At 38.5% G+C, this 288,358-nt stretch overlaps 6 protein-coding genes and 1 non-coding gene across 10 annotated transcripts in view; 2 read left to right on the top strand and 5 right to left on the bottom strand.

The window, feature by feature from the left end:
- LOC105230497 (uncharacterized) overlaps positions 1-11,138 on the bottom strand; it is an 18,769-nt gene extending 7,631 nt beyond the window's left edge. The window contains exon 1 of the mRNA XM_049451515.1: positions 10,464-11,138. Within this exon, the coding sequence (XP_049307472.1) occupies positions 10,464-10,523 (60 nt within the window). The 5' untranslated portion in view covers positions 10,524-11,138. The remainder of the gene's footprint in view (positions 1-10,463) is intronic.
- A 5,763-nt stretch (positions 11,139-16,901) lies between these two features.
- Positions 16,902-46,623, bottom strand: LOC105230495 (serum factor response D). 4 transcript variants are annotated; one of them, XM_049451831.1, is made up of 5 exons: positions 20,787-21,125; positions 20,104-20,235; positions 18,423-18,692; positions 18,041-18,202; positions 16,902-17,995 (listed from the first exon to the last, which is right to left on the bottom strand). In XM_049451831.1, the coding sequence occupies exons 1-5, from the start codon at positions 20,883-20,885 to the stop codon at positions 17,876-17,878; spliced, it is 783 nt and encodes a 260-aa protein (XP_049307788.1). In that variant the 5' UTR covers positions 20,886-21,125; the 3' UTR covers positions 16,902-17,875. The 4 variants fall into 4 exon arrangements, with proteins under 4 accessions (XP_049307788.1, XP_011209582.2, XP_049307787.1 ...); XM_011211280.4 differs by lacking the exon at positions 20,787-21,125 and adding an exon at positions 28,841-29,232 and having other exon boundaries at positions 16,904-18,202; XM_049451830.1 differs by having other exon boundaries at positions 16,904-18,202; positions 20,787-21,119.
- Positions 46,624-58,486: 11,863 nt separating this feature from the next.
- Positions 58,487-58,568, top strand: Trnas-cga (transfer RNA serine (anticodon CGA)). Its single transcript has one exon. It is a non-coding gene; the product is annotated as a tRNA-Ser (tRNA).
- An 18,737-nt stretch (positions 58,569-77,305) lies between these two features.
- On the top strand, positions 77,306-224,688 carry LOC105230709 (uncharacterized). Its single transcript, XM_049451604.1, has 14 exons — positions 77,306-78,089; positions 141,613-144,750; positions 172,449-172,756; positions 181,320-181,494; positions 206,728-206,860; positions 207,129-207,272; positions 208,536-208,736; positions 209,862-209,930; positions 211,885-211,994; positions 212,134-212,348; positions 214,916-215,054; positions 217,391-217,496; positions 217,857-218,019; positions 220,464-224,688. The coding sequence occupies exons 2-14, from the start codon at positions 142,244-142,246 to the stop codon at positions 222,146-222,148; spliced, it is 5,955 nt and encodes a 1,984-aa protein (XP_049307561.1). The 5' UTR covers positions 77,306-78,089; positions 141,613-142,243; the 3' UTR covers positions 222,149-224,688.
- A 34,468-nt stretch (positions 224,689-259,156) lies between these two features.
- Positions 259,157-260,367, bottom strand: LOC105225478 (odorant receptor 59a). The gene is made up of 2 exons (XM_011203958.2): positions 259,643-260,367; positions 259,157-259,568 (listed from the first exon to the last, which is right to left on the bottom strand). The coding sequence occupies exons 1-2, from the start codon at positions 260,365-260,367 to the stop codon at positions 259,157-259,159; spliced, it is 1,137 nt and encodes a 378-aa protein (XP_011202260.2).
- Positions 260,368-262,053: 1,686 nt separating this feature from the next.
- Positions 262,054-263,260, bottom strand: LOC125777667 (odorant receptor 59a-like). Its single transcript, XM_049452766.1, has 2 exons — positions 262,533-263,260; positions 262,054-262,501 (listed from the first exon to the last, which is right to left on the bottom strand). The coding sequence occupies exons 1-2, from the start codon at positions 263,258-263,260 to the stop codon at positions 262,054-262,056; spliced, it is 1,176 nt and encodes a 391-aa protein (XP_049308723.1).
- A 5,983-nt stretch (positions 263,261-269,243) lies between these two features.
- LOC105225427 (uncharacterized) lies at positions 269,244-270,187 on the bottom strand. Its single transcript, XM_011203878.4, has 2 exons — positions 269,506-270,187; positions 269,244-269,446 (listed from the first exon to the last, which is right to left on the bottom strand). The coding sequence occupies exons 1-2, from the start codon at positions 270,109-270,111 to the stop codon at positions 269,339-269,341; spliced, it is 714 nt and encodes a 237-aa protein (XP_011202180.1). The 5' UTR covers positions 270,112-270,187; the 3' UTR covers positions 269,244-269,338.
- Positions 270,188-288,358: the final 18,171 nt, after the last annotated feature.

The following is a 288,358-nucleotide window of genomic DNA, read 5'->3' as shown; positions in this document are numbered from 1 at the left end:
CGCTTTTGCCCGCTTACTTGTATGTTCTTACACCTGTGACATTATTTGCTTGCCACTTTTCCACCAAGTCTCTACAGCTGCTGTTGTGGTTGTTGCGGTGGTTTTGTGCACGAGACTTCGCTCGGTACTTCAAGTTGTGAGAAAGTACATACTTACATACATTTTATTTAGTTTGTGATGTGACACTTCTCCTCCTGAAGACTGCTGTTTATACGCTGGCAACACGTTGCATAGGATATAATAATTCTCTCCTAGAAGGGTTGAGTATGTCGAAGATAAAAAAAATATTTATGTATAACTAAAGCGCTATAACTCGGTCACCAGTTAAGCTACAGAAGAAATTTAAGCTAGGGTGAAGAATATGACGACCACTAGCCATTTAAGCATCTTCTCGTATCGAGCGCAAATGGATGAAATCAGATTGTAATACACCCACCTCCCTTACAACGTTGGGTTCGAAATTATTGAAATAGCGATAGATTTCTAGAAAAGCAATTCAGAAATGTTAAATTTAACGATGAGATTTAACGATTTAAATGCACCTGAACAATACGATAGTAGGTTTGACACAACCTCTTTTTGTAGGTTAAATTTTATTACTCAAAAACTATTGGATTTAAATTAAATTTCTTTCAACGCGCATTCGTTCTCACTACTAGCAGAGTTACCAAAAACATTACTTTAAGAGGTGGCAATTCTGATGCGGAATTGCAATCGATTTTCGGTCTATTTCTTCGCTTGGCAAAGCTTTTAAAAGGAATTGTTTGCTCGAGTTCAAGCCTAACCTTTCCTTACTTGTTTAATGTAAAACTACAACAACCAGATAACAGAGGTAACAAGAACGGCAAGTGCTGATGGAAGATTGGCAAAGGGAATGGCGTAAGGTGAGAGGCATCCACTTTCAAAGTGCACTCAAGTGTGACTAAATACTCTCGGCCAATTTGGGGTGCCAGGTTTTGGCGGCAGCTTGTGTGCGTGTGTGTGCCTGCTAATGGGCTGGGGCGAACACTGTGGGTTCTCTGTCCTTGCCGCGATGTCACACGAACTTCTTGCTTTCTTTCTTACCTTTCTTCTTCGAGCAAATAGATGTTTATCACAACTTATTCTGAAATTAGCATTTTGCAGTGCTTGCGCTTCATGTGTGGGTGTGTGGGAACTTATAAGTAGTAATTTTTTGCTTTCTTTCCTTTGCATTAATGTGTGGGGCCGAAATGAAATTCTTATTTTCCCTAATCAGGTTGGCCCTTTATTTTCTTCAGGTGCAAAGTTCATCGGTGATTTCGTTGGCTTTTTTTTCGCTGTCCAGTTAAATTGAAATTGAAATTAAGCTCGTAAAGTTGAATGATAAGCGGTGTTTATTTAGACTGGCACGAAAAAGGTCGCAGTTGTAATGCTTTTTCACGGCTTGCATAAATTTGCTCCTTGACACTGACAGGGTCGGTTTGTGCTGTTCGGTTTTCGGTTGTTCATCATGGGGTTGGCAGTTTTCCCATCAGATATTTTATACCATTTGTATGAGACGTGGAAAGAAAGCGTTACCCGGCAAAATTTATGCAAATCAACTTTAGAGAGCTGTTGAGGTAATTGTTAATGCCTTTTAATTTAATCAATTTACATATACTATAACGGTGCCGAAAAGGCGTACAAAGAAAATGTGGAAACTGAACCGTAGGCTTTGAATACTTAATAGTCGCTGCTCAGTGGAAGAATTTTTGAACAACATGTTTTTTAATAAGTACTTTTCATGTGTTTGTACTATTTATTGAATTTGAAAAAAACTGGCAAAATACGAAAGCCTGCTTCACCACCTTCTCACATCATAATTGCACATTTATGGATTTCTATATTAAGGATATAACATATAGAAGGAGTGTTTCACTTTTGTCTACAAATCCTCTAAATATACTTATATCATTCAAACTTTATAGAATAATTCAGATAATAACAAATGAATTAGTTATTTTCATAACTGACAGTAAGGAACATATAGTATAATTTCGTTTGAGGAGCTTCTCCTATCAGTGAGCAAGCTACTTGAAACTTGAAGCCTTCAGCTTTATGAAATCTTTGAGAAGTTTGTTGAGCGAAAATAAATGTCTATAATTTCAGATAAAAGTTTAGTGGTAGAGTATTCAAAATTTGGTCCGTTAGAACTAAAACATTAAAGAACTATTAAAAATTTCAGAAAATTTCGGCTGAGAAAACCCTCCACATAGTCATTTGCAAGCATCCTTCCTAACGAAAAATGGCAAACCTCTCTTAAAATGTCGTCAACAGCGGCCAATGACCTTTCCTTGTACAGGTGTACCAAAAAATTTGGGTTGAGCTTATTTACCAAATCTGCTATAATTTTCGTCTGATGTTCAGCATTTGTTTGTTGAATTTGAATGGAAAAAGTTGTCATAAAAAGAGGTTAACAGTGGCCGCAGGTGACAAATGTGCAAACAAATTTAATAAATTTGTATGTATGTAGGTACGTTCATGTATTTGTGCTTATCAGCAGCACACTCCGGATTAGCGGATAATATTTTGTATGACTGTTTGCAGAAATTAGCATTTTAATGTCTACATTTTGAACTATTAATTTGTTATTGTCTGGTAGAATGATGCTTTGTCTGGAGCCGAAGTGCGAAATTATTATAATCACAATAATCGCAAACGCAGAATTCGAGACAAATCTAAATACATATACATAAATAAATTTGCATAAACTCAGAAGGTTCTTATAGATTTTTTGAATGCGAACAGATAGTGCAATGTGAAAAGTTTGTAATGAGCCATGACTTTTATATAATACTCTTAAAGCTGTCGCTAAATTAAACGTCTGGTTGCTCACAATCCCTGTTTTTTTTCTGCCATTAAGAAAGGACAAAGAAGATAAGCAAATGGTTGCCAACGTTTGGCAAAACTTGGGCTGAGCCGAATCGAAGAAATAACTGGATGAAGTCAAGTAGACTGGCATAATCAAATTGATATGGAATAGCAAGAGAAAATAATAACTTTAGATGGAAAGAATAGTAAAAATTTTAAGATGAACACACAAATATGAAATAAAAAAATAAAAATATGTCGAAAATCAATTGGAAACATAAAAATACAGAAACGTCTAATTTAATGAAAAGAAAATGTACCGGGTGATCCAGGTAGAGTTATTTTTTTCAATAACCTTGTTTTGACAAAGCAACCGCCAGTCAAGCTGTTATGTTATTTTTATTCAATATTGTTTGGCATTTCGTCACGGAAAGAATCACGCTTAAATAGAGTTTACAAATCGTTAAGCTTTATTACGAAAATTCACGTTCTGTAAAGAATATGTTTCGCGCTTCAGTCGACTTATGGTCAATATAATCCGCCTACTGTGGATACTATTCGCAACATCATCATCCATCTTGAGGCCCAAAATTCATTATTGGATAATATTCGACCGAATAGACCTGGTCCAGTACGCATATTCGATTGGCCACCAAAATCGTGTGATATCAAACCGCTAGATTTTTTCCTATATGTTAAGTCTAAAGTCTATGCCGCCAATCCCGCTTCGATTGAGGCCTTGAACCAAAACATGAAGTGTCTCAGTCTCCACTTACCAGTAGAAATATTCGACGCGTTATCGAAAATTGGAATCAACGAATGAGCCATCTGAGACGTAGCCGCGGCTAACATTTAGAATCTTCGAAGAATAAAAGCCAAAGAATGTTCTGTTGAATGTTAATAAACATTTTCATTAAATTTGAAGTGTCTGTATTTTTCCTTTAAAAAAGTAGGGAACCCCGAAATGTATCACCCTTTATTTGCTTGTAAGTCTAATAAATGATAGTAGTTATGCGGAGCATGATGAATAGATGGGAGTGAAGAGTGTATTCGAGTTTAGAGAAATGAATTCCGTGTGATTTTGTAAAGTGTCGTAAAAACAAAACAACTTTGGTATCGTTTTGAAAAAGACAGTTTCGAGAAAAACGTTTAAGGTTTCAGTTCCGGCCGAATAAGTTAGGATGATGAACCAGACAAATACCTACATCTCCGAAAATAATTTAATTTTTAAAAAATATTCTTGTAGGCATACTCTCGAATAGTTAAATTTCGTATCTACTTCTAGACCAGAATATCCCCTTAATGCTTCGATTATTTATAAGTTCTAGCATCAGATTAAAGATGACGAAAGTTACATAATTTCAGTAGCCATTAGAATTGCAGTTGAAGCATAGATTATCTTCCTCTCGTTAATTTGCTTGGCTGTTGGGTCACAAGTTTGCGTAACGGAAAATGATCGTTAGTTACAACAACTGATAATCGAATTGTGCATTAGCACCCCGCCTACCTACATTAATTTACTGATAATTGGTGTAATTAACCACTATAAAAGCCAGTTTGCTTGCCTTAATTGCACAGAACGTTAGACATCTATAAATGATTTTGTGCAATGCTTCAGTAAGCTGGTTAGATCGTTTTGCATATGTGCTGTAACTTTTGTAGTGGGTCTTGTGCAAGTCAAGTGAGTCAGCGCTTTGTTCCGCTTGATTTATGGTTCTTAGTTAAGAGTGTTCAAAGGTCGAGTGTTGCTTACAGGTTTGATTGTCGCAAAATGTATTTCGAACTCTTTACTTCTCTTCTCTTGGATATTTCACAACAACATGCGAAATTTCACACTTTTTATTTACATTTCATTCAATTTCCTTCGCGTCAATCCAGATGCTTCATGCCTAGGGAGATGAATAGTTGTTGGCACTAACATATTGTATCACTTCGCAGTCGACCAAATCATTATTCCATCTTGTTTGTGAACCAGGTAGCAGTATGTGTTGCGATTTTAGGTGCGACGCACTGTTAATTGCATATCCGACGACATTTATCGACGTTTTGAAGCAATCACTAGTCATTTTCGATTCGGCACTCCTCTGCTCGTTACATTTAAGTTATTTTCCCTTAAAAACAGCGAAGGAAACATCCTGGTGAGTTTTACATAACAGACTAAGTGGATTCGAGTTTTAATAAATTTAAAATAGCTATTAGTCTTTCATACAGCCAAGTCTCTAAAGAGATAGAAGAGCTTCCATTTTATCATTAATCTTTATTGTTAAGTCTCCAAAGACTTTAAAGAAAATTTTGAGCCATATAATGAATACATGAACAACCTATTTATTCAAGTGCTTAATAAAAAATAAATTCTACGTCCGTTGGTGTTGACATAATAACAGAGCAAATAACAACACTAGTGTAGTAGGCGGCAATTATATTTAATTAAAACAAAAAACTCTAACAGGTGGGAAGCGAGGAGAAACACTTTTTATAAAACGCTAAAATTAAGTTATTTTTAAATTTTGATATTTTTTTGTTTACTATTATTATTTTTTTTGTTAAATATTGATATAATAGTAAGTATTTGGATACGAAGTAGGCCGTGAATTTGTTTACTACGAACATGGTGTTCTTGATACTCGTAGCATATGTACATATATACCAGACAAACACACATTCGTTTTCAGCTGCTTGTGTCTACATAATAATTAAAATAAGTACAAACGCACGAGCTACTAATTTGCTTTGCAATGCTGCATGAAGTATTTAAAGCTCATCTCGCACAAGTTTTTTGCAAGTTTTTATGCACACACTCTATGTTTAACTATTCATATATTTTCGTTATTTATTTTTCGTAATTAACTTTGAGTGTTGGTCCGTCGATTGGCTGCAATTGCAGCCGCTGTTTTGTGGTAGGCAACTCCGTTAAAAAGCCATGGTAATAAAAAGCCGTGTTGAAACTTTTATGATGACATGCTTGTGTGTGTGTATGAGTCCACACAAGTGCAGTGTTCAGTAAATATATACAGTAAAGAAAAACATGTTTTACTGTTTTTGTAAATAATAGAAAGGTAGTACCTACTTTTGGTCCCCTTGCAAGGTGAGTCAGAGGTTTCAGCAGTTATTTTTTCTATTTCTTTAAAGCTGACCCATAGAATGAAATTATTTTTTTTACATATTTCGATAGGTTCTATCTTTAAAATTAATATGCTAAAATCCATATTTCAAATAAATTATCATAATTCATTTTTCTAATAACTAAGTGTTTCAAATTTGCTTAAGTGATTATTCTGAAAAAAAGGATTTGAACACTCTCAAATTCTTCTTTTTCTTTACTGGCGATTATAGCCAAGTTAATAACAGCGCGCCAGTCGTTTCTTTTTTTCGCAAAGTGGCGCTAATTGGAAATTCCAAGCGAAGATAGTTCCTTCTCCACCTGGTCTTTCCAACGGGGTGGAAGTCTTCCTCTTCCCCTGCTTCCCCGGTAGGTATTGCGTCGAAGACTTTCAGAGCTGGAGTGTTAGCGCCCATAAAAAGTCGCACGATAGGAAGTCGCCTTGTCTGAAACCACGTTTGGTATCAGTTTACACAGACATATTAGTTTTCCGGGAATACCAAATTCAGACATCACGGCAAAAAGATAGTTTCTTTTCGTGCTGTGAAAAGCAGCTTTGAAATTTACAAAGATGTGCTTTGTGCCGATTCTCTTCTCACAGGTCTTTTGCAGGTCGGTTGTTGATTTGCCAGGTCTAAAGCCACACTGATAAGGTCCAACCAGTTTTTTGACGATGAGCTTTAATCCTTCACACAATACGCTCGATAGAACCTTATATGCGATGTCTAAGAGACTTGTCCCACGGTAGTTGACGCAGATTGTGGGGTCTCCTTTTTTGTGGATTGAGCACACTTAAATTCCAATCGCTGTGCATGCTTTCGTCCGACCATATTTTACAAAGAAGTTGATGCATACTCCATATCAGTTCCTCGCCGCTAGCTCGGCTGCCAATCCATCGGCCCTTGCCGCTTGGTTGTTCTTCAGACGGGTAATTGCTATTCGAAATTCTTCGTGGGCGCGCAATGGAACGTCTGCCTCATCGTCATCGATTGGGGAATCGGCTTCGCAACTCAGCTGACTGGAGAAGTGTTCTCTCCATAATTTTAGTATGCTCTGAGCATCGGTTATTAGATCACATTTCGGGGTTCTTTAAGACAATGCTACTTGAAACCTTCTGTTAGTCGCCGCATATTTTCGAAGAATTGTCGAGTATTACCCTCATCTCACCACTCCTCATCGTAGCAGCTGTTCTTTTGCGTTTTCCGAAAACTAATGGTTTCGGTTGCAGCTGTACGTAAGGAACTTTAAATTCCGTCCCACAGCTCTCGTATACCGAGTTGTTGACGAGTCGAAAATGTTTCGGTTGTCTAATGTGATTGCAGCTTCGTGACGTCGACCCTTCCTTGTGCTTGTTGCCGTTCGGTTTTTGCTGCACAGAAGCGGGTGCGTATCTTGGCTGCACCAAGATAGTAGTCCGAGTCGATGTTAGGACCTCGAAGCGTACGCACATGTTAAACACTGGAGACGTGGCTTCCGTCTGTCATAACTTGATCGATTTGGTTGGTGGCTTTACGTTATCACTAAACTTTCTTCAATAAAATGAAGCATGCAACATATTTTTACCACCTCCTTTTTGTAATGAATTAAGAAGATGTCTTTCTCCAAGGTTTTTGAACCAACTTTTTGGAAGGAAAGTATATTTGAACCTGGCGGCTACTAGAAGTTTCTGTATCTCAACAAATTCTTTTGGGTAATGAGTCATTCTAGTTTAAAATTAAGTAAAAAACTAACTATAATTTTAGACCATTTCTGGAGCACTATTATTGAATTCACGATCATTTCTGTGAGTTACTGTACTCATGCGTATATATGTATGTATCTACGCATAACCGATTGCAACTGCACATGTATTTGCACGGCTGAAGTTTAATAATAGATATACCTTCAACTATTGGGAATATCTGCTTACCTGCACACAGAAGCGATGCTTTAAAGAGCTTTTTTCTTAGTCGCGTTAATTTGCAAATGGCGAATGAACAAATTTAATTAACTTATGTTATTGTAATAATGAATTGCCGTGGTTTGCGGCTGTGTTGTTGCCGACTTTGTTTTTGCCTCATTCGTTTTTCTACATGAACACTATAAAGTTGCGAGATACTCACACAATCATACGCACTCACTCACTCAAGCATATAATTCTGGCATTCCTCGCTATTGCACACAACACACACACACACATATTGTCGCGCACTCACATAAATTACTCTATTATTTCGTAACACAGTAATGAAAAAACATAAATGATGTGTGTATGTGTATTCAATTGTAAATATTTTGTGTTTTAAGGTTCAATTATTTTAATGTTTTTGTAAAAAAGTGTAATAATTATAGTAAATGCAGTTATTACAAAGGTAAAAACTTAATACGGTTCGTATGTGTATGCATGTGTTTGCTTGTGCATATTGCGGTCACTGCCGCTGGTGAATTAATTGTCCGTAGTTTTACGGCTCAGGTTGGCTAATCGGTCTGATGGACTAACCTCGGCTACAAGGGACCATAATCTCAGTCTGGCCTTACATATAGCTCGAATAAAATTAAAATAAAATATAATTTGGCAGCTGATGAAGTTCATAAATGCTTTTTTATAAGCTAGTGCTAGTCTTAGCAGACAAAGAGGTACTATTCGCTATTTCAAAAGGCTCTGAAAAAATACTAGTCTGACGTTGAGTAAAAAGAAATCCATTATTTTTGCATATAATAATATTTGTATAAAACCTTCATTTAACGTAGTTAGCATTAACCGATTTATATTAAATATGGAACGTTTTATTCAACAAATTGTTGGCATTTTGAGGATAATGTCATAAAGCCCTTCGCATAGAAATCTTCGTCTCCACTGGCACATAACTGGAACAGTCTTTAGGTGAATTTGCCGCTAGAAAAATTACTCGCCATAATTAGGAACAGGTAGTAATCTCTTTATGCCAAGTCCAAACTATAAGGTGGATGCATAAGATTATCCCAACCAAACTGCTGGAGCTTCTGGTTATTCCCTATAGATGTGTCTGATTAAACACAATTCATCTCCTTTTGACCACCTCTAGGTGATTGCTTTTTTCAGACAGTCCAACTGTTGAGGAGAGCAATGTAGGATAGCTGATAGCAGATGATTCCCTGTCATTCATACAAAACACATAGCGAAAATTCTCTGAATATTAATCCTCGCTTAGCTACCGATTGCGCCGACTCAGAAATTCTTGCACGACTGTTTTCCCCTCGGTATTATTGTAAGTAATCTATCATCGCTAGTAACCATCAGCTTCAATTTTGATGTGTTTGGGATGCAGCCACGATTCGAGTATGGAAATTCGAAACATGGGTTTTTTGCGTTAACCTTTGTGGCGGGTTTTTTGAGCGTTGTTTAGCTTCTGGCTAATCGAAACAGTGCTTATATGCTGGTCGAACTCAACGATTTTCATCAATATTTCAACCATTCGTCTTCCAGGGACCAGGGTTTTCGTGACAATAGTTTTAGAAGGGAATCGATGAAACCAAATTGCGTATGATTAACTTTCAGAGTATCGAGACTATAAACACTATTTACATTTTCAGCCACTTGGCTTGCGTTTTAGTCTTTCCAAAATATGCGAAATATGAAGTTTTATCTCTGTCTGTCTTTGACGCGTCTTCAAACAATACTGAGTCCAGTAATTTCAAAACTATCTGAAAGGTTTGTTTGATACGAAATCTTCCTAACCACCATCGTGTGATACAGATTACTAAAACCATATTGAAAAATAAAATTAAAATTCGCTGCAAGCGCCTAATGGATCTAGTAGCTGAACTCCATCTGGTATCGCAAAGAATCAAAACTGTGCTTGGTTCATTAACCTACCAGACTAACCTAACCCAACCTATTGAAAAATAAGGGTCTTCTTCTTTACTAGAGACAATATATAAGGTAAAGTTTCCTTTCTGGCATCCCTAAAATTCACGTGCTAAGTATTTATTTATACTTGTATATTTACTTTAATAAGAATATTTTAGCAATATTTTAGAAATAATATCAGGTCGATCAATTCGGATAAAAGTGATTTCCGTGTTCGTATTCGAAAGTTAAATTATGTCATTATGAAAAAGTTGGGCGTTACTACAACAAGTGGTTACTAGTATTTATTATTTTGGAGTTAAGCTGCATACCTAAATAGACTTCTATCTATATAAGGAAAGCCGATATTTGGTACACTTAAAGGCTTTTGAATTTAATAATCCCTTTCACGCTGTTTTTATGAGCTCAAGTCCACAGTAAGCAGTATCAAATATCCGTCATATAATAATATTTTATTTTTATGTACAACTTATTTTTTCGCTTAATGGAATGTCGATTTTTACTAAAGCCCTTCTGAGAAGTGATCGGAATTTTTTTTATGTGCTCGCAAAAAAATATAGCGAAACTTTTTTACCCCGCAGTTTTGGGGCCAATTAAGCGAGAAAAATATATAAACGGCTTATCCAGCATGGATTGCCTTTGCCACACCACCACCATAGTAATAATTAAGTTAACTCAAATAATTGGTTTTTGTTTTTCATTAAACGCAAATTGCTGACTCACCTGCGGCGCGGCGGCTGCCAAGTGTAGCACACATGCCAGAGATAGGAATTTCAGCAACATTTCGGTGCGCTATGCGTGGTTGTTGTGCGCCTGTGTTTGCTGATGGGACGAGTGTGTGAGCGCGGATTGAATTAATTTGTTGGCTTCGTTGACAGCAAATACAAAAGGCAAATACAGGAATTCCTTTGCGCAATTGAATTATATTTTTTTAAATTCAATGGTTTCCCTTAATCGCGCGCACAACAATTGAATAACTGATTTTGCATTCAGTGCGCGGCGTACACGTCGGCTGCTCGATTCTCCGCACTGGCGGCTGTCTCCTGCGGATACACAAAGTCGGTTTGTATGCGCGCGCCTTTGGAAAAAATAATGCTCGAATATAATTTATGGATTTTTCTTGTTACTTTTTGCACTAAAGTCGATTCAAATTAAACACTTGTAATGAGTATTCGATTTTATAATATTTTTTCCGCAAATAATGCTTGCAATCGTACGCTTTGTGCTCGCTCGAATAACTGTTCAAGTTTCAAGTCCGTTGCCGGTGGCCGCTGGTGTTGCACTGATTTAAAGCCGCGGCTGTGCTGGTGTAAACCTTCCTGGCGTTTGGCCAACAACAACAGCATGCGCACGGCGCTTCAAGTGGAACCGGCGCGGCAGCTTGAAGCTTCTACTGCTCGCAGCTTAGAGCTTTGAGTAATTAACATGTTCTTGTTGTTTTACAACGTTTTATTGTATTATTATGATTGTTTTTAGCTTTGCAGTGGCTACTGAGGTTGTAGAACGCGTTTTATTTGCTCGTGCTTTGTAGGTTTTCGCTTGCCACTTGGCCGGTTTGCCATAAAAACACAGTAAATTTGCCAACTTTTCCACTGCCCCCTAGAAACGTGTACGTGTGTGTGCATATGTGTGTCTATTACTTTGCTTGTAGATCAGATGTAAGCCGGCTATCTTGACTCATTTGAGCGCATCGGCGTTTCGGCTCTCCGCTGGGAGCTCATGTTCGCACTTTGATTGGCCGATCCGGTTCTGGTTCAGTTGAAATTAAGCGCATTGTTTTGAATTTAAATTTGCAAAACGAGAAATTACGTTACCGTTCAAGGTGCAATTTTTTCCGTAATCTTACAAAATGTGAAAAGACACAATAAAATAAGTTTAATTGAAGAAAAATAAACTCAAGCAACTTTTACTTTTAAATATGGGTTTTCGGGATTAACGTAAACAGTTATATGAAAAGTTGAATCCATAAATCCATACATCATGAGTCTTCGGTTTTACTTGTTTATTTTTTGTCTAAGACATGCCTTCCATTAAACATAAAACTACTGCGACTAACTGTTTTTTTTAACATATTATTTTTTGATAATTTTGAAAACGTATAGGGTGACTAACGGTAATTATTGTCGCTATTCAAGTTTCGGTTCTTTTATTATTAAGAGATTATTTATAATCTCCGAATTCATATCTGAGTTCATTCAATTTTACACTGCGAAGCTGAACCTTCCAGCATTAGTGCAATGACATTATTGCCTCTCACTGAACTTCTGAACTTTTCCTATCTTTCGAAGTGCCAATAAACCACAAATGACTGCATAACAAATATACGAGTTTGCTTATCAATTCTTCTCATTCCTGGAAGCGAATAAGTCGAAAGTTATATGTCGCATGCTAGGACTCTTCCGGATTAATAAATCTAACGACATGTACATTAATAAAATTCGAATAGTTGGCAAAACATACAGGGTTTGTCTGAAAAGTAAGAGGACTGAGTCGTTGTAAAAAAATTTTTTGAACCAATCGTTACAATTCTTTAAAAACTTTCGATTTCCAAGCATTGAAGGCGTCACGGAAGGCATTTTCCGGAATAGCCTTGAGAGCAGAGGTGCATGCTGCTGGGATCCCCTCTGTCGTCTCAAAAGAAAAGGAAGATTGCCTCTTTTTCTCGGGATCATACTCAAAGATCCATGACTCTTTACCTGTGATTACTTTATTCCAAAATTGGGGGTAACTTTCATATATATTAAAATTTTTTTGACACACTTCCACTCGCCGTAATTTCTGGTCGTTACTTAGCTCTTTTGGGACTTGCGCATGTTCAAGCGCTCCATCACAATGTCATGAACCACAGAAACACACCACTTCTTGCTATGCAACATCTGGGTAAGACTACATGATCATATTAAATGTGTCTGTCACAGATTTACCGAGTTTTACACAGAATTTAATTGCGTACTCTGCTCTACCCCTCACAGAAAATTAGTCCGATTACTTTCCGCTATGCTTCGCCCTAGGACTTTTTGAGTTTAATATCCATAATGAAATGCGGTTAAAAGCCGAAAATAGCGTTCGCAAATTTTTCGCTCTTCGGCGGCAAAAATGAAGGCTTTGGTTGGGAATAAATTGTGACGAAACAAGGGATATTGACTTTAAAAGTGACAGCTTTTCTGAGTAAATCTCGTCTGAGCATCCTTAGTTCAACGGGCAATCCATAATACCAAATGATCAAATTTGACCCGGATTGATCAATTTAAAAATGTTTCCTTTGATTAGTCAAATTTGTTTTAGTGTGAAGTTTGACCTTTATACATATATCAATTAGTGTGTGTTTCGTAGCTGTTTGTTTTTTTAATTTTAAGAGAAACCGCGTCGAGTAAAGGTCGCAAAAGAGATACTTGACAACGTAGCTGTGAGCCCCACTTTCATAAAACGGAACATTATTGGTGACGAGATATGGACTTACCGATCTAAACGGGGCTCGATCTCCGGAATTAGAGCCCTTGACCGAATAAAATCTGGGTCAACTTCGGTGCGTAGAATTGGCTGTTATAGCCAAACCACCACCAATTGCAGACGAATAGCTCGAATTGCCGCGAGAAACGAGGGTGACCCCTGTGCAGCTTCGTTTTGGATAGTGCAGCAGGTTTAACTCCCTTTTATTCAGAATACTTGTAGTCCCTGACATATCTAATATATGTCCAGCGTGAAATGAGTCCCCGCATGACACTGGGCTTGTTAACCCTACTCATCTGACACCTTTCTCCCTATGGTTCGACCCCATCGAAACATCACGTTGCCAGGGCCTACTGTAGGATGACTTCGACGACAAATTAACTAATCCTTACCATCCTACAACAACAACAAGATATGTATTTATGAAAATGGCGGCGAAACTCTTCAATGATTCAGCAAATGGCGTACCAAAAACACAAAAATTCGCTGAAAGCACTGAAGGCCATCCCAGCTGAGGCTTAAGGCACTACTATAGGGAAAATTGGAAGATAATAGATATTTCTATCAAATTTGATGGCGTAATTAACAAGTTGATTGGTATCACACTATTCTAGTTTTTTTTTATATTTTAAGCAAAATTGCTGAGTAATATGCGTTTAAAAACCTGGTATGGTCAATAAAAAATAAACATAAACAAATTAGAAAATCTCACAGTCTGATTATAGTGTGTGCCAACATTCGAAACTATCCAAAAGAAAGCTCCTTTTAGTCTACGATTTAGAGCGTAATTTTATTCTAATATATTCCTATTTGATTACAAGCACACACACATGCTTATTTCCATTGGAGAATTTCATGCTTCTGTCTATCTCTATCGCTAAGTCTATAGATTTCTATTTTTTGGCACTTCTAACCTGAGGCGTATTGTGTGCCGAAAAATTAATTAAACACAAGCTAATTTCGTATTCAACAACCGCACGCGTCGGTGGTAGCAGCGGCGACTAATGCGATTTGAACCGGTACATGATGATATTTACAAAAACAAATGCGCGCTGAAAATTTAAATTAAAAAGTTGTAAATATTGGCTGATGCCTTGGCTGTGCATGTGTGTGTGTGTGTGTGTGTATGTGCATGCAATTACTATAATGTAATTAAAATTAATAATATCGCTTCTAAAAGCGCTTGTAAACATCAAATTAATTTTTATGAGCAACTTGTCTGCAGTGTGCTCAAGTGTTGGACATCGGCATCTGGTATTTCTATTACCATCATCAGGTTACAAGCGTAGCAAGCAGTGAATGTGTATGCTAGTCCTTCTATGGTTCGCTGCTGAAGTCTGTATCCCTTCGTACTAGATGCTGCCCTCGCGCTTCACCCACACTCCCATACACACCTTTATATATGTTCATGTCTATTCATATCTACCTAAATGCTGTTCATGCGGCTGAATGCGCAATCTGTTGGCTGCACTTGGCAGTTGAGCTGCGTAGAACCAGCTCTCTAATCAAATCTACGCGCTTTTATTAATAATTTTTAATTAATTTCCGACAACTGCACGTCATACGCTGCACTGATAAGCGTGGCTGTTCTTGTTGTTACTGTTGCTGTTTTTCGCTTTTTGCGAAATAGACGCGAAGGAAGTTCAGTGAAGTTAATTCGATTTGTTGTTTTTAGCTGCCAAGATCGGAGGTCGTTTACATTCCGGCTAAGCGTGTAGCTAGGAAGACAGCCAGTGAACACATTTTCATTTTACATCTGAATAAGTAGGTGTAAATATGCTTCAGCAAGCTTGAAATGATTTTTAATCAACGCATTAAGCTTTTGTATTCTGAAAGAGATATGTTGAAGACAAACGTGTGTATGTGCACATCTCCATATATATTCCTATGTACAGTTCGATACATTTTATTAAATCTGCCGTGTCTGTAATTTTTATGCGCTTCAAAGCGTTTTTCCAAGAAAGTGATTGCACAGAATTAATTGCAGCCTGAAAATATGCTTTTGAGCGAATTATGATTCAGCGAAATGGTCGCGTTGCTCAAGCATGAGTCGCCACTTTCCGGTTCTTATTATCGTTATATTTCATTGCATAATTAAAGGCGCTTCAAAAGTCGTTTACTCAAGATCACAATTTCTCGAAGAATGCATAAATATCTCTCAGTGAAATGAAGAATACGTTTCAATCAGTAGCGATATTTACCCGATATCTGACTGCCTGCTGTGTGTAGGAGCAGTGGTTAAGGACCATTAAAACTTACGTAACTGTACAACATTTCTGTGTGGTTTTACGCGAAGGATCATACTGATTACTGAATTGTCAAAGTACGATTATGTTGTGTCATTAACTCAAGTTTACGGTTTTGCCTTTATGAACTTTAACTAAATGTGTGGGTATGAGTTTGATTGAATATTTTTCTGTATTCACGGGTAAACTGTCAAAAGGATTTAAAGTCCGTCAAATTCTGGCGTTAGTAAAGAAGAAGAAGAGGTATTACAAAAAATGACGCGAAATTTTCACAATTTTTTTTTTTTTTTGTAAAAATGTGTGCCAAAAATCCAATTTACAGTTTTTTTCCTTCATGCAAGTTAAGTTTACCTAAAACATGTATTTTTTCGACTTTAGATAATTTTGGAAGGAGTTATCCTGTCCATGCAAGCGAATTTTTTAGGGATCCCCGGAAATGGCGTCGCAATGGCCAGGTTAAAATATCTTTTTTCCAAAAATTTCGGAATTTCTTTGTTAATATAGTATGTTTGTAACAAAAAAAAAAAATTATTGAAAAAAGTTTGTTTTTTTAGTTGAGGAAACCCATGTAACCTCATAATACTTGTGTGATATTCAAATATTTACAGTGATTCATAATTATGCTATTCGGAATTTACTGAGGAATGTTTCTTTTTATATGGTATAACTGTTTGGGTTCATTGATGCGTACAATTCGGTAAACTTTTTTCTATTTTTTTAATGTCGTGGCGTGAAATAAGACTCAGTGTAAGAAACGTTTTGAAGCAGACTTTCTAACGAAACATCCTAAAGGTACAAACTGACCATTAAAAAAATTAAAAATTATTTAGATACGGGTTATACATTTCTGAAGAGGTGATCTGACCATTGTAAAGAAACTGGAATCTTAGATAGATGACAAGCCACGAGAGGGAGGAATCACGTGTCATCTCAAAGTGAGGGCAAAGCTATTGTTCTCCTTTTTGAGAAAGAACTGTTGCTAAGTTTAAAAGAAGCTTTGGTTTATAATGAGATTAGGTATATTTCTGAATAGAATACGGGTCAGACGTCAAATATTTGATGTCAAACGCAGCTGTACTGTACTCTTACCTTCAAAAACACACTACCAAATGAAGAGCCATAACCTTAGCATCAGGGCTATTCGGTTGCCGTTGATTCAACGGGTTGACCTGGTCTCACATACAATTTTTTGTTAATAATAATCGTTTTTTTATCACCATTCACAACACGACTTCTCTTAGTGGCGCTCAAGCTGCATTTCTGACCTACAAAATCGTCTTTCAACGTATCTTGGCCTCAATTTCTTGCTCTTGAATATATCCGACTGATTTTAAACATTTTGAAATGAGTGACTTCTTTTAATGGGGCACAATTTTCATCGAGTAATGCTTCCAGTTCCTAAGCTTCAAACACAAATCGCTGGAATATAGTTACCACTGTGTCTCCACTCTACCAAAACAATTGCTTTTTATATTCATTTAGTATATTTATTTTATTTTTATTTATTTTCGTACAGAAATTTACATAATATTTTATTTCGACATTAAAAATTATAACTTACAACTAGTATTAACATTGCTTAGCTTAAAGTAAACTTAAAGTGTCACTAAAGTAATATCACATCAACAATTAGAACAAGAGATTGCCAAAGAGCACATCGACTTGGGAGAAATAAACGTAAAAGTAAACACTGAGAATTGCTTTACGAAACGCAAACAAAGATAGAGTCAACGCTTGAGCGCCTCTGCGCTTAACAATTAACTCGAATGACAAATACAACAATTAAAAGAAATGTGCGAAAGGCTGCTAAAAAAGAAATGGCTAATAGAAAGTGAAAGTGCAATTGAGCCGAGTGAATGTACAGCAATTTGCAAAAAAAATGCGAAAGAAGGAAAAATTAACGGCTGATGAGCCGGCGGTGGGGGCACCGTTACACTTGGCTTAATTTCCTACTTTTAAAGACGCTACACGATAACAGCAACAACGTGCGAAGTAAAAACTGCCAACTAATTGCAAACTTTAGAACAAGTTTATGCAAATGTGTGCACACCGAAACGAGAAGGAACCGCGAAGGAACCGCCGCAAAGAGCAGCTACAGCACAAACAAACACTTGACGTAACAACGAACTCACACAGAGACAAAAGAACGAGCAAACAAATGAGTGAACATTGAAGTGAATGAATGAATGTGATGGAGACCCGGAGTCGGCGGCGGACGGAAGGAAGTGTAAATGAACTAGTTAAGGCAAAGTGTCGCTCAAGAGCGTAGATGAGAGGGGGAGGAGCACGTGTGCTGCTTGGAAGAACGTGCTTATCGGCAGGCGTGAAATTGACGTGTGTTGTCACTGTCTCCGTTACATGGCGGCAGTCATTGTGCTCCTTCCCCCTTTTTCTTCTTCGCTTGGGCAAGTGGTTGTGCGCAGCCGAGAGCACACGGATTTACGCGTTCACCTCACGCAGCAACGACCTTCGCTGCCTTATTGTAAGATTGCTTCCCTTATTGTTGCTGTTATCATTGCCACCGCTGTCTGGCTGTGATTGTGGTGCCGCGGCAGAGCCGAAGACTGTTGGTGCCGCTTTCGCCGCCCTTGCGCGTTCAACGCCACCGCCGGCTGGCAGCGAGCGTAGGGCCTGCAGCGCGCCCGGGTTCGCGTTGTCATTCGCGGACTTGAGCACGCCTGCGGTCATTGATGGCACCTGGTGTTGATAGCTGCCGGTTAAACGCCCCACCAGATTGTTGACAGCGCGCAGAGTGGATATCGGAATCTGCAACGAAGAGAACAATAACGGAAGCTGTTAAGTGATTTGCGGTGGAAGTGTGACTCGTGTACTACGCCGGTTGTAGTTGTTGTTTTTTCCAACTACTTTATGCCTATCATTTCGTAGTAAATTTACCGAAATATTGTGCGAAAGTTATATTTAATTGGGAACTGGCGGCGGTTTATTGAATTTCCGCTCCAGTGGGTGGGACTTAGTGGAGACTTACCTCGAAGATGCTGTCAATTAGCGGACGAAAGCTGAAGGGAAAGCCTAATGCGGCGGGCTCTGCATTGGCTGATGGTCCCGACATAACGGCTGAGTTTTGTTGATTGTTAGCATAGTTGTTGTTATTGTAGTTATTATTGTTGCCATATCTGTTGTTGTAGTTGCCATTTGGATATATGTTGTTGTATTGCGAAAGCTGCTGGTCGTAGAGGCCGTACTCCTCGCCGGGGTAAAAAATCATGTTCGCCACTGGCATCGGCCGAAGAGAAGTCTGTAAAGAGAGCGCATGCGAAAAGAGATAATCAATTAAATGGCGCAAGCATAATTTGCACTTAACGGTAATAATTTCTATTGTAATTTTGTGGCTCAATGTTAATTGAGATTTAGATTGGAGTAATGAGTGTTAATTCACAAAATATTGGGTAGTCGAAAAACTCTTTTCGTATTTCTAATCAAACTCTATTTATTGTACTTTAATGAACCAAATATATACCATTTCGGTCGACAACAATTTTGCCATTTTTCCGCTGGAGACTATTCCATCAGTGTAAAACTTTTCTGGTTTCTCGGCGAAAAACTGCGACAAATAATTATCACAGGCTTTCCATGAAGCCAACTTTACTCCATTCAAGCTCTCCCAGTTTTTGCCGAGTCATCAAAGATGTGTGTAGTCTTGCGTTGTCCATGGAAGACGAAGCCCTTCTGGATCAGTTCTGGCTTAAAGTCGGTCCATTAAATTTTTCACAGACAATTCATGTACTCAAACATCGAGCTTCCTTTTGTAGGCAGCATTTTTTATATGGTTCAAGACTGCTTAATGATGGATGTTATGTTCCTTAGCGATGTCATGGCCGCTTAAGTGACGATCCTTGTCAATCTTTTCCATAATTTCATCGACTTTTTCAACGATAGGTCGACCAGAGCGAGGTGCATCTTTCACTTCGAAATTTCCAGAATGGAAGCGAGCATAAATTCCACATAATTTCATGGGTAGATTGCGTGGTCTTCTTCCCTTTTTTATACAAAAATTTCAAAATATATCGAATTTCTTCATTATTTTCACTCATTTTTGAACAGCTATAACTTTTTTCCAACTTTCCCGAATTGAATTTGTCTTTGGTTAAATGAAGCTCAAAATTCCAAATATGGTATGAAACAATGTGATTGCTAGCACTGGAGATATAAGACTGCAACGACATATATTGACAAAATACGAAAAGACTTTTTCGACCACCCAATATTTATATTTATTACGAATAAAAATTCCATATCGCTACTTCACTTCGCTGTTGCTTGCTTTTATTTATTCATAACGGTACGTAAACTCACCGGTATTAATTAGAATTTGTTATAAAATTAATTAAAAAGAGTGAAATATTCAATATGAAGCAAGTTGTAATTTACTACTGTTTTCAAAAACACAGTGTTCAAAGCTCAATTAACTGTTCCCACCCTTTAAATGTTGCTGTCTCCCCTAAAAATATTGCTAAACTAATTACCAATAAACTTGACGGGCAATAATTGAAAACCCGGCAGGAAAATATATTTACTCCGGACTTAAAAAAAAAAAACCTTTTACGACTTCACCCACCTCTTTGCAATTACTTAGAAGCAAAATGAAATAAAATAAAGGCCATTGCTTAAAACGCTTACTATTGCACTCAACTCAAGTGGGCACTTACATCATTGAGCAAAACCACATCGTGGCGGTTGCCGCGCGCATAGCCGGTGACGCGTGTGAACTCGGTCACCAAATGCGACATGACGACGAGCAGAACGAACCACACGAAACGATCCATTGCTGTGATGATGATCTGCAAGTAGAAGAGCACAAAATTGAGGCATTACAAATTTGGTAATCATACTTGTAGCTGAGTTTGGGAAAACTTTAAAGAGATATGTAGGTATGTATGTATAACAAGTACAGGAAAACTGCTAGTAGGAGACTATACTATATTTAAGTATTGAGATTTGATGTTGCAATTTTTTTTTCTTAATACGTTTAGTAAAGATTCAAATTGAAATAATTTTTATATAATCGGTGGAGTACGGAAAAGTAAGTGAAGGAGCTGGTTTGTACTTCTTTAATTGGAAATTCATAATAATTTTTTATGTTAGCATACATTTGGGGTTGCTATGTATGACCTTCGCTATTATGAATGTGAAGACACCAACGAAACATTTATGAAGAGTCTTTTCGTATTTTGTCAATTATTTATTTATTATTATAAATTAAAAAAAGAATAAGTTGAAGTTTTTTTAGAAATACGAAAAGACTTTTTCGACTACCCAATATTTGCGACCGAAAATTTTTGATTGAATGGGAAAAAAGTCTCTTATATGAATTCACTTAAGAGACACGCACATCATTATTAAAACTCATTTTTATAAAAGCTGATCTAGGATTCTGAAAAAATATTTTCACTCTCGAAATTCCACAGTCCGCGCGCAAAAACAAAAACATATAATTTAGGCTTTAAGTTGAATGTGAATGCCAAGGAGGCCGAGCTAAACGCAACGAGAACGCTTTGAACTCGCTTGTGGCACGTTAACGAGTTGCACAATCGCGTGTATATTTCGCACGTCGCCTTGTGGCATGGACCGGTGTGCCAAGTTCAATCAGCGCTCTAAGCTACTTATTGCCGCTCGTGACTTCAACTCGATTTCGAACTTCACCCAACGATGACTGAAAACGTTCTGAAGCACTCGAACGCCGCATTGCCGATTTGTGTAAATAAAATTGCTAAATTGATATTTGAAAAGCGCCAAACGAGCACATTGCAGCGATCGGCCTGCTGTTACCTTCAAAGTGATGCTTCATCGTTTTCGTTGTTGTTGGTAATGTTAGTGGGTCTTTGTGGGTTTGGTTTCACGTTTTGTTTTTTTCAAAATTCGAATTCTTGTTTTAATACTTTTTTTGATTAATTTTTGCTAATCTCCTGCCGCTTGTCTAGAATAGAATGCTTGAGTATCATTGAGTCAATTGCTTTTTAAATATTTTGCACATCGAATTCAATAAAAGTAATAACAAAAAATAATGAAACAACAACAATCGTTAGCACTGCAGCGCAGTGACTGTGGTCAGTGGTCGCGCTTTTGGCGATCAGCACAAAAAAAGCCATAATTAGAGTCGCGAAACAAAAGACTTAAGACACAAACGCGACGAATGCGCATGCTCGACGGACGCTGAGGGCGTTCGAGCACCACTTGCAGCTGTTTGCCACTGATCGAGTGCTGCGCTTTCGTTGCCGCCGTCAATCGCCGGCATTTCGTATGTGGCTACTGTGCGCTGTTGTTGTTGCTGTAGGTGTTCTGCTTTGCGGCTGCGCGGTAGGCCACCGCTGTCTATTGTTCGCGGCTGCATTCGCGCTGGGTCGTGTTCTTAAATGTGGATTAGCACAAGGCCAACACGATCGCACAGCGTTGCAATTGAACACAAATACAACCACAAAAAATATGCATAAAAACTCTACATTATTAATAAAAAATTGAAGAACCAGCAAGTGCAGTTGCCGCAGTCAAAACCGGTTTTCGGTTGCTTTGCATTTTTTGCAATCAAATAAATACTTTTTTATTGATCGCCTGCTAATGTTTGCGCGCATTATAATCAATCTAGCATTTTCGCCAAATTTTTGCCGCACAACGTTCGAGCTGTTTCGCTTCTAGCCTGGGAATTCGCTTCTGGCGCCCGCTTGGTCAGCGTAAATAGTTTCTTTTTCTATGCCGCACTGCTTGCAACAACAAAGCCGACATACAAAGTCGTCTGACCATGTGGTGGCTACGATTTGGTGCAACACCTCGGCCATGACTGTCAAGCTGGCAAATAATAGTTGGCCGTCTATTGCCGCAAATTGGTTGACTCGTGCTTTTATGGACTTCCACAAGGAGAGATAACAGCGCAATTCGCTTTTAATTGTCACGCTACTGTGTGTTCGTTTTCATGGCCGAACATAACTGCAATAACAAGTCGTATTTGTTGTTGGCACCGTGGTGCTGGTGTCCACTCAATTGATTAAATTTTTTTCGAATACATTTTTTATTTCGTCAAACACGAATTTTCTATATTTTTTCGAATTTTTTCTATTTCTATGTTTTTCAGTATCCAAAACCGAAATCTCTAATTTTTAACAGACCCTTCAACATTCAAAAGATTGCCACGTCAGAAAACACGAAAGAAGCCGAGAATAACGATAAAAATGTATCGTTAAGTTCTTATAAAACAATTTTCGAGGATACTGTTCGAATCTTGCCATATCTTGTGAGAATTTAAGTGAGGTTATAAGAGATCTATACACCACTCCCAGATCACACCAATCTAAAGATCTTCCGTAAAACTACACATTCTCATAACACAGCACAACTTAAAGCCTCTTGCGGAAAAAATATTTTGAAATTTAACCGAAAACATGATGTTCGTCACCACAGTGCAGTGAGTGATGATTGCCATTTGCAGACAAACTCCGCGCGCAAAGAATGCCCGCACGCACAGCTGGATCAAATGTACACATCTTTCACAGCAACGCGGAGCGTCTTAATGGACGCTGACAAACGCGTAAAAATCATTTATTTTGTTCCACACCTAGATTTGTTGCTGGCAAAGAGTCAAAGGCAACCTTGTCACAGAATGTTAAGGGTATACAATCTTAAGTGGCATAACTAAATATCGCATAAAAATGTTTAATGTTCATAAATGTATGAAACAAATAAAAATTCACACACATTGACGCCGAGATGGGAATTAAATTGAAGAACGCAAACAATTCCACGCTCGGTTTGATTTGCAGCTCGTGTTCGAGGTTTTCGCAAAGAAGTTCATGGCTAGAATCACACAACTGTTGCACTAAGCGCTTGCTGTTTAGCGCACGAGACGTCTTTTTCTTCTACTCACTCGTATTATGTGTGTTTGTAGAATGAAGAATTTCAGTCTTGACAGTCTGTGTGTATTTAAATTGAATGTCAGCACTGTGTTAACCTCTTGTCAACGCTGGCAGTGATGGATGTCGGGTCACGTGTGCAACGCCGGTACGGCACTTAGAGACGCTGGGCAAATAGTAAATAACAGTTTTTGTGCTTAATTTGCCTTTGCAAGTATTTTTTTATTACAAGCAACACATTTTTTTTTATACAAGTAGTAATTATAAAGCTTAAAAGGAATATTAATGCTATTTTAGAAATAAAAATTTAAGTTTTTAATGCCTTGGCAGCAAGACAAGGGTGCAGCAATTCACGTATACTTATATATATTTATGACGAATCAGTCATCTACTGTTGAGTGTCATCGTAGATTGAGTTGAGCGGTAAGAAAAACACAGTTTCCGAACTCCACTCCTTTGTATGAGTTCAGTTAAATGATTTGGAGTTGGATAGTTTGAGTGTAAAGTGTGAGTCAAACTATTATTTTTAAACAAGTTTAAAGTCTTTCTGTTGGAAAACATGTGATATTTGCTATACATATTACTGCAAGCAAATTTTCCTTCGATGTAAATAACTCATTACACTTTCTTAGCTGTTTTAATGAGTAAAAAATGCGAGCGCTTTGCTATACCTAACGATATTAAACTCTACAACACGTCTACAATATTGTCCCAAATTTTCAAGTTGATCCGAGTAATAGTTTCGGAGATAGAACTCGTGTGACCCTTTAAAGATGCTAAACTATTTCAATTTGTTGTCAGTTCGAAAGCAAATATTATACATACATTTACAAATATACTCATTGCTTGACAGAACAATTTGACAGCATAAAAATAAATATTTATGTAAAATTAAATGACCGATTCCTACCTTTCTTCGCTTTGCTGTTGGTTTTTCTCTTCTTGCCTTGCTTTTAACTGAACTGTAGCTTATTCTAAGTGACGAATTTTATTTACTTTTTGACACACTTGTCAAATCGAAAAGTTTTCATATTAGTTTGCTGTAAACAAGCCCACTCCACTGACTGGCTGACGGACAATAAAATTTATTTTTCAAGTTGTCGTAAATTTATTTGCGTACGTCCGTTTTGTAGCAACTCAATTGCCGCTGCAAAAAAGTGAAAACAAAACAACAAATGTACGGAAGTTGAAGTGAAAAAGTTTTGCCATAAATTCATGAGCCTTTCGTTGTTTTCATTTTTATGTCGGGCAAATGTTAACAAATGTCAGCTGAACAAGTGAGTAAAACGTAAATATTTTCGCTTTTGAGTTGTGCACACAGGATTCTATTGATTTTGAGCTATAAATAACCGTGATCTACTTTTGAGTTGGTCATTGCCAATAATAATGGCGAGATGAGTTGGAAGTTATTAGCTTAAAATTTAATGTCATGTAAAATTTAAGGCTTCTAAAATGAGTAACAATGTCAAAGGCACTTATTTTTAATGAAAATATTTCAGAATTAATCCATAATTTATTTTCACAAATCAGAAGATTTAGATATGTGTGTGTAAGGAAGAGAATTTGAAAAAAAATCCTTTGAAAGCGATCTCTTCTTCTGTTGGCAGACCTCCATCAACTCTAACTTTGTCCTACCAGATTACTGTAGTGTCATTCAAGCGAACGCTGACTGCCTTTAAGGTAGTAGTAGAGTTGCCTCTTTAAAATATTGCTTCCTTTGGAGAGGTGTGAGTTAACAATGTAGCTATACTGGCTTTGAAATCGCTTACTGTGCGCTCAAAACTAGACAAGGAGCGTCATTAGCAGTAGCTTTTCCGCATTAGATTTGTTTGAGTTACACCAGTCACAGCGGAAACAACAGTAACTACAAAATTAAGTTGATAAGTTTGCTGCGGAGGGCAACTTTACCTTAATTCTATCCGATTGGAAGCGAGTCGCTACTTTGTTGTCCTCTTGCGCCGGATCTGTGGACCTTCTGTGAGCTCGGCCGACAACCAGATCTGGTGTTTTAGCCGGATTGAGATTGGCACACAACCTTCGGTAAACTAATGGCTGGGATTGGTATTAACCCCCTAAATAAATTTGTGGTATACTCACAAGGCTTCATCGATCTATAAGGATTTGCTGTCTTTTTTCTATAAGTTTTTGGCTATAACAAAAGGCCAACGTTCACAGCTGTCCAAGTGGGTTCCATCGATAGGATTAACCATACGATTTAGGCTAACTTAACCTAACTTTTGTAAGGTTCAAAGCTCCTACTCCTGAACTTTAAAATACTGACAAGATGCAGTACTACCGATAATTGTCGAGCAAGCTCGATTTTTTTTAAGATTTTATGAATATTACTTTGATTCTAGCTGATTTTGGGAAATAATGTCTTAAATTAGAAAACAGAGCGGACTACCGGTATTTTATTACTCTAGACAACAAGACAAGTATTCTCATTTACTGCGTTTGCTTTTGTTTACACACATATATATTGAATTTACGTTCTTTATATACGTCAATATGTATATACGTATATACCATATGTACACATGTACGTATGTATATGTATATTATTTAAAATCAATTTGAGGAAATATGAAAAGTGTCAGTTGTGATATCGAGCTAATGAAAGTTAATTGACCTTACGAATAACGGTACCATCATCATGCATGCCTGCACCCAGCACATTGATGTACACACACACAGATGCAAGTTTAGTGAAACTCACAATTGATGAATGAGCAAGCAATAATAAAAGTGACAAGTCAATAACAAACTGATATGCCATTCGCAAGTTGTTGCAGTTGTTGTTGTTGTTCCTGTTGCTGGCATTGTTGGTGTGCAGCCATTCGTTTGTAAAATTAACAGTTTTTATGAAGTCCAATACAACGAAAAAAAATATAAAAAAAAACATTAAAAAGAGCGCAGGAAACTAAAAATAAATTGCAAAAACAACAAAAACGAAGCCCAACACTAATGAACAACAAATGAATGTCAGCGATGTGTTGTACATACCATAGCAGTAAACGCTAGGAAACAAGCCAAAATATTGAGAAAACAATAACAAAAACATGTAGAAATTGAAAATGAAAGTGCGCGAATGCATTTGTTGTAGTTGTTGTTGCGGTTTTTTGCTCGACTGAAACGGAATGATTTTTGCAATTTGAGTTTTTTTGTACACACATTTCACTTATATATATATAAGTATATATACATAAATACATACATACGTACACACATGTCTCATTACATATTGTGTGTTTGTGTGTATGTATTTATTTCATTATTTTGGCACTCGTTCACGCTGAAGCGTCCAAAAATCATTGTCGCGTGCGGTTCGCTTTTGTTTTGGTTTCATATTCGCCTTCTTTGGCCGCACAGCTTTCGCATGGCTCACTATCACTTTCATTGCGGCCGTCGGCTCGTCACTTATTTACTTCCATCGAAGACATTTCCGTGATTATATAAATATTTGCATGTGTTTATAAGTGTATTACATAAATTGGCTGTGGTTGTCGAGCCGGTGAAGCGTGATTAGCGCTATCGATCAGCAATCTTTGTTATTGTGGCTTTACTTTCACGCTAGATAACTGTAAATGCGACACTGCATATTACAGAATCGGTTAACGTGTAGAACGCGTTCATTGGGCATGCAGGTAACGATAAGCTTATCAGCTCGCTCGTCTTGATCGGAAATGAGCATGACCAAAGCAGTGGAAACTGTCGGCTTATGGCTTAACGGTACAAATTATTCCGGAAGTGAATGCGAATTAGCACCGAGTGGCTTTTATTAATAAAAAGATAGTCAGCTTAGTAGTTAACAACACTTTTGTAGAATTTCCGCTTATTGTAATTCGAAAATATTATTTGTGCTCTTCAATCTCATATTTTATTTTAAAGGGTCTTCCTAAAAAAAGATTTGAACTTTTACAGTTTATTGAAAGAAAGAGAATGCGTAGTGAAATGAGCGCAATCAAAAAATTTTGTTACAAGTTCTTATGGCTTTCTTAAGGCCCAATTGATAGTTTTACTGTTATATGAAGATTCACTAACATATTTTTTCCCGAAGTTCTTTTATAATTTTATTTCAAGACCCTAGTACAAGAGATGTTTCGGGTAATAAAGCTAGATGGGTGTTTTTTCTAAAAAAAAAGATGATCATGGTGCATGATGAAGCTCAACAAATGGTCGCATCGCCAGGATTGACGACTCGAAAGTTGATGCTGAGTGTTTGGTGAGAAAAGAATCATCCACTATGAGCTGCTCCAAGTTGGTCGAATGATTGATTCTACATTTTACTGTCGACAACTGATGAGATTGAAGCAAGTAATAGAACAAAAACGGTCAGAACTGATTAACAGAAAAGGCTTTGTCTTCCATCAGGACAACGCTAGACCACACACATCTTTGATAGAAACTGAGAGAGCTTGGCTGGGAAGTTTTGATGCATCCACCATATAGCCCTGACCTTGCATCATCGGACTAACATTTGTTTCGGTCAATGCAGAACTCCCTTAATGGAGTAAAGTTGGCTTCAAGAGAAACCTGTGAAAATTACTTGTCGCAGTTTTTCGCCGAGAAACCAGAAAAGTTTTTCGCTGGTGGAATAATGTTTGTAGCGGAAAATTTCGTTCATTAAAGTTCATTATAAATATACAAAAATAAGTTGAAGTTTGATTAGAAATACGAAAAGACTTTCTCGACTACCCAATATAAAAGCTCTTCAATAATACGACTAAATATGTATTTCTGGATCATGTTTCCTAATTTGATGGTAAATCTTTATATTAAAGTTTAGTTATCCAAGCTAAGAGGGTTAGTTCGAGCTACAAATTATCTTTTAATAGCTTCCGCTCATATGGATTGTGCACAGCGGTCTGGAAGTATTTCCATCGATGAACAAATAGTGTGTTTTGCAGATATGTTTTACAAAATTCACATTTACTCATTATTCCTGATTAGAATTATACTCTATATGTACACTTTTCAAGTCTTTGTTTTTAATCTGGACTGAGAGAAAGAGCTTATAAGTCTTTGCGACGATTCAGGATCTCTCTACTTCTAAGAATTTTTATAGTCATTGTTATTCTATTATATGGTCTTTTAAGATAACGTGACTCAGCAACGAAATTTTAAAAGACTTTTTTAATTTACATAAAACACTCAAGTCTTAATTAAGAATAGCAATGGTTAGTTTTGAATATTACCACACGCCAACTTTGGTTACATCCATTACTGGTTTGCTGCACTGAAAAAGTGGCAAGCCATAAATGGATGGCCCCAAAATGGTAAAGAAAAAGATGTTGTCGCCGAAATTTCATTTGACTGCCGGTTCTTGAACCAATCAAGCCACATATGGTATTACATTCAGGCGTGTGTCCCGGATTGAGATTAAAGCGTAATATTTCTGGCTTTCTTTCCTTAAGCAAACTAAGGCATTTCACAAACACTTTTTTGGCAAGACGGGAAGCCGCTTGATTTGAATTGTTCGTTATTCGGCATTTTCACTTTCGGTTCAAAGTCGTTTTTGGTCAAACCTCCCTCATAAGCCACTTACTTCATTGGTTATATGTGACGCAGCCATTCTGGAAGATTTCTTGTTTCGTGAAATTTTGCACATGCACACACACAAAAAACACGGAATTAAATTGAATTTAAACTCGATTGCCGAGCTGACACACTCAAAAGCCGGTAATAACGCGATAAATATTTATAGAATCTGATTGCGATACCGAATCATTCGTCCACTTGAAAAAACACACAGCAGAGCACTCGAACTCGAATTTCAATTCGACGCCACTTAAGGTAACTTGGGCTCAGGTTCGGAGCCGGCGAAGCGTCGAATGGCTTTGCGAAATCAAACTGAACTAAACCATTTGCAGCGCGTGCACTTTCAATTTATGCAAACAACAATAACGCCAACAAGCCAACAGCGTTGATGAAACGCTGGAAAGCAAATGAAAGAAAAGAAAACGCGAAAAAATGCCCAAAAACAAAAAGCCACCGAAATGCTGCAAATGTGAAGACTTCAAAGCGAAGCGGAGAGTCGAAATGAGCGCAGCAAAGAAAAGCGCGATCGCCGCTCAAATCGAGGTGTGCGTTGTTGTTGTGGAAGCAGCGCTCAAATTGAGTGACTCTCACGGGCGCGATGCAACACTTTAGCGTGCCCACAAATACACACGCCTCTCCAAGCTTGCATGGTATTGCAACAGACCTACGTATGATGCGCGCTTGTGTGTGTGTGAGCGCTTTTGAGTTCACAATCGCCGACCAGTCGCGTTGCTCTGGCCAAGCACTTTAATCGCTCATTTCCAATTTCGTCTATTTACGGCTAGTTTACTACGTCCGTCCGAGTTATCGCTGCGCTTTAGCCGGCTGTTATTGCTGTTGTAGTTGTTGTCGTTGGCATAATTGCAGCTGATTTGCGGATTTTTCGCTTTTTGTTTTGAATTCGCTTCGCTTCCGTTTACAAATGATTTGTTATGGTCAAATGAATTGGCGATTTTCGGCATGATTTTGTGGCGCATGCGCGTTGCGCTTGAGTGGTGTGCGTATGTGGAGGGGCTGTGCATTTGCATATTAATAACAGTTGCTTGCCGCGCAGATACGCATGCGCAACTGGGCCAATAATTGTGGTGAAAGGCAGCTCTTAATAAGACTTTGGACCATCTTGAAGGTCTTTGCTTCGGCAGAAACAATATCAGAGGACAACAGAACGGCACACTAACCGGAAAAATAACCGGAAAAATAACCGGAAAAATAACCGTCAAAATAACGGGTATAGTATTTACGATGTTATACCAAATCACAGTACTTTATCTAAATGTCCGAGGTTATGCGTCTCACTACTCGAATTTAATCCAATTTATGCTGTTTAATAAAAGTTCAAAGCTTTCACCAGTTGACCTATAAATGAAGCTGGTTTTGTCTGCTCGAAGTCACTCAAGTAGCATAAGGTACTTTTAATGAATCGAAATTGAGAAAAAAAAACTGAGTTTCTCTCGCCTGCAGTGCTTTATTCACTATGCACTTTTTACAGTGAAGCTTTCTCCAATTTCAATTTATCATACTATTCGTCACTGCAACTGTACATCCGTATCTACAAATATATATGTATGCCTGCTTTGTCAGTTCATCGCAAAGAGAAATTTGTGTTGGTCGCCAGCAGAAAGGTTTTTTGTGTGTGTTGATTGTGGAGGTGGGCGAAGAAAGAAAGCCTTACAACTCTTTTTATTGCAATGACCCATTAAATACTTCAGTGCTTTGTACTTTCGCTCGCCTTCGTGATGAAGAAGATATTTGAATAAGTATCGAAAATGGAAAATCGATATTGTGTAGTTTTCCGCGAATTTTTTGAAGATTTCAATATTATTGCACATATTTTCTCGCACTTGCAATAAATGAAAAGTTTCGCAACAAACCCATAATGATAACCCGCATGAAAAAGTCAAACAAAACTTTTAGCTGTCAGCGAGAGAAAGCGCTGTGGAGCATTTTCCTGAATAGCGGAAAATCTTTAGAAAGTTTGCCTATTTTTTGCTTGTTATTCTATGCAGCTGCCAACTTTTTGATACATCCGAAAACTTATCAAGATTTGTTTTCCTTTTTCAACGACATTATGCTCCTCAAATGCAACCGAAAGTGTCTGTCGTAGGTGGTTGCCAGGCGCGAGTAACGGGTGTGTAGACGCTTGTTGAGGTAAGCGTTTTTTTGGTGAGACTTTCGTGTGAAGAATTATGTTATTCCTGCGAAACTATTTTACAACTTATAATAAACATAATTTCTACCATAAGTGACGGGCTTTAAAGTATTTAGTGCCTGCTAGCTCTTTACAAAATTTTTGGAGAAAAAAGCATTTTCATTGATAAAAAGGTAGTGCAAGTACAATTGGACATCAGGGTTCCTGATACTATCTAGTCCGTAGTAAAAACGGTGCAGCTACAACTCTACAGCTTTTTCCAGAAACTAATTTATAGTATTATAGTATTACGAAAGCTCGGCCAAAGGCTGTCAAGGCTGCGTGTGCCGCTCTCGTGTCCGCTTATTATGATAAATTTATGCTGCTGCTGTTACACTTTGCATTGTGTTTTGCTAAGCTTATTTATTCGCATCTCCTTTCAGCTTGCTTTCGGTGATACAATCAAGTATTTGTATATACTATACATACGTATAGATGGTAACTGTGGATGCAGTTGAAGAAGTGAATCACAGTTTCGTTATCTTCATGCTCATGAGTTGCGTATCGTCGAGCGGCAATTCGATTTTTGAGTTCAAGGCGGTTCCGGTGTGTCGTGGCTGACACTGCTCTTGACTGTATTTCAACCAGGGTAAAGTCAAGCAAAATAAAATCACAGCAAAAGTAAATGTTGAGGAAAATATTTCAAGCGAAGCTTAATTGAGGCGTGTGTTTAAGTAATAAGTGTTTTTATGCTTCTTCCTTGCTGAGCCTTTAACTTTGTTTGGCTTAATTTGCAGGCGTAAATTCAGGACAGGAAAAAATTAACATGCAAAAATTTGTATGAAAAAAAAGGAAAGAAAAAGGAGGACACGCATGCATTGCACGCTGATATTGTTTTAAATGAAAGGAAAGATGCCCTGCAGGAAAATATAATTTTACAAAATTGCTTCGATTTTGTGCTCGATATTTCTGCGTATTATTTTAAGTTTCTGCTTTTATTTAAGTGAAAAATTGGTCAATTCAAGCTTGTTCTACGCCTTCCGATATTTATGCAATGCAAATGTGAACTAAATTGCCTTATAAGTACAGACCAAATTGGACCGGCGACATCTAGCGGATTTTCAATTCACAGAAACAATCTAACCTCACTTTTGTGATTTTTTTATAGGCGGATCTATAGGTGCCAATCAAGTTCGGGAACAATTTGCCAGACCATTTCTCATAATTTTGAATTTCCTGAAGGGTGTGCTTAAGTTATGTATGTTTGTGGTCGTACAATAATATCGATCGTTAATCGGCCTGTTGATTAAGTAAGCGGCGGCTGTGCGGTTTTGGTGAAGCAAAAACACAAACAATAAAAAATAAAAACTGAATTGAACGCAATTCGAGGACCTTCTGGTTTTTTAATTTTTACACCTCACACTTCATCCATGAACTGCCGGCTATTTATTATATTGATTTTACACTTTACCTTTTTCCAGTGTTTTGTAAATGCTTCACTTTTTCACCCACTGAGTGCACAGCTTGATAGTAGAGGTTACATGCCTACATACCTTCACACACATATATACATATACTCCTGAATATATAGGTTTACAGTCTCACATTTACATGCTTGCAATACAGTTTCACACTCTGGCGAGTCGTCGCCGCAAGTTCACTGAACTGCACAATATAAACAGCAATTGGAACCTATACCGTGATATACTTACACACGAATACTGTTAACACACTGTGCTCGCAGCGCTGCAATTTATTTTCTCATGGTCCACTTAATTATTGTACACACTGTTGATTTTTATGTAGTGACTTTGTGTTTTTCGTTTCCTTTGCCAGAATTATTCCTTTCGAATGCGTTAGCCTTGTTCTTGAAAAAAGTGGGTCAAGATTTTTTCGAAATATTTCACATGTCAGAAGTTTTTGGGCTTCATTTCGCTTGAGCACATTTATAGAATATTTAATTTCATTTATCGATATGGTGTTTTTCCTATTTCTGATGCAGCCGACATTCACATGCACCTGTTAACCCAATAAACCAAAAAGGCGGTGAGAGAAATTCGAAAATTTTCACGAAAATACATATTATTTGAGCCTACAGCCTCAACTGAAGGGATTCGAAATATTGACTAATGCGGTGCTTTGGTGACAACAAGTGTGCCGCAGAACCCGCTTTCGATACCAGTTCCCGATAGATGTTTAGAAGATTACCTCTATAAGATTGCGCTCGGCAGTCATAGTGAACCGTGGAGGGGTTTGCGTTCATAAAAAAGTGGAAGGAGGGTCCTAACCTTACCTTTTAATAGTAGATTCATACCGTCACACTCAAAAAGCCAATATAAAAACCAGTTGTTGAAATGTTGACGGTGGAAAGAATAAACTGTTCTTATTATTATTATTATTATCCTTAACTATTGACGATCCTAGCTGGCTTTTAAGCTCCCTCAAGACATCTATCGATAGCTTCAACCACTTTGTTTTGGATTTCGTTTGCGCTTGACTGCATTTGAATTGACTTCGTTTTTCCCCACTATTAGAAGTTAAGTCGGTCATGCTGAAGATTAAGTGAGTCAGCTCTATGCTTAGGCATCATAATGACAGCTGGCGCAGACCAAAGGGCAGCAGGGCAATTGAAGCAATATGCGGTTTCGCAAGCTCCGCCAACTTCTCGCGGCTTTATAAGCATTATGCAATTTAATTGCAGCTTTTAATTTTAGCTACATTTTTAAGTCGTTTATTGTTGGTATGATATTATAGCTGTCATTGCCGGCTAGACATAAACACGCATACATCTATACAAGGGAAGGCAAAGAGCGGTGTCGTAAGCTTCTAACCTTTTCAACTTGACTTATGTGCAGTTTTAATAGTGATAATTCGCCCAAGGAAAAAATGAACATGCAGTGATTATGAGGAAAAATGTGCAAAACTATAAAAGTAGATAAATAATGATGTAAACATATTAGGGTGTGTCAAAAAATTAATATTTTTTAATAATATTTTTTCCAATCTTTCTGGATGTTACAAGCTTCGTGGCAAACATAATACACCCAGTTGAGGGTATAATAATAAATGTTTGCATATTACAGCTTAATAGGAGGAATCAAATTAGCAAAGCATTAATTAGTAATGGAAAGTGATTAGTAGTTAAAAGCGTCTAATTAAGCAATAGCTTTTAAATCTTTGATAATTTAATAACTATTTTATAAAATTATAGACAAGTGGCGTTTATTATTGTGGTTTGCGGCGTTGGTCAATTGCATTTGTATGTTTGTATGCATTTAATAGCCGCTAGTTACGTACTGTCGAGTGTTATTGACCCTAAACTTGAACCAGAAACACGAAACGCCGCACCTAACCAAACACACGCATACATACACACAGCTAGCATAACAGCAAATCCGCTAAGTCATAATAAGCAGCTACAAAGCTCAGCGTAGAGAAGAAAAAAATTCGCTGGCAACAAAAACTAATAACGAAAAACAAATAATTGTTCGCCTGATAGCTCTATCTGCAGGTCGCATTTATACATTTATATTATATACTATATATATATAGAAATATACATATGTATATAAACTAGAGCCTCGATTGACACGCCAAACAATTCCAATTGACTGACTTAAGCTGCATTTTTGTACTCTTGCAACATGTTGCTACAGAGTATAATAGTTTTGTTCACCAAACGGTTGTCTGCATTACCTAAAACTGAAAAAATTGAGATTTTAGTAAAATTTAGAACACTGCGTTCAGTTCCATAAATAAAAAATACAGTGAAAGCTCTATTAAATGGATGCTCTAGTAAGCGTACATTTCCATTAACTGGACAGAAAAGCTGGTAAACAGACATTAAGAATGCAGCCTTAAAATCGTTGTTTTTTCCAATGAAATTTAGTTGTATGAACATATTCAAAATTAAACCTCAAGTACAATCCCTTGGATTTTTATACCGACAAAAAACGTTTTTTCCTTTATTTGCAAATAAAATTTTCACTGTATTGAATAGTTTATTATATAAATAATATTATACAATGTATACCACGGCAACGCGTGGCCGAATCCAAAAGCATCCCCTGGTGGACATGTTGTTCCTTAATGTATTTCCTTGGCTTTGACTTTCGCAAATTGCAAGAGTATAAACTGTTCGGTTGCACCCGAACTTAGTCCTTCCTTACTTGTTTTACTTTGATATAGTCTAGTTTATTGTACTAAGGTCACACTTTGGTTTAAATGAAATAATGTTTGAATAATGCAACAAACATAACCTGTAAACAATCCTGAGAATCAATTGAAATACGATATTGGCCGTCATCGATTCGCCACTTCTCTGTTATGTTCTATGTTTGAGCGCTGTTCTTTGAAAATCCTTGAAATCCTACATGCGAGTGCAAGAAAAGAGTTCATTTCGCTAACAGTATGCGGCGGATACCGGGTACCTGTATAATCACTTTCTTCAATAAATCCAAGCCTTTGTTTACAGATTTCAAATCAGTTTTCCTATTGCGAAAGGCTCAAATTGAAAGATTTTTGACCCGAAACAACGTATGATACGGTAAAGAGAACACACGGATTCTGTTGATAGTTGTGAAGATACTAAAATGTTATGTGATCCGGTGAAAACCATTTATTAACAAAACATAATTCATCAGAGAATATGGTGGCGCAAGCTCGGACCTGTTCGCAAGTTCTGTCATTGTGTCTGAACAGATGTTATAGGTTGTTCGATTCGCTACATTCTAATGCTTAGATTATGATGACAGCTACTATATTGATTTTTGGTTGGAAAATTAGTTCTAAAAATTAAAATCAAAGACATTGTTTTTGTTAACCTCTAGTTTCAACATTTTGGTGTGGTGTGTATTCTTTACTGCAAATGGTACTAAGGTAATCTAAATACTGAGGTAAAGGGCTTGACCTCATTATATTGGATATATGAGTCGTTGTAATTTAGTAGGTCAAAGTTCAATGTAAAATATATCATATAATATGCTGAAAGCTAGTTTTATTACACTTATTGTTCAATTGTCCAATGTTACGATTCAATTGTCCAAGGTTGGGATCCAATCTGATGCCCTTATAAGTTGGCTTAGAATATTTAACTTATTTACTACTACTACTTTTTTGAAGAAGAGAAGACTTTGGTAAATGACCCCACAAGCTAGTTGCTTGAATCATGAATTTCAATTCATTCAGAAATTCCTGCTATCCTACACATTTTTAAACCCCAGATCTCTTTATACTCTTTTCCAATTCAAATGAACTTATTGTGTCTGCATTGTGTATTGATTAGGTTATCCATTTTGTGGTCCATGCACGAGGGGCGCACTCAATGCTGTATGTATGTATGTACTTGTTTATTTAACTGCACACTAATACACAAACTTCGGCGCATTCCAACGCATAAATTGTGCAAATATCAGCATAATGGCCAACTTAACTATTTAAATGGCTTTTGTGTTTGTTTGCAATTAATTTAGGGTAAACAAAGATATTGCAAATGTTATGTGGCATAATAAATAACAGTATAATTCGTAGTTATTGACATTGCGCACTCACTTCATTGGACAATTCGAGTGCATTTTGGGCAACATAATTAGCGTCTACTTGCTTAGGAAAATATTAAACTGACTTTTTCTAACGAGTACCGTTATCTATTTCTGTAAAGTTATGTCGAGCTGCTATAATTAGTACTGTTGTTGATTTAGAGATGCCGTATTAAATTAACAAAATACCTTTTTGCAACAAAAACTTCAACAAAAAACGAAAAAGAACAGTTGCTATAAACACACTGCAGATTTCGATACCTGAAAAAGCAGTTATTCCTAAACCAATTAAAGCTAATTCAAATGACAATCTTAAGAATAAGAAAAGAAAAGATTGTTGTTGTTCTATTTTTATTTTTAAATTTCTTATTGCGCATTTTTTCATTTTTGTGGCTGTGCATTTGGTTAATTAATACGGTTGACGGCTGATGTTTATGTTTGTGAGCGACCACGTGTGCCGGAGTCAAAAGCGAACTAATTCGGCTCAAGCGCTACGTACACGAGCGCAAATATCCATCTATAGATGGGTGTACATACCTAGTACAACACGAAATTCAGCGGCACCTGAGTAACAGGATTGCCGCTGTGCGCCCTGTGAAAGTGAAACAGTTTTTTGCCCAAGAACAAAATATTCAAATATTCTTTTTTTTTATGCCATTTCATTGTTTCTGAATGTCACTGGGCTAAGCTAATTCATTAACGCACACAAACACAAATTGGCGCATACATACAGACGAACGCTGTTATTTTGCGCAGTTAATGTATCGCATGGCTCACCGCAAGAAGCATACTACTTTAAGCCAGCGCCAAACCAGTATTCGCGCTGCCGCCTAACAAAGCACACACACACACACATATGTATACGACGCACACGCTGCTTAGGGCTCGAAGCGCGGTGACGCTCTTCAGGCTGGCCCTGAGCAATGTCAGGGCTGACGGCCAGATACAAATGTATTTATGAAGATGAAATAGCCGAAATGAAAAATTACCGGCGTAATATTTTTCAGTAAACATACATACATATCTACAGATACGTGTGTGTGCTATATATAGCAACATTAGCGTTGACGACTGAACACGGCGTGGTTATTATCATACCATAGTCATGTTGACACCCTGCGGTCAAACCAACTAGTTATTAAATAATTACTTTGCAACTAGTATGAAGCAAATAGACAACTAGTCACTTGACTGTCTGGTGACTGGTGTAAACTGTCAGATTTGCTGACTTCTACTAACTCTTCCGACTATTCCCCATCACAAGTTAAGCGGTTTTTTCTCATTCCCTGAGATAATATGTCCATGAAGCAAACTCGTGGTAAATTACGAGTTACTCTAAAACTCACTGCCGTTAGTTTACAAAATGTAAAGTGTTAAAAGAAAATCATTTATCTGAGATCAGACTCAGGCAAATACTCTTTAACTGTTCTGATTGCATTTACATCTATGTAAGTTTACATTTCGGGATGATCAGCTTGAATGTCCAGGTTTTGGCTTACAACACCAGGCTTTAGCAAAAAATGCAGTCTATAAATTCTACAGTAATTTCAAGACAGCCTTTGTGAGTATTTTCTAATCAATACTAAGTTCTACTTGATTGACCAACGCCTCCTTAGCTTACGTGCTTATGATTGTCCGGCCAGCAAAACAACGAAATCGAAGTCTACACACACTTTGTATTACTACCTTGGAACACTTGCATATTTTTGTAAATCCGGCTAGAAATGAAAACTTCTTATCACAAGTGTTTTGTAGTTATTTGCAAAAATAGTTTTCCTTGCCTCATTGACACTGCAAGTATTTGAACGGAAAGAAAACACATTTGCCCTGGCCATTGTGGCGTTATTGAGGTTGTGTGAGTCATTGTTGAATGAAAACACTTGAAATTTAATACAAATATTTGAATCGAATGTGTATAAATATTTGAAAATACGAACATCCTGTATACGCCAACATTGTTGGAAGAGGTTTGCGTAACCACTAGTTGCTTTGCGTCATGAATTTTTAGTTGAAAATTAGTAATTAATTGAAATCGAAAGCGTTGAGCATAAAGACAATTTTTTCTTAGTGAAATTATTTATTTTGGTTTTTGTGAATTACACAAGTTTTCGGGGGATTTTTTAAACAAATGCCAGTATGCGTAATCTATTTTGATTTGACATTAACTTAGCGAATTGAGCGGTGACTTTTTGAGAACTTGTCAAGTGTCAATTCTAGCTAATCACGTCGAGTTTTACTTCTTTTATTCTCATTGCAACAACTACGCTTTTAAGCGGTAAATTACGAGCTTAGTTCAATTGTTAGCCATTTACACGAATTTACGCCTCGTGCGACCGAAAGCTGTTCACACTTGTATCCTCCGTACAACTGGGTATTTTTATGCTCACATTACAATCAGATTCAATCACATCGCATTTATTTTAAATGAAAAACGTGTCGCTTTCATTGGCACATGTTTGCCCGCATTTACGGCCACATGCCTGATATTTGGCCGATAATAAATTAATCACTGCAATTACACTGAACGCATTCAATGGCTGTGGGTCAATGCATTTATGAAAATATATAATTTTCATTTAATTTCATTTATAAATGATTCACTGCGATAACCTGGCAGCCGAAATGCTAATGCCTAGAGCTTGTTTTCCTAATAACAAATTATTGCAATCAATCGATACCTAATGAAAAGATATGCATAATTAATGTCAATCAGCGGTCGGTCAGAATCGATGGCCATTTATTTTCATTAAAACAAGGATCTGTGAAAAGTTGTAATTTTTGGTTGAAAATTATGGTTTTGAATAATGATTTTGAATTGGTGCAACTCGCTTGTCGTATAGAAAGAAATATATATTTTGCAACACGAAAACTAAGGAGGATGGAGTCGTGTGTAGACGTTCACGCCAGTGAGGAAAGATCTCTGACCTCCGTTAACTTAGGAATGATCAGAAACGATTCTTTTATATATGGCCCAAGCAGCTGACAACTTCCGGCCTTAGACCAAGTATCCCTTGGGTAGCCGGGAATGAACTGACTGATGAGCTTGCCCGATTCGCAACATCAACTAATATGGTAGGACCTGAACCTTTCAATGCGTTTGGTCTCTACGCAATAAAAGAAGCGGCTTCGAAATGATGGAGCAGTGGGTAGAGAGAAGTATTGGCAAGCGCCATGCCAAGTGGGTGGTTTTACAACCATAAAAGGTTTAAATATGTACTTAACCTCCGAAGGGAAAACTCTGGCCATCATGTACCGTGGGCCTAGCTTCTTGTGCAATTTGCCTGGTTCTGCGGCTTGAAGTCTTAAACTCCCGCTAATTGACTGCATGGCTTTCTGTGGGCTTACTCTGCGCCCCTTGGATTCATGTTTCCAAATAGGGATCACATCGCCTCAATAGCAACCAGCAGTACATTGGAATTCATCAATTTGCTGGGGATAGGTGAGAGGTTGTGACTTAGGATAGGAGAAAATAAACCCTGAGTCGATGTGCAATCCTCACTTTCTTACCTAATATAATTCTGTGGATAGCCAAAAATCATCTGATTGAAGGCGAGTTAAAGTGAGAAGTCGAATCATCTCTTCCTAGGGTTGTGCGCTGGGATTGGGACTCGCCACGTAAAATATGCCCCTCCCATGAAAAGGAAACAATAGCCCTTTGTAATCTCAATAAAGAAGAAGAAGAAAACTAATTTGATTGAGCCTAGTTAAGTATAAGTAGTTGGAATTTGGTGCCGCTTCAAAACAGTCGATAAATATTTTAAACTGTTGTAATAATAAATTAACAGTTATGCGTCAGATTAATCTACGTGACTGCAGGCGCATGCAACACTTTCTCAAATGCCGCTAAAATGATAAAATCGCTAAAAAATCGAGTTTAACGATTCGAAATGCATTTTTGTGAATTCATTAAGCAGTGCAAAGTCAGTTGTTCTACAAATCCATTGAAAAACTCAATTCGACTGGATTTGTTGTAGAGGTCACGTGCAGCTGGAGCACGTGTTTTTTATTGTTTTCGATTGTATTTATATGGTGATGGAAAATCTGCCTCAATTATTAAGTCGACAGCGTTAATAGTCGTCGTTAGTTGGCATTCGTTAATTGATATTCCATACATGCGCTGGCCGACGTCAATGCAAGGGACAGGCGTTGGCGGCGACCGCTGGGAAGTGCGGTGACAGCAATAACGACATAATTGTTCAATAATATTTATAAAACTAATAGCTATTTCGTTTGGTATTTGCATTTGGATCATCATTCTGAATTTACTTCCTTTTGACTTCGCTTATTGAGAAAAGTTTTTTTCCGATTTTTGGATTAAGTGCATAAATATCCAAACATCAAGTAATAAAGCGGACATAAATGTGTCACAATTTTATAAAGACAATGGATATCAATGTATGTACAGCCAGGGAACTTAAGCTATAAGAATAGACAGCTATAAGAATAGAAAAAATGGACTACGAGAACATTTGCTGAGTCGGTGTTACGAGTGTTCGAGAGAAAGGTTCCGCGGAATATTTATTGTTATTTTCACATTGGCAAGGGCGAGTATCGCATTCGATGGAACGATGAGCTGCACGACATATACGACGACATTGACATTGTTCAGCGAATTAAAGGACATCGGCTGCGCTGGCTACGTCATGTCGTCCGAATGGACGAAAACACTTCAGCTCTGAGAATATTCGACGCAGTACCCGCCGGAGGAAGCAGAGGAAGACCTCCACTCCGTTGGAAGGACCAGGTTGATAAGGACCTGGTTTCGCTTGGAATCTTCAATTGGCCCCACCTTGCGACGAAACGACTGCCGCGCTGCTGCTAACTTGGCTATAATCGCGTAAGCCAGTAAAGGAGAAGAAGAATTTGACATTTTCTGTATGAAATGTTAGTTCTCTTCGTATGATGACCTCAGCTAAGTAAATTTGGCCGAAAAGTAAAAAAAATTTCAAGTGAACAACGAAAGAAAATAAAAAGATGTGAAAACAAACAAATGAATGATGACGAGCTAAACGCTTTCAACTAGTTAAAGAGCCGGCACTAATGCGTGTCTATGGGTTAGCGAGGTAAGTATGTACATAGGTATGAAATTATATGGTAGGAAGGGCGTGCGAGAGAATGCGGGATAGATTGGAACTTGTGCCAGACAAAATTCGAAAAGTTTGGGAGGAAGTTATGATATAGGAAATATTTTCAGGCAGCATAAGAGCCTATTGGTCTACGTACTCGAATAATTTCAATAAGTACTTCTTTTTTAGGAAAGGCTTTAAAGCCTTTTTTGGAATAATACACATATATCGGCTGTGAGACACACTTCAGCACGGAAATAAGGAAAATGGCTTTCCTTTCCGGAAATAAACGCATAGGAGTGCCAGTATTCTCGCCGTGGCGGTGTCTCTCTAATGCTGTTCAAGCACCAAATGGCTAAATATTGACCACGTTATTAACATTTAAGAATTTTGATTTCAAATTCAAGTAACGTACAATAAATTGAAGTTGAATTGATATTCTATCGACAGACATGCATATATGTATTTCCAAAAACGCGTTCAATCGTGAATATCAAATATGCGATAGCAAATCACCATATCGTGCGCACTCAAGCGTTGACTTTACCAAATGTCATTTCGGGCGCAAAATATTTGTTTACTTTTGAAATCACCAAAAATATCTTCTGATAAACTCCATTCAAAACTAAAAATAAATAATATAACTAAAATACTATCTTTTTAACGAACTACTAAAACTGAATTAAACGAAATTTTCTTTTCAATTTTTTTTTTGTTTTGATTACCACACATTAAATTTGTTCACCGTGGAGAGTGAATATGTATGTCAACATACAAAAAAATATAAACATTAAATATTATGAATATTCTGTGCGCACAAGCGTTTACTAAACTGTCCAAGCCGACTTGGCAATGAGCCACTTTGCCGCTTTGCCGGTCGCTAAATGCGGATTTATTGTTATAGTTTCACTTCCGATTTTATTCGCATCTGGTTCAGTGATTAATATGCACTATTTGAGGAATTAATGAGCCTCTACAACTGTGGATCCATACTCTGGAAAACAGTTAGTGAACGAGTTCGATTTGCGTTCGGGAATCACTGATTTTGGCTATTTAGAGGGAACTCTTTTTCGCTCAGCTGTTGCGGCGTGGAAAAAAACCAACGCGAAATGTGATGAAATGCCTGAGAAATTATGCAATCAAAAGTGACGAAAGACTGAAAAGAAATCAAAACATCAAAACATTGCCATTTTCTTGCCAGCTACCTTGTGGACACAATTCGTAGGCGAACACATAACACAACGGGAGAAAGTTATTGGGTTGTCGTGTTGCTTTGTCGAAATGCATAAATTAAATCAAACGGATTTATTTTGCCAATCGCTAAATATGAAAAATTCATGCACAATCAATTTGTGTCGTGAGTTGAATAAAATATTGCGCAATTTCGAACGAATTGTGACCTAAGAGATGCTTCGATAAATTTCTATGCTCGAGCTGTGCAGACTCATACATATGTACATATGCATAGACGTAAACAGCTGTGCTTGTGTGATTTGCATTTATGCATTATATATGTATGTATGTATGTATATGCGAATGAAGGCCAAGTTCAGTGCTTCAGACGTTGTCGCTTAAAGCAAACGGTATATTTCATGAAACACAACAGAAATCATAACATAAAAAATAAAAAAATAAAAACACATAGCGGAAAATCATTAAAAAGCGAATTTGCTTAATGAATTTATAACTTTGAACTTGAATACCAATGACTTTACACGGCAAACTAACGAGTTTCTGAAACTTTGATTTCGAATTACCGTAAACATTAAACGGTAACTGGGTAGCCAGTTGTAGAACTTGCGTCAAAAAATGCAGATATTCTTGATAGCATTCTTACAGATGGCGCCAAGCATTTATTTCGGTTGACCCTCACAGCCGGCGAGGGGGGTTTGTGTGCGGCACGTAAACACGTAGAATCGGCAGATCGCCTTCGAAATATGTTAAAAACACAAGAGATCAATATGCATCTGTTTTAATTTATTTTCGTAACTAAACTTCCTGATTTTCAACGCATTTTTCTTTTTTGAACTTCCTCATTATTGACCTTTGCAAAGTAGCTCATTTATTTGACCATAAAAATGTTTATATATTTTTACACCGTGTTATGGTTGTCCAGACGTTGCTTATTGAACAAATACAATAACACTTTAGTCTGGCAGCCACAGACTCTCCTGTGTGAAATTAAGGAGCTTAACTTTGTTGTTGCTTACGCATTCGCAACGGTCGACAGAAGAGCAGCGCTCAAACATAGCGAGCAGAGAAGTGGCGAATCGAAGAGGCCTATTAATTGTTGGGCTAATGAATAACAACAAGTATTCTTAGTTAGTTTATTCAATAACAATAAAATAATTTGTAACTTCAAGTGTTAGTGTGAGTGTGGCTAATAAAATGCTTGTGTTTTATTAGTCAAAGTAATTAACAACAATTGAAAGGTTATCGGCAAACATTAACATATGTACATAACCGCATTTATAAAACATTGTGGTGGTATGTGTACGAGTAGATGAGATATAGTTAACGGAATCCTAATTGATTTCGCTGGAGAGTTCAAAAGTTTGTATGTGAAAAGTTTCCAGCAGTCGCGTAACTTTGAAGCTGAGCGGTTTTGTGCATTACCTCGCAAACTTTCCAATGTTGTTATGCTCACAAATATTTATACGCTTGGTATTTATTCCCTGTTGGAAAATATGAGACTTTGTTGCTAATGAAGATTTTCTTATATCTTTTGGTCGTCTAATTTTGATAACGAAATCGTAGTTTTGTCAAGAAAAAGCTTTCAAAAAGTCTAGCAAACAAGATGAAACGCCTAAAACCTTAAGAGATTTATCCAGACGTTCCCAGAAAGGGCTCTACTCTGTGTCTTACAAATTTTTTCTTACTAAATTTAATTGAAAGTAAACTTAAACTAACTTAAACCTTGAAAAGCAAGTTTAAGTTTGCTTGTACTTAAATCTAGTAACTGTGTCTCATTGACAAGGACCATCACTTAAGCGGCCATGACATCGCTAAGGAACATAACATTCGCCAACAAACGGGTTTGAACCATTTAAAAAAGGGCTGGCTACAAAAAGAAGCTCGAAGTTTGGGGACCACGTGAAATGTCTGTGAAAAATTTAATGGACCGAATTAACATCTGCGATTCTTCCATTTCTGAAGCGAATGATAACAGACAACTAAAAGTGGATCAAATAGGATAATAATGTATGAAAACGATCTTGGACTATGAATGAATGTGATGGTAAAGCTCAACAAATGGTCGCAAGGCCAGGATTGACGACTGAGTGTTTGGTGAGATTGGAAAGAAATCATCCACTATGAGCTGCTCCAGGCTGGTCGAACGATTGATTCTAGATTTTACTGTCAACAACTGATGATATTGAAGCAAGCAATCGAAAAAAAACGGCCAGAACTGATCAGCAAAAAGGGCTTCGTCTTCCATCAGGACAATGCTAGACCACACACATTTTTGATGACTGGGCAAAAACTGGGTCAGAACAGAAAATCAGTAAATAACCCACAAAAAACGGAACTTTCTAAAACTGCATAATTCCAGATCTAATATTTCCTAGAGGGCATTTATTCGCGCACAGTTAAGAACACGTTGCTTAGCGAAGCCCAAAGTTGCGTTTGCGTGGAATTGGTGCGAAGTTACTACAAATACTTTGATCAAATATCGCATACTCGGTGAGTTTGAAAGCCAGAAGCCACAATGAATTGCAACTTACCTTATCTAGTTGGCTTCGCAGATTAAACATGTTGTTGCTGCCTTTTGATACTCGTGCTGGAAGTTGGTTAGAAAGTGAGTAGTTTCGCGATTTACTTTTAAACAAAACTGCAACACAAGTTAAGCACACAACAACAAAAACAACCGAAATATCAATTTTACAGTTAATCGGCTTCTAAGCGCTTTCTGATATAAACGGTATTTATTTACAATCGAAACCCGTCGCCTGGACTCATAAGTACACAAATAAGCGCGTCACTTGAGCGAGAAATGGTGAAAGGCGGCAACCGGTGGACTGTTGGCTTGGCGTGAGCAGCTGTTTTCGCTCTCCAAAACGTTCAAATGTCGATTTTCACATCTAAATCTGTTGCATTTTGTTTATTTTCTCGATTTATTTATTTGTTTTAGCTCGACGATACCGCAAATTACACCGCGTGTAGTGGCGACCAGCGGGTTGTTGCTTTGTTTTTGTTGTATATCAAACAAATAATTTATGCGACCGCAAATTCCACTCAAAACTACTCAAATTTTATTATTCAATTGCATGGCGTTGCAAAATAAAACAAAATAAAGTTAGTTAAGTACAAAATTGAAATTCGAAAACAGTCAATCGAAAGCGACTGAAAGCAGTGAGTGGCAACGAGCACCGCTTCGGTTTAAATTAAATTCGCAACTGAATGCGCAAACGTGTTTCACAGACACTCAAATATACGCCAAACCCCAAGTAGGCGAAATGTGTTGCGCGGCGACGGCATCCAACTCCGCAACGCCGTCCCGCTACAGTGGACAACGGCACGCACGCGGCGGCAGGAAAGGCGCCAAACGAGCGAACAGGCCAGCGAGCGGCGCGTCTCCGGCCGATACGAAACGCGCTTAACTAGTCGCGAGGTGAGCTACGCGTGCGCGCACACTTCTCGCTGTGATCGTCTGCCTTGGACCGCCTGATCACCTGGTCGTTCGGCTGGCACGACACAACTACCTGGCGGCGTCACGTAGCGCACAGCGCACAACTCATTTGCTGGTGAGGTTGGACTTGTTTTGGCTCGGCGAGCAGTTGTCGCAATTCGCTGCGCAGCAAAGCGCTCGCGCGTTTATTACACTTTTTTATGTCAAATTCGCCGTTACGTGAAAAGTAGAATACTTTCTGACCGAGAAACCAGCTTAATTAAATGGGTACACTTACATACACTCGTTTATGTAACAAGTCCATAAATGTGTGAACTAGTTGTAGGGCTTGTTGGCGAACGTGCTCGGCATTAGTGCTTCAACATGTGGAATTGGGAGATTTAATTAAGGTGGATGGTGTGATTTTTAAAAGTGCTGTGTAATGCTCTGCTTCAGTAGAACTGCTTGGTATCTGAAGGAATTTTCCAACAGTATTTTACTTCTATGGAAAGGAACCTTTCTTGGCTCAAAAAGAGACATATTTCGAGTTATTCATATACTTACGAGTAGTATCTGTTAAGAATAATTATAAACGTTTCTAAGACTCTTTTAACGATTTTTAACAAATAAAACTGAGAAGCGCGGTCAAAAAATGAGTTTTTTGGAGCAAAGATGAAAAACTTTTTTTCTTCGAAGCTTTTCTGATAAAAACGATGTGGTATGCCTTAACTTTACAGTCTAGAGTTTTCCATAGGGATCCATATCGAGCACAAGAACTGGTGAAAGTTTTATACAGACGGAATAATGTCTCTAGCGGAAAAATTGCAAAAAGTGGTCGACCAAAATGTTACTTTTTTGTTTACAATTGTTTATTATAAATATAAAAAAATCAGTTGAAGTTTGTTTAGAAATACGAAAAGACTTTTTAGACTATAATTAATATATGCTATTGTGGGTAAAAAATAGTATGACCAAATGTCAAATGTCACATCAAAATAATCAGTATTGTTTGGTACACACTTGTCTCTCTGAAGTGCATAAAGTACATTCTGCGATTTTTACGATGAGTGAAATTATTCAACGAAGAAGTTCCATTAAATTTTCCGTGTGGAATAAAATTTCTGGTGCCGAAATGTTCAGAATGTTGGAAAGGCCTTCGGTCATAGTTGTCAAGAGCTCGAGCACGCGTTGACGACGATCTACGTCCAGGGTGGCCATCAACATCAACTGATGATCAACCAGTCAATAAAATATTTGCTGGTGCTTGAGAATAGACTATTAACAGTAAGAGATCTTACTGACTTCGTTGGAATATCAACGAAAATCCATTGATCAATAAAAGATCGTGTGAGCCTAAGAAAAAAGAAACAGACAATCAATCGGTCGAATATCGTGGCAAAGGTAAGCCGAAGCCGAAAAAACATGCTAAAGTAGGTCAAAAATTATGGTTGACAGTTTTCTTTGATTATCGAGGTGTGATGCACTCCAAATACCTTCCGACCGGCCAAACTGTCAACAAGGAATACTATTTGAGTGTTATGCGTCGTTTGCGCGAAGCTATTCGTAAAAGCAGCCGGAATTGTGGGCAGACAATTCTTGATTTTGCACCACAATAATTCACCTTCGCATACTGCATTTATTCTTTGTGAGCTTTTCGCCGGATTTTCAAGCAATATCGCGCTGGAAGCCCCGTGTACGCCTGATTTAATTCCATGGGGTTTCTGGCTATTCCGCGAACTCAAACTACCGCTTCGGGAAAACCGTTTTGAATAAATTGAAGACATTGAACGTGACTTTAAAGTTATTCCGGAAATTGACTTTAACAACTGTTTTGAGGATTGGAAAAAGCGTTTCCACAAGTGTAAAGGGGGCTATTTAGGATTGCTTTGAGGGGGACGTCATAGATTTTGAAGCATATCGTCTTACTGTTTTTAGCTCATAGTAGTATTCAAAGTGCTTCATCTTTCTTATGCGAGTAAAATTATTTTTATACTAGGTTCTCCTTGTATAAATTTAGTTTTTGCTATCACAGAATGCCGAACTTGAACACAGTAAATTAGAACGTGACTAAATAATCCAAATATTTGAATATTGATTACCTACTTTAATATGTGCATAAATTTTATAAACTCTTCACTGGATAATAATACGTATATACATACATATGTATAGACACATCGTAGGGAACAAAAAACTAGTTAAACAAAACTATCGTTTAACATAAGAAATTGTTTATTGATATTTATTGGTCAGACTAGTTTCTAACTGAAAATTTCGAACAGCAAATAAACTCGTCCCGAATAGACTAGGCTTGAACCATTTATGATTTTTGATTGTGTTGTGGACAATAATTCACTTAAATGATAATTACAACAAAATATATTTGAGAAATTGATTTATAACTGTTATCCGGTACTTGATGTCTCACAAACGCTGCGTAAAACTAACCGTTATTTGTTTGGGAACCTGTAAAACGGTTAACTAGTTTCATACTAACATACATTGCAACCAGTTACTTTTGATACCTTTTTCCTTACCCTTGGTCTACAGTACATCTCTACACACCCAGCGCGGTTGCATGTTTCGCTGGGACACAGGAAGTACTATGGATGCATATTTCATGCAATAGTTAAGTGCACATGAAAATATGCCGGCAAATATTGTTGAAAACCAGTATTAGAGGAAGTGGTTGGTGCCATCGCCTGATTCCAAAGAGCTGCTCGACAGCGCAGTCGTCTGATTAAAATGCAAATTTCGAGTGATCAACTTTTTTGTCGCTTAAAAGTAGTAAGGGATTAAGCGCTTAGATTAAGGGATTAGAATAGAATTAACAATACAGTTTGAAATACATATGTTTGTATGTATATGTGTAAATACTCGGTTCGATTTTCAGTGGTAATTACTATCCATTAATGAACTCGTGAGCTTAATATTCTACCCTACACAAACTGGTGCTCGCGCAGCAGGAAAAAAATGGAGTGTTAAAACCATAAGTGCATAATATTCTGTTTACTCTCTCTCTCTACCTATCGCCACATCACTTTTTAAGGTAGCAGACACCTGTATGAATATTTTTTCTTGGGTCTAATGCTGTTCATTAGAGCGACCTGTTGTTGCATCAGCTTTCTTTTCCGCATTTAAGCGTTGCAGTCAACTGGAAAAACGCTTCACCTTCTTTCAATAACAGTTTAAATGTTGCCTTTGTATTTGCTGTTGTTTTTGCACATTTACACCAGTCGCTATTGCCATACAAACTACTTGTTGTAGTGATAAACCGGTGTGGAGTAGGCTTGAGTCAGCTTGAGCTGACTAAAAATAGTACAACGAGCGTTCAAGTCACGTTCGCCTCTATGATTGCAACAACAACAGACTTAAGTAGTTGCTTACAAGTCTCTTGTATGATAGTATGCACGCAAACAGCTGATTAGGCCCGCAGCAGCCGATAAGCGCATGCAGCCAGCATCTGAGCGTCTAACTGTATATATGTACGTGTATGTGGGACATGTGTGTGTGTGTGTGCACTCTTGTAACGGTGTATTAAAGAATGTTTATTGCTGTGGCCGGCTGAGTCTGAATTCGCCTCAAACCTGTTCGCCGCATGCATATGACGCGCCCGCGAGCGCTCTGGATCTATGTTGGATGTAATGCACTGCGGTTCACGTTTACATTTGCGTCAAAAGCGCCGCATTAAAATTGGTAAAAAAATATAGTAGGTGATTAGAAAGCAAAGCACGAAAGTCGTTTATCTATATCTGGACTTTTACTTTTGCATTTGAACGCTGTCGGTTTTTTGTATACCCCACTTAAGAGGCATAATGATATTGTTCATCCTCTGATTCTAATTAAAGCGGAAATTGTTAATATTTGGAAAATGATTCCATATCAAAGTGTAATCTTAAAATATATATAAGTTACAGTTATAGAGAGATTTTTATGCGCAGAGTAGTATAAAGCTACCCTAGATGCCAGATAAATAGCTGGTGGCTTGGACTATTAAAAATAAACGTAGTTACTAAAAAATAAGACAATGTTTAATTAAGAAGACGTGATCTGAAAAATCTCCTAAAGTTAGCGTTCAAGCTGTGTTGGTGATTTCTTTCTCGCGAAGATAGCTCGACAAGTTTAATGAATGCATATAATGGGTGATCCATTCATAGGTACTTTTTTCAACAGCATTTTTTTGACAGATCAAGCATGAGTCGTGTCAAGCTGTCATTTTATTTTTCTTCAGTATTGTAAAGAATGTATTTCGCGTGCATCGCTCAACTTACGGTCAACAGAATTCGCCTATGGAGCGTGCTATTCGCTACACCATCACCTATCTTGAGGCCCAGCATTCATTATTTCGACCGAATAGACCATAGCCAGCACGCAGTGAAGAAAATATAGCAGCCGTAGCTTAGAGTGTACACGAAAATCATGGTGAGTCGATTCATCGCCATTCGCAGCAACTCGGGCAGATGTATCGAAGGACTTGGCGCATTTTACGTCGAGATCTTAAATTGAAAGCGTGCAAAATACAGCTTGTACAAGAACTGAAGCCTTCGACCTTCCCAAAAGACATCGCTTCGCTTTGTGAGCTTTTAAAAAGTTTCAAGCAGATCCAACGTTTTGGAGCTAAACTTTATTAAGCGATGAGGCTCATTTCTTTCTCTAGATTCAAGAACTGCCATTTAATTCAGAAAAACTACGCTTTGTTATGGTTTGTGGGCCGGAGGAATCATCAGTCCATCATATCGCGCCATGATAGCCGACTATTGGATGCCCGAAATTGAAACTTGTGATCTCGGTGACATTTTGGTTTCAACAAGTCGGCGCCACTTCCTACACATCCCATCAATCAATGGATTCATTTATAGAACACTTCGGTGAGACTTTTGCTTGTGGGAATATGTGAATTCTAAAGTCTATGCGAACAATCCCGCTTCGATTCATGTCTGGGAATAAAACATCGCGAATGTCATTCGCCAGTTAGCAGTCGAAATACGTGAATGAGTCATTAAAAATTGGACTCAACGCAATGAACATCTGAGACGTAGCGGCGGCAAAGAATGTTCTTTCGAAGCATAATAAACATTCCCCTTTAAATTTGAAGCTTCTGCGTTTTTTCTTTGAAAAAGTAGGGAACCTCGAAATGGACAACCCTTTAAATATAATATCAGTAAAAGCTAATAAGGCCTTTGAGATAAGATCTTCGAACCGAGCTTTGAAGGGTTTAGTGAAATGATTAAGTATACTTCAGAACTTAAACGACTTGTATATACAAATAGTATTGAAGTTTATAAGATTGAAAAATATGAATATCAGTGATGATGGAAGAACAAAACTAAGCATTTGAAACTCTGCTTATGAGGAACCTAACCTAGTATATTCGGGATTCAAAATTACTTCAGCAGTGTTTGACTGTTGTGAGTTCGGAGGCTATATGGTAAGTAATGCCGTTCTACGCCACATAAATGAATGCGTTTATATCGGAGCAAAAATAAAAAGAAAAAACTTTTGGAACTTTAATTCTGGCTGTAATTTTAGACACATTGCTGATTAGTTTTCAGAAAAAGGTTCTCACGGCACTATATCTATTTATTTAAGATGTAGAATATAGCTATTTCATATATCTTTACTACTTACATTTAGTTCAAAACGCTTTTTTTTTGAAAAAAGTGATGTCGAATTTTATCGTAAATTTTTCTTGGAATTATTTTTGAGTTATTAGCTTGTAAACTTTTCCGAAGTATTTTGTATTTGCGCTCACCTTGTTTCAAAGAAACTGAATATTGTGATTGAATTGCATTCTTTTTATAACATTTTTCCAGATCAATAATATATAATAATACTTAATTGTTTTGACGTTTGGAATTTCGCTATTTAGAATTTTAATTGCTTCCACGGCAAAATTGGTTATTCCCAATATCAAATAGAGCGGAAAATGCCTGCAATAATTTTCGGGCTTATTAACGCCTATGGAGAGAACGCACAACGCTTATTAGCTAGATGGTAGATATAGTTTACATATTTGTGTATTTAAATAGTTTAAATAGATTTTGCGTCGGTTGTTATTACACTTTCGCAGTCAAAGTTTGGTATGGAGTGCACTCATATCAGCAATCACACTTTCATATGCAAATATAAAATATTATGCAAATTTTGAAATGCATTTAATAATTTGGTTCATCTGACGGGTATTTAAGGCGCCAAAAAATGCAGCTAGATATATCAAAATGCTTGCGATGACCAACCATATTGATTTCAAATTCGTTTATCTGATTGCCCGAACAAATAGTAGGGTTCCCCTATTTTTGCAAAAGTAAACCCGACTTCAATACGCCTCAAATGTATTTTTGCTATTTTTATACGGGCATAGCTGTATACTCGTACAAGTAAAAAAGCAACAACTATCAATATTTCCATTAGTATCGCTTTAAGGCTAAAAGTGGCACAAAAAAGAGAGCAGCGGCGTTTGCATAGGCTTCTAATTGGTGCCTGCACACGTGACTTTGTTTCACAGCACACACTCACACACCTGTTCGAGAATTTCAATGACCTATCTGCCCCCTGCACGGCGAACTAAAGGGATTAAGCCAACTGCTTCGTGTCGGTTTTAGCTCGCAGCGCTTTAAAGGCGTTTGAAAATCGCTTTAGCCCCTTAGAATTCGATGGATGGGATAAAATGGATTGATACACAAGCGTTGAATAGCAAACATATTGCGGCGTTACCGACCAGCCGGAACCGCATTGACCGAGACTCACTGTGTGCATGTATTGGAGGGTGTTTGCAAAGGGGTTGGCTGGAAGTTCTTGTTACTTTGGACCGAAATTGATTTCGGTTGTGTGCGTAAAGCGGATATTGGAGGCAAGATATTTACACAAACACATACATATATATATTCACATATATATTTGCTTATGGATACATATATGCTCCCACAAAGCATCTAAGCTTCGCGGCGCATTATTGTGTGTAGGTTTAAGGGGTCGCGTTTGCTTATGTAGCAATCTGTGCTTACTCACACATCTTCCGTGCCACATTCTAAAGGCATTCTAGCTCAATTAACAACACTTGTGCGCTGTGGCCCGATAGAATTTGCAAGCGGGTATTAATAGGGTCACAGCTGGACCCATGTGTTTCTTTAGACAATATTACAACGCAGGAGTGCATTTTCTGAGGATGTGGGTAAAGCGAAGTTTACAAGGAAGTGAAGCTTTGCCGCCGGGAGGGTTTAATTTTTAAAGCTAAAAGATGTTTTTTGAAATTTCGCACATGTAGTGAGAATTGTTCACGCTTCGAGCTATAGTTATAATGCATCTTCTACTACTTACTACTTAGGGGAGGGAGGGTTTGGTGTTAGACCGCCTCCCTGCTTGATTGAGTGGGGCTCTTGCCACCATTGGAGAAAGAAATTTCATATTATACAAAATACTGTGCATGCATTTCAGTTTGGGATGACCATCGCATATAATACATCATTATGTAGACCACATAACACATAGATTCCACTGTTCTCTTAAAGCGCAGAATATGTGACCTCAATTAATTTATATCATTTATTATAATCATTAAAATCTAAATTATATTTTTAATATTTCTGCAGAGCCTTGACTTACATTCTCGCCACCAATGAGAAAATTCACTTTTCAACACACACACTCACTCACGCAGAAGTGCATGTGTGACATAATTTTGGTATATTTACTAATGAAAAACAAATTATTTGCTCATCAAGTCCACTCAAGGAACTCATTAAAATTGCTTTTGGTGTCACTGTCACGCGCTTATCATGTTCGCGTTGATTTTTGTTGTTGCTGTGGCCAATATTGCATGTCGCAGTCATCAACGCGCCCAACCACCAAACCACCAAGCAGACAACAAGAACAACAAACACTTACGCTGAATGAGTTTGGCGGCAAAAGCGTAAAATTTTGTAGCGCCAGCTGTCGACCATTGTCGGTTTGGCGCCAAAAATGTATTTGTCGCTCGTAATACTCAGATCTAAATATGTAAATAGCCGCACACACACACAATGCAATGTGGCAGCGAGCTAAATTCGCGGAGGGTAAGTGCAGCGCGGTAAATCATCGCGTTCATCTCAATGCGGTTTGACGTCACACAAAGACATACTCACACACACACACACATTGTTGCATGCCATACAAAGGTCACGAGCCGGAGAATTAAGCTGGATTGAAGCATTTCTTTTTGTACTCTTGCAACATGCTGCTACAGGGTATAATAGTTTTGTTGACCTAACGGCTGTTTGTATCACCTAAAAATAATCGAGTTGGATTTGGGATTATAATGCATATATGATCAGCATGACGAGATGGGTGGAAATCCGAGTAACTGTCTGTCTGTATGGAAATCGGAATATAACCCCGTCCACTCCCCATATAACGGTACTTTTAAAAACTACTAAAAGCGCGATAAATCAATGACTAACTATACCAGAGACATAAAACTTGACATCCGAGAGGCTGTGAGAGGGCTTAATAGGAGCCCGGTAAAAATTGACGAAGGGCGTGGCACCGTCGAGATTTCGGCACCCGTCCGAGCGTTTTAAATTAAACTTGTGTGGAGTTATCTCAATGAAACGTAGGGAGAGTTGAATTCCGATCCACTAGCTGACGTTTTAAACCTTAAAGTATTTCCCTGACTTTATTTCTTGCAAGTTGCAAGAGTGTAAAATCTTTGGTTACACCTGAACTTATCCCTTCCTCACATGTTTCAACTTCGTTTTATTTTTTATTACTTTTTTGTTGTTATTATTGTGGTTGTTTTTGTTGTCGTTGACACGGTGCTTGGTCACGCGATTCGTGGAAGCCGCGCGTTTGGTGTATACAACAACATAGTGGGCCGCCCTTGTGTCATTACAGCGCGTCCGCTTTGCCGCTCTTCGTTTGATTGGTTGGTCATCAAAATTGCTTTAAAATTGTTGCATGACATTAAATCGCTTGACAGGTCTTGTCTTGAATTCGCTTTTATTAAAAAACAACAACAACAGGCCACAATTTTTTGAGGTTTTTATGTCGCAGCGTTTATTATTTCATACAAATTTGCGGCCACTTTTCAAGGTCGCGCAGCTTGCTGTGCAATTTCTGGCTAAACTGTGGCGCACGCAACCAAAATAAATTATATCTCTACACTTGTGTATTGCCGGTGGTGTCTTTATCCAGTTGGGATGCATTTGTTGTCATGAAGCTCAGTTTTCGCCTACACAAAGCGAAAAGTGAATTTCAAAGTTGGTTTTGCCAAAAGTTTGAAAAATTGCGAAGAAAATCTTCATGACTGCAAATTATGCAGCAAGCGGAACTTCAGTTTCGCATGCAAATGAAATAAAACTTAATATTTCATATGTGGCAAACTTTTAACATATTCATGCGGTGCAACGTGGCGTATACACAACTAAGGCATCACAAAGTCACCGTGTAGGTTGTCTGCCATATTTCGGAAACGAAGGATGCAAGATAATAATTTGGGTGAATATGGTGTATTTTTATACTCTTGCAACATGTTGCTAAAGGGTATAATAGTTTTGTGCACCTAACGGTTGTATGTATTACCTAAAGCTAATCGAGTTTTATAAAGGGTTATGTATAAATAAAAGATAAGAATGACAAGACGAGTTGAAAACAGGCTTTGTTCGGTAAAATCTCATATCCCGGGACCTGCTCGACCGATTTTAATCAAATTCGTTACGTGACATTATATTCATATTGTTATGTCATGTCATGTGAAAATGGGCGGAAACGGACTGAATACAATTTTAAATTTTATCTGACTCTTCCTTTCCCAGTGTACAAATCAAGAAGCAATTAATATGACAGAATAAAAACTTTCACGAAAAATTCCTTTAGCGTCTGCCATCTTATGACCATAAATTGTCCAAATACAACAAAAATGGTTCAAGCCCCTATATACCGAATATGTGGACCCCAGTGCCTATAGTTGATTTTTTAGCGAAAATATCGGTCAATGTGTGAGATATATAATGATGTCAATACTTACCTTAGCTCCTATAAACCCAACACAACTTTTCGAACTTCCAAGTGATTTTTTGCAGTTTAAGGTATTTCCTTTATTTTGGTCCTAACAATTTGCAAGAGTATGAAATGTTCAGTTCACCCGAATGTAGGCCTTTCTTATTTGTTTCTTTTAATAATTGATGTATAAGGAATATGAAAGCTATGCTGAGAGTGAGGCCTGGGGTCTTAAAATATTTAGCTCCATTAAGTTTCGTTTTCTGGCAACTTTCTGGTAATGATAATAATACAAAATTCGGTTTAAAAGCTAATTATGCCCGAAAATTGTATTCGTTTTTGCTTCAGTATCTTCATTAACATTATCTTTGCAGAATGTTATTACTGAATTAAAATTAGTCGGAAGAGGGATAATAAACGTTTCCGTAAATGGAAATAAAACCGTTATATTGGAAAACCGAAGACTGTTTAATTGGGTATGTAGGATCTTTTTGGGTCTAAGAATGTGATGAATGACCACTTATTGTACTTACGAGTGTTCTCAACAATTTTAGATTAATAATACATCTTTATGGGAAGGATTTAGTATACCGTCCCGAATATCTCGAAAACTATAAGCTTCCTGCGGCTATAACTATATATATTCCTGATCTGGAGAATCTCCTCTATCCAACCATATCCATTTTATTCCCGAAATTCTGGGGCGGTATACTAAAGCCGACCCGAAAATCGTTCCCGAGTCTTTTCAGATCGGTATAGATACATTGAAAACAAGAGCTCAAATAAGAAAAATTAAATTCAATATAATTTATTTTAGTCATCGTAGAGAGGAAGAAGAGAAGGGGTTCGCTGAATTTTTGAGGGTTAAATCGGTTTATCTCGATTTGCAACGAAAGTACGTGTCCTATAGGGAAAGTCATATGGCAAAGCTATAGGTAATGAAAAGATCTACAACTCTTGTACCAACACCTTTTCTACATAATCTCAAAATTTATGTGAAAAATTCAATTGTTCAAATATTCAAGTTTTTGGATTATTTATATTTTTACTTTGTAGCAGAAAAAATTCTTAGACGAAATTTATTTCATAACGCTCAATAATATACAAAAGATCCGTATAAAATTACTCAATCCATATTTAAGAAATAAATTTGCAAAAAAAAACTTTTTTACCTTGAAACCCTTAACCCTCCCTTAAGGAAGAAACCTAATTTCGACTTAAAATCCTTCTTTTCGACCAGACCTCTTTCATTCTTCTTTTGTATTCGTTGTGTTTTAACCTATTATAATTTTTTTCACTTTTTACCATTCTCAAAGGCTTCAGCACTGGTCTAAATGGCTTTTGAAGATATACTTATGTGGTTGAAAACTTCCTCGAGCACAGCTTGCAAATTTGAATGAAAGAATAAGAGTGATTTCGGTATAAACAAATAATAATAATAACGGTATTAGAACCCATTTCAAAATTGGCTAACATACATACATATACATACATACATCTTGCAAATGAACTTAACCCCGTTTTCAAAAAAAAAAATCCTTTCTTTATTGAAATCCCCCAAATGTTGACGAAGATTTATGAAACAAAAGGCTGTTTTAATATTTAGCTGATTAGGATTAAACTTCCATGAAATGTACTCTGTGCAAATGCGCTCACTTCGGCGTGAAAAATGCGCTTTTCCGTGAATTTGTTGCGATTATAATAAGCAAAACATTAATGAATATAATAATATTTCAATCCATCAAAAGATTAGACTGATTAATTTCAACGGAACTTATACCATACATACACACCCACACATACATACATATGTACATATAAGCATATTGAGGCGAATAAAAGATATATGCGTAGAATTATCGTGAAATGCTTTAAGCGTGTTAGCTGTTTTTGAAGCCGAGTGAAAGTAAATAAAGCAGCACAAAGAAGGAATTTAATGCTTTCAAATAATCTGGAAAGAATTCTTTTTGCATACTTTTAGGCGCGCATAATGGTATTTGTTGCCATGTATTTTTTGCAGCCCATTGACCAACAACAACTCGGTTTCATATATTTAATTCACGCATTTTTTCGGCTGTTTAAGTGAGCATATTCATTTACATGTAAATAAACATTATCGGCAGAGCTTATCGCTCGGCGCACATGTACGCGAGGACATAGGTGAGTGTATTTAATATTTATAGCTTTTATCAAATGCGAATTTAGACTAGTACGAAGAACATTTTTGCTGATTTAAATTTGATTGCAGATTTTGTGCTGAATTTGTGTCTGTATGTGTGTTGGTGTTCGTACGTGTGTTAGTGTTCGTATGTGTGTGCGCTTTGGCGGACGCTCGGTATGGGCAGTCGTGGCCGAGTGGTTAAGGCGTCTGACTCGAAATCAGATTCCCTCTGGGAGCGTAGGTTCGAATCCTACCGGCTGCGTAACTTTTATTTTTTATTTTATTTATATTTGCATTTAAACTTTCTTTTTTTTTGTTAATGAAATATTCTTCGATATTTGCGTGAAAGACAACAACAGATTGTTCATGAATGGCTGATTTATTTAAAATGCATTTTGTAAACAATAAGCGTTTCTGCGATATTAAAGTCATTTTTAACCATTATAATAATTTGATTCATCAGCTGAGGGTTAGTGGTGGCAATGGTTGCAAATTAATAAACTTCAAAAGATTTATGTTCTCACTAGCAAACATGACAACAACGGTTTCATTTAACTTATGAATTATTGTTGTTATGTTATGCGTTGGGAAGCTACTATCTTTTTGCGTCTTTTTAATTGGAACAGGGTGTACTAAGTTTGGCATGAAGTCTATAATATCCGGTACAGTCTCCGAACAAAATGTTCAGATCGGATCACTATAGCATATAGCTATCATACAAACTGACAGTTCAAAATTATTCATTTCATTTTAGCTGGGAACATGAAGAACGTCAAAGAAGTTTGACGTTGATAAAATGGAAGTGCTATTGTTGCCAAACATAAGAAGAACTTGAAAGATCTTTGGCACTCAAGCAGACAGTTCAAGCCATTTAAAAGGAGAAGTATCACAAACGAAGAATTTAGGAATTTAAATTTGTGGCAAAACGCGTTGAAAGATGACTTTTTTTTTAATCCTGCTTAAACGCTATAGAAAGCATGTAATTTTTGCATTACATTATGACTAGTGATGAAAAATGATCAGTTGTGACAACTGTAAATGCAAATGAACTTGCCAGCCAGATCAACGGCAACGGGGAAGCTAGCGTCAACAACTCATCAAATTGAAGCAAACGATTTTCGCAAAACGTCCGGAATTCGCGACTAGGCACGAGGAATTAGTTTTCCATAATTACCACGCTCGGCCTCATATTGGAAGACTGGATAAAAACTATTTGGAAAGCAATTGTTGAGAAGTTTTGCCTTATCCGCCTTAGGGCTAGAGATGCAAATATCGTACAGTGAAACAACGATGGTTCGATTTATCAAAAACATCGACCATTAAATAATCGAAGCATCAGAACATCGATGTATTTTCAACTTTGTATTTTAATAATAAGCATATAAAGCTAGTTGCAGAACCATTAATAAATGAACTGCCGTAGTTAGTTTGCCTTTGTTGATACATTTTGCTAGCTATCTGTTAAAACTTTTTCTCAATAAATAAATATAAATTGTTTTTGAACACACAAAAAGTTATTTATTTAAAACCGAATTTAAAAACAACAACTTGGAAAGTCGTTCCCTGTCACTGCTTTGCAATAGTTGCTTACAGGCTTTAGAAAATAATCGTTTCCGCGGAAGTCGCAGCAATAGGTAAACTTTTGGTAGCCCTTTATACAACTCCGGAACAAAAAAATTTCATGTCCACCCACATTTCTATTGGATTTTGATTGTTAGAAGCAACAGCTGATACAAGACACATTTGCTCTTCAACTTCCGTTAATGTAGTTGTAGATATGTAAATTGGACAACTTACATTTCATAATTTGGTGGGCAAAATGTTTATGGTGGCTCTAAATATCAAACGAGTGTATCGTTTCGTACTCCACCGTACTTTAACCAGAACATCTTTAAAATGCAACAATTTTAATATCGGATATCTCCCTCGTCACAGTTTTCTAAGACTTTAGAAATTCAATCACCGTCTGCATTTTGTTCAGCTAGGTGGCAGTGACTATACCTCGTAGAGGGTGCTTCTGGGTGAGTGACCAGTACTTCACTTATTCGAGTTTCATCGCGTTATTACGTTAAGAATAATTTTCTTTGTATTACTTGTAGAAGCCCTAGTATCCATTTATTTCTTTCGCAATTCATCACTGCCATTAACACTTATCTTAATGAATTTTACAATGTCGCACACCTCGGCGATCAAAGCTGACACTTCCGTCGACTAATCTACTGTCTGCGTGACAACCAAATTAAGGGTATTGAGAAAGCAGGGAATTATTCTTTTGTCCTCAAACAACCTTCTTTTTAATTTCGTCATAATATTGTCGTTATTCTTTACGCAAGCAGAAACTTTATTTGTGAAGACGTTCCACTCGATGAAAAGCTGAGACAATTTGCCTTCTAAATAATCTGCCGTATGATTTTCGTGCAGTGCGAATACGCCTAACGTCCCACTCAACAAATGTAAATTGGTTAAAAAGTGAAATTGGTACTCCAAGAAACGACAGTTGTTTCATTGTCTCAGTCCATATGTCAGACTTTTGATTTGATAAAAAAATTCTTTCACATTTGGTTGGATCAGCGTTGCTTTAGACAACTGAGACCTCCATTTATTTTCTAATAATGACGAAGTACTTCTCTTAGGCTGTGATTAAAGAATACTTTTAGTCTTCTTATTTGTAGTCTCAGATACTCTACTAAGACGTGAATATGACGTCGCAGCTGTTGGTGGAATGTTTATTCGACGTGTTACCTGATGTTTTTAAAATTTTTTGCAGACTTTGCATGTGGCGAAAGCATCTGAATTCCTTACAAAGGAGCTCCAGATCTTGTTTTTTGCTTTTGAAGAGGCTTTTTTGAAAATCTGTATAAAATAATATGTACGTAACATATGTAAAAATCTAATACAATTATTTATGTATATTTTATATTCACTAAACCTGTGATACAGATGTGTCTGATAGCAGATGAACTCGAAAGGTTATACAATTTATTGAAATAAGATTTAAAACATAGGTCCGGCTCGGTAGCATAGATGTATCGATGTGTTTAGATTCGAAGCATCCATGTCAATAATCGTCGATGTGATGCGCATCAGAAGAGTGTATTAAAAATTGAATGAAATCATTTTGGCTGCCAAGCCACGCAGCTCTCTTGGAATGGAACACTACTCCTGGATAATTTTATAAAGATGCTCGACGCGTTTGACACACAACAATCTCAATTCGAAAAAGGAAACACATAGTACAGCCCTATTTATAGAAGACAGACATAACTGTACTCTAACGAGTGCAAAATAATAAAGAAATTCATTAATTACTTTTTTTTGGCAACTGAATTCGCTCTTGCTTTTGCTAGTTGTGGCTAGTAAATTTTAGCAAATGAATTAGCCGAATGCCAACTGTCAAACGCACGCACTTCGCATTCATAATGATTAAACATTAAGTGCTTGGAAAGTGCTGCACAGGCGGCGGACAAGCGGCGGCGACGGGCAGCCCGAGTGAATGTGACGCGTCGAGACTTTTGCGCGAAAACTTTTAATTGAATGCAAATCAGTGTAAGAACTCGACAAGCACTCTCGCCCCATGAAAGTGGAACAATTCTTGCCGTGCTGCCAATTTTGGCGAAATTCCATCGGCGCGCGCAAATGAAAGTTGTGCTGGGAATGACAGCGAGATGTTTGCAATCGAAATTCCAGCGAAATTCCAACGGAATTCCTTGCCATTTATAATGGCTGCAAACTTTTGCCAAAGCACATACTTTTTGCTGACCACAAACACAGCTGCAACAGCGCACACAACAAGCGAGGAACTTAAATGTTTGTATTTGATCAATAGCATCATTTCGCTGTGCGCACAAAAGCCATCCAATTGGCAGCAAATCGTCGCTGACACTTACGCTCCATTGGTGAGCAAACAACAATGATGAGGTCGCGATTAAATTTCAAATAAACCACCAAGTGCTCGCATGCTATTTAAGGCGATGTCAGCGCAAAGGCAAGGCAGGGAGATGTTTAGACGAAAGGAGCGCATTTATTGAAAGGAGATATGTGAAGAAAACTTCTTTCGTGCTTATATAATATTCTTCAAACATTCAGCTTTTGATTTGATACCAATCCTTTATAATTTTTGTATATTATGCTAGAGTGGCCCGACGTTGATAGTTCCGCTAATGAGGGAGAAAAAAAAATGTGGGGGCAAATTTTCAGATTGATATATGTATTAATATAATGTCATAATAACTTGATCCAAAATTTGATTGAATTCAAACTTAAAAGCAGATGGTAACTCTCCCAAAAAAATCAACTGTGGACTTTCTTAAGTTTCCACTGTAAAACGAAACGATGAAACGCCACGAATTTTGGAACTTGTATTTTCAAGATTAAAATCATTTAGTTTAGTGGCACCCTATACTTTTACCTTTAAAAATATCATTTAGAAGATTCAGATTAAAACTGCTTTGAGTGTCTATTCACAAATACTAAAACATATTGTACTTATTTATTCAATAAAATGTTTTGCATATTTTTAGGCTTCACATATTCCTTTCAACGAATTTGAATTAAGCTTTTATCTATTTTTGACAATATCACATACTAAACAAATGTTCCTTTAGGTTTATAATGTGAGATGCATATGTATAATCACCTATCATGTGGAGTAAAGTCACCCAGATGTTCAAAAATCCTGATGCCGGTTATATGGGGGCTAGGTCAAGTTTTCGTTCAAATGTATTTATTTTAGGCACAAATATACATTGTAATCAGTAAAACTCGCCCTCTCATTTTGATTGAAATAACTCACATATTGAGCAATATAAGCGGTATAAAGTCACCCGAGAGTTCATGGTATGGGGGCTCAGGCAAGTATTGAACCGATTCAATAGATTATACAGCACAGACATACTATTCTCAGGAAAAGATTACACTTGAATTTCAAATATATATTTTACACATTCAAACTTGCGGTGAAAAGTTCTCTATATGTATTCGGGTTTAAATATTCGGTCCACAGAGGCTTAAACAGTTTTCGTTGCATTTGGTCAAGTTTTGGTTATAAGGTGTTTTATGCCGTTGTATAAATGCTTCCTGTAGTAGGCGTGGTAGTAGACCGAGTTCGCCCATTTTCACAATGTGATATAGAAATGTAAGAAGGTCTCGTTTAAAATCTGGTGGAAATCAGTGGCGTATTTAGTTATTGATTTATAGTTCTTTTACTAGTTTCTCAGAAGACCGTTATATAGGGAGTAGGCGAATTTATCTTCGGATTTCATTCAGTTTTACAGTGTCGGTAGATATGCGCAATAATTTTACCAACTTTGCCCTTAAATCGTCACAACAATCGAATTTATTTTGCGAGTTTGCTTGAAAATGCCGCCGAACGGCACATTTGCGAATACAAACTGCGGCGTAAATTTCGTTGCATCAACAATGCGTCGTTACAATGGCCCATCGGCTACCGCAAACATTACCACTCCGCGCACACACACGCATACGTGCCGCCGCATGCGTACCGGGTCCCGCGCCCGCACACCTGCAGAATCCATTTACCTTAATTGCCCGAAGATGAGCGTAAACATTTATCTTACAGGCGTAAATCCATTGTATTTGCCAGGCAGCCAGCGAACATGTGTGCGCCCGCTCGCGTGTGCCTGTGTGTGTGTGTGTGCTTTGCGCTCATCCAGCCTTTGGAATCAATTTATGCGTTGTTGTGCGTTCGATCCGCGCTATTTGCGGCGCGCTTACAGAACAAAGTTTTGTTTGTGTTAGTGTCTGTGTAAACAGCTTTCACTGTGTGTGGCATGGTGTGTCAGGTGATGAGCATGTCGCGGTGTCAAATCAGCGCTGTTGTGGGTTGTTGTTTGTTGTTGCATGGAAAGTGCTGCCGTTTCAATAAAATTGGATTTGCAGCGATTCCGTTTCAGCCTCATCAATTAAAATCGCCGAGTATGTAAATGGGACTATAACATGCGATGATTGTGCAGCGGGCGGTGCTGCATGCGGGGCACATGAATTTTAAGTTGCCACTAGAATGGTTACGCTGAATGGCGGCACTGGCCGGAAATACTTTATGGTTGTGCAAGGAAAAGATCAAATTTATGCGGTTTTTAAGCAAATATGCAAATTAAAGTGGAAGTGGAAACCTTGAGACACTATATCAAGGCAGAGGCGTGGTTATATCATACATTCGAGCTCGAAAAAAAGTATTTCCGTTGATATAATCTGCATAAAGACGGTTAAGAATGCAAGGAAATGTCATGCCAATCCATTAGAAATCATTTTTAAAAACAGCGTGGGGTTCAATTGCGATCAAACGGAAATAAGCGCCGTTCATAGTGTCTTATATTCGAGAAACATTCATTCATTCAAGAGCCATGAACAAGAGCCTTCGTTTCGAAAAGCATCTTATTAATTGCTCCTCTTCTATAGCTAAGCTCCTAATATATAAAATAATTGTCTAATTGTCCGAGAATCACGCTTGCCAACATGTGGAAAGATGGGTTCATTACTTAAAAGTAGAGCCCTCTCTCACATAACCAAATAACCTATATAGGGTGTTTCCGGAAAGTAATAGGACCAAGTCGATTTAAAAGAATATATTGAACCAATCGTTACAAAATGCTTGTCTTTCTTCGGCCTTTTCAGGCAGGGAAACAAAACAAAGTCCGGGGAACCACATGCGGCCCAGAGTAGGGCGGCTGCGGAAGCGTCGGAATGCCGGCCTTGGTTGGGTAGCTGATCACAAGATAGGCGGTGTGTAAAAATCAGTTCTATTTCTGACCGTACAAGCATTGTAAGTCACTCACAACACCCGTCCTGCTGTACGGTGCTGAAGCACGAACGATGACAAGAAGCTTCTCTAGAGGATTCTTTGCGCCCTGTACGTGGATGAAGTGGTGTACCTGATTCGATAGAATGATGAGCTGATCGAGGTCTTCGGCGATATGGATGTAGTGCCGCGCATAAAAATATCTTATCTTAGCTATGTTGTCAGCATAAACGAAAACACTTCAGCACGTAAAATGTACGATCTGATACCCACTGGCGGCAAATGAGATTCGGCAGTAGATTGGTGCCTTCACGCGTATTGCAGAGACTAATAACGAAGGCTTACTGACATGGCAAATACCGAATAGATACACTGGCAAAAAAAATCATCAGACAAAGAACCCTAGCTTTGTGTACTTTGTGTTTCAAACTCCGCCTTGGTCTTTGAATCCCGGTTCAGAGTGAGTGAACTCAAATATTTAAGATTTTCTATTTTTAATTTGTTCGGTTCTCATAATGAATCTATTGCTACGAGGAAATGCGTTCCTTTTAACGTATTTTTGTTCACACGTTTATTCAAACTCAAAAAAATAATGAAAAGTGCAACCAACTTCCTCAGAAAAGATTCCTAGAACTGAAATGTTTTTGCTTGATATATTTCTCTTTCTTCGAATATTATTTCTTTTTCGATTAAATTGAGATACATATATGCATTAAAATTGACTTCACCTGTAGCCTCATTTTCTATAAAATTGCCTGTCAACAAGTCTTAAGTTAACAATACGTTTTTTTCTATATTTTCTCTCAGCATTGCTTTTCATATCAAGTTTAAGCGAGTTTTTTAAGTTACTGTGAGAAGCTGAAACTTGCTAAATACGCTTGTAGAGTTATGTGAGTAATTGCATTTTTCACTCTTGACTCGAATAGGACAAAGCTAATTTGCCCAGCTATAAGTCACAGGTATTTGCCGACATTTGGTTGCCAAGAATGAAGTGATTGCCTAAGCAGCAAACTTTTAAGCCAAAAAGAAGACACTCATCACACTCGGCTACTTATCCGACAACATAACCCTACAAACACTCGTCTAACTAAAGACGAATCCGCACAGAGAGATCAACGGCACAAGTGCCAGCTGAGTTGTGGATGAGCTAAGAAGCCTGACAATTAAGCTTCGCACATTTGCATATATTCCCACACACACACACACACACGCACATACACACACATACACACACACATACGCACTCTAATCCATGTACGGCGTAGGCAAAGCAAAAGTAAGTGCACTCACAAAGTTTCAAGCAGGATTAGTGCGAATGACTGTTGGCGATTTGACTTGGTGGCAGCCGCGGGAGTGGGTAGGCGAAAGCGCTAGTCGGCGGAAGTCGAGCTGTGCCGTTGACAGCAGCGTTATTCTGCTACAATTAACACTGCAAACATGCGCTTATGGATATTCGAATAGTATAATGCGAACGAGCGGGATAATTACGCGTCGGTCATGTGATGAGGCAAGCAAAGGCGCACATGCGACTGGCTGAGCAAATCTTAAGTGCAGGCTGGAAGTGCTTGGCAACGGAGCGGAAGCTTATGACAGTTGCCATCAATAGGCCCACAAGCCAAGGGGCAGGCGAGTGTGAGGAGCGTCGAGAAAATATACAACTATGAGCGCGTTGTGATTTGATGTTAATGATGCAGCATCGTTGAGTGAGTGATGAGGGCGTTAGCTATGCAATATAACACTTTAATGAATGCTGCTTGTCCTGAGCGCTAATGAACGATGAATGAAGCCTACGGATTTTGACGAGCGTGAAAATGATATATGATTTAAATCGAAATTCATTTTAAATAAAAAATACAATGTTTTTTTAAATAAATGAAAATATAATTTTGTTAAGGACAATTCAACATTTTGGTTAGTGACATATAAAATTTTTCAAAAAGTGATTAAAATATTAAGAAAAGAGACATCTTTGCATTAATATAGGCAAAAATATTTCCTTTTGTTGAATATTCTTCATTTTAACACATGTGGCCTTCCCTGAGATTTTCCGAAATAATTGCAAAGCTTCGAAGCATAAGGCATAACCACAGGCATTCTTCGAGTTGCACAATTTATTTAGAATAAACAATATATTTTACACACACATATGCATATATTTGCTCGCTCCGTTTAACTAATACTATAACATGTGTTGGTTTCTTGTAAAATAATAAATTATCATCCACAGCATTGCACACATATGCCACAGCTGTGTGTGTGTGAGTAAATAAATTCAATCGCCAGCGTTAGACCTCTAACGCAATCAAATCAATTCCCAAGCGGAAATTGTCTAAAAATAAGGCATTTCCTTAGTCGCATGCCGGCACACACACACATATATACAAATATAAGTATATACATATAAATTTCAATGGCATCGTTTGCCCGCCCCCTGTCTGTGGCTGTGCGCTTACCTCGTTTTGATCGCCATAAATATTTATTTCCGTTTACTTAATTCTTTCAACATTTTCTTGTTTGAGTTCTCCTCCGTCTTTTCGCCGTCGCTCGCCGGCCTGCTGGGCCGCTGCTAGTTATTGGCACGGCCATCGCTTTAACTGCTTTCGAAAATATGTTTGCACTGCCGCACAAACCAACATATGCGTTGTTGTTGTTGTTTTTTGCATTCCATCTCGCCCTCTCAGCGCGCTGTGCCGGCTCAGCTGTGTCGGCTCGGTCGTCGGTCAGCCAGCCTATTTCCTGTCTTCTTGTCGCTACACGAATCTAACTGTTGTTCTTTATCTTATTATTTTCGCATTTGCTTGTCAGCTGTGCTGCGCTGCGCTGCCCGTTTGTGTGTGCGTCCGTTTATCATTTATTGACCATTTATTTTGAAACATTTTCCTTTCCGTTCAACTTTAGCCTTCGTCTGTTTGCTCCTTTCGGTTTGCATGCCAAGAAATGTGTGAGGGTGTGTGTGCGTGTGTGTGTTGGATGTGTTTTAGATAATACATGGTCTTAGTAGCGACTAAGGCGCAGTAAGTCGTGCAAAGCTGTCAAAGCTTTTTAATGTCTTATCGTTTAGCAAATAAAAAATAAACACTTTCTCATGATTTGCCTCGTGTTTAGCCATTCGAGGCTTTATTAAATAGTGTCGAAGTCCATTTCCTTTCACATTTACCATATACTCGCATGTATATGTAGTATACAGCGTTGTGCAAAACACATGCAGTAAGGGCTTTTGAAAGTCTACTCCAAAATGTTTAAACAGAGAACTTATATTTCCATTATCAATTCATCAATTAACTTACAGTATGAGGTATCTTTTTTGCAGACATAAAAAGAGAGAGTCCAAAATGCGTGAGTATGAAGAACTTGACAAGCTGGCCGACAGGGGTAATGCTCGAAAATTCTACGGAAAAATGCGGCGACTAACAGTAGGTTTCAAGGCCGGAGCATACACTTGTAGAACCCCCAGAGGTGATATAGCGGCTGATGCCCAGAGCATGCTAAAATTATGGGGGGAACACTTCTCCAGCCTGCTGAATGAGAGAGAACGTACAACGCCAGGAGAAGGCGAACCCGATTCCCCAATCGATGACGATGAAGCAGAATTTTCATTGCCCGACCATGAAGAAATTCGAATAGCAATTACCCGTCTGAAGAACTACAAAGCGGCGGGCGCCAATGGATTCATTTAATTTGAATTTCAGGCAATTTATTCTTGTGTTCTTGCATTTTCACAACTTGAAAGTCTTTAAACATCTTTTGAATTCCAAGAAATGAAACCCAGACTATTCAAGCCCGTAAGTCCTTTATACATAAAACATGTGGAATTTCGGGATCAGCATTTTAAGCGCTAAATATTACCTATAACTTAAGAATAATTATATTTTCCGCACTACTGTATTTCCATATCTACAATAAACATTGCTTGTGTGGGGTTTATTGAATAAACACAATCGCCAGAGCGAGCACAAAAAGGACTATCCATTGAATAAAGCTTCATTTGTCTACTATATACGTATGTGTGTGTGTGTGAATACGCTTAGTGGAGCTCAAACAGGCTAATCGATTGCCGTTAAAATGAGAAAAACACTTACGCACACACATGCGTGCATATTTGGCTCGTTCGGCGAACTATCAATAGCCTCCCCGTTGCTCGACTGCAGATATCGCAAACATTAATACTTGCATGTGTCTCTAATAACAACAAAATTTATTGAATTTCATTAACTCAACACTTCATTGCATTTTTGGCCTCTTCTCGATCTCACAGGAATTCGTTGAATTTTTTCCATAGGCAAAACACTCATAAATTTACTTTTATTTATAGAAAATCGGTAACAGCTTAATTACTTTGAATCTATTGTGTATAAGGCACACACGAGCCACACCCAACATTAATATAAAGCGGCCAAAAGTGCTTTGATGTTGAACTGTGGTTGATTTTTGCGAAAGAGAAAGTTAAAATGCGGAGACTGTAAAAAAATATATATGTTTGGTCGTCGGTTTAGCCTTTATGTCTAACAATTTTTGAGATATCGGTTTGAAGTTTTAAGGCACATACTTGGTGAGACTTTCTTAGAGGTGTCTAAGAATCTATTTTTCAGAATACAATATGCTATCATACTTTACGTTGTTTACCACTTTGACATTATTTACACACAAAAACAGGTAAATGCGCCACTGTTGTTTTCTGTATTTTACCACCACTGCGTATGAGTGCTCTCAAATCTACGCCGCGACTTGCATAAATAATGACAATGACAACAACGCAAATGAGGTGCCTTCGTCTATGAGTCTACGTGCGAAGCTTAAATATAGTGCTTTGTGCGGCAGGCGTGCGCGTGTGTGTTGGTGGCATGATATGCTCAGGATACCTACCATTGTGGCATGCTAATTATCGCTTTGCTTTGTCGAGGAAGGCCTCTGCAGCCAGAACACTTTAGCGTCGTGTAGGCAGTGGCAGTTGGATAAGGCTTCATACGCGACGCAACCACAACCGCTGTAGCCACCTGCCACTTGCCACATGCCACCAATTTGTTGTTATTACTTTCTCAATTCAGCTGCAGCACAATCCACGGCATCGATGCAGTGCCGTTTGCTTCAACTAAAACGTTAATGTGTGCATCATTAATCAAAGTGTCGAGTGGCATATCAGCCGAGCGCCCGAACGACTGTCGGCCTATTGGCTACCCTCTTCCGCCTCCCGGCAGTCGCGCTCCACGCTCTGTCGGTATGTATGCTGTGTTCCTCTTGCGGCTGGTTGACAAAGCGCAATTACTTACGGCGCGTGTGCACCGCATCCCCCTCCTATGCGCCTGTGTGCGTAGCTGGCTCATTATCAATATGCTTTCAGCTTTATTACGGTAATATGGCGCATAACATTGAGAAATTATGTGAATCTGTACCACCAGCGATATTCATCTTCAAAGCAGTTAGCAGTCAATTAAGCTAATATTGGCTTCGAAATGAGGCGGTGGCGCAGGCAGCCCGCCTGACAGCTGTTATCGCTAACAGTTTGGTTGTTTGCAAAACCAGAACATAAATTTTGGTTTATTTATGATATGCTTTAAGCAGAAAAGCGCGAAAATTCAGCTGTTGGAGAACTAATTGAAAGGTTTGAAAAATCTATAAAAATCCTTAATCATTTTAATTGCAACTTTCAGCTTTTGTCGGGTTTAGTTTAGACACTGGCATAATTCTGGCTTATTCGTAATGTTTGTGTTTGGTCTATAGGTTTCAAGTGTGGTCACGGAAAGTGTAAAATTTATTTTCTGGTACCATGTCAAGTATCAAAAGCGTGAAAGAAGAGTTGTTAAGCAATATATTGGGCGGTCGAAAAAGTATTTTCGTATTTCTAATCAAACTTAAATTTTTTTTAAATTAATACTAATAAATAAATAGAAAAGTAGTTACCATTTTGGTCGACCACTTTTTAGTTTGATGATACCGTATGGGCTGGTTATAATTCTGAACATTTGATGGATAAAATCTCCATTCGTTGATCGAAACTAATAAAGATGTAAAAAATTTTGGTTTTCCAGTAAAACTTTTCCACTTGAAAATCCGAAATTTCAGTAGAAAACCCAGTGGCCGTACTGAATGCCCAAACTCATTTAAAAATCATTTGTATGTCAAAAGCGCGCCAACTGAAAGTTCCCTACCAACCAATGCTTTCAATGCATTTCCTATTTCCATTTTTGCATTTGGCCGCGATTTCTACTTGAAAAATTTCCAATATTTCGCCGGCGCGTGGCGGCAGTTAGAGTCAGGAGTTGATGCAATCAAAGCGCAGGTAAAAAATACAAATTTTTGCTTTCAACAGTCAGCGGAATTAATTTTTATTGCAGTGGCAAACACTCGTCTGTACTTGTTTGTATGTATGTGCGCAAAAGCGTGTGTGCGTTTGGAGTGTTCAGCGAGGGTTGCGCCAATATTGGGAAAATATTGGCGGGAATGCAGATTAGTCTATAGCACGCAGTTCCATTAAGGCATTATGATATTGCCAGCTTTGAAGTGTAAAAAGAGTTATAATATTTGGCGTTTCATGCTTAATAGGGTTTCGGCCAAGCTTGCACAGCGATTCAAGTTACATCGCTTCCGGTTGTCCTATTCAGTTTATTGACTACTACCAGAGATTTTATAAGTTAAAATTATTTTTAAAGTCTGCATATGAAGTGGCTCAAAGCCAAATGATATAATGATATAATATTCCTTCCAAAAAAATTTTGAGCTCCTAAATATTTATTTCATAGGCAGAGCAAGCTTTACAGGGCTGCATTTGAGAATAACCCTTAACAGATTTCAATACAGAAACGCTGTAAGAAGCCAGGTGTTTGTTTTTATGACAATAAAGTTATTATTTACCAAAATTTCACCCAAACTTGGCTTGTAGAGGCGCCAGCTCAGTGAAGCGCCAAAAGGTATTTTCAATAGCGCAAAAATCCGCTGCAATAAAATATATGTATGTATGTGCGTGTGTGGAAATTCATACATTTTTAACACCCTTATTTGGCATGCTTCAAAAACTTCCACTGCGAACAACGGTAGTTGTCCACAGGTATTTTTTCCGCCTTTTGTTATTGTCTAAAAAATACATTTTAAAAAATTTAACACGATCACGAGTCGAATTGTGGATGACTGAGTGCTGTTGTTATCGATTGTGTTTTCTGCTAATTGAATTGGTCTAACGGTTATTTTATTTGGGGAAGTTGCTAAAAAATTCAGCGTCCATTATTGTTTAAAATTATTGTTGTCGATGTAGAATATTTAATATTTTTGAGAGCTTGCGGCACTCATGTCCACCATGTAGAAGCAAAAAAAAAAACGCATTGTTTGCCGTTATTCACGGGTATTTTCCAAATAAACAGGAAACATACAGTTAGGAAGGGAAGCCAGAGTGCTGTACGCTTGACTGGTTTGGCAGATTTTGAATCATTTCAATCCTAGCAGAGTGGTTGAACAAATCATAGAAAGGTAAATTTGTATGGATTTTACATTAACTGATCCATTACATAGATAATCTGCTAAGCAAGTCATTATCATATCGGCGCTACTAATGAACCGCTATGTAATTTACATAATGTTGAAAAATATTAACATCGACTTTCATCTTATCAGATTCATAAGTCAAACACCCTTTGAGGCGCTCTACACCGCCATGGTGTGCGATTCTTTATGACTGGATATTAATAAAATGGACATGGTATCGAAGTTAAAGTTTCTATGAGATTTTTGTCGAAGTTCAATTGTTGCTTACATAGTTTTTACACTTTGGTGAAAAGTCTAGGTACAAGGTTGCAAATTAAATGATGTTCAGTAATACCTCTCAGAAATACCCAATCTACAAGTCTACTGAAGTTTAAACTGAAAATATTATATCTGTCTAGAATGTTTCTTCTGTTCGTTGTAAACTTTTTTAATGTTTGAGTTTACGAAGAAATATTCTACATAAAATTGAGACAATCACCTTTGGTAAAGGGGGATAAACTACAAGGTGTGTTCCAAAGTAAACAGGACCTAAAAAAAACATAATAAGTGGTTTTTCCGGCAAAATCAATTTATTTTATTCAAAGTAGCCTTTTTCTGCTTCAATACAGCTTTTTGCACGGTCCAAAAGTATGTCGAACGAGTGTTTTAGCTCGTTGGCCGGTATGTCTGCCAGTATGCTGGTGCAAGCCTTTTGAATGGCCTCTACGTCTGCATAACGCTTTCTTTTCATGGGCAAATGCATTTTTTCGAAAAGGAAGAAGACGCACAGTGCCATACCAGGTGAATACTGGGAGTGGTTAATGGTTAAAATGTGATTTTTGGTCAAATAATCTGTCGATCGATGAGAGTAATTTTTGGTCGTCAGTCAATTTGTGCGGAACAAATCGTGCACACACCTTTCGCAAGCCCAAATGTTCGATCCAAATCCGATAAATCGATGTTTTGGAGATGTTCAGTTCCATTTCCATGAATTTCAATGATGATTTCGGCTGATTTTTGTTGAATACAAGCATGTATTCGATGGAATTTCCGGTGATCACGGATTTTGAATGGCCCACATGTTGATCGCCATTTATATCCTCACGACCACTTTGAAAACGTTGAAACCACTTGTGTACTCTGTTACGGGATAGGCAATCAATTTAAATGTGGGAAATCACAATGAAAATTATTATACGGGTATATGGGAGATGGAGTAATTCACTTTCACTTAATATTGCCAAGGTACCTTACATATTGACCGATATATATGATATAAAGCTAAACGGAAGTTTGAGGTTCTGATATTGTTCTCACTAGTTTTCTTATTTAAGGTATATCAAGGCTATGCATATTTTGATCCGAGATTATCCAGTTTTGGTATTAGGGATTTCATATTATTATCAAATCGATAGTGTTTTGAAGTTGTTCCAAAGCAAAATCAGCAAATTCTCGACGTTTACGCTAATCCAATGGCTTCAGTTCTTGAGTGAGAATGGATGCAAGTCCAAATCGTTTCTCAATCCAGGTTGTGGTCTGAGATTGTTTGTGAGTTCTTCAAATTCGATACCATCAAAGAGGAAGTACCAGGAATTAATTTGAAGAAGTTTTTGAATTGCTGCGTTCGGTGAACAAAATGACGCAGAGGGAACTAAAATTAATATTTCATTAAACTACAAACAGCAAATTAAACAAATATACAATAACGAATAACGGGAAGTTCCGGGCAGTAGAATCTGCAGCAGTTTTATTAAAGAATTCTCAGCTTTCTTTCCATGAACTATCTCATTAAATCTTTCAACTGTTTGCTGTGGCATTAAATATGCTAAAATGATATTGCTGCTGGAAACTGCTGAGGGTGTGAGTGCATAACGGTAATTTATAAATTTGCATGAATTTAAATTAGCGACACCTTGGCCCGTTTGTTGTGCTCCGTTTACCTTATTTCAATGCGGTGATGAAAACGAGTCCAACTAATCCTTTCATACACATTCAGAGGAACACACACAGAATAATTGAATATTTGTAATTCTAGCTCAGCCAGCAGACCGTCACTTTGGCCAGCTAATTTATGCCAGAGAGCGACCGCCACCGCTTCCCGTGCAAAGTGCCGTTATTCACCAGCGCGAAAATGTGCATTAAGCTTTCGCGCGTCCACCGGTGAATCGCAGAGCATTTAAGTGTGTGTGTGTGCGGCTGTGCGGGAGTGTGGGTGTGCGACAGTAATAACAATAACAACAGCAATTGCAATAAATATAATTACACTGGCGTAATTTTGAATGGGAATAATGATAATTAACCGCTTTGTGCACCGTGACGTTGCATCGTAAAATTTGTCTGGCTCATTGCTCGCGAAATGCGATTTGCCAAAGCTACTGATAATTGCTCGCTCATTGCGGTGACGGCGGTGGCATCTTCATTACTGAAATTTCCAAATCGTCAAATTGAATTCAATTAGCAAATGCGCGGGGCGTAGCCACCCACCAGCGAGTCCGCGACCACCGTGCCGCCCCACCGCTCGACCACCCAGCCATCGGAAACGCGGTGCGGTGCGAATTCATGCATGTGTCTGCGTTAATTATCTGGGACCGGCAGTGTCCCCATTTTGCTGCGTACTAACCGCATGTAGTTGCTGTTGTTTTTGCCTCTCTGTTGTTGTTGTTAGTGCGCATTTATCGGGTAATTAGCAATTGCAGCGTTATTTTAAGTGCACCGCCGTAGACGCTTCATCACTGTAATTACACACTTATAAACACACTTGAGTGCACACACACACACCCACACGCAGCCGACTCTCACACACACATACACACACAGTCGCAAGTGCACTTTCGCTTAATAATTATATTAACACAATTAGCTTCTGCGTTGCTAAGCATTTTGTTGCATTTGTTGTTGCCCTTGCTTTTCTCATTTTAAATTGCACCAAATTGTTTTTGTACATGTTGTTGTTATTGCATTTGTGCAAGGCTACTTTGTCGTGTGAAGCACGTGTTTGTTGTGTTTCGCCGTTATCACTCGCTTATCAGCAAGCATCTTCTTTTGTTCCGTCGTTGTTTTGTTGCAATTGTTATATGGTGTGGTGAACAAAAATGTTGAGCGGTAGGTGTGTGTGTGGTGAGCGCGCTTGAGAGCGCAGTTATGGTGAGATTGGCGGCGCATGCGCTGGAATTCGATGTTTCCATGCGAGCAGCGTGTTGAATCTGTGGTACTGGGTCAATAGGATTTCGCATGTGATTCCCACATTATTTTGCCAATTAGTCGGCAAGCGACACCAAGTGGGCGTAGCGGCGCACAAATGCGGGTTAAAGATAAATACGTAAATTATTACGAAAGTATTTGAGCACGATTTTTTTCGTTCATTTTATTGGGGGTCTCGAGTTAAAGTTCGAAAAAGCTTTACATTTTGTATATTTTCGATTTCGTAGAACATTTTTAGAAGTATTAGCCAACTGAACTGTTTATGGTAATAAATTATTTTAACGAAAGGTTTTTCAGTTACTTTTTGGGTATTTCTTATTCTACTTGCCTTCTGATAACAATCATATTTATTATTACCAGAAGCATATCCTTAAAGTTTTAACACTTTGGTAAAATAAATTCAATTTCGAAAATGTCATTTCACCTTTGATTAGGAGGACATTGTCGGTTTATGAGACGTAACTATTTTTAGCTCTGTAGTGTCTCTTCAGTTCAACCAGCACCGACTTCCTTATGTTGTTTCAATGTTGTTGAAGACTTTTTCTGTTAATACTCCTTTCAAAAAGAGTGCCGGTTCATAGAAAATGGTTGGAAACTACATATTCGATGAGCTTGCTCGATAGGGAACGATTCTTCTTCTTCTTCTTTACCGGCGTAGACACCGCTTACGCGGTTATAGCCGAGTTAACAACAGCGCGTCAGTCATTTCTTCTTTTTGTGATGTGGCGCCAGGTGGAGATCCCAAGCGAAGCCAGGTTCTCCTCTGCTTCCCCAGGGGTGTACCTCATCAAATACTTTTGGAGCTGGAGTGTTTACGTCCATTCGGAGAAAATGACGGTTATTTTTGTAAGCGCAGGTCTTTTAGGTTCTAAGTGAAGCGCAAGGTCGTTTGAGCTAGTAGCTCTTAGCAAGTTTCGTCTCACCATTATCGTATATATTCTGACTGGACACTGTCCAATAGACTCAAATGCGGATTACATATCTTGTCGGACGCAAATTTCTCAAGCTCTCTGGAAGAAGACGAGGTGGAATCTTGGTGACCCTTTCTTCTCAAGTGTCCAGCTTTTTCAAAAATATTCTTGGGTTAATATGAGTAGTCCAAAAAATTTTGTAGTAATTTGAAGGTGCTTCGCGATTCATAAGAGACTGCAGTTTCGGAGATCTCGGAGTTTTGAAAATCACAGATGACCAGCATTCACAGGTGTCAAAGTGGGATCCGACGTTACGAAACGATTACTATCTTCTAAAAGAATCAAAAACTTGAAGAAATCGGTTTTAGTTAGGCAGAATGATAATACGAACTGAAAAGATTCTGCTGGAAAATCTTTGGTTATTTTATCGATATGTCTGATATTAAATTCCGAGCATTGAAAAGCATTAGGTCTTTCATCCGTCAAGTGCGGAGACCAAATTAATTCTGCTGCCTCCGCTGTGGTTTCCTAAGAACATTTCTTATCAATACATCGCATCACTAACACACTCACACTATTGTTTCTTAGCCGTGCGATGTTGGAAACATATTTATGTTGTGTATTCACCACACCAAGTTGTACTTGGACCACTGCGGGCGCAGAAGTGCACAGGCCTCCAGTTAACACGTGTCCTCCAAGTTGAATGCATCGCACGTGAGATGATCACCGCCGACGTTTCTTAACTTTCACTTTTGCATTGCGGACTCGTGGAACCGCCTTGTATGTGGAGTAATCGGCCGGTGCGCCGAAACTCACCACACGCACGCACGCCGAAGTGCCGAGCGATGAGGGCGACGACGGGCGAGATGCCGCCAATGGCAGACGCATGTGTGGTGTCTAAGCGTGGTATTTTGCTGGTGTCAAGACGGTCAATCGTTTCAGTTTAGTTCGTTGAAAGGCGCGTCGCGATGCAGTTGTGTTCCCAAGTCGCGAAGATGGCATTCAGCAAACAAACAAAATGATAAGCAAACAGTGCATTGGTGCGGGCCAGACAGTTACTATTCAAATTGTATTGGGCGCTCTCTCGGGTGTTTCTTACAGAGTTGTGGATTAAAATTTAAAAAGTCGTTAAATAAAATATATTCAAATTAAATACTTAAATTCATGCTAAAATTCCAACAGTGCAGTGCTTCAAACTTGGAAGTGAGTGCTTGCTACCAATGCTTCTGTGCATTAATTGTAAGAATTATCGAAAAAATATAGAGGAATAAATCCTTAAATGAAAATAAAAATAGAATAATTGAAAATTTAGTGAAAAGTGTAGTTTAAATGTATAGTTTAATATTTTATTAGCGTCAAAATAAGAAAGTGCAGTAGTAAGAAAATAATTAATTTAATAAACTAAAAATTCAGATACAAATGTTTGGCTCAGAAAGTTGCATCTAACTTTTTTCTTAAATAAGTGAGTATTTAAAAGTTACTTAATAAATATTTTAACTATCAAAATAATATTATTTCGAACGAAACGTAAAGCAAGGTTTACCAATGAAGATTTCTATTGTTACTCATAATTCAAAAAAAAGAACCATTTAAATAGTTTTGAACAAAATATAGTGAACTGAATATATTCTTTATATAAAATCTATGATCTAATTATACTTAACTTATTCTCGGACCTGTGTTTTCATAACACCCCGTGAATGATGAAAAGCTACGAATGGGGCGCCCTATGTTATCCTCTTTTGTAGGTGTTTGAGTGCTACTCTGAAAATTTCTGAAAAATCCTTAAATTTAAAGTGTGTTGAAGTACCTCAAGTTTCAAGGTTCAAATTTAAAAACTAACCAACGTATAGGGATCACATCACCTCCATTGCGTCCAGTAAAGCTTCTGAAATTTTTCAGAGTGCTTAAACTTTGCTATGATGACTGGAATATTCATTGGCATAAGTGTATTGCAGAGGGAGTGGATTACTTTGAAGGAGATGAAAGGAACAAAATTCACCTTCCAATTTGATCACAGTAGTACTATAAAACTCATGTACTGACCGACAAATTCGTCATAAGATTTGTTTGAGTAACGAAAGTAATTACGATATCGTCACCTGAAATGCAAAATAACGTAAAAGCATTTTCGGAAATTTAAATGGCATGAATGAAGCACGAAGTAAAATGAAACATGAGTAAAACAAAATTTTAATATTGGTTAAAACTGGTTTATACCTGAAGCAGAACCTGAAAATGTTGAACGTATGTAATATTATGTATGTAATTTGAAGTAGTGAAGCATAATCCATAAGACACTCAATTTCGAATTTTTTGATGATACGTTATTTTGCATTTCAGGTGACGATATGTACTACTATATGGGAATTTATGTAATTTGGGACCAATTTCGTATATTTTTGATAATTTTGACGAAAGTTTGAAGATCTTAGTATACAAGTAAGTATAGTATGTAGGATATAGTACTGACCCGATTTTATCTACTTTTTGCCATTACTTATGCAATTAAATGGGCAAGGTTTCATTAAGGTTCGTCACAAATGCACCATCACCAATTATATGGTGTACAGTTAAACGGGTATTCGAAAATCCGGATATTGGTTATATGGACGCTAAGTCAAGTTGCTGCCCAATTTTATCTATTTTAGGCACAAAGATACACTGAATAAAATATGCTCCTTAATTTTCATTGAGAAAACTCACATATTGGCTGATGTATGGTAAAAAAACATCTGGAAGTTCGAATATCGTTGTGTTAGGGATAAGGGAGCTAAGGGAAGTGTTGATATCATGCAACCCATTTGTGGTACATGCCATTGTCAGAAAAATATTATCACTGAACTTCAATTATATATCTCACACATTCACCGATATTTGGGGTAAGAAGTCAACTGTAGGCACTGAGGTTCAAATATTTGGTACCTGGGGACTTGCACCTTTTGTTTTTGGACAATTTATGGCTATAACTTCAATTCGTCTTGTCAACCAGATAATTTACATATACATGCATAACTCTATATCCAACTCGATTAGTTTTAGGTGTTACCAACAACTGTTAGATGAACAAAATCATTATACTTTGTAGCAACATGTTGCAAGAGTACAAATATTATCGTTTAATTTGAGTAATATTTATATATTGGGTAGTAAGTTCGTGTAGCACAACAGTGGGTCGCTCGCTTCCGTACTGGAAATTTCGAAATTGCGATTTACACTGATAGAATAATGTCTCTAGCGAAAAAATGGCAAAAAGTGGTGTACCGAAATAGTACATATTTGCTTATTTATTTATTAGCATAAATACATATATTAGTTTGATTAGAAATACAAAAAGACTTTTTCGACTACACAATATATGTACACTTGTTATTATATTTAATACTAGGAAAATATTTTCAATTAATTATGCTTTTTTACATTTTTTTGCTTAAAGAGGCAGGACTTTTTGTGCTTTAAATATCGATGAAATGACAGTAATGAAAGGGAAAGGAGCCGGATTCGAATTGAATTCAGGCAAAAGCAACCGGAGATACTAAATTAAATTATAATATGATATCTTTATTTTATCTTTATTAAAAATGTGTTACTCATTTTCGGTACAAATTATGCCATTAAAAGTTGAAATTGATTAAAAAACGTTTTCTGATTTTCTTTGATTTGAATTAAGCTGATTCTTACTATAAAAATTTAAATGACTTCTCCATTTCATGGAATCATAAAGTTTCGTAAAAATTTTTAAAACATTTTTCACACTTATAAATTCAGATTAAACACTGATGCCTATGATATGAGTAAACACCTTCTACGTTGTGAATGGTTTTGTGTGGCTGATGATGAACTTCAACCCAGATACGAGTATAATAGTTAACTCTTCAGCTCATTCCATAAGTTAAGGGTCAATATGTCCTGAAGACCAGATATTCTAGAAATTTTGGAACTCTTCGTTTACTTTATCTTAAAATTTCAGTAATATTACGAAAATAAAAGCTTATCGTGTTGTTTGAGATATGCGAAGGATTTAGAGTTAATTCAGCTGACTTGAGCTTAATCACATGACGTCAAGATCCTGTTTGCAACAGTCGTGATTAGAGAAAATGTGCTCAAATTGACACATTCCAGATTGGTCGAGTCATTACATAAGTGGCCTTAACGTAGATAATAACTTGACACGCTTTCTGCTTGTATTATTGATATTCTTACTAGAAAGCGGGTAAAGAGCTTCCGATCTATCTTCTGCTTTTTTTTAATACTTACCGCATGCCGAAATTAAAAAGAGCTCTGTAAAAGCGGCTGAAAAGCTTCTTCTATATAATTACTTACTCATCCCCATTTCCTTCATTAACTTCGTCTTTTAAGCAGTGACGCATTCCCGGAAAGTTATTCGAGTGTGAACAATATTTTCATAGTCTCGCAAAATAAAAGAAAACACACGCACGCGATTGGGGAAGTTTGAATCAATTATTGCAGAATGCATTTAATGGCTTGTATAATATTGACTTTTACCACATTTGAATTATTTATGAGCTGGAGTGTGAGTTAGTAACGAATTTGCCACAGTCAGGCGAGAAGCATGCATACGAGTACAACTCTCCGACCACTTTTTGTGATTGGCACTGTTTGGCTATGCAAATTTATTAGCTGATTGTAAAATGTCTGTTTGTGTGCTCATGTCTGTGCAAATACATGCACATATACATATGTATGTACATATGTATATCAATACTACTATGATGTATGCACAAATGCTTCTAAGTTCCCCCACTCATGCGATAACTGCTTGAAATAGCAGCATACTCCGGCCCAGCGTTGCGGCTGATATATGAACTCTCTCATCGCCCGAGGCTGGCGAACATGCCTTTCGACATCCTTTCCGCTATGCCAGCTTCCGCTTTAAATTTCGCTTTCTGCCACATTTTATGGCTTTGTGAGCCGAAAATCTCACAGCCATTAGCGGCGGCAATGTCAACGGAGAAGGGGCGGGCTCCCAGTAGACTCCGTGGCAAATGCGGTAAGAAGTTACTTTTGGCGGCGCTTTCACTTCCTCTCGAAGTCGCCGTAAATTATACCTGAGCGCGTATTTCATGGCGATATGAGTGAGTCGAAAGTTAATTTCGGGCCCGGTCTGGTGCGAAGCGCGTGCCTGGAGCGTGTGGTGGAGGCAGCGCAATGAAGTCGTGCACATGAATTTATGTTCTAAGCAGCGAAAAAAAAGCGTCGCAATGAAAGCGAAACTGGTGACCATTGCTAGCTTTCACCTAAAATGAAATGTTGGAAATCGCTGGGCTTTTGCGGCTGTGTGTGAGTGTGTGTGTGGGCCATTCTTCATGCCATCTTGTCGGCGGCGCAAAGAATTCCCGAATTTATTACATTTCTTAACGGCAGCGTGGCAACTTTATGACCAAGCAGCCTTTAATTTATTTCGTTTTCAGTGAGATTAAATTGAATGTAAAGATAATAACTGTAATACTGTTGTTGTTCTTGCTGTTTGGTTTTTGTGCGCTGTCTGAAAGCCGGAACTTAAATTTTGTTTATTTTTAATTTCCGATTTCTCTTATTTAAACATTGTTTCTGCGTAGTGTGTGTGTGTTTGCATTCGAAAATGTGTGTTCTTAGTATTTATTCATGTGTGTGTGTGTGTGTGAGTTTGGTATTAAATATTCATGATTTTCCAATGTATTTAAATTGAGTATTCACACCATATTTCTGGTTGAATGGCGCAATAAATTTAAGTATGTTAGCAAATTTATTGTTAGCAAATTTATTGACACACCACTGAACGCCACATTAAAGCATTCCTGAAAATGAATTGGGTAATTTAGCACTTTACTAACAATCAGAAATATTGCTTTAGCCGAGAAAGCTTCTACTTCATTTAGTGCTCCGATTCTTGTTATTAATGAATTCGTTACCTTCCCAATCAGTCGAGTGTTCGGCAGTTCCGAAGGATCCCGATATCTATCACTGCAGAAATTCAAATAAGTTCCAAACTAGACTCTGAGCCTTTAACGTATTTAACGTATTCGATCATTTTATTTGGGATTTTACTGAGGGCTTGGTCCCACCCTCTGATTGGTTAAATGTACATATCTTCTTCAAATGGTTTGATGACTACTATGCCGGTCTCTTTCGATCAATTCAGCGATTTTATCGCAATTTTCGACGACAAGCCTTCCGGAGCGTGGCGCGTCTTCGACCACCTCTACACCAGAACGAAAACGTTGAAACCAACGTTGTGCGGTGGAAATGGAAACTGTATCGGGTCCATAAACTGCACAAATTTTATTGGCGGCTTGAGATGCATTTTTGGCTTTATCGTAGTAGTGCTGTAAAATATGTCGTATTTTCTCTTTGTTTTGCTCCATGTTTGCGACGCTATAACTCACGAACGACTTAAAAGAAACGACAATCAATCAAACCTTAAATTAGAACTTTGATGAAGGAAAAAAACTGTAAATTGTTTTTTTGGCAGAAATTTTTACAAAAAATGAAAATTTCAGTGAAATCGATGGAAAAAATCCTTCGTCCTAGTCCTTAAGAATTGTATCTCAAAGACCTCTGTAAAATTTCACGAAGATCAGTTAGCTATCGAGAAATCTTGCCTACCGACTTCAAAAACTTCGAGAAAAACACGTTCAAAGACAGCGCACTTAGCCTAGCTAGTCTCGAGCGCACAAGTTCTCAAGGCTCCCCAAAGTGTTATTACTTGGATCAACTTGAAAATTTATGACATATTTTATATTCTAGAGGCGTTGTAGAATTTAATAATAAAAAATATTGGATTTCTTGAAACCCGTAAACCCATGTAACCCCATAAATTCCACAATCAATATGGTTGGGAAGGATTTTATGGCCGTTCGGTTTTAAATGAAATTCTTTTATCAGGAATTGCTTAGCAAATATGGTATTTGAGGTAACCCAAATATATAGTAGTATATACTTATATATTCCTATAATACTATACACTGTGAAAATGGGCGAAGTCGGAGGGAAAACCACATCTACTTCCTATATAACAATTTTTAAATTCCATATAATTCTTCCACTTAACGGAATACAGATTTATCAAATTATCACAATAATATCACATATAGGACCCTTATGCTATGTTCCCACCAAAAAATTTAAGTGATAAGATTACATTTAATCTCTTCACTAATCTAGCCCGTTCTCATTGCCATTGTACAGATGATAAAACAGATGTTTTTGCCATTAAATAATGCACTTCGCTTAGTATTTATTAAAAGAAAAAATTATTTTATAATATTTTGATAGAAAAGTTTTAAATATTTTCCATATAATGGAAATAATGGACGCATTTTTTTTATTTGAAAGTACATATTTGGGTGAATTCATATTCATTGCATTTAATTCACTTCTTTTTTAAAATTTCTTTCTCTTTGTAGTGCCTAAATCAGCTGTGATAATGTAATAGATTTCCAATGCTGACAAGAAGATGGTGCTAAATGAGGGTCGCACAGAGAATTTTCGCATAGATTAGATTCAAAGCACCTCGGAGACGAGATTAAGAACTGTCATTTTTGTATAGCGAAATCTTGTTAAATATTTCAAAAGTACGAAACATCAAAATTGCGCTCGAAACTTCTATAAATCTACATAGCTATGAGGTATCTCGATTTCAATGTTATTAAATACTTTTTTTAACAATATAAAGAGATTGTTTGAGTAGCGGAGCAAAGCAAGGCAGAAAACCAGGGAAAGTGCTTTATTATATATTTTTAAGAATTTCTATATTTCAGTTATGCAATATTCCTTTATGATTTACAAGTACAACTCTCGACTCTACTGTTCACAATACTGTGCCTCATTGGCGTCAATTTCTACTTGATTTGCATTTTTAAAGCGCCAGTTCCGAAGTGAAAATTTCATTACTTCACATTATTCTTCTGCAGTGTAGTATATACTTCGTGGAACTGAATTTCTTACTGCTTTACTACCGTTATTAGTTATAGTTAGATACGCATTTTACGAGACAAAAGCAGGGGCAGACTAAAAGCTGTTTTCACGCGTCTAAAAGCCCACATAAAAGAGCGCAAATAAATATAAAAACACTATGAAACAACAAAAGCACGTTAACTTCGTTAATACCCTTAACAGGTGCATTTTTGTAGCGATTCTTTGGATAATAAGATCTGTCAGTTTTCTTAAAGATTTCGCGTCAAATGAAATATTTTTCCACACAAGCATTTGCTTCCAATTATTCGATTTGTATAGGAGTTTCATGCTATAGTTGTCCGATATCGGCGACAAGTGATCAGGTTATTTGTGTCCAGGGTATAAATATGAAAAAATTGGTTGTAAGGCGGAAACTGGCGATGCACATTGCCACCATGGGGAACTAAGGCGAGGTGATGGCGTTGCGCTTGACAGGTTGGATGCTAATTTGATGGAAGCAGACGCGCGTCAGTGCCACAAGCCAAAAGGTAAAGGTAGAAGACACAAAGAGAAAAGCGCGATAATATGAAATAATAAATGAAGAAACACACCAAGACACGATGACTAAAAACAAGCCTCGTTGTTGCTGTGCGCCGCCTGCGAGAATGTGGATAGTTTAAGGGAATTTATGTAGCACATTCACAGGCAGCCACTTGCCCACACTCCCACCAGCTCACCAGCGCGATAGACAGACTGACTTTGCTTACTTGCAGCGCGCTTTCTTCAAATATTATTTTTATTAATAACTTTTATTAAATTACCATAATTTATTCTTTTGTTTCTTCTGTCTCGGGGCGTCAAGAATGTGTAAGCAGCAACGGCATCACTGCTGCGAGCATTTGCGCCTTGAACTATGCCTTGCTTTGTATGAAATTGCACGAGCGCTATGCGCCAAAATGAAAATGAGAGCAAGTGTTTGCTTGTGTGTGTGTGTGCGTGCGGCAGCTGCTCACCCCATCTGATAATGTGCTTTATATTCTAATGTAATAATTTTCACTGAGATATAAAAAAATATTTCGTTTTACTACAGTGGAAAGTGGCTGTGCATTTTACGCGCCAGCACACACACACACGCATGCTTGTGCCTGCGTGTAAACCAAAATATTTCTAAATTGTGTTGGTGAAAGTGTAGTTTTTTTTTGTGTAAACGCTTTAGAGCAGCTACTGAATTCCACAAGGTCATAGAATTTCAAGATGCTGTCCGAGCCGCAAACAAAGCAGCGCGCCGCGCCCTCCTCGCCGCTTTTCTTTCTCGGTGTTCTGACATTATCACATAATTTGTGTGTGTTTTGTTTTTTGGGTCTGTCAGTCCGTCAGTCTGGCTGAGTTCTTGGCATGTTGCTGGCGCTGATGTTTGCTGTCGTTGATTGCCGCCAAGTGGTAATTTAATATTTTCCAACAACAACACTGGCAGCATTCTAAAACAAACATCGCACGCGCTTGTAATGTGTGCTGTAACGGATATTGGCCGGATATTTGAGCTAAGGAGATTAGACACCAGCAAACCAAATGCGATGTAATTGGAACTGCTTAATTTGCCTTCCGGTGACGTATGAAAATTAGTAATAATTCATGATTCATGGTGATTTGCCAATATTTTACGTAACTACATCTGTGATGGGTAACAGTAAGGAGTTGTTGAGATCCATACGAGTACAATTGGCAGATGTCTATATTATTAATTACACTGTTTTAAAGCCCTGATATAAGATCGATTTTGGACATATTTAAAAAAAATCAGGCTACACTTTCCAGAAAAGTCATAACTTTGATAAAATCTTTATTTTTGATGAATTGACGTATTTGAGGACCAAACCTTGGTATAAATTATTCAAAGAGGGTCGAGGACGCGTTGACGACGGACCACGTCCAGGATATCCATCCGCATCAACTAATACTCAACCCGTCAATAAAGATCTTACTGGCATCGTTGAAATATGAGAAAGATCCGTGAAAACCTTTTGCGCCTAAGAAAAGTGAAAGTTGGTTCCAAAATCACTAAATTTTCCGAAAAACACGTCTATGAAATAATGCTTTCCGACTACACCGATTTCATGAAACTGAACATCATTACTGACGATGAATCTATGATCTATGCTTACGACATGAAAAACCGTCCGTCAATCGACCGATCGTGTGAAAGGTGAGCTGAAGCCGAAAAAACACGTCAAAGCACTTCAAAAATCAAGGTTATGTAGACAGTTTTCTTCGATTATCGAGGTGAGGTGCACTCCGAATTCCAACAAGGAATACTATTTAAGCGTTATTCGTCGCAAAAAACGGGTTTAGAACCCTAAGAATGACTGGAAATAAAAATTTTATTATTAGAAAGCTTTATAATTGGAGATAGAGATGCAAATATTATAAAAGCAAGAGCACATTCAATACGTTTATGAACAAATTCGTAATCTGGACACTTGAAATCATCGCATAAGTTATCCCTAGCACTATCAAAAAAAAGATAGTTTTTTTTTAAAGGGTGTTATTTGCAAATTTTGTTTTTTGGAAATCTGTACCTAATTTTTTCATTTCATTTAATTTTTTTCCAGTAATAATTGTTAGTTAAAAAAGCTTACCCTGATTAAGTGAAGCTTCTCCATTTCATCTTACCAAAATGGTCATGCCAAAAAACGTATCCTTACGACACGAGCCAGCGAATTTGCTAAGCTTTTGACAGTCCTCAGATAGTTTTTTCGTCTCTTTTTAGCCCATCTTTTACTATACACTTTGCCAATATTAAAGTTTTCGTTAATTGTCGCTGTAGTGTTGTACTTACTGCGAATCGTAATTGTGATATGTTTTTGGCTCATATAGTATTGGCAAACCAAAGCGAAAGGCAGCACCCTCTGGGTCAACTACATACCAGTTACCTTCTTTTGCTTTGCTGGGATGTGTTTTTGAATAATTTCTGAATACCGAAAGGCATCCACAAACGTCATTGCTACTAGGCACACATGTATTTAATTATACATTAAAGTGTGTGTTTGTGCATGTGTGTGTTCGTTATTCAATTTACACAGGCTAGCATCATAAGTTAATTTGTGAGCGTGTCTAGGGGTTTCTAAGCTGCATTTAATGTTACATTTATGTTCTTTGTACGACATCGAAATTTTTAGGTTTACAGCAAGATGTCTTCGCCCAAAGTTTGTTGTTGTGTCTGCACACTTTAAAATTGAGACTGTTTGGAAATTTAATAACACATTCTGCTACATATTAACACACTTTTAAGGGCTAGGTGCTGCTGGGATTTCACTAAAATAGTGGAAGGTCTGTCGTACGCTTGAACAGAGCCGCCGATAATTCGTGAAATGCTGCTGTTGGCTGTGAGCTATTTGTTATATATTACATAAGAAAATAAATTAATATTTTTAATTAGTCAAAAGGGTTCGAAAGGTGCTCATTTGTAGAGATTTTCCATTGTTGGCACGAATATTCGATTAAATTTATAGACTTAACACCACCGCCCACACACATTTATTTTTGACTATTAATTAGCTGTTCAGCAGTAAATAGTAACAATATCAACGCGTGATGTGTGATATATGTAGTTTGAGTTATCGTCAACCCTTTTTTAATGAACTCAAGAATAAAAGGGATAAACATTGGGGTTAGGTTACGACAGACAGTTTTTATTTGTGATCTTTTTTAGTTGTGCGCTCACGTAATATATAGTCCCAAATTTCAATTGTAGTAAGCACGTTCTTAAATTTCGTTTTTGTTGTAACTTCTTCCTTACAGCTTCTGCAGGTGGCAGCCTTACTGCGTGGACGGGCAATGGCTGTTAAAAGTTCCACAACCAGGGAGAGGCTAGCCTTAATAGGTCTCTTCTGATCAATCTTGGGCCAAAAGGCTTTTGCGACAGCGCATGTACCGATGGTGGCCCATCGCTGACTAAGCTTCCGCGAAACCCAGCTATTTAGCAGTAGAACACAAGAGGATACGAACCGATAGGTGTTCTAGGGTGCCTTTTGTTGCTAGTTCATCAGCTTTTTGTGATTCCGCCTGTGGCTTGGCATTCATATCAGTCACAGTCAGTATCACAAAAGCCCTAAACGTATTGTAAATGAGTTCAAGGCTAGTATCGTCACTCTATTATCTGAGTGTACAGTCACTTATCTGAAGGAGGTTAGACTCCGGAGCAGTAAATCTACTGCTAGCTCAATAACTGCAACCTCAGCTTGGAAGATACTGCGATAGTAAGGAAGTCTGAAACTGGATTTGATAGATAGATCCTGACAGTAGACGCCTCCACCAACCTTACCCCCAAGCTTTGAACCATCCATGAAAAAGCTCACTGCTCCTCTCTTCCAACAGCTTCTTTACACCCACAGCTTTCTCGCTGGTATTTGGGTAGAGAAAGAGAGTTCGGTTGGCGACTCCATGGTTCAAGTGATCCGGCATGAAGTCAAATTGAGTGGGGATATCCGAGTGCTCAGACCCGTATACTTTTAGGAACTCAGACTCTCTGAATCAGATGTCAACTTGTGCAGCCATGCACTTTCCGAGGATGTCCACGGGCAATATGTGCAGGATGGCGTTTAGTGCACTACACATGCTGATGAACGCCGCCTGTTGAACGCTCTCGAAGGTTGCCACATGTTTGAAATTTTGAAGTGAAGATATGATAGTTGAAAAGGTAAAAAAATAAAAATAAATATTATTTAGTAATAAAAAACTTTATTTAATGCAAAGAAAAATTAAAAAAAAAAAAATAAAGTAAACTAAATGAGCTTTCCTGGTGGTGATGATTATTTCTTGATGATTGATGCAGACAATTTATTTAGATTTTTATCCTTATAGAATTCAATGTTTACGATGCATTCCGGGATGTTTCACTATGCTCACTTGGTTTTCCCTCTTTGAACTCTATCTCTACTTGTCGTTTGCGCTTTACAACAGTTTGTCAATTAGTTCGATGCAATTCTGCTCATGTAGCGGAAGCATTTTCGGCAAATAGACATGCAAATTAATTTAATTAATTTATTTGCTCTTCATATTAATAATTGTAAAAGGCACAGATGGAAATGTCTTATATATCTCAATTAATTTTCTTTATAAAGTGACATAGTTTTGTCGCAATGAACATCGCTCTTTATGCAATACATTTCCGTCAGCATATAGTTATATGCCTTCTCTTTCTGATGTGGCAATTTATGGTTCAGCAAGAAGCGCGCTCTGTGAATTTAAGAATTAAATTTGTTGAAATGTTGCAAGTTATAGACTTCTTTGTGAATTTCTCAACACGTCCGTCTCTTAGAAGGAGCTAGTCGAATGTTTTACTGCCTTTAGTGCTGAAATGAAAGTGTAAACGAGCGTATAAAAGACGAAAAGTGCTGAAGAAATGGCACTGCGAATTGCTCTATGGCTCGCTATGAAACTGCTGCACAAAAGCTGAAACCAGTTGAACAGATGTGAGAGCACCAGAGGGGCACAAGACAGGCAACAGCTGTAATTAACTAATTAATTGCTGTGAAAAACTTTTCGCAATCCGTTTCGGCAGTTAACTAGTTTGCGAAAGAGTTTTTTTATAGTTCCAAGAATTAACTCTTCGTTGTTGATGCTTTACGAATGGGCCCCAGAATGGAATGTTTATGTGGCAATCTCCTTTTGCCTGTATTGAGAGGTCGATAATGCTAGCCGTTGCTTTGACTAGAGGATATGACCCCGAGTTTTCATATTTCTTTGCAATTCAGAAAATGGTTAACGAGTGCTTTGCTTTAATAAAAATAGAGTTCTTGGCGTCAAGTACATCATTAACTTATTATAACCACCCAAGAATCGAATTTTTCTTTTTTTTCACAAATTGCTTACCAACTGCTTTGTAGCTCTACTAACAATCACATGTCACGTTAAATGACCTTTCTTAAGCTTTTCTTTCATGGTAACACAGAGCTTTAAACACTTTGTACCTCATGCCCAATTTCTGTTCGCTTGTGTACAGTCATATATCGACACATCGATAATTGAGGCAATATTCGTACATTTCCGTCGACAGGTCCTTCATCAAAGTCGCCAGTTTTGGTGAAGTATGTTCATATATACATACATATTATATAACAGTGCATACAAACACAGTAAGTGTATGACTCAAGGCAGCGCCTAGATAGATCAAGTGCAATTGTGTGTGTGTGTGTGTAGAGATGCTCAAAAATGTTGCCGTTAATTGGATTTTTCCTGTTCGCCTTTGTTTGCGTAAATACTCGCTTAAGCAAATAAATACTGAGCGCTGTTAGACTAGCTGTTCAGAAGTCATACAAATTGAATTCATTACTCAGTCACTTCAATAGCGATTTGGCGCATAATTAGCAACTAATTGTTATTCCTTCTGTGTGCGCCGCTGAAAATCGGAAATTTGCCGAAAACAAAGAATAAGCAGTGCGGAAGCTTCATAATGGCCTGTCGTCGCATCGTCAATCACTCGGCAAGCAACAACTGTCTAAGCGTATCATTGTCTTAGCTGCTTGGCGGCCAGTGCCCAGCGCCCGGGGTGCGCTGACCAATTCGGCTGCTTAAGCTTTTAATCCTGCGCTGGCGACCATGGCAGATAATTTTTACGCTTCATTCATTTTAATATGCTCATTGCTGTTTATTTTGTGCTGCCTAAGCGCTGACGCTCACACTACTGCAGTATGGACGCTGTCGTGCTGTTCATTAGTAAAAGTTGCGCATACGCCCCGGCCAACTTCGTGTTATTCTTAAAGTCTTGCGAGATGACACATTTGCAAATGAAATTGCCGGCTTTTCTCTCATTTCTCGGTTTGTTTGCTTTTCTTCTTCCACTTTTACTTTCTACTCTTCATATTCTTGGTGGCGTTAGGGGCGCAATTCAAGATTTTCTTGGAAGCTTAGGCGTCATACCAAAACATTGTGTGCATGAACGATTACTTGCGTGCTCTTTCAACTCACCATTCTTTAAGCCCTACATAGTTACCGTTATTGTCATCTTCTAGCCGGCGCAATGCGGGTGGAAGCGGCGTAACCGAACGCAAACAAACCAGAACGATTTGGTGGCGAAAGTATTTTGAATCGATGTGTGTGTGTGTGTTATACTTGTTTGTCTTACCCGAAATTTGCTTTCTCATTTTCTGATGTAGTCTATGAAGTATAGCTATTGTATAGAGATCTGTGCGGTTGTTTGTGCGCTAGAATTCGTTTTTGGCATTCAACGCGGCTTCATACATTTCTGCTTAATCATCTTTTCTTTTATTATGTGACTATTCGCCGCCATTGTTGACTTTCATCGACAGTCATTGAGTGCGCTTGTATGTGGCATGCCTTTGTGTCGCACACAGTGTGACGAATTCGTGTTAGAACAACATTAAACTTGAGTGGAGAGTGACTTGTAAATTTTTTCTATGGCTGGATGAGGAAAACTTGTGTTGCTTTTGGGTGACAGGAATCCAACACGATCTATACATACTAGTACTACTGTCAATTAGTAAATTGGCAAACTTTTGTTGCTCAAGAAATGAATATTTGATTCAAAAATAAATAATTTTCAAAGTAAAGTACACAGATTTTACCAAAATTCCTTTCCCATGCAACTTTTATTTGTATGAATTGCTAAAATGTGGTCAGTTATAATTGACGCGCCACCACTGTGCATATCATGCTATTCACGTTCGTTTTCATTTATATTTCTTCGTTGATATGGAGAGTGAGAAAATATGAAACATAAAACCCTAAACATATTTGCTTCGCAAACAGTGGGTAGGAGGGAGAGGGACTATAATAAAAGCGGGTTCAAATACTTGCTTTATGAAGGAGTAGTGTTGCTTAAAAAGAGCTCCAGAATAAAGACTTAATATGCAGTAAAATATTAGCAGCAAACTTTTTCATTTTCCAGCTGTCAGTGCAAAATACAAAAAATAAAAAAAAATACGAAAAAGAAATACGAAATTTCGACACCATCATTCTCTACAATTGTGCTTTGCAATGCAGAAAAGCGACCAAAAGGAGCGGAATAAATGCGAGAATATTACGAAAATATGGTGTATGAGTAAGTGCGCGCATTTATTTTGTTTCAAGTTTCTTCTAGTTGTTATATATTTGCGCATATTTCTTGCGAACGCCGAGGCAAGCACAAAAGCTGCGAAATTTTGTGGTGAGCAACAGCCAAAATCCGATGCCATGCCGTGCATTCTCCACCACCTCCGCCTCCAACTGCAATTCTTCAGACATTACCATTTCGTAGCGATGACCTTAAAGTTTTCTTAAAAACCAGGCTATAACTGTATATCTACAATTTAGTTTTAAGAGTTTTTCTTTGAAAAAAACTATGGGCTTTTGCAAAGTAAATGCCAGAAGTGCTGCCGAGTAGCTGAATTGTAGTAAACCTCACGCATTTTTTGTCTTTGTTGTTGCTGTTGTTAGTTTTATGTTATTACTTACGAAAGACTTCATTCTCATTTCATATTAGCTGCAAGTGCTTTAAGCTTCATTCGAATTTACACAAAGCCAGGGTATGAAAATTTAAGTAATCCAGCTTTGACTGACGTCCAATTTTATATTAAAGAGAGCCGTTGTGATCTCCCACAAGGCTTTTATTTTACAAGTGGTGCAATTCAAATAAGTTTAGCAAAGCATTGGCATGGCATACATTGAGTGAATTATGAAGAAATTCTTTTTTGATTTTTACTAGAAGCATTGAATTTTTATTTTGAATATTTCCATTTCGATTGCAACGCGAAGTCGTTGTTGTTCTATCAAGCACTTGCCATTGCAAAATTTGTGATATGTGACTGTTTGCTGGCAAGCTTGAGGTTTGGAACGTACTGAAGAAATCCTCGGAGGCCTTATAAAAAGTATACATACGTGATGAGCGTGACGAACTGATACGCCATCTATCTTTACTCGCTTATACCCGAACTAGTCCCTCAGATTTTGAGATTTGGATCTAAAACTTTGCAAACGTCTTTTTCTTTACAGAAAGCTGCTCATTTGTTGGAGCCACCGATATCGGATCACTATAGCATATAAACTATTAACGTTTTTTCTTGCTTCTAAGCTTTTTTTGATTGAAACATAGTACAAAATCTTTTACACGAAAAGTTTTCCAAGTAAACCGCAATTTTTGAATCTAGCGCCTCCTGGAAGCGACTGGTGCGTTAGAATTTGCTATCTTTATCGATTGCCTAGTGAAAATTTCATACATTTCATTGATTGGAAGTGAAGTTATTGCGTTTTAAGTGTCAGTATGTTTGTGTTATCGTGGCGAAAATGAGCTTCGAACAAAAAGCCAACATTTAATTTTGTTTTAAAATTGGTAAAACTTTTACCGAAACGGTTGAATTGATGAAACAAGTTTATGGCGATGATTGTCTATCTCGTAGCAGATTGCACGAGTGGTTTCAACGTTTTCAAAGTGGTCGTGAAGACATAAATGACAATCAACATGTGGGTCAACCAAAATCCGTCATCACCGGAAATTCCATCGAAACTGTGCGTAAATTCATCAAAAATCAGCTGAAATCATCATTGAAATTCATGGAAGTGGAATTGAATATCTTCAACACATCGATTAATCGCATTTTGACCGAACATTTGGGCTTCCGAAAGTTGTGTGCACGGTTTGTTCCGCAAAAATTTACTGACGACCAAAAATTGCTCAGAATCCAACATTAGATTGACGCTTTGATCGATTATTTGACCAAAAATCACATTTTAACCATTAACCACTTTCCGTATTCACCTGATAAGCCACCGTGCGACTTCTTCCTTTTCGGAAAAATGCATTTCCCCATGAAAGGAAAGCGTTATGCAGACTTAGAAGCCATTAGAATGGCTTTCACCGGCATCAACCACCCCCACCTCCCCCTTCTATGTAGGGATCCACATCCTTTTACACCAGAGCTGGTAGTGTGCACTTTTGCCTTCTGCGTGCTTATTTTCTGATGACTGAATTTTCAAAATTCTTAGCACAAATTCTTACATTGAAAATTTATTTACATTTTGCTCAAGTTTACAGCAAGCCAGTTAATCCAGGTGCAAATCATAGTTTCTCAAGAGAAAACAGCTCAAAATTCAACAATATTACAAATGGAAATTGAAGGAAATATAAACTTTGAACAGCGTTTTATATTTCATTTGATTGGATTTTGGGAAATCTTGTTAATTTGGACACATAACTTGTTTAATTTACTGTGAACTGAAAGTGCAGCAACAATCTGTGTGCGTGCGTGTGTGTGTATCTCTCGTGTCTTGCTGCCATAGTGCATTATGTAATTGGTTTTCCACTTGAGTACTTCTGCTGCATATCGACTGCACTACTTCCGCTCAAGTTGAGAAAATTTTATGCAAAGGAGCGAATTGCAACTCGCCTTAATAAGCTCAGTGGCATAGCGGAGTGCGTAAAGTGCGTGGCTAACTGCTGAACATTAACTAGTTCGAGTTAGCATTACGATAGTTTCCGTAACATCATCTAAGGGTGTTTGCGCTTTCACCTCAGACGATTTAGCTGTCACTGAGTGGCTTCTTCTAACAATCCAGCGAAGTCAGCTTGCGGAGCTTTCTGATGAGTGGAGCACTCAGCTTACAGAAACTTGGCCCAGCACCTTTGTGCGAGGCATCATTTTCATTCGAGGTTATAAAATAAAAAGCACACTTAGTTGGCTTGGCAGTTGCCTAATTGAAAACTAAAGTGTATTTCTCTCGACATTTTATTTCTGTTAATTCAAGTGTACATTTTTACGGTTCAGGAGAAAAATTTAAATAGCTTTGCAAATATTTGCACAGCTCAAGCTTACATAACATTTATGTAAATAAATATATATATTTATGTATTTATGTATGTATGCAATATTTTACAAGGCTATACCATACGGTATCGTAGGCGAGAATGGTGTCAGTGCTGTAAATTGGTTTTCTATTTGCATAGTATGCTTTTTCAAGACGTGCGTCTGTATTGATTTCAGTAAAATATCCGTTATGACGCATATGCGTAGGAACAGAATTCGCCATTTTATTGTTTGAATGTGCAAATATTTTATTCTGAATTTAGCAGAAACTTTTGCGGAGCAGAAATGTGCGTTCGCTTCACCTTCAACGAGACTAAAAATAAATAAAATTCTTTAACTTTTAGGCAAATAAGAAAAATTGTGATTGTTGGAATAAGTTGAAATCATACATAACTGGAAGAGTGTGTCAGAATTTACGTAAAATGTGTACGAATTCTCAAAATAAGGCATACTCATTATTTAAATTCATTTTGGTAGAAAACTAAATGTCAATTAATAAATATAAAAAACTTGTTTCGAAATAGATTTCTGCCACACACAGATATTCTCTTATGTCAAGTTTACATATATTTGGTGATACGATAATTTTGGAGTTGTCAGAAGAGTCAAAGAAGTTAATAAGTATCTTTATTTCTTACGTCCAGCTCTAAAAGTAAGCCTTTTTTCTAGCATCTTTAAGTAGAAATTTGATTTCGACAGGCCATTAAAATTAATATACAAGATTTTGAAATCGATCTCCCACTTTGTTCACTCTCATCTAGTACATTAAATAATGGCATGCCAGATTTTTGATCTGAACAAACTTCGAATTTTTGCAGGGTAAAACAACCGAAATTTCGAGAAAAATAAAATTTTTTAAACTGCAGCCATTTCGTCAATTTTTGGATTGCTTTTTTTGCTTTTGTTTTTCGTCCATAGGGCGTACCCATGTACGACTAAGCAAAACTGAAAAGGAGCAAAAATCATCGGAAGAGAAATCACCTTTTGATCAAACAAATTAAGGATAACGATTTAAGGGGATAAGATGGTACAAGAACTAAGGCGAGTAGGTCCTTGTGGCATTTACTACAGTGATCATATAAGGGAGCGCAAGTTCAATGTGGGATTCGTGGTGGGGGAGAAACTCCGTCACCGAGTACTGTCATTTACTCCGGTGGATGAACGTCTAGCCACAATCCGCATTAAAGCGAAGTTCTTCAACATATCGCTGACTTGCGCCCACGCCCCGACGGAAGAAAAGGACGATGTGACCAAAGTTGCCTTCTATGAGCGTGCCCTACCCCTGTGAGAGCTGCCCCGCCACAATGTCAAATTCGTGCTTGGCAACTTTATCGCCAGCGTTGCCAAAGATATGGTTATCTGTAGTTTCCAGCAGAGAAAAATTTACCAAGATATCTATCTGTCTCCGGAGCGAAAAGCTACTAATCAACTCGTTCATGTTGTGATAGACATAAGACAAGTTTCTAGTGTTTTGGAAGTGCGTACGCTCCCAGGTCCTAACATCGACTCGGACCACTATCTCGTTGCAACCAAGATCCGCACCCGCCTCTGTGCAGCAAAAAACGCACGTCAACAAACACAAGGAAGATTCGACGTCCAGAAGCTGCAATCACAACAAGCAGCCGAACGATTTTCTATTCGATTTGCACTTTTCCTCTCTGAGAGCACTCGTAGTTGACAAAATGGCGATATATCAGAAAAAAATTGATTTCTGAAAAAAATTTCAATTACTAAAAAATATATTTATGAAGCTTCGAGACTAATCGGTTTAGTCGTTTTCAATTAATGTTGGTCACTGACTTTGAAATCACCGTTTTGAGAAAACGCGTTGAAAGGTCGACCTTGTACTTCCAAGCACTCTGGAATGCCTTTCCAAATTTGCATATAACTTTGAAAATATTCACCGGAAAATTCCTGTGTGTAGACTTAAATAATCGATTTAATGGAAATTCTAACTGTATATAACCCCTTAACCGAAAGGGATCAGAATTTTTATCTGGCTAACGTTGACAGTCGTTCAGCAGTAATCCTTCACGTGTTTTTTTTTCTTTTTTTTGAAAGATGAAATGGGGTTGGTGACAGTGAACTAAAAAGAGCTTCGAATTTTACGAAATTTCGATTAGAAACATAAACAAATATTAAAGTTTGAAATTCTCAAAAATTAGGAGGACAGAGTCACTGCACTGTGTAAAGATCCACCACAAATCAAAGATTCTAAGAAGTCATTTCCTGCATTTCAAATTTTTCCTAATCAATTTTGGATTCAGTGGAAATTCGGAACACAAATTCTGGGAATTTCATTTGTGAACGCCTTACAAATAATGAGAGCGAATTATAAAATACAATGACATCCTTCTGTAATAAGATCTTTTTTGTTCTTAGTATTTGGGTTTATGTCTTTACTTTATATGTATGTGTGTATTCCAATGACTTTTAGGTTGGTTTTCCAAATATTTTTTTTTCAATTAACCGCGATGTGAAACTGAGAAATGGTGAAAGCAAAGAAGGTCCAGCAAACAGCAAATAAGAGAGGAAATTATGTTCCTTGTGTGTGACCCAAATAAACTGGTGAAATGTCGAAAACAAGCATAAGAAAATGAACAGCGGAATGAGTGGATGGATGAGTGAATGAATGAGTGAGTGGAGTGTGAGTGTGAGTGTGAGTGCGTTGCATTTGCTGAATGTTCCAAGGCCACAACTCTCAGTCTGCATGTGTGCACACGACAACAACATAATCAACAAAATAATAGCTATTAAGATAAGGCTGCAACATTCGAGCAGCGCAGAAGTAAAGATAAGGAAGCCTTGTAGAAAAAATAAAAAAAATAAAAACAACAACAACAAAAACTAAAAAAAGACGAGAAACGCGCGAGCCGGAAAATAAACAGACAATTACACATACGCACTGCGGTCGCATTGTGTCCCAGTCACGCGCGTCCGCACGCGGGGCACGCACCCACACACGTAAGTGTGCAGTTCCGTCACCAGCCACGTCCGATGCGATAACCAACAATGGCGAAAGCGGATAAAAAAGGCAATAAAAATTCACTTAAATAACAACGTGGTCCAGGCGATGTAACGGTATAGCCTAAAAAAATGGGAGAACTCACCAATATTGGCCAGATGATTGGATCGAGGGGGGCCGCATGTGTGGCATGGCAAAGGTGGAGCAAAAAAGGAAAACTCGTGCGATAATCAAATAAATTGAAAGCCGCTCAGACGATCTGATCAAGAGGTGAACAAAAAATGCACAAAAAAGCCCCAAAAAAAAAAAAACAAAAAACAATAACAAAGAAAAGCACAAAAGCAGGCGATGCTGTGTGGCAATTAGTTTGAATCGCTTGCCAATAATGATTTTTTTCCTTTTTTTACCTTTAAAGGTGATTGGTTGGCACTCGCTTTGTGTGCAGCTTTCATTCATTGGACTTCACCGAAAAAAAACGAGAAAATTAAAATTACCTCTGCCGCGGCTTGAACTTGTTGTTCAACTTTTAAGCCGATTTTATGGCAATCACTGCATTTACGCGCTACAACAAAAACACTCTACTGCTTCTTTTTGCACAAAGTCTGGTAACCTGCGAAAGGCCACGAAACCCTTTGTATGAGCGAAGAGAACGCGGAGTAATATTAATAATATAAAATCGCCAAATTCGTTCGTTGGTATTCTTATAATATATTATTATTTTGTCAGCGCATTTCTGCATTTGTGCTTATTTATGTCACCGGCGTTTCAAAAAAGTCCGAAAGCAGATTTGCCATTCTATTTTAAAATATGCTGCTTTACAGTTATTCAGTGCAGTGTATTCAGTTGCTGTGCTGCCACATATACTCTCTATCGTCTGCCTAATCGGATTGCCGGGAAACTTGCAACTGTACTGCAGCGAGAATGTCGGCAGAGCTTTCGAGAGTCTTTGCCGCTTTTAATTACACCAATTTATTTGACATGCCATTCACTGAAATTTAATTATACTAAATTTGTTGCGCATATGTGCGTGAGTGAAAGTCAATATCGCCACACCGAGAGTGATGACAGGCTTCCAGGAAGAATCAATTAACGAAATCCTTTATTACGTTGAATTAAAAAGCTTATATAACGTTAGCTTTAAGTTAGAAAGTAATTAAATTCTCATTCTTAGCAATAGATTTAGTGCTTGCAGTTTAGTAAGTTGAAAGCATTAATTGCCTTTGGTACCCAAGTATTATTTTTGTTTTAATTTTCTAGTAAAAAATGGAAAGAAGACAATTTTAAAATAATATTTACCGTTACATGTAATATTCCGTTATTTCTAAATGTATATTTTATCAACCGATTATTCTAAAATTTTAACATCAGCTTCTGAAATATATTTTTTAGTAATTAATCGAAAATTTTTTCTCACTAATATTTTTTTTTATAAACAATTTAAGTCCGAAATTTTCATCAAAAATTTATTTTTTTGAAAAACCGCTATTTTGTCTAAAAAAATTGTTTTGCTCATTTCGTTGATTTTGCTTTACTAGACTTAACTTTAGCAAAATCTGTTTGGTTTTCTAGTTTCAGAGGATCCAGTTGAGAGATATAGTGGTTGTTTGAGAAGAGCCCCCGAAAATCAGCTGTAGTTCTTTTCCAAATAAATATTTTTATTAATACTTAGTCTAAGAATACAGTTAAAAGATTCCATAATATGGGAACAATTTTTTTAAAAAGTTTTCTGAAAAAAAAATTTGGAAAATTCGCTTTTCTCGGTCTTCTAACTGTTTAACATTATTACTTGAATTTGAGCTTTGACAAACAGCAAAACGGTACAAAACAGATGCAATAATAGTATAAAGTTGCACCAAGTTCAGAGTATTATTTAAGCTACCATCTACATATATATTTTATTCCAAAGCGTAAGCATATTAGATGAAAATACCATATCATTTTCTTTATTGTCATATATGTGTACGTGCCATGTGTGAAATAAATTAATTAGTAATTTTAGTTTACACTAACAAAAATCGAACAGCAGAATGCTTAACGAGTAATCAGCAAAAATCGATGCTAGTTTGAGGCAGCAACAAAAAATTGGAAATACTTGATGCTATTATAGAAATTATCCATCAATTAAAATAATAAAGTGTATTTTTTCTTACTAAATTCTCACTGCTTCCATTTAGTCTAAAAATTTCGATAATATTTGATTTTACTAATAAAATTGAGAAATTATGCAAAACCCTCTTAATTTGCCAATTTGACACAGGTTAAAAAAGGCTTTGAATGTTTAAAAATGAAATAAAAATATTATTAGAGAATTTCGCTTTTAATATGATTTGCATAGAAGTAGTTGTACAAAAACTTGCAAAGAGTTTTCATCAAAGCAGTAAGCAAGGTGAAAAAGCAGCAAATGTAGACGTGTTAATACCAATTTAAATTTAAATATAAATTTCCATTAAAAGTGATTTGAAAAACTGCTTTCTATTCACTTTGAAGGGATGGCATAGGAAGAAAAATTATTTAAAAAAATAAACTATTGTGGTTTTTTAAATTAATTGTGCAGATGTGTTTTGTTGACCAAAATATAATTAAAACTTGTATATCGCTTGCATTAGAATTTGATTAAAAAATCATTCGGAGGTATAGAATTAGAGTTTTTTACAAAAAATGTTTGCTTCGGTTGCACTGAAGCTATAGTACCTTTTACAATTACAATAACTTGATTTTAATTTGTATGACAGGTGTATCAAAATAGTGATGCGATTTGATTCTCGTTATTATTTTAAAAAATGCTACAAACAATGCTAGGGCATATACTCTGGCTCAAAAGCAGTTCCACTCACAAGACGACATCGAAAAATGGCTTAATTCTTGTATAGCATCGCAAGATGAACGGTTTTACCGTATGGTTATACGAGCTAGTCCAGAAAAATGGTAACATGATGGGACCAGCGATGGGTTATACTATGAATGATACGTTTATTCAATTCCTTACAATAAAATAATTTTCATGAAAAAGCAGCAAGAACTTAGTTGCCCACCTAATAAAGGGTGATTTTTTAAGAGCTTGATAACTTTTTAAAAAAAAAAAACGCATAAAATTTGCAAAATCTCATCGGTTCTTTATTTGAAACGTTAGATTGGTTCATGACATTTACTTTTTGAAGATAATTTCATTTAAATGTTGACCGCGGCTGCGTCTTAGGTGGTCCATTCGGAAAGTCCAATTTTGGGCAACTTTTTCGAGCATTTCGGCCGGAATAGCCCGAATTTCTTCGGAAATGTTGTCTTCCAAAGCTGGAATAGTTGCTGGCTTATTTCTGTAGACTTTAGACTTGACGTAGCCCCACAAAAAATAGTCTAAAGGCGTTAAATCGCATGATCTTGGTGGCCAACTTACGGGTCCATTTCTTGAGATGAATTGTTGTCCGAAGTTTTCCCTCAAAATGGCCATAGAATCGCGAGCTGTGTGGCATGTAGCGCCATCTTGTTGAAACCACATGTCAACCAAGTTCAGTTCTTCCATTTTTGGCAACAAAAAGTTTGTTAGCATCGAACGATAGCGATCGCCATTCACCGTAACGTTGCGTCCAACAGCATCTTTGAAAAAATACGGTCCAATGATTCCACCAGCGTACAAACCACACCAAACAGTGCATTTTTCGGGATGCATGGGCAGTTCTTGAACGGCTTCTGGTTGCTTTTCACCCCAAATGCGGCAATTTTGCTTATTTACGTAGCCATTCAACCAGAAATGAGCCTCATCGCTGAACAAAACACGCGCGCGAAACACATTTCGAACCGAACACTGATTTTGGTAATAAAATTCAATGATTTGCAAGCGTTGCTCGTTAGTAAGTCTATTCATGATGAAATGTCAAAGCATACTGAGCATCTTTCTCTTTGACACCATGTCTGAAATCCCACGTGATCTGTCAAATACTAATGCATGAAAATCCTAACCTCAAAAAAATCACCCGTTATAAACATTCTTCCATAATTCCATCAAGTCACGATCTCACCTTTTCTCCACCGTCTTTTGCATTTATTTAACGCATTTGGTTGTTTTTGTGAGCGATACAGTTTGGATGGAAAAGGGCCAAGTACAGCTGGATAATTGCCAAAGCTCTTAAATACTTATTATATTTGCTATGGTAAAATATTAGCAGCTTTGAAAGTGAGCGCCAATCCCAATGCATACCTCGAGTAGCCGGACTACTTTTATACGAATTTGCCTGCCAAAAGCTTAACAAATAATTGCATTTTTTAAATACAATTTTAAACTTTCATCATTTCCTTTTCAGATTAAACAGATTAGAAATTCCGTAAATGAAATTAAAACAGTTTTGTTAACATTTTGTGTGGAGAGAGAGTGGTGATGAGCGAGTTTTAAGCAAGCCAGAGTGGTGGATAATGTTTCAATCGGCCCAACTTTTGCCATGTGCTGCCAACAACAACAAACGAATGAGCACAAATTGAACCGAACATACGTGTAAAGTTTGATAATAAGTTTTGGTGAAAGTTGTGTTATTGTTTGGTCTTAAGTGGCAAAATGAGTAACATGAGTTAGCCAAATACGAGTGCGAGTCGTATGAGAGGTGCGTTTATGAGTATATTTGTATATAGTATACACACCTCATGTTGAAATTTGCAAAAGCAAAAACAAATAACACTTTAGTTACTAGCTTGACGGCAGGGTGATATGGAAAATAACAAAACAAGGACTGTGCATTAAATGTTTTTTTATTCATACGTTTTTAGAATAAAATAAAAATAAAAACTTCATTCAGGTGCTGTCATAATATTAGTCGCTTTGTCTTCATTAAAGTGAAATGTCAAACCCGCAGCTTTAGAGAGTTTGCTTCGAGCTCTGTTAGATCTGGCCGTAATAAAATGCCTGACAGCATACAGTGATGGCCTAAGCGCTTCAATGGAAGCCCTGGCAATGGTTGTGGGCTTTCACCGGAAGGTTTGTTTGTCCATTGATTTCCACAAATTTCTAATATAAAATAGCTTACGGAAGCGCAGTTCGATGAATCGTGACATATTAAATGTTGTTTGGTATATGTATGAGAAGAATGCATTTTGGTATTTATTTAACATTCAATGCCACTTTTTAGAATAACCAATATGTAGAAATATCGTTTAGCCGTTTTAGCCATCAGGCTTCAAGGCTAAAGGGTATAATATGTAGCATTAAAGGGAATTAATGTTAGGCACTTAAGGGCACTTTATTAGTCCACATTCCAGCGGCATGTAAATGATTTGTACGATTAATTTGGAAAAAGGTATAATTATTTCTACATTTATGATTCAAGAGAACACGAAAACAACAAATTTCGACATGAACTCACGCCTACGCACTTATTTATGAAAGCTCGTTAGTACTGCATTAAAACATAAAAACAATGCTATGCAACAAATTATTCCTTTTTTGTAACTTGTTTTGTATTTATGTTTTTGTACGATTAAGTCGGTTTGTTTACAAATAGCCGTTACACACTGCTGGGCAAAATATAATCAATAAGTTTTGTCGTTTGATAAGAAAAGCCCAATTTTATGATTCTAAATATATTTTATTATTCAGTATAATCTTCTTGAACAGTAGTTGCTCCAACGATTCTCAAATCTGTGGATCCCATCCCTGAAGTGAGCATCCGGAAGGTCTACAAAATACGCTTCAACAGCCGTTATGACCTCTTCATTTGATGAAAAATACTTGCCACGCATACATCTTTTGAGTTCTGTAAAGAAATGGAAGTCGCTGGGGCCAAATCTGGTGAATATGATGGATGATGAAAAAGGTTTTTTTCTTCTGCAGACGGGGTCTTTTTTCATGAATTCTTTCCTTCAACTGGTACGAGTACAAACGGGTGAAATTATATTCAGATTTTATTGTTTTACCAGTTTGCAAGTAATCCACAAACAAAATTCCTCTCGGATGCATGCCATAACCTTCTTGACCGATTTCCGGACACGAACTCGTTTCGAAGCCGAACAACTAGGTTTACACCAATCTTTAGCCTCTTGTTTTGATTCAAGATCATGGTGATAGACCTAAGACTCATCCATAGTGATGAATCAATGCACAAAATCCATTTAATCCTTTTTAAAACGCTCCTAATGTTGCTGAGAAAGTCGCATTCGAATGTGTTTTTGTTCCACACAGATTTCTAAAACCCAAAGTTTCACTTAAAATATAGCTCACTGCCTAGTGAAATGTGTTGACGCTCTACTAAATCTCTCTCAGTAAATCTTCGATCTTCCAAAACCATATCCGGTAATTTGGTAATGATTTCTGGTTGATGCGCTTTTTGAACGTCCTTGACGTAGATCGTCTGTAAGGCTTTTTTTTTTTTTTTTTTTTTTGTGTCGGAGGGGGAATCTTCCAGAAGATAATGCCTTAGACGGGCAGCATGTACGATTCATATTGCCCGCTAAAGATACACCTCTTTCGGGATCACGCCCAGTTAGTATTATCTAACTTTACTGGACTTGCGTAGCAGTACGCCTACGTACTAAACCCTTAACTCCGGCTGCGTTAGCTTGTATTTGGCCCTGCGGGACCGCCGTTAGGTATTACTTCGCAGGACCAAGCTGGGCAAGAATGCCTCTTCAAAAACTCCTTTCGTAGTTATTCAGCTGCTCTCAGGCTTCTTCGCTGTCGTTCTCTTATCCTGAGTTCATGGATCGCTATTGCGGCCCACTCTTTCATTTTTGCCCATACCACCTTCGATTGCAGCATGTGGCTTATAATGTTGTCAGGCGTCATCCTTTGATTTGTTATTCCTTCGATGGTAGTTCTCTCCATTACGTATCTCGAGCAGAAGAAAAAGATATGCTCGGCGTTTTCGTTGGCACTGCTGCAGAATGAACATTTTGTGTCATCGTCGTGGCCGAATCTGTACAGGTATTCCCTGAAACAGCCATGGCCTGTCAAGAATTGCGTGAGATAAAAGTCTGTCTCCCCATGCTGTCTCTCAATCCAAGCTGATACGTTTTTAATGAGCCTGTGCGTCCATCTTCCTTTTTCTGCCGCGTTCCATTGTCTTTGCCACTCTTCGAGGCTAACCTGTCTCTCCTTTTTTCGCTCTTCAGCTGTTAAACGCCTATTCATTTCTTTAGCCTTTAGGTATGCTCTACATAGCTCTGAGGCCATTAGGTCCGGAGGCATAAGACCAGATATGATACCGGCCGCTTCATGTGAGACCGTTCTGAATGCACAGGCCACTCTGATGGCGCATAGCCTGGTCACTGCTTTTGCCTTATTGGCATTTGTTTTTTGGCGCAGTGCTTTTTCCCATATAGGGGCCGCATACATCAGTGTTGACTGACTCACTTTAGCTAGTAGGGCTCTCCTACTTTGACTAGGGCCGCCAGTGTTAGCCATAATTCTTGACAGGGCCGCTGTAACAGTAGCTGCCTTGCTACAGGCCTTTTCAACATGTGCTTTGAAATTCAATCTCGCGTCAATCATAACGCCAAGGTATCTCAGAGAGTTTTGCGTTGTAACGTTGTATCCATCGATATTTAAGGTTACCGTTTCTAATTTTTTCCTGCTCGTGATAAGCACCGCTTCCGTCTTTTCTCCAGCCAGCTGCAACTTAGTTTCCGTGAGCCAGTCCTTAATTTTAGCTGTGGTCGCATTACAGGAGTTTTGTATTTGAGAGAGCTCTTTCGCAACTATCGTCACAGCAATGTCGTCCGCATAGCCAATTATTTGAGTCTGTAAGGCTTGTGTGACCACATTTGAATTCAGCAACCCATCTTTCTACTGTTCTAATTGTAGGTGAATAATCATTATGCACTTTGAATATTCATTCGTCAATATCTTATGGTGCTACAACTTCCAAAAATAAGAATTTTATCACTGCACGATAGTCAATTTTTTCCATTGTCCTGGGACTCGGCGACACTAAATGACTTGTAAACAAGGAATGAATTGACACATTGAAATGAAACTTCACATACGTTGTTATGAAGAGTGTACCAACAAAAAAAAAATGTGGGCTAGAACAACGTCCTCTCTTATCGAACGACAAAACTTATTGAACAACCTGGTAATTGACAGAAACCATATATAATAAAATTTTATGGCGAAGCCAGGAATTTTGTTAGTGTAATCAATTAATACCCAAATTTCCCCAAAAAACACATCATTATTGATTACATTATATTTGCCTCTAATAACTTTTACCAACCCCTTCACATGTGCTACCAAGCCCCCCACTTGGCATACCTTATATGTGTATTTATCCACTGTTGTAAATTATAAATATTTACACGGATAGTAACGGCGACACTCCAGCTAGGGCAACAACACCAATAATATAGCGTTCGTATTATGGTTGTAAATTAGTGCATACCTTTAAGTTAGGTAATTGGAACACAATTGCGAGCGCCTTGTCGCAGCGGCAGTGATTTATGGCGGCCACAAACAATTCATTCGGTCTAAATTATGAGTAATTACGAAGTATACTCATTAAAATTTAATGACACCGAAGTGTGATTTAGGGCCTTTGGGTAGTCGTCATGCCGCGCAGCCAACAACAAATGAGTAAAATGAAAGAGAAGCGAAATCTTTTCGCTGGCTTTAAGTACTTACCAGCTGGATAACTCTTGAGGTTTGTTGTAGGTGTAGGTGAAAATATTTGTTACTGTAAGTAGTTTTCAGTTTTCAGTATTAAATATTAAATATTTTATGAATTTTCTCTTTTTGAGCGCATTACCGAAAGTATCATTGATCATTGGCAAATTATTTTCTTGACTGCGTCTCTAATTTGAAAAAAAATATCTACCTACCATATGTTATATATGTTCACGACTGCAACGACATCTATTGACAAAATACGAAAAGACTTTTTCGACTACCCAATATTATATCTCAATTAGGAGTAAGCCTTGAGAAATCCTTGAAAATAATATTCATTTCTCATTTTTATCTTCCAACTAAATTTTGATTCTTTTATGTTATATTGTTATGCGAAAAACCATTAATTTACAGAAAAGTAAATTTATAATTACCAAAACAAATGTGCCCAGCGCCTGTTGGGCAAAGGCTTATTGAGAATTCATATCCTTTTAAATTGTGTTCGTTTTTGGTGCAGAGTCCATGGCTTTTGCCTTAAATTAAATAGCAATAAATCAAATCAGGCAAACAACAAGAGTGAGCGGTGCATTTATCTTCCACTTGGGTCATTTGTGGCCAATTATTTATTTGCTGTCTGGTTTGCTTTGTTCGAAACATTTGCAAATATACAATTTGGCAGTAATACCAGCTTATTTTGGGGCAGCTGCCCGACCATGTTACACAATTTAAGCAATGCAGCACATCGTCCATAATGCTACGGCCAAGTGACCCACACACGCACATACATACACATGGAAGCAACACTGAGACACGTGTGTAATGTGGTAGCCGAAGTGCATTAACACGTTGGTGCCAGCGCTTGGTGGGGCATGTGGCAGACGGTTTCAGACTATTATTTATTATGTTGCACACGCTTACGCATGCCAAATGCCACATTTGTTTACTGCTAAGCAAGTAAATATTGTGCTTTTCATTAAGCTGACTGCTGCCACTGTTATTGTTGTTGTTGTTTTTAGAGTTAATCTACATTTAGTTATGGGTTTTGTATCAAATGCGCCGAATACGAAGCGCAAGCTGATATTGATCAGCGGGAGGGCGGCGTTCTGGCGGGTGGTTAAGTGAGAAAAGCGCTGCAGAGGCATAAAATATTTTTGTGACAGTAATTGACTATATTCGGAGTATTAGGTTCTGAGTATTATGTGTTTGATATTTTTATTTCCAGTGAACTGCTGGGCGAGACAGTTTAGGCAATTCAAAAGAAGTGAAAGACATTATGCTGAGGGGAGCGGAAAAGTAAATTTTCCAATTTTTAATGATTACATATTTTCTCTCTCTTAGAATATTGCGGTAAAGTAGTGAAGTGGCAAAAGTAAAGTGGTTAGAAGGAGCACACTTTAGGAGATTTGAAAGGAAGCTCAAAATATAACTTTTTTTCAAATTTTTCGGATTTATTTTTTTGCTCAAATGAAGCTTAAAATCTCACCTTTCCAAAACTAGATGGTATGGAACAATGTGATTGGTAGCACTGGAGATATACGACTGCAACGACATCTATTGACAAAATACGAAAAGACTTTTTCGACTACCCAATTTTAACATCCAGTAGGAAACGTCAGACCCTATAAAGTATACATATACGTATATATAATTGTTCAGCGTGACGAGCTGAGTCGAGTTAGCCATGTTTGTCTGTCCGTTTGTAAATATGCGGAAAAGTTCCTCAGCTTGTGAGATATTTATCCGAAATTTTGCACACATTCTTTTCTTCCTAATAAAATGTTCGTTTGTCGAAATCGTCGAAATCGGGTCACTATAGCATATAGCTGTCATACAAACTGACCGATTTAAATCAAGTCTTTCTTATTTTGCAAAATATCTTCACAGAAATGGGGATGGGTTATAGTCTATTATAGAACAAATCTTTCAGGTTGAATCACTATAAAATATCGCCATACAAAATAACCAAAGGCAAGTTTTTATCAATTCTTTCAAAATTTAAGGTTCTTAGCACATGCATACCTGAGGTCTCACTTCATTGAATTGCTACATTAAATTTGCAAGACCCCACCGCAAGAATTTCTTAATCGCCATCTGATTTATTATTAATTGCTGTTTAAGCATATTAATTTCTGCACATTTTTTGCCCCAAACCGCGGTTTGAGTTGCTTCTTTTCAAGGTTGTCGAATTGTTGCCTGCAATTAGATTAATATCTTCATCAAATGCGGTATATAAACACCCATACATACAGACGAAAATACACACACACACGCATTGAGTGAAAACCAAACTGAAATCAATTTACTTCAATTAATGTTGCTCATACGCCCGCGCCACCCGCAGTGTCAGTGGCAGTTGCACAGAGTTAACTAATTGTGTGGCTAAGCAGGACTAAACCGAAGCGTCAGTATTTTGTTGGCGTGACAAATTACCATTCTGTTGACTTATTCGATTTTATTTACTTTTGCAGATGTACAAACACAACAACAAAAAACATACACACTCACAGATTTATATTTGTTTGTGTGTGAGCGACCAAGCAGCAGTACCAGAGCTGTGGACACTTGCTGGCGCTGCTTGGCCACTGGGCAGTGAGGGTGTTTCATTTAATGTGGGCGTTTTGATTTCCACTTTGTTGATTGTTTGCCTTTTCGTGTTGTCCACTGTTTCTTATTGTGCTTTTGTGCTGCAACTTTGGGCTTAGCTGCCAATTAAAGTTGGTTTTTCTGGTGGGTGAGTGCGGTCTTTGCGGTAAATAAATATTCGAAGAAAATATAATTCAATTGTGAATGGTTTTCGATTCAATTTGGCTTAAAAACTTATTTTTTTTATTGTAGAAGCCGAAGAATATGCTTCATTTTAGGGCATGTCATGCTGTGCGGTATAAATTTTCAAATCTTGCCGTTTATCATTCGGCTTCATAAATAATGTACTTGTCATAAATCATTTATACTGAAATAAGCAGTCATATTTAGAAATTTTCAATAAGTGAAGGGAATTTTCATGCTTTTCCTTTTTTGACACATCATACATTTAGATTTTATTTATTTTTAAGTTTGCCTATTTTAGAAATAGCGTGCTTTGACTGGAGAGGAGATACGTTCGAAGAGATATCTCAATTTAATTCTATTAAAGTGTTATCATGTTGAATTTATTTCATATACATATTTTTGGTTACAATTTTCAAACAGGTGGCAACTCTACTCAAAATTATCCTGAAAGAAACTTATCCTAAATCTGTTCAGTTTAAAGTTCACATTAAAATTTTTTTTCATTAAAATTTTTCATTAAAAATTTTAATTCAAAGTCAAGGTGGCAACCTTTTATAATGATAATTTGCAAAAGAAGAATCTCAAGCCTTTCTTGGACTGATACCAATACCATAATTTGCTTCTCTTTTTATTCATTTCATTTATTATTTTCAAAATTTCAGACAGGTGGCAACACTGTTCGAAAATACCTTTTACCGTATTTTTTTTAGACTACTTTAGCTATTACACTATTTGGGGTGTTTCTTTATCTTATTAGTATGCTTTTTAAATTTTTCAAACTGGTGGCAACTCCGCACAAAACTATCCCTACAGGAAACATGACTTAAATCAGTTTATTTTAAAGTTTGCGTTGTAATATTTTTTTCATTAAAAGAATGTCAAGTTATATAAGGTGGCAACTCTTTAAAATGTTTTCTTTCAAAAGAAAATCTCTTAGGCCACTTCGTATTGATACCAATACCGGTAAAATGTGCTTGTCTTTTAGACATTTGTTATTTTAAAAATAACAACTATGTTCTCAAATAATTTTTACCGTTAATTTTTTAAAACAATTTAGCTTGATATCCAATTCGCGGTGTTTCTTTAACAAATTAGTTTTCTTCCTTAAATTTTTTAAATAGGTGGCAACCTTCTAACAAACATCTAAATAGCAAACGAAAAAAAACTATACTTTTCTTGGTCACACGCTGCCGCCACTCTTTAAGTTCTGAGCGTGACGAGATTTTGTTCCAAGTGAAAAAGCCAAAAACAGGCAATACCAACTCGCTTACACTCGCGTGCACACTCACGAGCATTAGCGCTTGTTAACTTCGCCGTATTCGAAAAATGCGGTGTCTAGCGCCCGGTGCCCAACTGAGCACATATTTATGCCAAATAGTGTGTGAAAACAACATTCCCGACATTTTCTGGCTCAGTCCACCGTTTTCCTGTCCTCTCAGATTTTTTCGCTTCGCATGTGGGCCGGCCCGCACTTCGGGGGTGCTCACGTGCTTGCGTGTGTGCGTGTTAGTTGTAGTTGTATGTAATTTATAACGGTGCGAACATTTGAGCCATACCCGGGGGACATGTGAACTTTTGCTGCGCTGCATGGCGAGTGCCGTGGGTGCTGGGGCGCTGGGGTGCTGGCGTGTGTCGTGCAGCTCATGTGGCATGTAACTTATGGCTGCCGGCATTGCCGCGGTCCAAGTGCAAATTGTAAATGTCATAATAAATTACAAGTTGTGGCTTTGATAAAATTTCATCGCATTTAAAATGCTTTTTGATTGTTTGCCTCATGACATGTGTGCACCAACCAATAAGCGGACAATTGTGTGTGTGCGCGTGTGTGTATGAAAGTTGTAAAAGCCGCAAAGTTCTATTTTACATTAATTGAATTAGTGATAATCACGCAAACTTTGTGACGCGCTCTAAAAAATATTAGTTTTAATTTTATTGATTTAATTAAGTTCCAGTTGAACATTATGCGCATGTGTTAGTGTTCCCTCAAGGCCAGTGTGGCGAAAGTTGGGGAATGCATGAGAAATATGTTAGAAATTCTCTCGCTAATTATTGCGATTTTATGCATATTTGTGGCAAAGTAATGCAAGTCAATTTATGTTTTTTTCTAAGGCGCATCGTTGTTGTAGTTTAAGCGATTCGCTTTCCTGAACTTCCAAAGTGTGTATTTTCAAAAATGTTTATAATTACATAAAATTAATATGTACTTACAAAAAGGCACATGCGGACCTCCTATAACCTCAAATGTTTTTAATGTGAAATCTGCATTAAATTAAAGAATTTATTTTGCTAAGTTAGAAAGTTGCTTCAAACATGCACAGTTTTGTGCGATATCCTAATACTATTTTTAAGGTAACTTAATAATGGCGTTTTCATAAAAACGCTCGTCGCTATTGGCAAACAACACGAATAATCGATTTCAACATGCTTCTCTTGAGGTGAAATTTCTTCCAGAAAAATATTTGCAATAGATAAGAAGAGGGAATAATGCCTTGGTGGCAGGTTTAAACTATAAGATGGATAAATAAGAATATCTCAACTAAGCTTGCGGGGCGTCTGGTGAGACACTATCGATGTGTGTGGTGTGGCGTTGCCTTAGTAGGACACAATTGCTACCTTATTGGCTGAAGCTGGTTTCTTCCTTTGTACACTCCATTTGTTGACAATATCATGCCGTTGATGGCCTAATCCCAAGGCGGTCAAGAACACCTAATTCCACCTTTGGCAGGTTCGAGGCCTATGCTCTACCTCTGCTGTATTATACATATATGAGTACCTGCCGGCGACGGCCTAACATCACGGTGAAAAATAAAGCACATAGAATAATACAACACGTTAATCAGCGCCCCAAATAATAAATGCTGGAAGGAGCTCCTTTTCCACCTTGGTTGAGTTCGAGGCCGATCTAAAACCTCTGCCGTGCTGTGGGTCCGGCAACCGGCTTCAAAAAATCGATTTTTCGAGCAATTTTTTGAGACGGAACGAAATATTTGATTAAAACAAAATTTCCAGGGTTTATAGATATATATTCAAACATTATCCGCAAATTTTTTGGATACGAAATCTTTAATATTCTGCCATTAGAAAGCAAATGCCCGATGCGTCTCGCATGTCCATTTGACGAACCGCGGGCAGGATGCAGGTCGCAATTTCTATCGGGAAAAGAAGTTCAAAGAGATTCATATTTGTTAATAACTTATCTTCAAGTTAAACTAAGAAAATTCCAAAAAAAAATGTAAAATTTTAGAATTTTTTAAGAATTGAAAAAAGTGGTTTTTCACCAAAATTTATTTTATGTTGCTAATTTTTTTTAAGTTTAAATAGAAGAGAATTTAATGCCAAAGGTAATAAACATGTGTCATGCCTGCCAATTAAGAAAAATCATAAAAATGGAAAACGGAAAAATTGCGAGTCAAAGTGTTTGCTTTCTGCCCAAGCGCTCATATATCTGCTAGCCGCTCGACCACTATTTCCCCTCTAGCTTCGACAATATTTCGAATTCCCATCTATAATTTTGGAAACATATTCTTAGATAATTTAAGCAGAAAAATATTCGATGTTTTGAAGCTTCTAAAGAAGGCTCCTCCCTTAAACCACAGCCATCACCCGTCTCTAAAAAGAGCCAAACCCAATGAGCAGATTGGAGCGAACTCCAAGGGCTAACGTGATACTAGATTTAAGTCCACAAGAGCAGCCCACATTTCAATGACTGGTAACATTTGCTGCTTGAACTTCAAATGCCTCTTCATTAGAAGGAAACTTATTTAAAGTATATAACTAACATTTCACTCACTAACATTTCACTCTGAGTATATTAGCACTATATCCGACAAAGAAAAAGAAAGTGGATTGCTTAATAAAATGCAGTCTATTTGAGTTGATAGCTCGTGAGCTAATTCCAAAGAGGTTCCATTCCTATATGAGCTATTTTATTCCATCTTCGTACAGAGTTACGTTGGCAGCAACGTGTACAAGTGCGTGGCACGAACGACATTCCGAAGGAGCATTTTTAAGCTTTATTTCTATTTTGCCTCAAACAAAACGTACCGGGGGTGGTAAGAAGGCTTCTATTGCCAAATAAAAAGTAGTTTTCTGTGAAAAGTCAACCACTTAGCACATACCCCGAAAAGCACCACCAACATTAATCACTCTTAAGTGCCGTGAAAAACAAAAATCTTCATGTAAATTACACTGTTTTTTTTTATTAATCACTAAAACTTTTTGCTTCGCTTACGATTATTAGCAACGGCATGACACTAATATATTTAGTACCAAGAAAGCAAATGTGTCCAAGCATTTGACGTCGCATTTTCGACCTGGCGATTGTGTCAAGGTTATCTCCATATTCATCAATTAAGTGCAAGATTAGCTTTCCAGAGTCAGGCCTAATTAATAAATGGTGCGCCCAACAGCCGCCTTGGGCCACTTGTAATTGCGGAGCTGTCATTTGCCATTTGTGTTTGCTTAAGTATACAGGCAACAACAAAAAGGCAAATATTTGCAGACATTCATTATCCTTACACGACAGGGCAGACAGCAGAGCGCAGCAAGTCAAAAGTGGAAAAAAGTGCGAGGATAAATTAATGCCAGATGAAGCACAAGTAGTTGAGTAGATTGGTGCGGATGGGGGGTGGGGGCTATTAAAAAGGGGACTCGCAAATGTAATGCAAATAAAATGGGTAAATGAAGACAGTGTTTTGTGATTTTTTGTCTTAGCGTTTTTTGGACTGTCAAAGTCGCCTGCAGTGATGTATTAGCTAAGACGATTACGCGTCATTCTGCTTGCATTGTGCCTGGGAATCATTGAGGCTGCTCTAGAAACGTGGAAAAGCTGTGCGGCTTGAGCAGGCAGCGAGTTGTGCTCCAGCAGAAATTGAAGTTCAATTGGTTGATGTAAATTTTTGTTTTTATTTCTTTTGTATTGTGTAAGATCACGTCCCCATCGTCAATCCATTACATCCGCGCGGGTCAAGTGAACCGCCAGCAGTTGGGGCGCTTTTAAGCTTAAGTAGGCACAGCGAAATGTGGCAAAGCTGAAATGCCTGTTGTAGGAAATGAAGCCAATGTGTATCAGGAGCGTGTGCGTGTGTGCGTACGGGGGGCTTATGTCCACGTAGTGGACCTTTCATCAGCCTCCGGCTGCATGGGTGCTTCAAACTTGTAACAGCTGCTTGTTATTTGCATGCTATTGTTTTTGTAGGCGAGCATTGAATTCGGCCAAATTGGCAACTGTATAGCTGGCAGCGTGCACCACGACTCGTTGCTTGCATGAGCTCTGCTTTTTGTTGTCTTGCAAAACGCGCTGTTGACATCTTTAGCCTTTTAGCATTTGACTGCCAAACTGGTTGGCTGTCAGCACTTGAATACGTGCAAAAAAAGGTGAAATCACAACAGAGAGAAATATAGAGCAAAAAGTGCGGTCGGTTTGGTGCGGCTGGAGGCGCTCCTCCGAAATGAAAAGCGACATTAAGAGTCAGAAAATCAGCACCAGGGACGTAAGCTTGAAAAACCAGGCGCACACAAACAGCACCGCGTTAGTGGGAGGGGATGTATAGTTTGCAGTTATAACTGTAGAAGTAAGAAGTGTCATTGAGCTTTCGGCGCTATCTGCTCACAGCATTCGTTATTCGGCATTCTTCTTTTGACGGCTTTCTTTTTCGCCTTGCCTTGTACATCCCTTAGCTCGTGCTTTCTTTCTTCTGGTTTTTTGCCCCTCACAGATTTTCATAAGAGCGAATGTCTCAATTTCACCTTTACATTTGTTGTCTGTGTAAACTTTAAGTTCATCTTGTTGTGTTTGGTGGTTTTTATATCCTTTCCTTTGCTTCCTTATTGCACCACAATTTAGTATAATAAAAGTGTACTAACTTTTGTGTAACTTTCTAAGAGCCGCACATACAAATATACATAGACACGCTATGTGCCTGATGGACCGCGTTGGATTTGCTGTTGTTCTTGTGAAATCAGCGGTTCATTGTTTTGTTAAAAGTAGCAAAGTGAATAGAAGAAGCTCTTTGGTAATTCCATTTGGTAAACATAAGTTTTGCGAAAGTGCTTTTATTACACCTTGGCCATTTGGTTTTATATGCCGTTAAAAATTTCAAGTGGGAAATCTGCATGTTTTAGCGGCCGTAAAAAGTTGCTATGCCAGTCCGCACTCTGGGCCTTCTTGAGGTAAGTCGTAAATTTTATTAACCATCACCGGCGGCATTCATTTCTATAAAAACCCGGAACTGCTTTATAAAGTTAGAGTAATTGTATGGCCTTTCAACGCACCACAGGAAATGCTAATAAATATAGAGGCATGCAGATCGGGATTTTTAACTAAAAGGAAATAAGTTATATTAAAATTCAGCCTTTTTGCATTCGAAGCTTGTTTAATTAGCTTTCTAATGCGGTTTATCATTGTTTCAGCCTGTAAGTTGCTATTGTTTACTTCAAAGTCAGAAAAAATCGTCGTTTAATTGAAATTTTTAAGAGACATTTGATGTAAATAAAAATAATGCACATACATATATAGAATTAAATTATTTTAATACTTTATTGGGGACTTATTTTGAAAAATTAGGGCGTAGCCGATCTTCAGGGGGACCTTCGAAAGACAGTTGTTTGGCGGTGAGGAAGATTTTTCCACTTAAAGCTATAAAGTCAAAGCAAAAGTCCAAAAACCAATAAAACTTGTATTACAACAGATGAATAATAATAGAACAGAGGAATAATGATAGAAAACCCTGTAAAATATTTTATTTTTTTTAACCAAACAATTCCCGTTTTGGAAAAGTTCTTTGCATTAAATTGGTTTGCAATATCGAATACCATCAAATTCTTATTCGGCCAACAAATACGCTCATATAAATGTATATAGATATATATGTATACTAGAGGACCCTCTTAAGTTTTACTGTGGCTGATACATAAATATTTAGTACTACTAATACCATCTATATGACTTCTATTTGTTATATTAAAAGTATTAGTTAAGGAATAATCGCATTTTTGATTAAGCAACAAAAATGAATCAAAAAGCATTTCATGCGTTAAGAAAAAATTGTTTTTTGGGGTAAAAATAGTATTGAATTTGGGCTGTGCATCAGTGAAATCAATCGAGTCCAATCGATTGTCGGCCTGGTGGACTGCATATTAAGAAACGATTCTCAAGCGTGGAAAGACAAAAAAAATCGGCTGGCAAGGTTATGGCATCAGTCTTTTGGGATGTCCGTAGTATCGAATGATGAATGAGCCAGTTTTAATTCATTGCATTGTGTATTTGATTGCAATTCTATTCTACCATTTCCAATACTTAGCAATTTTATTATTTTTCAGGAAGGATCAGTTTTAAATTGTACGCATATACATATGTATTCATCGTTCCCGTTTAAATATTGCATTGCTCTGTGCAATGCTTAGAAAAGGTTTCTGTATATCTCAAATTTTTTATCAACACTTCAGTTATGCCGCTACTTTTTTATGCCAAACCTTTTGCAATTTTGAATTGCCTGTCAAGATACCTCCTCCAATAGTTAGCAGGTATGAAAATAATGTTATAGCTACCCATAGATGTATTTAATCACCCAATTTATTACTTAAGAACGAACAACTCTCTTACTTTGGCATCGCTTTCTTTAATGCACGTTTACGTCAATTTAAGGTTTGAATATTGGATACTGCGATGGTAGCGCCATCTAACGGTCAAACATTCCAAAATTAACAATTGATTAAAAATGAAAAAAATAATTTAAAAAATTTTTCCAGTGGACCAAATTGTAAATCTAAACCATTCTCGAATCTGCTTGAACATACACACAAAATTTCATCAAAATCGGTCCATCCGTTTAGGAGCAGTTCAAATGCAAACACACAGTCAGAAGATATATTTAAAGGCATAACTGTATTTCTGATTTAAGTTTAAGTTCTTTTAATTCTGAGCCATCATATTCTTGGAGTAAGAACCATCAAAGTGCTTGACGTCAGGCATACACCATGGCAACCGTCGTAAGCATTTGTCTAACGTGTGAATGCACTGAAGAGGTGAGATTTGATTTAATTTGAAATTCCTTGTTCAATTCAATTTAATTGTTCAATTTTACTAACACGTCATAATCTCTTTCATGTTTTGCGAAAAAACATTCCTACATTCATAACACTAAAGCTTTTTTGCGCTCATCTTGAATGTCCGATTTTATCCAAGCATGATCCTTAACAAACGCTTTAATTTTTTGCGCTTGTAAGCGATTGCACGAACGGTATCATAACAAGTAAGGGGCTATAAGGCATTAGACTGCAGTCGGTTAAAAATTGCACGCTTGATTGAGTGCCAACACGCCGAGCCAGTGCACAGAAATAAAGACGGCGACGACAGCGGCTCGAAGACATATCAGCCGTTGCGAAAACAAAAACAACTGCAGACATTAGGTGTCATACACACCGCACAGCAGTGATGGCGGGCATGGCAGACATGGAAATTAGCGCAGCGCCACAGCTGAATGCACCCGCGCCAACTGACAGTAAGGCGAGCGCGTGAGTGACAAGTCGCGCTACGCTAATCGGATGTCAACGCTGGACGACGACGGCCCTGAATGAAAGGTTAAGCATGATATTGAATTTCAATTGCTCGGGGCAAACGCCTTTTCATTGACTTTTGTTCGTCATTTCTGAAAACTTGCGCTTTTATGAGTCCCTTTTTTTTTGCACGCCTTTATCGCTGACATTTGCTTACATTGCGTTGTTTGCTTTTCAGCCCACTGCGTTGGTAATTCCATTTCATCAAATGCGTGCATTGCGAACACGCCTCAGTGAGGGCCGTGTGTGCCGGACACGGCGTATGAGTGACGCACAATTCCAATTGCGCATTGCGGTAACATTCTTTGCTTTTTTAAACGCTAACGCATGTTTACTTATTATTGGCACATCGTTTTTGACGGCACCTGGTTCGAAAAGTAATGTTAGGTTTGGAAAAAAAAATGAATCCGTATGCATTTGGTGGCGGACGCTGGCTGAGCATATGCTTTACTCAAAGGTTTTTGTGAAAAAAATTACCTGGAACCAATTATGCAGCTTACCATTAAATAAAATAAATCTGCATATAATCCACACAAAGTAGTAAAACTAGTAAAAGTCTTCACATACAGTCCATAGTCTCCCTTCTTCCCAGAGTTTAGTGAATTCGGCGAAATCGCAATTTAAGTCCATAATTGGCATGTGGCCCGGTGAAGTTCAAAATCAACAAAAGCATTATTCGCATCAATTTGTAGCATATTCACCACAGAGCGCCATCAATCCTTCTATGAAATGCCCAAATGGGTGTCATGTCATTAAAGACGCACGACGCTGACACTGATTAAGCCCGAAGCCGTATGTCAGCATTAATGAAAGAAAATGGAACTCGCATGCAAACACTTTCAATGTCACATACACACACCCACCCACACATATGTAAATGCAAATACTTACAAGCCATCCGTACAGATGTCGGTTTAACATCATTTACGCGACTCAACGTCAGCTCCGTCGAATATGCCGCCGCAGGACAAGCTGACAGGTGTCGTAGGTAAATAAAATAATAAGACATACACAAACAATAGCAACAAAGCGAAGCCAACGCAACACAATAGCACCGCTTGTGCGTGTAAAGTCATTCAAGTGTGTGATTCTATGAATGTGTGCGTGCGTGAGTGCGTAAGCGTTTGAAATTATAGACGTGAAGAGAAGCCTATGAGATTAAGCCGAGTGAATGCGAAGCACGCCGGCGCTTCTGAATTATTGAATACAATGAGTGCGTGCGCGTGTGTGTGTAGGTTTAAGCAAACACTTTCCATATACATGTATGGAAGGGCTGCGGTTAAGGTGAAACAGTTATGGGCGTACCCACATATAAGCATACACGCGGCCATAGAAGAGTGGCGTACTGTGAAAGGTAGAGCATTTTCTGTTCATAAAAACCTTTCACCTTCGCCTGCGTGTTAAATCTTTAATTTCTGGCATCTGCCGCAGCTGTCCTTTCGCCTTTCTGCGTCACCGGCCTCCGCATATTGCTGTCTTCTGCAGCGCCGGCGATGAAATGTCATTAACGCGGACAACACCGAGGCACACGGTGGTGTAGCAACTTCAATACCGATGGGCTTACTAGCCGGCTGCTATTACTTGGCATGACTTGTCGCCTGCCTGCTGCCGGCTGCCATCTTGCTGAGGACCGGAGATGCTGAAATGTTGCGCTGTCATTGTCACTGCGACAAAGGCGGCACTTGTCGTGGCATTGTGAGCATTGTCGGTGGCAAGGTGAGTTGAGCGTACGCGTCTGAGCTCAAGAGGCACTGCGGCGCCGTGCTGTTGGCATTTATTTAATGTCGCATACCTTTCCAACCATATTTTGGAGATACATACATATATGTATGTGTGTGGATGTGGGAGTCGTTCGGTGTAAGATTTCGTGCGGCGTGCGTTGAACGCAAGCAACGTGTTAAGATCAATTTTGCTGAGTAATTCGTTGTGACCTTGGCGCACTCGAATTCAATGGATATATAAGTAAAATTTGTAAAGCTTTGCAGGAGCGCTGGCGAGAGCGCGAATAAGGAAAGATATACAGAGAAGGTGAGTTGAAAGGGAGAGTGTTTGCGGATGACATACGAATATTAATGAAGATTTAATGAAATTTTCTGTCACACGAACTGACTGTATTTTGCATATTTAAATGGTAATCAGAATTAATGACTACACGGCGTATGATTGATATTTATGCATAATAAAGTTCTGGAATTAAGGGTATTTAATTGGGTAGAAGAGCGAAATTGGAAAATGGTTAAAAATACAAACGACTGAGAATGGTGGTCTGCCTTTTGAAGTTTGTGGTTGTACTCAAGTTAGGAAGCATGAACTTAAGATAATTTTTGAAGTGTCGAAAAAGCGGCAATTAATATTTTCATTACCCATTTATTTTTTAGCTATTTATGAACATTACAAGAATAGGGGAAAAAAGGTTAAAGGTTAAAAATCTCAAAAATTGGCAGCTCATGTGATGCGAGTCTCAAAAAAATTGGCATGTGAACTTGAAACTCTCACTCGATCATCTTCGATACATTTGCGAGATAATGAACGAAGATGTGGTATTTGGATAGCGATTTCGAATTCGACTTTTAAACTACATTAAATTTTGTAAATGTAAATTATTTTTATATATTCAAACAAAAAAAAAAAAGAAAAAATATTAATATGTTCTTGCTGCTTTAACGGATGCTTAATCCCCGTTAGGATGGTAAGGATTGGCTGAGTCATCCAATGGAAGCCCCATGAAACGTCTTGTTTCCACGGGGTCGGACCAAAGGGAGAGGGGTGTCAGATGAGTGGAGTTGGTGGGGCATGAAAAGAGGTGGCCAGGATCATGCGGGACTCATTGCACGCAGGGTATATATTGAATATGTCAGAGTCTATTTTGGATAGGTAGGAGCTTAACCTGCTACAATATCCAGAATGAAGCTCGTTTCTCGCGGCAACTCGAGCTCTTCGTCTGCAATGGGTGGTGGTTTGACTCTAAGTACGCCATTCACTGAAAGGCAATCGGTGAAGGTATTTATGGCTGCACTGTGAATGGCGGTCAGTGCTTGTCGGAAGTGAGTTGCGTTCGAAGACTGGTCGGCGCATTGTCTGATGTCGTCGACGTAGCTGAGGAATGACCTCCTGATGTTCCTAGGAGGCGGCTCCGCTCCAAGCAGGTGACTGCAAGGATGATTTTCCCAGCAGGAACTGTTTGAAGAAGAGTTCAGTATGCTTCTTAACTGGGAGCATAAGGGCATCTCTGTGTAGGTGTTCGATAGGAGACATCAAGAGCCGTCCTGTCGTAGGCCGCAGTGCAGTATTCTAACAGGTATGAAGCTTCCTCATCTGCGTTTCACTGCATCCAGGCGATCAAATTGGTAATATTGACCATGTAAGTTGCTACTGTTGTTATAGTAATTATTATCAAAAGAAAAAAACAACGCATTTTTATGAGTAAAAAGCAGGTTTTGATTATAAAGTTATAAATTATTGATCAGTATGTGATCTATATTATAATTGGGGCAACAATAAACAAATTTGGATCCCCAGAAATTCCTTTACCTCATTCAGGATGTGCTGGAAGCTATGAGCTTTCACTTATTTCAAGTATGAGGCGTTTAAATGAAAGCCATAGTTGCTGGTTTTCATGTCACGCAGGCTGAAATTTATGGATTTTCAACAGCAACAACCGTAGCACTAATTGCATTTATACGTATGTATAACTGACTTCCCACAACGGAAAGCAGAAAAGAGTAATTTTTAAATTTAATTTATTTACTTCATAAGTGACTGCAGTTGACGTGCCAACTCACCATAAAAAATGGCTTGACATTACTTAAAAATTGCTCCCGGCCTTTGTACAGCGTTGAAAAAAGAAAAGGAAACTCGCGTTTTTCACACGTCACATTATGCAAAATTTTTTTTTTTTTTTAATTTTTTAATATTTCTGTGCTTTTTTGCTGGTCACTTCAGCTTTCACTTATCTGTTGTCATTTCATTGCGAAATTATTATTTTATAATCCGGCTATAAACGCTTTTCTTCACATATTTCAGCGAATCCAACACACACACGCATTCGAATGCGCATGTGTGTGCGTGTGTGAAAATCAAATAAATTCCATTTGCGTCGCTGTGTTTTGGCAACAATGTGGCCAACATCTAAGTAATTGATTCACAAACGAGACTTTTTAAAATGCATGGCCACTTTGTGCGCATCCGCTTGCTCCTGCGCCGGCTCTAACGACGCTTACATATGTTCACCCATATACACATACATACATACATGTTTTATTTAGAGCTCTTTGTGGCTTTTGTTTTCTTACACGTTTTGTGGCAAGTCTCTCCCAAGTGTGCGATCCGGTCGTGGTTCAGCATGTGTCCTGCGGGTAGCACACCACGTGGGCAATACAGTTAGAGATTTTATTATTTTTTAGTTTTTAAGGCCATCTGTGGAGAATGGTTTATGCCTAAGAGCGCGTTATTTAGTTTTATTGCTCAAGCCAAACGCATAAAAACTTACTAGAATCCGGGCGAATGAAACTAACATCGTTAAGTTAACTGTTGCAATAAATGGCACGTCCTGGTAGGCATACTAGAGCTTGAGAATCGTACAAGTTCAGAAGTATTTATTTTTGGAGAAACGCTGGTGTATCTAGAATACGAGATACATGTATGGTAGAGGAAGATAACAATTTTTCCTCTCAAATTTGTTTGTTCTTTATAGTCTGTGGTTCTGCGTAAAAGACACTAGTTATGAGAGATCCTATAGAAGAATGTATGGAGAGTCCAAAATTTGTTAATTTAAAGTACTTTTCTGAAACTTGAAAAAGAGCAGGTTGATGTAAGAAGACACCCAAAACTTACTTTCTCACTCCCCAACTAAGTATTTCTAACTAAGGATCCTTTTCAACCCCAAGTATCTACAAAACTTCTTTAACCCTTGGCCTTTTTAATTTATGTTATCCATCTAAAGAATAACAATTTTCAAACTTTGTTAACACTTTTTCCGATTCACAACTTTTCAATATCTTCCTATGAAATGTTTAGCATTTCTCGCTGGGCGTTAAGGCAAACTCTCTGTGCCGAGGAGGAGTTAGTGGCAGCAAGCAATGCTAGAATAACAAAAAAGGAAGAGAAATCAGAATAGTAATATGGAAACAGCATTTAGAAACAGTCGTTAAGAGTAAAGCCAAGAAGAAAAGAGAGGTCGCCATAACATAGTTCGGTTGTTTATTTGCATTGACTTTTACACGGATTGCCTTTTCCATTTTGCGCTTTTTGTCAGCCTGTTCAGCTTCCAAATGCCATAAATTTGACGCCGCTCAGTTGCTTCGGTGCGCACAACTTTTGTTTGTTTCTTTCACCTAGTTTGCAATGTCTCTGCAGCCAGAGCAAGCAGTATATCTACAGACGATTTCACATATGATTGCGTAAGTGTGTAGTTGTTGGTAGACTTCTTTTTCAGGCATCTGTGGAGAGCAAGTCATGGCTTTTGAATCCGCAACAAATTGCACGTAATGAAATTGAAAAGCAATGCCTAAAAGCAAGCCGAAGTTACACGGATAAATACGACCAAGCGAGGAGCATAAATCAAGCGCTGAACGCTTTTTTATTGAACTGCGCTGAATGAGCATCATTATTTTAGTTTTCGTTTTTGTTTGTTTGCTAGAATTGCGCAATTGAACGTTGGCATAAAAAATGCCTTTTAGTGTGCCTGCCAGTTCTGAGTTGGAACGGAAAGCAGGAGAGTAAGCGTCTTGAGAATATTAATTTAGGCATGTAAATAATTTAAACTAATTTTTCTTATATGATGCTAGTTTCTAACTTAATTGGTTTATAAGTAAGGAAGTTGGAGCCATTTTAGTACTTTTAAGTGCTACGAAACCTTTTCAAGAGATAAGGAAACTATTTAATGCACGAAAAATTCTTCCTTCAAATAGTAATAGTGAACCGAAACAATAATACACTTCACAAATAAAGAGGATTCCTTACAAGCACTTGAATCCGATCATTCAGTTTGTATTGTGGTTTATATGCAATAGTGTTCCGATCTTAACAATTTTTTTGAAGCTGACACCATTGTCTTAGACATTTCGTTAAATACCAGCGGTTCCGGTCCAAATGGGTAACTTCTTTGGAAGAAATGGACGTGTGCAAAATTTCAGATCGATATCTCAAAGACTGAGGAATTATTTCGCGTATATACAGACAGACAGACGAATAGAAGACAGACGGACATGGCTTAATCGACTCAGCTTGTCATACTTATCATTTATGTACATTTTATTTACATATTTAGGTTCAAATTATGTTTAAAGTAATATCCGTTTTGGCAATGTTTTTTTCTGAATCTTTACCAAAACGATAACCAATATTTCTCAAGTTCTATTGAACCACTTTTTCTGAAATTTTAAGATAGTCTTTTTTAAAGCCTTGTTTATGTCCAGAACTAGCAAGTTATTGAACATTATTTAATGGCATCTCTAAATTCTAAGGTTTACTATTTAAAAAAATTTCGAAAACTTCAAAAAAGTCGTACAGACATTTTTTTCAGGTAGTCGTTTAGGTTCCAGACATTGCGACATTATTCCAGATTTTCGTTATACGTTTCAGGTGCAGTTGTGGTCGCGGTCGTTTGCCAACTTTGTAGACAGCCATTTCAACAGCTGCTGGGTACAGCTCCTTAAAACGATTGTCAGGAGACCTCTTTTTTAGTTTTAGTTCTGTTTTTATTCTTTTTCAATGTTCAAGTACAAATATGTTTCAATATTACAAAAATAATAATGTAATAAATATATAATAAGGTGTTTATCCCACCGACGCCACTCGACGACTCTTTCTGTGTCGATGCCACCTCTTCACTATTGCTGCTTTGTAGACAGGTTGCCAGATTGTTGTCACGATGTTGTTAGTTTTTATTTTATATGTCTTTGATTATGCCAGTTTTTATAACGAGATAGATATAAGGTTATATTGGGTAGTCGTAAAAGTCTTTTTGTATTTCTAATATGTAGCATTTTGGTCGACCACTTTATGCCATTTTTCCACTAGAGACATTATTCCATCAGTGTAAAACTTTCATCAGCGTAAATCGAAATTTCCAGAACGGAAGCGAGCGAACCATTGTTATGCTACACGAACTGATACAGCATCCGCTCCGAAAGCTTCACAAATTTCATTGGTGTCTTGCCTGGCATTCTTCCCTTTTTTATACAAAAATTTCAAAATAAAGCGAATTTCTTCATTATTATATTACATTACTCATTTTTGAACAGCTGTAAGTTTTTTTTCAACTTTCTCGAATTTCATTTTTTTATTAAATAAAGCTTAAAATCTCACCTTTCAACACTGTATGGTATGATATAATGCGGTTGGTAGCACTGGAGATATACGACTGCAACGACATCTATTGACAAAATACGAAAATACTTTTTTGACTACTCAATATCTTAGATTATGCCAGTTAATGTATCTGTAATTAAAATAGATATTTTGTAAAATATAAATCGATTAAACTGATTTCATTCAATATTATTGAATTAAGTGTAATTACGGATCTTGCGCAAAGGTATTAAGCTTACACACATATATTTACTTGTTTATTACTTAGTACTTACCAGGAATTAAACTAATGCGACTATTATTATTGCTGACTGCTCAATGGATGTTCATGAAATGCACATTGCTGTCGGCTTTGGTGCATTTAAGTGTAAAAGGCTTAGTTTGCTCAATACATATACAAATAAAACATGCTAAAATTCACTAAATCAAAAACAGGTGAAATTAATTAATGTTGTCCTACCAAATTATGAGTTATTGAACATTATTTAATGGCATGTCTGTCGTTGTTTAATAAGCGCTTTGTGATATTATTTGAACATTGACAAGCGGCTAAAATTAGTGACAAGTGACAATTCGATTAAATAAGCCACAAGCATGTGCAGCACACTCAACCTTTAATAGCATGCGGCTAAAGAGGGCTGACAAGCTTGGTGAAAGAGAAATATTACTAAAGCAGACATGTATTATATTAGGGAAGAGGAAGAAACAAATTAAAGCAAAATACTCGGAAGACATTCGTTAAATGGTGAATGAGCACGTAAAACGTTTTGTAGCAGCTTTGGGGCTGTGAAAGCCTTTAACAGCGTGGGTTCAAGGTTATGTCAATCTCTGACGTCATACTCTTAGTTATTTGTTTTTGTTAAGCAAAATGTTGTTATAAAGACAAAAGAGAAGCAAATACATAATAATATATACATATGTATATATGTACATTCACATGTAGCTAAGCGTTGGCCATGGAATCGTGCCGAAGGACTTTGACACATCACAGTGATAAACTTGTACGAAATAAATTTTAGGACACGTGCCATAAATATTAGGAGCGTTTTATGTAAATGCAATGGCTGCTAATACATCAACGAATTTATTTGATTGTTCTAATGTTTATATTTCGACATAAAAGGTCTTTCAAATTCAGTGTTACGAGCACATATCAAACATGCGCCTCTAAATGTGCTACACTAACACACGCATGCACACATAACTGTTGTTGTGCTAAATCGAGATAAGCGCACAAACATATACATATAGACGATAGACATTAAATACAAACAACAAGTATATGTGTGTTTGTTACAATAACTTTTCTGTGTATAAGAGCGTGTTAGAACAAACACAATACACACATACATGCATACATACTTACAAGTATTTATGTGAGTTCGATAATTTATGGCCCATATAATGTTAGCGATTTCAGCTTTCGCATTTTACTCGGCTCAGTCATTATCGGCAGAGTGCACCTTCTCATTATCTTCGCCTCCACTGTGCACATTACTTTGGGAAAGTCTCTCCACCCGTCTGCCGAAGCTGCCGTGGCTTGCTCACACACACACACATACACAAGTCGTGTCGAGCCTGTGCGCTCGACGAGTCTGTCTACTAATTTATGACATAAATCAATTTTGCCATGATGGCAGCAGGCAGCATGAAGGATGTCAGGCATTTGTACAAATTTACTATCGTTACATTCTGTCTGCGTGGAGCCATCAATTGATTTAGATGCGTCTGCCCACCACACACACACACGCACGTATGATGTTGTGTGTAATGGCCGTGGTGTTGTGTGGGGGGAGTGGTTGATGGTGGCGATCCACTTAAGCACTTTAGTCCGTTATTGTTTCCGTTGCAGCCGAAATTTTGTTGCTTTGTTTTATCACAACGGATTACAAGTGAGACACTTAGACTAAGTGTATGTATATGTGTGTGAGTTTCAGGTCTTGGATATACACTTATCGTTGTGTGTTTGCCTTTTATTTCATTTGATGAGAATACAAAACTTTTTATTTTATACCAAATTTTACACTCGCATTTTATTCGGTTTTGTCTGTGCGGCTGAGCCTTTTACTAGTTGCTGGCATTCAGTTTTATGGGATTAGAAGTTTGGCGATATTTGATTTGATGATTTGTGCAAATGCCTTACTAACTAAGCTACTAACTATTTGCGAAGTATTATCAGAGATTACAATAGCCAACTATATATATATATATGTGTGTGTGTGTGAGGGTAATATATTGAAAAGCTTTTGCATTCGCAAAGTTTGCTGCCCTCTGAGCCCTCTCTTTTTTCATGGTGAAGTCGCACTTGGTTTGGTACGCCCTATTTGATCCTAATTAGTGCTTAATTTTGAAAGTTGAAAATTTTTGTTTGAAGAAGTTAACTCAAAATATGAATACAACAAAAAATCAGACTAATTTTGCGTGTAACCCAAGTTTACATTCGGAATATGGCTCATTGGCGGACGAGAGCGGATTTTATCCATTTTTGACACTATACCTCTCATTATAAAGGGTGATTTTTTAAGAGCTTGATAACTTTTTTTAAAAAAAAAAACGCATAAAATTTGCAAAATCTCATCGGTTCTTTATTTGAAACGTTAGATTGGTTCATGACATTTACTTTTTGAAGATAATTTCATTTAAATGTTGACCGCGGCTGCGTCTTAGGTGGTCCATTCGGAAAGTCCAATTTTGGGCAACTTTTTCGAGCATTTCGGCCGGAATAGCCCGAATTTCTTCGGAAATGTTGTCTTCCAAAGCTGGAATAGTTGCTGGCTTATTTCTGTAGACTTTAGACTTGACGTAGCCCCACAAAAAATAGTCTAAAGGCGTTAAATCGCATGATCTTGGTGGCCAACTTACGGGTCCATTTCTTGAGATGAATTGTTGTCCGAAGTTTTCCCTCAAAATGGCCATAGAATCGCGAGCTGTGTGGCATGTAGCGCCATCTTGTTGAAACCACATGTCAACCAAGTTCAGTTCTTCCATTTTTGGCAACAAAAAGTTTGTTAGCATCGAACGATAGCGATCGCCATTCACCGTAACGTTGCGTCCAACAGCATCTTTGAAAAAATACGGTCCAATGATTCCACCAGCGTACAAACCACACCAAACAGTGCATTTTTCGGGATGCATAGGCAGTTCTTGAACGGCTTCTGGTTGCTCTTCACCCCAAATGCGGCAATTTTGCTTATTTACGTAGCCATTCAACCAGAAATGAGCCTCATCGCTGAACAAAATTTGTCGATAAAAAAGCGGATTTTCACATTTCGAACCGAACACTGATTTTGGTAATAAAATTCAATGATTTGCAAGCGTTGCTCGTTAGTAAGTCTATTCATGATGAAATGTCAAAGCATACTGAGCATCTTTCTCTTTGACACCATGTCTGAAATCCCACGTGATCTGTCAAATACTAATGCATGAAAATCCTAACCTCAAAAAAATCACCCGTTACATATATTGTTAACATATATATCTTTAAAAACTTTCAAAATAGGCTCCATCTGGGTCGATGCAGGCTGCTAGTGCGATTTCCATGCATTGAAGGCTCACGGAAGGCGTTTCCCAAAATAGCCTCGAGAGCCGAGATGTTTGTATGTGCTTGGATCCCTTTTGTCGTTTCAAAATGCTTGCCTTTCATCGGTCTTTTCAGACAAGGAAACAAAAAAAGTCCGTGAGAGCTTGATATGGGCTGTAGAGCAGCCGGCCTTGGTTAGGCAACTGTTCACACGAAATGCGGTGTGAGCCGAGGCGTTGTCGCGGTGCTACTTCCAATGGGTTGCGATGCCTTGTCGGACCACATTGACCCTTCGTTTGAGTCTCTTGAGGACTTCCACGTAAAACTTGGTGTTGACGGTTTGTCCAGGAGGAACAAATTTAAAAAAAAAAATGTCGAAAATGTTTGTCCTGACTCTCGTGCTCGGAGAAAACTGAGCAGCCGCTCGTTCGTTGGCTAGGAACGCCCTCTACCGAATCTAGTCGGTCCGAAGTACAGTCGCAGCGGAAGAAAATAAGTCTTATTCTTGCTCAAACAAAGGTTGGGTAGTCGAGAACAAAGTATTCAAATGGTATCGGATAAGATTTCAACTTACACCGTGAACCCCGATCGGGTAACGACCAGGTGCACACCTTTAAACGAGGAAGAGGTGAGCCGCATTTAGATCCTATCAGTCCACATGAAGCCCAAACATCCAGTAGATGACCGTAATTAGAAAGCTGAGCTAAACTATTGCCCCTTTTTTAGCCTTACGATTTTCAACGATTTCGCTGTTACTTTGAAGTAATGTGACGCCAATAATTGTGCAGCTGGGCATTCCTTCGTCAATTTGGAACATTATTTATTAGTCAGGGCCATTAGATAGACCCCTTGCTTAAAACGCGGAACAAAAAAAAGGTTCCTAAAGAGATTTGAATGCTTTCCCAGAAGGAAACGTCGAAGACCCATGAAAGAGTATAAACAAGTATAAATGGTCAGCGTGTTGAGAGGAGTGAATTTTAAACTGTTATTCTCTTTTATGATATAAAAAAAGCAACTGTGAAGGGTATAAGCTTCGCCTCAGCCGAAGTTTTTTTTTGTTGTACTTTTTCTTCCTTTACTTTTTTCCAGTAATTTATCGCTTTTGCGCATATAACCGAAGTGGCTTTTATTGTGCCTGATATTCCCAGCTGCTGACAGGCATGGATTTCTATGCATTCGATTAAGTAAGTGCGCGTATAACCCCTTCTTTCGACTCGCACAAATGATAGAGAGAAAGGGTGTGTCGGCTATTCTCTGCATAATCCCTATCTTATCGCGCTGTAGTCATTATGGCGCTGCTGCCAAGTCGAAGCTTTAAGTGAAATGATTAATTAATGTAGAACATTAGCGGAATAATTGTTGCCAAGGCATCACTCATTCTATCATTCCGCACTTGTTTCATGCTGTTTGTTATTGTTGTACTATTTAGACGGTTATCGGCGCAAGTCAACGCGGCTGCCACTAAACTACGAAGCAAACGGTTTAGACATTGTTCCTGTAAATATAATTGTTGTTGTGCTTGCGGCAAGGTGTGCGGCGGGTAATAAACGTAATGAAAATATTATAATAAATTTGGCCGTTGCAGCTGTTGATGCGAGTGCCTGAGGTGGCAAGTTGCCGAGAATATTTCTCAACAGAAGTCATTGTTGCGCGGTATTTTGTATTCAAGTAATTTCATAACATTATACTCAACGCTATCGTTGGTAGTGCGGCTGCTTAGATAATTGCACGGCGCCTTTGGAGAGATTGAAAAGTTTTCGCACTGATTAACGGTGCTTGGCGCAACTGGGACACTGTGATTTAAGCAATTCTAGTTTGTGGAAATGAGTCGCGGAACGCGTGGGTAGTTGCAGATAAGCGTGAATTGGCGGCGGTTTAGCGATAATTAAGTAAGTGAGTCAGCATGCCTTAAAATAGCAGCTGCTGGAAGCCAAAAAGCCGCCGGTTGCTTCAGAGTTTCAGCTTAAAGAGTGCCGAAAGGCGTAATGAGAATGTCAATAAGAATAATTGTTGTTGTACAAATAGTTGGCATGCAGTGGAAGTGGAGCTCTGCGCGGTGGACTTACAAAACAAATAAATTAAAATACTTTTATTGCATCTTCTTTAATTCCGCAGCTGTAGTGCGGCATTAAGTTCCAGATAACATAAGTCGTCAGGTATTCAAGAAGCGTTATCTAACTGTACTGGTGTACGACAACAGTTATGTGGGCACTTTGTCGTGCATTATTTGCTCTTACTTTAATCGATTTAAGCATGTTAAGAGCTCTGTGATATTTCCATCTGAGAAAGTTGCTCATACGCCCCGTTGTGCGCACAGAAGCACTCGCTGTCGTGAGAGGCTGAGCTGCTTGTTGTGCTTGTGCTTATTTAAATACTTTTGCTGTGCGTTGGCAGCACAATTTCCAAAAGTATTTTCTACACGTAGCTGCTCATGCAATAGTTAGATTGGAGCAGCGCAAGGTGGTTCAAGGGATCCACCTACAGCTGCAAGCACACTAAAGCCGGCGCAAATGTACTTTTATATAGCATCTGTATACACATTTACACTATACATAAGCTAACGTTACAATGTGTGTTTGTGTGCCTGCATATGTATGCTTCTATTTGTGCTGCCGCCCAACTTTGCTGCAAAGCATTTCACCTAGCGCCAAGCTCAAATACTTTATTTACAACAGCTACAAACACCGTTAGTCAACACATAAACAACTAGCAGTAGCAATAGGAAGAGTTTATTTGCCAAGCTTTGCATATTATAACTATAAGCTTACCTACTAACTCACAGAAAAAATCCGAAAACTGTGAGCGTGTGCATTTCAGGTGTTGTTGCTGGGCGAATTACTACAATTTGTTAACCAAATTGCGCCAGCAGGTGTGTAATTTTATTTATATCTGGACGTAAATAAGTGAAATTGATTTTCTTAAATACTGTGTGGTGTGGCGCCCACTAAGCTGGTATTACACTTTCTTGCTGCATTTACAAGAAAATAGCTTCTAAGGTATGCTAAGCAGAAATAGCTGCTTGGTTTGGTTATAATATATCTCCTAAATTTCTTTACAATTTCAGTCGCGTGCAAGAGCTCAGTTCCCTAAAACTGCCAATTTATTTGCCCCATTAACCATTAGTAGCATTTTTGAAGGCTCATTAGACAAAGGTAACAATATTCATAGTGTTTGATTTTAAGTGAATTTCGTACTAAAAGAGTGCTGAGTAAAAGAGCATAACTACGAATCGATATAGACAATTAAAGACATTAATAGACAAACTTAAAATGCTGGGCAAATTAGAAATGTTTAACATCGATTAAATGTAAAAAATATTATAGTATTTTTTCATTAAACTAACAGTCATAATTACCTGAAACTGAGATAACACATTCAATTGAATTTATTAGAATTTTTAAGCTTTATTCCAGTATTTAATAGTCTCCGATTATGAAAGCAACTTATTTAATTTTCACATAACATAAAGAAAAATAAAAGCATTTAATACTCTTAAAAGTGAAAGAAATTTCAACAAATGATGAATGTAAGTTGGTAACTCAAGCGAAGCAAATACAACTACATGTGTATTCGAAATTAAAAATTCAAGGAAAAATAATATGACTCCTCTTCAATAGAACAAAGCGCTTCAAAAGGAAAGCATATTTGTCATGAGCTTATATATATTTTGTATTTCTAAGTAGATATGAAGAAATCAAGAACAATTTTGACTCTTGTTCTGACAGATGAGTGAGCGAATCAATGAGCATGTTATAAATGTATAAATGAAATGAATGTCAATGATTAGGAAACCTCTAAATCTATTGTTCATCAATTCTATGAAAATTATGGAAGTTCACTTTTTCTGCAGCGAATATACCTCGGTTTTCCCAGAAAAAAAAAACAAAAAATTTTAGACAAGAAAAGCACCGACGGCCTACAAGTTCGATATTTTAAAATAAAATTTTTATGATATTTTACACAAACTTTTGCATTTCTGGAGTAGTCTTTCACTGTTACGAGTGCGCATTTGCATGAACAAATGTAAAATTTAGTGAAAATATCTATGTATATTTTTGTATATAGAATGCTAATACAGAGGCGGAACCAGAAATAGTTTTTTGGGGTGGAAATAAAGTTTTATTTGAAGCATGAAGGTTATTTTATTAAAGTCTTTATGCGGTTTTATGCTGGAAAAATATTCAAATCGACTTTCTAATATCAAATTTTACTAAATTGTTAAAACACTAAATCAAAAAAAGGGTGTGCGGATGGCATACTTCATTGCAATGTATAATAATGTACTCAGTTCGTGTATTGAATAAAAAATTTTCACAAAACAAAACAAATGTGGGCCAAGTTTTCAATTTTCGAAAAGTTCTTCTGCAGTGACTTCAATGTAATGATGCGTGTATAGAAATGCCCGGCCGATCAATCTATTTTGAAGCCTGTTCGTCCTCAGCCACGTCTTCATGCGCCGAAGTGTCGCAAAATAGCATTCAGAGCTCGCAATCGTCACAGGAACTGTGCAGAATATATGAAGAAAACTATGAGTTATGGGGTATAGGTCTACATTGCAGTTCTTCAACGTTTCCAATGCAGTAGTCGCAGTAGTAACTTGTTGTCTGTTGACGCTTGCTTCTGCTTCCAATTGCACTGCCAGTGATCAAGTTGACCTTTGAGCTTCAAACGTCGCTCAACGTTGTCATTATCCAAAAGACCTTTTAATCTATCTATCAAGCAGTCAATAATATTATCCATTTCTTTGGTTTTCAAAGCACATACATTTTCTGGAAGCAGCAAACTCAGTTTAAATCCATCCAATACTTATCTAGAAAAGCGCGCCTTCAAATCTTCGCCGATTGTAACACAGGAATGTATACTGAGACCCTTAGTATTCTTCGTAAGTTCTTAAGCTAACATTTTCACGTTTTGTTTGTCGGCCGTAGATTCTTGGTTTTTCTTCGACAACTTTCAGCTCTACCGCCATTTTTTGGTGTCTAAATGAATGGGTCGAAAATGTTGCTCAACTTTTTGTCTTCGATTTCGGAACATTAAAAGCAATGTATCTATCATATTTGATGTCTTTGCCAGATCAATCGATTCTTCCTAAAGAATCATGCTGTAGTTGCTTTTCCCACTGCTTTCTTATTTTTCCAGTTCCTAAATTTTTCTATGTTGTAGAACTTGAAGGATAAACCGCGGAGAATGTATCAACCGAATATATCACAGATGGAGCAGAATACAGCATTAATTTTTCTATCAGAGCGCGGAAACTTCCCCCAATTTTCCCCTCTAAATCCGCCACTGCGTTAGACTGAAACACCCACATTTTAACAGCTTTAGTTTAGGTTGGTTTGTTCAATCCTCAAAAAGTAGATTGCAGCTGTGGTCGTAAATTTCAAAGAATATTTAGTGTAAAATATGAAAGGCAAAGTACTTCTTGTAAGTAAAATATACAAAGAAATTGTTCAAGGCTTGTAAATGATTGTCCCTATAATTAAATTAGGGAAAATAGAAAAATCTTACAATGCATAAAGAACGTGTGTGTGAACTTACGTTTATGCTTATGTACAGTGCTATTAGTTGTACGTTGCGCGTGGTCCAGTTTGATGAAATTTCTAAGCAGCTTTACTGTTTAGTATGCGTCTGCCGTGGCGTATGAGTGCCTAATATTAATATTACTCCATCAACAGCCACAGTGCGCTGTAGGGTGAGCACAGTCAACATCATTAAAGCAATTTACACAAGTGAAGCAGACAATTGCGCATTAAACTAAGCTTTTGTTATGCGTCTGCAGCTAAAAGCGTTTAGGAAAAAATACTCAAGTGAAGCGGCAAGTGAAACATAATGTAATAGTTAATCCGGCGGCCTCCAGATTAGGCGTAACAGCAGACTACTTTAGAGTGGTGCACCAAAGCAGTTTCGCATTGTCCCTGCACAAGCCTTTTGAGCGACATTTTTATGAGCCAGCACCATGGGCGCCGACAGTCCATCGCAAATGTCAACGCATTTCTCTATAGAGCTTAGCAAAAGAGAGAGTGATACGAATTTCAGCAGGTGAACGTAAGCCTATAAAATAATTATTGTGTGCTTTGGTTTCCCTAATTTTCGTTTTCGAACTTATTTCGTATGCCATTGAATCCGATCATTCTTCGTCAACTTAGAAATTCATTTGTAGTCAATAAAGAAATCCACTTCCTTAGATTTCTATATAGAAAGTTAAAAATAGCTCGGATTTTACGCACAGCTAGTGCAAGCGTGGCGCTTGGGTCTTGAATAGTAATCAAAACTCAGGGAGTCATTCTTCATTCAGGCGCGCAGTGGTGACATCAATCAGAAATATCATCATAGAAGCAAAAAGTCATCATTCCACCTCACGCTTGCCACTTGCCGTCCGCCAACGTTCACTGTGCTTCCACCAAAGCGCTTGCACAACGACGTGCCTGCTCCCCGCGCTTGTAAAATTCTTCGCACACTGATGTGCAATCGCATTGCGGCGCTGTCTCTGTGTGCATGCCATTTAAATGCTTAAGCAATTCATATTACTTTGCGGATTTTTTCTGAGAAAACTTTTGTGCTCAAAATAAATTTTGCATTATTTATTCGAGAATTCGTGGAAATTTAATGCGTGTGAAATAACTTCTTAGTGCAAAGTTCTATATTTTATGCCTTCAAAGACATCGATAAATGCTTTATACATATATTGAATGTGCGTGATCTTTTTGTAGGCGTGTGAAGCCTAGAAAGCAAAACAAAGATGCGGTGACACATTGCCGCAATTTTAATGAAATTTCCAACTTTTTGTCAACAGGTTTGTCGCATTCACGTAATGCAAAGATTGCTACACAATTATAGTTCAGCCGATCGATTTTTACTAGAATCAAAGAAATTTTAATAATTGAAACAAAAAATTTTAACGCTCATGAAAATAAGTATGGCAAATGAAAAAGAGATAAATTTATTTATGAATTGTGATGACACATATATATTATTTACCGTTATTCAACGTAATTTATGTGATTTATTAAATTATTATTGAGCTGTGTGATGAAAAATATCAATAAAATTTGTAAGCGAATGCTTGTGATGTGAGCCAAGCATGCCTAAAAGGTATTCATTGCAAGGCTGCCATGGCGTATGAGTAATGAAAATTGACGCTTAAATGCCATTCGACTGCAGATAATGATTCAATGAAAGCTGACATACATATACTATTTGTAATGATGTTGGTGCTGCTAAAAAGCTTTTGGACTGCCTCCATTCTGGAAAGAGTGGTCTTCAACGTGAAGTGCTAGCCAATGGCTTGAGCTTTAAAGCTCCACTAAAACAAAGATTTTCAAAACAAAAACCGTTTTCAACTAGAATTTATTGCCAACATAAAATAAAAGATACTTAAATATATTACTCCTAGTTGAGAATTTGGGCAGAGGGTAACAACAACTTTCCCAAGGATACAATTTAAGCTCTTCTAAAGGCGATTTCCAACATATAAATACTTTTAAGAGTAGCTCGAAAACCAAAGCTTTAAAATTGAAACTAAATATCAGGAAAAGTAAAAGTGAAAGTAATGAAATACTCTCTCTATGCTGGAGCCAAAGGACTTGAACTTAATTAAAATGGAAATATTTTCGGTTGCACGAGCATGGAAAGCAATGCAAAGTGGCCGCTATCGATTGCTGCTAGGTGCTTGGCAATGTGTGTGTACGTGCGTTATTACCTCAGTATGGGTATGTACAGTGTTGTCCATATGGGTGGGGGCAAGTTCGAATTATCGACTCTAAAGGTAATATAAAACGAAATGAATTCTGAAAGCAAAAACACATGAGCATTCCATTTATGCCATTCTTTCGTTGGACGGACGCTTATTTGTGTACACAGAATGGACAGCAAACACACACGCGCACACAAACTTGTACAAACACACAGGTTGGCATCAGAGTGTTCAATTCGTTTTAAGTAAACATTTATTAAATGGCAGAGGCCATGCGAAGAGTCGAAGAGCTCACCATCAGGTTAAGGCAATAATTCGTACAAACACACATACACTGATGTTTGCATTTGTATGGTTGTGTTGCGAAACAAATGGTAATGCTTTGCAGCAACAACAGTAAATGAATGAAATTCTATCACACAGCCACTCGTGTGTGAGTTGTGACACTTAAATTGTACTCATCACTCAATGACAAACGCTTGAAAATACCCAACTGAATGCGGACGCACCTGTAACGGAATTAAACGGTCGGAAATGGAAGAGCTTTTAAGGACTGACTTGACTGACTGACTGCACATGTAAATACATCTGTTATTGATATGCAAATATTTTGCTGAATTTTCAGAATACTTTGGGGTTAAATGAAGTGCACCAAACTACAGACCAATCGGAGCTATGTAAAGTAAAAAATATTGTTCCGTTTTTAATTTTTTTGCTGGCATCATGAATGCGGGATATAATGACATAGAAAGTGTTTCTGACAATTTTGCATTTCTGAAACGAAAGGTGATAGGAGACGAAAATAGGATCAAATACAAAAATACTGTGCAAAAAGGATCATGGTACAATCATGGTGAAGCTCAACAAATGGAGGATTGACGCCTCGAAAGGTTATACTGAGTATTTGGTAAGATTGGAAAGGAATCATCCACTATGGCCAGAACTGATCAACAGAAAGGGTTTCGTCTTCCATCAGGCCAACCCTTGACCACACATATCTTTGAAGACGTCATTATATATGTGACGAATATATATCATTATTATAGCAGTCCGTTTCAATTTTGATCACCTGGTTTAAATGAAAGAGTATGTATTGAGCAGGTAAAGATGGGCTTATTTTGGGACCTGCTGAACTTCAGATACTCGACTAAGATTTCTAACTGATTTTTGGTGTCACATTAGTATGTATGTTAAATTAAAAAAGTTAATCACTCGGTTTACTGAATGCTATAATATCGATATAAAGGCTTTGGTATAAACGATCAATGATTTGCACCAAATCATGCTGGCATAAAGTATATAAATGGTGTGAGTCCTATTCTCGAACTGTGCACTTGTTTATAGAAAAATGTTTTGTACAATGTCGTAATACACTATCAACCACAATTTCTATATATGTATTTCCGCTTCAGATCCAAAATCGGATTTATCAATCAAATCGCGATGCGCTACTTTTGTGGACATACATATATTTTAAAGACATATTAAGAAGAGAATTGCAACTTGTTATTAATAACGCCTTATATCTCCATACAACGGTCACTTATCACCGTCATGTTGGGCCACTATGGGGCGCCCGTCTAATTTCACACTTACATCTCGCTTTCATCGCTAAGCACACCAGATCTGCTTCTATGCAAATTAATATTGCTGCGATGCCATTCCTCCTCCTTTCACCCTTTCTCTCTTTATTGCAACTTCGCTTAGCACGCAGACAGTTTGGACTGCGCTGCAAACGAGGCGGTTTGTCAAATTTATGTTAATGGGAATGGCGATACGACAGCAACAGCCTGACATGGCGTGAATTGATGTGAGTGTAATTATTGCGGCAACACAGGCATCAGTGGCAGATGCCGTGCTATCAAATAATGCATGCGCCGTCTCCACGAACTTTCACACGGGGGAAAAGCAGCGCAACATGCCACATGGTGTCCTGGGCCAATGCAACAAACCTGCAGCTGCGCTAAATCAAGAAACCAAGGCACGCTGCTGACTGTTTGGACTAGCGCCAATATGTCTTAGCACTCTAACATGCGTTATTATGCGGATTTCAAAGGCCTTGCACGGCTTTGGTTGAGCGTGAAAGCTGACGCTGCGCCGAAAGTGAATATTACCCGCAAATGATCACCCCTCCGTGTTTGTGTTGACATCAGTTTGCATAAGATCCGTGAACAGAAGGTGACAACCAGGCGATCAAATCGCTTGCATATTCTCATATAAGTGCGCACATCTGTGTGCCAGCACCACATACCGTTTGGTAATTACGCAGCTGAACAAACAGTGCATGTTCGCTTTTGTTAGAGTCCCGAAGTGTGAAAGTTAATGTTGGAGCGCCGCTTGCAGCAACTGCCGTGACTGCGCTGACATTGAAGTCGCACGCCCCCTAAACTTTACTTACGCGCCCTCATTCGCACGCCCATACTTCCTCCCTCACACACTTAGCGATTGTTGTATTAAGCCTACTTTGGCTTACATATAGAAGGATGCCTGCCACTTTGCCAGTCACTTTGCCCGCGTCATACACGTCGTGCTTTTCTTCAGCAGCGGAGCGTGCGCACTTTTCTTGCCCATTGCCTTTAAGCAGCAATTAAAAATTTCCGCTTTACCACACATCTTAGCATATTAAAGCCCCTTGTATGCACTCGATACGGGCATGTTTGTGCTTGTACAGGCGTTGGGGCTGCCTACACTCATAAGTATTCATAAATACCCAAGGAACCGAAAACGCTCATAAGTGCTTAAGCGTGCGCCTGCTCTTGTGTGTTTCGCGCGTAACTTTTCTCGCTGTTCCTTGCTTGTTTGTTGTATTTGTTGTTGTTTGCCATTTCTATAGGAATCCACGTCGTTGTTTTCAAACTTTTCGGAAACGAGCGCTGAACATACACGCGCTCATGCGCGCACACACACACGTGACTGCTTGTGTGTTGCATTCTCCAGCATTTAGTGAATGCCTACTTTGCTTTATGGCGCCTTAATTGTGCCGCTTGAACAAATAAACAACTCTGCCGCATTTCGGATTAACCGAATCTCAAGTGTGTCGGCATTTTATGAGTTGCGTAATTGTAATTGAGAAATATTATTTCGACTCAGCGGCTGTTGCGAAGCTTATTCAAATAAAGCAGCGAGACCGCAGTGATTTGTCTTGTGCCTTGATATGTGTGACGGAAAGGCGTGTTATCCACTTCAAGGGACAATAGAAGAAAAGTTAGCCAGTTTTGAACCCTTTCGCTTGTGCTTTATTTTATAATTTAGCAGACTGAGTATTTTGGTTTAACCGAATAAATTGACTTATGATTTAAGTTGGGTTTTTAATCAAATAAGTAACGTTTGTTGCTATTGTCTCATCACTGAGTCCCTGTTCTTCACTAAATATTTAAGTCTTTTGTAAGGTTCTTTCTTTATCAACATTTAAAGTTGGAACATATAAAACAATTTATAAAAAGTAAGAAGCCTTTATTCAACACATAAGAAGTATTCAGAATTTATGTAATTTTTTTCTGGGGAGTTATAACTCCATAGGACATACTAAAATTAACCGAAATATTCAGGTCAGGAATATATATGAGATCTTGTTTTAGTAATCTGAAGCAGAATAATAAGCCTCCTAACTTTTAATCTGTACTAATGACAGAAATTTATTTGAAAATTCAACGTAAGATGTATAAATTGCACGAAGGAATGTTTATTATTGTTGTGTGGAGTCCGTTACATGGCTAGCCGAACAGCAAACGATTACTACTTCATTTTACAGAACCAAGTGGCTTAACTTCTACTGGATGTCAGTACACAAAGCCATTGAAAGCTAATGAGATATGAGGCGAGATTACCAAGAGTGGTGTTCAGCTGCAATTCGGAAATGTGACCGAAATTTGTAATGCCAAGTATAGTATATAATACATATATTACGGTCTAGTCAGCAGCATCTTATTCTTAAAATTTTAAATTCTTACTAGCAATATTCTATTTACTATAAAAATATTGTTGGAATGCTCACTGTCACTCACAGTCTGATGGCAGAGAACTCCTGGAAAATTGGTGAAGCAATGTTTTCTGCACTTGCACTAAATAAAGAGGGAACACTTTAAAAGTTGTAGTTTGAGAAACCACAGAGTCTGTAGAAATTTACGACAAGCGCTGCCATCCTGAAGGATGACTACTACTGCTTCACTAGGTGTTGGTATTCAATCTGGTATCAAGATTGGTCTAAGCTTTACAAATTTTAAACTTATCATGTGATAAATTTGGAGATACCTTTTTAAATATATACCGAACATAATTTAAGAGATTCCCCCGGAAGTTGTAACAGTTGAACGCACGCTTATATAAACTTTCTAAAATAATAATGTCTTCTAAGTATGAACAAACCCGAAAGCAGAATATATCATATGCGAAATGTTAACACTAAAAATTATGAATGAACTTTAATAAGAAATAACCTGGCAGGTTCGTGAACGAAGTTCGATTTTCATAATGTAGTTGCAGTAATGCAACAGCTTAAATTATTCGACTGTTATAATTTTGATAACATTTTTAAAATTTTGTAAAAATTTTCATAAAAAAATCATTAAATATCCTGAATGTCGAATAAATAATATTATATTAATTCATTGCCTTAATAACGGTCCAAAAAATGCTCGATTTAAAATCAAAATATCGAATGGATTGAGCTGTTTGGTATTACTTTCAGCGAAGCTGAAACCCGATTCGACTTCACGCTGAGTAATTATCAGCAATAAAAGTCATTTAAGTTTGTAAAGCTCAACCGATGTTTTACGGTGTAATTATCAATAAAGTGTATTTAATTTCGTGCGAAATAAGTTTGACCATTTAATTTTATATAAAGCGTCATTTCAGATATTTTATACTTTAAACTACAACAATTTCATTTTATTTTGCAGATCCGTAACTGACTTCCGGCCTATATTGCCACCACGCTTTTCGCCAATTCTCCTCTCCCTAACGCGATTGCTCGGCTGCTGGCAAACGATTGGCGTTTAATAGCCGTTTATCCAGAATTTAATTTACGCAATTGATGTGCCATGAACGAGGCAACCATGAACCCTGACCACATAGTGTCAACACATCAGGCAACGATGATGCCGCTTCTGCCGCGCTCGCGAAATGATGACGCCAGCAGCAGATGAGACCGCGACAAGAGCAATTAAGCACTCATTGGATTTGTTATTGCACCAATTAAGTGCGCCATTAAAAGTATTAAAGAAGAAAGTCCGCATTAAACGCGAGCGGAAGAGATAGTGGAAATAGCTTAAGTAAAGCCAACCACAAATCCGACTGAGGTACCTAAGTCAAAGCAGAAAGCCAGAGGAGCAGAGAAGCAGAGAAGCAACAAAGTAGAGACAGCTAATGTTGTAAGTAGCAGCACCTTGAAGCAGACTACAAGCGAGTGAAGCGTCTGAAACCTCGCGCTTCCAACAATTGAGATTCCCCCTCACAAACGCACAAATAGAATCTACAAGCTGTAACATTAAATAATTAGTGGATACATTCCAAATAGCAATCAGCAAAACGATGTGGACTCGCACAGCTTACCAGCGGCCGTTGGTATTGCTGATGTTGTTGTTGCAAACATGCTCTGACTTCAATTTGCATGCGGATGCTGGTGTTGCCGCGTCCCCCGCAGTGCTGCAGTCCGCCGAGGCGGAAGTGAACTCCGAGCACACTGACCTATATAACATCCGCCACGGACGCTCCAAGGTGCGACACTCCAACGAGAAGGATCATCTCCTTTGGGCCATGCGACCACAAAACACGCCAGCAGGAAACGATAATGCCAAAGCAGCCGTTAACATCCGACCACAAGGTGCGGGCGGAAGGAGTATCACCGCAAATACGTCACAAAACGCCGCGGATGCAGCAAGCAGTGACATTATAGCCAGCGACTACGATAATGAGTTGATGTCCGGTGCTGCAGAAAGCATTGCGTATAACCTAACTGTGCGTCAGAGCAGGATAACAGCTCAACAACTCAGCGAAAAGCAAAGTCGGTTGGGTGGACTTTGGAGCATCGATGCGGACAGTAGCATACAAACGGGCAATGGACATTTATTCGGCAGTGATTATTGGCGAAACTCGGATGCGAATGGCTCTTTGATAAGCTCGGCGGAAATTAACCCGGCGCAGCGAGCGCAATCTGCCACACATGCAATGCCAGAAAGGCGGTCACATTCAATTGCCACCGCGGCACTGAATTCAGCTATTAAACGAAAACACACTGAAAACTCACACATATCGCTGGATTATTCCCACCAAGCTGCGAAAACCACCGACACGCCAGATGCTGGTCCTGGTGGGCTCGCCACCACGGAGGCGCCAGTGACACATCGCATACGCAAACTGCATATGAAGAAGATAATGGAGAGCATACGCAACAGCGCCGACAAAGGTCTCGGTGTGAAGACATCGAAGAGCCATCATCGCAGCCTCATGACCGCCGAACAGCTGCAGGGTAGGCCAATGGATGTGGAGCTACTAAGTGGTCAAGATAGTGCTGCGGACGACACAGACATGCAGGATGATGACAGTGTGGAGGACAATGCCGACAGTGACGCTATTAACAGCAGCGTAGATGAAACTGCCACCGATGATGAAGATGCGGACGGAGTCAGAGATTTGAACAGCCGCAGTGATGAACAAGACGCGGATAGCGATAACGGCACGGCTGGTAATGAGGACGCTAGTGATGAAAGCAATGCCGAAGACATGGCCAGCATCGATGGAAGTGAAGACGCTAGCGATAACATATTGCCATCCGACATGGATGGCAGCAGCGACAGTGACGGCGCATTGAATGAGGTTTTGCAATTAGCAGACGAATTAGATATATCCGTCAATTCCATGGAGGATGTCTACCAAAACGACGAATACATGACGACAACCTCAAGCTATGTAACCACAAGAGCCGCGGAGAGTGCTGAGCTCACTGAGCAGGCTGCAACATCACCTACACTTTTGAGTGGTGGAGCAAATGAACTCGTCACCAAAATGCTCAACGACGGTGCTATTGTTAAGACCATCACAAGCGCTCCTATGGAGCCAAAAAAGGCAACAACGAAATTGCAACTCGTACAGAAAACTATAACACCAACAAAACTAACGTTGCTGCCGACAATCGCAACAAAGGATTTTGTGCAACCGAAACTCGCAACCATAAGGAAGTGGAAAAATCAGACTCAGTCTGTGGCGCACCAAAATGAAATTTCCACAAACGAGCGAAGCGCGTGGCATGATGCTGGCGGTGGAGCGTCATGGAGAGGCAGTTTAAATGAGCATGACTCTGTTAATACGAAGATAGCTGATTCGAAACCTAAAGACCTCGTTTATTCGCATGAGGTGCATGACGCAATTGAGGTGTCGCAGTTCGAAAGCGCTGAGGCCAGCAACGAGACGGCACCATTTGCTGACGAAGACAATGCAACTTTGAGCACTCTGGAGCCCATTAAAAGTGGAGCGGAGGACCGAGATGTCATCTGGTTAAACAGTAACTTTTCGCAAGAGCCCAATCAGTTAGCGAGCACGAGTGTCGGTGGTGTTGGCTTGGACCGACAGCAGTCTTTCGAGATCGAAGAGATTAATTTCGAAAATGTTGTGCTAGAAAATGCTGACGACATAACAATGGACGACGGCCATATGGATAATCGTAATGCGCACGGTTTTCCAGTGAGTAATACGGGTGATGTGAGTGCGGATGTAAATGGTAGTGAAGAGGACGGTAACGAAACGGATAACGGTGAAGACGATGAAACGAATCGGTTCTTGGCCGGTGTGGTAGATGCGGCAAACGAAGATGAGATTTACGATTGGGACGAGATATCGCGTAATAATCGTCGAAATCTGATGCGCGGTCGTGACGTCGTAACGAAGTTCTTGCAAATCGTTGAAACACAACATTTGCTCGGTGCCAATTGTGAGGCGGGTACGTCGTTAAATTTAGGCGAAGGCGTGGTCGATCGTTACGCGCAGGATCGCTTTCGTGTTGAAGCCGAAGTGGCGGTGAATCGGGCGAACATGTTGACCAGGTGAGTACAGAGGCAAAGAGGGCATAATTGAGTGACGATATACATATGAAATATTTTATAATTTGTGAATATAATGTGTGGATTAGCGCCAGGTTTTAAGGTATAATTGATACTTCTTCTTCTTGACTTGCGTAGAAACGGCTTACGCGGTTTCAGAGGTGGAGCATCTTCATCCATTTGGACGACATGACCTAGCCAGCGTAGCCGGTCCATCGACTACAAATGCGACTAGCCAATGTCCAATGGACCATATGGCAGAACGGGAATAATTTGTGACTTATAGAGTTTTTGTTTGCCATAGTCGTCATCAAAAGGCGGGACTATCATCCTAGGCTGTTGGAAATTTTTTCATTGGGGTGCCATTTTTTACGGGGCGGGTCCCAAACTCAGCGGCCAATTCTGAGGATAGGATGTTTCGCCTAACTCTTTCACTTTAGTGCGTCTTGAAATGTTTTTTGATTATCCAGAGGGTACGTGGTCTAGGTCCGGAAGTCGTGAGCTGCTTGAACCATATGTAAAATAATCGTTTCTGGTCACTCCCAAGTGAATGGCGATCAGAGAACTTTCCTCACTTGCGTGAACTTCTACGTATGACTCCTATCCGAATTGATACTAAAACTGGTTGTTTGTTATGTTTTTGCCCAAAACTGGGTAATTTTAGTTCGTGAGGAAATAACCTCGAATCTCATTTGTTTTATTTATTTCTTTTGTTCACTAAAGAATTCCTCAAATTGCTTACGCTCTTCAGAATTAATTACGAGCTCTTCAAAGAGCAAACCAAAAAAAAAAATTACAAAGGAATGACACCCTACTCATTTGAGATAACAAACGTAAACCAATCAATAAGCAATAAACATTGAGAAGGGAAATTAAAAATTCCCAAATAGCCCCTCGCAATGTGAAGTGTAAACGAAGAAGAATGAAAAGCAAATAATGGAAAATGAAGAGCAAACAAGCTGTTGAAAATTTAAAAATTCTACTGCCAGCCGTTCAGGAATATGGGAGTGCACAAATATTGACCCTAACGGATATGTAACGTGAAACCATTGTTTGTAGATAAGCAGAGGAAATGCTAAAGAGACTAAGAGAGTCAGCGCTAGTTAGAGCACTTCAGTAATTGTTTTGAGTTGGAGACACTTTTGTCGAAGCAATGAAGTTTTCGTTTTCGATTCTTTCGAAAATATATTTTTGTCTAGAGTACAAATCGTTCTAAGGAAACTTTGGATGGACGTTTGATATATTGGGTACTCGAAAAAGTCTTTTCGTATTTTTGTCAAGGTTTGAATAAGTTTATAAAGGTAAATCTCACTTAGAAATCAGACAATTTAAGATGCACACTTTTTCCATTAATCAAAAGGTCTTTTTAGAACGAACTCAAATGCTACATAAATTAGCAGAATAACAAGCGATAAATACAAATACAAAAACCAAAATTGATTTCTGAAAATTGTTGTAACTAACTGCGCATGCAGTTCTTGCTGCGGGCGTATCTTTAGAAAAAAGTGTAGAAAAGGGAATAGCAGTCAAGCTGACTGACAATCCTTGGTAGCTTATCTGCTGATATGAGGAAATAAAAACGTCGAATTAAGGGAGTGGAGCGCAGTGATATTCTGTCCACTGACCGCCAAGTCGGCACGCTTGGGTTGCCACGGCACCGTGGTTGCCCGACGAAGCTGGTGAACGCTGATGATGCGTGGGGAAGAAAGGTCCGGACGTGTGTGTGTACATGTCGGTAGCTGTCCGGCGATATTTGACATTTCAAGGATATTTGAGGCAACTCGTGAAGCAGCTCGTGTTCGCTATCTAATGGCGAAGGGCACAAAAAGTTGCCCAAACTCAAGACATGTGTGGGTGGTTAGTGTTTTACAGTTATTTACAAGTCCACATATGAACTTATACAAACACTTCCATACATACAAAAGCGAAATATCTTTCTAACCCCATGGAAATAGTTCTGAGTTTTCAAATACACTGCGCTTAGCTAGCAATCTTTTTGTGTATAAGAGAAGTAATTGTTGTCGAAGCATATAAATACATACATATATACACATAAAGAAAACTACAACAGCAAGAGAGTGATAACCCTGTCAATAAATGCGCAACGCCGAAGCGTCAAGCGAAAGTTATCCCATCGCCAGTCGTTATCCACTTTGGTGCGATCTGCTGCCCCGCCGTCGCAGCCATACCGAGCATTTGCAGCGGTTAACATGTGTCCGCACGTGTGTGCGTGTGAAGTTCAAGCAAAGTTTTGATTTCATTTTTGGTTAGACCGCACACTTGCGCCAAAGAAGACATGCTACCCGAAAAAGTTGAAGCAAAGTTGTAAAGTAAAAAATCGGGATATTTTATAGAAGATATTATAACTATAAAATATTTGAAATCTGTTCCACGTAGCTGAACAACAAGTGTGCATGTGTGTGTGTGTATGTGTGTGTGTCTTCAACATTTTTATATCAGCTTTCGGCAAAGTGCAATATGTGCTCACTGCTTACTTCCAAAGCTGGCAGTTTATAAAGTTTATAAAATACACGATTGATACCCGTTCGAATTTGGGTTTAGAATGCATCTGTGAATAGTATACATAGTTTAAAATAAAAATTTTACAACGCTGGCAGTCTTGAGCAGTAATGAGCTCTTGTATATACATGCAATGTCTCATTAATCCTAATCGTCTCTGCTTTCTTATTAGATTTTCGAAGTACACAACTTTTAATATTGCAATAAAATATGAAATTTAACTAAGAAATGGGGAAGCGCTCTCCGGGCCGCATAGAGCACATGAATATATACATTATTTATTTGAAGATATTTTATTATATATATAGATATTGCAGAAATTAGAGTTTATATGTAAATTGATTAAAGATTAAATTACTTTTTCAAAAATATTCTTCTTCTGCTTGACTGGCGTAGACACCACTTATGCGGTTTTAGCCGAGTTAACAACAGCGCGCCTGTCGTTCTTTCTTTTCACTGTTTGGCGTCAATTGGAGATCTCAAGCTGGTCGAGATCTCCTGGTTCCGACGGTGTGGAGGTCTTCCTCTTCCTCTGCTTCCCCCCACATTATCAGATATTACTACTGAATACGCAGCAGGTATATTTAAATGCACTGATATTCTTTTTGGAGCAAAATAAGTTCGCAAATATATTTTCAATATGAGAGCAGATTTTTTTTTAACAAAGTGAAGTTTTTCAGCATGTTTCTGAAGTTCTGAATAAGGTGGCCCTTTATTTGCAATTGAATATGCCACCTTTGTACATATACAGTTTATTGGCCACCTTACAATGATCAATATTTTTAGATTTTACTTTTTTCATATTTCCATACCACTTGATGATACTAAAACCTTTGTCGTAACTTCGATAAGCTCTTCACGGCATTTTAGTTAATTTATTTCCCTTTTACTAAACTATCTTGGTTTTCGCATCATAAAGTTCTTGCCGTTGGTGCCCTCGGCATTTTATATGATGAACATTTTAGCCAAAATTATTTCTGAAATAAAATCACAAGTGAATAAGCTTTTGCTAAATGTTTTTTGCAAAGATGTACTCCTAGGAAGCGAGTGATTTCATTCACTTTCTCATTAAAAGAAAAATCTTATGTGGGGATATTTGTAACTGTGAGTTGAAAGACTTTGGACAGTGCTTGCTATTTTCAATATATAAAGTCTAGTTTAAATAAGTCTATTATTTTTCAATAAACTGAAGGTTTAATTTAGCATAGAATTATGAAAAATAATTGTTATGCGATTTAGATGAAATGTACACTGCTATACTTGATAATTGGAATTTTGAAGGTTATTTCATAACGCCACACGTTTCAAAGAAACCTTCGTCCCTATTAGCAAAAACCTGCGAGAGCAGATTTTCGTATGCTTTTCTGGTGACGAATTTCTCACCAGCAAAATCGTTCGCCATATATAGCTCAAACCAAGATCACGGAGGTTTTCGCGAGTCACTATCGATGTGTGTGGTCTGGCGTTGTCCTGATGAAGCACAATTCCTAAGTTGTTCACCAAAGCTGACCACTTTTGGGCAATTGTTTACCACAGACGGTACAATTTTTGACGGTTCAGATCAAAATTATGAAATTGGTCGTAGGGGAACAGCTCATAATAGATGATTGCTGCCAATGCCACCAAACACTCAGGAAACACTTGCTAACAGTCAACTCTGGCTTGGTCACCGTTTTCGCTGGCTCACCGCGATTTGACCACGACGATTATCGTTTGATGTTGTCATAGGTTACTCACTTTTCATGTGACTAACCGCTCAAGAATTGATCGATTTTATTACAATACAATATTGATGCCCAAATGAAAGCTCGATCCGTGCGTGTTTTTGCGTCAACTCGTGTGATACCCATATATCGATTTTTTTGTAACGGTCGGTCTCGACAATTTCCATTATTTTACCGATGCTTTGGACAGTAGTCTTCCAGAGCGTGGTACATCTTTCAAAATTGCTGGAACATGATTTACTCGTCCTATAACAGGGCTCTAAGCACTATTCACACTTTCAGTCGCTTGGTTCGCCTTTTAGCCTTAACGCAGTAAAACTGAAAAACACTGCTAATATTTTCTTTGATGGTGTTCATCTGTGAGGTGTGTTGAAATAATATTGAGTCAAGCAATCACAAAACCGTCTGAAAGTTTTTTTAGTACAAAATCTAATTTTTCTAAAGTCATATTGCGTAACCCAATGATACTTATGCAACACGATAGTATCATCAGTACATAACTGATTACTAAGGCCATCTATGGGCATAATAATGAATTTCTATTTACTGGACTTAATATTGTAAAAGCAGCGGATTTGGCGAACTTCATCTTAAGGCTTCAGTGCTTACACTTTATTAAAAGAACACCTAAAGTTGTGAAATCTGTTAAGTAACGCTTTGGAAATAAGTAAGGCTTAGATAGATAAGGCTTTATTTATTTAGTACTTTGAAACTAGAGATGGTTTACTGTGGTTGAAAATAATTCTGGAGTATTCAGAGCATATGAGATCAGTAAGAATTTTGAGTATATTTCGAGCTCAAGTAAGTTTAGGTCCTCAAATCCAACACTTTACTTAACGAATTAATTAACTACAACCAAATTCCACCAGCCGATGTAGGTCTACTCCTAGCAATATTCTCAACAAATAAATGCTTTATTTTTCGCATGCTAATAACAGCTTCACCACTAAGCTCCATACATATGAAAAATTTTCCAAAAAAATGCTGAAAAAATTTTCAATATTTTTTCAAATTTATCTCGAAAAACTCAAATAAAACCAAGTGAAAGCGAAATTCAACTGCTTAAAGCTGCCCCACAATATGCGCGAATTTGCTTAAAATTTATTTTTATTTATTTCCTTCTTCTTTTTATTTGTGTATTTAAGATTTTCCCCGTCTCTTTTGTGCGTTGCTTTGCAATTCGACGGCTTTTGTGGACACTTGTGCGTGTCTTGCGATAAACGGCCTAAAAATCAGAGCTATGCAAATCTCAGCAGCGGGCGGCTCGGGAAAAGAACACAACCACAACAACAACAATAGCAATGTGGAATTTGTCATTCTCCGTGATTTGTCCAAAAGATAATGCGATTCGTACGCTTTTATGTTTATTGTACCAAACATTAGAATTCAGATTTGCCATTTGATATTTTGTTTCCATTTTATTACGTTCCGTTTTGGTCCCCCGTTCGTGCGACAACATCAAAGGGCAGCCCATTATCATAATGCAATTCCTTGCAATGAAACCACATCAATAGAAGCGAATTTTTGTTGTTACCGCAATTTCATGCACAGTTGAAGGAAGCGTCTTGTCAGGGGACGGAAAATTTGAAAATAAAAATTCATCACAAATATTTCTCAAACATGTCCCCAGAGCACATAACACATAAAATGCTTGTGTACATACGCAAACAGCCAAAAATAGCTTGTCGTCAGTGAAAATGGAACTGGAAATATGTAGGCATGTGAATATTGAGAAACAAAACGTCAACAAGAAGTGTGTGGGCAACGCATTCCTGGCGTTCTTTAGATTTTTCCCAAATTGTTTCACCGCCTGCCGCTGCCGCATCGGCTGTGGGGCTGAATGCACTCGTCACTGGGTCGTGGGTATTAATAGTGGTCGACCCTTGGTCGGCAATGTCAAACTTCCGAATGTATTTCTCAAATTAAAACCGTAACAACCGTTATATGAGTACATATGCGCAATTAGGCCGGAGTGAGTGCGAGCTACAGCATTCCAAACGGTTTCTCTCTTCACATGCAAGCATAGATGTTCGCTTTGGAAAATACTCTCACGGCTTTGCATGTTATAACGGCATTAATTTTGCGAAAATTTACTGTTGCTTAAACGAGGCAGTCAGCAAGATACTCGACGCACATATATATTCAGGCAACTTTCGTGGTTAACTGCCAGCTCGAGAAGCTGCAGACCTGCCTTGTATTGTCTCGGGGAACAAGGATAGTGTGTGTTCAAACAAGACAATTTTACTGCTCTTCGCAAACTTTACAGCTAAACTAAGCCATTTGTTAGAATACTTTGTGGCCTACCGTCATTTCCATGCAACAAGCTGCAGCCGACCCAGTTCCGTGCGAGCATTTGCATCTGCCGCCCTGCATGAATCCTTCAATTTGTTTTGCAGTGTTTTTTTCTTCTTTCCTTTGGTGTTTTTGGGTTGCAGCATATTCGCAGCAAAAGTTCAGAGTGCAGCAAAAGTATAAAAGTTGTTCTGCTGCGCTGCTGGAAAATTGATAGGCGTTTCAGTGTGTATGTGCGGAGACAGAGCCAAGCAGGGGCGTGTTGCGGCGCAAAGTGCTGTCACTGTGAACTGCTGACTTTGTGAAGCGTTACAAAAGTTTGAACAACTGTTGTCACTTGTGTCTTTGGCAAATTGAATTTCTTGCTTCCTGTAATTTGCCACCTTGCCACCGTGCCCACTTGCCTCCGCTGCAACTTTACGCTGCGCTCATGTTACCTTTCAGCATATGGTTACACTTTACTTTGCTTGCTTCAGAACCTGCTGCGATTACGGCAATGAGGTGCACCTCTTTTACTCGAAATTGCGTACATTTGCTGAAACGCTTATCTCCTCTCTAACTAATTTCTCAGTTTACTACAAACGAGGCGGCAAATATGTTTTCGCCTTTAATTTGCCTATAGGCCTCTCTGTGTATGTACTCAGTTGTGTTTTTGGAATGTGCTGATGTGGTCGCTTGATTGAAATCTTGGGGCCAAGTGTTAGGTCACTGAAATACATACTTGAAAAGCACCGAACAATAAATTTAGGAAATAAATTAAATTTATTAATTGAAGGGAACATGCGAATATCTTACCCCACACCTTTTATTGTGTCAGTAGATGTCACTTATATCAGTTGCTTGTTCGATTCACTACTCTCCAAAGCATATCTATGAGTTGTGAACATACAGTCAAGCAAAGCTTTTTAAGATTTTGTGCCTTGATGTACTCGAGAATCCATTTATAAATGATCAGAGTATCGATTTAGCCATGACCATCTTACTGTACTTCGTTTGCATGTCTTGCTTATCTGAATGTACAGCTTCTACCAATATTGATGACGTGATTTTGACAGCTCGTGGCTGTCATACTGGTTTACGAATTTATGTCAAATTTTGTCGGTGTGTTCCCTGCTATTCCGCAACCTTGGCAGATGTTGTTGTAGGGTATACCCATTTTAAACGTATGTTCCCCAAATGGCCAATGCCCTGCTATGGTAGCAGTTAATCTGTAGATACTGTTCCTGGACCTATTTAATAAGTTGTTAATTAATTTATTTTCATATATTGGCCATAGCTGTTTATTTATATTGCATTTTGTTATATTTTTCCATCTGTTGTTTGCCCATTGTTGAAATTGTAAAGTAAGCTCTCTCCTAGTTGATCCTAGCGGGCTTGGTATTAACTCGTCTGCTTTTTCGTTGTCGAAAATATTCCTGTGGCCTGGGATTTAGATGAGGTCTTGATCGAGCTTGTCTTTTAGTTAGCTCAATTCCTTCGTGCAGTTAAGGACTATGCTAGAATTAGTCTTGGGCGACGATAAGACCACGAAATCCGTCTGGCTTCCGTGTATATAGTTGCTTTATGTATCCTCCCGTCCCTTAGAGCTTCGCAGGCCTTCTCTATGCCAAGTACTTCCACTTGAAAGATACTAGCCGACACAATGTATGTTCATAGATACTGTACCGGATCCTGGAAAATGTGTGTAAGGGTGGAGAGATGAAAAAGGACCCTTGGTGGCCATTTGGGTGACATTTTGTTCGAATAATAAACATTAGAATGTTATCTGCATTACAAAAAAAAAAACAAGGCCCGATTTGACTAAATTTTATTTATTTCATTTTAACATAATGACTTTCTTGTGGATGGACCCTTCATATACGCAAACTTGTCCTCAGTTTTTGAGAAATCGCAGGTACTGACCTATCAAAATCAAGTCCTTGTATGGAAACTCCTTTATATGTGTGTCCAATATTATGCTGTCAAAGGATTGATAAAGCAACTCATCGAACGTAGATCTTCATACAGTTTATTAAACGCCTGCCAGCTTTATCTAACTCGATTTAATTTTGTCAAAACCACACACTGCTTCAAGGAAAACTAAACAGCCACTTCGAATAGTATTATTTGCACCAAACAAGCTGATAATGCGATTCGCCATTTTCTTAGTCATTGTCCTCCTAATGCCGCTCTCCTAACCACCGAGCAAAAGCATCCGAACAAATGCTTGCGTCGGAAGTGGTGTCAACTTCCGAGACCGGATTCTTACAGCCAATGCCGAGTGTTTCTAATTGCCAGCACTCACTTTGCATACAAACACACTCACACATATAATCACGCATACATATATACGAATGTTTATCTTATATAAGTTCGCTGCTTGCATGGGAACAGGAAATGAGGCGAAACGTGATTGAGAAGCCATGCAAATGCGCTTGTTTACTCTTCTGTGGCGACAATTGCACCAACTTGCAGCTCGCCATACAAGTGCATCCCCACAAGCGCCGAGCATTTTACATTAACCGCTTTAGTGCCAAAAGACACTAACAACATAAGCATTCTGCCATGGACAATTGTTAGTATGCAACGAACCATTGTTGCAACAATTGTGCTGTTGCAGCTGCACACAATTTTCAATTGTTCATTTATTTCGCATTCTATTTTTGTTTATTTGTTCGTTATTTGTGTTTTACAAAACTCTGATAATAGTGATGCCAGCGCAGGCAATAAAAATGTATGACAATAGCCAAACAACAACAACAACGCAGCGCATCACAATTCGCAATTACATTTTGCAGCTCGGCGGCACCCTGTAGGAAAGTGTGTGGCTTTGACATTTGCAGTTTCTTGCGTTTGGTTTTCTTCACCGTTTTTCGTTGTTAAAGCTGACGTTTATTGAAATGTAGAATATGAAAGAGTACTTTCCTCGAAAATACAAAGAAAATCCTCAAAATTGAAAATTTATTTTTTATTGCACTTAAAGACAGAACGTAAACAGCTGATCGATCGGCAAGAAAAAATACTCGTATCACATTGGAAAAGTTCCGCGAACCGAACAAAGTATATCATATGCTCAAACAAACGAAGAGCACTTGTGGTGCAACCTTCTCTAATATGTCTTCCGACGAATACTGATTTAAAATATGTAAAACAAAGAAGCAAAATTCTCTGAAGATAGCGGTGGTGCCACTTTTAGGAGCTCTTTTCTCTCTCTCGCACGCGGATTCAGCTCGATAACTTTGTTGTTGTACATTTACATGTAATTATTTTGACAAGAGACAGAACCGAGTAGAGAAATGGCTAATACCGTCAACTAATATCAATTCAATAATTTTTAAACAGGTTTTCCAAAACCTTAGTGACCTTCTAGTCTGATCTAATTCCCACTTATTCCCTCAGGGTGCTTTTCATTTGTAATTGCACTTCGTCTGCTTGTCTGAGTCTGCGTTTCTGTTAGTGTTTGTGTTAGGGTAAGTAAACATTTGCAATTGCCATCGCTTGGAGGCAGCGAATAATATTGTTACATCATTGCCATTTGCACTTGCCCACATGGAATAGACAATGACCGCAGCACTCCAGCGACAGTAAATAGTGAACTTTTGAATACCCCAACACAATCACCAGCGACAATGGCAAACAATACTGATGCGAAATACAAATAGTTGGTGTGTCGAAATTTCAGTTTTTGTAGTCAGCAATTTTTGGTGATTAATAGTATAATAAAGAGTTCAAAACGTTTCTTTCACTGACGGCTGGTAACGAGGAAGGCTGGGACTTGCGGCACGCATATTTGTGAGTTCGAAAATGAAATAATTTCTGACGTTATAGGGTCGATGAAGCAAAAAGCCGACATAGGCTTCGTAGAATAATAAATCCGCTTATTTCAAGCACATAAAGCAATTACTGAAATTCATGAATTACAATTATAATTATTCGTCAAAATTTTTCAAATATGATTAGTTTTGTTGGTTAGTTTGAATTTCTGTCTTGTCACGAAATAAGCTGATACTCATAAGTGTTCTCAGTACTCTATAAAATTGGTCATTGCTGCTGAACATATTATATTTACAAATGGTTTGATTTATATATTGGCTAGTCGAAAAAGTTTTTTCGGATTTCTAATCGAACTTCAACTTATTTTTTGATATTTATAATGAACTTTAATGAATATGTACCATTTTGGTCGACTACTTTTTGCCATTTTTCCAATAGAGACATTATTCCATCAGTTTAAAACTTTCCTGGTTACTCGGCGAAAAACTGCGACAAGTAATTTTTACAAGCTTCTCTTGAAACCAACTTTACTCCATTAAGGGAGTTCTGCATTGACCGAAACAAATGGTAGTCCGATGGTGCAAGTTCAGGGCTATAAGGCGGATACACTAAAACATTTCTGCCAAGCTCTCCTAGTTTTTTGCCGAGTCATCAAAGATGTGTGTGGTCTAACGTTGTCCTGACGGAAGACGAAGCCCTTTCTGTTGATCAATTCTGGCCGTTTTTTTCGAATGCTTGCTTCAATCTCACCAGTTGGTGACAGCAAAATGTAGAATCAATCGTTCGATCAGGCTAGAGCAGCTCATAGAAGATGATTCCTTTCCAATGCCACCAAACACTCAGCATAAACCTTTCGAGGAGTCAATTCTGGTTTTGCGTTCATTTGTTGAGTTTCACCACGCTTGGACCATGATCTTTTTATCGTATTTGATCTATTTTTCGCCTCCTGTTACCATTCGCTCCAGAAATGGTTCGATTTCATTTCAGCAAAGAATCGCAGATGTTAATTCGGCCCATTAATTTTTCACAGGCAATTCATGTGCTACCCAAACATCGAGCCATCCTTTTTAAATGGTTCAAAAACACTTGATGATGAATGTTGAGTTCCTTAGCGATGTCTTGGCTGCTTATGTGACGGTGCTGGTCAATCTTTTCCACAATTACATCGACTTTATCAAAGATAGGTCAAACAGAATTTTCTCAAGTAATATATACGTTCAATCATTAGGATCGTCTCCTGATGATTTTATGGATTCCAATACATTTAAAAAAATTATAAAAGTAAATATTTCCCAAATTACTATTGGATTCCCTAGAAGCAAATACTCTATTAGTTATAGAAATGAAGCTGTCAGACAATTTTTTCGTTTTCATAAACAGAAATTCGTTTACCTTGCCGTCAACTTTAAATAGTCATTGACTGAAGCGAATGATAATTTCGCGCTCGCTATAAGTTCCTATTATGAGTTAAGACAAAATTGTGACTTGTTTTTCCAATGTACAGAGTAGCACTCATTTTCAGCTTTTCGGAAGTTTGATGACATTTTTACTGTCTCATGCCTTAAACTTGCGTTTAAAGCAGCCGCAAGTCTTTCGTTTGACTTCTTTCGGTCGAAATGCACACTGTCTTGTCTTACTTGCAACATGACATTCGATTCAGTCCTCCCCCAGCAAGGCAATTCGAATGGAGACAGGGAACTGGCACATGTCAAGTCACGTCTAGAAAACCGTTATTGCAACAACTTTAGCAAATTCAAAAATTGAATAGCTGCATGTATTTATATAAATGGTTGTAGCTCCGCGCTTCTAGGACCTCAAATGCAGACAAGGCGATTGCAAATAGAACCACAAGTGAAAAATTGCATGATATGCTTTGGGGACCTTTTGCAGGAGCCCGACCAAATGCGCGCTGCGGTTGAGGTGGCTGGAGCAGATGGTGCAACTCGAGCGCTTCCGGAGAGCGGAAATTATTAGCGCGGTGGCAGCGGCAACAAGCAAAGGCAACAAAGCGACAGCAACAAGCAACAGTGGCACACTGACACACGCAGACAGTCGCTGTCGCTGTCACTGCGACGCTTTTCGCTCTTTATTCCTGCTTCTTCTTGCCTCAGCAGTGTGCTGAGTGTTGTGTGCTCTGGCAGAGACTTACGAAGCACAAGTCTGCCTGCCATTCCCCACACATTGGTTTGTAGCTACGTCTGCATGTTGTGCACAAAACGGTACAAATGGCAATTTGGCCAACTTTTCGCGCAGTCAGTCTTTGATCATTTTTCAAATTTCTGCTAATTTTTTCAATTTGCCAATTTTGTCAATTCGCCAGTTTCTTTTAGCACATTCTTTACGGTCGCTGCGTTTTCTTCCATAGATTTCCCCATAAATTTGCATTAACGTACATTTTTTGTGGCATTTTCTTTCATTAAACGAAACTGCCATTTGAAGAGGCGATAAAGTGGAAGACATGAAAAAGACAGAGCGGGCCAATTTGCTAAATCAATGGGGATGTAAGACTGCTGTGCAGACATGCAGTGACAGGGGTGTAAGTTCGGGGAAGATATTGAATAAAAAATGTGTAAACTTGAGACGTGAGTCAATAAGCTGAATTGTGGCATGAAAAGCAGCGAAAGTACGACTCATTTTGTGCCACATTTAAAATTGATTTTTTCATTAAGTTACTTATTTAAATTCAATATCAATTTAAATGCTCTTCTAACAATCGAATTTGATAGCGACACTAGCAAGCTCAATGGAATATATGCTACACGACAATAGCATTTATAGTTCCACGGATCAAGTGAGTATGGCCACTAATTATCTCAGTGCGTTTTTATGTAGATTAAATTGACCCAGACTAAGTTTTTCGTTATAAAAGATAATGGAATTTGCCACAAAGATCTTAACACACAGAATTAAGCGTCAGAGACCCTATAAAAAATGTATGAAAATGATCGGCATGACGAGTTGAGTCGATTTAGCCATATAGATCTGCATATACGCGAACTAGTCTCTCAGTTATTGAGATATCGAGTATTAGCAACTTTATATTTCCATATAAATTAGTACTGAATGTGGAGCAAATTAGTTAACTTACATTCCAACAAGCGTCAATAGCAACAATAATGTCAGCCTCGAAATCCAACGCAGAATAACTCTTGCCAACAGTTCCTACTACGAACTGAGTAGACAATTGAGAAGTAAAGTCCTCTCTTAACAAACTCTATTAGTCATTCATTATTCCCGTCCTGCTATATGGTGCAGAGGCTTGGACGATGACAACAGCTGATGAGTCAACGTTGCGAGTTTTCGAGAGAAAGGTTCTGCGAAAGATTTATGGTCCTTTGCGCGTTGACAACGGCGAATACCGCAGTCGATGGAACGTTGAGCTGTACGAGATTGACAAAGTTCATCGAATCAAGGGACAGCGGTTACGCTGGCTATGCTATGCCGTCCAAATGGGTGAAGTGGAGTGTTTGACGCAGAAACCGCCGGCGGAGGAGGACCTCCACTCCTTTGAAAAGACCAGATGGAGAAGGACCTGGCTATACTTGGAGTCTCTAATTGGCGCCAAACAGCGAAAAGAAAGAATGACTTATGCGCTGTTGTAAACTCCGTTATAAACTCGTAAACGGTGTCTACGACAATTAAAAAGAAGACATACTTAAAACGGTTTGACTTAGTAGCGCCATTTATGTTCTTTACAGTAACTTAAAGTGGAAATGGAATTAAATCACGAACATATTCGCGTGATTATTTTTTTGCAACTTTCGACGTGGACTAACTCAGCAACAGTACATCGTTCAATTTTATTAAATTTAGGGAGACGAGGCTCCACCAAGTGCCAGTGTTTATCATTTAAAGAGTGAGTTCCATCGAAGACACTTTAGGACGATATTCATGAATATCGTCCAATATCAGTTGTTGTTCTGGAAACTATTCACGCTGTGGGAAACGATATTGCAAGATTGTCATATAATGGTTGAGGCAACTATATAATAGGCATTAGTGGGACCAGCATAGTTCTGACTTGACACCGAATGAATGTTTTTATTCGATTATATGAGGGACAGACGGGCCGACGGACTCCACTTTATAGGGTCACCGACGTTTGGTTCTCGGTATTACAAATTTGGTGGCAAACTTAATATTTTCTGTTCAGGGTATACACATACGTATATGCATCTATTGACTATGAAAATATTCGGTGAGAAAGCTGTTTGCAACTTCGAGAGCCGTTAGAAGCTGTTCCAAATAAACAACGTTCAATCAAAATAAAAATCTGAATTCTCTAATCTAAAAAATACCATGGCATAATAATTATTAGAATACTTTCACAGGCAAAAAACGAAAGTGCATACATTGAGTGGCCATTCTGTTTTATTTCATCCGTCCATCCGCATCTAAACCCTTTTATCACAACATTTTTACAAACTGCGATTGCACATCGATATCAAATGAACGCTCCCCTTCGTTTCCGCAACGCTTATGCGCTCCCGGCACGGCAGGATGCGAGCTTAGCTTTCAATTGCAAAAGTGCATCGGAGTGACGCAAGAAAAATAATCACAAGCGAACGAAAAATAAGAGAATAGAATAGAAAGCGAAATGGAAAATTTGTAGAAATATCTGTTGGGTAAATCGAAGGCGTTGCCGTGAAACTATTGTGCAAGCGAAATGAAAAAGTATCGAGCACGAGCAACAATAAACGCTCGCATTTGCCAATAAACGCCATTCATTTGTTGCGCTTGGCATTAGCGCCGGAGAAGTGTAATTGAATTTCAGCAAATGAAGATTCGAAAACAAGAGCGCTCTTTGTTATCCCGTCCGCGTGCGTGTGTGAACTTATAAATACTCGCACACGCCCGGCAGCCACCACCATCACCTTGGCTTCCATCGCCGCCAACCGCACCAATGCAGCCGGCGTTGCCGTCTTCACTGCCACCCACGCAACCGCTGTGACCGAAGCCGAAATGAAAACACTGTAAATACTTTCGAACTACAACGCCAACAACAACAGTAGTGCAAGCGCCACAGACAACGTCCGATGTAACGGTAGTATTTGAGACTGTAATTGCAGACGCACGACTTGGCCAACCAAGCGCCGAAGTGGAAATCCACAACAAAAGTAGCAAAGCTGTGCGGCCACAAAAACTATCTCGTAACTTATCTAACGGTACGTTTAAGTAGCCAAGCGTAGGAATCAGTTTGAAATGCAATGATTCAAGCGAACGCTTCCGCTGCTAAGACAGATACTTCAATGCGCTTCGATTTGATTTGACTTCACGGACGTCTGCCTGTGTGCGAACGGATCTCTTCCTGTTGATCTCAAAATAATTGCAACCTCAATTGCTGCAAGCTGTCGATATTAAAGTACTCGAACGTGTCTGCCAGCGATGGAAGTGGGGAAGGCGCGGCGGACACAGCAGCTTAACTGTAATGTACTCGTGTATACTTAAGAGTATCACTTAGCACAGATTGGAGTACCAGCAACTGCTTGTTATAAGTTGAAACCCGTAAAAATAAATTGGATAACTTAAAATTGCGGAAAAATACAAAAATATGAATATGAAGTGAAATTTCAAATATGAAAGCAGACGTGATTAGCTACAATTTTTTACCGAATAAATACGCTAATATTATATCTTTGGCACGATTTTCAAGGATTGGAAAAGAATTTAGAATGCAAAATAATAGTAGTTTGAAGGATCTGCCAAGATTATAAAAGATACTACCTACTAAAGTGTTCTTTCTCGAATGATGCTACACTGTTCTACATTCTACTGCGACTCCTTTTTGTAAGGAGAACGATATCTTCTTCATGGCTATCATACCTCGTATCATTCATAGCCCAGAACATATCGAAAAACTTGAGAAACAAAAACATTAATTGCAAAGTCGAAGGCAAGTAAACTTAGCCTGCAGTAATCAGCTACAGAGCGAGTCTATCTGTCTTCTCTATAGTATGCAAAGAAGATGGAAGAATGCCACGCAAGCCACCAATAAATTTTGTTAAGTTTACAGAGACGATGCTGTATCAGTTCGTGTAGCACAACAATGGTTCGTTCGCTTCCGTTCTGGAAATTTCGATGTGGAAGATGCACCTCGCTCTGGTCGACCTATCGTTGAAAAAGTCGATGAAATCATGTAAAAGATCGTGACCAAGACCGTCACATAATCAGTGACGACATCGCTAAAGAACTTAACATTCTTCACTAAACCATATAAAAAAAGGCTGGCTACAAAAATAAGCTCAATGTTTGGGTACCACAAGAATTGTATGTGAAATATTTAATGGGCCGAATTAGCATCTGCGATTCTTTGCTGAAACGAAATGAAATCGAATCATTTCTGAAGCGAATGATAACAGGAGACGAAAAGTGGAGCAAATATAACAATAATGTGCGTAAAAGATCATGGTTCAAGGGTGGTGAAGCACAACAAATGGTCGTAAAGCCAGAATTGACGCCTCGAAAGGCTATGCTGAGTGTTTGGTGGGATTGGAAAGAAATCATTCACCATGAGCTGCTGCAGCCTGGTCGAATGACTGATTCCACATATTACTGTCTCCGTATGATAAGATTGAAGCAAGCAATCGAAAAAAAAAACGACTATTACTGATTAACAAAATGGGCTTCGTCTTCCATCAGGACAACGCTTGACCACACACATCTTTGATGACTCGGCAAAAACTGGGAGAGCTTGGCTGGGAAGTTTTGTTGCATCAACCATATAGCCCTGACCTTGCACCATCGGACTGTCATTTGTTTCGGTCAATGCAGAACTCCCTTAATGGAGTAAATCTATTCCACAAATATGAAAGAATTGACAAGTTCAAGAATTCTACTGAAATAATTTCAAACTAAAGCGGTTTAAGCAGGTTCACCGCTGAAAATGTTTACATTTAATGTAGTGGTCACTGGGATCGAATCGACGTCTCTACAATTCTCACTTAAAACATAAACAAAATTTTCCGAGTGCTTTAAGTGCCTCTTAGCATTCTCAATAAAAACCACTTTGCAAGCGACGCGTATGTATGTGTGTTCGAATTGAAGTTTGAGAAAGGCAATATTTCTTTGATTGTCACGCCAAATCTCAATGTGTGCGAATCCTTTCAAACAGAGATTTATTGGTTCAACTCACGGCTGAAAGGTTTCCAGCAGGACGCCTTTGTTTGGACCGCAACACCCAAAACCCCAACAGCAAACGCACAGACGCCTATAAACATCACAAACAATCAAATACCTGTATTTTGGGACCAAACGCACACACACATACACATGTAACTGTTAAAACGGCGTAGAATGTGAAATGAGTGCCGGCGCCTGAGAACACTCGAGTTCTAACACCTGCGTGACAACAACAGCAATAATGTGAAATAGCTGAAACCTCAGCCGCCAAGCGACCCTTCGCCGGCGGCGGCTCTTGAGCACGGACTATCTGCAACTATGTTGCCACATTGCCACCAGCCGTCGCGCTCTCCCCGGTCTCCTCGGCATTCAGTCGCTTTTTTCCACGAAATGATTCCAAATGCTTTTGTGCGGCATTGCGAAGGCTGAAAGGCAGGCGAATAAAGCGAGGTTGTCTGCAGCGCAGACACCAGCAGCAACTCGCCGGCAAATCCTTTCACTCGATGCAAAGCAGAGCAAAGCGAAAGGTACACAAAACGCAGATGAAACGGCGCTGTAAAGGCAAAGAGCCAGCACAGTGCTGAGGCGTAGCGTGAATAATTAAAGCGAGCCACAGGCTGGGAGCATGGCTGGCTGCTGCTGCCCATTTCTTGACACCGCACACGATTCGGTTTGCTTTAACGTCGTCGATTCGGGCACAAACAATTTAGAAAAGGTGAAATTCGCAATAAAGGCATCGAGTTAAGCGAAGAAAAGACGGACTTTTGCTTTGTGTAAATTGGGTTAGGCTGTGGAGGGATGCAGGACGGTTGGCCGCATCTAATGCTAAAATGCTCAAATACCAGCTTTGGGGATCATATTCGCACCTTTCAATACAAATATAATCCGATAATTTTATTTAAAAAAGGCCAGCAGAAAGCCAAGACAACTAGAATGTAAGAACAGTAGGCATGGCGTAATAATATAATTAGGAAAATGCTATTTCTCTGCATTTAGATGGATTTTCGCTGTGGCTTGCGGTGCGTATAAGCAACATTTATCTTAAAGGTGAGTTTGCGGGTCTACTTACGAGCACAAACTCCGCGCTTAGGGATCAGTAGAATTTTGATGAGTTTTGAATCAAGTAGAAATCATGTAGTCATATTCTTTAATAACGGAACCGTTTTACACTCTTGCAACATGTTGTTGAAGAGTATAATAGTTTTGTTCACCTAACGGTTATTTGTATCTCTTAAAAATTATGGAAAAGAAGAAATGACTGACGTGTTGTTGTTAACTCGGCTATAACCGCGTAAGCGATTTCTACACCAGTAAAGAAGAAGAAGATATATAGAAGATATAGACATAGCTTTGCATGAATATTGTGTTTAAGGTGACTCAAAAATCATCTAAATCTTCTTGCAAGTTGCAAGAGTATAAAATATTCTGTACACCTGAACTATGTAAGCCCTTCCTTACTTGTTTAATTTAATTTAATTTAATTAGCGGAACAGGGAAGCTGCAATTGCAATCTATCTTTGCATCTCTCAACTTTTGGTGATATTTTCTGGAAGTTGTTAAACACAAAACAGCGTGAAGAAGAGGTTAGAACCTTTCGCGAACACCTCTCTGCTTTTCATCAGCCAATCCACAGCAAAACTCTCCTTAAATAAATACAAATTGAAAATCCATTTGTTACAACCCAGTGCTGGAAACCAATAAGGCAGCTAACGGCAGGCCATTATTTATTTCAAGACTCGCCTATAAGTAGAAAATATACTGTCATAGATTTTCATTATAATTTCGCAATAAATTACTATGTAGAATCTACCCCTTTGGGGAACTTTAATTTCATTGCTCTCATACATATGTGCAACAGTCTGAACTTTCATCGCAATTTCTTAAATCAGCTTTTTAACAAATTTTACACGCGAGTTAACCTTTCCAGCAAAACACGCCTTTGCATATGAGGCCCAAAGGAACCCTCGTCATTTTAAGCCGCGCCCTTTTCATTCACTTACGGCCTTTACTAGTGTGCTTGAGCAGATCTTTTATTCACTTACACAAAGTAAATTATTTAGATTTCAAATTTATGTATGTACACATAAGTAATGAAAAAAGCAAACTTCGATGAAAAACTTTTCCTCCCTTCCCGTGCTCTGCGGAAACTGTGCGGCGTCGAGATAAGCGACGAGTCATTTTCCATTGAATTATGCAAAATGTGTACTCAAATTTGCATAATTTACAGCACTGCACATAGGCAGGAGCGGTGGCGGAGGGGAAATAGAAAAAAAATCAGTTTGTTGCAACAAATAAAGGAGTGAAAGCTGGTGCGGAAAGGGGTTGCAAGGTTAAGTAAAATTTGCCTAAAATGTATGATTTGCAAAACAGTAATAACATACGCATACATACATACATAGTTATGTACATGCATATAGAGTATGTGTGACGTTACGAGTGAGTTATGCTGGCATAAGATTTTACATACATACATATGCAAAATGGAAACAGTCTTCATGCCATATATGCCGTTATTTATTGGAGATCTGATTGTGTTTACAATCATATAGACTTATGGGAATTCATCGCACTTTGTTGTTTCTAAGAGTTATTAAGAAAATTCGAATACTTGTATATACCTATATCTTTACTTTTTTTGCCATAAGTGGACTTGAAACATTTACGAGTATTGCTTGGTTACAATCGTCGAAGAAATCAATCGCTTAAACGGATACGAGCCACTGCGCATATTATTATGTTTGGCTTCCAAGAAAATCTTAGAAATTACGGAGAACACCAATGAATAATAATAGCCAACTGTTTGAATAAGTGAGTTTTCTTTCGGAGTGAAGAAATTTGCAAGCTCGCTTTGTGACTTATCATACAACTTTTGAGTTCTAATAATCTGTTGTTTAATAAGTTTTGTCGTTCGATAAGAAAGGGCGTTGCTACTAGCCCAATTTTTTTTTTGTTTTGTTGGTACACTCTTCATATGAACGTATGTGAAGTTTCATTTCAATCTGTCTATTCATTCCAAGCCATTTGGTGTCGCCGTGTCACAATGGAAAAAATTGAATATCGTGCAGGGATAAAATTCTTATTTGTAGAAGGTGTAGCACCAAAAGAAATGAAGACGATCCACGTGAAGGACGTCCAAAAAGCGCATCAACACCAGAAATCACAGCCGAAATACAGGATATGGTTTTGGAAGATCGTCAATTGAGTGAGAGAGATTTAGTGGAGGCTCTATACATCTCACTAGACAGTGCGAGCCATATTTTAAGTGAAATTTTGGGTTTTAGAAAGCTGTGTGCAAAATAAGTGCCGCATTCCCTAACTATGGAACAAAAACACATTCGAATGTGACTTTCCCAACAATATTTGGAGCATTTTAAAAAGGATAAAGTAGATTTTTTGCATCGATTCATCACTATGGATGAGACTTGGGTCTATAACCATGATCCTGAATCAAAACAAGAGGCTAAAGAGTGGTGTGAACCTGGTTGTTTGGCTTCGAAACGATTTCGTGTTCGGAAATCAGCCAAGAAGGTTATAGCATCAGTTTTTTGGGATACGAGAAGAATTTTGTTTGTGAATTACTAGCAAACTCGTAAAACAATTAATTCTGAATATTATTGCAACCTTTTGGACCGTGTAAAAAGACCCAGTTTGCAGAAGGAAAAAAATCCTTTTTCATCAGAACAATGCGCCGTGTCACAAGAGCATTTTGACAATGGCTAAAATCCATGAATTAATGTTCGAATTGTTAGATAATCTACCGTATTCACCAGATTTGGCCCCGAGCGACTTTCATTTGTTTCCCCAACTCAAAAGGTTTTTGGCATGGCAAGCATTTTTCATCAAATGAAGAGGTCATAACGGCAGTCGAAGCGTATTTTGCAGACCTTCCGGATTCTCACTTCAGGGATGGGATCCATAGATTGGATGATCTCTGGAGCAAGTGTATTAATGTTCAAGGAGATTATACCGAATAACAAAGTGTATTTTGAATCATAAAATTATGCTGTTCTTAGCAAACAATTAAATCTTGTTGAACAACCTGGTAACTGTTTACATGGAGTTTTATTTTTAGCTTCTATTGGATTATTCTTCAATATTCTTGATATGTATTGAAAACGTTGGTTTTATGAATCAATTCAATCCACAACCAGGCTCAGTTGAACGCTACTTCACCATAGCTGTGGCTACAATAATAATAACTGTAAACAGATACCTGTCAGAAAGTGTCTGAAGACCTCTCACGCAATAAAAATGGCTGCAATTTTCACGGTTCAGTCGCTTATCATGGCTATGTACTGTACTCGTGCGAGTCCATTAGTGGTATATGTACATTAGAGCGGGTCAAGTTTTTTTCTACATAATCGCGTATGCCGAAAATGTTATACGAAACATTCTGAACAACTTTGTGACTATGAGTCTAACGCCGGTTTCGAGTCAGCGCTTTTTAAGTCGAAGTTTGAAAATTTAAATAAGTGGTTTTATGAGAGATGCACCTACCCATTAAATTTTCTTTGTTTTTTGACCCATAATTTTTTATGCAAAGTTATTCAGATTATCCGTAGAACATTTCCAGTATAAGCATCTTTTTTTGGCTTCCTGTAAAGCGACCCGCTCTAACGTATATACATATGTATATACAAGTACAAGCGGTTACAAAAATAAAGACAAATGCGGTGTTGAGTGTAAACCAGCGGGCAACAACAGTTGGAAGTGTATACTTGTATGTGAACGCATTCGTTGCAAGCGCCTGCCACGAATGTGCCTTAACATTCCATGAAAGCGACACCTTCTTTCCACCTCGCCACGAAGCTGCAGCTTCAGCCTCAGCTCCTCTGCGCCAAACCTGGTTCCAACTACAGCCAGCGCGTTTAGCTCTGCAGAGTGCTTTGCCAAGAATATAATCCAACTTGATGTTAGATAATAGTGGCTTTACACACTAACGCTGGCATGAGATTAAAATAACAACAACAATACAATCTGCTGAAGCCATGTACTCGCAATTCGCCACAATGTGGCGCCACGAATTTATGTGTGGTAGGTGTACTTGCATGTTGCTGCGGCACCGACACCACGGCCAGGTGTCTGTGCGCATCGTGGGTGGCCGAGGGCAGAGAGCAGAGGGCAACTGCAGTGACAGCTGCTGCGACAGAAAGACAGACGACAGCTTATGGCGTTGGAAATTGCGTGCAATTTTATGTGCGCACTCACACACACACACCAAGAGCCGTGCTTAACGACTCACACATGTGCCGAAGTGCGCTTGGGCGCGTCAGTGTGCGTGCGCGTGCGTGTTTGTGTCGCGCATCATCGCAATTGCCAAGAAGTAATTGCATTTAGCTTGCGCGAGTTAGCAGCGTGTTTATATGTGGTTTGGTGTGGGGGTCTGTGGGTGTGTGAGGGCGCGGTTCTCCAAACTTGTTATATTCGCAGATATTTAAATTTGCTGTTGTCAGCTCTTTCGCCTAACAAATTTGTGTGTTTTTCGTCTGTTTTCGCCCTTCTGCTACACATAAGCAGTTCTCGAGTATTTAAGACAAATTCATAGACGAATTCTTCCGAAAGCGCGAACAGGGTGGTCTAAAGGAAAGTTTATTTCGCAATACTAAAGAAAGTTTAAAAAAAGTTTGGTACCTTTATCAATGAATAAGTTTATTTGGTAAACTAATTGGTTGTGGCTTTGGTTAAAACTTTTACTCATGGCCTTAGTGACCTCTTGTGCCTTTACTTGTCTATAGAACGTAAGTTATAGACGCCTTAATCCAAAAAAAAACGAGCAATTGGGACAAATCATTACATCCAGCTGAGCGCGCAGAAAGTTTAACCCATATTTTCAGTTCCAGACCATAATACAGTCATTCCGTCGCCATTTGGAACTCCCTATTTTCGAGTCTCTGCCAAAGCACATTGCTACATTGTTGGACAGATTCAAAGCCATATTTCTTATCATCAGTAGTAATGCGTTTTGCAAAAGATTCAAGTCTTTTGGTACGAGTCTAGCATTGAAATGCTTTGTCGCCAAAACATTAACCAAAATGAGCCACATCGAACTGTAAGAGATGTGGAGGTCCTCCGTTATCTCTCTGATGCCAACAAGACGATTTTGAAGCACTCTTTCTATAACTTTTTCGATGTTATCGTCATTATTCGAGAGATTCATGGCCTTCACTGAATATTTTTAGTCGCTATATTACTTATATCTTGATAAAGTAGACTCCCCAAAATTTCAAGCAAACTTGTTGTTAATTTTTCTTTTTTCAAGTTAAAATTCACCAGACAAACTTTTCGTGGTACAAATTTAAGAAAAAAAAATGTTTTTGTTGTAAACAAAATTTGATCAGTTTGCCTATAGCTCACCCTGTAGCTTCAGCGAACACCAAGTTCTTTTCAATTTCTCAAAACATAAGTGCAGTATACATATGTTATGTTTTTGCATGAAATGTTGCACCTCACTCGCCAATTCAGATTGCATGCGCAAACAACACATTTTTTTCTGGTAAGAAGTACCTGCATCCTAAATAGCTCACTTTCCCACCATTTGTATCTAAATCGCTCAAAGAGGATTAAAGTGTGCCTGCGAATTGCAAAACAGTTAGTTTCCTAAGAGCTTCTTCTACAGCTATTCACTATGTAGACGCTTAATACGAAGACATACATACAGTAAATGCATATATATGATGTTTACACGAAAGTTGATATATGTTCTATATAATATGGATGCATACTACGACTAAGCATCCACAAGAGAGAGTCTTGTCTAGCTGCTGCCACTATTTGTAGCGTATCTCTTGGTTGCTGCAGTCATATTTTAGGTCCATACGGCAGAGCAAATATATAAATGACTAAAAAATATTTGGTAACCAGTTGGTAACTAATTTGTAACTAGTTTGTGACTAGTTTGCTTCTCGCATCGGTGATCATTTTCGTACATTTTTGCCACAAGAATAAATTTTTAGTATGGCTTAAGCAAAATTGTGAAAAAAATTAACAAAATCAGTTAACATTTCATTCCATTGACTTGGCATTTTAGCTTGAAAATTCATTTATTTATGTTGCAAATTCCATGCTTTTGGCTACCCAAAGTTTTCCTAGTGGGCGCCTCACACACCTACCTTCATGTGTGCGTTTCGCAAGTAACGACGGTGCGCATTTGCATCAATCTAAAGTAGAATCACGGACCGGAGCGCTCAACACTTGCAACTGTGTACGTGCAATCTAGACTCACGCTCACTCGCCATTTCCTTTGTTATTTTGCAGCTTAAATCTTTTTCTAGTTTATTTTTTGTCGGCAAGTAGTAGTTGAAGTGACTGCAAGTGAAGTGTCTTAGTAACGTCACTCGAGGTTTTGTTTCAGCAAATCTCAATTGCGCACAAACGCACGCTTCTCGAGCAGCTCTCTGGGGCGGGATTAAGTGTTAATGTGCAAGGCAAGAGTGTCTTAAAGTGTGTCAGCTAGGACTTGGCGCCGGAACTGCAGCTACCGTCTATGCTTTAAATTGAATTCACTAAAATCACTGAGTTTCACCGTTAAATGGTGTGCTCTAATAGTCAATTACCAGAAACAGCAAAGCCAGCAGCGCTTTTTTAGGAAGGCTGAGCTTCGCAGCTGTTGCCAACTTCATTAAATTTTTCCTCGGAACTAACTAGAAACTCTATAAAGTTGATCTGCGAAGACACTGCAGGCATGAGAATCAGTTCCGGAGAAAAAAAGTTGCCTCCCGGTGATTACATTTGGTTAGCCAATGGTAATTACAAGCAACTTGACAAAGGAAGAGTTCACTTTCGTTTTAAATTATGTTGCGGTAATTTGCTGTTGGCAAGCACAGTTAATTATCATAATTTAAGCAGCAACAATGCCAAAAAAACAACAACAAGAAAACAGTAACAACACAAGTAGTGCACGGGTAAAAAGCGTCGAAGGCGCGGGCACTGTGTGGCTGTGTGTGGAGTGTGTGAAATATTGCTTTTCTCCTTTGCAGCGCTTATTAAACCGGCGACCACAACAAAAAACGGATAATTTACAGCGCCGGCAGATTTATGACGTATGGCGCGGAGACAAAAAGCTTCTGCTGCAGCTTATACACACACACACACATGCACATACGTGCCTTCTGCGCTCGGAGAACTTTTAATTTCTTGCGAACGACGAACTTTTTTGCCGTTTCCCGTTGAGCTGAAGCCATTAATTTAATTTTATTTCCGCATAATAATTGCATGAAATATCTGAGTAAATTGTATGAACTTTTGGCATGGAATCAGCACGCTTTGGAGCAGGATAACTTGCCATATTTCAGTGGCTTTGCGGTAGCTGTAAACCCTCATTTAATTCATTTAATTATATGTGGACTAATATTTATGTTGATGGCTTTGCACTAGGGTTCGAGGAACTCAGAAAAGATGTTATGTCTAACCAAGTGGAGTCAAATATGAATTTATAGAGCATTTGCTTGCATGAACATACAAGCATTGCAGACATGAACAGTTATATTGAGTGTTTGAGACATGATCGTTTTATACCCTGAATAGGAGACGAGGTAAAAAAGTATCGCGAGCTTTGCTTTTTTGCGGGTTATGTATTTTCGATTTTTTATGGCGTTATGTTGGTATTCATATGCCCTACTTATGCTGCCAAGGTCGGTCAGCTTGAGTGTTTGCCAGCTATTGTGTTTCATGTCTCGTCCACCATGAATTGTTTCTCCTGGACAAGCAGTCAATGCCAAGTTTTACGCGGAAGTCCTGAAGAGATTCAAACTAAGGATCAATCGGTTCCGAAAGACATCGCAGCCAATTGGAAGTTGTTCCACGACAACGCCCTGTCTCACACCGCTTTTCTTGTGAACAACTACATAACGAAGGCTGGCATCCCAACGCTGCCGCAGTCGCCATATAGGCCAGATATTCAACGATGACATCTGTGCCAGAATTGTTCACCTACGAACAGAAACAGTTCTGTGTTGATATTGCTCAAGAGACGTTGAACTCAGTCCACGATGACCCAGATTGTTCTTTCCAAAGGGTCATACGGAGAATAATGAATACGTATTCATCAAAACCTGGTCGCCGCTGACTTTTACTCGTTCCCAATATTAAAGCCAATGAAAGGATGACGACAATTTGCATCAAAGATGAAGCTAAACAAGATCTAAAAATTTCTTTTTTATTTCTTTGAGGATTGGAAAAGACGTTGGCAGAAGTTCAATATACTTGTATCTGGGAGTGATTTCTTTGAAGAAGACAAAATAGATATTCATGAATAAGTAAACACTTTCTGAAGAAATAAATCTCGCAGTAAAAATACAGACCGGCAACTATAAATAGGCATATAAAAATAGTGACATTCAATAAATACTCTTCCAAGAGAATGGAAGCATTTAAATTGAATGTAAGCAAAACCACAAGCAAGCTTCTCAGTAAATACCTTCGTACATATTTCATTGATGGAAAAAATTTCCTCTGGCCTGGCAGCAGAGATCCTCTAGCCGTCAAATTAGCGCAGGCGTTACTTGCATTTCAATCAAACTAATTGCTTCTGTCAAGCGACACAGTTTATTTTTAATCTGCATTAATTGTAAGCTATTTCCATGCTCACTCCGCCAAGCGTCTACCGCCCGCTCTCCGACACTTGTGAATTCGCATTGCTTCCTATTGTGGCCCTCGATTACTTGATTGTCGGGGTTATGTAGCGGTTTATTTACCATTACGCTGGCGGTCTTTTGTTTTTCATTTTTTCCTCTTTTTTTACTTTTTCTTTTCTTTGTTTTGTTTTGTTGTTTTTTGCTTTTCTCTTGCTTTTTTTTCTTGTTTACAGCATCCGACGAGTGTTGCAGCGCGTTCGCAATTTATGAGTGTTGCACATTAGCATAATTAAATGTAAATAAGCGCATTTGCCTTGCTTTTTGCAACGGAATTGTTTCGCATCTGCCACTTCGCGTGGCAAATTGACTTTTGAAAATGTCAATTTATTCCCATGAATATAGTGAGGATTCTGATTTTTCAACAAGTCTATTTCCTTCTATTTTACCGTCATGCGTGTGACGTATGCGGTGCTTCCGCTTATGTTGAAAGTTGTATAACGGTGAAATCTGGTAAATGTGGCAATTTTCACATGCTGTGAACTGGGGTAATTGGCTACCGCGCAGCCTAACTTGCCAGCATTCCCAGTGTGCAGGGCGTATACGCAACATAAATTATCTTTATCATTTATACACACTAATACATCTACATATACTTACATGCATATATACATTTGGCGAAATCACGCTTAGTAATTTATTACTTTCATTTGCATTTTTGCAGAATTTTCAAGATGACTGCACCGGCCGCGCAGGCCGACGTTAATCTGCTGCACGCTTCCGTGCTTTCGATGGTCGAATTCGACGACGACATTTTTGCCGCTGGCAATTGTTTCGATTGGAATGAGCATCCTTCGCAGTCGGGACTTTTCTGCCCGTTCGCCTATCGTCTGCCAGCCCCACACCTGGGCGCTATACTGGCCAAGGACCTCTCCATGGAATATCATTATCTCGGCAACACGTCCGAATGGTTCTTTCAAGCGCGAAAAAACGCCGAAAAAGTGATTATCCGCAACGAGCAATACCTAAAGTGTAAGTAAAAGAAATTGATGCAATCCGTTTAGAGTGATGAACGCGAAAGGCATTTAATATGTTGAAAAGTGGAATGAGAGAGTGATTTTTTCAATTTATCAAAGGTATTAAATATGCATATATGTATATATAGATATCCCGGTCCCGGCACAGTTGTTTACAGGAATCGCAAATATCTGACATTAAATTAAATATTTGAGTAAAAAGTCTACCCGATAGATGTCGCTGCCATCGAAATATGTCTATAGCAATATTTTCAGTCCGATTTAATACATTTTGTGGCCTAGCATTACTCACATGGAATAAATAAATATTCGATGTTAAATGATCGGATATCGTTCCTACTAATTGTGAATAGGTACTTAACTTCGAAAAAAGTAATTTTGCTATCTTTATGACAGGTGATCCGACTACCAGGAATACCTTTCAGCAAGAGAAGACAAAAAAATAGTTTTTTTTTCAATATTAAGCCAGATAGACGTCAATTTGTCCATTAGTTCATTATATTTGCGCCGTTGAAAAATCCATTCATTGAGTAACCACTATTCCCAGAAACTCCTACCTGAGCGACAATTAAAAACCCAAAAAATGGAAAGCCAATCGAAAAAGTTCCTTTTAAAAAAAATTACGAAAGGCTTTACTGGCGCCTTTTCAGCGTTTATGTGCATAACTGCATAACACTTGAGCCACTTTGTGCGCGCCAGCAAAAACCGTGACCAACAGCAACACCAACAACAGAACAGTGTCAGCAACGCCATGGCAACTAATCAGCACTGCCCATGCACAAAGTAAATAAAGAGAAGGAAAAGGTAAACTGAAAATAAAAAGGAAAGGCAAAAATAAAATAAATATGGGCAAACACACAGAGCGTGAACCAAGTGTGGCGAGTGGCGAGTCGAGAGCGAAATTTAATTTAAATTTGCTTGCAACAAAAGTTTGCAAACAGGAACTCATGCAACTGCATTCCGAACAGATTAAAGATGTTCAACAACAACAACGTGTAACCGAAGAAAATTTGCTTTAACAAGGTTGTTATGTGCACGTGTGTTCCCTGTGGGAATAAAATATGTTGGTGAAGGCGATTGAACAATAAAATGGAATTTCAGATTTACAATTCAAAATTACTCTCTCGAGTGCCCAACTTCAATAAGTATGAAAAGGGAATGCAGTAAATGGATGTTATTAGAAAGTTTGGATTTCTAAATGAAGATGTGTCTAAACACGCAGGAACTCTTGCAAGGTCTGAGTTTATACCGGACTTTGCATTATGGAGTCTCCAAAACCAAATTTTGGCGATACGTTTTCAGTCCACAGACCTGCAATGGAGATGTGGTTGTGGAACCGCACCTTTACGGATGGGTCAAATTTTTGGGAGAAGAATGGTGGTGAGATATATAGGCAAGAATTATCTATTAACTCCATTTTCGGGCTACGTGACTACTGCAGCGCTTTTTAAAGCGAGGTTGCTGGTATTAAAAAAATAGTTAATCTTTCCTACGGTAAGATCACTATGACCCAAGATTGATCGCAAAATGTTCAGTGTGATCTTCGCTCTCAGTAAGACTAAAATTTTTTGTCGAAGTTGCAACTGACCATTGCTCTGTTTTCCAGCGGTAGAGCTTAAAATTTAACTGAAGGTCAGTTGAAGAAGCTTGTAATAGAAGCCTTTGTCGAAGAATCTCATTACTTCCTTCTTGACTGTTATTGTTTTACAAGATCAAGAGCTTAACCGCTTGAAAGCGCTCACTTTCAGATTCCCTACTGAGCTGCTGGCAACATACATAAATAAAACGTCTAGGCAGTTTTTGTTTTAGGCCCAAAGAACTTTGTCGACTTATAAGGTTTGATTACAAGGATTCTATTTTATGACTTCACGAGAACTAAACATTATAATCCAAGCGCGAGCCACGTCTTGAGGAGCAGCAATTGAACCTAACCTAACCTACTTCCATTAAAGATACTTCGACTTGCCTTATGTTATGATTTAAGTTTATCCTAAATAACTTGATGCCTTAGAAGCAAACGAGAAGCAACGATTGCCGAGTTCCGGCTGGGTCGCATTAAGCTATTGCTTTCCACCAGTTACGTATGTATTTTAAATGAATATGTTTTACTATTTTCTGGACATTTCGCACACAGAAGTTGCGGCTGTTGCTCGTTGTTTGATTAAAAATCTTTTCAATAGTGCAATATTAAAACTCGAAAGTTTCCTCATGTGCATACACCAAGCAAACTGGCCCTTAAGATTAATTAAATATTTCTGTGCATCGTGTAAACTTCCAATAGCAAACACCAAGACGACGTGTGTGAATGCAAAGTGCACGTGGGTGAATATTATTAAAAGAACTTTCAATTACAGAAGTTTGAATATCTAAAACTTCTGCCCGTCTTCGGTGTGCAGAAGTGTGTTTTTGTAGTTTTATGAGAGCTAGGGAAGCTTTAAATAACATTTTCATAAATATATTAACAGCATTGTAGTATGTCGAAAACATTTAAGACTTATCTTATTTTAACAGTAATAATTCTACTGTATCGTGTGTTTCGTCCGCACTCAGGCAGTGGAAGCAATCTTGAGTGAGATGGGATAAGCAACCCGTTTGATGTTAAAGAGAGACTGAAGACTTTTTTGGTTTAAGATTCAGTGCACTCTCAGTTAGAAAGAGCCACATTTTGCAGTATGAAATCTTGACTATAACCAGCGGTTTTTTCCACTCTTCAACTCGTCAAATTTCCAACAAAATTTAAATTAAATTTTGTATCAGGTAAGTACTCAAACACCTAAGTAATCCCTTTTCTGCGGAAATCACCAAATTTGACTTTGTGGGAACAAGTTATATATACTCTTAAAATCATATTTGGCTAAAACTTTGCCTCAGTATTCACATTTATCTATTCCATGAACTCGCACTTTAATGAAGATCTTGACCACAACAATGCACTAACACTGGTGAATTCGGCAGCAAACTATTGAATGAAAAGCATTTCTATCCTCAAAACCGCAAACAATTTGCAGCACAAACAAGTGAAACAGAGTTTGCGGTTATATCCTGCATAACTGTATATATATGTTACACACGAATATTCCTAGTGAGCTTGCGCTGAATCCTTGCGCCTACATAACGGCATTAAGGGCATTTGCTCAACTGTTTTCTGTGTGTTTGTGCGACTTATTGAGTTTTGCCTCATCCTCCTTGAGAAGTGAGTTCGATAATTGCTTTTCGTGCTGCACTAGTTCAGGACTACATAGTTTGATTACTGGTTCAAGCTTAAGCTTATTTCGTGAAGAGCATTGTTATTGTATAAATTTTCCTTAGATACGAACTAGTACGAGGTCATTAAGTAGTATCTAGGGTGTAATTATGACTACTATTCATTTATAAACTGTATTTTTTTAAATTAGTTCATGAAATATATAACTATTTCAAAGGCATTCATTAATTACTGACTAATTAGATTGCCGAATCACAAAGCTCACAAAGGACATCAGATGCGATAAATTAATTTGAGTTTTTAATTAAATGAAATCGATGCCTTCAGGAGCTTTGTCTCATTCATGTCAGTCGAAAATACTATCGCAGTTGCGTATAAATGTAGATATGTCTATTGCAGGTTTTAATTTGTTGCGATTATTGAATTTTCTATGGAAGCCAATATCATTCGAATGTGGTTCAAAACATTAGGGCGGGCCAAAGGAAATTTAATTTTTTTCTTACACTCTATGGCACATAGCTGCCATCAAACTGAAATTATTGTATGGAAACCACTATATTTGTGTAGAGAATTTTAGTTTTCTTGCAAGCAAGTTGACATGTTATTTTGATTTTTTTTTATTTCGAACGATACTTTCTTGGTATCTAAGAGAAAACATTTATAGTTGTTTCTGGCCCACCTTAATAAACGTATCTATGTGTTTGCTTTGAAAAGCCGCCTCTTCCAATTAGTATGTCTAGCGGAATCAAACAAGAACAGAAATGAATAAAAATAATTTTGTTTTGCGCGAACATTCAATTGGCTTCCATGGTGAAGTGAGCGAAACAACAACTACAACAACAAGACTCGATAAAAATGCAAGTGATTATATTTTGACTAATTAGCGTCCGCTGAAATGACTTTATGTTACATTTTATACACTTGCGTGTATGTATGTATGGAAATAATTACAATTTGCCAATAAAAAGTGCTTCGGCTTTTTGTGTATTAACTGAACACTATTTTTTCCTTAAGGTTATACATAAAATTTAATTTTTATAACAAACAGTTTGCCACATGAGTATTTAATCACATTTACGGGCTGTCAAATAAATATGTTTATTCAACAGGTTATTGGCTTATCGTATAGATTAATTAAAACTATTTCATGGATAGGTTTATAAGCGTGAATGGTCTTCTGATTCTTATTGATCTTCGATATGCTTTTATGGTCACTGTGCCATTTGCTAGCTGCAATTCAGGATGTTCAAGTTGTAACAAGCTCCAGTGTTGACACCTGCTGCTGGGTTCGCTTAATAGGTTATATCTGATCATTATATTAGAAAACTTAGCTCAGAAATTTGATGTTGATCCGCCATATAATTTCGGCGATATGAGGATATTTGTAGGAACTTTTTAACTCAATGTAATTTGTTCTCAAAACCTTAAATTCTTTTTTCTCGAAAATTTCTCCGAAACGCCTCGGCACTAATTTCGACATTTTAAGTCACTCTGCCGCCATTTTGTCAAAAATTAAAATTGAAAATAGTTTTTCGATTTGAATTTGATATAATTTTTAGCTACCTCACCGCCAGACACCTTTATGCGGAGATGCTGTCGACTAAGAAATCAGGAGAATCAAATTTTTTTTTATCAAAATGAATCATCTATTATGAAGTTATAAATGTAAATGTAATTTATTTTTATTTATTTATTAAATGAAATGTCGCTTCAAAACAAGAAAAAACAAACACGTGCTTTTTGTGGCTTGCAATAGGGTATACACGTAATTCCTTAAGGCGTTAGGTAGGTTTGAAAATTTCAAAAAATCGATTTTTTGGTCTTTGTCGTATTAAATTGTACCGTATGTTTAAAATATTCTCTCAAAATAATAAATCGATCCAAATGAAATTCTAAATGATAGACCCTTGGGATGTTTCGCCCACCAGGCCACGTCGGTGTAGCACCAACTTTAAATGCGTTTTTCTTAAAAATCCATTTTTGAAGTCGGTGAACACGATTTCTCGGAACGTTATCTTTAAAATAACATTGTCTAGTTATTGAACGAATATTTTTTTATTTTGTCATTATAACTTATTTTTTTTTTAAGCCAATGAATGGCGAAACTTTAACCAAAAACTGAGATTTTTGTTTGAGAAAGAATGAAAATTTATTTTTTTTGTTTTCCTTTGAGAGAGAGATTTCACGAGATTTATTTATATATGTACTAACGGACTATTTTTGGTGTGTTAATTTAAAATGGACTAATAATAAATGCTGCTGCCTACGGCGAGAGAACTTTTTTTGTGAGACACCCAGGTAGATAAGGCCTCAACGGCTGAATTTTTAACATTTTTATACAAAAATTTTAAAAGACATTGTTCAAATAAGCACCTTTGATATGTCATATTATATTTTTGAAATATACTCGTACGCTTGTTATATAAAAAAAATTGTTTAAATAACTTTTAAGCCTTGTACCTCCTTGTACCTCCTTGTACCTCTGAAACTCACCTAACCTCTTAAGGGGTTTGCTCTGGTTGGTTCCGGTATAATTTGGTCAGAACATGTGTTTCCCACCAAGCAGTAATTATGTTACAGTATTCCTCATAAGACTCACCGTTATCTTCAAAACGACAAATAAAAGTACTTTGCCCTGAAAAGTACAGTAGAAAATGAATTCCATAGAAAATTAAATGACAGTATTAAGACAGCTCAGCTCGTTGAATATGCACTTAAATTAATTGAATATTTACTTAATTAATGAGATTGGTCGACTTCAGCAACAAACCTGTTAGACGTGCACTCTGTGCAATTATCGATGGTGAAAGAAAAAAATCACGTGAAAAGTGATATCATTGAAGTCGCAACATTTCGCTGTGTTGCGCACAAAGTCACAATCACACAGGCAAATATGGTACATATGCTTTGCAAAAGTTCGCTATGAGACTTTAACTAGAACTAATATTCACTAGCGAACACAACTAAGCAAAATCGGTAAATGGCATGAAAAGGAAGTGAAAGAGGAAAAAAAATGCTGCGAACGTCGGAAGCAAAATATGTGTTGTCAAACAATAACAAATGTCAATCATTGCAAAAGCAAATATATATTTGAAAACACTCAAGATAGTAAAGAACCACTTGTGAGGGATGGGAAACTGAAATTCCTAGACATCTCCAGCCCTTTTGTATTTCTTGACGATAAAGAACACGTTGTTACATAGTTAAGAGCTGTGTCCTTCAGTTGCAGGGACTTGTAAGGAAAGCCTCGATTCGAAAAGCTTTAAAAAAGCTCAGCGCACTCTATAACTTTTACTATCTAAACCATATTCAGCAGTTAAACAACAGCTAGCTAATGTTAATACATGACCAAATAAATTTCATCTTCGCTCAAACTTCGTACACATCCTTTTAAATAATAGAAATATTTAGCCGTGAGGGTGAAGAGAAACCAGTCTCGCGCTAATATATACCCCAGCACCCCAAAAGTCGCCCAGTTCGAGCCATCAATATTCGTAGTTGAGAAATCGAAGTGTGCAGAAAATGATAAAAGTTTTCCAGTCAGCAGTCTAACAAATGAATTGAGCCGAGGTGGCCAGGAGGATGGAAGGCAAACTCTCTCTCGTCTACATGCGCGTGTGTATGAGTGCCACCGCTGAGAACTTGGCTGATAAGTCCCCTTTACCCAAAACGTCACTCCCGAAACCAATAACAGTTACGCACGCACACACACACAAGAGCAGACATGTGTGCAATCACATGTGCTTTCTTCTGTCCTTTTGCCATCCAAAAAAGTTGCACTTCGGATGTGTGCGTGTGCGCTAAGCTTGAGTTATGGCAATGGCTGTTGTCATTTATTGACATCAAAGAGCAACAACTTGAAATCTCGTAATGAAAAATGTCATCAACACAAAAACAGAAGCAGCGAAAGCGAACTTCGGGGCACAGAGCGCCGAGCAAACTCGCAAACAACTCACGGTGACAGGAGCTCCATATATTTGTCAAACAGCCGGCAACACTGACACTTACTTGCTGTCCCAATAGCCAATAGGGACTGCATTGGGGCATCGGAGAGTGCGTGCGCTTCCCCCGAGAAGCGAGATTGTCTCTGAGATTGTGCGTGAGTGCACTAATGGAGTGGCGGGTGTGAAGGGAATCTAAAATTTCGAAATTCAAGCTAAAGTTTTGCCTAAAGTTGTTGACGAATTGGACTGAACTTTCAGTTGAACTTTGGCTCTTTGTTTGTAAAACATAAATAGATGAGACCCTATTGTACACAAACACACACATATACAGAGATCGGTGGAGATGCACCGATGCGCAACTAATAGTACGAAGCGCGTTCAAATGGATAAACCACATGGGGACGCAACGAAAATATTTCTTCTACGCAATGACTTGGCCGAAGGCACAAAGTAAATATTTTCCTTTATTTCCAGCGGTTCGCTGCGTTCGCACATATGTACATACTTTTGTGATGGATGTTGCAATACCGCCACGCACCAAATGGATGTAGTTGATTGCCGGAAATCTTATTCATTTCGTAAAAGCTTAAAGGCGTACGAAAATTCTTGTAATGAATATTAAATTACTCGAATAATGTGGAGCAAGAGATCAAAGACGGTTCATTGGCAGGCATTCCTCGTAGTAAAAGCCCATCGGCGCTTGGGAGAAGCTTTGAGGGTACCGCTTCTGGGCCATAACATACCACGTATTAAAAGGAGCACAATTTAACTTTGGCTGTACATAGTCTTTCACCTAAAAAGAATAGTAATGAGGAGGGAATTCTGAACACTTTTGTGCATTTATTGTCGATGAAATTGAACCAACTTTACATATAAGTTACAAAAAGTAAGAGATTCCAAACGAAGCCAAGTCCTTCCTCACTTAGTCCTTCCAACGGAGTGGAGGTCTTCCTCTTCCCCTGCTTCCGCCGGCGGGTACTGCGTCGAGGACTTTCAGAGCTGGAGTATTTTCGTTCATACATTGACATGACCCAGCCAGTCCACAGTAACACTTTTTGGCGGGAGTTATTCTGCGTTTTCTTCTTTCCATTGGTAGTGTTATTACGTAGCGGGTCCCGAATCCAGCGCACAACCCTGTCGAAAATTCTAATTACTTTTCTATTGTAGACTGGGCTTATTGGCCACTACTCACTCATTAATTTTAGTAGAAGACAATATGAGAAAAACTTTTTATATTTGTGATCTTGAACACTCCCCAGTCCATTTCACCCAGCCTATTCTATATAACAGTGTTTTTTTTTCAAAAGGTGAAAATCATTTTAAACTACTGTTGACATTTGCTTTCTATCTATCTCCTTTTATACTAAATTCTCTTAAATTTTACTCTTTGTTTCCTTTTTTATTTTTAGCTTTCCATCTTTACTCCAACAAAACCGATGAGCGCGTTGAGGACGACACGCTGGCAGTAAAATACGAGGACGGGCGCTGGTCCAAGCCTTACTATGACTGCGGTGGTGGCAATATTTGGATGCTGACGTATACGGTGCCGTTTTTCGGCTACGAAAATGGAACATATCATTTCAAGTGAGTAACGGAATCAAATTCATCTTCGCAATTGAGTGCAGTATTAAAAATATAAATGAGTATATAGCACTAAAAAGAATTTATATGCCCATTAAAGCTATTTTGTAAGCTCTATAAATAACTAGTTCTTAGAAAGAGTTTTCGAACAACATTGATTGTATACCATTGTACAATAACAACAAATGCTTCTAACCTTCTTTCAACTAAAAACTTTGTACAACAAGTTGATTAATATTTCTGACACCGAGGAACTAGTATTCTAAATATAGCAGCAAGTGTATAAATAACTGGAATTAAATATGACTGCCGCAAAAAAACCTTTCCTTGCCACCATTTGCCGCAACAATGCAGAAACAATTCAATTGTCACGCAAATCTCATTTGAACGCCCAAACGCCTTCCAGAGCCGTCTAAAAAGCGTCAATTTAACTCGTGTTTTGCACGAGTTAGCAGTGAACTTTCGCAAATTCCAAACCTTCTATTAATTTTAATTAAGCCAACTTAGTTGTTGTGGTGTTTCGGGTGCGTTGCGGTTGATTGCGAATAATTCTTTTTTATTAAATTGCGTGCGCAACAATCCGCTTCGTCGGAACACTGCTTCATGTATTTAACAGATTGTTTTTGCAATTGCGCTAACCAAGCGCGCAATATGAAAATGACTGTAGAGTTAGTTTCGCAATTTTCGCAATTTTTTGTTGTGCTCGTTGGGCGGCGGGCACAGCGCTGCAAGCAACCAATCATTCACCACTTGTCCGAAGGCAAATAAAATGCATTTCATTCCGCCAGCAACTCGCATTCAAGTAGATTTATGAGTGGTGAGTGTGTGTGTATGTGTGTGGGTCACGCCGCTTCAATGACCAAGTTTAGACTGGCTGCTGTCATTGTGGGTCACCGGCCGCCCGCCGCGCACATACCAAATGCGCCATCATCCACAATAAAACTCGTCCGCAACAAACTAACTGGCAGAACTGCTGCCGGGTCCACGAACAACAAGCATCAAACAAAAACAAAAGAGTGGAATAGTAAAATAGAATTCCAAAGCAACAACATAATCACAAATCAAATGGCGAAAGCTGAAACAAAAATGCTGGAAAGTGGAAACTTTCACCCATTTGTAGTGCGCGTTCGCTCGCCCCGCCACCACCACGGCCGTTAAGCTGGCAGGCAGGCAAACAGGCAATCCGTCGCGCCGCGCGCAACTGTCAACGGCACAGTCAACTGCCAACCGCCAGGCTCTGTGCTCCGTCGCGCCCTGTTTGGAAACAAATTCCGACTCGCTGCGGCATTGTCGATGCAAAATGGATGTGCCATTCGCATTTGTTTCAGTCACCCACACCCACAGCGCTTCGAAATGATATCTAGCGCAGTGGAGCGCGCGCCTCCGCTTCCGTCGCGCTGATCTCGCTGCCATTTCCACTTTGTCTGCTATATTATTCACATTCGTTTAGATTGACACAAACTTGTTTAGTGTTGCTACTCGGCTTGGCGCCCCTTGAAAGCGCTGGCTGCATTTATTGCTTGTTAAAAGTATTTCTCTAGTTATATTCTAGTTGCTGCTGTAACTGACGATGACACTTGACTACGTTGAACTCCCTTGTTCCCTTAATGATTATTGCTGCCATTTTCCCTTGCCATCTGCTTACGGCTCGCAGCTTCTTCCATGGCTCTTCTCTGTTGCATATTCATTCGTCGTCTATCATCGGCTCGCCACTGCTGCGGTTGCCGCAACAGTTTGGCATTCGGTTGAAAGTTGCCATGTTGATGGTAGTGTTGTGTACAGCCTCCACTGCGTACTCCGTCTTACAGATACTGCGCTCTGTCTCAGCGTTACGCGCTCTCTGGCTGCCCTGTTCATTTATCTAGCACATCAGTGTATTTGCCAGATGCCACAAGGATACAGGAATGCGCGGAGTATAGCCGCCGTACAGTGTTGCAAGTGCGGTCAAAAGTTCTTTGAAGTTGTCAATAGTTTAAAAAGGAAGCTGTAAAAGCACCAGAAGCCATCACTAAATAGTTGCAACAAAAGTAGCCTCACTAGCGAATAGCCTTTTCAAAGGAGTTATGGAGTTCACGAACAAACTGATTATAGAACAAGGATTATAGCACCACATCAGAGAAGTCAATAGGAGACCTGTATTAGAAGCAATTAATCCGAAACTTTCCGTCCTTCTATATGGTGTAGAGCCAAGGATGATGACTACATCTAATGAGTCGACGTTACGAGTTTTCGGGAGAAACGTTCTGCGGAAGATTTATGGTTATCACATTCGATGGAATGGTGAGTTGTACGAGATATACGATGCCATTGACATAGTTCAGCGAATTAAAAGGCAGCTGGCCAGGTCATGTTGTCCGAATGAACAAAACCACTCCAGCTCAGAAAGTGTTCGACACACCATCCGCCAGAGGAAGCAGAGGAAGACTAAGGACCTCCACTCCATTGGAAATACCAGATGAGGAAGGACCTAGCTACACTTGGAATCTGAAATTGGCACCAAACAGCTCGATTTGGAGATTCCAAGTGTAGCCAGGTACTTCTCCACCATGACGACCGTAAACATTGTAATAATTATTTATGAATTTTTATAGAGCTGACAGCTTTTGGTTAGTTAGTACGGGCCTATATCAATTACATATACCGGACAGTCTTTAAACTATGACAGTACCCATTTTAGTCAGAAAAATCTTAATAAACTTGTCGTCAGTTTAACATCGCTTTAAGAAATTCACCACAAAACATTTTAGTTTGCGGTTATCCACATGCTCAAAAAAAAAAAAACGATTTCAGTCTTATGTGGTGAAATTCAAGGAACTCGGTTAATAATGTATGTTAGCTTTAGCATGAAAAGTCTACGGACAAACATTTCCACTAACTAATTATATTTTCGGCCGCAGCTTCCAGGAACTTGCCACACTGTGAGTCGTTTCACATGCTCGCTCATATGTTTACAATGGTAGCAACTGGCGCACTGAATTTGCTTTTGTAGAAATTAATTTTCAGTGGGTTTACAGTTGCAATATACATAGTTTCTATTTACAAATATTATTATATCTGCTAGTGAATATTGCGAAGGCAATATTCCAATTAGTATGTTCGGACCTTGAATAATACCGCTGAACCTGAATTGCTCGAAGCAGAGACAATTGCAACTTCAACATAAATATAACATCCGTTGTTTCATTGGCGAACTTCTGCAAAAAGCTATTCGGCAATATTTAGGATAGGTTAGGTTGGGGTCGATAGCTGATCTAGAGGTCGCATATGCAGTTCTTTGTGAAGCCATAAAAATAGAACTCGTATAGTAACGTTGATCTTATAAGTCAGCAATGCACCTCGTAGCTCATACAAATTTGCTTACATATTTAAAATCTATAGCTAACAGGTCGATGGTGTATTTGAAAATGTCGGCATCCAAATGTTTAGATCTTGATATCGCAAACGCATGACAATAAAGAAGGAAGTGTTGAGATGTTTCTACCACCATACAGCTTCTGCCGCTGTTGTGCTGTAAGATTTTCAACCTTATAGCTTGGCCGCCGACAGGGCAATGGGCGGCCACAATGAGGAAAAGGCTAAAATTACTAAGGGCAAATAGCTCACTGAATCTCTTATAATCGACCTTAAGACAAAAAGATCTTACGACATCGTATGAACCAATGGTAGCGCAGTCCTCACCCTACGAATCCCAGCTACTCTGAGATAGAACTCATGAGGAAAGGAGAGCACCAATCCGTACCCATTCTACTGATAGCGGCACTAGTCTTATCATAAAGGACTCGATGTTATTGTAAACGAGGTTAGGCACGGTTAATGAGTTCAAAGCTTGTTTTGTCACCATGCTATCAGAGTGGATATTACCTCAATGGAGGCTTTGGCTTGAAAAACACTGCAATAGTCACGGAGTCTAAAGCTTCTGATAATATTCCCCTTCACTAACTACAAGTACTCTCTCTCAGGTATGTGTGGTGGCGGAGAAAAAGCCTCCACAGTTCGGTTTTGCGACTACATCATCCAAAAGATCCGGTATAAAATTAAAGTGTGCAAGGCATTCGGAAAGCTCATACCCCTTATGGCTATATCTATGGGCGCTATATTTTCCAGTGGAGTGGACCTTAGTGCACTAAGGAAGCTGATTTGCAGCGCTCGTTGAACTCTCTTTAGCTTCCTTGTAACTGTAGTATTTTCTACTGATCTCCACCACATAAAAACCCCATAGAATATAATAGGCTAGACTATGTGGTCGTGAAGCTAGAGGACTATTTTCGGTGAGAGACCCCACTTTCTCTGATGGAAGATTCAAAAACGTTTTTCTTTGGTATATAGAGTCATAAGCATAAAATATTATTTTTCCGTTTATCGTAGTTAGCCTTCAAAATCGAAATATTTGAAGTAAATATTGTAAGTAAGTTCGAAAATCATTATTTTTTATTATAATAGTAAGTAGTTACCAGTAAAACGTAAAATATGGGTATCATCTACCTTTTTCGCTTCTTTTATTGTAAAATTTTATGGTTAACTCATATATGGGTTACTCTATTTGACAAAAAAACACTTTCACCGTTGTAGTTTTCTATACTAAAGTCAAATTTGTTTTATATGATTCCTAAAAAATGGAAATTGCCAGATTTTCGTGAAAATGATTAAGTTTTGTTAAACTTTGACTGACGACGTTGGTGAAAAATTCTTGAAATCTCAAACGTTTATTTTATAAGATTAACATATTTCAACAGTTTGATGTCAGAAATTTAATTTTCGCAGAGTTTTCACATCAAATAATATTAAAAAATGTAATCTTTTTCTTCAAATTCAAGCGCAACTTTCGATGAATACCAAATTAAAAGAATTTTACTGGATTTTCCATCATCTTTTGCGTTTTGTTGTGGAATTCAATTCAAATTTATCCCGTTGCTTGTTTTTAATAATCCATTATGTGGCATATCGCAAAGTTCTTTTGTCTGCGGTGAAAGTTTTGAATAACAAGACAATAATATGATTTCGCGGGAAATGTTGTTGCAAGAAGTGGGATAAAGAGAGCATTCTGATGAATTATCACAAATTAAATACCAGGCTTTGCATATTCGTCAAAGTTGAACCTTTCTCTAAGAGTTGGCTGCGTTGGTTTAAATAAATGCCTGAAATACTCAGATATCTAACTTTCAAAGATATTTTATTAAGATGAACTTAAAAAGGGTGATTAAGAAATAATTTATTTTTACTTATTAACGGGCATTATCGAACAATATTTTGTGAAATTTCATTAGGTTCGTCAGTATGGCAACCAATTCTGGGCACTTAAGGAGAGGATCCAGTATTTGTTATCTCGCCACTGGTTGTGGGCAGGGTTGTCAATTTTTTAATTAAAAATTTTGTTATTAGAAATTAAATTTTTACTTTTTATGGGTATTTTATTGAGAAATAAGGATTCCTCTAATAAATAAAGGATTTCTTCGGGTAAATTTTGAATTTTAAACTCAAGCTTGGCACAATGAAAGCAGAAGCCAACAAATCAGCGCTTGAAAGCTCCAGTAAAGCATTTGAGGTTCGTTTTCATTAATTATGCATGCTTATTACGCCAGAGAGAACTCATGCAAAAATTAGCAAAACTCCCAGCCACCAGCGCAAGCTCATTAGACTAAATAATAAGGAAAATATTGGAGCGTCCTGGTTTCAGAAACGAGACAACGTGGCATATTTAATTGTCACTAGTGTGTGCTTTCGCGTTTAGAATTGCAATAGAAAGTGGCATGAGCGCTTAGCACTGAGCGTTCATAAAAACGCACACACCCACAAGCATGTACAGTTATGCATATATGAATAAAGCGTGTGCACAACAACTGCGCAGACAACAATCGTTTTGGAAACACAAACGAACGCCGCGATTTGAGTTTATACATAACGCATGTGTGTGCATTCATACCTGCGTGTGTGTGTTTATAAAGGACTGTGTGCGAGCACCTTTATTTGCGCTTTGCATTGGTTTCCATTACCGATATCTTTTGTAACCTTCATTGTTGTTGCTGCGCTAGAGCAACGCTACGTGAATTTCACAAGCTCCAGCTGTGCATAATTTCATTTGTTCGCGTCGCCGTGTCTGCGCCACGCGGCACAGGAGCACATTTATACGCAACACGCGAAACTTAATTTCAGCGTGAAGCAGGAGGAAGAGAGTGCGATTGTCAACGCTGTTGTTGCATGTGTTGGCGTGCGTGTGCTGTGGTGTGGCTGGCACGGAAAATGCAATTCAGAATGTTTTCAGCTACAAAGCAAGTCAATATTTGTAAACGTTTAGAATTGTTGTTGTTGTTGTTCGCGGTATACACATACAAACTGATGTCTGGAATAGCAGTATGATTGTGTCGTGCACTAGGCCTTAATGAGCCGGAGCTCTGTGCTATATAAGCCGCTTTCGGTTCTCGTCTCGTTTGCGTCTTTTCTTATTCCTTTAATGACTTCAATTCTGAATTTTAATTAAAGCATAATATTAACTGTATAAACTGATTTTAATTTAGTGAAAGCAAGCTGCACAAAAAATTACTACTTTCCTACAAAATAATGTTGCGATAAAACCAATTATAAGCGATGCAGAGCATGACTGTCGCGTGAGTGTAGCCAACAACGACATATCCTTGGCAGAAGGTAAGCCAGAAACACACTCACACACACACGGCTTCGTAACTGTAACGGTACATATGTTGGAGCTTCGAAAAGAAAGGAAATTCCAATTAATTACTGGAGGAAAATACAAACGATTGCGTGCGCATGGTTGCATTACTCATACGCCCGGGTGGCAGTGTTTGGTTATCAAGTAACAAGCGTGCTGCCACGAGCGTCCTGGGAAGATTTCTATATTATGGTCATTTTCAAACTAACCTTTACAAAAGTGTGCGGTGTATAAGCGACTGAGATGAGATTAGATTTAATTCATGTTAGACAAACTATTAGCTTGAGCAAATATTTATGTTGAAAATATTTTTTCTTCGGGGCAGGTAATAATGACAATATTGCTATATGGTAATTATGATCTCACTGCTTTCGCATGTCACTTTTACTAAAAACGTTGTAATCCTGAAAGGTATTTGCCTTCTTAATGCCAGAAAATACCTGCGTAGACAATCAAGACTTTTGTCACAAATAATACAATACTTCGTCAAATGGTTGGTTTTAACTATTTCGTATGTTCGTATTTTTAGAAAGATTTAGGGCTTACAAGTAAGTATTTAAACGAACTCGATATTTCAGTCTATCTACGGCTTCGCAGTTCTTCTGTTCGTCAGCCGGTTGGTACATAGACAAACGAGTCTTTTCGTTTGGAGATATCGAAATGAAATTTTTTTTTTGTTTTCTCACCAATATGCTGTTAATTTATCGGACTGATTGATAATAATCCAGTCCTGGTATAAAAAACTTTTTTCTTTGACGAATTATATTAACGCACGGACTATTGTTTAAGGTAGCGATATACACTAAAATGAAACTGTTTAGGTCGGATGACTGCACACTCGTACAAATAACCGGTCAAATTAAAGTCTTTGCATGGAAATTTTTGTTATTTATAAAGCGCATTATAGCCATTGGTGCATCTGAACTTAACACTTTTTTGTTAAAGCTGAGTTTTTCCTTGCTTATTCGAATCCCTCGATATCCCTGTGTATAAGCTTCCAGAAGAATAATAACATTACTCTATTCGAAATATTACCAGAACATTCTTTGACCGGACATTAATTACTTTATCATAACGTTGACTGAAAATAAAGATGATAAAGAGTCTAATTGTTTTCAGGTCCTTAATTTTTGTCTTAGTTTTCATCTTACATACTTATACCAGAGTTAATCTTGCTTCCTTAACAGCAGCCTGAGTGTTCTATAAATTGATTTGGTGAGCAAAACACAAGCGAATTTAAACTAATTCAGTTCCAAATTAAACTTGGCGCAGCAGTTGCTCTTATTCGTAAATAAAAGTAGCAATTGTTCGAAAGAGGCAGCTGTTCGGGGCTCAAATAATAATGCTGCAAATAAACATTTCCTCAAGCATAAACGAGTCGCTATAAAAACAAGTTGGCAAAAGTTCAACCACAGCGCTGGCCTCAAATTAATTGAATCGAACACCTTTTTCTTTTTGCTCAAAATATATGATACTTTATACACTTGTATATATGTATGTGTGTGTGTTACTTTGGCCTACAGCTGCACATTTAATTTTGTTTGTATGTGTAACAAAATCGCAACAACAAAAGAAGTGTAAGCCCACTAAGCAAATAATGTCCAGCATTAATTTTGTTTTCCGCCAACAGAAAGGGTTGGGAAAAACTTTGTAAACTTGCAGCGAAAACAAATACGTGATGTCATGCCAACCATGCGGCGGCTGCCAGTATGTGCGCATGTACACACACATATATACATATAGATATATATTAATATATACCGAAGCAAAAAAGTGTAAGACACAGCTAATGCACTCAGGAGTTTAAAGCTCGCAGCGCAGTCATGCGAGCAGCACACGATACAAATGTCAATAACAACAGCGAGTTGAGACGACGAGACTGGCTCCTAAAGCATAAATACCGTGTGGAGCGGTGGCAGTGGCAGCAAAGACAGCGCTACTCATCGAAGCGGCACGCTCACCACACTAACCTAACTTAATTAGTCTGCCTGTCCGCCTGGCTGTACGTCCGTCTAGCGGCTTGTCCAACTTGCGAGCTGTTTAAATGCGTCCATAAGTTGCTGTGCTCGTATGTATCGTGCTCTGATAGTAACTAGCCGCTGGCTAGTGTTGATATGGATCGGCTCTTCCGCCTGCGGCTGGCTTGTAGCGAAGTTATTATACATATTTGGGTGCGTTAGAGTGCTCAATTGACACGGGACTTGAGATACCGATATTACGGGTTTATAAAATATGTTAACGGGACTGCTTCTGGTTGAAAAATCGAGCTTGCTTATTAATTTCTCTAGTACTAGTTTCATAACTAGTTCTTTTGACGCCAAAAACATTATCTAAGTATCTGCAACTTTACTGGAAATATCTCCAAATGTGAAGAAAGAATCCCGTAGTCTCAATCTCGCATTCGTGAGTTGGTGTCACTTTACAGCATTAGCACTCTCAAGGCATCACATCCTTAACGCGCAACTAAGTGGGCAGTTGGCCCTAAATTTTGTTTGTACTTTCATTTTCATTTTCAGTCAGAGTTGCTTTTTACTGCAACTTTGTTTGCCACAGCCAACGGAAGTCAAGCGAGCACCTTTGTAAATAATGGCTCAGTTTACTGTGGACTGGCACATGACGTAATAGAAATAAAAGTGCAAGTTAAATGCGCTTTTAGTAGTTGCTTCAATTAGCTGTTACATAACGGAGGTAGCAAGGTAAATATTTACTACAGAATTTGTCATTTTGTCTTGCGAAATGCATTTTATGTGCGCATGCAATTTAACTTTTTGCTTAATTTTGTTTACGCTCAGCTATTTTAGCTTTCAATTAGCGAAGTAATTTAGTTTTTTCTGGATTTTTCATTGTTGCTTGGCGACGTCCTACACCAAAATTTGTGAGTTTTACTCAGCGTGACTGTTATGTGTAGTAACAACTAAAAGTTATCGATGTGAATGTTTCTCACCAGGCTAATAAATATCAAAATAATTTGAATGAAGAAACTAACTGATTTACGAATGATTGCTAATCCGAACAACCGTCCATTTGTCCGGCAATATCTCCATGTGACCGTACGTTTCTACTTCCAATCGTCCTATTCATCCGTCTCCTTCAATTCTTTCGACCCATTGATTAATCTATGCGTTCCTTTTCTTCTGTGGTTTAGATGTGCCGTAAAATTCTAATGCCTAAAATTTTAAAGTTGTAGAGTGATATGATAACGATGGCGATCAATGAGCACATCTCATTCTACAAAAAATATTTCCATTTCTTTCTTCTTATATCCTGAAAAAGGTATACTACTAAGAGCGCAAAATAGTAAGATCTTGTTCATAATTTTAAAGTTCTTAATTTATTCTTCAAAATCCATCTCGCGCCTCTGCAAGTAAACCCCCTTGGCATATACATATATACTTCTACCATAGTTTTTTCCAATCCTCGAAACAGTTGTTAAGTAGTAGCAGTTGATCGGCCCACAATTCAGGCCTCTTTTTGCGAAAAACTTCACGTACACGACTCATAACACTTAAATAGTACTTCTTGTTGACAGTTTGGTCCCTTGGAAGGAATTCGGAACATTCGTTATCGGAGAAAACTAACAACATAACCTTAATTTTCGACCTACTTTGACGGGATTTCTTCGACCTCGGCTGATCTCTGCCACAATATTCACTCGATTGATCGTCTGTTTCCGGGTCGTAAGCAAAGAGCCAAGCCTCGTCGCCAGTAATAATAAGTTTTATGGCATCCTGGTAAATAGTTGGAAAGCATTGTTTCACAGAAGTTAACGCGACGCTGTTTTTCGAAAAAATTAGTGATTTTGGAAAAAGTTGTGCTTTCACTTTTCTTAGGTCCAAATGATCTTTCAAAATAGTTTTCACTGATCCTTCCGATGTTCCAATGATGCCAGTAAGATCTCATCGTTGATCATCATTTGAATTTGACGGCCGTTCAGGACGTAGTTCGCCGTCAACGCGTTCTTGACTCTCTTCGAATAATTTGTATCAGTCAGAAACACTTGCTCGCGACAAATAATCATTTTGTACGTTTCGGCTCTCAAGCCTCTCGGCTAGGCCAGAGCCCACTTCGTACTTGCTTTTAAATTCATAAATCTTATTAACCCTTGTGTTGCCACCCGGGTACCCACCGGAGTGTATTTTGTTGAATAATATATCTATAAGATAACTACAACAAATTATGTTCATTTTTAATTATTTATTGATAAAAAATAGTGTATATAATAATAATAATAATTTTATTTTGCGACATGAAGTTGCAAAAAAATTAATGAATTTTTTGCTTTCTGCACAGTGAAATATAAGTAATAATTTAAGCAAGGAAATTTGAATAACTAAATTTTAAGAATTCATTAAAAATTTAAGAAAAATGGAAAATTAGTCATTGTAATGTAAACATTTAGAAATGTTCACCGAAAGCTGATCGCATACGGGCTTATCGCACTCAACGCAGGATTTCAGTGTCTTTCAGCGTTTGCGAATAGGCTGTTCGTTATAAATGTAACAAGATCCATCAACAGCTCCCCTCCCAGTGGCGCCTCGACATTTGTCATTTATGGTTACCACCTCTACTATTGGCCCTTCAAAGAAACTTTCGACTGGGATTTTGGTAGAGTGGTTTCGCATTATTTGCTGATTCGGGACACGCTCTTCGATCATCGGCATTGCTCATTCTTCTCACAATTGTCGAAGGAAAAGTCTTCGTCTGTTTGTTTTCTTGCAAAGCATGCTGTTATTCTCATAGTAGATGACATAAGCAGGTACACCTGCAATGTCGAGGATGTTGAAAAAGAAAGCCAGCGGCCATCTACACGTTCGCTGTTGGGTGGAGTACCTCGTACACATTTGATCCATGGTGTCAACGCCAGCTTTTGTTTGATTATAAAACAAAATCATTTCTGGTTTTTTGTGAGCTGCATCAGAAATTTCATAATCATAGTGCATCGTACTAATAAGTATTACAGCTTTGTTTTTCTTTTTATTTTATTTTATTCATATTTTATGTTTATTTTATTCATATTTTTCGCATTAAATTTTCGATAAAATTAAAAACCATCGTGGTAAATAAATCGTGTATTTATTTTATTTACATTACCTCAAAAACTGTGCTTTCAGTAACTCCTCCATATGCACACACGCTAACGAACTATCCACACTGACTGGAGTGACTCCAGTGAGTCAACGACGGAAACTTAACTATACCGCTTATATTCGTTTCACGGAATTCTGGAACGTTCCTGAGGTCCAAAGCAATTAAAAGAGCGACCTGTTTCCCCATCACTCGAATTCCACGCAACTGGCCTTCGCAAAAACGAGAAATTTACCTTAGAGCAGCGCGCGTTTTATTCTTGATTTAGGACTATGAAGGTGTCTGTATATAATTTATATGGTACATTCAAGTAGAAATACCTTTCTCAGATGTCAATAAAGAGATCCTGATAGAATGCACTCAATTATTTTGACGTATAACGCACTTATACGCACGAATTTGCGTACAGGTACCCGGGTACCCTGGGCGGCAGACAGTGTGATTTTTTTTAGCAACACAAGGGTTAAAAAAATCTTTATAAATCCAAAGGGCTAACTTCCAAATCATATTTCACTCAACAATAAATATCTGTGGGATTTTTAAGTAAAATCTCCGTATTTAGCATGAATGGACCCATGTGGAGACAGACGGCTGCGCGCTCTCACAATCATTCCAACACTCAGCAGCATTTAACGGTAGTTTGGCGATGTAAATTTGAATTACAACATAATTCGTGCAGTGTGCCAGTGTCCTGCCAGGACGAGTTAATGCTAGCCCAATTGGGAGACCAAATAACGGGCGTTGGCTGCCGCACAAGCGTCGCTAAGGCTCGCAGAATGCTTTCGCTCCTTCTGTGCGAAGCTCTGTACTTCTCTTTTTTTGTAAAAAATTTTTAAAAATATGTGAAAAGTGTGTTCCTTGCATTTTTTGTGCTCCTTTATTTTGTACTACTCATTTACGTACGAAAAAACCGTTATTCGGTTGTAATGCAATGAAATTATAGCCGCTGTTCACACACGCGACGTGGCATGTGGCATGCGGATTGCGGCGAAATTATGCAATGCCCTGTTTGTTGCCTCATTTGCTGAAATTCGCACAGTTGTCGTCGCCTCACACACCGCATACACAGAACTTAAACCGCGCCACAGCGACATTCGCCGAGTCAATCTGTCTGGTGGGCAACCGAGCAACTTGCATGCAAATGAATTTCATTTGGTTTATTTTTCTGATATTTTTCCAACTTCGTGTTGCGGACTTCACATCCCTCTCGCTTACACATTCGACTTTCGTTTCAATCACCAACTTCTTCGCAACAGTTTATACCTCATTTGCATATGTATGTATAAGAGCGTAGCGTTATGGCTTCGCATTGAGATTTCAATATGTTGAGTTTACTTCTGGCAATGCGAAATTTAATTTTCACAATAACCCAGCGCTTACATCCATGTGCACATACATGCTTATTTTATAAAATGTAAAGCCTGCCCAAGAATGTATCCTCATATGAATGGGCGTGTCTGTGTGTCGTGTTGTCGCACTTATTTGTGTAAACTTTCGCACGGATTTCGCAATTTCCATGCAGAAGAATGTCTCATTGCATTTCGTTATCCTCCGTCGGCCTTGACGGCAGCAATTTCTTTTCTCCGCATTTCTCGCTCTTCTTTAGTGTCTTGTTTGTTTATTGACAGGCAGTTTGCTTCCACGGCGCGGGCACCCGGCGCACAGTGGCTCGCCAGCAGCAGAGCATAATAAATAAATGAGATTTAGCGACTACTTACATTAATGCAATAAAACGCACTGATTTTCCACTGATCACGTCGCTTCACTTTCCCACTTCCCGCCTCGCTCACATCAGCGCACAGGCGAAGGCCACGGCAGCGGGCGCTCGCCCGGACTGCAGCGGCGCATTCGAGGACTCACGTCGCGGCAGAGGCAATTGCTGTTGCTCGCAGGATGATCACAGCTTGACAAGCTGATTGTGCTCTGCTTGCTTGTATTGTTGTGCAATTGTTATTTTTTATTGCCTCGCAAATTGGAAAATCTGCTGTTGTTTTGTTTTCCTCGCTGTTGCACTGCTGATTGTTATTTGGCCCGGGATTTGTATTGATTGAGACGAAGTTGCAGGCCATTTGTGTGTTAGTGAAAATCATTTCGAACTCATTAGCAGTTTAAATCGCTTGCTGTGACATGAAAATCTCCGCACATACAGCAATAATGTAGGCATTTGAGAATTACTCAGGAAGCAGAGAGATTCACATATACATCTTCAGTTCGTTGAGACCCATCATTAAGGCGAGACCTTGTTCTTCTCAATACTGCAATAGCATATATATTAAAATCAATATTGCATGGTACTCCATTTGACAGTTTTTAAGGCACAAGGTATTGTATTATGACCGTCGCCAGTGTCAGATGTCAAGCCAAAGTGAAATAAAGTTGTATTTTATGTTGAAAAGGAGCCACATATGACATGGTTATCCGCCAGTCGTTGATTGTTCTAATATCAATTACCTTTGGATCTGAGAACCAATCGAGGATTATCTCAAAATATACTTCAATCGAATGAATATCAAAAATAAAGATCTTGTAATGATTTCTCAAATAAATGTATGAGCTCTACACCTTTCATGGTGATAAATAAAGAGATTTTGCTTTTCCGTGCAACAGGTTGAAGTTACGCTCTCACAAATTACTAAAAACTGCATTTTCGCTTTCAAGTGAATGGGACATAAGATAAAAGTTACAAATTATAAGTTACCAAAGTGAAATCACATAAAGAGTAAGTTATATAACTAAAAGTGATTCGGAACTAATACATAAGCATTGTAATATATAAACAAGTAATAAATTATTTGCTACCTTAAATATTAAATGCGAAGTTTTGTTTGACTTTGCCCATCGGCCAATAGCAACTGATGCTCCTTGTGAGTATCTTAAGAAGTTTACTTGGCTCATCATTATTTTGTATTCTATGTGCTTACATAACTGCTTAAGTTCCCATAACAGTGCTAAACACACACTAACTTATTGTGCTGTCACTTAGTTGCTATTGCGAGCTGCAGCTTAAGGTGTAAGCACGCGCTGCGGTAAAACAAATGAGCACTACACATCTACTGCTATTAGAAGCTTATATAGGTAGAGACAATTACTAGCACGTGGCAATAATAGAGCTTAAGCTTCAATAAATCCCTTTCATGGTAACCAGGCGACAAACGCCCTCAACTCGAAGCACCGTTGATGCAGGAGCACCGACGATGAACGAGTATCACACTTGACTGCAAATAAAGTACAGAGGTTACTCAACAGTTCTCAACTTTGGACACATTTAGTAATATTTTCTGTAATCTTTATATTTTTTTCATACCCTGAAGAGGGTATGTTAAGTTTGTCACGAAGTTTGTAACACCCAGAAGGAAGCATCGGAGACCCTATAAAGTATATATATATAAATGATCAGTATGTTGAGCTGAGTCGATTTAGCCATGTCCGTCTGTCTGTCCGTCCGAACTAATCCCTCAGTTTTTAAGATATCGTTTTGAAATTTTGTATACGTCATTTTCTCTTCAAGAAGCTGCTCATTTGTTGGAACTGTCGATTTCGGACCACTATAGCATATAGTTGCCATACAAACTGAACGATCGAAATCAAGTTTTTGTATGGAAAACTTTCACATTTGACGAGATATATTCACGAAATTTGGTACAGATTATTTTATAAGACAACTATGTAATCTCCGAAAATAATTTTCAGATCGGATTGCTACAGCATATAGCTTCCATACAAACTGAACACATAGTTACTAAAATATATGCACCTGTGAAGGGTATATTAGCTTCGATGCAGCCGAAGTTAACGTTTTTTCTTGTTTATTTATAAAACTTCCAGTATATATTTCGAAAAGAAGTTGAAATTTTCTTTATTTCATATACCTTCTTTTCAAAAGTTGAGAACTACATGTCTCTCTCTTCTCTTTTTCTCTCAATAGTCTGAGGTTTTTGGTATGTGGCAACTATATTTCTTTCTGTTTGATTTTCACGTTATTGTATACTTCGCTGTAGGCTTTATTTCGAAAATTATTACTTTAGTTCCTTAGAAATAATACGTATATAATGTTACTTATGTTTTATTTATACTCATTAGAGTTCCAAAACTGTTTAGGTAGAAAATGAAATATGAACTTAACTTCTCTGGAGAACTTAGCAATTCTTTCTTCCACGTTTTAAGTCCGCTTTGACACTTGTTTTATCTAAGGCAATGAGAAATCTGTCTAAAATCACGAGTCATGAATATATTGTATAATACAATTTCAGAGACTGTTATCAGCTGCTACTTATGCATCAACATATCAGCATTTAGTAGATATAAAAGAATTTCGTGAGAGATACTCTTGCCAAAACACCACAAAATTAAATTCGCTTGCCCCTTACAAAGAAGAGCAGATGCCCTGAGACACTATTTGAAGATAAACACAATTCTTTTTATCTATATGGAATACTCAATTTACTCATATACATATGTACACATATAATTCCGAACATTGCGACGTTACGTTGGCATGTTATGACACTGCCCATTTGTGGCATTCCTTCTCAACAAATGTTATGCAATATTTATATTGAATTATTAATATTTATCCTGGTGCTGTGAAGAGTTATTCAAGAGGCTTTTCGTATGGACATAATTAAACAAGAAGAATATTAAGAGGACATTGATATATATAAAGAGATAATAAAGCCTCCCCCAGGTGTATGTGCATATGTATACGATATATGGGCGCTGTACGACAGCATCCAATATTTAATGAAATCGCGTGGAAGCTTTGGTTTATTTATCCGAATCATTCGAGTTTATTTCATATGCAAAAATATTCTTGGTATTTACGAAGTGAGGAAATATAGAATGTTTGTCTTCTTTAGAAATGCACTCAATATTATTTATGCTCAAATTTTTGTAAATACGTACCTACTTGTCCTTATTCCCTTATTAATACGAGAGCTGAGAAGACTATGATGATGTAAAACTGAAAAAATTTAAGCACTATACATATAGTATGTAAAATATATGTAGTACATGGGATGAATACAAACAGACGCACACACAAAATTATCTTTAATAGAAACAGAAAGCCACTGAAACGATGCTGCTGCAATTTTCAAGACAACTTTTAATAAAAATCCCAAAAAAGGGTAATTTAGCCAAGTAAATCAAATGTAGAAGTTGATAAGTCAAGCACTTTAAAAATTATCAACCACACCAGCGAGCAGTTTTGCTTAAAATTGCATATACACAAACAATATTAAGCTTAAATACAGAGCGTGCAAGAATATGACAACAGTCGCTAATGGCTTGCTCTCGAATCATATTTTACCTCGTGGCGATTAAATTCTTTGGCGTACAACTAAGGGTTTACAAAATATAAATACTTGTAATATTGTAAAATGCCACTCTACAACCGCATGTACGTACAGGTCACATGCCACCTACTCACACATAAAACGCTCTGCTGCTCAAACTAGTAGAATCGAGTGGATTATGTGCGATTTGAATACGTGCATGTGGGTAAACGTGTACATGTGTTGATGCTCATACAAGCACTATTTCACCGGCACATACACACACTCATACTCTTATGGTCTCTAATACGAGTATGTGCCTGTAGGTACTTGCATTGAGGTCTTTCCATCGCATTACATATACCCGCGGCAGTTGTAATGGTGGGCTTGTTGTTGACTGCGCGGCTTAAGTCGAGAAGGCAAATAAATAAACAAAAATAAGCAGCAAAAGCAAAAAAGCAGTGGCAAATGCCGGCGGAAAACAAATGAAATGCCTGGCAACAAATTCACTAAACAGGCGGCTGTTGGAAGGGATTTTCCACCGCCTGCAGAATTAGTTGAGTTGGCTTGGCGAAATTCACCGAATCGGTGAAAAAGCCTCAACTTACCAACTTATCATATTTATGCGCTGGCGCTGGGATTTCATGCGGCTAAAAATCGCGAATTTGCATTTAAGTTAAACAAACAAACAAGTTGTACTACATAAATTGTCTAAGGTATAGACTAGAAGAGTTTTAAAGGGTAAGTAGAGGACGTTAAGACAGTTTAAGTTGCGAAAAATTAGTGGAACTGCAAATAACGTTTTTTTACTATTATAAAAAAAATTAAAAAATCTACCATGTCGATTGATTAAAAATTCTAGAAAACTATATAGAGAATATTGTGGAGAGATTGAATCATTTATCTCTTGCAACTCAAAAGGTTATGATAAATTGTTTTAAAATCTTATTACATTATTTTTAACTCATTTTCTTCCTCGTTGCGTATACGCAGAGTCTTTTTTTGAACAATTTTATTTGTCGTGCTCATTTATACCATTTTGGGGAAAAAAATATTTATAGAGTATAATCAATAGATAGACTTTTAGTCACCCTTAAAAGATTTATATTTAGTAATTCATATTCCTTCGGCTCCTGGAATGCCGTGACGTCATATTGCGTGTACGGAAATCTAGCGCATCGCTCATAAATAGAATTGTTCATGTCGAATGTAACAGAAATAAAACGTTTGTAATTTTTCCATGCCTATTTGCGTACATATTTTCATGTCGATCAGAAAAAACGGACGTTTGACAATTTTTAGCGTGCCATTCACAATTTGTATAAAAAGCAGGTGTCCATATATAGAAGAGTGTATGTCAGTTTGTGTTTTGTAGAGAGTTTAGATATAAAAGGTGCGAAAGTCTAAGGATATGTATACCTTTCGAACAAAAAACATATACCGCGAGATCTCACAAACTGCAGAGGGAAAGTTTTCAAAAGTTGCGTACATAAAAAATCGATTAGAGAAAAGAAATTAATTACAGGCGTTGCCTATTAAAATTTTCTTTTATAAATTTCACACAAGGTGTATCCCTAAAAGGATTGATCGGATGAATTCACATTCGACACATGGCAAAATCAGTACTCCAACCTGTTAAGAAAAAAGTCAGAAGTCTTTTGAAAACCAAAATCATCTAACTGCTGTCTCAACATTTTACCAAAAAGTTAATAATGCGAAAAATCCGCAAAAACTTCAGTGTTTTTGATTTAAAATATACTTAGGTATTGAAAAAAGAAATGTAGAAATTTCCAGAACGGAAGTGAGTGAACCATTGAACTGATACTTCACAAATTTCGTTGGTGGCTTGCGTTGCATTCTTCCCTTTTTTATACAAAAATTTCTAAATATAGCGAATTTCTTCATTATTTTCATTCATTTTGAGCAGCTTTAACTCTTTTTCAACTTCTCCGAATTTAATTTTTTTTTGGTTAAACCATCCGGTCAATGACCGGGTACCCGGGTATCCATTTCAATCCACATGCCAATTTTTCTTAACTCCTTCTCAGAAAAATTTTATGGCCGCCTGGATCTCCGAAATTAAAGTTATTTGACACCCATTTTTCGCCAAAATTTTTTAGAATCAATTATATAATAAAAGTTATTAACTATCAAACTTGACACCCCCTCCGTTCAAAAACCAGGTACCCGGGTACCTGCTGAGATTTATAAATATATATTGTATAAATGACGGGTTTACACGCACTTAAGAGATTATTTATCAAAGTATTCAGATAATTATATTCTTAAATTAATAATAGACAATATAGTTTACCATTTCTTTTATTTTAACAATATTTTATAGGGTGATTTTTTAAGAGCTTGATAACTTTTTTTAAAAAAAAAAACGCATAAAATTTGCAAAATCTCATCGGTTCTTTATTTGAAACGTTAGATTGGTTCATGACATTTACTTTTTGAAGATAATTTCATTTAAATGTTGACCGCGGCTGCGTCTTAGGTGGTCCATTCGGAAAGTCCAATTTTGGGCAACTTTTTCGAGCATTTCGGCCGGAATAGCCCGAATTTCTTCGGAAATGTTGTCTTCCAAAGCTGGAATAGTTGCTGGCTTATTTCTGTAGACTTTAGACTTGACGTAGCCCCACAAAAAATAGTCTAAAGGCGTTAAATCGCATGATCTTGGTGGCCAACTTACGGGTCCATTTCTTGAGATGAATTGTTGTCCGAAGTTTTCCCTCAAAATGGCCATAGAATCGCGAGCTGTGTGGCATGTAGCGCCATCTTGTTGAAACCACATGTCAACCAAGTTCAGTTCTTCCATTTTTGGCAACAAAAAGTTTGTTAGCATCGAACGATAGCGATCGCCATTCACCGTAACGTTGCGTCCAACAGCATCTTTGAAAAAATACGGTCCAATGATTCCACCAGCGTACAAACCACACCAAACAGTGCATTTTTCGGGATGCATGGGCAGTTCTTGAACGGCTTCTGGTTTCTCTTCACCCCAAATGCGGCAATTTTGCTTATTTACGTAGCCATTCAACCAGAAATGAGCCTCATCGCTGAACAAAATTTGTCGATAAAACACATTTCGAACCGAACACTGATTTTGGTAATAAAATTCAATGATTTGCAAGCGTTGCTCGTTAGTAAGTCTATTCATGATGAAATGTCAAAGCATACTGAGCATCTTTCTCTTTGACACCATGTCTGAAATCCCACGTGATCTGTCAAATACTAATGCATGAAAATCCTAACCTCAAAAAAATCACCCGTTATAAGCAATAACAAAAATGGTTAGTAAGAACAAAATGACTCCGTTTTTATTTATTTTAGTAATATTATCTTTTAGTTTTTTACTATTTGCTTATTTATATTGTTTTATTTATTACGATACAGTGCTATATAAGAATTAAAGTATATAAAATTATTCTGTACATCCTTCACATGACGTGGTTATAATACAGTGTTCATCACAAATAAGTTTCTCACATACTGAATTCACTTTGAAGATATTCATAGCATACACCAGTAACCTTTTTCCTTCCAGTTGAATCGCGCTGCTTCTGAGGTCTCAATGATACAGATGATATTGGCTGCGCATTTGGATTGACAGCTCGACCAAGAAGAGATTCAATCGCCACTTTCGTTGAAAAATTTCTCATAATTTGTGTATTATTCGCACGATTTTCAACGAATGAAGTATACAGCTCTCTGGCCAATTCCCGATAAAATAAGCGCCATTCATACGGTTTTTTAAAAAGCATTTTATTATTCTCAAAAATGCAGAATATATGCTGCAAGGCAGGCAATATTGAGAATATTGTAAAAAAATGCTAGAGGCTATAGTTGAGTTGATCTTTTTGTAGAATATCCATCCTGTCTACTCCAGCTTTAGACCAATTATAAAACTCGATGATTTCGGATATTTTCTATGTACTATCATTAATTTTTGCTTCGTGATGCGTTGATGATAGCATAATTACTACCTTTTTTTTGTGACTCATACTTACATAGGGATACTTTTTCATGAAAGAAAAACGCAGTGGATATTTCTTCTCGAGTTTTTGGAACAGCCATTGCTGGTGGAATGTATGCTTTATTTTTCTTCAGAGTACCAACAATCGTCAAGGTCCAAGATAGTAAAAATTTTGCTTCTTCACAACTAAGAAATTATCCATTGTAATGTTTCTACCGGATCCTTTGTATGGTGCCACCAAGTCTTTAACAACTTTCACCAACATTTCTCTCACGACCAACTCTCGATTTCCCAGTGTGAAGCTGTCCAGTAAGTGTATACGAATTTTCAGCATCACATATCCACCATACTTTAATTCCATTTTTAGCTGGATTTTATGGAATGTGTTGAGTGAATCTAGTTCGACCTCGGTATGGCTAAAGTTGCTCGTCGATTATTAGGTATTCTGTTGGTTTATAATGTTTTGCTAAATTACTATTTAATATTGTCCAAATGTCTCGTATTGGAGCAGCTTTATAACTTTCTAAGCGCTGAGCTCTTGTATTGGCATCGTCAAATCGAATAAAACGAATAATATTCCAGAAGTGATTGATACTCATTGCTGCGCGATATAAAAGATATGAATACAGCTGCCACATTTCCCTTGCATTGTCAGTATTTGAATTATTTGCGTCAGAAGTTATCAAATGCCAAAAATGCATACAAATTCTGCAGCTCGAGATTTTTCCACTCCAATTGTCTTTTTTTTTTTGGATTTTTTTCATTATATACTGTATACGTTGAGACTGCCTTTTTATCAGTATGCCATTTCCGGTGTGAAAAATAATTTAAATGTGTCTAGATTAGACAACAAATTGGTGTTTCTATTAGGTCCATATCTTTCTCGCACAAAATTTTCGTCCGATATGGAAAGGGAAGAGGGACGCCGGGACGCCTTAGGTACCTAAATATCCATTGACCTTGGCACTCCGCTTTCGTTATTTCTACCAGAACTATAGACTATGTCCCCATATATAGTTATTTCTTATACCATATATCCAACTTACACAGAAAAAACATTTTTATTCAGTATACTTACGACTTCTACATCTGCTCCACTTGGGTACCCGGGTACCCGGTCATTGAACGAATGGTGAAAGTTTGGTCATTGACCGGATGGTAAATGAAACTTGAAATCTCACCTTCCAACACTTTATGGTATGACACAATGTGATTGGTAGCACTGGAGATATATGACTGCAACGGCATCTGTTGACAAAATACGAAAAGATTTTTTCGACTATCAATGTTATGTTGTATTGGTTTTTCATGCTATTTCCGGTGTTTCACATTCAATATACATATACATATGATATACATACGCACAAACAACATACACTGCTGATTCGTTATCAGTGAATGCTTCGACATAATCGAATGAAACCAAAAAATAACTGATACAGCAGTATTAACTGTCAACCATGACAATATTCCTCCATTGTATATAAATAAAAGTGAAGCAAATATATATGAAAAACAAACTGTAAATATGTGTGAACATTTACATAACTCAATCAAAACAGTTTCTGCTGATATGTTACATACATACACGTACACATATATTCAAACAATAAAGTGCTCTATTTCGGCACAAAGGTATCCTCTGCCAACAGTGTGCAACAAAAGTGTGTGAACAACGCCACTGAAGCGTTCGCAGCTGCCACTAAGAGCGTGGCATGAGCAACGGCCTTCCTGTCGTGGCACTTGTGGTGCTTGTTTGTTTACATAGTGTCATACGTGACGTATACGTAACCGTAGAGTAATCACAAATGGCTGGCAGACACAAAACCTCGAGCGAATGTGCGGCTGAGCGCCTCACCTCCATAGCCAGCGATATTTATGCGAATAAATACTCATATGCGCCATTAACGCAAGTAACTGTGTGTGTGTGTATGTGTGTGTGCTGAGAGCGTGTGAAATTGGCACTATTGACTTATTTACCCTCGGCATTGTTGTTGTCTTCCTTTGTTTGCGTTCCTTGATTCATTCTTGCATTTTCATGGATATTATTTCCCCTTATTTTTATTACTTTATTTATTTAATACATATGGTTTGTTTATTTGCAGTCCCTCAGTTCCTTCTTTCATTTTTTATTGTGGAGGCTTTGCTATCGGAATTCATTGTTTTATTTGTTTTCTTCTTGCGACGAACCTTTTCACCGTTCCGGCTCTCCGCCAGCTTTGCTTTGGCGCTGCCTTCGTTTTGTTGACACTGTGGTATTTTGTTTTATTGTGGGCTTTTATTTCTTTTTGGCCTTTCACTGGCCTGTCGAACATGAAATATCTCTTTTAGATTTGCTCTGTTTCGGCGCGTCAGGCCTCACACGGCTTTATGCTAATGCCGACACACACACACACACGCGAACACAAACACAGCAGCATTGCTGAATGGAGTAAACCGTGTGTGCTTGTGCTTTGTGGCTGACGTTGAGTTTCTTTATTGATTTATTTCCTCATTTTGCTCATTGTGCTGCGCCATTTGAATAAAAGCAATGGTGTGCTAAGTAAGGATCAGCGTCGAGGCAGAGGAAATGTAGTTAATTTGCCAAAATTGCAGACCCGAAATAATGTACGAAGGATTTGCTTAACGAACTTGAAAATAATGCGAAAGTGAAAGCCAAAGCGCTGACCTTGTTGTTGGCGTGATCTTATTTGGACGTGACGATTGGATTACAGTATTTTTCAAAGGATTACATGCCCGTAAAGGATTTACGACAGCATTTAAATAATGACTCGTTAAAGTTTTACCGAAATTTGCTAAAATAAAGAAGAGTTACCATCTTGTCACATCATCATTTTGTAAGATGGGCGCTGGTGATGACGTTGGCGTTTTACTTGTAAGCTAACGTCAACGAAGTTTATTACATTAGTTTAGTGAGGCTGTCTTAATTCTTATTTCCCTACATTTTCAGCATGTATTGTGATTGCTTATGCCCATCCGTCGCACATGTGATGCCATTAGGTTGTGACCTGTCATCAGACTAACAACCTAGTAGGTAAAAATTATGCATGTGTTCCTTCGAGGCTCTTCCTCTGAGTTTCCTGTGCAATTAGCTCTCTCAGCCGCTTTCCTAATTGCAAATACTTCCGCATGGGAGATAATGAAGTATTCAAGAAACTTGCAGGTTCGCCTGAGATCCAGCAATAGATTCCGGCTCCCACTCCAGACATTTTTATATTATATAAATATTGTAAGTTTCACATCCACATAACATTGAGCCTCTTTGTGTGTGTCCTGAAGCTTCTCTTCCAAATAAAACGCGATGGAATGAGGTTTAATTTATTCTCCGACTGTCAGGTTATTGAGCTGTGCCCGAAGGTGCTTGTGGATAGTTCACCCAGCGCCGCCAAATCTTTCAGCTGATTTTGCTTCAGAGCCTTCCACTGCAATTCAATTGATGGTGGATTGAGTAACCTTTCTAGTGCGGCATTTGGAATGGTTCTAAGTTCTTCCGCTATGCAGAGTACTGCGAGTTCCTGTAACCTCTCCGTCGGATTTCTGTAAGCGATTTTTCTGACAGCGGTTCACCACGTCAAAGCAACGGGAGGCAAAATTGGCTTGACTACGGCTATGTAATACCAATACATAAGTCCAGTTGATAGGCCCTATGTGAACGCTAGCATCTTTTCATACGCATATTTTAACTTTCTCCTCCACATAGAGTTTTTAAAAATTTCCAAAGTATTTTAAGAGTATAACGCTCTCTTAAATCATGGAGTGCTGAAGTATCAAACTCAATTTCTTCCATCGTGATTATACTTAGTATGGACTTCTTAACACATAGCACACTCTCTTCGTCAGTTCTGGTTTCACGACAAATTTGTTATTGATATCAGAAAACATTTTCGAATACTGTGCTTCATTTCAGAAACTTGTCTTCAACTTTGTTTATAAAATATAACTAAAATAAATCTTAATTAAAAGCTATTTATGTGTATTTTGCTCTTTTTATATTTTCATGTTTCTTTCTGCCTCAACAAAATGGTCAATATGTTCCAAACTTTTGGGAAAACCAACAAAAAAAAAAACATGTCAATAAATAAACTCACAAACGAAACTAAATGCCAAACTACAAAAACCATGGAATTCGAAACTGCAAACACAAACCACGATTGGAAAACTGGCGTACACAAATCACTAAAATGGACACAAACAAAATACGAACAACTTTTGCAAAACAACTGTAACCACTCTAGAGGAACTTCGGGCATCGACATCGACTTGAGGCGTGTGGATATCGATCAATGTCCGCAGCGCAACTCGCCAGGCACCACACAACCCCTCAACATATTCGCCGGCACCGACAAGTGCAAACAGCGCACAACAATGGTATGTACGAACAAATATAAATACAAACACAATTAAATATTACTTTCCTTACCGAAAAGCTGTAAATAATTAGAAACGAGAGCAAGCGAAGTTAACAAGCATAAATTTCGCTAGAAATCATCTAATGCTGGATTTCGATTTTAATTTACAAATTTCGCACGAAAGCACGACTTTACCACACTTTTTTTGGTTTTGTCCAAAACTGCTTCACTCATTCCATTTATTTGTTATGCCACATAAAAACCTTCTTTGTTTTTGGACTTTTTAGTGTGAGGCTTTGAAAGGATTGGGCTTTCGCCGTGGCTCCTACAAATGTGTCTGTCGCAAGGGCTACTACTTTCCAGACACCATGTCTTCGCAAAAGTTCTTCAATGGCAGCCTGCTGGAGGAGGAGTACGAGAAGCTAATGCTGGTAAGTGCAGCCCTTAAGGAATTTGTATGTAAATATCTTAATCTGCGAAACACTTGAAATAAGTTTACATAATGTGTTCAGCTCCAAAAATAAATAATTTGCTGATGTTACTTTAGTTAAATCAAATTTCATGCAGTAATCGAAGAAGGACTTTTGAGCATAATACTTGAAAGATTAAAAAATATATCAAACTTCTTCTTTTTTTATATTTAAAATAAACTTCAAAGAATCGAATACATATGTACCATTTTGCTCGACTACTTTTTGCCATTTTTCCGCTAGAGACATTATTGCATCAGTCTAAAACTTTTATGGTTTCTCGGCGAAAAACTGGGACAACTAATTTGCATAAGCTACTCTTGAAGCCAAATTTACTCCATTAAGGGAGTTCTGAAATGACCGAAACAAATGATAGTCCGATGGTGCAAGGTCAAGCTCTCCCAGTTTTTGCCAAATTATCAAAACTGTGTGTGGTCCAGCGTTGTCCTGATGGAAGACGAAGTCCTTCCTATTGATCAGTTCTGGACGTTTTTCCGATTGCTTGCTTAAATGTCATCAGCTATTGACAGTAAAATGCAGAATCAATCGTTCGACCAGGCTGGAGCAGCTCATAGTGGATGATTCCTTTCCAATGCCAACAAGCACTCAGCTTAACCTTTCGAAATGTCAATCGTGGTTTTGCGACCACTTGTTGAGCTTCACCACGCTTGAACCACGACCTTTATCGGACATCGATCGCACATTATTGTTGTATTGGATCCCCTTTTCTTCTTCTGTTGCCACTCGCTTCAGAAATGGTTCGATTTCATTTCAGCAAAGAATCGCAGAACTTAATTCGGTCCATTAAATTTTTCACAGACAATTGATGTGATACTCAAGCATCGAGCTTTTTTTTTTGAAGCAAGCCTTTTTTAAATGGTTCGAAACCGTTTGATGATGAATGTTAAGTTCCTTAGCGATGTCATGGCTGCTTATGTGAAGGTCCTGATCAATCTTTTCCATAATTTCATCGACTTTTTCAACGTTAGGTCGACAAAAGCGGTGTATCTTTCACATCGAAATTTGCAGAACGGAGGCGAGCGAATCATTGTTGTGCTACACTTTTTCGACTATCCAATAATTTGTCTAAGACGATTGAAGTTTTCAGTGTGAAGTTCTTGCGTGAGAGAGAATGAATATATACATAAATTTAATATTGAATAAATCCATACAAATACTTAAAATTAATTGAAATTTTATGAGAGTTTGCCACATACTTTGCAGGGCAGAAACTCCACCTACAACATCATCAACGAGTACGAGTGCCTGCCGTGCGCCGAGGGCTGCGATTACTGTGAGGACGGCTCGCCTTGCATTGCAGCGCTTAATTGGCCGATGCGAACGAGCATTTTGGTGCTGGCTTGCACCGTCATAGGTTTGCTGCCGCCGGCCGCGTGGTTCACATTCCGTTATCAACAAGTGAAGGTAAGTACCTCGCATCACACATCACACTTGGCATGCTACGCGCACAACAACAATAGCAAAAGCATTATTTGCGTAAAAGGAAATTTTAAGTCTTTGCGCCGCCATCATAAAAGTGTAACAGTACACATATTGTCCAGCCACACGCAGCATGACAGCCGACCCAGTCGCCAACTTGGCTGTGCGCCACCAACCGCAAAGCTACTTATGACGGCAGGTTAATATTGAACACATTAACCTTGACCACCCGGACTTTGGTCGGCGCGGCCAGTGGACGACCGATCAGCAAAGAGCGAGTGTGTGGCGCGGCAGTTGTGAGCTCATAATGAAATTTAACAAATTTTATTACCTTGCCTTGGCTGCTGTTGACATGTGGCGTCTGTGGCGGAAAACGTGGCGTCATTTGCCGGCGAGAGCTATGTACCCGCTAAAACTTCGAGTTCATATTCACTTCTGCTCTTTGATGACTAGTCTAGTTTTACGACTGGCATTTGGGGTCATATCTGCTTGCGGCATGCGCGGTATTGCATTCCCCAGACTACTCGCTTTGTTCTTTATTACGTTTTTAAGTGCGCACTCAGACACAAAAAGGAAACATGTTGCTGCCGCCAAATCCGAGTCCAGCTGTTACTTTATGTGCGTCTCTTCACCGGCGCTGGCGAAACTGGCGACACTGAGGCGTTGCGGCTTGTTGTCATCTAAATGCGACGGACGAATGCGGCAGCAGCGCTCCCGTATTGAATTTTTATGTGAGACCAGCGTCACGTTCGCGTGAAGCCACAGGAGTACGCTACATACTTTGTATTCGTGGATGTTCGATGAGTCGGTGTTGGAGCGTATGGATGCGCCAGACACGATCATAAACCAAATAACACAAAATTTTATAGATTTCCGGCTGTTGCTGTGCAGAGGTTGTTAAAAATATCGTTATTGAGGTGTCACATTTGCGCTAAGCACTAACACACATAAATATACGGCATGTAGTTGCTGGCGTGTGGCAAGCTGTGGACACCAATGTGATTTCACAAATATGATTTATTTATTTATTTATTTTTATTGAATTTTAACGTACACCAATATCAACACCACACCACACACCGGCTCTCATATTCTTCTGCTTATTTGCAGGTTGTTCGTGCCGCCAGCCCGGCTCTGTTGCGCGTCATTGCCTTAGGCGCCTTCTTCATCTACTGCACAGTAAGTAAATACTATAAAATTCTTAAAAAGAATTTATTTATGCTTTGGCAAATCCAATTTTTACGACCATACAGATGCAGACCCCGAAATGGTTTGGGTAAATCTGCCAATTTCGGCATGGTGAAAATGAGTATTGAAGAAATTTATTATTTAAATCTGACCTTAGATTATGGACACTATCTCATTGCATTTAAATGGGAAGTCTCTGTCTCCCATGTTTTCTTTTCGTACAAAAATTCAAAAGTGAGCATGTAAGAGAGGAGAATAGTAGGTGCAGGTCGCTAAACTATTCAATTTTTATATACATATATACATATATATAATATATTATAAGTATAATCTACTATAAAGCAATCTCAAACAAGCATTAACAACTGCGTTAAAGAAAATATCGGCTAAAAGCTTCACCCACCTCCTATGTATTGAGAACTATCTAACTAATGGCGATAGAAATGTAAAGCTACGTGCTTTGAGTAAAACATTTCTCGCCTCAGAAAAAGGAAAAGGTCATTGGAGCCAAATCAGGTGAAAATATGTTGCTTCTTAGTAAATCATTTCTTTGTGATTCTGATCCACTTTTTTAGTGCAAAATTTTGGTATTATAGTATATTAAATACAATTGATTAAGTCGATTCGAATGGGATATTGGGAGTTCGATGGGAATTTCGAACAAAGGCAGCTTAGCTTAGCACCATACTCGACAATCTGACGTCGAACTCCACCGATCGTTCCTGCACTGTCCTCTTTGAGGAGGATTTGCCGTCTATAACGGCTACTTGTAAGCTGTCTCTGGCTACATCGCACAAATGTCTAGCCCATCACTCCGCCTAGGTTTTTGGGCAGAGTGCCTTGCGGTTCTGTGATTGAGCGATTCCTTTTTTGGGAACTGCTCGGGTTTGCACTGTCTGTTTTAGGCGCCTGATTTCCTTCTCATCAACTGGGGTACAGGCTGCTTGATCTTTGGCAATCTTTTCAAGTATAAAGACTGCCCTCTGGTACCGTATTTTCCTCAGATGATGATATTGGATTTTTTGCGTTTCTTGCGCTGGTTGTCTCATTTAGCTATCAGTGCACTTGGGTTGCTGCTCATAGCAGCTTTGGAGCTGGAGGCTTTCACTCTTGATTTAGCGGTTTCCGTAGTACTCTTAATCGTCTCCTGTCTGGAGGCGAGTAGATCGTCCTCATCGGATTCCGTTATTGAACTCCGATATGTCGTAGCTGTTCCCGTAATCGTAGCAGTTGTCGTCAAGTTGGTTGTTGTTGTTGTTGTAGGTTCTTTTTTCATGTTTGGTCCCACGAGTAGACCGGAAAGAGTTGGCCACTCGTCCGCAGAGCCAGTATGCGTAGAGAAGGCATTTAATACCTGCGACCTTGCCCGGGCATCGGAGGGGACCGTTAGCGTTCAGCTATTCGATACCGCCTGCTGACCATTTAGCCATCGGCACGGGTATCTCAACACCTTGGCTTTGGGTGGTGTTGGTGCGGGTATCCCCGTACTTCCAGGGATGGGCCTAAAACCGAGGGCTTACTCATCCATATCACCATTGTACGGATTATGAGGGGTCTTTCAGGATTCGTAAGAGTAAAGTGCGTTCCCATTTAGGATGCGCACATTACTATTACTTAAGTCCCTTCGCCACGTCAAGACAACCACCTTAAAGGAGATGACTGATGGTTTAGACTAAACTTTTCAGATATCTATACAAAATTTTGCACATGTGAAAAAGCCCATTCTTCGGAATCGCATCGAAGCACTATATCATTTAGTTGCCATTTAAACAGTATGTACATCTTTGTTATTTGTTATCAATGCAAACTACTGGGCCTAAGCTCCAACACAAATCACTTAGTATTTTTATTGGCTGATAAAACGACAAAATTGCAACGAGTGAATTGCAAATGCATTCAAAAAGCTCTACAAATGCAAGTACAATTCCTTTTATTCTTTTTACAGAACATTGTGATGTACCCCAATCCGAACCTGTACACCTGCACGGCGCGAATATGGCTACGCGAAATCGGATTCTCACTGACATATGGCGCTTTGATGCTGAAAACGTGGCGGTGAGTCGAATCTCTAGTTGCAAAATGGAACTTAAATTCTCAGCACTTGAAGCACATGCAACACGCACACACTTATACTAGTATATATGCTCGACTAACACCTTTGTCTCTCTGTCTCTCTCTTCCCCACAAAATGTAGCATTTCGGTGATATTTCGTGTTCGTTCAGCAAAAGCGGTGAAAATCACAGACGCAGCACTACTGAAGCGGCTCGGCATTATTTGCGGTGTCATTGGAACGTGCCTGCTGGTGCGTACTTTGGTTGCACCGCCCGATGTTGTGGTTGGCCGCACTGCTGATGATCTGAAAGCATTTTTATGCAAAACGGATTACTGGGATTACACTTTCACATCGAGTAAGTACTCGTGCACAATACAAAGGAGCTGAAGCCGTCCGAAAAGTAATGCTAAAAATACGCACTCACAAAGGCACACATACTCATAATGTTTGCATTGGATAGCATAGTGTTTTTTTTTTTTTTTTTTGTCGATGTTATCGATTAGATTTGCGACTTACAAGAGAGCTCAGGCTAGAAATAAGTTTGTGCCGAACACTTAGGCAGCGCCGACTTAAGTGGCTTAACAGCGTTTGCATTCCTCGACGCCGTAATAGTTTTGCTTTAAAGAAAGGGATAAAAATGTCATACACGTGCGCTTACACACTACTACACATGTAGACTCGTGCTACGAGTACATAAGAGATTTACAAGCTTGTACGCCAAGCATGCCAAGGTCCATGGCTAACGACATGATGTGTAAACTTAAAATAATGCTCGAACATGCAGTCACACTTTCGGCGCCGCAAAACACGAAATAGTTGAAGGCACTCTTGGTGTCAAGATCCGCCCACACATCTAACTATGGACGGCAGCCGGTTTCATGGCACGCTGCTGGTCACCGCTCTCGTGGGGGGATAATAAATGCCCGCTACATCCATCGCATATGCCGAGCTGTGAGGCATGCTCTTACGATTAGCTACTTGAATATTTGTGGAACACGATGTCCCTTAATGCCAACAACGTTGAATAGTTAAAGGCGGAAAATTACAGAATTTAAGCTGCAGTCATTTAAGGATCATCTAAAAACCCATTAAACAAGCTTAAGAGAATTGATAATTGGAAAGTAGTGCGCTTAGAGGTCGTTTATGGCAGATGATAAAACTTGAAAACGAAACTCGGTAATGGATTGGCCGTTATACTCGTAGCCTTAATCACAATTTATACCCTGTACAAAATATTTTGCCACGATGTCTGTAACGCCCACCCAGGCCTTTTAAAGTATATTTGTACATAAATGATCAGCGTGTTGGGCGAGTCCATATACAGGATTTGTCCAGAAAATAATAGGACTGAGTCGATTTAAAAAAATTTATTGAGCCAATCGTTACAATTCTTTAAAAACTCACAAAACAGGCTCCTTCTGCGTCGATGCAGCACTGCCAGAAACAAAAAAAAAGTCGCTCTTCGTTAGCTAGGAACGCTCTCTACCGAATCCAGTAGCCTCAGCGCATGCTCCGCAGTACAGCCGCGGCAGTAGAAAATCAGTCCTATTACTTTCCGGAGAAACCCTATAGGCAACAACGTTACGAGCAGATATTGCAAGGAAGTATGAGAGAAGTATGCGAGAAGCGCTGAAACTTACTTTATGCCTCTGTCCAGCCATATCTAAAACTCGTCTCTGATATGTAGGAGGTTCGCAGCTCAAGAGACTAGATGATGTATCAAAATTATTATTTATTAAAATTATTATATCAAGTCGTCCTTAAAGTTCGCAAAAAGCTTTGACGTCCTGTGTGATGAATACTTCAGCTGAAATTGTCAATAAATTTAGTAGGTCTATCTTATCTTAATATCGCTGACTCTACTAAAATTAGTTCTTACAATCTCATCTTTATGATACTAATAGGTAAGCAGGAAGTTGTAGGAAACCAACCAAGTTGTTGTATCCCATTAAATTAAATATAAAATTACTTTAAGCATTTAAATAAGGAACTTCGAATAAGTAAATTGTATCCAAAACCGTTAGTTCCCAAAAGCTCAACTACAAACGAATTTAATACTTTTCCTTACCCACACGCTTTCCTACAAATAGCGTTGGATTTCCGCAAGTGAGAGTGAGCGCAATACCCAAGCTCACGTTCGTACATAAGCAAATAAGGCAAATAAGTGCTTAACCGTATGAAGTCACTTATTCACAAGCAGGAAGTTAGCATGAAATGTGTGTCACATTAAATTATACAAACAAAAAAGATTTGAAGGGACCCACTTTATCAAATATGCGAAACACAAGTGCGACAGGCGAAATTCCGAGAAAAAGATTACGAAATTACCGAAACCAGAGAGAGTGCAAAGAAAAGCAAAAAATAAAACACAAAAAAAGGGAAAAGCAAATCATAGCAAAGACTGTTGCAAAGCGAAAGCTGTATGGCGCTTGCTGTTGTGGTTGTTGTTGTTGTTAGTGGTGGTGCAGAAAGCATGGCACTCGAGCATGAAAAATTGTTGTGCTGCGCCATGAATAATGCAGAAACTTACAAATTTTCAAAGAATCTTTTTTTTCTCTCCCTGAAACTACGCTGGCGTTCGCCTACTTGCGTGCGCAAGTATGTGTGTCATTAAAACGTCATCAAATCAATATTCGCATAAATTTTAAAGTAGCTTAAAAAATTTTGGTGCTTTTGAAGAAAATAGAAATTACATAATTCACAAATGTGGCATGTGGCATACAAATTATATAAGAGCATTACGAAATATTATGTAATTGCAGTGAGTGAAAATGCGCCGAAAATATTGTAGAAACACAGGCGTATAATGGAAAAATGGACGACCAAAATTACTATTACTGAATTTGATTTTTCTTGAAATAATATTTGCTTTTGATTTTCACCGTATTTTATATTTCATTTCTCAATTCCTTTGCCGCACAGTGGAGGTGCTATTTCTCGCCTGGGGTGTGCGCCTGTGCATTATGGTGCGGAAGGCGCCGTCCGAATTCAACGAGAGCCGCTTCATCTCCATGGCCATCTACAATGAATTCCTGCTGACCTGTTTCCTCAACGTCTCCATGTAAGTAATGTGTGCACAGGTTAAGTAAATGACCAAAAATAAATTATTGTATAGCATAAACACACCAACACAGATACGCTTAAGTAGTACTTACAAGCGTTTACACGATGTTTTGGTCATAAGTACAGTTGGTGGGCAGTGATATAGAACTAGGAATTCAGGTGCCTTGATTAATCGGCGAAAGAGCTGATCTAAACGTGGCAAGTTATCATGGAAGGGTACAGTAGAACAACTAAAAGAACAGAAAGTGGAACTATAAAGCACTCGCAGTATGCAACTTATGGAGATGAAGAATTATCTGCAGAAGTCTACGCTGGAAATTCTCATGTCTAAAAGTTTAATTTTACGCATGCTTCATGGTTACATCTTCAATGGTTTTAGTTGAAAATCGGTTCAAAAGGAGTTTTCAGTCTAGTTAGAATGAAATTTGTCGCAATTTAATAGAACGCAATACAATCCAGGAAAACAAGAAATTTAAATATAACACAAGAGCCCCTACGCTTTCTAATTTGCCAGATTTGATAAAAATTTGTTTGAAAGTAGTCCGATAAGTAATCTTAATCGTTATGAAACGACTTACAGCTCTGATTCCAAAAGTTATTAGTATATTGGGTAGTCGAAAAAGAATTTTCGTATTTTGTCTGCTGTTTTAGCTGTCGTATATCTCCAGTTCTGCTAATAACATTGTGTCACACCATATATTGTTGGAAAGGCTTCATTTAAGCAAAAAAAATTCAATTCGGGAAAGATAAAAAAAGTTACAGCTGTTCAAAAATGAGTGAAAATAATGAAGAAATTCGCTATATTTTGAAATTTTTGTATAAAAAAGAGAAGAATGCCACGCAAGCCACCAATGAAATTTGTGAAGTTTACGGAGACGATGCTGTATCAGTTCGTGTAGCACAACAATGGTTCGCTCGCTTCCGTTCTGGAAATTTCGATGTGAAAGATGCACCTCGCTCTGGTCGATCTATCGTTGAAAAAGTCGATGAAATTATGGAAAGATTGACCAGGACCGTCACATAAGCAGCCATGACATCGCTAAGGAACTTAACATTCATCATCAAACGGTTTTGAACCATTTAAAAGAGGCTGGCTACAAAAAGAAGCTGTTTGGGTACCACATGAATCGTCTGTGAAAAATTTTATGGACCGAATTAACATCTGTGATTTGCTGAAACGAAATGAGACCGAACCATTCCTGAAGCGAAAGGTAACAGAAGACGAAAGTGGATCAAATACGACAATAATGTGCGAAAAGGATCATGATCCAAGCGTGGTGAAGCTCTACAAATGGTCGCAAAGCCAGGATTAACGCCTCGAAAGGTTATGCTGAGTGTTTGGTGGGATTGGAAAGGAATCATCCACTATGAGCTGCTTCAGCCTGGTCGAACGATTGACTCTACATTTTACTGTCAACAACTGATGGGATTTAAGCAAGAAATCGAGAAAAACGTCCACAACTGATCAACAGGAATGACTTTTTCTTCCATAAGGAGAACTCTAGACCATAAGCATCTTTGATGACTCCGCAAAAAACTGGGAGGGTTTGGCTGGGAAGTTTTAATGCATCCTCCATATAGCCAAGACCTTGCACCATCGGTCTACCATTCGTTTCAGTCAATGCAAAACTCCCTTAATGGAATAAAGTTGGCTTCAAGAGAAGCCTGTAAAAATTACTTGTCGAAGTTTTTCGCCGAGAAACCAGAAAAGTTTTACGCTGAAAGAATAATGTCTCTAGCGGAAGAATGGCAAAAAATGGTCGAACAAAATTGAACATTTATTAAAGTTCATTACAAACACAAAAAAAAATAAGTTGAAGTCTGATTAGAAATACGAAAAGACTACCCAATATATTATTTTATGTCCAAGCTAGACAAAAGGTAATCTTTAGTCGTCTACTGGTTCAATCTAAACACTTCTACGGAGTTGTGAGCATATATTTACTTAAGAGCTCCAGCTGGCAAAGAAATTGGCTTTATAGCACAGACCTATAAAACATCCCCCAAATTGCAAATTTCCTTTATGTCTGTTTAAACTATAATAATAATTACATTAGAGCAAACACTATTGAAATTCTTAAATAATATCACTATCCGAGGTTTAGAGACATAGTTTGTCAATGGAAAATTCAAAGAGTAATCAAAAAAATAAAATTCTTTACACGTTGAAACTGTTATACATATCATGCTTAGGCGTCTGCCAACTGTAACACAAATATTTACAGTTAAAACAAAAAAAAACAATGAAGCACAGTGACTATACAAAACATAAACGAAATTCCACAAACTCAACATTTCTTTTTACTTCACTTTACGCTTCTTCAATTCTTTTAGGCTCTTCCTGCAATCACCGGCTAATCCTGACCTGCTCTACATCATTTTCTTCTGTCACACACAATTGACGGTGACACTTTTATTGTGTTTAATATTCGGCAGCAAGGTAAGTGTCGCAACGCTCCCACGCACCGCCCAACCCACCGGCCCACGCCGCGTTATTTTTAACTTTGAAGGCATTGTGTGGCATCTAAACATTTATAAACTCATGTTGACAAGAAAATTGGAAAAAAACACACTGAAAAAAGAAAAGTTATTGGGAAATCTAAAATTAGCCGCATGCCTAATGTTAGCTCGGGCGTATATAAATTCCGTTTGTGACAATATTGTTATTTAATCCTCGATTACATTCAAATTCCTCACTGACAATTCGTTTTCGCTTATTTTATTGTCGGCACTTATATGACTCTTTTATTGTTGCTTTTCTTGCTATTGTCGCTTATTTTGTACTTTTATGACTCAACAGGTTTACATTGTGCTGCGCAGCGGCAAATCGCATCAGGAGACCATCGGCATGGGCGCCAAGTCCTCCGGCGCCAAATTCAATTTTCGTCCACAGGTGCGCACCTTTGCTAATCCCAGCTCGGTTACCACCTCCACCGTTCCAGTGGCGGGCACCACATCAGGCGGTAAGTTGCTAATTCACACGCATCACGAACTTTTTCACTAAGCGCTTAGCTTTTCCCCGATTTAAAGAGGATTTCGCTTATCTAGTCAGCAAGCAAACACGAAATTATTTACTCAAGCGTTTTGTATTTGTAGTTGGACATTTTAGTGGTTTGACAGGAACAAAAAGCAGAAAATATTTCATTCTAATTAAGTGTAAACGAGCCGAGTGAGGGCTTTCACACAAACTCTCATCACGTGATTACAAGCGACTGACAGTTTTAAAATGAGAACAATGGAAAATAACGAACATCGTAATTCGGGTTTGTCGGGAATGTAATAGGACTGAGTCGATTTAAAAAAATGATTGAACCAATCCTTTAAATTTTATAAAAACTTTCAAAATAGGTTCCTTCTTTCTGGAATAACCCTGTACATATGTTTTTAATAGGGCCTTTGACGTTTCCTGTTTTGTATTACAAACTTCGTGGCAAACTTAATATGTATACCTTGCTCAGGATACACAGTTTCTTTCATCTATCTATCAAAACGATTAGTATCTAACGAACTTTATACAGTCATTAAATGCTAAGCTTCAAATAGCTCCATTACCTCTCTTTACTGCTTACCTGCCATCCTTCGTCATTACTCAAACAAGTCCCTAATGCTACCAGCTCCTATACCTTGGCACTGACAGTTATCAATGCTTTGGCACTGTCATGTCATGCGAGTTGCATCATTTGTCAAAACGCTCAAGCACGAGCCACTCACTCCGTGACGCTTGGCTCTCCGCCGCCGTTGCTCGAACTCCCACTTTACATTGGCAGAGAAATCTCGTGTCGTCATTAATGGTCAGTAGTTTTTGCTTAAATCTACTGCATTTACTCTTTAACTGAGACATCTCATGTCACTCATTTTATAGTGGACAGTTCGACGTGAAGTCGCCTAGTGAAACACTTTGATACATTTTCAGACAGTACTCTGAGTTTTCAGGGTTTCAAGGCAAAATTGATTAATAAATGATGATGTTTTATGTGCGTAAATATTTTTTTTGAAGTAAATTGTCAGCACATCTACCAAAAAATGTTCGCTGTTTCAACCAAAACAATTATTTTCATGGTTGTGTGAGTAGAAAATACATATGTGTGCTTAGTTTGACCACAATTTGTTGTTTGCGGTCAAAACTCAAAAGTCAATTTATTTTATTGAATCCAATTACATTCACGGACGTTCATATGTATGATGCCCTGCAGGAAATGAAAGGACCCGGTGCACTTTGCTTAACACACAAAAGTTCCAGAAGTTTTAACCATTACAAACCAGTTTGGTTTAGTGAACACCTCGATCGACTTATTGCACTAGAAATTTGGATAACTAGCTCAAACGGCTGTCCCTCTATACTTGAAAGAGGTCCGGCTTTGTTAGGGTTTTTGGGGCGAGCTACCATCTCTTTATATTGCCTGGAGTTGTCATCGTCAGCGTACCCTGAACCTGCATACTTCGCTTACAAAGACCTTGTAGTGACATAACAGCGATTTCTGTTCTGTTCAGTTCTGACTACTAAATTATCCGACCAGTTTTCATTTTCCCAAAGGGCAGGCACAAACATTCGTTTAGAGTTGTATTGAAAAAAGCTAGACTTTTGATATTGCAGTCATTATTTGCAAGTTAAATTTCGGAATGGCGTCATAATTTTATACAGTCAGCCACAGGCTTTTTGGAGTAAATTTAAACCTTTATTGCTCATTTATCATAATCAATATTGGCTGCGACAGTGAGCCAAAAAGACAGCTGTAGGTACAGGGTTTGTCCGGAAAGTAATAGGACTGAGTCGATTTGAAAAAAATTATTGAACCAATCGATACAATTCTTTAAAAACTTTCGAAATAGCCTTTGTCGTCTCAAAATGCTTTCCTGTCATCGGCCTTTTCAGGCAAAGAAACAAAAAAATTCCGGGGGGCCAAATCTGGACTGTAGGGCAACTGCGGATGCCTTGTGATGCCGGGAGTCACCTCTGCTTTAAGGAACGCTGCATTTTCGGCTTGCACCACTCACAGCCCACTCACAGCGTAAATATTTGTCCCGACTCTCAAAGTGCTCGGAGACAATTGACCAGCCGTTTGTTCGTTAGCTAGGAATTCCCTATACCAAATCAAGTCGGTGCGCGCATGCCCCGAAATACAGTCGCGGCGAAAGAAAATTAGCCCTATTACTTTTCCGACAAACCCTGTATTTACTTATTCGAGAAATTGCTTAAAAAATTTTTCAATTTTTTTTTACTTATGCACAACACAATCTTGAGGTCATCGTCATGTGAGAAAGACCCTTAATTTAGTCAATTAGCAATTCCATCCAGCTCTTATTAATGTTGCCCAAACCGAACCCCAATAATAAAAAAAAATAAAACTTTTGCAAAATTCTCTACCGAACGCAATCCTCAGTCGTAAACTTTCTTCTTTCTCCGCAGACACAAAACTTTCGGACCAAGAAGCACTTGAAGAAATCCGACAACTGAGTGTGCAGCTACAGCGCATTCAAGAGATGGCGCCGCCGAAAGGTGTTGCCGTTATGACAATCTCCAGTCTCTTAGACGGCCTTAAGACGCCAGGCGGTATGATTATGGTCGCTGCCGCCGCATCGCAGGCGGCCACTTCGAACAACCAACTAACCGTGCGCCCATATACGCCTGGCAGTGGTGGCGGTGGCGTAACTGCAAGCAGTGCCGGCGGTGGCGCTTTGCCACTGCTCTCACTCAATACTGAAATGGAGAAGTACAATCAACAGATGCACACAACGCACAACAACAATGTTACGGCAGCTGCGGGCAATGCTGCTAAGCCTACACAACCGAAAACACTAATGCTGGAGGTGGAGACCAGCACAACCACAATCGAGGAGTCTTTGTTGGCGCTGCGTGAAGACCGCGCCATCAATACAGACTTGACGCGGAGCGAGGACTTCCATCAGCAAGCGTTGGGCTGTGCGCAGGGGCACATCATTTGTACGCGTTGCTTGGTTATTTCCAAAGAACACTATTTCAGCTGCCGGCCATTCACCCCGCCACATGGCTTAGTGGGTGGAGATGATGGTAGTGGGAAAAAACAACGGGGTGGCAATAGTGATGGTTGTAAATATAGTGGTGCCACTTGTCAACAGCTCGGTTCACCACAGCCGGAAGGCAGCATCAGCTTTACGAATATAAAACTGGAATGTATGTGCTCGCAGCCTGACTTGGACATCGATGCAGAAGTGGAACTGCCCCTCAGGCGGCGCATCAATGTACGCAGCGCGGCCACCAATACACCACCTTCCACGCGAGGCAGCAGCAAGCGACGCAGTGGCCGCACGAAAACGAGCAGCCCCAGCTTGCAGGATATCGGCAGTGAGAGTCTGGGAGCAGACGTGCGCTATCGTATATGTGATAATTGTAAAAATAAGTATCGTAATAGCAATAAGTGTGGCGGTAGAAAGTTCCGAAAAAGTATCAAGAATGGACGAAACTCGCGCCAGCTATCGTCCGCCGCAACAGCAGCAGCTACAATAATCAGAGCCGGCGATGAACGTCATTCACAAAAGCTCACCTTAGCTGCACGAACTGGCGTTACACAGACGCGTAGCAATGACCTGCTTGACCGTCAACCGGCGACTGACCATACCAGCACCGCAGCATCCGCGAGTCAAAGACAAAAGACGCACTCCACGGACGACATCATCTTCTACACAACCACCGATGAGAGTAGCACCAACAGTGATGACACTTCAGATTGCGAAGGCGCGTGTATTCGGCTGCGAAATCGACAACGCGAATTAACTGTTCAATCGACTTCTGCACTCAGCACAGTAAGCGGCGGTTGTGGCACGTTACACAAAGACGCTGTGGCCACTTCAGAAGACTCTATGGCGGCAGCGTGTATAGCGGCAGTGGCGAATGTTGGCGCTGTGAGTGGAGAAGTTGCAAACAATGCACACTCGACGGTTGATGTGCCGCACGATTCAAACGGCTCTGTTACAAATGAAGAAGCCAAGCCAAGCTATGCAGCCGTTGAAGACAACAGCGCGCCATCTAATGGCGCTGGGCGTGCAAAGCGGCCCGACAAACTGATACTCGATCTGAATGATCGCTCCAAGTACACTAAAGAGGTTTCTGTTTAGGTTATTTTGGTTAGAAATGTAGGTACTCTCATGTAAGTTATGTTAGAGAGCGCTTAGCTAGTCAGGTTTTGTACATAGAAATACTAAATAGTAGAAGATTAAAGTTTTCTTAATGAACTTAGTAGAAATTAAAAAAGTTAAGTGGAAAAGCATGGGCCTGCACAATTGCATATGCACTCTGACGATTTGAAAATGTGTAACTAAAACTATAATAATTACGTGCTACTAAAAAGAAGTGGGAGCATGTTGAATACTCAGTAGGCTTACTAAGCATTAGTTAGGTAATGAGACTTCGTAGGAGTGTGTACCTAGATTATCAGCCATTTGATGGCTTTATTTGCATTATCTTATAAAGTTTGGCAATTTCTAAAATATTACTGACTCATAAGTGATATTGTAGTGAGAGTATTTACCATATATATATTTATTATTTAGGTACTACTTAAAGGTAAGTGCGTTGCTTAAACCTTGAGTTTTTGCCAGCTGAGCTTCATCATTTATACGCTGCGAAGTGCGCTCTTGAGGCGGTATATTGTTTGATGAAAAATTCGGTATGCTATATTTTGAAAAGAGTTTGCCGAGACAAGCACGATTCTTTATACCATTGAGTCCAAGCTGTCTAGCTTTATATTCTGGTAGACTCTACCATTTTTATTTCGTATTATATGTGTTTGTCGAAAGCTAAACTTAGTTAAGCTTTAGTAGCACATTTTTCCCTGATACTTCTTTCACCAGTTAAGATTTGTTCCTGAGGTGGGTACAGAGAATAGAAAAAATATGAAATCAAGGACCAACATCATAATTATTCTGGTGCAGTTGTTTGGAGTTTCCCCAAAATGCTTTAAAAATGTTGAGCCTTTTGGATATGAATGCTAGAGCATTGTAAGAAGGTAAAACTGTAGGCTATACAGAATCCGAGGAACTCCTCGTCGCGGTGCCATATAAAATTGGTTGTCTGAGTTCAAAACTCTAAATTTCTTCTGTCGCGCCCTTTTCTAGGGATCAACAAATAAACATTTCTTTCAACAAAATATGATATTCGAGGATATATCAAAAACATGACATATGTAGGTAGCAAAAAGAAAATGCTTGTATGTTCGGAAATTTTCCACTAGGGTTAGTTGGTTGACATTGTCAAAGCTTAGTAGTTTCTCGATTGAATACTGATATGTGATGCCTGCTTGCAAAACGCTTCTTAGAATGTAAATATTAGGTAGTCGAAAAAGTATTTACGCATTTTGTCAGTAGCTGTCATACCATATAGTGTTGGAAAGGTGAGCTTTTAAGCTTCAATTAACCAAAAAAAAAATTATAAGCCTTATTCCTTATTATAAGTTCCTTCTCCGTAATATTCAAGCCGTCAGCCGTTGTAAGCGTTGATGAAGAAGCTCTTCGGTGAACTCAAGGCTTTTAGAGCACTGTGATTTGTGTATAAAACTAGTAGATTTAAGATAGCTAAAAGATATAGGTAGTTTTAAAGCAAATATAAAACATATGTAGGTATTTTTTTCTTTCTATAATATATTGCTCACTCTTTTTCTCCTTCAATACTTCATATAATAAGTCTTTTGTCACTTCCGAGTCAGCATATACAAATTTTCAATTGAAATTTTATATTTTAATCATTATTATCTTGCTTTTACTGTAAGTGCATGTAAATATCCAGCTTGAAACACTCGCTTCCAATGAGATTCTTTGAGATTCTCTCGTCTACTGGTGCCAAACTATGGCAACTGATTCTGCAACGGAAATGAGCCCTGAGTTGCACAATCATTTCGCCATGAATTGGCGCCAAGCGTCAGTGTGTGGAATCCAATGGAACTGCAGCGTTTCTAGTAACTTAGTTAGCATCATACACAGTTGGATTACTCTTAGCGCTAACGCAATTTAGTCACCTAGAGGAAGCATTTCTAGCTGTGTGTAAATAATTTATGAACTAACTTTTTTCTTAGGAACGCACTCATGTTCAAATAAAGTGTGTTTGCGACTAGTGGAAAAAGTGAGGAAATATTTTTTACTCTTAAGTATTAAAAATTCACATATCTCTGCCAAAGAAATTACGTTAAAGTACCAAAAGTAATGAAAAGTATTATTAAAATTTGTAATTACCGTATATAATTCATAAAGCTAGCTCTTAAGTATTTATTATGTAAAGCAAGTTTGTTGGTCATTAAAACTAACTGTATATAGGTAAATAAATACATATGTAAAGCGCATTCGCATAAATGTTTACTTTGTGGCACTCAACTTGGCGAAACGTAGTAATTAGGTAAGTATTTGTACTTCTGCACCACAACAACATTCAAAGCAAACATTCTCCCTTTGCCGCTGCTGTTCCTTACTCCTTTTGCCTTTGACGTTGGCAATTTTAATAAGTTATTCCTAGTAAAATAGGCCCACTCGTCGCTTTCTGTACGGCAAGCCAGGGTACTCTTTAGCAAGAAATTTAATAAATCAGAAAACACAATTTTATACACACTCGGCTAACGGCATACACAGCGGCTGGCCAATTAAGCCGCTTTGCACGATAAGCCAGAATTGAGCATTTACACATTTTTAATGAAAATTGCCAAGAATTCCAAATTTTTTTTTAAATTCATAACGAATAAGGGGAGCTGGGAAAAATATGAAATTTGATTTGTGCGAAAATGTTAATTAAATATTTTTTGTAAACTGTAAAATTATTAAAGCGTAAGGAGGGGCTAAGTTTGTATGTAATCGAACATATTATATTATCGAAAATGTCGAGTAGTCGAAATGCTGCTCCCAGTTATTTTAAATGGATGGAGATATGTAAACGGAGCCGTGGCATCCATTTGGCCGACATTTTGTTCAAATAACAGAAAAAACCAGAACCCAATTTTATCACAGTTGGGTTACGTATTTAACTTTAGCATCATGTCGTTCTTGAAGGCAGGCCTGTATATTTTATAAAGCCAAGAACAAGGGGATATTCGGTATTTAACTAGGGCCTAGACTACAGTAAGTTTGCACACATTTTGCCAACCATAAATTTATTAAAGTCAGATGAAGAGTCGAGAATATCTATATAGGGTGTATTGGGGCTGTTGGAAGGTCTCGACTCTTTAGCTTAACTTTTGGTATTACTCAAGTTTACTAAAGAACATGTTTGCCTAAAACTTTATTTCACATACTTACTGAAATATTTGCCATAAGATATAATAAGTAAAATCATAATGCAATGCCAAACGGATGCTTAGAAATATTTGTGTTGCAAACATATACTCCGATAACTTCATTAACGCTTGATCATATTTAATTAGTGAAAAATCTCATTTTTTTCCACATAACCGTAAACCCTGATCGCTCTGATTTCCTTCCAAAATTATATAACAATCAATCCATAGCTTTAAAGTTATGAAGAAAAACGCTTTATAGTTTTAAAATCTGATATAAAATTATTAAAAAATAGAAGAAACTACTCTTACTCTTCTTAAGTCACCCTAAAATTTACATAAAATATAGGCAAACATCTTAGAACATTTAAAAGATTTCGTTTTGTATTGCGAAGGCATCTCATACACAGCATTACCAAAACTTAGCCCTTCCATATAAGCTTTTTTCCCTACCCACACTATAGTTATTCATTTTAGCTATGCACTTATTTGCCATGAATGTAAGTAATACTCAATATACTTCGTACAATCCCCTTCTCAAGTAAATAGTATGTACGTTGCTCCTGCCAGCTGTGTTGCCCATCCGCTTATGGAATGTCAAATATGCATGAGTAATTATGCATATTAGGCTAACGTCCAATTAAGCATCGAATGTAAATAAATTATTCGGCCATAATTCATATTGCATTCGCTCATCATCTAACTTACATATTATATTTAGTACTCGTACGTACACTCATGTGCAATGCAATGTTACGCATACGCACTGCAGTACAAGCGCCACGATAGCTCAAGCGCCTGCCGTGCTTGCAAGGCAGTTGATTTGTATGAATTGGGGAAATTAATGAAACATGTGTACCCATTTAACTTCTCTACACATACACCAGCATATATTCATGTATTTGTTACGCACACATCCATACAAATATGCGTGGGATTTTGGGCAATGGTATGATTTCGAAGGATAAATTTCTAAACATACTCAATTGTTATATGTATACTGCATAAGCAGCTGTGCTATGTATGTAACGATCCAAATTCTTTTGTATTAATAAGCTGTGTAATTAAGTGGTGTGGGTGTTACAGGACCAACAATTTCAAAAAATTTATTTCTGTATTACATATCTGTGAATTATATAATCAAGTATGTGCATAAATTTATGGTAACTAGGAATTCATTTCAGTGCTAAAGGCCATTTCTTTGAGCTCAATTAATCGTTTTTAAAATTAAAATGCGACCCTCAATATTACTGATTAAAATTGAAATGAAAATTAGCATCATCACATGGAAAGCCGAATTCACTTTCAATCAAGGGACACACTTGGTGTGAATGTTTACTTTTTCATATTTTGTTAGCATATACCCCTCAAACTGGCATTCAAAAACTTTAAATGTATTTATGAACTAACTAGTGTTTGAGTTACAGCCTTCTAAATTGCAACCAAATAGATCAAACATCAAATTATAGACGAGGACCAAGCTTTTTAACTTCAACTTTTAAACGTTTTTTTTAGCTTTCATCCATGAAGAATGCGGCAAATATTGTAGCAGTGAAGGATCTCTTTAGGCACATCGATAATCTCGTGTAATATTTTTTCTTCAAAATAATGATTGTTCACCTACAATTGGAACACTAGAAGGGTGGGTTGCTGAATTTAAACGTGATCGTACAAGCCATGAAAACGATCCACGTGAAGGACGTCCAAAAAGCACGTTAACACCAGAAATCAATTCCAAAATGCAGGATATGGTTGTGAAGGATCCTCGATTGACTAAGAGAGATTTAGTAGAGGCTCTACACATCTCGCTAGACAGTGTGAACCATATTTTAAGTGAAATTTTTGGTTTTAGAAAGCTGTGTGCACAATGGGTACCACATTCGCTAACAATGGAACAAGAACACATTCCCACATAACCTGGATACCGACCCTTTATAAGGAAGAAATTGAATACAATGACGATATCGTTCTGATCCCTGCTGAAAAGTACATCCAATATATCTGAAATATTAGAATGAGACATAAAGTGCTGGCGTAACTAAAATATAATCACAAGGACTTTCAGGAGTACATTATAAGCTAACCAGACCGTCTTTCAAAGAGTTGTTCTAAAATAGATCAAGAAAAGAAGATAACACACTTATTGGTATTAAAATAAATCTTAACGAGTTGATAGCGAGTATCCAAAACTTTTTGTAGCGAGCTAAATTGTGTGCCCTTAAAATAAAGTGTCCTTTAACTAGACCTCTTGACTGCGTCGCCGCTTTCACTTTCCGACGCTGAACTTAACTTTGCCCAAATGGATGGCAGTGTCACTAAAATAAACGCTGCATTGTGCGATAATTTAGCAGCGGCACACACCCGTACAAACATCCATCCGCAAGCTCGAACGCACAAAGGTGTGTGAAACGCGTTTTGTGTAGTTGTAGTGCCAGTTTGCACTTTACTTTGTTGACACTGTGCCCTACACGCACCCACACACACACGCACACTCGCACTTCTCAAGATCGTCTTGTTAAACAAACTCACTGCGCTAAGCAAAGCCACACACACATATACATACACAGACACATGCATATGCTGGAACGCTCTCGCCGTATGCACAATTGCAGTTGGAAGCTTCGGTGTCACGTAAATTGCACGGAGATATCCTTGTCTGCCAGACGGTCTGTGAATTTATGAATAACGAACAAACAAAGCTCTAAACGAGCTAAATGTGTTAACTGACACAGATGGATGGAGTGCACGAGTGGTTGTGAGAGCTGTGCAAATTTGCCATACAATATATGCGCAGCAGCACACACACAGACATACCGCACACATATGCATGTTTGGTTGTCAGCGCGAGGCAACCTACATTTTATGAATTCTCACATTCTTTGCTGCTCGAATTTAATACATCAACAGTTTTGAAACTGAGCCCGGCGAGCAACAACAAAAATACAACTGCCCTCAAACCCAGCGGAGCTTTGAGTTTTTGTTTTCACTTGCACTCGTGAAAAATGCATGAAGAAATGGAAGCCATTTTTATGCAAGTCCAATGGGCGAAAATGTCTCTGCACAGGCAAAACAACAAAAAACGCTTCAAATCGAGAAGAAAGTAGTTGCCGAAATATCATGGTCTACTATTTTGTTGAAGAGAAATAAAAAATGACACATTCTTGTCAAATTAATTCAGAAATATGACATACATGACGGTAGTTGAGAGTTTAACATAAATTATTTCAGTTGAGTAAACAACGGTACATTCTGTGCCCTCGCAAGAACATTAAATATGCAAAGTTGGAAAGTTACATATTTAGAAAGGGTCCTTTCATCGGCTTTTTCAGGCAAGGAAACAAAAAAGGGCGGGGGTCAAAGAAGTGCAGTGTGAGTCGTGGTGACACTTCCAATCGGCTGCGATGCCTTGTCGGACCCGGTTGACCCTTCGATTCAGTCTCTTGAGGACTTCCACGTAAAACTTGGCGTTGACGGTTTGTTCAGGAGAAACCAATTCATGGTGGACGATGCCTTTGATATCAAAAAAGGCAATGAACATCGTTTTTATGTTGGATTTTCCAATTCTTCCGGACTTCATCAGCGACCTCTTCACGGCAAAAGCAACATCTGGGTAAGCTTGATCATATCAAACATCTCTGTCGCAGATTTACCGAGTTTCACACACAATCTCTGCTCTAACGAACTGGTGGTTCGACTCAAAGTACGCCATTCACTGAGAATGAACAAGTAAAGCTGTTAATGGTTCCACTGGCGATCAGTGCATCTCTGAAGTTCGCTGCGTCCGAAGTCTGTGAGGCGTATTGTTTTATGTCGCCGACGTAGTTGATAAAAGGTCTCTTGATGCTCCTATGAGGCAGTTTCGCTCCAAGCAGGTGACTGCTTACTATGCAGGTGTTCGATGGCAGACATCAAGAAGCATCCTGACGGAGTCCGGAGTGCAGTGTTTTGATATGTTTGCTTTCTCGTCTACGTTTCACTGCATCCATATGACCACATTGGTGCGGCGTAGTTAAGAACCGGTCGGATGATTACCTTGTATGTTGCCAACAACGTCTGTCGGCTGTCGAAAGGCCACCTAAAATCTTAGGGTTATTGACAATCGAAATCTTAACGCCATCGACTGCAATATATATTAAGGTCAAGTCTGTACTTCCTCGTCCAGTTTGGTAGCTGTGGTTTTGGTGGGAGTGCTAATTTCCGTGCTGCGAGAAAGGTCGGATAGATAGCCGTTTATGTTATTAATGTTTGTCTGACAGCTGTGGGTTTAAGACAGTGAAGTTCTTGAAGTCATCAAAAACTTGTCTTTGCGCCATCCATCGAAAAAGACAAAGGAACAATGCTCGAAAATCGTCGTGTTGACATCGGAGAGATAACAAATTTGCCACTACACACTCCACAAACATACGCATATAGACGTGTGGTTGTCAGCATGAGACAACCTACATTTTATGAATTCTCAACATTGTTTATTGGCCAACAAATTGTGGCTAATTTTTTTATACTGAAGTGTTTGTATGCTAGTTTTGCAGGAAAAGGTCTGAACTTTTTTCGAAAAAACGTCGCGAAAATCGATACGTGACAACGTAGCTGAGAACACACATTCATCAAAATCATCATAAATGGTGACGAGATGTGGGTTTATGGATTTGAAATTCGGTGAAAACACTGTAGGTCATCTCTGCTTATAAAAAGTGTATGGAAAATATAGAGATATGTCATAAAGAACTGAAAGAAGAAGGGGTTTCAACGCTCTCCTTATATGCAGGCCAAAAATTTAGCACACTTGAAATATTCCTGTTCTTCAAATATAAATAGAAATGTTTAACAGCACTCGCAACCCCTCCTCCATTCCTCTCCAAATTAATTATTTGGGAATTTAATTTACATGCCACGCATATGTATGCGTAGCGAAGAGTCATAAATAGCGGCATACATTTTTAATGCAATAATTCACCGACCGGCGAACACTTTCCGGCAAGTCTATTAACCTACTCGAAAAGTTATGAAGCAGCACGCAATTGCGCTAAGCAGTCACGCTGTCGCTGCGGAGCAAATCCCATGCCCAAACAGAGCAGAAGTCAACACACAAGATAGCTAACGGCAGAGCCGCGCTTACAATGGGCGTGTGCTGGCGTGGAAAATATGTTACGTATACGCTGTGGTGCTTTACGACAACGCCTACCGATTTACAACTGCACGCGCGCACAATGGCAGGCAACAACAATTAAATCCATCAAAATTGCATTAGACAAAGCCATAAAAGACTCCAAACGGCTAACGACGATGACTCGGCATTGTGAAGGCGGCACATTTGGCGTCGCAGCTTTCCGGGTAATTGCCGAAACGGCGCGAGAGGCGCTTGTGCGCGCCACCCATGCCTCTGGGATAGAGCGGAGTATTCATTTCTCATTGTTGAATAAGTAACTGCACGCTGAAGTGCGTGTGAATGTGTATGTGTGTGCGTGTGTGTTGGTGTGGAAAGTGCGTGGGTGTCAATATGCGAATGAGCGTCTGCATTTGTTGGTAGCAGGTGCTGTGAAACTCTGTCTGCCGGGATTGCGACGCGTAACGAGCGACGTCATCACTCATGACTTGCTGCTGTAATTGCGGCCATAAATTCCGAGGCAATCGTTACACAACATCAAGTATTTATTAAACACTCTGATAACGACTTGAAAGCAATTTTAACGGCATTCAATGGAGCGCATCAACAACGCCGTCGAGTCCAATGCGCTTCATTTCCCGCCTCATTGTGTCGACCAATTAAATACGACAATGCCAACTAGACAGGGCACTTGTGGCAGAAGTGTGAAGTGTTGTTGGCTTTCAACAAGCCATGCAACGCAATCAGTGAAACAAACATGAACATGAAATGAAAAGCCGTCGTTCTTCGCTCTATACATAAATAAGCTGGTGTGAGGCACAGCAAGCTATAAAGCATAAAACCGCGCAAAAATGACTTCCAGACAATACATTTTTAAGCCAAGTGAATACAGGAGGGAGTTGACAGGATTCAAAGTAAGTGAAACGATTTTTACGCTTGAAATTACAGATTTGCCGATCACTCTGAGGACTAAAGTGAAATTTTTTGAGATATCCACCTGAAATTATGCACACGTTCTTTTCTTTCTGAGAAGCTGCTCACTTGTCGGCACCGCTGATATCGGATCACCATATCGTATAGCTGCCCTGGAAACTGAACGATCGGAATACAGTGCTTGTATGGAGAACTTCTCCATTTGACGAGCTATCTTCACGAAATTTGGCATCAGTTATTGTTTAAGTCAATGGCGCAATCTCCGCGGAAACTGTTCAAATCTAGTCACTATAGCGTATAGCTGTCATACAAACTGACCAATTAAAATCAAGTTCTTTTAATGCATATTTTGTATTGCTGAAGTATATCATGGCTTCGTTATAGCCGGAGTCATCGTCTTTTCTTGCTTTAAACCTTTCTTTGTTCGAATATGATCATTTGAGAATGTTAGTTACACCTCGGGAACCAATTCAGATTCAAACTTTATGTAGTTAAAATATTACCGGGCAAAATATCGTATGGCGAAGTCGTTCTAAAACTTTAAAATCGTTATCTCTGCTTTTTTAGAGAAGTTCAACTCGGATTTTCTCGCTGAGCTTTAAGTTCCCGCAGAGACCAAAACATCCATAAGACTCCCTTATGCCTTGTATTCAAGTTTAACTCTGTATATATAAAGCATAAAAGAGGTCGCGATTTAAAGGCGAATATAACCTACTAGAATTAAGGGCTTAACGGTTGGTTTAGATCTTCAATACAGTGGGAACATTCATTTTACTTCAAGGTCAGCGAAACTAGAGCATAGTCAGTCGACCACAAGTTTTGCATTTCCAACTAAGCCTCAAGGTCGAGTAAGCGGTTGAAACCAAGTGACTTAAATGCATTCACGATCTCTCAAATCTAAATTGTTGACGTACTTTTTATGACGATCATACAGCTCCGGTTTCAGAAAAGCCCCTTACATTAAAATTTAAGCGTTCTACAGCACTCTTCACACGCCATGAAAATGTTTTTGAAAATACAAAACAGGTAATTACAGTTGTATACATCTGGGATCAATAACAATAACAATAACAAAGGCAAAAAACACATACAGGCGAACCAAAAAAATTGGCAATAAAGGCAACTCGGCAATGACGAATGCTATAAAAATTAACTTCCACAGCAAACGATGATTTGCCAAAAGAAATGGGCAAACAGATTCCACACACATGTCACACCATACAATAACGGTACACAACGTTTTTCACCGCTACAGCTTGCTGCCATTCTAAGCAAACAAATCGTGAATAAACAAAGCACTGTTATGTCGAAGTGAGTGCTTGGGAGCGGCAAGCAGCTGAAGTATCGATGCTAACGGCAATGACTTGAGAAACGAGCGATAAAGCCAAATCATCTCACACCTTAACGGAACGCCCACCACCAGGCAACCACCATGCAGCGCTCTATAACTCGCTGCTTGCCACCCGTGCGAGTAAAATCAATTTTACGCCACAAAAAAAAACATGACATGGACGTATCCATGTGTGTAAGTACTGTGTGTACAGCGAACCTCGTTGTGCCGTTATAACTGTTAAATAACTGTGACGCTGCCAGAAGTGAAGGCGAATCGTCTGGAATTGTCTACAAAATAGGCGAGCTAAAGCGCAAGGCGGGGGGTAAAGGCGCAGCAGTGAGCAGATGAATTGTAACAGGACGCAGAAGAATAGTGAATACAACGCTCGCGCTGATGTAATGTATATAAATATAGACTTATATACTTATCGACAAATATTCAACAAGCCATGTGGTTGTTGTAAGCACATGTTGTTGCTGCGGCGACAGACGTTGTGGCATTTATTGTTGTACACACTGTGTAAATGCGGATATCATCGCTGTCACTGTCGTTGCCACAGTTGCCTGATTTTCTAAATATTGTACTCTGGCAACCTGTTGCTACAGAGTATAATAGCTTTGTTCACATAACGGTTCTATGTATCATCTAAAACTACTCGAGAGCGCCATTCACTTGGGAGTTTTGAAAGCGAGCTAAAGTGAGAACGTGAAACATCCCCTCCACAGGGTTGTGCGCTGGGTTTGGGACCCGCCACTTAAAACCTCCCCCAATGAACGGTCAAAATCAGTCTCGGATGAGAGAACCCCTTTTTGATGACGACCATGGCAAACAAATCAAGGATTACGATTTGAGGGCATGCAGCTGGAATGTCCGGTCCCTCCATTGGGAAGGTGCTGCTGCCCAGCTGGTTGATGTCCTCGTAAAGATAAAGGCTGACATCACAGGCGTCTTAGAAATGCGATGGACGGGACAAGGACTGAGGCGAGTATGCCTTTGTGGCATTTACTACAGTGGCCATATAAAGGAGCGCAAATTCGGTGAGGGATTCTTGGCGGGAGAGAGACTACGTCGCCAAGTACTGTCATTCACACTGGTGGGTGTTGGAAAATTCTAAGAAAATATACGGTAAAAGTTTCAAGACGAAGTGATCTAGTGACTGATGCCCAAGACATGGTAAAATTATGGAGGGTACACTTTTCCAGCTGAATTGAAGTGAAAGTATAAGGTCAGGAGAAGGTGAACCCGATTCCCCAATCGATGACGATGGAGCAGACGTCCCATTGCCTGACCTTGAAGAAGTTCAAATAGCAATTACCCGCCTGAAGTTCAACAAAACGATGGATTGCCGGCCGAGCTATTCAAACACGATGCCGAAGAACTGATAAGGAGCATGCATTAGCTTCTTTGTAGAATATGGTCGGACGAAAGCATGCCCAACGAATGAAATTTAAGTGCACCCAGTCCAAAAAAGGGAAATCCCACAATCTGCGCCAACTACCGTGGGATAAGTCTCCTAAATATCGCATTATGAGTTTATCGAGCGTATTTTATCAATAAACCGATTGAATCCATAACTTGAAGGCTTGAATTGGTAATAGAAGTCAAATTTTCTTTTTTAGCTCGAAGTCTCTCTAACTCGAAGTTTTTGAATCTTCCAAGTTTTAAGAGTATTAAATGTTCGGCTGCACCCGAACTTAGTCTTTCTTTACTTGTTTTGTTTTGTTTTGCCTTTTATTATTGCTATTATTTCCACAGTTGGCGCTTTGTTACTTTTATTGCAATTGCTTGTCATTTTCAGCTGAAATTTTCGCAACAACATAAAAGGCTAGCAAGCGCAGATGGCGACAATTGCACTCGGCACACTCGCCTTCGGCCGCACCGTCACACCCAGTCTTAGCGGTCGCAGCCATTGTCGATGCCGCTGAACAGCTGGAAACACCAACCACTCTGAATACCGTCGCGCCGCACACCACTTCCCCATCGTTGTTGGTTGTTAACATTATCATCTCGGAACTGCCACATTGCCAGTTATAAAGGCAGCAAGTTGTTAATGACTGCAGTTACAGAGCGCCGACCAAAGAGAAATCATTAATTTTAACAATAAGGTGCACAAGCACACATCAGCAAGCCAGCGCAGTGCGATTGTGTGGGTGTACGACAAATGTGTATGTGTGCCTGTTGATGTTGTAGTATTTAAATGACTGTGCCTTGCAACGAGTGGGAGAGATCCACATATTTGTATAAGAGCTTGCGCAGATATTGCCAAAAATAGATCACCGGAACAATACAGAAATGAAGTACTCGATTTCGGGGCGTATTCTATTTCACTGACGTCATCTGTGGTATGTCAACGCTTACAATAAAAATTAAAGCACGACCCACTCATTTAACACTTCTTCTCTGCGGTTCGAGCTCCTCGAAAAAGACCGTTCCCCGTACCTACCTTTTCATTATTTATTTATTGTGTGGAAACTTCAGCAGCGGTTTGCTTATGACGTGAAAGCTTTGTCTAGCGATTTTTACCATGGAAACAAATTAAACAAATAGATTCCTTGAAATTTATGAACAATAGTATTTGAATGGCGCAATAAGTGGGGGTCGCGAAGTTATCGCAAACTTGGCTCATACGAGTTATACGATAAGATTTAAGAAATTGTGATTGAAATTCATCATTTGGATATCAAAACGATAGCAGGTGGTCTCACCTCTTATGAATCAACTCAACACATTTTGAATTAGTTTTGAATATGAAGCCATCTTAGACCAGTTCCAAAAGACCTTCGTCTTATGCAAAAATGACGTCCAGTAGAGAAAGAGATACTTAAAAATATAGTCGTGAGGATCTTAAATTCATCAAAAGAATCATTAATTGCGACGAGTTGTGAGCTTATGGATAAGGTGTGAAACTGCCGAAAAGTTGAGTGAATGGCGCTCCGAGGCTTAAACATATATAGTACCAAGTGTTAGGGTTAAGCGTTGGCATGCTTATATTGACTAAGAAGCCGATGTTGATGGAGATGATAACGTCTTTTATTGAAACGTGAAATTTTGAAGTCTGGATCAAATTTGATCAGATGATAATAATCTTTCTTTCTGCCTCCAAATATAGTTTATCAAACTTCTACTGAAGATCTGATTTCTTCCCATAAATTAAACTGAGTTGGCTATAAAAGCATCTGGTTCTTCTAGTATTTCGAGTTCAAAGGGAATCGCAGTAAGAGCTTTTAAAGTAAAAAAATCTCCTTAAAATAAGCCTCGAGCTTCACCTTTGTAAGGATGAATTTTTTCTCTCATGAATCACGGATAAAATAAGAAACTATTCTACATCGTTCATAATTTTAAGCCTTGAACTAATATGTTGTAGCCATTCACACGTGGCGCACATCAGTAGTGACGGGATTACTTTAACCAGTACCGTTACAGCAAGAAGGTATATTCTTTAACTTCGATATGTTAAGCATCGTAGTTTACTTTCCACTGCACTAACCCACTCGCATGCCGGGGGTTTCATTGAATAATTATTTCGGAAAAGAAGGAACATGGGTAACTCATGTCCATTAATTAAGGTAATGCTCAATCAATTTCTACAAACGCAAGCCCGGTCTTCGCTTGCACTATTGGCATACGCTCTGCACGCCATCACCCGACAACTGGGCAAACGGTAAGTCTTTAAAAATGACACTCATTAATAGCGTGGCGAAAGCGGAGCCAAAGATTGGCGGCGAATTGAAAAATTAACGCTCTGCCATCGATAATTGTGAAACGCGCCTCGCAAGTGTCGGTGCATGTGTGGGTGTTGGAGAGATGAGTGCCACATATTCACAGGAATTACTCCAGCCGCTCAGGCAGCGCTTCTGACACCCACGCGGCGCTGCTCTTTCCATTATCTTCAGCTTGGCAACTTTGCGGACTGGTGTGCTTGCTCTGTCGTGTCTGCACAATTTGTTGACTTTTATGCGTTAACGGTATTACAAATATTTGTTATGTTAACAAACTTCACTCGAAATGTGGCTTCATCCTAGCATAAATTTTACATGCCCCTGCCAGCTGAAACTTGGAAGCGGATGTGTTTGCGTGTTTATTCAGTCTACTTGGTTTGTGTGTTTGTGTGCGTGTGGGTGTGTGTTTAAGCTTTGACTGCTTGACTTTTGCCAAATAGCTACTTATAATAAAATTTAAATAATAATTTCATACAAGCTCTTCATGCCTGCCGTCATACTTCCAACAGCAAGTAAGTGCAACTGAAACGGTTTCAAATTTACTTCGGTTTCTTGTTGGTTTTCGGAATTTATTTTTCTTTCTTATCAACGTAGCTTAACAATAAAGTCAAGCAAATATGTGAGAGTATATTTACGAAATTTATTTTATTTTCTGAAAATTTGTAGTATTTTACCGCGCATTTATGAACGGAACCGTTATATTTTCATGTAAAATATTGCCTGGAAGTCGATGCTAAGTAGGATTTTGGCCAAGGTTATTCTCTATTTCCGTTCATTGCAAAGGCTTAATGGCGATATACGACTGCAACGGCATCCATTGACAAAATACGAAAAGACTTTTTCGACTACGTAATATGTATTATATATATATTTTACATTTTGCCTTCTCAGCTTATATTCTCCAGTCACTTACCTAAACCACACAGCTATTAATAATGTAAAATCTATTTGACTTCACTTTCAGCCTCACGGCAATAACTGCTTTAATGTACCGGAGCTTATTGCTTAATTAAAGTTAATTAAGGCTTATCAATAATAATATCACTAATATCGTGAAATAAATGATGCATTCAATAATAACTAAACATTTAATCACTGAATTCGCTTGAGTGAGCTCGTTCAATAAATAATTCACGCGCTTCACAGGACAGCAACAAAATCAAAATTCTAATTTGCATGCATTGGTGTAAGTGTGTGTATACCGTTATCATAATTACGCGTAAGCGACCGCTATGCACCTGCTTGCGGTGGAAAATGAACACAGATTCGCATGAAGCCATGAAGTAACGCACTTTTGTTGTAGACATAATCCCGTGCGAGTAAATACATACAAGCAACACATACATGCTTATAAGCTAGGGCAATTGATGTGGTTGCCAGCTGTTGCGCTCAAAACTCCAAACACACATAGCTATGGCATTTACATAAGTGTAATTCTGAGACTAAAGTAGCGAAGTGTAATTAGAAAACTGATTTGTTGTTGTTGTTGTGCAATGAAATAAATATAGATGTGAGGTGTTGCGATATGTGGCGCAATACAACAACATTATTTGCACATTTTGGTTCGTGTGAAATCGTTAAATCTGATTCAGTTTCGCGGCAAATGCTCTGATTCGAACGAATAAGAAATTTAATGAAAATCCTGCAAACCGCAATGAATGAGCCGAAAATCATTTTAGTCACGCGATGGCAGATTGTGAGCGTAAGTGCTTTGCTTTGAATTTATAGAAGCGAATGGGTGTGTTAAGATATTTAAAGTTATTTTCGGAAACAAGAAAGAAATTTAACTTCGGCTGTACCAAAGATATAATATTAGTTATATTTCTTATAGCAAAGAAGAGTATAAAGAGAAAGATATCTTGATTTTGATAGGTTATGTGCTATAGTGAACAGATCTGAACAATTGTCTTGGAGATTCCAAGGACGCCTTGGACAATAACCTCTGTACAATTTTGTAATGATAATTTCTTAAGTAAAAAAATTTTCTATTACACTTATACACAAGGACTTGATTTTGAATCAAATGACAAACGAGCATTTTCTTGAGGAGAAAAGGGCCTTTGTAAAATTTTAGATCGATTTGATATAAATACTATGGAACCGTTTTACGTATATATGTATAGGCAGACGTACGAACATATGGGCATGACTTAATCCATTGGCTGACGTCGATAATCGAAATTCTATAAATTTCCATAACTAAACCATCAATGAAGATATAAAACTGTAATTTGGTGCAACTCTTTAAATAGTGAACATGGGTCCTGTCCCCAATAGGTTTAATGTATATATCTACCAAATATTCTTAGTATTTCACCTAAATTGTACCACAAGACGAATATTTTTAAGACCTCTTATGGCAGCGTCAGAACAGTAAATTTTCAGTGGTATACAACCATTTGACTCTTCACCCCGACACTGCATATTTGAGCACTCGAAACATCGATTTGATGAATCTTCTACCAAAGTCCTTACTTGGCAGCGAATGACTTCTTTTTATTCGCGTGATTAAAAAATGAACTCAAAGGTCAACGTTTTTGGACACCTGAAGAGGCGGTCAATCTGTTCCGAATACAAGTTTTGGATGTTTTTGTATTTCAGGCTCTTGTTTTTGATCAGCTTGTACGACAATTGTCCGATCGAAACAATTTATAAAAGAGTCATTAACCACATAGAATGTAAAAACAAGGATCATTGGTTCCAAATGTAATTGAAGGTTGTTGACTTGGCTGATTGTAAACAAAGATTTTAGAATGTAAACAGAAACATTGATCCCATAAAATGTAAACAAAGGTATAATTGTAACCAAAAGCCTCAATGACCTCCGATAATATAAACAAATGGTTCATTGAACCCAAAAATGTAAATAAAAGAGTCAGTGACCCCAAATGTAAAAATGGTTGTTGACATGCCTAAATGTTAATGCAGGTTGTGGACTCGGCCAAAGGTCATTTATTGATCTCAAACACTGTAAACAAAAGGGACAAGGGAAAATTTAAACAAAAGGTTCATTGAACCCAAAAATTTTGGACATAATAGTCAGTGACCCCAAATGTAAACAGAGGTTGTTGACTTGGCTAAATGTAAACAAAAGGCTCATTGATCCCATAAAATGTAAATAAAGGGGTCATTGGCTAAAATGAAAACCAAACAAAACGTTTATAAATTTCAGAACTCTTATGTTCAACTATGAAGAAACAGATTTACCACAACTAAGCTGTTCCGAGTTAATAGGGTTAATTACCCTTCCACTTCCCTTTTAAGGGATAAATACCGTCAGTCGTAAAAAGGCATAAGGCATAGAAAAGTTGCAAGCTTTCGAAAACTGAAATTACGAACTTTCCGTACAAATTTCACGTCTAACACATCACCGTGATCAAGGTAGTGTCAAGTGATGCACTTACCTGACAAACTGTATTTCATTTGCATATGTATGAGTGCTCTTTTAACTACACTTACGTTCCGGTTTGCTTTACAGGAGTTTAGTGGCACCGAATGCTAAATCTGTCAAAACTATTTTTCGCAAAGAGTATGCTAGACACTTCGACAAATCCGTTCAGCTAAGCCGGCGTACGAAAGAAGTGACTGCGTGCTTAGCGTTTTCGACAAATTTCAAAGTCACACATATACGAATATTAACCATATCAAATGTGCGGCAACATCAACGGTGACTTTTTTGCCCCATTCCTCAACGCTTCGTTACAAATTTCACTTTCTTGTTTCACTTCTGCTTGCATTCTATACCCACACACACACATAACGCGCGCAACATTTCATTGTTCACTGTTATGGAAACCAAAACTTTTCTAGGAAAGAACAATTGTCTTGCCGCCTTACACCCTTCCACTTATAGCTATGCTACTATGCCATTCATCCATCTCTGGATTTCCAGTGAAGCACTGCTGTATTTCTTGTTTTCACTTTCGTGGCTGGATAGTCACAGATTATGGCACTCGCTCCGCTCTCGCGCGCTTTAATCTGCACTCTGCTCGAGCAGCTGCTCCCGACTTTAAGTGAATGCACGCGGTCTGTGTCTCAGCGTTTGTCATGTTGATTTATTCAGCGCCACGCTGGTGTATTCTGTCACCATGTCTGCTGTTGCAACAGCTGCTTTTTTGCGGCATGCCACTACGGTGACGCGCGCCGTTCATGATGTTTGCCATGCCGCTGACGACGGTGTAGTCTTCCGCACACCATTCGCCGCAATGCGACCCGCAAACACATGCCACCTCCTCGAGTGTCTGCGGCGGAGCTAAAGTGTGTTAGTGTGTGTGTCGTTCGTTGGCTGCAGCTGCGTCAACATGCAGAAAATTACTAAATTAAGCGATATCGTCGCTCGTACGTCGTCGCATTTGACTTGTAGTCGCTATGGCAGCAGCAAGACCACAAGTCCAACAGGCAGCCAAGCAGTGACAGCACGCCAACAGTTCCGTAATTGAGGCGACACTTGAGCATCTCGCGTTTCGCCGTCGCTCTGCCATTCTTCCACTTCCACAAGTTGCCGAGTTCAGCGCCGATTGCGACAGGAGCTGTGAGCTATGAGTTGCGAGCTGCGTGTATATACAAGTATGTGGCTGCATGATGAACTTTCGTACAAATTATTCTGCCTCTTGATTACAATTGCAGCTCATAAATTTGTTTTCTTCCAACAACAACAAAATTGCATATACGAGAAACTTTTGTAAGTAAAATCACGCGTTCATTGGCAGTCTGGCCGCGCGCTCTGCAGTCTGGTGTCTTGCTAAATTGGCATTGAGTCCATTTTATCTCTGACTTTGTGCGCACTCGGAGAATCATCACATTTCGTTTTTAATGGTGTCCGTTTAAAATGGCACCCGCCGCCGCGAAGACAAAGAGATGAATGAAACTGTGAAGGTGAACTGCAAATCAAGTGGGACTAAAAAAGGCGCCGAAAAGAGGCTTTTGTAACGATATGTGTATACGCTACCAACATTTCCGCACGGAAAGTGATAAATATACGGAATATTTCTTAATACTATTTTGGAGACATTAATAAAAAAATTTGTTACTTAGTTTATTTTATTTAGCAAATTGTTGGATTAAAAAAATTTTACAGATGGCAACCCTTCTGAAATAAATAATTTTTCGTAGTCGAAAAAATCTTTTCGTATTTTTAACCAAATTTCAACTTATTTTTTTTTATTTACAACAACATTACTGAACAAAATGTGTTCATTTCGGTCGACCACTTTTTGCCATTTTTGTGCTAGAGACATTGTTCCATCAGTTTAAAACTTTTCTGGTTTCTTGGCGAAAAATTGCGGCAAGAAATTTTCACAGGCTTCTCGGTGCGGTGATGTATGACTGCAACGACATCTATTGACAAAATACGAAAAGATTTTTTCGACTAATAATTGGACAATAATTTTTGCAGGTGGCAACCCTAAATTAGCAAAATTTATTTATTTGTTTTTATCGATTGGATTGAATTAAAGATTTAAAATAGATTACAATTCTTCTGAAAGAATATATTTCTACTTTAAATCCCATTAGTTTGGTGTACATAATAAATTTTGTGTCTTTGTCCGAAAATTTTTTTTCCTTTTCCAGATAGGTTGCCTGAATATAATTACATTTATTCTGAACAGGCTGCATGGAGCTTGGCAGAAGGAACCTTCTTGGACCTTATAGAATATGTTTCTTTCCTGAGTAGCTACTAATTTTTCGAAAGTTGCGATACTAACTGGGCGATCAAAGTCAAAATAAGGACTTTTATACACCCGTTTATACCAAAAGAAATGCATTTGAAGGCGCTGTAGCTTTGGTGCAACCGAAATTAACGTTTTTTTGTTTTTATACTCTCGCAACAAAGTTGCTAAAGAGAGTATTATAGTTTTGTTCACATAACGGTTGTTTGAAAGTCCTAAAACTAAAATAGTCAGATATAGAGTTATATACAAAGTTATATACCAAAGTGATCAGGGTGACGAGTAGAGTTTGAAATCCGGATGTCTGTCTGTCCGTCCGTCTGTCCGTCCGTCCGTGCAAGCTGTAACTTGAGTAAAAATTGAGATATCATAATGTAACTTGACACTTATTTCTTGGCTCCATAAGAAGGTTAAGTTCGAAGATGGGCAAAATCGGCCCACTGCCACGCCCACAATGGCGGAAGCCGAAATCCTATAAAGTGTCATAACTAAGCCATAAATAAAGATATTAAAGTGAAATTTGGCACAAAGGATCGCATTAGGGAGGGGCATATTTGGTCGTAATTTTTTTGGAAAAGTGGGCGTGGCCCCGCCCCCTACTAAGTTTTTTGTACATATCTCGGAAACTACTATAGCTATGTCAACCAAACTCCACAGAGTCATTTCCTTCAAACATTTCCATATACAGTTCAAAAATTGAAGAAATCGGATAATAACCACGCTCACCTCCCATACAAAGGTATGTTAAAAATCACTAAAAGTGCGTTCGACTAACAAAAAACGTCAGAAACACAAAATTTTACGGAAAAAATGGCAGAAGGAAGCTGCACTCACGCTTTTAATAAAAATTGAAAATGGGAGTGGCGTCGCCCACTTATGGACCAAAAACCATATTTCAGGAACTACTCGACCGATTTCAATGAAATTCGGTATATAATATTTTCTTAGCACCCTGATGATATGTACGAAATATGGGTGAAATCGGTTCACAACCACGCCTTCTTCCAATATAACGCTATTTTGAATTCCATCTGATGTCTTCTCTGTATAATATATACATTAGGAACCAATGATGATAACGGAATAAAACTTTACACAAATACGGTATTTGAGCTGAGGTATCACGTTTAAAAAAATATGTAAATGACGGATAATGAAATCTCGATTATCACTTTATCATGCGAGAGTATAAAATGTTCGGTGACACCTGAACTTAGCCCTTCCTTACTTGTTTGTTTTTTTTCTTTTATATGCATTTGATCATGCTACTACCGATGGCACTACCGATTACTCACAAATAAAAAAAACATTAATATAGAAACAGATTTTCGCTTGTCTGACATGTCGTATGAGTGACTTTTCCATTTGCTTTACAAGATAATTTCGCTAAATTTAAAACATCTCCAATTTGAATAAATAAAATGGCTGTGAACTTTGAAATCTCAGGTAGGCAATTAGTGAGCACTTATCTCATCCACATTTAAGTCACAAGCGAAAAAAAAAAACAAAGCGAAAAGCTCGCAAAAAGCGAAGCAGAAATTCACTTATTGCTCACCCGTCGGCACCGATTACCGCCGCCACACTTGTATTTAGAGCCCTCGTGCTTTTGGGAACTTGATAAAATGATTTCGCAATTCCATGGCGACAGTTGCAGCAGAGCAAAGCAACAAAAAGTGCAAGCACAAACGAGAAAAAAAGCAAGGCAACAACTGCGATGAAGGATGCAATAGTAGAGGACAATTGCTTTTGCAATTTTTCCACAGATTTCCTAAAGTTCTGAGAGGCTTTGCACAGCTTTTCGACACTTTAACTCTTTTGTTTCGCATAATAAAACGGCAACGAGCTGCTGGAGCACCGCCAGCCAGTGGAGAAGGCGGCCAAGAGAGTGGCGGCAGTACTTTCGCTTAGACTTGTGTGCGCTGGTGTATGTTTGCATGTGTGTTTGTGTGCAAATACGTCTGAACTTTGCAGAACAAGACTTCTCACTCTGCTTGTCGCACTTTAGCAGCAGAAATATTTCTGAATGTGTATGTGTGTATACGGGTGTATTTGTCTATATAGGTGCTGCAAAACAATAACGGAAACCCACATTTTTCAGTGCATAACAAAAGCATTTCACAAAATACTTAGCAAAACAAAAAACGTAAACGATAACAACAACCAGAAAATAATAAAAATAACATCAAAGCACATGTTTTTTCCGCCAAATATGGGTAATGATGATTTCAATTTTCCCGGCGTGTTTTTTGTGGACCCCACTTACACACACACACCCCTACTTAAATGGCAGCGGCAATAACCGAACTTTTTGCCGGATACGCCAGAGCGGAATGCTTTGTGCGTTCGTCAGGCGGAGAAGCAAGGCAACTGCGAAAGCGGCTAAACCGCCAGCTCGCTTTTTGGCGACACGCGGCAAAATATAAAAACAAAAAAAAATAAATGAAATTTTGTTTTTTCTTCGCATGCCAATATTTGCACAGTTGTGTAAAAAACGAATCCTACTGACACTTTTTTGTCTCACCCACTGAGCTACGGAATAAACAAGAGAAACTCGGAAATGTTGCCAAAACGGAATTCAACAGACCGCGAAAACATTGAAAGCACTAGACGCCATTTACCGTTACTCGGTGCCGGCAGCTACAGATTTCCATCGAAAATGCTCCGTCATTGGAGCTTGTTAGACAAAGGTGCATGTGCTTGTTGGTGGCCAGAAGCTGTGCGATCTCAGGCTAACACACCGTGTCAAATATTAATTTGCATTCAAATGCTCTTTCACCCGCAATCTCACCCACATACACATACACATTTGTTATGTAAATCTTGAAATTCTGGAAAGTGTTTGCCATTCATACCCGACCGCTAATTTTTCCCAAAAAGAATAATTTTCTGACGAATTCAATATTGCCGCACACTAGTGTACACACATATGTACATTTATATTCCGGGGAAGTTTTTATTGACTTGTCATTGCTTCAGTCAAATTCGCAACAATTTAAGCAATTTGTTTTGGTGTAAATGGAAAAATCGCTAGCCGATAGTTTAAGAGAATGCAGTATGGGATAGATACCGAGAGTTGAAGAGGGACGCCAAATGCATTTACAAACAAAAATACAGAAATGCCGAAATAAGTGAGTATGAAGAGATTGGCAAGCTGGCGGACAGGGGAAATGCTCAAAAAATCTACGAAAACATGCGGCGACTAACAGAAGGTTTAAAGACCGGATCATACTCTTATAGAACACCCAGAGGTGATCTAGTACCCAGAGCATACGAAACACTTCTCCAGCTTGCTGAGTGGCAGTGAAAACATAATATCAGGAGATAGGGAATCCGGTTCCCCAATCGATAACGAAGAAGCAAATTGGTTTGGTAGTGAACGAGGGAAAGACGAAATATCTCTTGTCATCAAACAAAGAGTTGGCTCACAAGAGATAAATTTAATTTTGGAGACAGATACTGACGAACTCACACTTTTTCATATTACAGATGTAAGTAGGGACTCGCATAAAGTGCAGCTTGTAAGGTGCATCTTTTATTCAACTCAAAAATACTTGATTTGGCTAGCCCTTACTTTATTAAAGTTACATTGTAACATAGACAGAACGCGATGCTTTCCACAACAAACGTCAATTAAATTCAATAACGGTAAACTATACCTTCACACACGTTGTGGCTCATAAAATACCATTTCTCACCTCACCACATGCTAATATTGTCAATTATCGTAGACAAAGAGTAAGGAAGTGTTCAACTTTTTTTCGAACTCAAATGGGGTGAAGAAAGTAGCCATAATTCTTCGTAAGTAATTTCAGTTGTAAACGTAATAGCAGCCGCCTCCACTTAGTCCGCTTAAAAAGAGGAAACATGAAAATCCGTTTAGGTTTTCTGATTGAAAAAAACGACTTTTTGCTCTGCGAGTTGGGAAACTTTTAATTTGAGCATTTTTGCTTTTTTCTAACTTTTGTTGTAATCAATGTCTACAACCACATGACCTTTAATTTACCAAAAAGTCCACACTTTCACATTCCATTGCCTCAACACTCGAACATCTCTCACTTCATTATGATTGTTGTTTTTCATGAGCAGTAAAGTTGTTGTATGGCTTTGAGTCAAAGGCAGACAAATGGTAGAAGGAGAAGACTTGAAAGCAAATGGAAAATGTTAGCCAAAAAAGTCGAAATGTTTTTCTGGAAAACCGTAACGACATTTTAGAATCATCTTCCTTTTTGCAGCTTTAAATCAAATCAGTTCTAAAACTCACCGTTCTTTGAACGGTAAACTTCTTTTGACTTTTTGATTCGCAATTTTCTTTAACATTCCCATGTTCGCTTAAGGCCACTAAATGCAAATACACGCCCTCATATATATATATATGTTTATATGTATGTGTTTTTTAAATGGAAGTGTGTGAGAAAATGTTTCCTTTATTTGATTTGAATCTTTGTATTTGCGTTGCAAATTCAAAAGGATGTGCCACATGCCATTTTCGAATTATTTACAAAATACATTGCGTTTGATTAGAACAGCTTTGCCCACGGCGCCGTTCTGTGAGGACGCCTCCACTATACTAATGTATATGCATTTGAGCCTTTAAGAATCTGCTCACGATTTAGAGGCAATCAGAGCATACTCTAGGCGATAAAGAATTGAACGTGGTTTTTTAGATATTACGGCTTTCATAATAGAGTCAAGTTAGAGTGATGTGTAGACTTCGCAGGACCTAAGTTAATAACTTGTGATATATTAGGTAGTCGAAAAAGTCTTTTCGTATTCTATCAATACATGTCGATGCAGTTGAATATCTCCAGCGCTATCAATCACGTTGTGTCATACCATATAGTGTTGGAAAGGAGAGATTTTAAACTTCATTTCATCAAAAATTAAATTCGGACAGGTTGAAAAAAAGTTACAGTTTTGAAATTTTTGTATAAAAAAGGGAAGGATGCCAAGCAAGCCACCAATGAAATTTGTAAAATTTACGAAGACGATGGTGTATCAGTTCGTGTAGCTCAACAATGGTTCGTTTGCTTTCGTTGTAGAAATTTGGATGCGAAATATGAGCTCGCTCTGGTCGACCTATTGTAGAAAAAGTCGATGAAATTATGGATAAGACTGAACAGGACCCTAATATAAGCAGAACCAGTGAAGGTTGACACTAATATCTCTAGTGGAAAAATGGCAAAAATGGTTGGCCAAAATGATGCATATTTGGTTCATTAACGTTGATTATAAGAAATGTTGAAGTTTGATTAGCTACCAATATTTCGATTAGTACTAAACCAGGGAAGTGGGTCTGCAAATCAATAATGTAAATCGTTCAATATTAGTTTTATGGAATTTAACTCCAATTTACTGATTTCAGATTATCTCATCATTGTGCTTTCAACACTTCCTTCCTTTATATAAAATTATTTTCAGGCATTTATCAATAATAATTCGTACTATATGTTCGCTGTTAATTTCAATTGATTTATTCGCTAAACGTGACTTCATTTACTAGACTCCCCCATTCGTGCAACACTCATGAGCTCATGAGCGAGTTTACCGACGCCGTCATGCCGTGCCATTCTAGCTCTGGGGGATACACGCCAACCGGAGCTCACTGATAATTTCAATGTTGAGAGCACCGCGCTGTGCAGTCAATGAGCTTAAGCACCTGTTGTTGCTGCGTGACTTGACTGCGCTATTAAATCAGCGCAAGAGGCAATCGCAAAAGTATTATTAATGACAACAATAACAATGTGAACAGGCAAAATTGCCACAACAGACATGCAATAACAACAATATGCCAATAAATTAGAGCACAAAAGGCGCTAAGAATTGTTGCATCTTCTATTTTAGTGATAATAGAGAGATTTCTGGTGAATTATGGAAAATTTCTTGGCAATTAAAAATTAATTTGAACTTGCGTTGCGTCCAACTTGCTATTAGATTCGTTTTTGTAAGAGTTTTCTGAGTATGCCTCACGCTTCAGAACTCTTTTAGAGCTGAGTTTTAACCACTTTCTCCTTCAAAATCATCGATCTAACTTTGGTGCTTTAATATTCTCTTTTTTCGTAAGCTTAACTTGAAGCAATTGTTCAATATTTTCAAAAATGGAATTCACTAACCAAATGTAAAAATCTTTCACAATGTTTTCCGCTTTAAGGGAAAACAGATTCGATTTATATAAATGGCTTTCCATCACTTTTTCGGTTTGACTAACTCTTTATATTCAACAGCGCTCCTCGTTTTGTTGTTAAAGTAGGTCTCCATTTATATTGACACACACCCTGTAAAAAGCACTAATGCTTTCCGGTAATTAACTTCAAATATTTTTATATGAATATAATATAGCTCTCAATTATAGAGGTATTAAAGCATGTAACAGTAAATAATTACAGTACATAAATATGAGCAAGCTTTTATAGGGAGGTAGACTCCACAAAAATGTATATGGCGGATAAATTACCTAAAACAAGGTATTTATATTTCATTACCATTTACGGTAATTTATTTATCAGCGAGCTTACTAAGGCCTCATATGTTTGTGTGTATGTATTTATTGCTAATTTTTGATTGTAGGCAAATGGTTGAATAATGGAATTTCCGGTTATTACATATTTTAATATCTCATTATTGCTCTGACTAACTATTTGAGTGCATTATATATTAACACATTGCAAAATCAATTAAATTCGAAATTTATTGATATATTTTTCTCCGAGAGTTATTGTCCTTTTCGTATATTTAAATCCCTTAAATGGGAAAAGGACTAAGTCTAACTGTTTATAAAGTAACCAAGAAAAGGTACTCTTTTACTCACGGCCTTGACGGCTTCATTGATTACTGGCCCATAACTATTTACTTTTAAATCCGTTGGCATAAGTGCATTGCATCGGGAGGAGATTACTTTGAAGGTAATGAAATTGATTTGGAAGAATAAATAAAGAATTTCCAAAATAAATACAATGTCACCTTATTTTTTGGGCACAGTAGTAAATTAATTTCATATATAGTAATGCTTTTATACCAGTTTCAATTGTGTACCAGGCTTTGGTTAGGTTAAGAGATCGATTCTAACAGGGATCTCAATTCGACAGCTTAGAACGCCGGTCCGTTGTCTAATCTAAAACTCTTACACAATAGATCATAAGACCCTTAAAAATCGACAACCGTTTTGAGCCTATCACCTATTTGTATCAGGATTGAAGATATAACAATTATTCTCATCATTTCTCTGCTTATACAATGAACACGGTATGTTCAGTTTGGCACGATATTTGTTTCAAAACAAAAAGTCAGAGACGCTATAAATTGTAAGTATAAATGATCAGCGTAACGAGATAAGTCGATTTAGTCATGTCCGTTTATCTGTCTATACCAGTCACATGTCCTTTTCTCCCCGAACATATTGCTCTGATCGGACCACTGTAGCACGTAGCTGCCATTCGAACATTTTCATAGGAGCTACAACCGTGGTACGATCTGGGTGGGGAACACAAAAGTTCGTCATTTGTGCATCCCATGTGCAGACAGGTCGCTAAGGACTGTGTCTTTCCAATGGATGCGTGCGCGCCCTTGCTTCCCCTGTTTCCTCATGGATCTCAAGCTGAAAGGACATTTCCTCCATGCGAACGACATGACCTAACCAGCACATTCGTTTGATTTTTATGCGCTTAACTGAATCCTTATCGCCATACAGCTCATACAGTTCGTGCTTCCATCTTCATCGAGATTCATCGCTCACGCGGACAGCTCGAAGGATTTTGCGAAAAACAGTTGTCTCGAATACTCCTTGTGCTCATTCAAATTGGCGAACCAAAATCAATATGAAGATATTTTAAGCTGCAAGAAATGCAACCGTGAAAGGTATTATAGCTGTGGAGTAGACCAAGTTGATTTTTTTTCTAGTTTTCATAAATTTATATTTTAAGCAAACAAACTAACGTTAGATGAACTAACTGATATCATACTCTGAGCAACAGATATCGATAAGTACTCTTACTGACAGGCGACCAATTACTTTTTACATCAACAGGCACCGCCAGTCCCAACTTTGACGGATGTTTTCCCTTGAAACTTACCTCCCAATTAATCGGTGCACCATTGCTGCCGTTGTTCGAGAGAGAAAATGCAATTCTATATTTTTGAATTTCCGGTAGCCAGCAATTTCTCCCGTTCAATCATTCCTACCTTATTTTTTGCGGCTGTCATCCGCAGCTAGTTGTGCCATGGAAAATTGCCACCTTCCTGGCTTTTTGATAATTGCTACCATTCGCAACTGACCTTTGACATAAAGCCTCTTCATTGGCTATGTGTGTGTGTGTATGCAGTTAAAGTAATGTTTTCTCGGCAACTTCCGTGCTCGGAGACCGCTTGCATTTGAAATGTGGAGCATAAAACTAGTTCGAACATATGTTATTTTAAAAGTGCGCTCCATCGAATGGTATTCATTAGAAACATAATATTTTCCACATCCATTTTCCATAGTCCATATATTGCATAGTAAAAACTTTGTCAAGGTCTGTTCGGATATAAATGCTTGGTTATTAATAACTAACGGTTCATACAGTTGATATCGCTCGCTGGCTCTTTATCATGCCGGCACTGCGCTGCTGCCAAATGCTCAGCACATATTCGCTGCAATGACTGTCTTGGTTGCGCATGTGAGTGTGTGTGTGTGTTTCGGTTAGCCATTGTTCTTGGTGCTATTCATTTCCTGTGTCAATATAATAATTTATTACACTTTTCCTGCTATTTATTCGTTCGTTGGCCAGCACCCACTCACTTGGAACGCACATGAATGTCTGCATGAATGTATAACGGGACATATGCGTTTCCACATGCAGGCACACATACATACGTGCATAAAATGTCTTCTTTGCACAGTCCGTTCTAATTTAACGCGCTTCAAAAGTCATGTCAAGCAAAAATTGCTGCCAATTTCTCATTTGTTTCCGCACCTACCTACACACATAGATACCTGTGTGTGCGTGTGTTCGTATTTGTGGAAGTTTAAGATATGTGTACGGCAAACTGAGAGTCCTTTGGTTGAGAGAAACTTTATAGATTTGAATTTAAAGGAGATATATTCTTACTTATAAGGGGTGAGCGTGGTAGCTAATAATATTTAACGCTTTAAGCTTCTCCAATCTGGTTCCATTCGTTGACAAACAGCCTACATGCGCTCATCTGCTATTAGAAAAAGCCACACCCATTCTTCGGGTTTTCATCGAAACTAGTACAAATTGCAACAGTCATAAGTAGCCATATTACCAGATATGTTCATGTATGTATACTCAACATATGCTGAGTCAAAGCGACCCTTACACTTTTTTTGCATTTTTGCATTTTTCTCCCTTCTGTTTTATAAATCTGTGCAGTTTGTTACCAGTTGATACTTTTTACAGCATAAATCCGTTATTTTTGTTTCTCTTTTTTCAGTTCTCCTTTAGTTTTGGTTTTTTTTTTTTTTAATTTTTTTTGCAGACGCTTTCTGTCAACTGCAAGTCGTAATCTGCTTTTACGATGCGCTTGCAGTGTCCCGCAAGCAGCTGCGACTTTGCTTGCATTGACATTGAAGGTCAGGATGACAAGGTGTGCCAATTGAAATACTCTTTCACACATTTCGTGGAAGTCTTCAAATAGATTTAATCTCTCGTCTTTATTGGGTAGTCGAAAAAGTCTTTTCGCATTTTTTATCAAACTTCAACTTATGTATTTGTTTATATTTGTAAAGAACTTTAATGAACCAAATATATACCATTTGGATCGACCACTTTTAGCCATTTTTCCACTAAAGGCATTATTCCATCAGTGTAAAACTTTTCTGGTTTCTCGGTGAAAAACTACGACACGTAATTTTCACAGACTTCTCTTGAAGCCAACTTTGCTCCATTAAGGGAGTTCTGAAATGACCGAAACAAATGGTAGTCCGATGGTGCAAGGTCAAGACTATATGTTGGATGCATCAAAACTTCCCAGTCAATTTTTGGCTTGCGCGATCTTCTTCCTATTTTTATACAAAAATTTCAAAATATAGCGAATTTCTTCATTATGTTCACTCATTTTCGAATAGCCGTAACTTTTTTCCAACTTCCCCGAATTTACTTTTCCAACATTACATACATAGATAGTATGACGCAATGTGTTTGGTAGCACTGGAGATATACGCTTGCAAGGACATCTTTTGACAAAATACGAAAAGACTTTTTCGACTATCCAATATTCTTTTGCTGCCAGCTTGCAACGCCTTTAGAGAAAATGTTCACTAATTATTAATAGCACTAAAGTTTATAAATACCTCTTATATACAGATATTATAAAAATATAAATAATATTGTACCTATTTCATATGTATATATCCAACTCGGTTGACAAAAAGCCAAGCGTTCCGGCTTCTAATCACTCACAAGCTGAAGGAACAAAAAATAATATTTAATAATCTTTGATCACCCTATGAAGCATACGAGACGCATGTGCAACATAAGTAATTGTGTGATAAAATGTTCACGTTAAAATATGCAGTTATTTTTTTCTTCTCTTTCGTAAAATGTTTTACATTTGCTTTCCGATTCGTTCTACTTGGGTTTTGGTATCGAAGCGCAGAGCAGATTTATCAGACTTCAAGCTATTCTACATGAATAAAGAAATGTCCGAAAGCTCTTTAATAATCCAATCCTCGAGCTAACAAATAATTTCAATCTGCGATACCGTTAATACACATACATATGCATTGACCGAGAAGCGGTAACAGCTTAAATCTGATAAAATATTTTATATTGAGGAGCTCGTTTAGAGCCCTTAACACAGCCACACCTGGACAAATTTATGCTGGGAGTAAGAAAAAAGCGTCAGATTTCTCTCCTTGTGAATTTATTAATTATATATTTGTGTGTATTAAAAAATGTAAATAGACATTGCGATATAGAACGGGGTCGAATTTTTGCTATAACCTTTTCCTTGAGGGATTTAAAGTTCTAAGGATCTATTAACCTATCTTTTCTGAAACACAACGAAAAACGGGAACTTATACTATAAAATACTTGCTGATAAAGTGTATATATTTTAAGTTTTAAGCAAATTTTTTGGAAATTAATGGACTTTTATAAAACCTGAAATTATTTACCTAAACAAATTAGCGGTAAATTGTCTACAAAAAAATTTAGAGGTTTTTCGAGCTGCCCTCACTAATTCCTAGCTTCATTTGGGAGTTGCTAGAAAGGATTCTTTTACATATGGCTAAAGCAGCTCACGACTTCCGGTGTTAGACCAAGTATCCTTTAGGTACCCACCAATGAAAAGAAGAAAACCGCCTCGAAAAAGAAACCCCTCTTTTGATGAGGACCCCTGCAAACGCGTTAGGGATTACGATTCTACGTCAAAGTTGGCAGTCATAACTTCGAAGTCGTAATTTCATCTATCTTGGAACTTGTATCAACACCAACAACAGTGTCAGCCTCGAAATCCAACGAAGAATAACTCTTGCCAAGAGGTGCTACTCGGACTGAGTAGGAAATTGAGAAGTAAAGGCCTCTCGACGGTCAAAGACCTTTATAAGTCAACCATTATTCCCGTCCTTCTATACGGTGCAGAGGCATGAACATGACAACATCTAATGAGTCGATATTACGAGTTTTTAAGAGAAAATTTGTGCAGAAAATGTATGGTTCTTTTCCCAATGGCCACGGCGAATACGGCTTTCGATGAATTTTTTGGGACACCAGAAACGAGTCATTAACGAACAGTATAACAGTATATTTACCATTACCAGCAAAGTAGTAATTACATTTTGTAATCGCAGCTTTCACACTATAGAGACACACCCAATGCTCTCAGGCTTCATTTTGCTTTATTAAACGGTTTATTTCGCTGCTCGGCTCTGTCGCATGGTTCGCAGTTATTTTTAGAAATTTCGCACTTTTGACGCTAAAAGCCACATTATCAATGCGGCAATACCGCCGTTAAGCCATAAAAGCACCAGCCACTTCGTGCCGCAAGCGAACGTGTAAACGAGGAAGTGGCTCTGCACCGAAATCCACGAAATTAATGTGCTTACACTTTCAGCAAATAGGCGAGTGTATACGTGCACCTATGCATTTGAACGCTGCTGTATGAGACTGATTAGGTGTAACAGAATATGTGTGTATATGTATGAGTTAATATAACAGTGAAATGTGTGGGTTTATGCGTACGCTATGCCATAAAAAAAGCGATGAAGGACATTACCCACGTGATAGGAGGCGAAATTGCACATAAACGCTCACACACACACAGACGTTTATGAATAGAAAGCGTGCGACGTGCAACATGTCGTCGAGCTGAGCTGCATGAAAAAGTCGAAATACATTTGGATACATTGTCACTTAGTTGACGCGTTCAATGGACGACTAAGTATCGACACGCTCACACACACACATACACAGATATTCCAAAAAGCGTCTCCCACAATTGCATTGGGCGCCGTGATAACGCGAACGGCGAACCGGAGCTGGAGCTGGGGCTTCTTCAATGAAAGATTTCGACTCTACGCTTGCTGCGGCGGTTGGGGTGTTGAGTTGGGGCGACACTTAACTACGGTAATTCCGTCGTTCATTCACTTTGCCAGTATTTTGTTTATTTCGCTGTTGTTGCTGCTCGGGTTAGTGCCATTGCGCTTGCTGCGCTTCGCCTTGGCCGTGGTGTGTGCGTTGTTGGTGCGTGCCGGCGAATGCAAATGACTTGCAGTAAATTAAAATGAAGCGAGCAAACAATGACAGTAAAATAAATATAAAATAATTCAGGATATTTAAATGACGCGCACGTCTACCCTCTTAAAGCACCGACGCGCTTATCTATACATATATACATTCGAGTATACGGTACATATACACCTGTACATAAGTACAGCAATAACAACAAAAATAGCAGCGTGAAGGAAATGAAAAATCACTATAGATGACAGTGATGCACCGATTTGCTGGTGTAAATACGATAACGGTTTTTTGTTGCCTTTTAATACTGCTATTTCAACAGCACACTTTTATAAAGTTTTTCCTTTTATATGCGTAGTTGATTGCGTCGATCCCAGTAGGAAAAATTTGTCATTTAAAATAGTGTTTTGTGAATGCAAGCACCTATTTCCTCGATGATTCCCCAAAGAATTTTGTTTAGATTCCTCCATGCTTAAGAATGCAATAACAATAATATTTGTCCATGTCAATTTTTAAAGCAGGTATTTTCACCATGATTTTTGTTTGTTGTTGTTGTTGAGTATAAAAAATTTCCCAAATACGGCTGAGGTATTAGCTCCATTCCGCGTAAAAATCATCCCTGACATAAGTTATATTGATTTGACTGGCGTCAGAATGATTTAGGAGCAGTCTGAAGAAAGTCTTCATCAAAACTGGTGCTCGAATTTTTGAAGTCACTTTAACCACTAAAATAACTAAAATACGCATGTTTGAGACAATCGTCCATTTTAAAAATGGAATTCACATGGCGGCAATTTCAGTTTGGGGAGCAACAAAAAATCGCACGGAGCCAAATCTGGTGAATACGGTGGTTGACTGATGGTATTCATTGCTTTCTTGGCTTTAATTTCTGTGAGTATTAAAAAAAAATTTAGCATTATCGGGACAAGTCGAGCAAGAACGCGTTTCATACCCAAAATATCCTCCAAAATCATTCAAACGGATTCGCAAGAGATTTCTAGCTCTCTTGCCATCTCTCTAACACTTGGCAAGCACAATATCCTTCATTTTTCAGTATTTTCATCAGTTAAAAGATCAAAGGTGGTCCAGAAAGAGGCATGTCTTCAACGATCTCCCCACTGCCTATGCTCGCTATTCGATGAATTGTTGAAAATTTCGAGCGTGTATATCCTTTACATAATGTTCAAGGGCCAATAAGACAAATAACCGCACGGAATAATGAAAATATTGCTGACGTTCAGGCAACAGTTGTTGGAGATCGGAATTTGTCGATTCCAAGGCGTTCCAAAGAACTGTCTGGGACTGTCTCAAACCACAACCTGGCAGATTTAAAGGAAAAATTTGGGCTTTCATCCATATAAAATTGTTCTCACTCAAGAACTAAAGGCGCTAGATCACCGCAAATGTCGAGAATTTGCTAATTTTGCCTTGGAACAACTTGAAATTTTTTAAGAAAATAATGTTCTCCGATGAGGCTCACTTTCATGAGTGGTGCTATATATAAATAAACATAACTTTCGACTCTGGTGCAATGCAAATCAACAAATTATTCAAGAACAACCATTTCATTCGTCTAAGTTGGCAGTTTGATGTAGTTTTTGGTTTGGTGGAACCATCGGTGCATAATTCTTTCGAAGTGAAGCTGTTTTCTGTCAATGGGGAGCAATATAGATCGATGATAACCAACATAGCATTAAAAGTTGCAAGAGCGATAATTCGAATTGTGGCCAACCCGAACTACTACCTGAAATTTCTTGCAGGGTTGCTCTGTGATAGCATCACAATCATGCATTCATTATAAAAGCGTGCGTGAATGAATAAATATAAATCGCTTCACCGGTTTCATTTATATTTGCATATAAAAAATTTTTTCGCGATGGCAACTGGAAAAACGGAAATCAGGGGGCTGGCAAACACCTACTTATTTAACCTTTTTTGTGTGGCATTTGTAAATCAATTTAAATAAGGAAATCTCATTGCGTACTCAAATATATTTTGCAAGTGTATTTGTGTGTATAAGCTATTGCGGTAAACGGTCTAAAGCAGGCAGAATTAAAGTCGCCAATTTCTAAATTTAAAATCTTTAAAGGGAATTTATAATGAATTTAGCGTGAAAAGATTTTGGAAGAATGTATTATAGTTTTGCAAAATATGTCATTATCGTAATACCGCTGCATTGACTGCATTCGAGGAGCTACAATGAGCCAACGAGTATGTCCATTTCATTCAAATTCCAATGAAGCTGAAATAGCAACTCTTCGGTGAGCTTCCGTCCGAAACTGATTCCAACGGCCCTTTCATCGGAAGAATACTTACAAATATAAGGATATCTACAGGGGTTTTTCCGGAAAGTTATAGGACTGATGTACTTCCGCCGCAACTGTACTCCGCCGTGCGCGCAGCGACTGGATTCGGTAGATGCCGTTCCTAGCTAACGAACGAGCGGCTGATCAGTTGTCTCCGAACACCTGGAGAGTCAGGAGAAACATTTTCGCGCGACATGATTCTCATTGTATTTTTTGACATCAAAGGCATCTTCCACCGTGAATTTTTTCCTCCTGGACAAACCGTCAACGCAGAGTTTTACGTGAAAGTCCTTCAGAGACTCAAACGAAGGTTCAAACGGGTCCGACAAGACATCGCAGCCGATTGGAAGTTGGACTACAACAACGCCCCGGCTCACACCGCCTTTCTTGAGAACAGTAACCTAACCAAGGTCGACATTTCCTTGTCTGGACATGGACCTCGGCTCTCAAGGCTGTTCAGGAGAAAGCCTTCCGTTTCAGTGCTTGAAAATCGCGCTGGCAAGCGCAGAAGGAGCATTTTTTGAAAGTTTTGAAAGAATTGTAGCGATTGGAAGTTCAATAATTTTTTTTTAAATCGACTCAGCCCTATTACATACTTTCCGGACAAATCCTGTATAATACCCTTAATGTCTCTATAATCTTTTAGGCAATTTTAGCTCTACCAAAGTGTATCTTCATTCTTCGCACACAACTTTCACACACCACCACCAACTAGTACGTTTTGAGTACTTCCAGAGCTGACGTTCGAGCGAACGATATATCTTAGACAGCGAATCGCCTTAATAGATATTGTAACAGCTTTCCAATTGCGACGACACGGCTTTTGTTTGTGGAACGGGATCAAACTATTTTCGCCAACAACGAAACACCGAATCTGAGTTTTGTGCAAAAAAGTTCAGAGGCCGCCACGGCAAGAGATAAATTGCACATAGTCTTCCAAAGCTAATTTCAAGCAGAAAATGCTAAATTTTCCTTCTCAGTTTCATTCTTTTGAAGGCACCACTGCCAACTTTTAAAATGTTAAACATTTAGAAAGCAAAGTGCCAGTTTAAATTAAGTTTAAAAAAAAAATTCATTCGAAAGCTTCCGTGCGCACAAATCGTTTGTGGTTTGCGTTCGACGATTAGGCGTTCAATGTAGTCGAAAATGATCTCAGTATAGGCAAATACAGCGGGGGAGTAATTAGGATTTAACAGCAACTACAAATTGCAACACAAACATCATAAAGCTCCATCAATCGCCAGACCTAGTTTCACCGCAAAAGGAAAGCGGTACAAGCAGCAGCCCAGAGCTGCCGAAATATCAAGTTCATCGGTAACCAAGTCTCAAACACACACAAGTGTGTAAAGACATGGACATCAATGTCCATTTACTTACAGCCGACAATATGCACCGAGCAAATTATTGGCGCACACATGTAGGTGGCGCTTCACAGAGTCTCTCTGGCTGCGACTGGACTTGGTTTCAATGCTGGGTAGTATGTAGGAGCTAAACAGCTAAGCAACAACAAAAACATGCAGATATATTTACATGGGAATTCAGTCTTGCATGCAAATATGGCAATTCACCGGAAATTATCTACATACAAACGATTCAAAGGAAATGAGAAGCACTTCTGTTTAATACCATGCTATATCGCACCTTTCGGATAAATTTACCTGGAGTACTCGGGAACGTGCTTACTTTTAATTGCTTCCAATTATGTTTTGGTGGTTAGTGCACTCTATCAGCGGCTTAAGGATGTTAAGTTATGAAGCTTGATGGTCATAGTCCCTTTATATGATGAATCTCTATAGAAAATTAGATATTTAAGATCCAACACTAATGTAAAGGAAGCATTTAGTTCATGCAGACTAAAGTGTGGCAATGGTTTCCAATAGTTCTCCGTAAATATTTTTGTATCCACACAGTTCTCTCATGCGGTGCAGAAGATACTCCCCAAATATCCTCCTCAAATAAGGGCAACCATTGATTGGATATGAAAAGTAGATTTTTCCATTTTTCTGCTTTTAAAAATACTATATGTACTGATTTATAAGCTTGTGAATCGTTTCTCTTGAGATTAGCAATTACTACATTCTACTCTAACTCTTTAGCCTTTGGATAAAGACAGATGCCGTACCAATGGCTCGTCTACTTAACCTTCATGATGACAGCAAAAAGCGAATAAGCGCCCTTAACGGTGGCGAAGAAGGTGTCAAGATGTATTTTGACCATACCCCCGGCCAAGGCCGTGGTAGTCTTTAAAGCACGTTCCGTAAAAAGTATCATTTGCTTCTTGAAGTGCCGGGTCTGATCAGGCCAATTGCAGCGAAACACTTCGTACTGTAGTTGGCCGAAGAGAAACTGAAGACTGCTACCATAGTAGCAGATGGGAAATATTTGCAGGGGCATGGATATGAAATATACCAGATAGTATAGACGCTCGAATGGTGTATCCACGTAGAACAGCATCACGACCATGGCCACGCAGATATTGAAGGCGGTAACGGTGAATTGAATGAACATCGGCCAGGACATAACCTCTTGCAGCAGATCGAATAGCCTGAAATGAACAAGCAAACTTTACAAAACTGAGTTGAACTCTAAAAAGCAGAGTACACTTTCTCTAACACTCACTTGTATAGATTCTTCTGATCCTTGATACAACGCACCAGCTCCCGCTCATTATCCGCCAAATGTACACAATCATAGCCAATACGCGAAACACGAATGCCGAGCAACTTTATGTGACCCGACAGCAGGCAACAAGTTATGGGTGGAAAGGTATCGTCAATAAAGTTTTGGAAAATCTGATAGCAAATACCAACGATTTGATACACGTTTGCCACGTAGAAATTTCGTGTAGATGCACGCCAATCGAACGGAAACCACGCCGGATACAACAGACTGCGTTCCTTGCTTAAGAGGAATGCCAACTCTGCCGTCACACCGACCGCAGCATAAGCACACACGAATACAGCGACCACATTCCTTACGCTTGTGCGCATCAAAGCAAAATATTTGAGTTCTTCCTCGCTGCTCACGCGCGCATCCAGTTCCGCAAAGGTCTGCTCAATCTCGCGCATAATCCGCAACTTCCGCGTATAAATCAGGAATTTCAGGCTACAGGCGATACAGGTGACGCACACAGCGAGATTCTTAATATTGCCGGCTAGTGAACCGTTGCGGAAAAGCGCCAATGCCAGATGCAGCGGATAGCAAAAAGTCACCAGCGCGGTGACCATGAGCGCGTACGGCAAATAGACCAGGCGATATTTACAGACGGTTAAATCGCCACCGCAGATACGAAAGCCCAGCCAGTGGATTTTGAAAAAGGCGTTGCTGTTCACTGGCTGGCTCATAGCTAACTCACTAGTTAAGGGTACACAGCTGGAAGTCAATATGATTTTCAGCCTTTTTCTTTCGTATTTATAGTAGCTAAAGAGGTAAATTCAGAGGCATTTGAATATTGCCACGCTTTATGCGTTGGCGAGACAATTAATAACTTAATTGTATAATTGGTGTCGCGTGATGCAGCTAATGAAGCAATTGCACGAATTCAGGCATATTTAAACGGCCACTAACAGTGCTGATACAAGATTGGAAAGGGTTTTAGCTTTAACTTGTATGTACTTAACCAATAACACGAGCAAAAATTAATTTATTTTGAGAAAATTTGGCACGGACACCCTTTGTCAATCGACTATATGTGTATCAGCATCAGAAAAGGAACGTTAGGGCATTAACACGTCTTGGAATGTGGGTGGGGTCCCTAACTATTAACCTACCTAAAACATACTTGGCAAGAACATTAAACATTGCCGCCTAATACTAATATGAATAAGAACTGTCATAGATCATAAAATGCGTGGCTGTGCTCAAGAAACTTTAAGAATTTCCAATATATTGCCATAAATGAAGCACGACGGAGCGGAGCGCGTTTGATTCCTAACAGCATTTCCGATCCCTTATTTGGGAAGGTGCCGCTACCTGGCTGGTTGATTTCCTCGTTAGATTGAATGCTGATATCAATCCCATCCAAGAAGTGCGATGAACGGGACAAGGATTGAGGCAAGTAGGTCCTTGTGGCATTTACTACTGTGGCCATATAAAGGAGAGCAACTTTGCTGTGGGATTCGTGGTGGGAGAGAGACTCCGTCGCCGAGTACTGTCATTCACCTTGGTGGATGATCGTCTAGCCACAATCCGCATCAAAGCGAAGTTTTTCAACATATCGCTGATTTGCGCCCACGCCCCGACGGAAGATGAGGACAATGTGACCAAAGATGCTTTCTACGAGCGCTTGAAGCGCACCTATGAGTGCTGCCCCCGCCACGATGTCAAAATCGTGCTTGGCGACTTTAACGCCTGGGTGGGCAAGGAGGGTGTCTTTTGCACAACAGTCGGTAAATTAAGCCTCCCAAAAAGGGTTGAGGTTCTTCGACTTATAGTACTAGATTCCAGCTTGAAAAATTCACCAAGCTAGTTGGCTGTCTCCAGATCGAAAAGCCACCAACCAGAAGCCATGGTAAAGTCAACAAATATAAATTTCTGGAAAAGTAACTAAATGACTAAGGAGGTGTAAGGATCATCAGAGATATTTTCAGTGGAGACTCAGGATTAAGAAGCTGATAATTTATTTACCATAGTTCCCTTTCTGAATATTTTCAAAATAACTAACAACTAACACGATCACAACACACAGTTACAATTCGGATGTCCAGTCATAAGCATGAGACCTAGGAACCGAGACTTTATAATATGACATCTTTTCAAGATATATTGAACGTTTTCCAAGACTAAAAAAAATAATAAACAATAAACCTTTTAAACTGCCTCCACTTGTTATAATATATTAACGTTGTAATTTAAATTTTCTTTAACAAGGTAAGTCAAGTGAATATATGAATATTCTAAAATGTACGAAAAAATCTTAAACCTTGATTGTTTACTTTGTTTTCTTCGCAAAGTCATCGAAAAGAAAATCGAAAAAAAGCTGTTTATCTAAGAATGTTTTTATTATTTGTATTAACTTATTATCTGCCTGACTATACCTTTCGAACTCCCTCCACAAATGTGTAGAAGGAATAAGCGCCCTGAAGTGTTTTCACGAATGTGCTTAAGTGAATGGGAATGAGCCCCGCCGCGTAGACTGTTGTGCTCTTTAAGGAGCGCTGAGATAATATAGTAACCAGACGGCGGTACACCTGATCCTGTTCAATCCAATTGCTGGCGTAAATCTCCCGCTGCAGAGTGTCCATCGACTGAGCACAAGCCGCGCCATAGTAGCACAGGGGGAATATTTGCAGCTGCAGAGCCAATAAGTAGGTCAAATACAGAACTTTATCAGAAACGGTGTTCGTATAAAATATAAATGTTATCAGAGTGAAGCAGTCCTGGAAAGCGGTGACTGCGTATTGAACAAAGACCGGCATTGAAATGATTTCTTCTATGATTGCCTGCAATCTGTAAAACACAATTAAGGCGCGTTTCGTGCACACTCTATCGAAGATGAACCCACCTATACAGACGTTGATGATCAATAATGCATTGCTGCAACTCTCGAATATTCGCCTGCGCATCCTTACCAGTATGACCGATCCGACTCAGCCGAGCTCCTAGCAAACGTGTGTGGTTCGTTAGAACACACAGAGCAACCGCCGGAAAGGAGTCATTTGCCAGACTCTGCACGAGGTCGCAGGCCAATAGCAACAGTTCCAATGCAACAGCGCCAACATATGCCGCCGTCGATGCGCGCCAATCGAACGGCAACTCCATGGCAAAAGCCAAATCACGGTTCTCAAGCGAATCAGCAAACGCCATGACGGTTATAGCGAACAAGAAGACGCATATGCCGCGCAGTGTATTCAATATCAAATTAGTGCCTCGATGAATGCCAGCAAAATACGCTCGGTCCTCTTCTAGTACTATCTGCTCGTCCAAAGCGTTGAAGATCTGCTCCACTTGCCGCACTAAATTCAGTCTACGATAGTAGCTAATATATTTAGCGCTACAGGCTAGAGCTGCGGCGCAAATGGGCAGCGTTTGGAGCAAATCGTTTACATTACCGCTATTGTAGAGGGCTATAAGTACAGTGCCAGGATAGAAGAGTATTATGAGCGCATTGACGACGCTGCGGTAGAGGCGATAGAGCAACTGGTAGCGCATTGGCTCACGTACGCAACCCAACAGCAGCCACATGCGCCAATGTGTGCGGAAAAACTGACGACTGTCCACCACAGCAGGCTTTTTCATTTCAGTTAGTAAGCGGAAGCTTTAATCCACCAATGTCCAGATTTTCGTTTGCAACAGGAAATCTATGAATAAATTACTAAAAGCAAGTGGAAGTCCTATTTATATTGCCCCATTGTTCACATGGCTAACTTATGAGCACAGTCGATGTTAAATATATTCGAACAGCTGAAACTTCGAAGTTGTGACTGTCAACAGTGACGTGAGAGCCAAGTCACGAGTGCCGCCGATTGTTTGTTTGATGACAGGAGATATTTCGTCTTGCTCTCCAGACTCATTTTCTTCGTTCTTTATCCTTTCTGGAGAAAGTAGAACCAAAGGCGCTGTTATTTAGGTCAATATAGAAGATTGTATCTTCTCTATTCAGCTCTGCAGTTTAAACTAATTTTTCCAGGATTAGATTGAAGAAGTCGCAAGGTAGGGTGTCGCCTTGTCTGAAACTTCGTTTGATATCGAACGGCTCGTAGAGATCCGTGGAAAGCAGAGGAAGAGAAGACCTCCACTCCATTAGAAAGACCAGGTGGAGACGGACTGCACTTGAAATCGCCAATTGGTGTTAAACAGCGTAAAGGCAGAACTATTGTTGTAAGCTTGACTAAAACCGCGTCAGCGGTGTCTACGCCAATAAAAAAGAACCGAGACCAACTAACCTGCGTTCAAATCTAATTTATTAAAGTATTGTTCAATATAAAATTTGAAAACTTTTTATTTTTAACTTCTAATTTTGAAGTTTTAATAATATTTATTGTCGGAATTTTTATGTTCATGACTGTAACTGTTTTAAGTGTTAAAACATTTGCGCATTAATTATTGATACAAACCAGCAATTTACTCAAATTCATTAAAATCGAATGGGAAATTTATTTACAAAAATTACATTATTTTAAGGGCCCATGGACATTTTTGTCAAACAATACATTTTTATATATTTTGTAAAAAAGCAGGTAATTACAGTCATAATCTTCAAATGGAAGGCGATTACAACATATGTTTGAAATATTTGATGTAACCTAACATAATTACTCGAGTGAAAAGTCGTTCATAATTGTGGGAACTGATAAGTTATTTATTTATTGCCTAGTGCTAGTTATATGAGGTGGCAATAACAACTAAATTTTAGTTGCAGGTGACATTACTTTAACCAAAATTAATTTTGTTTTATTCCATTTCAGGAACCATAAATTTTTTCTCTCTCTCTCTCTCTCTCGATATAGTAAGGTATTTAGTCATAGCCTTAATATAGAAATGGTTGTGTTGATACACACAATTAGCATTCTTCTTAGTAGAATTTAGGAAGCGACTCAATTAATCTCATAGGAAACTTGCCAAAATAGCATTAATCAATTAGTACCCACATTAAAATTAATATAATTAACAGCGCTCATATTCAGCCAACCAGCCATCATATTCCATTTGTTCCCATGTTCCAATTTTTGAATTTTAAGTAATTAGGAACGAAAATACTATTGGATATGTGGGATAAAAATACAAAATTCAAAAAGTCCTGTTTACTTTGGAACGCACCTTGTATGTTAATTTTTAAAATATTTGAAAACCCCTACTCTTAGAAGAAAAATACTGCGCTCATATTTTCAAGCGCTTAATTACATGATTTTGAGTATGGATATACAATAATCGCTTTAGAAAGTTATCTACGACGAACCCCTTAATTTTTAAACGAATTTTATCACGAAATCACTAAAACTTTCTGCAAATGATTATCTTATTCCGTGGGAGATATCATTTTCTCTAATAAATTAAGGCTAAAAGCTTTTGTTGACTAGCAACCTTGACAAGAATTCAACTAATTTTAGGGAAGCGTAATTATGTATGCATATCCTATTTCAAAACTTCATTTCTAGAAAGAGTTTAAAAACGCAACGCAACAAAATGCATTCCATTTATAGCCTGCGGCTACCTCCTTCCACTACAATGCATGATAGCTTCCATTACAGACTGTATCGAAAATTATAAAGAAAATTAGTGAGAGCTAAGTTAGGGTACAGCCGAACATAACATACTCTTGAACATCTAAGGATTAAAGGTAAGTAACTTCCTCGCTAGTTATATGGGGTCTTGGTAGAGTTTCGGGAAGATCGAAAATCTTTATAACGGGTGATTTTTTTGAGGTTAGGATTTTCATGCATTAGTATTTGACAGATCACGTGGGATTTCAGACATGGTGTCAAAGAGAAAGATGCTCAGTATGCTTTGACATTTCATCATGAATAGACTTACTAACGAGCAACGCTTGCAAATCATTGAATTTTATTACCAAAATCAGTGTTCGGTTCGAAATGTGTTTATCGACAAATTTTGTTCAGCGATGAGGCTCATTTCTGGTTGAATGGCTACGTAAATAAGCAAAATTGCCGCATTTGGGGTGAAGAGCAACCAGAAGCCGTTCAAGAACTGCCCATGCATCCCGAAAAATGCACTGTTTGGTGTGGTTTGTACGCTGGTGGAATCATTGGACCGTATTTTTTCAAAGATGCTGTTGGACGCAACGTTACGGTGAATGGCGATCGCTATCGTTCGATGCTAACAAACTTTTTGTTGCCAAAAATGGAAGAACTGAACTTGGTTGACATGTGGTTTCAACAAGATGGCGCTACATGCCACACAGCTCGCGATTCTATGGCCATTTTGAGGGAAAACTTCGGACAACAATTCATCTCAACAAATGGACCCGTAAGTTGGCCACCAAGATCATGCGATTTAACGCCTTTAGACTATTTTTTGTGGGGCTACGTCAAGTCTAAAGTCTACAGAAATAAGCCAGCAACTATTCCAGCTTTGGAAGACAACATTTCCGAAGAAATTCGGGCTATTCCGGCCGAAATGCTCGAAAAAGTTGCCCAAAATTGGACTTTCCGAATGGACCACCTAAGACGCAGCCGCGGTCAACATTTAAATGAAATTATCTTCAAAAAGTAAATGTCATGAACCAATCTAACGTTTCAAATAAAGAACCGATGAGATTTTGCAAATTTTATGCGTTTTTTTTTAAAAAAAAAGTTATCAAGCTCTTAAAAAATCACCCTTTATTAAGGTATATAGGGGCTAAGGGAATTAATGACCCAATTCAAACAATATTTGGCACACAGATATACAACCATCAGGAAAGGATTTTTTCGGAAAAAGTCAACTATAAGCGCTGGGTCCACATATTAAGTACCCAGGGGCGTGAACAGTTTCAGTTCAATTTTGAAAATTTTTAGTCCCAGCGCACAGGGAAGTGAAGGAGTCAATTGGAACTTAAAATTATGTTATATGGAAAGTAGACGTGGCTGTAGTCCGATTTCGCGGGTCCCGAGATATGTGATTTGAAGATATGTACATTAAACTTAGCCAAGACTAATAAATAAATATACAACATATAAACGGTGTTTATTTACTGTTTCTATAAACATTATTTCATGAGAGATAATGTTTTTTTTATTTTCCAGTAAACTCTTTGATTCGACCTCATGCCGAATTATTAGAACATTTTTCAAATTTAACCATCATTAAGGGCTTTCCATCTCCTGGGTCATGTATTCTTAGTTTTAGGCTTTACAATATTTTTGAGATGATCAAATATTTATTAAGTCAACGTAGGTGTCGAGCACTCAGAAAAAAACTACAATTTTACCCTTTAAAGCATCTGCAGAACTGCTAATCAAATATGACTTTCTACACATGCACTTACAGCCATTCGTGAGGGTTTTGATTGAGACCAAATCTTTATCAAACATTCACACACACACATTCGCCTTCTCGTTTACTAACACATGTACAACCATTTAGCAGAATGATTAAGTTACAATTTTGCTCTAACTGCTCTGGGGGTATTTTTCTCCCATTTCACTTGAACCCTGAGGCCATAGTGTACAAGTTTTGCTCAACCGACGGCCATCGAACCTTCTCCACTTCTGCTGTCAAGGCGCCCGGAGGCAGCCATCAGTTCAACATTGGCACAACTCAGCCCATATGTTCGTATGCATTTATGTAGCTTGCTTATGAGCTCTTTTGCCCACATATTGTTTTTATTTGTTCAAATCCGGATAAGCACTTTCGCTTTATTGTCTATATTTTCATTTCCTGCGCTCCTTTGCATTCATTTTGCACTTATTTCCAGGTTCAGGCGGCATTTCTCCCATTCTTGTTGTTGTTGTCACTATGTGTTCGCCGGATATGTTTTCATATAAGAATAAGTAGAGCAAATTACCAAGGCGTAAGGAGCCTATAACTGCACACTTACATACACACATTATTATGTGCGATTACGTATGGTAATGTTGCACAGGGCGTATACGTTACATACGCCTTTAGCTTGACAATCTCTCTCTAAATAATAGCGCATTTCCGCTAACAAATAAATGTCTTAGGGCAGATTGAAATCGCACATGCGGAAAACATCTAATAATTAGTCGAATTAGAATGTAGTATCGTACGTAGAAACTGGCTGGCTCGTTCGCATATCGCATATATCACTCATTCCTAATACCGTAGCCGGTTTTCAGCAATTCCAATCATTGTAATGAGTAAAGTTGTAGACCATGAAAAGCTCACAGACTTACAACGTATTTATGAAGTCTATTTTCCTGTTTCAAATGGCCGAGTGCTTGATGTAGTTGTGTTTGCAGGTGGCGTGAGTAAATGCGCCATGTAAATGGACGAATCGCATGAGACAAATTTTCGAAGACTTCACGATCTTTTCTGGATCTGGATGGATAGTAAAAACGTAAAACCAAGAAATCACGCGTCAAAGTTTTTGCTTTCTGCCAACGCGCTCATATATTTGCTAGACGCCCGGCCACTATTTCCCCTCTAGCTTCGATTATTTCGAATGCCCATCTATAACTTTGGGGATATATTCTTAGATAACTTTTAAAGAGATTTAAGCAAAAAAAAAACCGAAGAATCGAATCGATGTTGAAGCTTCTAAAGCAGGCTCTCTTTAAGGGAATACTTCTCACCTACGCCTGCATCAGCTCAGACGCAAAAAAAAAAAAACAATTCATTTAAGTTAGCACTATTAAATTTCGACTTAAGCGCTTGTTCTTCCTCGTCCACTTACGCTTACAGCCGAGTTTAATTCACGTTAAATAGCACTCAAATGCAATCTCGATAGATACGGATGGAAATGCAAAGCTCAAAAGCACAAACCACCAATAAAGGAGTACCAGACGATGAGTTAACGAAAATTGGAAAGCATTAGAAGCGAGCAAATGGATCCTGACCAACAGCAACAACCGTCGCTATAGTACCCGTGTTGCCCATTCGGCTTGCCTGCGCCACCTGGTGCTATCACTTCGTACGTCGCAAAAGCTACTGGAACACGCACACCTGTGCCACAAGTGTTGTTGTGCCGATTTGCATGCATTGATAGCGAGCAAAATTGCATGAGATTGAAGTGCAAAGAGCGAAATGTTGCAAAAATTGCAACACAATTGCTACTACCACCTGCTGGCGGCAAGGGCAACAAGCTGATTTCGGCACGGTTCTTCATACCTTGCATGGCATGGCATAATTAAATGCAAAGCAATGCAAACACTGATCGAATACAAATAGGGTCATGAATTTCGGGCATTACTTTCAAAGGCTTCCGGTGGCAAGGGAGTTACACGTAATGCATGAAGCGCATTCTAATTGAAGGGCGGACAGAAAGGCTGGCAACGCTTTTGCCCGAAGCACGGCCCACAAGCACTTGACTGGCTGCCGAACATGCCAATTGTCGCTTGGAGCGGCTCGAAGAGGAATGACTTCCAGCAAATGGTGTGGAATCAACAAAGTTATGAGGGAAAATGATGAGTAAGCGCTTTTCAAATTCCGAGAAGCCGCTTTGAATGTGTGTGTGAAAGGCAAATTAATTTTTTTAGCTGTGTCTCGCGAAACAGTTTTAACCCAGAGAAGGCATAGAGACCATATCCCTGAAAATTTGATATACTCCCACTCCGTTAACCAACATTTAATAGCAGTTAAGCAGAATAATGAATCACCATTTTTGGACAAATTCAATTCAATTTATTTACATCGCTGTCAAATTTCAAAGCGCAAACTCAAATTATCTGTTTCAGATGAGCCGGTGGCCGCAGTTTAATTTTTTGTCAAATCGATGATCTTGTATGCGTATTCTAGCAATTTCTGCAGATCGATATTATGGCGTTTCAACACGTTAATCGGGTACCTTGTTGTGTATGATTTCTGAAAATGAATTGTTAGGCAGCTGCCAACGAGCATTTATTCTCAACAGGAATACTTACCAGTAGCCTATTGACATCGTGACGGAAGCTGCGGCTGCGTAACACGCGATAGAAGTTGGCAAATTCTCTACTCTCATACATCTTTTCCCGTAACAAGTGGCGAAGCTTCGACTTTGGAATTTCCTTCACCAAATTCTGAACGATATCATTCAAAGATCGGCTCTCCAGCACGATCTTCGACATTTCTCCATTAGTAAACTCCGCTTCATCACCATATTCGGGTATCGAAATCATCAGACAATTAAAAATGTTTGAAATGCTGGAGATGGTTTCTGTGTTAACGCCAGCATCGGAAAAGTGCTTAAGCACTGTCTGATAAACGGAACTATCGGCAAGTTGTTGTGACACCGATTGGAATTGGTCGGTTTTGATGAAGTCCATGGCATTGCGGAATGCCTTGTCGTTATAATAGCCTTGAGAGATGTAGTAGACCAAAGTGTTCGCATCAATCAGATTGCGTATGTCACGGAAATCTCGGCAAAGTTGATAGGTAGTAGTGGTGTCATCGCACGCGTTCAACGGTTCAAAGTAGATGGGGAATTCGCGGTGCGCCTCACCCTGTGAGATCCACAGACAAAGGATGAGTAGAGTGAAAATTTTCAACATAACGGATAGTTCGTAGACAATTTCTAGAGAATGTTAGATGTCTATGCGAAGTACGCTTGCACTGTGCTGAAAGCGAGCAGCGTCCGCACTATTTATACTCCCAGAAAATCACAGCAGACCAATGCGATTGCAATCCGAACTACCGTCGATACGTTACATCTGTAATTACCGTAAGTAAAGTGCAATTACATTTCTTATCTAGTTGTTGTTTTTCCCATTGGTATGCAGTTACAACTCGTTAACTGTTTATGTGCTGCATTATGCGTATGTCTGCGCGCTCGCTTTGAGAGTTATTTATCAGTAAAGTAGCAAGCGAGTGAGTTCGCACAACATCCTATTGACTTTGTTGTCGTGTACCAGAAGTGTGATGTTTGCATGGAACTAATGATATCTCTGGCGGCCTTAAGTAATTGTCTCGCTTATCAACAATAGAAAGAATGCACTGCACTCGCCGCTTCTGTCAGTGTCAATGTTCCTGGAGACATATTTGAAGGAAATGACGTGTACTCATGAGTTGTGAACCAAACCAGGAAGCAGAAAGGGGAAATGTACGCTTAGCACTTTGTAGTGATATTCTAAAAGATCAACTTTTCGGGTAAATATTTCATCGAATATAGGAAATCTGATCAGTGTTTTCACTTTCAAAGTGCAAACTTTTTGGTAACAATTCTTATTATAAACCCATTGCAGTTGTGTTAACAGCCCTAAACCTCCCAAAAAGAATTGATATGCTTCAAGTTGACAATCCTGCGGATTACAATTTGAGCCCATTTGATTTAAATTCAGGGTTTGTCCGGAAAGTAATACTACTGATTTTCTTGTTTCTGTGAGTGGTGCAAGCCGAAAATGCAGCATTCGTTAGAGCGCGCTTAAATTGTTTGTCAAGCAGGCTTACCCAGATGTTGCTTTAGCCAGAGGTGGTGTATTTCGGTGCACAAGGCCTTTTTGGTGGGCCGGGAAGCGGTCGCTGATGAAGACCGAAAGAGTGAGTAAATCCAAAGTGAAAAAGATGGTAATTGTCTTTTTTGACATCAAAGACATCGTCCTTTTCCTTCTGGACAAACCATCAACGCCAAGTTTTACGTGGAAGTTCTCAAGAGACTGAAACGAAGGGTCAATCGGGTCCAACAAAACAAGGCAGTCAATTGGAAGTTGCACCACGATAACCGGCTCACACGGCCTTTCTTGTGAGCAGCTATCTAACCAAATACATCATCCCAATGCTTCCGCAGCCGCCTAAAACCCAGATGTGACATTCCGGAATGTTTTTGTTTCCTTGCTTGAAAAGGCCGATGAAAGGGGAGCCAAACAGCATACACTACGGTTCTCAAGGCTATGCCGGAGAATGCCTTCCGTGACGCCGTCAATGCTTGGAAATCGCGCTAGCAGCGCTGCATCGAAGCAAAAGGAGTCTATTTTGAAAGTTTTTAAAGAATTGTAACGATTGGTCCAATTTCCGGATATTTATCCCTGTATAACTAAGTGTCGTCGGAAGTGTAATGGAAATATCGTATTTGTTATTAGCGCAAACCTGAGATCGCACACAGTTCTTGCGCAGCGTCAGTACGTCGAATTCTTTCAACCTAATCTCTATTGTTTAACTTCCTTGAAATGACGTAATCTGACCTTCCAGAATGGTAGATTAGCAGCTGAGAACCCAATATTTGCGCGTTATGCAGGTCTATTTCGGAAAGCTGCTTGCAACTTTTTTTAACAATAGAATCCTGGTTATGAAATCGTTGCAAATGTTTCTGAAGTGTTTTAAGAAGAATGACATGAAGCATGCAGGGAAGGTCGTGAAGTCATCACTTACCTCATGTGGACGCTCCACCTCTTTCTTCTCTTTTAATATTCACCTCATGTATATGACAACGACATCGAAAAAGTTAAACCAATGGTACTTGAAAAACATCGTGTTGCCATCAGAGGAATAGAAGACAATCTATCTATCCCTAGTGGATCTACTTAACAAATTCTGTTTAAAGTTTTGAATAAAAAGCGCCTGATTCTTTTGCAAAACCACGTCGAATAAGAGTCTAAAAGATATTGTTGACAACATAACAAGGGCCCTACATTCAGCAAACGAATCATAACTGTCAAAACGTCGAAATTATCCAACAATGTAGCGGATGGCGCGCCAAAAATGGGCCGAAACCGAAAAAAAACTAAAACTTGCTGATGGCCATACCATCCGAGGCTTATAACAAGTGTACGGAAATTGGATTCAGCGTTATCATGTTTGTATTGGCTCAGGAGTTTGGCTCAAATTTGATCAGATATATATTGGCAATTCCGTTGAGAAAAGATTTCGCAAATTCATCACACTTTTCTCTCACACTGTTTCAAGTGCTTGCGTCGGGAGCTTATCAATTGCCGGTAGAACTCAAAGGCTACTGTAAACAACTCATTTGCAATGTAAAAGCGAAAGAAAACAAATTGTGCACAAATAAAATGAAGGAAAATTGTATAAACAATACCTGAAGAATTCTTTAAGAATTCTTAATGCTACACTATTTGCAACTTAGGCAATTGGCGGGGTCTTTAATGAATTAAAGTTTTTAGTAGACAGACGCAATAAGTTTTAAAATAATTGGTTATTCGCTCTTTAGCCGACCCCTTGTATGCTCAGCGTCCTTGACATTATTTAGCGCGAATTATCATACGTCTTGTGGCATTCTGCATGTTGCATGTTCCAAGGAGTTAGTTGTTCACTGCAACGGGATCGCTAAAATTAATACTACAACAGCAGCGCTTGTCAATTGCCAGCCAATCAACTGGTGTGAGCAACCAGCCTGTGGTTTGACGCACTGAAGAAGGCACTCTTCCCCCATCTCGCCACATCCGTCTCTCAATGCGCAACGGAACTGTGGTCAGCAAAAGCATGGCAATCAAAACGCTCACTAAGCCAAATGCCAAGACACGCTGGGGAATGGACACTCTACTCTAAGACTCAATTAAAATGGAATTTATTTTGCTGTCTTCGTGTCTTTGCAGCCATCCTGGCATCCCATGATTTTTCTACTCTGTCCGTTGTCATCTTTGCGTCGCTTCTCAGCAGTACGTCGCTTTGGTTTTACGCTCATTTTTCTCAGGCTTAAACAATGATTTTAATTCCATTGTTGTGGCATCTGGCATCTTTCAATATTTATGCTTTCAATTAAATTGTTGTGTCTACGTGTGCGAGTTTGTGTGTGTGTGTGGGAGGCATACTCAGCTATGGCCTAATACCCGGATGGGCTGTAAGCCACTGCGTGATCAGCTACTCTGCTAACGTGCGTCCATATTTGTGCGTGTGTGTGCACCTATAATGGCAACGCACACACACGCACGTGTCACACAGTTGTGTCAATATAACGGGTGATTTTTTTGAGGTTAGGATTTTCATGCATTAGTATTTGACAGATCACGTGGGATTTCAGACATGGTGTCAAAGAGAAAGATGCTCAGTATGCTTTGACATTTCATCATGAATAGACTTACTAACGAGCAACGCTTGCAAATCATTGAATTTTATTACCAAAATCAGTGTTCGGTTCGAAATGTGTTTCGCGCTTTACGTCCGATTTATGGTCTACATAATCGACCAAGTGAGCAAACAATTAATGCGATTGTGACCAAGTTTCGCACTCAGTTTACTTTATTGGACATTAAACCAACCACACGAATGCGTACAGTGCGTACAGAAGAGAATATTGCGTCTGTTTCTGAGAGTGTGGCTGAAGACCGTGAAATGTCGATTCGTCGCCGTTCGCAGCAATTGGGTTTGTGTTATTCGACCACATGGAAGATTTTACGCAAAGATCTTGGTGTAAAACCGTATAAAATACAGCTCGTGCAAGAACTGAAGCCGAACGATCTGCCACAACGTCGAATTTTCAGTGAATGGGCCCTAGAAAAGTTGGCAGAAAATCCGCTTTTTTATCGACAAATTTTGTTCAGCGATGAGGCTCATTTCTGGTTGAATGGCTACGTAAATAAGCAAAATTGCCGCATTTGGGGTGAAGAGCAACCAGAAGCCGTTCAAGAACTGCTCATGCATCCCGAAAAATGCACTGTTTGGTGTGGTTTGTACGCTGGTGGAATCATTGGACCGTATTTTTTCAAAGATGCTGTTGGACGCAACGTTACGGTGAATGGCGATCGCTATCGTTCGATGCTAACAAACTTTTTGTTGCCAAAAATGGAAGAACTGAACTTGGTTGACATGTGGTTTCAACAAGCTCGCGATTCTATGGCCATTTTGAGGGAAAACTTCGGACAACAATTCATCTCAAGAAATGGACCCGTAAGTTGGCCACCAAGATCATGCGATTTAACGCCTTTAGACTATTTTTTGTGGGGCTACGTCAAGTCTAAAGTCTACAGAAATAAGCCAGCAACTATTCCAGCTTTGGAAGACAACATTTCCGAAGAAATTCGGGCTATTCCGGCCGAAATGCTCGAAAAAGTTGCCCAAAATTGGACTTTCCGAATGGACCACCTAAGACGCAGCCGCGGTCAACATTTAAATGAAATTATCTTCAAAAAGTAAATGTCATGAACCAATCTAACGTTTCAAATAAAGAACCGATGAGATTTTGCAAATTTTATGCGTTTTTTTTTTTTTAAAGTTATCAAGCTCTTAAAAAATCACCCTTTATTATTATCTGCAGTTTTAGAAAGCATCACTGGAAATGCTACTAATTATAGGTGTGCTAGTGTGCGTGCGTGTGGGCGTGCAGTTGATTGGATTACTGTTTGACCGGCACTGCATCTATTGGCCTAGTATACATGGTACATATATACTATGTGCTTATGTGTTTGTGATTGTTTGTATGAAAAATAAATGTTAAAACGAATTTTTAGGTAAGCGAATATCAAATATCTGAAAACCACAAATTCATAAAATAGAAAACCGCATTTTTTGTGCGCTCCTGTGGCATTGTGTGTGAGACAGATTTATCGCTACGATTTCATTTTCAACAAAACCGGCCTGACATCTGTTATAAATTGTGCACACCACAAAGTGGTGCAGTCGAGTGCACGCGTTGTTCTCCCGCAAGAATTTCGCAGATTAATTCTGAGCATTTCGAATGGAAAAATCAATTATGGATGCCTTGAAAATAAGCCCTTACAAAGCACTCATAATAAGCTACACTTTCAGACTGTGTAACATTTCATTTCAGTCGTCGTAGTTTGGCAGCACCGCTCGAACATACCGGTATAGCAGCTTAAGTAGTAAATTAAGTAACAAATATAGTGAAGCCTACTATGAGATACTTCCGCAATTTTTAAGAATCCAAGGCATGAAAATATTGCTACACGGCAACCGTACTTTTTAATTTCAAATGGTTCTACTAAGTCTACTTTGGTATCTACATATACGATTTTGTGAATCGTATCAAAATACATATCAAATTACGTTCCTGAATCCACACTTAATGCAATGCAAAGGCTTAATTCAATTTTCCGTACACTTGTTATAAGCCTCAGCTAGGAGAGTACTCAGTGCCTTCAGCGGATTTTGGTGTTTTCCACGTCTCGTACGCAGTAATGATGCTTTTCATGAATGTACGGTCCCTAGTTATATTGTCAAGTATCTCTTTTGCAGCTTTTACTTGACGTCGTTATTGCAAATGATTCTGGTTTTCTGGTACGAGTCACGCATTGACACGCTTCATTTCCAAAATATTAACCAAAACGGGTTGAATAGATCCATAGGAGTTATTCAGATCCTCTGCAGCCTCTCGTATGCCCAAACAACGAACTTCCAGCACTGTTTCCTTATCTTTTTGTACGTTATCTCATTAACAGTTATAGATAAACCAATCGCATGAGGCAAGCTTTCGACGACTTCACGAAAGCGTTGACGACACTTTGTGTTACTCAAGTACTTAGATTTGTGATAAAATAAACTCTCCAAAGCACTTCTGCAATATTTCAACAATGCCACAGGTGGGACTCCATTCCACACAAAATTTCCAGCACACTCGTTGTTCAATTTTTTTTGTGTTGAAAATCGCCAGACAAACTATTCGCTAATCCTTAATAAAGAGACACACTAATTGTCAAATGGCGATTAAAAGACTAGTCCGGTTCAAATTTGATCATATGGATGATTGGATAATTCAAGGATATCAAACTAGAATATAACCAAATAATTTCAATTCGTATCCAACAAACTGACGAACATATCGGAATAAAGTCGACCAAAATTCGATTCTTCTGATCTTCATTGGTTTCATTTATGTACCATTTTATAATGCGAAACAATACAAGTATTTTGTTATTTGAGAGTAGAGGAGGTTATATGTAAACCGATTCTCTGTTGAAGCCCCATTGAGAGTGCTATTATTTCTTTATTTCTCGAGTTGTTTGGAGATTTGAATATTGGGCTGTACATTAAGTAATTTCGTTTGATAACAACAGCTAATGTTATTGAATTTTTTCGCAGCCAACTTCAAGTGGGCAATTGAAAAGTAAAGTCCTCTCTCGAAGAAAAAAAAACCAAACTCTACAAGTCACTCCTCCTCCCGTCCTACTATATGGTGCAGAGGCAGGGATGATCACAACATCTGGTGAGTCGATGTTACGAGTTTTCGACAGAAAGGTTCTGCGGAAGATTAATGGTCTTTCGCGCATTGACCACGGCGAATGCGGCATTTGATAGAACGATGAGCTGCATATACAAGAATATAAAGCGCAAGAAATCATGGTCTTAAGACATGAACCAGCTCAAACCACTTCGAAGGTCGACAGTCACCAAAAAGGCTTATCTTTGGGGAATTTCAAAGGGATCGTTTGTCACGATTAGTTATGAAGTAGATTATGATGGACAAAGTGGGTAATACAGTCAAATTTATCAAAAGAAAAGGTGCAGTGTTCAGCCAGGATAATGCGAGACCTCATACAAGTGTGATGACTCGCCAAGAGCTTTTGCAGCTTGAATGGTTGTGCTACCACACCCAATATATTCTCCAAACTTGGCACATTCGAACTGCAGGGGGTAACCTTCACCTCAAATCAGGACCACGCTAATCATTTGGACCAGTTGTGTTTAACTCTTATTCTCCTAAACAGCGCGACGTGCCACTTTTAAGTATTTGACAATCACCTCTCTCCTCCTATTGCCCCGGTGACTTTCTGGATCCGAATTATATCCTACAGCTTATTTGGTTACCGATTCATAGCAGTTTAAGTGGCAGCACTTCTTATTCAAATGACAAAGGTAAAGCAATACAGTCACTCATACCGCCCATGCCGATTATCGCCACTGAATGTTTAAACATCGAGCAAGGGCCAACTCAACTATGCAATTATTGGCTATGCAGCAAACTCTCCCTGGATTGTACAAATATGCACAGATACTTGGCGCACATTCCATATTCATATGTATATATGAAACCTAGTTTACACGCTCATACCCTTATACAAGGGGCGTAAGTACTCCATTTACAGCGTCGGCAGTGTAGAAAATGCTAAGGCAGCTGAGACCATCGAGGCAATTTAGCAAATTGCTTTATTATTAGCTGAGGGGGAAGAGCACACTTAAAATGAAGTCATGTTGGCAACACAGCCACACTCAGGACTACCTAAAATTCGTGCAATCACCAATACACAGCGGAGTCATGATTTCCTGCAATGCACGCTTGGTGCGGCCCGTGTTGGAAATGCTCGCACATCGAGTACATGATCCGTCAGATTTTCGAAACAACCGAAAGACGTTTATCCCACGGCCTTCTTCCAATTATTGTTTAGCTTTATCTTCTTCAGTTCTATGCAACAACAAATATAAAATGCTGGAAGTCGAGTTTTACTCAGCTGAAAGTTGAAGATACAATTTACCCGGTTCTTTGGTACCACAGACCGTTTCGTACGAACAGAGCCGTCTAGTATTGTTACTTTAAGCCCAAAGGAGAGTTCTTAGGAGTCGAAGGAACACTTTCGACTGTATTGACATTTCGTTGTTCAATGCATTTCCGGCAGGCCTACAATGTAACGAAACCGTTGCGGCGTATCTAAGCGCAAACGTATGCTCAAAGCTATAAAATGTGTGCATAAATATGTGCAAATTAGGACAGAGATGAGAACTTGTTTCCTCGATTATCTTGCACAAGCCAATAGTGGTTTTTACTAACTGCCTTTATATCGTGCTAAGCCAATCTGCTCCAAAGTGTCAGACACATGCCTTTGTCCGTACACATATACATACGAGTGTGCTCGGTGAGAACCAAATGCAATTTGTCGGCAATGCCCCAATTTTTTCGCCACTTACACGACGGCACTATCAGTAAAAGCAAAAACCACAAAGCCGCCGGCTACGGATGTGTTTACATGCCCAACATACCCGCACGAAAGAATCGAGCCACATATGTGTACGTAGATGAAAAGGAAAAAACTTAATTAGCCGAGGAAATTAGTGAACATCCGGTTTATGGCGCGAGCAATTTACGAGGGTATGGATGATATGCACACAAACTAATGAAAGTACCCACATGCATACTAAGTGCGTTGCTAGTAATCTAATATGCGTAAGGTAATCCCCCGAGAGAACTGTTCCCTGCTTCCACTTGCACGAAACTTCAAATTTCTTTAGCAGACCGAAAGTGAATCGATCGGTAAGCGGCCTGGATTTCAAGCACTTCCAGGGAAATGTATAAAGCTGTCATAAAGCTGAAAACCCTTTTTGGTGTGGAGGATATACTAGACTTGTGTATCATCAGTCTGATGTTTCCAGGAAGCCCATTTATTATTAGCCGTAACTATGGAAATGGCGCTTCACTGCTGTTACAACACGGTCCAAATAAAATTAAGTACAGACCAATTTCAACCCGAGATGGACTGGTCCCCTTTAAATGTCATAATATTGCGACTTAATATGAACCCATTTATTTATGAATAAGGCATGTCAAAGGAAGCCGTAAGAAATAGATCTCCGGAAGTATACAACACAACGAGCTCAAGGTCAACCGAAATGTTTCAAACATTGTTTCTTACATGTGTGTCCGTATGTGTAAGTATCTAATATTATAATCTTGTTAATACTTAATAGCAAAATGCGCCGATTGGCTTTAGCAACCGGAAGGAAGTAATTTCACACATAACATGTATACAGGGTGCGGCAACTTTTATATTGGTTTATAAATATAGAATGTCTTAGGAATGAGCTCTTCACCGAAATACATCCACAACATCCATTGATAGCGTAATCAATTTACAGGGTTTGTCCGGAAAGGAATAGGACTGATTTTCTTCCGCCGCGACTGTACTTCGGAGCGTGTGCGAATCAACTGGATTCGGTAGAGGGCGTTCCTAGCTAACAAACGAGCTGGTGGTCAGTTGTTTCCGAGCACCTAGAGGCAGAACAAACATTTTCGCGTGACGTGTTTCTGTGAGTGTTGCAAGCCGAAATGTATTTCTAACCAAAAATCGTTGCAAATGTTACGGTGATTCAGGCTTACGGTGATTCAGTTTTAACAAAAACACGAGCATATGAGTGGTCTAAAGCTTTCAGTGGCGGTCGAGAGATCGTTGAAGACAGGCTCGTTCTGAACGATTTTCGAACTTCAAACGATTAGATAGTTGACAAAAAATCTCTACATCTCTGGCGAGTTCGTTCGAATGATTTTGGTAGATATTTTGTGTATGAAACGCGTTCTTGCTCGACTTATTCCGATAAAGCTGAAATTTATTCAAAAAGAACACCGCAAACAGGCTTCTTTGACATGCCCTTTCATGCGAATTCCAATCACCAGGCAAGAGTATATGAGCTTGACATACAAACAAGTCAATAATCATCGAAAACGAGCCGAAACCAAAAAAAAAAAACACGTTAAAGGCGCTGAAAAATCAAGCTGATTCTCATTGTTTTTTTTCGATATTCGTGGTTTGGTTCATCATGAACTTGATCCGGAGGCACAAACGGTCTATAAGGAGTTTTAATTGGCCGCATTGAGTCATTTGCGTGAGGACATCCTTTGGAAAAGGCCGGAATTGTGGAAGAACAATTCATGAATTCTACACACGATGATACTACCCCATCGCATCAAGCTTCGATTGTGGCCGAATTCAAAGCCAAAAACGCATTAATAATAAAATAAAATTTAGTTCGCATGTTCCAAATCTTCACGCATACTAATCTATTTCTAAAATAGGGACTCCTATTTGCTTTTCAATAATTTAGATTTCTTTCGTTTCATTATTAGTATTATAAAGAGAAATTATTTTAATTCTTCAAATTATTATTGTATTCTCAAATACCCAATTTATACGTCGTCATACAAATGTGAGTTCTACATTGTTCACAAACCAATGGCTTAATAATTCAAAGCATTTCTCAACGCTTGCGACTACTGAAAAAATGAGCTCCCAATGGAGGTATGAGCTTCAACAATGCCATACACATAGTGCACGTACATATGTAGTTACGTTCTCGTATTAATAAAAAAGAAAGCTCTCCGCAACGGAACTCACATTCGTTCAAATGTGCTGTTGAGCTGCAGCCAGGAATGCAGGAATTTTCCGCATTCGTTATGCATCAATGCAACTAAAAGACCGCAAGTGCTTGCCTAACGAAGCTTGCTAAGAGGTAACAGTGTTTTATTCTTTAAAAGTATTTAACTAAACATCTCTTTTCGAGACTGTAGATAGTAATCAATATTAAGGACACTCCAAATGTCGCTTTAAACAACCGGTTCAACCGCCATTTGGACTTGTAGAACTCTCAAAATATAAGCTTAAATAGAGGTGTGAAAAACTGTCATATTAGAAGAGATTGGACCAAGTATATAAACCAGCATTACGTGAGTTCGAAAATACGACCAAACGAAATCCAAAAAATATTTTTGGGTAAATAGGAACTCGGTGAGTTCCAACGCAACGAAAAAGTCTCTTAATTAAATTTAATATGTTTTCAAATCGATGTGAGCAGTTAGTATAATATTAAAAACCTCGTAACACCAAAAAATTAATATCTATATTTTTATACACTGAATAGGGTATATTTGAGTTTGAAAGCAAACAAAATTTATAAGAGCCAGAAGAAAGAAGTTGGTCGCCCTATAATATCTTTATATATAAAAAGTACGTATCTTGTTATTTGTCCGCGATGGACTCATAAGCTACTGAACCGATTTTAGTAAAGTTTAGCACACTGTGTCCAGTTCGAGCTAACTTAGAATACAGTAAAAGCTCTATTAAATGAACGCTCTATTAAGCGGACATCTCCGTTAACCATGCACATAGGCCGGTTCCACAATTTTTTTATGTATATTCAGTGCAATCTATTAAGCGGACTACTCTATTAACTGGACAGAAAGGCTGGTAACCAGATATTGAGAAAGCAGCCTTAAATTCGTTATTTTTTCTAATGAAATTTATTTGTTTTTTCGCCTTTATTCCTTAATACTGTATTGAATAGTTTATTATACAAGTATGAATAATAGTATAAAATGCATACCACACATAAGATGGGGTTATTTATGGCTTCCACGCCTCATTTGCCGAAATGATTCTGCATAAATGTGGCTTAATTTCTTTAATGCAACGCTGAATCTCCAACACCTTACCACATAACTGGCGGCAGATATAAATCATGTATTTATCGGACACCCTTTATATAAGTTTTTATGAATGATCCGCTTAACGAGCTAAGTCGATTTAGACATGCTGTCAATCTGTAGAAACAGACACTAGTCCTTACTTTTTGAGATCTCGGTCTGAAATTTTGCGCAAGTGATTTTCTTCAAAAGAAGTTGCTTATTAGTTGGAATCGGTGATCTCGGACTACTATAGCGTATATCTGGCATACAATTTGACCTATCTATATCAATTTAAAGATCTGTTAATACCCTTTTACGTCATCACTAATGCAACTGCGAAGGATATCACAGCTTCGATGCAGCCAAAGTATACGTTGCTTCGTATTTAATATGCGTTAGGTACCACACACTGTTTGGTGAGTGGGTATAAAATAAAATGGCTGTCTTTGCGACTCTCCACTTTAGCACTCCACATCCTTTTGGGCAATTCATATTCAGAAATATTCACGAGCACAAGTTGGTTCGTCACGACACGTCAGTACACCAAACGACTCAATGTAAAAACATACATACATATACATACACATATATAAGCATGTTTGGGTGCATGCATTCCTGTATATGAAAGTGTGTGTGCATGCATTTTATATGACTTCTGGCTGGCCATAAGTGAATTGCTTTTAATTTCCACACTATTTTATGAAAGCAGTTCATTAACGATTTCACTTTCGATGTGAATGCTTATGTTTTCTTGTGTGTGTGTGTGTTTCACTGATTTATTTTCGCCAAAAAACAAAACGAAATAGTCTCGGCCATATAATTTAATGAAAAGCATTAAGCAATATGCAAACCACATAAATATGCCACCGACTTGGTGTGTGTGTGCGACGGGGCGTATGAGTAATATTCCACTGCTGCTGAGTGAGTGTGCATGGAAAATTATGTGTGTGTGTGTATGTATGTGTGTGTGTGTGTGTGTGTGTGTGTGTGTGTGTGTGTGTGTGTGTGTATGTATGTGTGTATATATGCCAGTGGCGGATCCAGAAATAGTTTTTTGGGTTGAAATAAACATTTCCCCATTCCCCCATCTGAATCCGCCACTGTATGTGCCAATGACTATTTGTCTTCGAGCGCTGAATGAATGAATGGGATTTTATGCGAACTTTGCATTTTTGTTCTCTCCAACGGCATTTCCAAAGTTAAAGCAAATATACCGTTATTTCGGTACATTTCTACATGTACAAGTACATGCACTTCTGTTATAGTGCAAATAAAAGCTTAGATAGAGTGTCGGTAGCCAATAGAGAAAACTTTTAAAGTTATCCGCACTGCAAATAGATAATGAAAATATATTGGCACTTTTTTATACATGCAATTTTGGGCAAATGTTGCTTCAAGTGAGACGAATTAACGAAATATAAATACTTGAATAAGTATAAGTTTGCGCAAGCTAGACTATTTCTAAAAATTAATATTGTGGCACTGTGAAAGCAAGCAGACAGACGCGTTAGCCGATCAGTACACCTTCTTGTTATCCTTTTTTATGATATTTATAAAATAAAATCCTTTCCAAAACACAATTAACGGCAGCGTAGCACTAAGCATCGTTTCCACTGTCCGCTTTGCCTCCGTTCACCATTGACAACGAACTCACGCAGCTTTAAGGGCAGCTGCGTTGGCAGTCAAGCGAAGTTAAGATTATATTTACTGACGATTTCACTTCATTGATGGCATCATTCAATCATCATCGACACCAGCAACCGGCTAACTCAATGGAAACCGCAAAGTACGAACAACGAACTACTCAATCCACAAGGACAACGAAAGGATACAATTGTGTACTGAGCAAATGTTGAACAAGGCGCGGTCGGGTCACCACCAAGGCAGGGTGTGTGTCCATGAAAGTGTGTATGATATGATAAAATGTAAGCAGGTGAATAAAGAGCGATGAGTAATGTGGTAATGCGGTGATGAAATCATGTGAATTGCTGCCAGCAGAGACAGAGTGTCGAAAATCAAAACACTCAATTTGACCAAATGTTACCTTGATTGCTTTTCTGCGCCATTAACTCGACTAACACGATTAGCAAGCCACGAAAACTACGTCTTCAGCAGAGCGCGTCTGTGTGTGTGAGTGCGAGTATACTATATATAATAAAGTTCCATGAAATAGAAAAACCAAAGACAACAGCATTGGCGTTAGTTATGAGAAGGTGGGGGAGCGATGGAGACCAGGAATGTTAATAAAGAGCCAAACCACACGAGTCGCCTTCCGATTGAATGCGTAATTAAATAGTCAACAATGAAACATAAAAAGCGCTGCCACTGCGGCTCGCCTGGGCGCTGCTAAAGTACCATCAAAGGCCGCACAGCATGCGTGCCTTAAACAAACGCCACACCGCACAGATAAACACAAGCACAAACAGGCACTAAGAGGGACTTTGAGGTTAGGAGGGTGCAGCATCCGCAAATTATGGCTTGTTTAAGGAAAGGTAGGCCTCACTGAAACAATGCGACGGCAAACACGCAGTTTCTTTGCTAACTAACGCAGGTAACAAGTCCAATAAGGGCGGGAGGGCAAACGAAAATCAAAGCAAAGGAAGGAAAGCGATAAAGTCAAGCTGGTAAATGCAAAAAAACCTGTTAGGAAGTGTGGTTGTAGCCGACTATGGTGCTGTGTGCAGAGCGTCTCCCTCGCCATTAATGGCAAATCGATAGTTTGCAGCAATTGCTTGACAACGGCAGCAGCTGTAACGGCATCAGAGCATACAAGCACACACATGTAAATGTATGTGAATGCTAATCCACTCAAAGAGATGAGAACATTCACATATGCAAAGCTACAAATATACGCCCAGATACTTGTATTTGTTATATGTATGCCTTTGGTGGCAACCAGCAGCTGGCGGTGATAAAAATTTTCTGCTTGAGCTTACTGCAGGAGCAATGACAATAAAAAGACTTTATGCGGAAATAAAGGTTACATACATTTTCTAACAGGTAAGTGGTTGTTCTTCTGTAAAAGCCTCGGTAATTTGCTTTCAATTTCAACTATTTGAAAGGTTAATGAGAGAAACATCACTCCAACCGAATATTATTTTTAAGATTTCCTCTGTACCAGTTTAGTATAATCAATAAAAATTAAATTAATTTAACTCAGTTTTCCAATCCATACAATGTACTGAGAATATTTAGCAAAATCGCTTATTTAAGCTAATCATTTTTGGAATTTTAAATGATGACACTCAATTATGGACTTACATCTGGGCTGTAGGGCGGCTGCGCAAGCGTTGAGATGTCGGCCTTGGTAAGGTAGCTGTTCACAAGAAAGGCGGTGTGAGACAGGACGTTGTCGTGGGCCAACTTCCAATCGACTGTGATGTCTTGTCGGATCGGTTTGACCCTTTTTGATAAATTTAACATCTGGGCAATTAAACGAATCTTAGTCGACTGTCTGAGTTCAAAACTTTGCGGTGTTTGTCGAAGTCGCAGGTCTCCCAGCACGATCTTGATCAGCGACCACTTCTCGGTGTTTCAAAAAGACCTGGTGCCACTGAAACACACCACTTCTTGCTAAAACAACATCTGGGCAAGCCTGCTTGATCATATCAAATCTCTCTGTCGCAGATTTACAGAGTTTTAGACAGAATTTAAACGCATTTCGGCTTGCACCACTCACAGAGACACGTCGTACAAAAAAGTTTTTCCTGATCCTCCACGTGCTCTGAAGCAACTGACCAGCCGCTCGTTCGTTAGCTGGGAACATCCTCTACCGAATCCAGTGGTGCGCACACGCTCCAAAGTATAGTCGCGGCGGAAGAAAGTCAGTCCTATTACTTTCCGGACAAATCCTGTATTCGTATTTCGGTTTCGGTAATGAAAAGACTTGAGATGAGAAGGTGGAGCGTTCCGTCTTTATCCGAGTCTAGTTCTGGGGTCTAGTTCCGGGTTGCTTCTAGACCGGCAGAAGCGTAGAAAAAGTTGAAAAAGTTGCTGTTTTGCCACTTGGACAACCTTCAACCAAAAACTTGTGGATCACTAGTAGAGATATGCTTGTCGGATATCCGAACAACGCGTTGCAATCGGTATGTTGGATAAAGTTTGCGGATGAAAAACAAAATTATACAAGAGATTAGGGAGTTGTCCGGTTTGGCTGTGAAACCTGGAACATTGTGTCCAAAGTGTTTTTACTTTTACTGCAATTTTTCTCAATCGTTATTTCCTAAAGATTGGGCGAGTATTCTGGCAAAGTGTTATTTCCATTGCTAAGCGCTGGTCCGCAATCAAACAGCTACCGGTTCGACGCCGTTAATCAAAAGGGATCAGCTACACTTTTCGCAAATCACATTACGACATTAGCAGCACAGCGATAGACATGAATTCTTAAGGAATTCAAAACGAAGGAGACCAGTCAAGTGATGGAGGCAAGAAGTCGAGGCAGAAGTGCAAACTTTGGCAAACTTTTAGCGCCTATTTTGAAGGCGCTGATAAAGTTTTGTTTCAAAATACGTAAAAAGCGAGTTTTTTCATCAGAGAGCTGTCAAGTGACATATGGTACTACTTTACCCTATTCTTCTTTGCAGTCTTTTTCTATCGTTGAAGTTTCAGTATCAGTTTTAGTGATACAACTGCTGCTCAGAATGAGTTTCTCTATAGTTCTGTAGTACCTCAGACACGCCTGTAATTTTGTTCATGGAAGCATTCAGTTGCTTTGGATCAACATTTGTCCAACGCAACATAATTCCATTGTTACCCGATTAAAGCAAACAACACGACTTATTAAATATAAATTACTTGGGATAAATAAGCTTTTCAATTCAAAGAAAACAAGAAAATTGTAAAATTTTGCAAATCGCCAAGCTAATATTTAAAACTTTAATATTCAGTCGTAAACAATGCAAAAACAAATATTTACATTGAAAAATAACAACAAATAAACGCAGCACACTGCGTCACATAAGAGTGTCCACGTTGCGTTGAGTGTCTGTCCGTATGCGAGCATACTTGCCATATTCCATTTCACAACGCAGCGCTGCCGACACACATTCACACATACACAAGCACAACTGCGTCGAGCAAGGGTACAAGGCACTTTCCTAAACGATAGAGGCGACATATTATTTTTGCATGAAAAACCAAATGACCATAAATAATTTGCATTTCACTGAACACAAATGGACAATGTGTTTCCGGAAGGGCACCGAGGGACCCAAACACACGCGCGCACGTGAGCCCGTAGAAGCCTCAGGAATGTGCTTACAACCAATATGCATGCGACTAAGCATGCGCTTACTTGTAATATGGCTGTGTATATGTGTGTGTGTGTGTAGGCGCCGAAATGAAGGTGTAAGCTCAAGCAAATGCCAACACATATACACACATATGTGGTGGGATGTGTAATTGTGTTATTATAAGGCATGTGCCCAGCCGGCGTACAACATGTCGTATGAGTAACCGGCCCACAGGCAATCTGGGTAATAATGCCCAACAAAGAAGGGTTAACATATTTCAAAATTTTCCCATGCAATTTTCCTTTTTTCCCATTTTCTTGCTTTTTTGGTTTTTTTTATGCCTTTTGTTTGTTTTGCCAATGAGCGCTCTCGTGTCGATGACTCTGGCATTACCTTAAATGTGGGTAAGAACATGTCAAAAATATTGTGAGCTCGCATGTTTGGCCGCACAACCGAAAGGAATTTATTACCTTCGCCAATGGCATTTTCAGAGCACACATTGGCAGTGGATAAGTGCGCAAACATCCACAAAAAAAGCACAAATTTTGTGAAAAGGCCAAACAACTGACCAAGCGGGTCAAATTTAAGGCAGCGGTGGCGGGCGAAATGCATTAAGGACAAGTGTATATTTGGGTCGTCAGGCTACTCTCAATGTGTGGTCGCCTGCTCTCGATAATCACACACATGTCTGCATGATTTATTGATTATGAAAAAATGAAGAGAATTGCTAAGCAAGTACGCGCCGTTTGTCTCCAGACGGTCTCAAAATACTACAATTACACCTGCTGACCATAATTTTCAGCGCCTCAACTTGTCAGCGCTGCTTAAATGGCAATTTCTCAAATTGTCTGCTCCACTGAGGCGCAACCGTATCCACTAGTAAGCCACGCATTTCAACGAACTCCACTGACCAATGCCAAATTCCAAAAATACACACTCCGATTAGCCGACAACAACAACAAAGTCGAGCATTAAGTGGAAACCACTCAACAGCCATCCGTTCTGGGCAGCATTTATGCCAACGTGTCAACGCTAACGTGGGTCAAACCGACCGTCACACATCAATTGCTTCGCACAGCCATCACCAACATCATTACCGGCCGCACCCGATGACAATATTCGCCTGGCTCAGCATCATCCGTTACTCGCCACGCCTCGTCAGCACTGCGACACAAATTCATATGTGAGTGAGTATGCAACAGCTAATACAGCAACCAGCGATACAAAAACACAACTATTGTGCGTTATCAATAGCTGGCCAACAACAATAATGCCGCATCTGAAGGGATTTTCGCATTTTGTGTCAACAACGTGATTAAGATAAAGCAAACAACTAATTTACTTTATACATAAATACATATATACAGTTTGTATGTGTAACTATGTGCCGTTATTAAAACTGTTGTTTTTATCAATAATATATTATATACCCCTTCCTCCCTGAGATACTACTGCCACTTGGCTCATTCGTAAGCTTGATATTGCTTCAGTTTCCCA

This window comes from Bactrocera dorsalis, chromosome 3, assembly GCF_023373825.1.
Source record: "Bactrocera dorsalis isolate Fly_Bdor chromosome 3, ASM2337382v1, whole genome shotgun sequence".
NCBI lineage: Eukaryota > Metazoa > Arthropoda > Insecta > Diptera > Tephritidae > Bactrocera > Bactrocera dorsalis.
This window is presented reverse-complemented; position numbering and strand designations above follow the sequence as displayed.

What these genes read in the sequence shown, in the direction of transcription:
- LOC105230495 (XM_049451830.1), bottom strand. Translation starts at nt 20,885, where the DNA reads ATGTTTTTGTTTTTGCGCGCGGACTGTGGAATTTCGAGAGTGAAAATA. An exon ending in ATGTGGTTTTGCTCAATGAT is followed by an intron (nt 18,693 to 20,103) that starts GTAAGTGCCCAC and finishes CTCTCTTTACAG; the next exon opens with ACTTCTCTTCGGCCGATGCC. An exon ending in TAATTGACAGCATCTTCGAG is followed by an intron (nt 18,203 to 18,422) that starts GTAAGTCTCCAC and finishes TCTTCGTTGCAG; the next exon opens with ATTCCGATATCCACTCTGCG.
- LOC105230709 (XM_049451604.1), top strand. Translation starts at nt 142,244, where the DNA reads ATGTGGACTCGCACAGCTTACCAGCGGCCGTTGGTATTGCTGATGTTG. An exon ending in TTGATGCTGAAAACGTGGCG is followed by an intron (nt 211,995 to 212,133) that starts GTGAGTCGAATC and finishes CACAAAATGTAG; the next exon opens with CATTTCGGTGATATTTCGTG. An exon ending in GTTTAATATTCGGCAGCAAG is followed by an intron (nt 217,497 to 217,856) that starts GTAAGTGTCGCA and finishes ATGACTCAACAG; the next exon opens with GTTTACATTGTGCTGCGCAG.
- LOC105225478 (XM_011203958.2), bottom strand. Translation starts at nt 260,367, where the DNA reads ATGAGCCAGCCAGTGAACAGCAACGCCTTTTTCAAAATCCACTGGCTG. An exon ending in GATCAGAAGAATCTATACAA is followed by an intron (nt 259,569 to 259,642) that starts GTGAGTGTTAGA and finishes TGTTCATTTCAG; the next exon opens with GCTATTCGATCTGCTGCAAG.
- LOC125777667 (XM_049452766.1), bottom strand. Translation starts at nt 263,260, where the DNA reads ATGAAAAAGCCTGCTGTGGTGGACAGTCGTCAGTTTTTCCGCACACAT. An exon ending in ATTATTGATCATCAACGTCT is followed by an intron (nt 262,502 to 262,532) that starts GTATAGGTGGGT and finishes CGATAGAGTGTG; the next exon opens with CACGAAACGCGCCTTAATTG.
- LOC105225427 (XM_011203878.4), bottom strand. Translation starts at nt 270,111, where the DNA reads ATGTTGAAAATTTTCACTCTACTCATCCTTTGTCTGTGGATCTCACAG. An exon ending in ACGATGTCAATAGGCTACTG is followed by an intron (nt 269,447 to 269,505) that starts GTAAGTATTCCT and finishes ATTCATTTTCAG; the next exon opens with AAATCATACACAACAAGGTA.